This window comes from Urocitellus parryii, chromosome 14 (genome assembly GCF_045843805.1).
Source record: "Urocitellus parryii isolate mUroPar1 chromosome 14, mUroPar1.hap1, whole genome shotgun sequence".
NCBI lineage: Eukaryota > Metazoa > Chordata > Mammalia > Rodentia > Sciuridae > Urocitellus > Urocitellus parryii.
Genome location: NC_135544.1, coordinates 57,940,502 through 58,228,859, shown reverse-complemented (window position 1 = coordinate 58,228,859; position 288,358 = coordinate 57,940,502). Strand labels below are relative to the sequence as shown.

General features: G+C 45.4%; 3 protein-coding genes and 1 non-coding gene across 5 annotated transcripts in view; 2 read left to right on the top strand and 2 right to left on the bottom strand.

The window, feature by feature from the left end:
• Positions 1–45,489, bottom strand: part of Scara5 (scavenger receptor class A member 5) — a 106,449-nt gene extending 60,960 nt beyond the window's left edge. For both annotated transcript variants that reach the window (XM_026398896.2, XM_026398897.2), the window contains exons 1-3: positions 45,110–45,489; positions 41,126–41,243; positions 19,324–19,452 (exon numbers count right to left, since the gene is read on the bottom strand). In XM_026398896.2, coding sequence (XP_026254681.2) covers positions 19,324–19,452; positions 41,126–41,237 — 241 coding nt within the window. In that variant the 5' untranslated portion in view covers positions 41,238–41,243; positions 45,110–45,489. The remainder of the gene's footprint in view (positions 1–19,323; positions 19,453–41,125; positions 41,244–45,109) is intronic.
• Positions 45,490–62,122: 16,633 nt separating this feature from the next.
• Nuggc (nuclear GTPase, germinal center associated) lies at positions 62,123–107,909 on the bottom strand. Its single transcript, XM_026398891.2, has 19 exons — positions 107,573–107,909; positions 99,009–99,150; positions 96,197–96,301; positions 95,543–95,651; positions 94,010–94,232; positions 93,404–93,634; positions 91,972–92,181; positions 87,791–87,966; positions 86,214–86,232; positions 85,945–86,034; positions 78,816–78,921; positions 78,063–78,196; positions 74,130–74,294; positions 70,613–70,770; positions 69,070–69,208; positions 68,215–68,323; positions 67,461–67,597; positions 65,106–65,196; positions 62,123–62,334 (listed from the first exon to the last, which is right to left on the bottom strand). The coding sequence occupies exons 2-19, from the start codon at positions 99,103–99,105 to the stop codon at positions 62,174–62,176; spliced, it is 2,460 nt and encodes an 819-aa protein (XP_026254676.2). The 5' UTR covers positions 99,106–99,150; positions 107,573–107,909; the 3' UTR covers positions 62,123–62,173.
• A 1,858-nt stretch (positions 107,910–109,767) lies between these two features.
• On the top strand, positions 109,768–190,004 carry Elp3 (elongator acetyltransferase complex subunit 3). The gene is made up of 15 exons (XM_026398867.2): positions 109,768–109,878; positions 112,867–112,966; positions 115,773–115,911; positions 122,993–123,063; positions 123,775–123,838; positions 124,860–124,928; positions 127,213–127,367; positions 138,821–138,982; positions 141,092–141,218; positions 149,603–149,796; positions 163,049–163,139; positions 165,340–165,405; positions 166,866–167,093; positions 168,117–168,198; positions 188,836–190,004. Exons 1-15 carry the CDS (start codon positions 109,860–109,862, stop codon positions 188,910–188,912), a joined length of 1,644 nt encoding a protein of 547 aa, XP_026254652.1. The 5' UTR covers positions 109,768–109,859; the 3' UTR covers positions 188,913–190,004.
• A 69,663-nt stretch (positions 190,005–259,667) lies between these two features.
• On the top strand, positions 259,668–259,740 carry Trnav-cac (transfer RNA valine (anticodon CAC)). The gene has a single exon. It is a non-coding gene; the product is annotated as a tRNA-Val (tRNA).
• The last annotated feature ends 28,618 nt before the right edge of the window (positions 259,741–288,358 follow it).

Here is a 288,358-nt window from a genome sequence, read left to right as displayed (position 1 = left end):
TATTAAAGCCCTCAAAATGACAGCCAAGAGGCCTGTTGGGTAACAACGCAGGAAATGTGTATGCTTTAATAGGAAGCAAATGCTCACACACGCTCAAACCCAAGGACTCAATGAAAACTGGCGTTATTGAAAGTAACCGCCCTAAGAGCAATGGAATTATGGGGAAAAATGTAAACCACCAGTGTCCTGATGATACTCTTCTGTTGGGCGATATAAAGAATCTGAAATGATCATCCAGTGCCTGATGGAGGCAGGAAGCATGTCATGGGCTTGATGGTGTCTCCCTAAAGCTCGTATGTTGAAATCCCCAGCCCTGACACCTCAAAAGGCAAAGATTTGGAGAAAAGATCTTTAAAGAAGTGACTAAGGTAGAATTAGGCTGGGACAGTATGCCCCAGTCCAATCTGACTCATGTCCTTATAAAAAGAGGAAGAAACACGGGAGCCCGGGCCTATGTGTAGGGAGTGACAACCAGGGAGAAGGTGGCCATCTGTAGGCCAAGAAGAGAGGCCTGCCTACACCTTGATCTTGGACTACCAGCCTCCATAACGGTGAGATATAAATGTCTGTTGCTTAAACCACCCTGTCTGTGGTATTTTGTTGTGGCAGCTCTCACACACTAATACAGACCATCAGAGACAAGCCAGCCAGGTGTGGCTAACTGCCATACATATGTAAGGGTCCAATCAGAAGAATGGGTATGGTGGCTACATGGTCATTATTGATACCCCCATGTGTGCTGAAGGCCAGAGAGACTCTGATTAAGACCCCTTTCCCCATCTTCAGCCAGTAAGTAGAATGTCCAACTTTCTGACTCAGGAATGGGTGGAATCTGCATTTCTATTAACAACCCCCTTCCTGTCCCATTTGGTGGCCTAGCTGGGCTGAGATCCTGTAGGATGATTGACATTCATTATCCTCATAGCTCTTGGTTTTCTTCTCTATCTTCTTTCAACCTCTTGAGAAACTAATGTGACTCCATTTTTGAGAAACCAGCCTCTACCTCAGAACAAAGCCTGTCCAAGGAAGGGGGCGTGACCCTTATCCTCGGAAAAACCCACAGAGCACTCCTGAGCACATACCCACCCTGCTGAGTTGTTTGTCTATAAATAACAGGAGAGGGGCTGGGGATGTGCTTGCCTGGCATGCATGCGGCCCAGTTCGATCCTCAGCACCACATACAAAGATGTTGTGCCTGCCAAAAACTAAAAAATAAATATTAAAAATTCTCTCTCTCTCTCTTTAAAAATAAATAAATGAATAAATAACAGGAGAGGTCTGAGGCGCCAGATGCCCCTGACTCAGTCAGGCTAGGTGAGGACCCATAGCAACCCCCCTAGCAATCTCCAATCAGCATTAGACAGGGAAAATACCTGGAATGCCAGATGAACCCCCCAGTAGTTTATGGTGGTTGATAACATGTTGGGAAACCACGTAGATTAGCACGTACACCCCCTCGTGGCCTAAACCAATCAGTTCAAAGGAATCCCCCTCTGGTACTAACCAATCACCCCTACCCAACTTGTTCCCGCCATTGAATGTGCTAATCAATGTTAAGAGTTGTTGATTTTCCCTTGGTATGGAATGATTTGAGGTGTGATGTTGTGACGCATAGAGTATCCCCCCAAAACTTATAAAATCTCACTGAACAAAGGACCAGGACTCACTCCCTGGGACCGCGTCGGGAACGGTTGTGAGTCCAGGCTCCAGCTTACAATAAAGACTCTCGTGTGATTGCATCGGATTCGGCTCCTGGAGCTCTATTGGGGTCCCACGAATCTGGCGTAACATTCTGTCTCTCCCAGCAGACAGAGGTCCTAGTGGCCAGAAAGTCCTATTTGACTTTCAAGGGCAAACTAGTTTAAAAATCCACAGGACTAGCAATTCCACTTTTAGGCATATACTGAGAATTAATAGCAGAAACTTGAACAGATCGTTGTTCAACCAGCAGTAGCCGTTACTCACAGCAACCAGAAGGTAGAAGCAACCCAAGTGTCCATGGACAGATGAGTCGATATGCAGAGTGTGGTCTATATAGGGAAGGACATTCTGGCACATGCTACAACACACAGAGACCTCAAAGTTGTAATTCCAACGAAATCAGCCAGTTACAAAAGCACAAATACTGTGTGATCCCACTCATGATCAGGTACTTAAAACGGTCACATTTCTCAAAGAAAGTAGAATAGGGGTTGTCAGGGACTGGAGAAGGGGGAATGGGAAATTTGTGCTGAATGGGTGAGAGCTTCACCTTAGGGAAGATGAGCGGGTTGGGAGCTGGGGGTGGCCATGTTGGCAGCCCCATGTGAATGTGCTTAGGGCTACTGAACTGCACACTAACAATGGTTAAAGTGGTAAATTTTATGTTGTGCATTTTAACACAATAAAACCATTCCAATGGGTAATTTAAGAGGCAGCAGTGTGGGTGGGGTGGGGGTGGGAAGATGGACTCAGCCTGGGCTGGGTCTCCGGCTTCACCCCAGAGGGGATGGTGGCGACTTAGGGGAGGTTCTGTCTGGATCCAAACAGGCCAGCACTGCAGGCAAGCAATTACTCAGACTCAGCCCAGTCCCACCCAAGCCTAGAGGATGGCTGCTCCAACTGGGAGGGACAGAGCAGCCCCAGCTCAGCTTTCACAATTGAAGTCTCAGGACCTGGCCTGGAGCCCGGGGGCTGGAGTCTTCTTTCTCCTCCCCCCTCGTCTTCTCGACCATTAAATAAAAAGGTGGAGGGGAGAGAGCGGCCTGCTCTGTGGGCAGGTCTGGGCTGCGGGCTAGCCTCTGCCCACTAGCCCACAGGGATGGGATGAAGGGTGGGCAGGTCTGGGCTGCGGGCTAGCCTCTGCCCACTAGCCCACAGGGATGGGATGAAGGGCACAGCCTGGGCCCCACGCGTTTGGGGTTTGTGTGGCTGGGGACTTGAGAGCCTCGGACTGGCCATTCCCACGGGGCCTGGTGGGTACACTCCCGGTCCCTCTCCTAGGAAGAAAAACAAACAGCTGAGAGCAGGCCGCTGCAGCTGTGGGATGCGTTCCAAGACCGAAAGGGGGAAAAGAACGATTCCAGCCCCCAAAGCCTAGTTAAATTGAAAGCAATGGGCTACAGGAGGGAATGGGAACTCTTCCATAAGCCCGTTTTATCAAGGAAATTTAAAAATCCGTCCTGGAGAGTTCATGCATTTCACTTCGTGATTTGCAATGCGATGCCCCAGCCTGTGCCTAACGCAGACCTTATAACCCCCCCACCCCCAGCCAGGCTGTGTGAGCCGAGCCCTAAAGGGTCGAACCGAATTGGCTTGGGACTGACCTTCCTTGGAGAAAATTGCCCTCTGGTTCCTCACTTCTGGGTGCCTCAGTTTCCCTGATGCTTCTTGCCAAGGAGCCCGTGAGGCGGTGGACAGCCCAGTGGGTGATTGTGTGCCTGGCTCAGGCTCCAGGTTAGCTGACCTGCATTCCCTCTGGGGGGCCAGGTGGAAATCATGTGGGGCAAAGGTTTGTGGGACAAGCTCTTGACTAGGAAAACAGTGAACCCCAGCCCTGACCCTAACTACCATTGAAATTTAATAAGCACCTACATATTTTGTACTCTGAGAACTAGAAACCTCACTGGACCTTAGTGTTTTCATCTGTAAATGGGGATAATGGCCTCATAGTCCCAGGTCTCATGGTATTGGGAGGACAGAGTGAGTTATTTTATGTGAAATATAATTATTATAACACAGTGGCGGAGTTGGTGCTGGTTGGCAGCTGCCAAATGTGGAAGGTCGGGGTGTTTGTGGTGCTATAAATTGGGCAGCTTGGACATCAGGCCAACGTTGCCAAATAGCTTCTCCAAGGAAGGCAAGAGAAGTAGGGATTAGCAGTAGCACATTCTTCACCTCCACCCGACCTCCTCCCCCATAACCAGATGTCAGGGATTTTCCAGTGGAAACCGTTATGACCGTGGCGACTGGAGCCAGGTGGAAACCCTGACAGTGTCTGGGGGTTGAGACCCCCATACAGTCTGTCTGCACGTGGAAATAATGTGCACTGGAGTCTGGCTCTGAAGAGGGCCTGGGGGCTGCAGGCCTGGGGGCTGCGGGCACTGCAAGAGACCAGCCCGCCCGCTCTCTAGAGAGAGAGCACCAGGAGAGAGCAGGCTGGTCTCTGGCAGTGCCCGCAGGTCCTGAGCAGAGAGGCTGGGAGGTGGTGAACGTGTTCCAGACGTCCTCGTTCCTCCCTTGGGCACTGAGCTGAGAGCCCTGAAACAGCCAGAGCAGCGTCACTCAGCGGCCACCTTGGAGCTGAGTGTTGTGGCCAGCGGAGGTCCAAAATTACCAACGAGAGGAAAGGGCTTAGCACATCCTCTCTGCCAACTGGAGAGCAGCCCCAGGGGCTGAGGCAGTGACACCAACATATTCAGCGTCATTAAACCTCCCGTGCCTGGGCTTGGAGCAGAGCCAGGCCTCAGAGGTGCCAGGAACACGGACACCTACCCAGAAACTGGTCCAGGCCCTGCCTCTTGAGGAGTACCTCCCTGCCCCTGTGCAGACCTGCCACACTGTGGGCCCTAAACTCACGCCCAGGGACATCCCCGCCTGCATGTCCAACTGCTACCCCCAGGTTCTACTGAAAAGGCTCCCCCTTCACCACCCTCCAGCCAGCCATGTGGTTCACCCTCAGCAGACCAGAGGCCCTGGAAGAAAGCCGACCTTCAGGGAAGGAAATTGCATAGTCCCAGGTCCCTGGAGCGTGCTCTAGGAGAAGGGGACATGGGCTCCAGGCAGGCATGTTCTAGCCTCACCTTGTGGGTTGGACTTTGGCCAGATAAAAAACAGAATGGTCCCTCTAATGTGTGGGGGACCAGGGTGGGGACTCTAGTCCAAGGGCCTGGTCTCAGAGTGATGCTGACCTTGTCCATCCTCAGCAATGCCCAGGAACCCAATGGCCATGTTACACTTGGAATATGTGTTCACAGACATTGTCTATGCCCTCTCAGTCAATCCACATAAACTATTATAAAATGCCTATTGAGTGCTCAGCTCTATGAGCAAAAAAACAGGTGATTGTGCAGTAAGCAGTTTTTTATGAACACCGCACCAAGAGTTGCCATTAAATATATTGGGACTCACTCCTTTCTGAGAGGGATGGCAGGTGCTTAAATACAGAGTCTCCTTCAGGGATTGCCACAGCACTCCTAGGAGGCATTAGGATCCCCTTTATGGATAGAGAAACGGAAGCTCTCAGAGCTTCAGTCATTTGCCCAGAGTCACAGTAAAATAGGAACAGAATGGGATCAGAACCCATGTCTGCGGGACTCCCAAAGCTAGTTCATGTGGCTGGTACGAGGTCTTTGTGGGGGTCCCCGCTTAGCGGGGTCAGACCTAGAACACCTGGCCTCCATACCATGCGGGACAGGGGCCACTGAACGTCCACAAAGGGGAACACCGTGGGAAAGGGAGACATGGTTATGTCCAAGGACCTAGAATTTTGCAGAGCCAGTGGGACTTTGAAGGTCTGACAAAAATTTGTCTACATGGAGTCCCTGATAGAATCTCTAAGGAGCCCCCAAATGGAAATGGATTTCCTTGCTGACCAACGGTCAGTGACCATTGATGTGTCTAATGATCAGGTCCCCGAGGCTCTCAGGACCAAGGCCTCCTGCCCAACATCACACAGTGGTGTCTGTGCTGGGGCCCAGGGGCAGAGACTGGTCCACCAGCCTGGAGACCTGCCCTCCTGGTGCAGCCATGGATTTGCCCCAACCACATGGTAAGGCAGAAGGTGGAGCCCACTCTAGAACAGGAGGGTGCCCCGCCAGACCACCTGGAGGGCTGGAAAGTCGGCAGAGCTGGGGAAGTGTCCCCTGCAGCCATGGGAGGGAGCCAAGTCCTTCTCTCTCACAGCAGGGAGGCTCCCCAGACTCAGCTGGAAGAAAGGGGTCTAGGATGCTTCTTCTCCCTTCAGCTCTTCACGAGGAATGACTTCAAGTGGACTTCAACGCCCTGGTGTGCCAGGTCAAACGGTGACACACCTCCAAGTTCATGTCCACCCAGAACCCTGAGTGTCATGACCATACTTGAAAATAGGGTCTTTGTGAATGTGATCAAGATGAGATCATCCTACATTAAGGTGGGCCCTAAATCCAACGTGACCAGTGTCTGTACAGGAAGAGGGTAAGTGGACAGAGACACAGACACGGAAGAGGACCACACGAATATGGAAGCAGAGATTATGATGAGGCTGCTACAAGCCAAGCCATGTTGGGGACAGTCAGTCCCACCAGGAGCTGGAAAACACAAAGGATTCTTCCCTGGAAACTCCAGAGGGAAGGTGGCTTTGCCAGCACCTCGATCTTGAACTTTTGGCCTCAGAGCCATGAGAAAATGAACTTTTGTTAAAGCACCCAGTTCACAACACTTGATTATAGCAGCCCTTGGAGACTGACATGCCTGGGAGTCATTTCTGATCAACTCCCATTTGGAGCACAAGGGTTTGGGTAGAGATGTACGTTTCTGTGGGTCAGGTCCCTGCAAAAGTCATGGACAGGGCCCTCTCTGCTTCTGCTGCCACCGTCTAAGGCCAAGGATGCATCTTTTCCCACATCCCTGAGAAATACTGCTACCTACCCTACTTCCCACAGGGAACAAGACCTTTCTTATGGGCCATGTGCACATATTCAGACAAAATAATTAAAAAATTCTGCTGTTCCATATAAAGTGCAGCAAAACACTGAGGCATGGAATGGATTTTTTCCCCTTGTCCCTTTGCCCTTTTTCAGACATGACACACACTGACTCCTTTGGGGACCAGACACAGTCCCAACTAGAATAACAGGTGGGGACCCTGTAATAAGCCATAAAGAGAAAGAAAGGGGACAGGAACCTTCAACACAGTGTAAGTAGAGCACAGGGGCTTAAATATGTCATCTCCTTCGGGTGGCAGCAGGTCACATTTGCAGGATGAAGTCCGATGTACTTGGACGCCTGACCGGGAAGCAGAACCCAGCACTGATCTTCTTCACCTTGTTCTCTCTCTACAATGGAATCCGGGACAACTAATGGCTCAAGGCTGACAACTGGGGCCAAAGGCTAAGAGGAAGAGGTAGGAGGGGGGAGGAAAGGTACTCAGGGGCCAGATCAGCTGGGGGACTCCCTTGGGGTCAAGAAAGGCTGCCCTGGGTGGGGTCGGAGAGTCCAGAGCTCAGGGGTGGGGGCAAGCCCTCTGCTCCTCCTTGCCATGAGAGCCTGGGCGCAACGCGGCCTCCTCCTGGACCTGGCCAATGGAGAACTCATTCACTGCCCCCCGGCTCTGTCCTGTCCCTCAGGTGCTGAGTTGGAAAACTTAGAGCCCAACAATAGAAACGAGGTTGATTCCAGGCTCTGGATGGTTGTGCCGTCAGCTGCGGTGAGGCATGAGGGAGGCGGGGATGGGGACAGCGAGTCTAGGTTGGGGCCTGGGGAGGGATGGGGACGGCGAGTCTAGGTTGGGGCCTGGGGAGGGAAGTCCCTGGAGTCCTCAAGGGCAGCTCTTTAGAAGGTGTTGCCTGCACAGAAAGAAGATGCAGGAAGTGTCCGACTGTGGCAGGGATTCATGTTAGGAGACTCGGGGATGGAATCGCTGAAGGGTGCCTCTCGGGTGGGAGGAGGCGCCTTAGAAAAGCAGGTGAGAGGGAAACTGGGGCCTGGGAATCGTGCTCCCAGGGAAGATAGAGATAATTTTAAAAATTAGCAAAGCAATAGACTTTAGCACCTGGGGAGGCTCCAGGAAGCCTGTGTCTGGGGACCCTCAAGGAAGAGGTGCGCTGCTGGGGTCCCGGAGCTTCTCGCCCCTGGCCTGGGCCCCATGTACAGAGGGACGACAGCCCTCAGGACCAAGGCTCCGGTTTACACTGCTCCTCTTCCTTGCCTCTGCCCTCCCCTGCACTCTCAGGCTGCGGCTCTTTCCAGGAGCCTCTGCTCGCCAAAGACCTTTAGCCAGGTGGGGGCAGCACCTGGACAGAGGCTAGAAGAGACCTGCTGCCCACTTGGGGGCTGCCAGGCTGCCCTCCCCCAGGACAGCAGAAACTCCTCTGGGTTGGAGAATGAGTCCTGTGGCTATTAATAGCACCAACATTAGAGGAACTTGAAAGAGAAAAATATATCCCGCAAGCCTCCCACCCAGCTGGCCACGGTGGTTTTCACTTCTCCAAGTTCTCATCCCCTCTTTGGCCTTTTGTATGCATATCTGCATGATGGCCTCATGGTGTATGCACCCAAGAGGTCTCTTTTGCCCTTAACACGAGCTCTCCTGTGGTGCTCCTACTTATCATTTGAAATGGCTGTGTAATATTCTTTTTGTGTTAATTTAGTTTTTAAAATCCCCAAAGGCTGGATATTTAGGGTTTTTCCAGTTTTCAGTGATTATGAATAATGTTCCAAAGAGCTCTGTACATATGCCATTGGCCTTCTTTGTCATTGTTTCCTAGAGACAAATAGACTGGGATTTCACAGCCAAAGGGAGTAAACTGCTTCCAAGACCCTGAAAGCACACTGACTCCTGCAGGGAATCGCCCTTTGGTCCTCGCTCCCCGGCCATGGTGGGTGGTCAGGAGCAGGTGCTGATGGGTTTATAAGAATGCCTTTCCTCGAGCCCTCCAGGAAAGATGCAGCTTTAAAAAACTCTGGCAGACACTGTACTGGAAAGGTTGGGCAGCGGTTTGGCCAGATCTCACGGTTTTTGACAGCAGCAGGAGTCCAGGGAGGCCTAAGAGCCTTCAGACCATGCTGGCCTGCCCCCTGAGAGGGCAACTGGGGCGAAGGAAGAGTCCCTCCTGTCTCAAGGGCTTCTCAGAGATGGAAGGTGTGGGACGGATCTGGACATCGTCCTTACAAAACCAAACATGCCGTCTCCCTGGAGGCCACCGCTACGGGCCACTAGACTCTTCTGGAACCAGAGACAGACTAGGAAGAGTTACTGTCCACCACTACTACCAAAACCACCACCAACAACACTAACACCACCACCCACTAATGCCACCACTACCAACAACAACCATGTCATCACCACTACTAACACAACCACTAACTCCATCACCACCAACAACACAAATACCACCACCACCACCAACACTAACACCACCACCCACTAATGCCACCACTACCAACAACAACCATGTCATCACCACTACCAACACAACCACTAACTCCATCACCACCAACCACACAAATACCACCACCACCAACACTAACACCACCACCCACTAATGCCACCACTACCAACAACAACCATGTCATCACCACTACTAACACAACCACTAACTCCATCACCACCAACAACACAAATACCACCACCAACAACACTAACACCACCACCCACTAATGCCACCACTACCAACAACAACCATGTCATCACCACTACCAACACAACCACTAACTCCATCACCACCAACAACACAAATACCACCACCACCACCAACACTAAAACCACCACCCACTAATGCCACCACTACCAACAACAACCATGTCATCACCACTACCAACACAACCACTAACTCCATCACCACCAACAACACAAATACCACCACCACCACCAACACTAAAACCACCACCCACTAATGCCACCACTACCAACAACAACCATGTCATCACCACTACTAACACAACCACTAACTCCATCACCACCAACAACACAAATACCACCACCACCAACACTAACACCACCACCCACTAATGCCACCACTACCAACAACAACCATGTCATCACCACTACTAACACAACCACTAACTCCATCACCACCAACAACACAAATACCACCACCACCAACACTAACACCACCACCCACTAATGCCACCACTACCAACAACAACCATGTCATCACCACTACCAACACAACCACTAACTCCATCACCACCAACCACACAAATACCACCACCACCACCAACACTAACACCACCACCCACTAATGCCACCACTACCAACAACAACCATGTCATCACCACTACCAACACAATCACTAACTCCATCACCACCAACCACACAAATACCACCACCAACAACAACACGAATAACACCACCACCCACTAATGCCACCACTACCAACAACAACCATGTCATCACCACTACCAACACAACCACTAACTCCATCACCACCAACAACACAAATACCACCACCACCACCAACACTAAAACCACCACCCACTAATGCCACCACTACCAACAACAACCATGTCATCACCACTACTAACACAACCACTAACTCCATCACCACCAACAACACAAATACCACCACCACCAACAACAGGAGTAACACCACCACAGTTAGCACCAACATCAACACCAGCATCACCAACAACATCAACAACAATGTCAACACCAACACCACAAGCAACAACACCATCATCAGCAACACTACCAACACTCACAATACCAGCACCAACACCATCACTGGCACATCCCCCACCACCACTACCAGTGCCAACAGCATGACCAATTCCACAGCATAAACACCACCAACAACAATAACATCATCACCACCACCACGATACCACCATTTTCAACAGCAACACCACCAATAACAACAACGCCATCACTGCCATCACCATCATCACCAACACCACCAATGCTATCAACACCAATAACAAAAACAGCCCTTCAGGCCTGAGACTATGGGTTAAATGAGAAATCTTCTGCCTCCCTTTCCTCTTTCCTGGGTCCTCCCACCAAATACCAAGATGCATTTATACTAGAATTACCTGAAATTCAAATGTAACTGGGCTTCCTACATTTTTATTGGCTAATTCTGGCGACCTACATGGGAGATAACTAAGGGAGCCCAGGCAAGAGATGAGGAAGGCCGTCAGGGCTTGCTGGTGCAGTGGGTGTGGAAAGGAGGTGAGGAAAATCTAGAAGCATGGCTTGGTTTTGGATTCATACCACTGGGTAGATCAGAGTGTCACTTACAGAGATGGAGGAGAAACAGGTCTGGAAGGAAAAATCAACAGCTCTGCTGAGTTTGAGACGCTTCCTAAATAACCAAGTGGGGATGTCGCAGGAGGTAGTGAAACATGTTAGTCTGGGATCCAGAGAGAAGACAGATGGGACTCGATGATGGTCACTGGGAAGAGACCAGCTGGAGACTGTAGAGGAGGGCGCAGCACAAGGTGAGCTCCTAGTCACTTGAGATGTCAAGTGAGGTGGGTGGGGGCAACCAAGGACACCCAGTGAGTTAGATGGGAGCTTCCCAGAGGCCTCAGTACCTCTAACTTGAGGTTTACAGGGAAGCATTTATTGACCCTTTGTTGAAAGTGGGCGGTGTGCAAAGACACGTTTTGAGTCATCTCGCTGAGTCTCAGTACCGTTAAGGGATTATTCTTAGTCCCATTTTAACAGTCTTTAAAGATAAGGCTCAGAGAGGCTGAAGTAATTTTCCCAGATCACAGCTCACAGACAATTGAGCTGAGATTTGAACCCAGGCTTTCCTGGTTCCAAATGTCCATCCCTTGCTGTGTCTTGTTTACTCCATGCCTATCTGCTCTACCAGTTGGCCTGACCTTTATGGCCAGGGCCTCTCCTATTCCTCTTCGGACCTCCTAGTGTCTCACATGGTGCCAAGCACATCATTGGCGCTCTGTCAGTAATGTTTTGAATTGGGTGGGAGAGGGCTCAGTGCCCTTGGGTGGGGTCAGCCAGGCATGATGCCTGCAGGATTGTCATAGAAATTCCAAGACTTTCTTACTCCTTCTCTCTGAAATGGTGGAAAACAAGGGCATGCTAGTTGATCTGCTTCCATCTCCGTCCAAATGCAGAGCCACGGTGGTTGGCAAAGTCTCCTCACAGCCTGGGCATGCCCAGCAGAAGGTGGTAGAAGGAAAGTGGGTTGAGAAGGTACAGAAGCTGCACCATGAAGGAGGAGGGCAAAGCTGGGAAAAGAGAAGGCGCTCCCCAGCCCCCCACCCTCTCCCTTGGCTTAGGGAGGAGGGTTCCTCGTCCTTGCCAGGTCCGTGTGCTGTCCAGGGCTCTCCAGCATGTTCCTATCAGGGCTCCGGGACAGAAATCAGAGCACTTGACGAGTCTCCCTGGACAGTCCAATGGAGCAAGGTGAAGTGAGGGCTGGGTTGTCCCTGGCTATATTCACCCGACAGGCACCAGCGCACGCCAACCATATTCCAGGCAATTACATGGTGATCAGTGGCATCCTGCCTGCCCCTGCGAGTGGGTAGGTAATCCTGTCCACTTTGTAGGTGAGGACATTGAGGATCAGACAGCTAGAATAACCTGCCCAAGGTCACACAGTCAGTGGCAAAGCCGAGGTTTGTACCCTGGTAGTCTGACTCCAGCACCTGTGCACTTCAGCACTGGGCAGCAGATCCGGCCTCACACCAGGAGATTCGGGTGAGAGAAGATCCACATTCATGTAACCACAAGACCCAACCCACAGTTGTGGGAGCAAAACTCACCAGCTCCTCAGGGGTCTGTTTCCTCCCTTAGAAAATGAACTATCTTCTTCATTTCTTAGATTATTATAAGGATTAGATGACAGAATGTACGTAAAAATCTTTGAAAACTGTGAAGCTCAAAATGCAGGGATCAGCTGAGCCTAGCACAGGGTTGGCTAATTTTTTCTGTAAAGGGGCAGGTGGTAGCTATCTCAGGCTCTGCAGGCCTCGTTGACTATCATCACTGAGCTCCACAGTGGCACGAAAGCAGCCGTAGAGACTATGTAAATGAAGGAGTGTGGCTGTGTTCCAATAAAACTTTATTTACAAACGTGGAGGTCCGAGTTGGCCCTGGGTCTGGCAGAAGGACTCCAGCAGGATGTGGCTGAGACCTGTCCTCTGCCTTTTCCTCTCTAATGACTGTAAGTACCAATGTGGATAAGACCAGAGGGTACAATGACCTCATTCACAGGCAGCATGTCGGCTGCCTCTGTCCTCTGCTTTTCTCACTGTGGGGGACTTCAGGGCCATCCAACCTGGTGCAGGAATCTCCTGGCCCTTCTTCCCCCACGCCCTAAGGTGAGAGTGGGGTACCTTCTGCTAGGAGCTCTGACAGTGTAGGGAGCCCATAGAGTCGGGAGGACCCAGGCGAGGCAGCGAGTCTCAGTTCAAGGAAGAGGTTGCAAGGATCCAGACGTGACCCCGCCTCACCTCCCAGGACTTGGCCCTCGCAGGGTAAAGGACACGCATGCACTTGTGAGCCCCGGGTCACGTCCTCCTGGGAACTGGGCACGTGGCAGCAGGCTAGGGATGGGGACTGGGTTGAGGCTCTGGCTCAGACATGACTGATGGCTGATGGCACCAGGCTGAAAGGGAAAACTAAATGACAGATGTCAGCCTCCAGAGTCAAGTGGATCCAATCGCCTGCAACACTTGGCAGGAGCCAGCGTGATGACATTCCACTGGGAGGACTGACAACATCTGCATTTAAGCTGAAGCAACAATAAAACCAACAAAGCCGATTGACTGCACTGGCCAGGAATGGGCAGCCCTCAGTGTCCTCAGAAAGAGACCTGGGGCTGGGGAGGAAGAGGATGGATGTGACCTTTATGGGTTGCGTGGGATTCCTGCCGTGGGTGCGGTAGGAAGTGCAGTACTGGGCATCACCTCTGGAGGGCCTCAGGCTAATTTAGGCTGCAGCAACATGGGTAGACCAGATCCCACTCAGCCACAGCCGTCTGCCCTCTGCCCTCTGCTCTCTGAATATTAGTACATTCGTTTGTAAAATAAGCAGGTTGACCAGGATCTAGACACACCACGAGTGATGTCCAATTGTGTTTCCTACTCAAACCTGTCACAGGGTGGGGACAAGATGGCCATGGCTTAGCCCACAACACAGGCATTGAGCTGGACAGTGAGGGGTATGAGGATGAAAGCTCTAGCAGACTGGAAGGGGTGCGGCCACCAAAACCGGCTGTTTCAATACAATGTGGAAGTGAAACGCAAGGCCTCCACACACAGAGGTCTCCAGACCGGGTCTCAGGGGTGACTACTGTCGGGGGAGGGCCGGCTCTGGGGATTTCAACTCCATGACCAGCACCGTGAGGATGGGGGAAGGCCTTGCTGAGTTGTTCCTGGAACAGGAACTGGAAGCCGTGGGAGGGAGTGAAGGGGGATAAGGAAGACGAGTCCGTCACCCGTCACAGTGGCACAGTCCTCTGGCCAAACAAGAGCTACCTGAAAACAACATCCCTCTGAACATGTTAATAATAATAACATACGTGTTGAGCTCCTGTTGTGTGCCAAGGACTTAGAGTCTTCACGGATTAATCCACTTAGTCTTCACATCAGTGCTCTGGGGTGCACCCCCATGTTACAGATGAGGAAACCAGAGGTCTTAGAGGCTACCTCATTTGCCCCAAAATGATAGAGCCCCTGAGACATGGCCCGGGTTTGAACCCAGATATTTGACCTCAAAGCCCACATTCTGAAGGGAATAAAGCCAATCTCGTAAAATTTTTGAAAGACACAGAGAAAAGTAAAACAATCATTTAGCCTGTTGTTTTGTATATTACGACTTGTGACCCATTCATGGATTGTGAAATAGATGGATGGGTTGTGACCATTTAAAAAAACATGGAGTAGAAAATCATCAGTGGTCATCATAACTCAGTTATTTGAGTTACGATTCCATGTGTGTGTTGTTCAGGGTGTAAAATGTGTCTAGATCCTGGTCAACCTGCTTATTTTACAAACAAATGTACTAATATTCAGATGGAAAAGTGATGTTGCAAGAGTACAGAGTATTAGTAGATGAGCCAGGATTGAATTTCAATTTACGTTATCAGGCTTAACTGGCTGCAGAGGAAACCAAGGAAAAGAAAGAGCATCAATACCAATAATAGGCTCAACTCGGGTAATGACAGCACTCACAGGCTCCTGCTTCCTCCAGGCTACTGTGGGCAGCCTCTGCTCTGGTTGCTTTAGACATACCAACTCCTTTAACCCTCAGGGCAACTCAGTGAGGCGGGCAGGAGCACCAGTTCCTTCCATTTTCAGATGGGGGGACTCAGGTCCAGAAAGGTCAGGTAACCTGGCCAATGTCACCTTGCTGGTAACGGAGAAGCCAGGGTTTAATGCCACCACAACACTCAGAACATGGAGACAGGGAGGATCAGGTAGTACTTTCCACTGGGACACATCTGGGTTTTGGAGCCAGTCTGGCACACATTATGGTAAGTGTGTTTACTTAATTAATTGCACGCCTACTTAAGTCCTAGCATGGTGATTCACTGTTCATGTCCTCGAGTTGCCTGGTTAAATTGAAATAATCCCAGGTACTTTTCCAAGCTTCCTTATCTCCATCACTCATTTATTCATCCATTCACATATTTAAAGACACCATGCACTTGAAGAATCAAATAGAACAGGGAGGATTTTTTTTTTTCTAAAGACAAAACTTCACAACACCCTTCCTTGTTCCAAAAGGGATCAAGGCGGTTCATAAGGTTATGTCGCATACACCAAGGTAGAAGCAGAGGGAGACAAGGGGGGACGAGTAGGGAAACACTGCTGGCACAGCAATGAGCCTCTCGAAAAAATGTTTTCCCTACAGTCCGTGCGCTGGCTACAGGTGGACCACCCATCCGACTCCTGGATCTCATTTTAATTATCTTTGAATGTTAGGATGGGATGGCAGCTGGCTCCGTCTGTGTTAATTGCCCCCTTGGAAGTAATTTTAATGACTTCAGAGTCACAGCCTCCTCCAAGTGAAAACAAACTAATTGCTTAAAGAAAGCATTTCTCCTTCTGCAACTGAGACAGAAAATAATTCCTCCTGGGTCCTCTGAAGTCAACATCCTGGGATGTCCTGAACAACATCCCCAGCAGCATCCTGAGGATGAGAAGGACGAACCCTCAGGGGGCTGTTTCTGATCGGAGTGTCCCGATAGGCTGGGGGCACCATGCTCTTATTCCTAAGATGCATGATGGAGTCAGATCTACCGTATGAATAACGTGGGCTCAGAGCGCTCTGTGGAGTCCAGGGACCCACCTGCTTGAAACAAGGTGATCCAAAAAAAAAAAAAAAAAGGGTCACTTAATTCAAATATCTGGACAAGTCTCCCCCAGGCTGAGGCCTTCCCCAACCTGCCAACCTCAGGAATCAGGCTCTCCTTGGCATAATTTAGCACATAGCACAAGTGACGTCACATTACCCGTGTGTGTGTGTGTGTGTGTGTGTGTGTGTGTGTGTGTGTTTATTATTTTAACCCACCCAGTACATCTATCGTATCTCATGACTTTTTATTCCTAGGATTTTCCCTCACCCTTTACCCACCAAGTGCCCAGGAAGAAAGCATTGACAAAAGAAGATGGCAATGGTGGGTGCTTGCTGTTCAGAAGGTTGGCTCAGGTGGGAGAGGACCCTGTCTCAGTAGGAGCTCTCCCTGGCTCAGGTCTCTTTGTTGCTATGATGCTGTAACATCCCCCAAATCAGCTCCCCAGGTGTTGGCACCTTCCCTTTCTGCCTCTCAAATTTATCAATGGAGTTGCCACTGGGAAGAGGAGGAAGAGGTGATTCCAGATGACCACAGTTAGTCACCATAGTGTTGTCCCACAATGTCTGTGGGTGAGACAGAGTCTTCCCTCCCTTTACTCTCTCACTCAGAATATCTTGCCTGAAATGCTCATTGGGAACTTAGTATTTGCCTTTTATTTTGAATATTTGAGCAAGGGTATGATTTGTGAGAAGTCTATGGGGGGTTTATAAGAGTAGTATTTTGGCATAATGAGATTATGGTTTTGTAATATTGAATACAAGTATTGGCACTCCAGTGAGATACGGCCAGCCGGGTGTTCCAACATGGCACTTGTTACAGGGGACAATTCATTCATTCTTTGTGTCGACAAGGAGGTTTTGAAGATTAAGAGTGGTTCAAACAGATGTCCTGGGCAAGGATTTCTCCAAGAAGCAGAAGTCCCATAGCAAGACCCCAACAGAAGACCAAGCAAGCTCTGATTCACACTGACCCCTGTGACCCTCTCCGCCATATTAGCATTTGCTGAAAAGGGCCTATCACTGAAGGCCTTCAGTCGGGTCATCTGAAGAAGCCCCCCTAGATCAGGCAGAGCCTCCTGAAGGAACACAGACTTGCCCACCGCGTTCCCCTCCCTGTGACAGAGGGAGCCAGGGACCTTACTCTTCACTGGCACCTTCCCCAGGCCTCTCCCAGAGGATTTTTCAGACAGGCACCTGGGGAGGTGACAGTGGCCCACACCCAGAGCCAAGACATAAAGCATGACACTCTGCTTCTTCAGTCCAACCCCCTCAACATTCTCACTCCCACACGGGCCACATGGAGCCCTAGATCTTCAGGTTTAAAGGTGGCCATGATGGTCAGAAGATCCTCCCAGGTCTCCACCTGGAACAACTAAGGAAGCGTGGCGACATTTTCGTGGGACCGGGAAGTCCTGTTCCACCCTCGTTTCTGAAGATTCCAAGATGTCATCATGAATCCCATCCGACTTCCAAGCCAGGGGAAAGCCTTTCTGCGTCAAGCTGGACAGAACAACTGCTTAGCAGAGTCTCCTCTGTTGTGAATGGAAATCTGCCTGCTCACCATAACCACCCATTGGTCCTAGTTCTACCCTTGGGTCATACAGAACAGTGTCCACCCTTTTCCACATGGCAGCCCTTCAGGCAACAGAAGGGAACGTTCCTCTCCGGCAAGTCTTTTTCTCCCCAGGAGGTGATTCCCTATGGGCCCTCCAGGCGTCCAAGACCCATCCCTGGCCCCACCATCAGTGTGCCTTTCCTCTAGACTCCCTTCTGTCACCTAAAAGTCCCTGTTCTGCAGGGCAGTTCTAACACCACAGTCTGGCTTTCCTGCTGGGTTGAAACACTCTCCAAACATTCCAGAAATTTGTTATGGTCCTGGCAGCCAAACCCACAAAACCCAGATCCCAAGCTCTCACTGAGCAGCCCAAGAACATGTTCAAATCATCCTCTGGCTGGCTTGGCCTAGGAGAGATCTTGCTGGACTCCGTCCTTTGGTCCCTGGGATGAATCATGAGTTTCTCTTGTTGTTGCTGTTGGCTGCCCCCCAGGTCACTGGCTGGTGGGACAGACATCACCCCTGATGCCCTGAGCATGGAGGCCTGAAGGCACAGGTAGCACTGGGCATCCCGTTACCAAGCCCAAGTGAGTAGTCCCACTTGCTGGGTAGTGCACCAAGACCAGAGAGATCCTGGGCTTCTACCTCAGTTTTCCAACAAAGGGTGACCTGTAAGGGCTGGACCTCCAGACTCCTGGCCTGGAGTTGACTCAAGGACCCCACCCTCGGCACTGCAAGTCAGCTCTTCCTGGCCAGGAGCCTCACTGGGACCAACCCCACCCTCCTCCACGCAATAGCCTCCTTCCCAGAGTGCATGCCTCCCGGGCTTCACCATGGTGCTATTTATGCCCCATCAGAGGGCTTGTTGCTCCACCTTGAGAGAGGACTCTATCTGCCCTGCCTCAGCCTCCGGACTTGAAACTCCTTGAGAGAAGCCTCTGGGTCTTATTTAGCTGTGTCCCCAATCCTAGCACAGAGCCTGGCACAGCCATGAGAAACATGTTGGATTGAGATAAAGTGGCTCTGTGTCTCTACTTCATCAAGCTTCTCCAGTGAGAAAGATGGGAACTCAGTAGCCCTTCTCTGGAAGGGAACCAGAGGAGACCACCACAGCTTTACTGCTTTCCTGTCTCCATCATGGTGGGACATCCTGTAGGGGATGAGCCTGGCTGCTCAAAGCACAAGGTCAACAGACCCCGCTCGGTGCCACCACCACGACCCTGTGGACCCTTCCTAAGTCTATGAGCTCTACTTCTCCCTGGCTAGAGAAGGGCTCCACACCCCAGCCCATCAGCTGCCCATCCTGCAAATAGAAATTGAGGAGGAGAGCCTGGCTGATTCGGGACAAACTCATCTCACCCCCAGGAGCTGCAAAGAACAGTGGGTTGACCTTGATCTCAATTAGCCTCAGCACCCAAGGGGCTTGGGACTATTTCCACGACACTCCAGGACGAGGAGCTGAGAAGATGCTCAGCCTGCTCAGTGCAGACCACACTCCAGGGTCTAGGAGACCCGGGGTAAAGTAAGGTCTCATGACAGTGCAGCAAGTGTCAGAAGCCACACTGAGCCAGCAGACCTCCCCGGCTAGACGCAGAGATTCCTCAAGCTCATGTGACACCCGCCAGTTGCTCTCACATGAAGCCAGCAAAGTTATGGAAGGCTCCTGCCTGGGTGGAGAGACCAGCTGGCTTCTCCCTCTGTGGTTTCCAGGGTGACACGGACAGCGTGTGGGCTCATGACACCAGGAAGGAGGGACAGAGGCTCCACGAATCCCTTTCTCCTCCTAAAGTCCAGAACTGAAAAGAGCTGCTCTCACCTGCTAAGATGAAGATGCCCACGAGAATCAGGAAGACCAGCAGGTACAGCCCCAGGACAGCATGCTTCAGGGCTGACAGAGAGCCCAGCTGGGTACAACAGCCTCCTGCCCGCCGTTTGTGGCATGGACCTGGACAATAAGGATAAGAGGAGGAAGGGGAAAAGACACGTGAAAACCCCATACGTTTTTTTCTCTGTGGATCTCATTTCTCACCCATGCACAGTGTTTACGTAGCATCCCTCCTGCTCTTTCTGCCCATCTGTAACGCCATCATTAGTGGGGAGCTTTTTGGAACCATCACAAGACGTTCAGCTTCGAGTTCTCCTCCCACCCTCTGTGGTCACGGACAAACAGGCAGGCATGGCCACAGCCCATGTGCTCACAGAATACACCTCCCTTGAGTCATTGTAAGCAGCAGAAAAACATGGAAAGAGGCTTGGATGTGGACCCTCTATCAAGCGTCACTGTCTCTTGTGGTCCAGGGAATACGGAGAGAATTTAAAACAGGACTCAACTCCAAACTCAACTCCATAGTGACCAGGAAGGGATGGGAATGAGGAAAACGGGCCAGTGGGGTTGTGAACAAGCATGCCCCGCTCTGTAAAAGGTTGTCGCCCAGAACTGAGGGCTTGCATGTTGCCAGATCCAGAATTTCCAAGATGAGCTAGAAACAAATAAGAGACATCCCCATATTTTTAAAATATTGGCAACTAATTAAAAGCCAATAACACTGGGAAGTTAAATAAACACATTGGCAAGCCAGACCTGACCATCACCAACTGGATTTAATTTACTGGATGGAAAGCTGAGGAACCTCACCCTGTTCCCCAAATGGAACAGTGAAATATCGTTGCTGTAGTAGACCTTATAGACCATGTGTCCAACCCCGACCTTTGACTTACAGATGAAGAATGTCAACTGTAGAGGAGGGAGGCTGAGACAGGAGGATCACAAGTTCAAAGCCAGCCTCAGCAACTTAGTGAGGCCCTGAGCAACTTAGTGAGACCCTGTCTCTAGATAAAATATAAAAAAAGGGCTGGGAATGAGGCTCAGGGGTAAAGGACCCGTGAGTTCAATCCTCAGTGTCTCCAGCCCCGCAAAATGTCAACTGTTAACTATTGGCAACCCCACTTCAGGATCCAGGAGATCTTTGAGTTGAATTTGTCCCTTGAGGTGAGCTTCTCAGATGGCCCATGCAGAGGCCAGGAAACTGACTCACCTCTACCTGCTACGTCAACTGAAACTGGAAGGAAAGGATGCTCTCCCATCCTGAGTCCCGCCGTGCTCGTGAGGCTCACTGCAGGACGTTTTTCAACGCACACATGCCCCCTATTACCTATTCCCACGGGCCCCTGTGGAGGGACTGTCCCTGCGCTGAGAGTGCTGCTAACCAAAGCGCATTGCATGTGAGGAAGGTGTGGAAACGGACGTGTGCTGACAGATCATTGAGAGTTAGAATATGTCTTAAGCCAGGTGGTGGCTATGCCTGGAACCCCAGCTACCTGGGAGGCTGAAGCAGTTAACTATTACATCAGGGCTGGGCTGGCAACAGAGCAAGACCTCATCTCTGAAAAAAAGAAGTTCGATCCCAGCATCAGATGAGGAGATAGCATTTTTAGCAAGGCGCAGCGGCACATGGCGGATCGAAAGTTCAAGGCCAGTGTGGGCAACGTATCAAGACCCCATTTGGAAGGAAGGAAGGAAAGAGAAAAGAAAAGAAGGAAGGGAGACAAGAGAAGAGTCTTGAAAGATGGTGTGGCGTTTGCAATCCCTTGGTGGGGTTCTATTTTTAAGGAGGTTCTTCGAGGCATGTTTTACGTCTCAGGTATCCTTTGGCCTCAGGAGGTTTTGTTACCATGAGGGACAGGGGGGTGACTATTGATGGCTGCTGTCATAGGGATCTTAAATGACCCCAGAGGCCCATGCACTTAAGGCTTGGTCCCCAAGGTAGTGCTATTAGGAAGAGGTGGATCCTTTAAGAGGTGGCCCTACTGAGAGGTCTTTAGATGAAAGCCTTGGAGGAGATGTGGGACCCCCTCCGCAGCCTCCTCACCACCTTTGGCTCCCTGGTCGCGAGGGGAGTTGTTTTGCTCTGCCTCCTGCTCCTTGCCATGACGTGCTGCCTCGCCACAGCCCAAAACCAACGGGGTCGATTGATTGGGCTGGAACTTTCAAAATTGTGAGCCAAAATAAACCTTTTCTCTTTTTGAGTAGATTATCTTAGGTATTCGTCATAGTGATGGAAAACTGGCTAACACAATGCCTCAGGATCCAAACAGCCCTGGACCTCCAAAGGTGCTGTGGCCCGAGGAACATTTTCACTTGCTTACTACATTTTGTTACAAATATTTCTGTGAAAACCACTGAGCACAACAATTACATCACACATCCACAGAGCACTGGGTGCAGCACGGAGCAAGCAGTCAATAGATACAAATTCAAATAGCATGTTCATCATCCTTAAATGCTGACTGATTTTAAAGAGTCCCCTTGATTGTCCACTAAGACTTGAACAAAGCTAACATTCTAACGCATTCCACATCTCCTTTCCTAGGGCTTTCTATCCCTCTCCATTCACTGGGGCCCGTGGCTGGTTTTCTCCTAAGTACACAGGCATCTGATAGCATTTCCTGGTTTTTGCTTGTGTGTTTTGTTTTGGGTGAAAGCCGCTACCCACCTTCTCAGAGAAAACTCTTTCTCCCTCAAGAGCCAGAAAGGTGGCACAGAGTTGTACAGTGTTATACGAATATTGGCTCTTGTTATCCCAATGGTAGTTCAGCTCTCCTGCTTGGGACACTCCTGTGACTGAGCCTCACTGTGGAATGAGGGGAAGAAAGCCACACAGCCATCGACACTGTTCACTTTGTCATTTGCATGAGTGCTGCTAGCTCACTGAAGGAATGGGTCACGTTGCAATGATCTTGCTCTATTTTTTTTTCCCCCGTGAAAAGAGAATAGTGCTTTTGCCCTCTACCTGTGATCTCTAACAGTGAGTAGCCTCTTGGGACAGGTCCCTTCATCAACCAACGCAGAGAACACAGACCTTCCTCGGAGAAAACTTAGTCCTTTCAGTAAGACTTGATTATTTTGTATATTAAACAAAGTCTATTTTAAATAGAATATAATAAGGCTTTCGGAGAGTGACTTTCCACAAATAGATAAACTGAACAAGCATGTTCTGCAAGATGCTTAGAGAATATGATTGAAGGGGAAAAAGATAGAAATTAAGAGCAAGATGAGTCCTATTCTTCCCTAAACACTAAGGAGTTGTATTTTTTTTTTCTTCAGCAAAATGTTAGCTGGGTAAACCATTCAGATTATTTAAGCTTAGTGGAGGATTAAAAATACAAAACTGATACAATTAGCAAAGCCAGGGCAAAAATCATGCTTACTTTTTTTGTTTTTAAAAAAGTGAAATGAATGAGCTATAAGTCATGAGAAGACCTGGGGGGAACCTTAAATGCATATTACTAAGTAAAAGAAGTTAATCTGAAAAAGATGTGCACCCTGTAATTCCAACCACACAGCTTTCATGTGGAGGTAATGGAAGATTGGCAGGTGCTGGGGCTGGGGGAGGGATGAGGAGGCAGAGCATGGGGATCTGCAGGGCAGTGGACCTGCTCTGTGTGATACTGTCACAGTGGGTGCACATGCTCTCAGTATGTTTTCCTAGATTCCATGTGTCTATTTAGCATCCGGGAATCACAGGGCCAAACTACTAGCTTGAAGAGCTGGTCCAAGGCCACGTCCCCATTCACCTGCATGTCTGACTCTGAGGCACCATGCACATATTTTCCTACCCTAAATCACCCAGGCTCAACCAGGTTCAGGGTCAAGCCAGCCCAGAATAGCACGATAGCCCTGAGCTGGCCTGCACCATTCACACTAGCCCACCCTGATGTATTGGCTGAGCCCTGCCAACATTCTAGGACACCCCAACACAGACTCTGGCCTTCGCCTTACGCCTCCCCCTGCCCAAACCTGGCTTTTCCTCTGTGCCCACACATGATGCACAGTGTGTGTCCTCCTCTCTCAAGAAATCTGAGGAGTAGATTCTTCATTCAATGGCATCAGCCTTTCCATATTGACATATAAATTGCATCTGTGTACAATTTTAAAATATGTTATTATACATCTGTTGAAACTCACAGAGTGTCCACCACCAACAGTGAACCCTAATGTTAACTAAGAACATTGGGTGACAATAAGTCGGTGGAGGTTTTTCAATCATAACAAATGTACCACTCTGGTGGGGAAATTGGCACTGAGGGAGACCGTGCATGAGGTAGGGGGTGTATGGGAACTCTCTGCACTTTTCATTTATTAATAAAATACAGTTTGAGAAAAAAATAAATAAATAAGGTTTATTCCACAATTGCTAAACTATGAAACCGACCTAGGACCTAGGTGCCCTTCAACAGATGAATAGATAAAAAAAAAATTGTGGTATATAATACTCAATAAAAGAAGAACAAAATTATGGCGTTTGCAGGTAAATGGGTGGAACTGGAGAATATTGTTCTAAGCCAAATAAACCAATCTCAAAGAATCAAAGGCCGACTATTTTCTTGGATATGCAGATACTAATTCACAATAAGGGGCAGGGGAAGAATAGAGGTACTTTGGACTAGACAGAGGGGTTTGAAGGGAGGGGAGGGGCCATGGGGGTAGGAATGATAGTAGAATAAATCAGACATTATTACCCTATGTGCACATATGATTATATGACCTGTAACTCCACATCATGTACAACCAGTTGAATGAGAAGTTATACTCCATTTATGTATGATGTGTCAAAATGCATTCTACTGTCATACATAACTAATTAGAACAAATAAAAATTTAAAAATAAAAAAATTTTAAAACTCTATTAAAAATAAAAGTAGAAGCCTTGACTTAGCTTTGTAGAGGTAAAAATAACACGTTCATTCAGTGTCCACTATCACTTGCCCTACAGTGACAGCCAGACCTCAAGATGGCTCCCCACAACCCTGCCCTTGTGTAACCTCCAGGGTTGGTTTGTGTGACCAAGAGAATAGAATTTGATGTGTGCCTTCCAAGATGAGACAGAAGAGACTGCCGCTTCCTTCTTGCTCACTCCTCTCTCTCTGGACATGCATTTGGGGGAAGGCCAGCTGCCATGTCACCAACACCCCAGGGAGAGGCCCGTGTCATGGAAACTGAGGCCTTCAGCCAACAGCCACGCGGGTGAGCCTGGATGCTCCAGCCCAGCCGGCCCTCAAGTGACTGTGCCCCAGCTCAACCTCATGAGGGACCCTGAGCTGGAACTACCCAGCCAAGCTGCTCTGGGATTCCTCTCAGATCATATTCTACCTAAGCATATTTTTGAGCAAAAACTTTATCTGAAAAAAAAAAAATCAACACGATTTTGGCTTTCCTTGCATACCCATGAATTCTGCAGAAAATGTGTGAGGAGTAAGTTTCTGTTTTATGCTGTTAGTTTGGGAGTAATTTGTTATGTGGCAGCAGATCAAAAGGCACTTAAGACAGACACCGGGGAATACAAACCCAGGAGGCTGCTTGAGGGAGCCGAGTCCTTCACCCCTCCTTCCCGGTTCCCAGGCCAGAGCCTGGTACCTGCAGGCACTCAGCGAGTGTTTGTTGAAGAGAGGTTCAGCCGTGGTTGCTGTCCTCTGGAAGCTCCCATGGGAGGGGAGGAAGGCCTGTGACCAGGGAAGAAGCAGCAGAGATGGGCAGAGCAAGTGCCTCCTACGTACAGAGGTGGGGATCGCATCTGTGGGGGGAGCCCAGGGTCCATGCAGAGGAAACCACAAGCCAGAGGCTTGAGGGTCAGGCTTTGGGGAAGCTGAAGTCCTTCCTCTCTGTCTTCTGCCTTATCATCCCATGTGCAGTTATTAATTTTAGAACTATGGCTTTAAGAGGAAAACTTTGTTCCTCCATGTGAGAACAGTTCTGGGGGCAGATTCTGACGGAGCTGCTAGTGATTAAACCTTGTTGTTCACAGGCGCTGGCACACTCCAGACCAGAGCGGTGGAGAAGACAGGGAAAATGCTTCCAAGTTCTAGAGGAGCTCGGGCGAAGTTTTCCCATCTTGCTGTGGCCTCCAGAAGTGACGGTGGCCTGCCGGAGATCAGGGGGCCAAGGGAAGGGCTCTCCAGAGGGGTGGGGACAGGCTGGGGAGAGCGTTTGCCTAACAAAGCCCTGGGTTCCATCCATAGTATCAAAGAGAGAGAGAGAGAGAGAGAGAGAGAGAGAGATCGATCTGGAGAGGGTCAGTGGCTCTGCGTGAGCAAACAGAACCTAAAAAATAAATGCTAAGCAACTTGAAGAGCGAGCCCAGAATGCCAGAATGCGAGGCTGGGAGAGGTTGATGATACCAGCGTGGAGCATGTGGCTTCCTGATGCCTGCTGCAGGCAGGCAGCAGTGGCCTCCATCTCTAGGTATCTCATCTGCATAGACTGTCCCACCTGCTCACAGCTGTGATTTTTTGACATCACCCCACTATTGTTGGTTTTTTTTAAGCTAAATTTATTTTACAAAGACAACATCACATGTGAAACACTTGTATCTTACTATTCTATATTGATAAAAACCTCATTATTAACATGGCACATTCACACCGGTATACGGCTCAAAGTTGTCTCCATAACCACTGGGTCGTGCATATTGTCCCATTCTGGGGAAGGGTGACATCCGTAAAAAGTCAGTCAGTCATGGTTCAATGACAAGTTGCAAGAAGAGAGCTGATGCACACCACAGAGGTCTCATTTATAAAGATGCAAAACCAAACGTTTTAGATCTTCAAGATTAAGAATGTTCTGGAAGGTAGTACATCATGGATTGCTAACTATTGCCCAAAATACCATGTCAGAACCTTGCTTGCTTCTCTAGCACCGTCCTCCTCAGGTGTGATTGTCCATGTGCATCTCCATCTCCCCACTCCTCTGCAAGGTCTTCTGAGGCATTTGCATGCCTCTCCATCATCAGCACTGCCCAATGAAGAGCAGAGCCTAATATGGTTCTTTGCAAGAACAAATGTGCACAACATGTATTTTTGCTACAAAGATCGTCTCTTAGCATTTGTCTTATGCAAACAATTTGACAAATTCTAGTTGGATATAAAAATATAATTTTGAGCAAAACTTTTTTTTGAAAAGATAAACAAAAGCTCAGCTTCCCTTGCATATTCAGGACTTCCAGTTGCCACTTAGGACCCAGGTAGGTAAACTGTGTGAACAGTTCCTTGGAGCTGAATGGACACCTCACTATGGCTGAGTATTGGAATCATGTGGAGCTTCTGAGACATTCTGCGGCCCGAGCCCTGGTCCCGGATCCCATTCTGACTTGGTGATGACATCTGAGATCAGGGCATGGAGGCCCTTGGTTCAAGAGTAAAGCATTTATCATATCAAAAGAGATGTGAAGACACATTCTTGGAAAGTGAATGAAAAGTCTTACTATTATAAGAGCTCAATTTATTGGAAAAAAAATTGACTTCTTTTTTAATGGGACACATTCAAAATGAGGTTGTATCAAACTATTTTATTATCCCCAGAGGTTGGAACTGTGAATGGTTCCTCAAAATAATGGGAACCAGAATACGCCCAAAGAGCTTTTGCTAAAATATTGTAGGCTGAGCATGTCGAGGGGTTTGGTAATAGGGATTAAAGAAAACAAAAGAAATTTTCTATAAAAACCCCTCAGTCCCAGGGAGCTGAGCTGAGTTGAGTAAGGACAGGTCCCCCAGTGTCAAGGCCACCCTGCAGTGGGAGCCTTGGCACCCGGGGATCCCGGCCCTCCTGAGTTAGGCAAGTGGGCATCCCTAGTAACCCCTAGAGGCAGACAGGGGCTTGGTGCTCCGTGGAGGCAGAGTTAAGTCCTGCCCTGGCACCTAGTGACTGGGGGCCCATGAGAAAGCACTCTGAGCTGCCCCCCTCGTCAACATAACCGTTCCTCAAAAACTCAACTTTCAATTTATTATTTTTTAATATTTATTTTTTGGTTCTAGTTGTCAATAGTTTTATTTTATTTACTTATTTTTATGTGGTGCTGAGGATCGAACCCAGGGCCTTGCACGTGCTAGGCAAGCGCTCTACCGCTGAGCCACAACCCCAGCCCCAACTTTCAATTTCTTGAAAAATAATATTCAACTTCTTCATCATAATCATAGAGCATTTGGGGAGTTATCTGTTGAAATTTGTTTTCCTCCCATTTACAAGAATACTCACAGATTGGACCTGATAAAAGTGGGTGTTTCTTTATCTCCACAGAAACTAGGTCTAAACAGCATTAAAAAAAAAAAATAAATAAAAATAAAAGCCAAAACAGACTGCCATGATTCACTAATCACCTAATTAAGTTTTAACAACACACGCTCTGTCATTTCTTTGTGTTCTCTTTGGTCCAGCAGTTCATAAAAGGCAGGTGGAGACGGGGTTTTATTGTTGGGAGGGACCCCAGAAGGATCTCCGTTCAACCCGCCCAAGTCTGACTTCAGGGGCCGCCTGCCCATCCCCCGCGCTGACTCACACATTGTTTTCCTGGTCCAGTCCGCCTGGTAGGAGGCAGCCCCGGTTGACCCCTCTCTTTGAACTGCCACCATCTCTGGCTTTCCTAGGGACCTCCTTTTGCCTCCCTCAGAAGAGGGACACTGCCAAGGAAAGCCACCACCAGAATTAAGAGTAGACCCAGGTAACAAGCCTCACCTGAGCCTGGGAGGGCCCTGAACAATGGGTGTGATGTGGGTGTGTCCTGGCAGAAAAGCCCCCCACACCACTAAAAAGCCAGGGATAATGCTGGGAATGCTGGGCGGGGTTTGTATGCTAATGAGGTGGCTGGTGGCTGAAGGTCCCGGTGAGGCAGGTCACTGGAAAGATGAAGGCATGATCCCAGGGCTGGCCCTGGGAGCCCCACCTCCACCACTGGGGAGGGGAAGGGGCTGAGGTCCAGCTGGTCACCAGTGGCCGGTGCTTCACTCAGCCACGGCTGCACAAAGAAGCTTCCCAAACCCCAGAAGGATGGGGTTCAGAGGACTTCCAGAGAGCTGAACACGGGAGGTTCTGGAGATGGTGAGCCCCAAGGGGGCCCAGAAGCTCCCTCCTTCCTCCAAGCCCTGTGCATCTCTTCCCTCTGGCCCTTCATCCGTAGACTTTGTTAACATCCTCCAGGATGAAGGGGCCAATGCCAGTCAGGTGCTTTCCTGAGCTCTGGGAGCTACTCCAGCAGATGAACTGAACCCCAGGAGGCGGGTTGTGGGAACCCTGGTTTAGAGCCCATTGGTCAGCACAGGCTGCAACATGGGACTTACAGTTGACATCTACAGTGGAGGGATGGAGCCCTCCACCTGTGGGATCTGATGTCACCACCAGGTAGACAGTGTCAGAATTGAAGTGCACCTCAGGATACCAGCTGGTGTCCACTGGAGACCCAGCTGCAGAGTTGGTAATTGGTGGGAGGCGATCCCACACATTTTGGCAACCCAAGATGACATATTCTGTGGATTGTCAAGTGAGAGAATGGAAAAAACACTGGGCTTGATTTTTTTTCCTGTCTCCAGAACATCCAGTTGGGATGTAATGAGCACCAATTATCTCTGACCTGTCGAACCCCAGACCTCAGGGAAGAAAGCTTAGAGCAGGTACCGGGGAAGATATGGTTTTCTACATGGTCAAGTGAGTCTCTCACATCCATTTCTAGGAAAGAGAGAGTGGGTAGAGGAAGGGATAGTCAAAACTAATTCCATGTAGATTTCATGATGACTGAAGACAGTTTCTCCTTGTACTTTCAGAGATGTCTTATAATTTTGTCACTTCCCCATGAAATCTATTTTTTCCAACGCCTATTTTCCAAGTAAAAATTCTTGAAAACAACCAAGGGATTGTGCTTATTTTTCACAGAAAGCGAGCACAAGGAGGATGGGCCACTGGCTGGTATGCGGTCCCCTTTGCAGCTGAGGCTAAGAGATAGAGAGAAAAACCAGGGGCGGGGAGGGGAGGGCAGGCAAGGTGAGCTGGCTGGTCACTGAGACTTGGGCAGAAGGGAGAGAGCCAAGAGCACCCCCAGGAAGAACAAGCGGGTGGTGGGACTGGTGGAAGATGCCACTGTTCTTCCTCAAGATGGACAGTGCATGGATGGAAGAAATGTTATCTGATGCAGAGAGACTCAAAGAGCTGCTGGCTCAGGGTTCTGCCCAAATTCAGACAGTAGGTCCCTCCCCCTGCAGAGAGGCCCTGGACCCTGGTCTAAAAGTTCCCCAACTCCTCTACTGGCCCCTTGTCAAAGGCAGTAATTCACTGGAAGATGTGTGTGAGGTGGAAGTCGGGCTCTGCGCTTCGCGTTTAAGGCACTACTCTTTCTGGGGTGCTAACTGCTAATGCACCGCCCTCCCACCTCCTGCTCTGCTGGTTTGTTGAACAGATCGCCCCTTTGGGCAGGAACGGAACCTGTCTCTCTCCCACTCCCACCTCAATGATGTTGGAAGGCTCTTGTGAGTGTCCAGCTTTCAAGACGGGAAAGTTGAGATCTCAGCCCAGGCCACCAGTATGCGACTCAGTAAGCCATGTCTCTGAAGCCAGCAGCTCTGCCACCTCTGCACAAAAAGCAGGGCAGGCTGTGCCACCGAGGGAAGCAGCAGGTGTGGGCAGACCAGGTGGGCCTCGTCACTGCCGGAGTCCTGGAACCAGCAACTGTCCCATATAGATTCTGCTGGGAGATTACAGCCAATGGTGGCCCAGGTGAACACAGCCACACCCATTAATCAATTAACAAATAATAGAGACTTTCAAGGGTCCAGTCCAGCAGGGCAAAGTCTGTGTTTGATTGATCCCTGTCATCCCATAGGTCCTGGTATACAGCAAGTGCTCAGTCAACATCTCTTGACTTAGTCAATGAGACTAATACCCTAGACATAAATTTAATGGGCACCACAAGCCATTGGGTTTATCTGTGTGTACTCTGTTTTGGCTTCTGTAGTAATCATATTTCCTAGTTTCTGTATTTGATGCTTTGACATCTGGGCCCTTGCTGACCCTGAGAGTTGTTAGAGATAATAAAGGGCTCACTCATGAGCAGACATCAGATGCAAACCAACCAGTCCAGAGCCCAAGCTCAATCTTCATGATTGGGGTCTTACCCTCCAGGCCACTATCCACCTGCCACCATCACCCCACGGCCAGGTGCCATACAACGAGGGTCTCTATGTCCCAAAGCCCACTGGAATTATTCACACCAGTCAATGCTGAGCTGATTAACTGCCTCCTCTGGTCACACAGAAACCACAACAAAGCCTCCCAGCCTCCCCTGCTGGATCCCTCTGCCTCCTGACCGGCCCTGGTGCTGCCCATGTGACCTCATGGAGTGGTGTGAACTGTGAGTAACAAACCCCTTGTCAGTGGCAGGCATCTCCTGCTCTGCTGGGCTCACCATGTTGGATAACAAAAAGCTCTGCATTTTACAACAGATTTGGAGCCTGCCACCGGGTGACACACAGGGTGATAGCTGTCAGTTCCCCACCACTGGCTCTGGGCCAAACATTAGATACTTTAATTCTAAACACAATGACAGTCGCAGAGATGGTGTTATTGCTCTGCTTCTGCAGAGGAGAAAACTGAGCTCAGAGGTTAGATGACTTGCAAGCGGCAGAGCTGGGAGGGTTTAGCCCTGAAGAAAGGGGGAAACGTGAGACCCAGAAAAGGGTCGATGGTGTGGCAGAGGGAGTCAGGGCAAGGAACCTGGAAGGAGAGTTGGTTCATTCTTGTGTGTGTGTGTGTGTGTGTGTGTGTGTGTGTGTGTGAGTGTGTGTAGTGCTGGGGATTGAACCCAGGACCTTGAGCATTCAAGGTAAGCATTCTACCAACCGAGCTGCAACCCCACCCCTGTTCATTCTTGCAGCACTCATTACTTGAGCTTTCTTGAGCGAAGGGTGGCAGTTAGGACAGCTGAGCCCAGGCTCTACCTCCACTGCCCAGATCAGCCATGAGACAGGAGCTCTCGGTCCTTCAGGCCGCCAGTCTCAAGCCCATGGACTCCCCAATTCTGGAGGGAATGCTACTTTGGGCACCCCCAGGGGAGCACTCCATGGCTGCTGGCTTGATCTGTACTGGTTACCCCCAGACAGGGGTCAAGAGATTAGAAATGCCCTCCTCTCCATCACTTATTTACCCCTGTATCCAGGGGCTGTTCTGATTCTGAGTTTCCTGTGGGACTAGAGATGTTCTCTTCCCCAAAACAGGACTTACATCAGCTACAAATAAGACTTGGGAGCTTTGAAAACCTATCTAGAAACAGCAGCATGAACAACCATTTTTCTATTCCTGACCACAAAGCGCACCTCCTTTACTAGAGACAGTCGACGAAGGGCAAGGAAAGAGCCCAAGGAAAGGAAGGCCAGCCTCGGAGACTCCATGGGCATCCAGAGGTCAGCACACTCTTCTCACAACCACTGGCTGACCAGACAAGGACTCTCCAGCCTTCCGCCCATCAGAGGCCTCTGGGATCCTTAATACAATCCTACAAACTGAAGACACTCTCCTTGAGCACCTGGAAATGCTTCAGATCCTTATGAGGTCACATTTACATTTTCACACACACCCTTAGATCTGGGCTGGGGGGTCCTGGCAACTTTGGCGGGACGATGGTATTCTTCCCTACATGTGGCAGGGTACACGGAGACAACAGGACTGGGGAACCTAGATGCAGGGAAAAAAACATGGGCCAGGGGATCAAGGTCAAGCTCACTTAAAGGACAAATCACATCATCCCTTTCAAACAGAGATGGTAGGCCATCAACAGGAGGGAGAGAGGGGTAAACCTGGGTGTCACCTGCACATCGGGAGGCCTGACAGTCATGAGGCAGGTGGTCCTCAGTTCCCCCACCCTCAGTAGGTCACTCCCCTCCCCAACTGAGTGCTGCCCCCTTCTGGACTCTGGTATGTCCTACCTTCGCGGTCCCTCCTCCAGCAGTGAGACTCCCTGTGCTGGCCGAGGCCACCTTGGGAGAATGCAGGGTCAGGAGGGAAGGCCAGGAACAAGCCCCTTCTCTCCTCACACTGTACAGGCAAGGCCTCTGCCCCCTGTGACCCCCAGGGTATCTTGACTGGAACTGAATCTCCTGAAGCACCATGGTCCTGAGGCACCCTGGGCCCCAGGCAGCTCTGGACCTGGGCTGTGGTGTCACCCAGGTACCATGTCTGCAGGATGGGGCTGGGCCAGCCCAGGCTGCCAGGCCCCCTTCACAGATACGTTTATATCTCAAAGACCTTCAGTGGAATCATCCCACAGGGTCATGAGACTCCAGAGGACCCCGGAGGGTCGGGTGGGGAGCGAGGGGAGAGCATCCCCCCACCTGAAGTCAGATCCAGGCTTTCCTCAGAGGCCACCCCGGGCCCTACCGTCGTGTTGGTGATCAGAACCACTCGCATCTCTCTTTCCCGGAGCAGCCCCTCGTGGATAATGCATCCCGTCTGCTCCCTGCTCTCGCCATTTATGCCCACGGCTCTGCTCCAGCCTTGTCTTGGCCCCAAAGGGCTCCACCTCCACCCTGAGTAGCAGGACTCTGCCCTCTGGCCACCGCAGAGACTCTCCAGCTCCCACAGCCTCTCCCCACCCTCTGGCTCTGAGCACCCTGAGCACAGCTCCTGCCTATGTTGTGCTCAGTCGAGGGGGGCCCCTGCACTATCATTTCTAATGGACCCCTGCCACCCTTCCCTCGGTCTTCTTCAGCCTCTCCGGGCCTCCACCAGCCTCCGCTAGCCTCCCCTAGCCTTCATGGGCCTCCTCACCTTCCTAAGAGTCAAAATGAGCTGGTCTCCTGGTGCCTCAGGACAAGGCCACCCTTACCCTGACCCACACACCAATGTGGCAGGGCAGGGGAGGGGTGGCTTGGGACCTTGGGTGGTCGTGGCCAGACTCCTCCCCTGCAGACCTCCCAGCCCCACCATCAGTTTCTGCCCTGAGATGGCCAGCAGGACCACCGCCCTCACTGAGTCTTCAGCCCCACTGTCTTAGAGGGGGCTGCTGAGACCACATGCTATAGAGGAGGTGACTTGGAAACCCCTGAGATTGACTTCTCACAGCTCTGGAGGCCGGAAGTTGGGAGATCAGGGTGAGGTTCCGGAGAGCCTCCTGCAGGCCACACTGCAGCCTCTCACTGGGTCCACACATGGCAGAAAGAGAGCCAGGGGGTCTCTGGGGGCTCTTTCAGCAAGGACCTAATCCCACTCCCAAGCGCCCCACCCTCATGACCTCGTCACCCCCCAGAGGCCCCACCTCCTCACCATCACTTTGCAGATGAAAAGTTCAATGAGTGAATTTCGAGGGGACACGGCCCTTGAATCCACTGCACACACAGAAACCCACCGCTCCCAGAAGCCCCTCACCCCCCATCGTCACCAACAGCTCTGCTCCTCCTCCTGTGGCCCCAGCTTCCTGGTCAGCTTCTCACATCTTCCCACGGTGGCCCTTGGACTTCCCAGCCAGGCACCCACGGAATCGCACATCCCCTCCGTCTCTGTTCCGGGCTCCTGTTACTCTTCCTCTGAAGGAAACCCTGCCCTCCTCTGTGCTCCCCTCGCCTCCCGCCACAAGCAGGTGAGGACTTTTCCTTCCTGAGCGCCACATATAACCGACCTGAGTGTGGTAGGAATTGCTCTTCACTCTGTCACTACTTCCAGAACTTTCTCTCTCCTTCCTTCCTTGTCACAAGACTGCACATTTCTCATTACTAAGAGTGGCCTGGTCCTCCCTCTCAGGGTCTCTGTCACCACCCTTGCTCAGTCTCCAGTGAAGCTCTTCTTGCTCCCAATCCACCTCCCCATGCCTTAGCCATTCACCATGAGCCCTGGAAACGGGCTGGCCCCATAGACGCAGGCTCAACATGCACAAGAAAATGCTATGATGCGGCATGAAAGCCCTTGCTAGATGCTATCCCTGGACTTCCATGCCCTTGGACTTCCCAACCTCCAGGACTTCTTCACCCAGTTTGGGGTATAATGTCGTCACAACAGAAAACGAACTGAGACACTGAGCGTAGCTGGACAGTAGGAGACCATGCACCACACCAACCGGGCTGACTTCAACTCCATGTCCAAGAGGGTCCTCGCAGCTGTCCCCGCTGTTCCCCGTCTCCTGGACACTGCTTCCCAGGGGAGCCTCCTCCTGCATCTCGGTGTCTACTTGACTGAGCGTACAGAAGCAACGAGGAGGGGCCCCTCCTCAGCTGAGCTCTGTGCCACTTCCCTCGAAGGCCTGGAAAGCTCTTCCCTGCCCCTTCCCACAGCACATCCTGCTGGTCCCTCCATCTTCCTCCACTATCTATCCCATGGAGGCCTGCCCTCCTCCCAGACACATGGTCCCCCCAGCTTACTCCAGGGTGCAGGACTTCCATTAGGGTATCTGTCACATCACAAGCCAGGTCCAGTCACATGCCTGTATCACTGGGGGATGCTAAGCCCCCTGAGGGCAGGAAGCAACCTTTCTTTTCTGCCTCCAGGCAGCACATGACACCCATGTGTGGGATGAACCAAGTCTCAGTTTCTTTTCTTCCTTTTAAACTCTCCTCTCAACCTTCCTTCATCTGGGTCCTTGTGGATTTGGTGATGTGTTCATTCAATCAAGAATCTAAGGTGCCTGCCATGTGGGAGTCACAATGCTAGAACCTGGGGACATTAAGATGAATCAAAGGCAGTCAGTACTTGCCATCAAGGAGTCAGAGGGGAACCAAGATGCACCTAGTAATAGCAAATCTGTGAATGTGGGTATTATGGGATGGGGGAGGCCACAGGCCCAGGAAAGAGGCAGTGAGAAGCCGGGAGGGGACTAGCCATGCTGCTCATTATCTGAAACGTGGGTCAACACAGACACCTGGGAACGAGGTAGGAACAAAGCTCACTGTTCTAGGGACCAGGAACAGAGACTAGGGTGGAACAGGGGCCCCATGGGCAGGCCCTGGAGTAAAAGGAAACAGGCTGAAGGGAGATCTTCCCTGGACAAAGGGCCACATGTATTCCACGTTGGAAGGACTTGCTGTGGAATTATCCATGTCGTCCTCACAATAAGCCAGAGTTGGTGCGTTGACAGCCTGATCTACAGAAGCGGGGAAGCCGAGGCTGGGAGCTTCATCAAGGCTTCACAGCTTGCCAGAGCCTAGCCCAGCCGTCCAGCTCCAAGGACTGGGCTTTTGGCTGCCATGCAATATCACCCGCAATGGAGACAGCCAGGCCCGTAGCACTCAGGTGCCTGAGGCCCGGGAGGCTGCCTGAGGTCTGCACCAAGGACACGGCACCGCACTGAAACCCTTCCCACTGGGTCACACGTCAGTAGCCTTGCACCTGAGCCAACTCTGTGTGGGTCTGTAGCGGGAGGGAGGAGAAGGAGCAGGACAGGTGAAGTGAGAGACATTGGGAGCTTGTCTGGGGCCACCTGGCGTCCCTGACTACATAGCCAGTGGGCGGCACCAGCAGGGACCCTGGAAACATTCTGTTGAAAAAATGAAGATGGAGAAATGAATGCATGAACGAGCAAGGGAATGGAGGGCGGGAAGCATGAGAGCGAGACGCGGGCAGAAATGGTGATGTGATAAAGAATAACCACGATCCCCAACCACCTCCCCTCTTCCCAGGCATCTAACGCCCACCTGTGGCCCACTTGGGTGTCCTCCAAGACTGCCCACTCCACAGCACACCAAGCTAACGGAGCAAGCTGAGCATCCTCTCCCCCCAGCCCCGCTGCCCCCACACCACCTGGGGGACAGTGTGGGTGAGGGGCTCGAGGTCCAGGCAAAGGCAGAGAGGAGAGGCTCCTGCCTGTGTCCATCTATGGGAAGGCAGCCCTTGGGAGACTTAGGATCCTCTCCTCTTCCCTGACCTCTGGGAGACCCCAGCCTCCACATGGGGACAATGAGACCCAACCTTCAGCCTTTCAGGGAGCAGACCTGGAGAAGGACCCTCACAGCAAATGACCTCCAGTCAGAGGAAAGACCCCCGCCATGGAGCCCAGAGCCTGTGGACCCAGAGTATTTCCTACAGAACCTCCTCGTTGTGGTTTGGATATGAGGTACCCCCCAAAGGCTGCCGTTCATGCTGGAATATTCAGAGACGGAATAACTAGATTATGAGAGCTCTAACCCAGTTAGTCCATCGTCGCGTGGATGGACTGTGGGGTGATAACCGTAGGCAGGAGGGGATGGCTGGAAGAGGTCACTGGGGGTGACTGTCCCTGAAAGGGTGCCTCCTCCTGTGGCTCCTGCTTTCCCGCTGGCTTGAGGGAGCAGCTTCCTTCCACTGGGCCCTTCTGCCATGATGTTCTGCCTCCTGTAACGCCCAGAGCAATCGTCAGCTGTCTATGGACCGAGTCTCTGAAACACGAACCCACAGTAAACTGGCCTCCTTGAAGTTGTTGTCCGGTAGTTTGATCACCACGACACAAAAGCTGATTAAAACACTAGTATTTATTGGAAAAAGGACAAAAGTATGTGCTTCATTTCCTGAGCCACCAGCCCTCATGGGAAGCCGGGCTCTTCTCTCCTCACCATCTGCTCCCATCGTGGAGGGACGGCCCATCAGGCAGCAGAGGCCAGGAGGCCGCCTGGCCACGGGCTCACCCGCAGCCCGCAGCCTCCTCTGCCAGGGATTGGCTCTCAGCTGGTGCTTAGCAAAGCCCATCCTGAGAGCACTGCAGCGCTCAACAGTTAACCCCCTTCCCTTCTCCTGCTCCAGGGCCCAATTCTCCAACCTGCAGAGGCCGGTGGCCTCTGAGGAGGCCCCAGGCAGACCCTCCTAGGAAATCCACTCCCACCCTTGGGCCTCCGCCCGCAGCCATCAGCCAGGCCAAATGAGGCAGGGAGACTTGATGGATGGGGAGGTGGATGCCGTGCTCCCCTAGGAGAACAGTTTAATTTTATGGGGAAGGAACACAGGAACGGGGAGCCCCTGGGCCCAGCCAGCAGCCAGGCTGCAGGCGTCCAGCCGCCGCCAGGAGCATGTGCAACTCATTACCTCCGCCAGTTTCCCATCTGCGGCCGAGATGACGCCACGGGAGTGGAGGAGGGGCAGAGGCCATGGCGAGCAGGACTGCAATATTTTTCTGACACTCACACCTCTCTCTGGCCCTTGGAAAGTGCCTCCGAGAAGCCAGGCCCAGCCAGGCACCACCCACTCCCAGGCCAGGCTTCCTCCCCAGTCCCCAGTTGTTAGAGCAGGGGGGAGGGGGACACGGAGGCATGAAGGGGAAGGTGAGGGGAGGGAGAGGAGGAGCAGGAAGAGAGGGAAGAGGAAGCAGGCCACACTGGCCCGTGTCCATCCGCTGGGTTTCCCGTCAGAGGGAGAGGTAGGAGCTCCAGCCAGAGAGGGCATGGGTGAGCGCCTTCAAGACACCCTCTGGGACTGGCCCTGCCAAGCAGGCCGGGCACCACAGGTGGCCCTCTGGCATTGCCTGGGAGCTACCAGGTAAGAGGGACTGTCCCTGCCCGTTAGGCCCTTGCATGAGCAGTGGGCTCCAAGGAGGAGGCCAGGTAGCCAGAGCTGGGCATGGAGGCCTCTGGAGGTCAACCCTTGACAGGCCACAGACCTCCCTTCCCTTCTAACCTGGTTAGTGAACAAAAGGGGTGGGATGAGGCAGGGAGGGGGGAGAGAGGAGGGGATGGGGTGGGGGCGGGAAGGGGGGGAGGAATGCAGAGGTCAGTGCAGTGAAGAAGTAGATGTGACAGCAGGAGCCACTCCCTGGGTGACAGCAGGAGCCACTCCTGGGGGGAGGGTCCCTTCCTGGGCACCGAGGGAGCCAGCCCAGCCTGCAGCAGGAGGCTGCTCCCCAGGACCTCCTCTCCCCTCTTTCCTGCCCCCACCCCTGGTTGCTGGGGGGAACTTTTTTCACTCTCTGGGGGTTTCTGCTCCAGATCCTAAAATAAGCACTTCTCAGCCCTTCAGCTCCCCAGGAAGTGCTGCCTCCTCCCTTGGGAGCCACCTGGTACCCCTTTAGGAGGAGGCAACCAGGTAAGGATCAGTGGGGTCTGGCTGGTCCTGCCTGGAATGTGTCCTCCAGAGAACTCCTGCCCAGGACTTCACAGGGACAGAGGGGAGCTAGCCAGCTGCAGGTCCCGGCCACACCCCTGAATTTAGCAGCTGAGCGTGGGCAGATAGTGCTTTAATTGCCCCCGGCTCCAAGTCTGCTCCCCGACAGGGTCTGCTCCCAGCAGTGAGCTACCTCTCAGGAGCATCAGCCCACCGCCTTGGAATTCCTTTCCTAGGAGGGAAGCTGGAAAGAAGATCCCAGTCAGGTTTCAGCCCTGCCATTAACCCCTTGGTGACCTTGGACAAGTCGTATAGTTAGTCTCGAAGATCTCCTGATGCAGAGACTGCAGAGACAGCCCATCCCCTTCCCTGGATTCAAGAGTCTCTCAAGGATGAACAGCCAACCCCCTACAGCAGGACCGCAGACAGACCCCATGGATTCATATTGAGAGTGACATGTTGGGGGTGGACCAAGGGACCAAGATAGAGCCTGGAAACCTCGCTGGTTAGAGAGGGAGCCACCAGGGAACAACCCCTACCTGAGGATGGGCTTACACCTGGCCATCGTGAAGGTCCGTGGGCACTGAGGTCTGAGTCACACCTAACAGCTGGCCCCCACTTTGAGGACCTTCTTTCCTGGTGCCAAGACCCCAGAGCCCGCTTCCAACAGGAGGAAGTAGAGCCCACTCCTCCTCCCTCTCAAAGACACCATTTTGATTCACTTAAGGCCCATGGGGGTGGCCCTGGCCCAGGCCTCCGGTTTCCCATCTCTTGCCACCTTCCTCTTTCTCCAGGCCTGGCCCCACCCCTTCCTCTCCCTCTCTGTTCTACTTTCCAGAGTTGATCCAGAAGCAATGAAATTCTTCAGAAACAGACCCAACCTGGCCTGAATTTCCTCAGGCTCTCCATCTTCCTCTCAGGGAGATGAAAGGGAGGAGGAATCAGCCAGGATCCCAGGAGTTTCAGAAGCTGGTTTCACCCCAACATGGCTCTATTTGGCTTCTCACACCACCACCCACCACCCACCACCCACCACTGTTTTCAGGCATGGAATTTTGGAACTGGCAGGGACCTGAATTATCCCCTGCAACCCTTTGTGGCAGATGAGGACACGGAGTTCCACAGATGTGATGGAGGCAGTCTGGGCCTCACAGCTTCCAGCCTCCACTGTCTGCACCTCACCAGAAGCCAGGCCTCTGGGGACCCTGTGTGCACAGGACCCTCTCAGCATGGCTCTAAAGCTGCCCTCTGACAAACCTGCCCACAGCTGGGGACCTGGCCAGCACAATAGCTAGCACAACAATTAGACCCTTCTGGTCCAAATGAACTTTCTTGATCTGGACCAGAAAAGCCAAGGGTGGGATGAGGTAAGGGAGAGAGGATAGGATGGTCCTGGTGACATCGCCCCACCCCGTGCCTCTCGCACTGCTGTGGCCCCCAGGCCCCCCAACCCGGTGCTGATCATTGCTTCCAATCACCCCACTGTGCTGTACCCTAGTTCCTTCCGGCTAAACCAGGCCTCTTTCCTAGGTGCCAGTGGGGACAGAGGAGGATCAACATCACCTTTGCTGATGTGCAGAGCAGGGCAAGGCCCCAGGGCCTCTCCTCTCTTCCCAGGCACAAGGACTCTAACAACAGAAGCTCTAGTTCAGCCCAGGGAATAAGCTGGTAGGCCTTTTTCCAACGTCTCATAAAATGTTTTTCAGTCTTCAAGTCCATATATTTCGACCCAGTTCACCTTTGGGGGAATTGTTCCCACGACAGCTTCTCTGATTTCTCTTCAGAGGCTCCCTGGTACCTAGCACATCACCCTACACATTGAAGGGCCTCAAAATATGTCTGAGAACTGCATTCCAGAGGAACAGCTACGTGCAAGAGTGGACAGTTCTTCACAAGGGTAGGCTGAGAAGTGGTTGGTCAGAAGCCCCAGTGTCCTTGTCCCCTCTTCCTGCTGGGACTGTCCCCACTCCCTGCCTCGCTGAGCCACCCCACTTCCCTCCCACATCAGCACCTTATGGGAGGAAAGAGGAAGGCATTTCTTTTGAGTAATTTCAGGATAAAGGCAGTTGTCAGAGTCGTGCAAACCAAAGCGCGATCGTGGGGGGTCTCAGGAAGACCCCACGCATGAAGGGCTGGCTCTCCCTGGTGTTCTGCAAGACGCACTCCATCCTCTTTGAAGTGGATGCTCCCCTCCTGCACATGCTTTAGTGAGGATGGATTGGCCCATGCAGTCAGCATTTGTTAAACAGCTTTAGTATCCAGCTCCATGCTGGTGCACCAGGACCAGGTGCTGGGAAAGAGCTCAGGGACCCCTTGGATAAGCTGCACCCACTGAACCTCCAGAATTTTAGCAAATACCCAACCTCAAGATGCAGTGCCTTCCAGCATGACCGGAGCCTTCTCCCTTCACAAATGTGTCAGGAAATGGAAAGGAGGCTCCTCCTCATCCTGAAAGGGTGAGGGCCGGCTGGCTCAGATATCCTGGTCTGACCCCAGCCTTACTCTGTGAGAGGCAGAAGGACTGGCCCAGGAGCGAGGAACCTCTCCATGATGGCATCAAGTGTGGCATCAAGCTGTTCTCAGCCTCAACTAGCCCATCGGTAAAGAGGGTACCCATCTTGCTAAGCACACAGGTCTGCTGAGATGAATGAATGAGAAAACACATGGAAAGATCTTTCCAGGCATGAAACTCAACATAGGCAGAATTAGACTGGGGGTCACCAGTGCCCTGGGCAATGCCAAGGTCAGGTGGGGGGCAGGGATCCTTCCCCAACCCAGGGAAGACGATGCACCCCAAGACGCAGCTAGGAGCACTCACCATCCTCACACAGGTTCAGCTTGGATAGGCTCCTGCCATCGAAGGGCTCCTCGAAGATGGAGCCGGTGTCCCTGTCGCTCACGGTGTGCAGATACATGGCCTTGTTCTCCATCACGTCCTGCAGCCACAGGGATGGCAGGTGGGGCGGGGTGGGGGGGCAGGGGAGAGAGACACAGTCAACTACAGGTGGGAACAGGAACAAAGGGACAGACCAAGGGGCCACCTAAGTGGCCCTGGACCAGAACCCAGGAACCATCTCCCTATCAACAGGAGCCAGCAGCCACCCCCCGGTCCTCGGGACTCCAACCCACTCCCTGAGTGGGAAGACCAAGGCACTGGGTCTTTCTGGTCGTGGAGCCTGACGCTTCCATCAACAGCTCTTGGTGGGGCTGGAGCCCTGGGCTGGGGGCACCTTGGCCACCCTGGGCGAGCCCGGAGGGAGCTGAACTGGCTACCCACAGGTGACCAGGGAATAGCTCTGAGACGTCTGGAAGCCTGGGTGTGTCAGAGAGACCTGGGCTGTATTGTGAGTTGGGAATGAGGGACACACAGGGGTGTCCAGGATACAAGGCCACCAGCTAACACAACCGAGGAAGAAAGAACTAGTCCAAATCCCTGGGGGACCACAGCAGGGCCTCCCTGGAGGCCCCAGAGGCATAGAGAGGGAGCAGCCTGAGACCAAGGCGGGCTCCTGCCTCGATGTCCCTGAGCCCGACCCTCTGGTCCTTGGGTCTATCCCCTAGTGTTCCAGGGATGTCCCCCACTGACTGGGGAAATCCTCTGTCACTTATGGTGAACAAACCGATTTGCACAACAGTGTGTGCATTTGGTAATGCACCTGGGCACAGAGGATGTGCTCAGAGGTGGCTGGTTGGCTCTGGTGAGGCTCTGTCGTGGCAGGACTTGGGGAGGGACTGTGGGGATCGGGTACTTCTTTTTGCTTGTAGATTTTCTGAGTTTTCTATGATGCATTTACATTCTTTGTGTAGCACAAAAAAATCCTTTTTAAAAGCCAATTTACAAATTATTTACATAGAATATTTCATATTCCTTTTCTCACATATGTGCTCAGTGATCTAACCAATTGTGCTTCATTCTTATCAGTTTTAGTCAGTCATAAGTTGATGTCAACCTTGTTTCTGATGCTTTTTGACTTCTGGATATTTAACACGCCCCCAGGAGCGTGGGGTCCCAGGTCTAGAAAGGAGCATACTCAACTGGAAGCCAGAGGAGCTGAGCAGCGTCTCTGGGTCAGGAGAGGCGGATGCCTGTCGGGGGTTAGAGGGAGCGAGGCTATTGATCACAGGACCAGGGGCCTCCTCTTCAGAGGCAGAGGCCAAAGGAGGCATTGTCCTTGCTCCGTCATGAGGGGTAATGAGGGGGAGGCGGGCCTCAAGCAAAACGCCAAAGCCCATTTCATGACTTGAACTTGGTCTCCAGAGACCTCTGGCTTTGAGATTGAGAAGAGGCCAGAACTGACCATTTACTGCTCAACTGCCCTTCAGCTGACCCAGGAAGATGGGGCTTCTGCTCTTATCTCTAAAGTAATGAGACTCCACAACCCTTGCACGTGGGCTCACACACACACACACACACACACACACACACACACTGTGTACACACTGTGTACACACAGGCACACACAAAATCATGTGTGCCCAGTCTGCAGCCTTCCCTCCAATCCGTGGGAGGGACAGAAGAGCAGGGAGGTCCACCGTCCACCAGGATCCCTCCTGCCCAACCAGCTCCCACCCAGCTTCTCTGTGCCTTCCCCCGGGGTATCTAGTCTGCTAGCCTCCTAATACACGCCCTCTGTCCAAGGCCTCCACCCAGTGAGGGCCTCTAGGTGGGGCCAGGGTGCTCTGTCACTGCTCAGCTGCAGGGGAGCCTCCCTTGTTTCACGAGCTCAGTGTGCGGCACCCCTCCCTCTGGCCCCGCTCCTGGGGAGCTGCAAGCAGGGGCCAGCATCTCCTCTGCCTCGCTAACCCTCACTCTGCCAAAGGCAACAGAGCCCGCAGCCAGAGTGGACAGGACATGGCCCCTGTTCATGGGGTGCAGAGCCCCAGCTTCATTCCACTGTCCTCCTCTCCTGGTCAGCTCCCGGCCAGCGGAGGCCCGTTATCTGGAATGTATCTGCCGGGCGGCCCCTCCTCTGCCTCCTCCCCGCCCCTCAGCTGGTCAGTGCAGCAGCCCAGGGGACCCTTCTGGGAGAGGGGCTAGGGCCAGATGTGAGTGAGATGCGTTTGGAAACCTCAGCTGTTCGTTACTTGGAAATGAAACAGACGCCCATTCTGCCGGCCCCGGTTTTATTGGGGGCTGCTTTTTCGTTCTTGGGGGGCGGGGGCATTTGGACCCTTAGATCTTGAGTCTTATCACCCTTGGGCTGTTTCTGCTCTCAGGCAGGCCGGGCTGACTGGTGAGGTGTGCAAACTGCTGGCTCACACACAAACACGCCCCAGAGGGTGCAGAGCGCAGACCCTCCAGGGTCTCCCTGTGAGCTCCTTCCGGGAGCTCTGAGCCTTTTTATCCCACCTTTCCCATTTTAAAGACAAGCCAACCAAGACCACAGAGGAAGAGGTGCTGGCTGGACAGGGGCTTCCCACACAGGGCACTGGCTCAGCCACCGGGTTGCTGTGTCCAGAATGCATGGGTGCCTGCCTTCAGGGTCCCAGACCGGGCAGTGCAGAGTCAGTGCGCCCCAGGAGGTGGGGGCTGGGTGGAGAGAGACTCAAAGCTAGAGAGGAACACCCATGCAGGATGCCAAAGCCACAGGGACTGTGGACAAAGCCTGCAGAGCCTGGACTCTGGCATTTCAAGTCAGAGTGAGGTCACCCGTGAATAGGGAGGGGAGGATTTACCCCCAGGCAGTTTTACCCAAGGCACTTAAAAGCACAGGTTAGAGGCCAAGGATTTGCTTCCAAACTGCATCTGAGAGCAGAGAAAGCCCTCGGCCACCTGCATCCCTCCATGTAGGCAAGAGGGGGGGCAGTGTATGGAGAGTTCAGAGGATCCTGTCCCGGCTAGTCTTCTTATCTATAATTGGAGAACTTGACCTCATCCAGCCCCAGATCCCAGAAGCATCACCTCTACCATGGGGGTCTGTCCTGCTGCCACCAGGGGAACTGTGAGACTGATAGGAGACGATGAACATGGAGGGCTCTGTGAACGAGGTCACCCAGGGCAGCTGGTGGCAGAGTCAGGTGAGAACAAACACCCTCCAGCCAGGGATGCAGCATAGATGGGACCCTGACTCTCAAAGCCCCTCTTTGGGCATCAGAAGGACAGAATGAACTCTTCCTGCTGAGGTCAGGAGCAGGGGGTGGCGGGAGCTTTGCCTGCTCTTCTGAAGATGGTTCCTGTGGCTTCCAGCCTCTGACCCTGCAGAGCTCACAGCTTTTCTTAGGACTGTCTCATTTTAAACTCATCAAAACCAAGTTTGTTAAAAAAAAAAAAAAAAAAAAGAACCCTAAATGTGGCCCTAGAGAAAAAAATTGCTACACAGGTTTTTAAACTCTTTCTTCCTTTAACTGTATTCAGTTAACCCAAAGCACAACCCACAGCTGGAGAGGTGCAGATGTTTTATAAATAGCCTGTTGTATCAAATGTCCCCTCACTGGGCACACGTGCACACATACACAAACAGAGCACAGGGAGAGGGGCTGTCCACCGATCCATCTGCTCCCTGAATAGGGTCTCCAGCTGTGACATGAGCCAGGCAGAGTTGCTACCAAGGCAACAGCTTCCCTCTGACACCCCCATGTGGGCTGATACTCTCCAGCCCAGGTAACTGGATAAGGGCCCAGCGGATGTCCACAGGCTCCTTGGCTGGGACCCTCCCACCTGGGGCAGGCACCTCGGGGCTTTGCCTCCCAAAGACTTCCAAACACAGAGCTCTGCTCCATCCGGCTCCTCGGGTCTCCTCCAGCTGCCTTTGGGACACCATGCCCTGGTAGGCACCAGGGCAAGGTTAGTGTCAAGACTCACCTGAGTCCCTCTGCTGAGGCTGGAGAGCCTGTCCCCTCAGTTCCTGACATTCACCATGGTGGTCAGAGAGCTGGCTGATGCCCCACCGAGACCCAGGCAGCCCCTCTGAGCTTGTCTCCACAGCCAGCCAAATCCAGACGGAGTCATAGAAAGAGGGTGCAAGGCCACAGGGTCACTTCTGTGACTTGTCTCAGGACAAGGGCCACAGGGTCACTTCTGCAGGACCAAGATTCAACCTGGTGGCCGAGGGAGAGGGAGTCTGCACCTGGGGCTCTCTGTCTTGGTGCGTCGCCTGCGTCAGCCTCAAGCAGCAATCCGGAGATGTTCTGAGGAGGCACCGGCAGCTCTGCTAGGTACTGACCAAGTGGGAACTGAGCTGCTCCAGCCGCGCCGTCTTTATAAAAAGTTTTTGCTGCAACTGCGGAGGCTCTGCTGGCGGGATCTGGAACACGCACCCCCTCTTGTGGCCACTCCCAGCATTACAGCCCCTCACAGGACTGCGCCAGCCGACCACAGCTGAGAAGCCAGCTTTGGCCTTGGGACCCAAGTGCCTGAAGAACCGGCTCAAAATACTTTTTGGACAGCTTCTAGAAGGATTGCAGCTAGATCTGGCTTATGAGCCACACAAGGAAACCAGTCTTGCAAATTTATTTATAGGACCGAGTTGGCATTGCTCAACTCATTCAATAAATTTGGCATAGAATTGTTTTATGTATTTTCCTGAATCACACCCATCCCCCAAGGACACAGATGGGCCACTCTGGGGTTGTTCAGAAGTGGGCCTCAGGGGCTCTGAAGTAACATCCCCAAATCAAGCTCAACACGATTCAGTGTTCACAGAGCATCAACTGCGCCAGGGCAGGAGAATCCAGGATCCCATGAGGCACCCTGGCTGTTGGAAAGGGGTTGAAATCTGGTATGGGAGATGGAACGGGGCACAAAAGCCATAAGCCTAAGTACAGACAGTTACATTTACAAAAGGAGATTCAGCCGATGCCGTGGGAACATAACATTCAGAGGAGGTGGCCAAAGTGGGAAAGATGTCAGAGAAATCCCCAAAACAGTGAGCCATGGTGGCATGGCCAGTCCCACGGATGGATGTCAGAGGATTGAACACAGAAAGTGACTTCCATAAATGATTTCCTGTTTGTCGGTTAAAAATTCAGCCTCCAGCTGGGGACAGTGGCCCACCCCTGTAATCCCAGCAACTCAGGAGGCTGAGGCAGGAGGATTGCAAGTTCAAGGTGAGCCTCAGCAACTCAGCAAGGCCCTAAGCAATTTAATGTCTCAAAAATTAAAAAGGGCTGAGGATGTGGCTCAGTGGTTGAGTGTCCCTGGGTTAAGTCCCCAGAACCCCCCTCCTCCCAAAAATTCAGCCTTCACGCTTCGGGGTCAGCTTTCGAACATGAGGAGGTTTTGCCAAGGCTCAGCTCCGCCTTGAGTGCAGCTGCCAACCCATGCTGAGTCAATAATAATAAGAAGGGAAGGAGAAGGAGGGGAGGGTGGAGAGCAGGAGGAGAAAACGCTTCATAGCCTGTATTATGTGCTGGGCAATTCCAAGTGCTTTTCCTGTGTTAACTCATTTAACCTATGCGGTTGTCCCTCAGCAACCACTGGGATTGGTTCCACGTCCAAAATTCTCGCTTCCAAAGTCCTTCGTAAAAGACGGCTTAGTGTTTGCCTAAAATGTACGTGTACTCTCCCTTATACTTTAAATCATATCTATATTACTATTATACCTAATGCCATATAACTGCTAGGTGACTAGTTGTTATACTGTATTGTTTAGGGAATATGACCAGAAAAAGAGTCTGTACAAGTTCAGTAGAGACACGGGGCTTTTTAAAAAATACTGTTGATCTGCAGGTGGTTTGAATCCACTGGTGTGATATGGAGGGCCATCAGCGTAGCAGTCCTGTGAGGTAGGTGCTACTGTTGTGACCATTTTACAGACAAATCAAGTAACTTGTCCCAGATCACACAGCCTGTAGTGGCAGAGCTAAAACCAAGCCCTGGGCAGTTGGACTCCAGAGCCTGTAACTGCGCCCTGAACCATCTCTCACCAAAGGAATGCTTCTGCCACCTGTCAATTCGCAACCTTCCCAGGAATGAATGGAGTCTTAGAAACAGCCAGGAGTGTGCTCAGAACGCGATCCCAGAGCTCTTCCCGGCAGAGAAGCAGGCCGTAGAAAGAGATGCACTGGCTTGGTGCTGTGGCTTCAGTTTGTCCCCCTTAATTCATGTGTCAGAAACTTGGTCCCCAGAGCAGCAATGGGGTCCACACTCACAAGAAGGTGGTGTGATATGAGCTAAGAGCAGCCGTAGAAGACGCCACCATCAAAGGGGCTAGTGACGGTGGTTCTCACTCTGCCATGTGAGCACGCAGGGACAGCAACACACCAATGCTGGCACCTTGATGGTGGACTTCCCAGCTCCAAACTGGGAGGAAGAAAACCTCTGTGTTATACAGTCTCGGGCATTTCTGGTTTGTAGCGTAAATGGACTAAGACAGTTAGAGAGACGCTGCTCAAAACTCACTTTACCTAAAACAGACTGTTTTCCCACATGGCCACACTGGTGTGCCCTTCACCTGTTGGGGAAGGAGGAGGATGAGGAGAGAACTGAGACCCCAACACAGCCCAAGCAATTGGCCGAACCTCTGTCACCATGGATAATTGATGGTCCGACTGGGAAAGGGTCTGGTTTCCTGCACAAGATCCAGAAATAGGCATAGAACCATTAAACTGCACTGCAGGAGGGGTGAAATCTGAACTTTAAATCCAGGGACTTGTTTCAGGTTTATTTCACTCCTCGGTGTGTCCATATTGATGCTTGTAACTAGTTCCTCCTTTATTTCTTTCTTTTGGCTGAGCATTAGTGTTCCTTTATCTGCAAACACCACACTTATTTATGCCCTCTCCTGTTGATAGGCATCTGGGCGTTTCCAGTCTCTGTCTAGAATGAAGTGGGGGAAAGAGAAAGGGGACGTTTGATGATAGTGCAGGACAGTGTGCCCCAGAGGACAGACATCCCAGGGGTGAGAGGCCTTTGGACAGCTCTTAGCTCATACCATGCTGTCTTTACACCTAAAATCAGAATGGTCAAAGAGTGGTTTGCTTCATTTTGATCACACACCACGGCATCTGTCCTTGACATTGTCCCTCAGAAGGTGTTAGGAAATGTGACAGCATTGATGGAGGGGTGACTAGACTTCTGAAGGAGCAGTATTCTTGAAAATGCAGGCAACAGAATCTGAGCACTTAACATGAAGAAACCATGCTTGGCATAACCAAGAGCTCTCCCAGCGCCCACATCTGTCCAGTGATCCACGTGGGACACGGAAGCGCAGGGACCACATCAGAGCATAGCGCATGTACCCAGGTGCTTCCTGCTCTCTTTAACTGTCCCACCCCTGAGTGTGCCCCTGTCACCTCCTGTGTCCAGCCCTGCAGTGGGCTCACAGCCCATGGTAAGCCACCACTTTATAGCAGGGTGCATGGAGAGTGGTCCTCAGAGGTGCTTATGGAGAGAAGCCCAGATTCCAAGCCAAGGAGCCCACTCCTGACTCCCAGCTCAGGGGATGGGGAAGTCACAGGACCTCCCTAAACCTGAGCTTCCTCCTCTGGACAGCCAGGTTCCGACTTCCCGGCCTCCCCACCTCAAGGGTGCTTCCCAGGGACACAGGAGCTCTGAGACACTAATGCTCTTCAGCCATTGCTATTATTTCTCAGAGTTGACAGCCCTGACAAATAGGATGTTAGTCGCTATGTAGGTCTCTCCAGGGTCCAGCTGCTGACAGCTGGCGCTGAGTCCAAGGAGGGGAGGCAAGAGCCTCCGCCTTGTGGAGTTCCCTGCTCCTCACCCATCATGGAATCTGCCCAACCATCTGCTCCGTCTCCCTGTGCTCGGCTCGTTTTAATTCATTTCCCAGAAGGTGTGGGGATGATGGATTATATGAGACAGCCCAGGATTTCTGACATTGGCTCAGGGTCATAGGCAGTAAAACAGATGAGCCTCCTCCCAGACTTGTGCATGGACCAGAGACCCAAGAGCAGGACCTGGCCAGAGCTCCTTATATTGTCAAACTCAGTGACCCAGGGTACCCTCAAAGGAGATCTGTCTTGGAGCTGAGATGCTCTAAATTTTGCTTGGGAATTAGATGATGAAATTATTTTAAAGTGAGCAATTTGTAGTTGGTAGCCAAACAAGTTCATTCAAGTGAATCCTAAGGAACTTCTCAAAACAGGGTGAAACTTTGGGCCAAAACTCTTCAGAAGACATTTTAGTGGGATAAATGTAAAACAGACACCAATGTTGAAACAGTGCATCTTCCCATATACAGGATGTAGGATGCCAGGCTGCTCAGAGGACATAAGAAAAAGCCTCACGTGTTATATGACTTTGAAGTTGACGTAAGTCAGCAAGAGCCGAGGAAATAGCAATTTTAAAACTTAGGCAGCATTCATAGAAACATGATGAACAGAAAAATGGAGGTTATGAATCCCCCCTGAATTTTGCATTGATGATATTGCACTTGATATGTAGAGTATTCAGCTCTAGGGGCAGCTGGTCAAAGGATTTAGTCATAAGTCAGAGGTTGACTAGGGTGGTGAAAGGTCTAGAAACGGGCAGGAAAGGGCTGTATTCAGGGTTTGTGGTCTGAGTTTGCAGGCACATGAAGGTGTGAGGTGTCTTCTGCACCATCATGGAAGAAGAGGCAGAATGCCCTCCATGGGTAGAAGCTCTGATCACCACTGAGCCTCCGGACGTGGGTGCCTGGCTGATGACTAGGGAATTCTCCCACTGCCATCCTTCTTACCAGAGCCTGGGACTCCACAGTGGAAGAAGCACCTCACAGGGGTCTCCCGCATTGGGTGACTGGCTGGACCCGCAACCTCTGATGTCTCTCCAAGTCTGAGTGGGTCCCTGCAAGATACATACGTATATATGTATATCTTCTGCAAGAAACTTGTTCCACAGTGATAAGAAGCAACTTAGAACTGATTCTGATGCCTAACTTGCTCTGGTTGGGGCAGAGAAAGAACATTCCATGAATGCTTTTAATAGTAAGAACTAAGAACAGGAAATATTATAGCCAATGACCATAATAAGTAAGAATAACGAAGATATTTCAGCTACGTATTATGCCAGGAAGAGAGAAAAGCAAAAAAGGAAGTTGAGAAAGTACAATCGAGATAAAAGAAAAACAAGGCAAATGAGTGGGAAAAGAGGAGGCATGGCGGGGAGAGGAGATGGAGGAAGAGGCAGGACTCAGGATATAAAGGGATGCAGGTTTTTTCTTTCCCTCCTTTCTTGAAGCATGACTAGTGAAAAATGTAGGTTTTCTTCTCTTGTAGTTTAGACTGTATAATTTTCAAAGATATGCATGCTTGTATTTTTTAATGATGCTTTTAAATAATAGTTGTGCAAGGCTTTTTATGAAAACAACAGCTCCCTGACCTCTTACATCATATCCTGCTTCTATGGTCACTCATTTCCAACCCTGCAACCATTACTTTTTGTATTTATTTCCACATTTCTAATAACATGGTTATACTACTTTTCCCCCCAATTTTATGCATCATTCATTCCCACTCTGAGGGAAACAGCTCTGTTTTACTGTACCTTCCACCCTACACGTCCCCATCCTCCTAGGACAGTTTATCATACTTTTGTCTAGATTGTTTTTCAGTTTATTTTATCATTACTTTATAAATGTTGTTCACAGCCAGATCAAGCAGAATGCTTTCCAGAGTGAAATGTTAAAGGTTTTATTTCCCTGTATTTGATTCAGTGTCCTCTCAATAGGCTTTCTCTTATTTTATCATTCTATGGAAGTGTCCTGAAACTTTCCAATTTGCTTGATACGGGACCAATGGCTCTCAACCCTAGCTCATGGCTATTATCCAAGAATGGCCTACCTGTCAATCTGAAGCTTCTCTTTGAGTCTCTCTTGGTTGGAGACTCAGCTTTCTTAATAGCCTGCTTTTCCCAGTCTCTATTTATTTCCTTGTTCAGGTAAAGCACATTTATGAGGGAATACAACTATGCTGGCCATCCTCCTCTGGATAGCCTATTCTTTTTCAAAAAACCTGTTGAAATAGAGTCCACTATTGAAGCCAGGTCTGCGCTATCTGGCATGGTGAGACAATTGTCTCCTGGTTCTGAATGGAAGTCTTCCCCGTTGCAGCCTGAGACCAGATGGCACTTCTCAACTGCTCGTCGACACTGTTGAATCCCACAGAGCCTAATGACCAGTCCACCTTTACACACAGGCTACTAGAAAGCCAGGTTTGGGCTCCCATCTTGCACCCGTGTGATTGACTTGCGGATTCTGAGTGAGAAATCCCATATTTATCCCCAGTTATATTTCATCGGAGCTTCAGCTCATGACTCTACCTGTTGAAATCTTCTGAATTTGGATTCTGCTTCCTAGTGTCAGCACTGTTCAGCTTGACATCAGCTCCAACCAAGCCCTTGACAAGGGGCTGAAGAGCTGGGTGACTCCACTGACTCTCTTCCTCCAAGGATTCTGTCTATCCACTGGACAAACTGAATATAATTCACCTGGGGTCTACTTGGCATTTGGTCTATGTTTACCCATGTGCATGTAGTTTATCCATCACGAGCACCAGAATGGCGTGTCTCGAAAATTATTTTAGAAGACATCAATAGGGTATTTGAGGTATGTTAAGGCCAACAGGTCAGGAGACAACAGCCAATGAAAAGATAATGTTTTTCTCACCGTTCCCAAGAAGAGTGGCCTGTCATGCCACAGGGGCCAACCAGGAAGCGCCAGATTTGGTCAGGAAGCAGAGGGAGAGGGGGCAACTAGGGCAAGAGCCAGAAAGGACAGGTGAGGCAGGGTAGGCTTTGGCTTGGCTGGTACAGATAATGTCAGCAGCACCTGGGCATGGGCTGTCCCTCGTTAACTAGGGTAAGTGGCCCTGGGGTGATTGTGGCAGATAGAAAATGGCCCAGGGTAAGAGCACTTCATAAAGAAAGTGGCTGGGACTGTGGTCCTGGGTCGGTTATTGGCATTTGAAAAGCCAGCTTGGCTTGAGAGAAGGTATTTACTACTTCTAGGAATTGGCCACCCAGGGAGGGGTCAGTCAGGCCCCGGATGTCAAAGCATCAGAACATATGAAATGGAAGACAAAGGTAACACAAAATGCAGTGCATTTATCCCTCGGGCTACTGTTGATGAAGCTGAGTCTGGGCAGTGCCAGGGGGTCCTGCCTTGGGATCCATGACCGTGCAGGTCTGAGCTCTCTCTTATTGAAGGAGAAGAGAAGTAACATGCGGCCACTACCTCCAAGAACCCCCTCCTATGATTCCTCTCTGCTCATGAGGATGGAGGCTCTTCAGGGAGGCAGCAGAGGTTCAGCATACAGGGAGTGGCCAGTATTAAAGTATGTGTGTCCCTGTGTCCCCTGAATGCTCCTTGGAACGTGTATGCCCATGTGCATGTACTTCAGGGTGGATTTATTCCCAGATCAATCGTGTCCTCAATTCCCCAATTCCTATTGACACTTACTGTGCACGGAAACCTCAAACCAAAGTTCAAGGGAGCCCATTGGATTAAGTGTCTGTCCCCTACTGGGATTAAATGTCTGTCCCCTAGGAGTCACTGAGATGGTGAAACTGGGCTGCTGGTAAGGGTCAGTGACAATCTGCCACAAGCCTGTTTCCCTTTCTCCAGGTGGGTGCATTGGTCACCTGTCCAGCACGTGCTGGCCCTCTGCCACTCCCATGCCAACATAGTCCTCATGGTCCACACACTGGACTGTGACCTCCAGGATTGTAACACTCATGAGGAACGGGCTCATGTATCTCACTGCCTTTTCTGGAAACTGCTCCAATCCCTTTAATGAGCAGAGGGTAGTCGCCAAGGACCCAGGCTAAAGGCAGACAACCAGAGCTCAGCAGGAGGCCGGGGTTGAGCCAGGGAAACTGCTCTTGAGCAATAACCATCAGCCCTGGTATCTCTATGTCCCCACAGGTCACCAGGAAGCTGGCACTCAGCAGGTGCCCTATCTTTGTGAGCAGAGTTGACTCTACAGTGGGTCACATTCCTTGGGCTGTCCATAGCAACAGAAGATACAGAAAGAAAAATCTTCCTGCCTCATCCCCCTCCACATGTCCCCTGTGACCAGCAGGCATATCCTGGGTCATAGTCATCCAGAGGGGTGTCACTGTCCCTTCTGACCTGTTCTCTGACCACAGGTGGTTAACTGAAGGATCCTCTTTGGAAACCACCCTCCCTGGAGCAAGGCCTATTAGCCTGTCTTCTTCTCTGGGTAGTCCTCTCTCCTGGAGTAGGACACACAGAGCCGGTTCCACTGCACAGCTGATCTTCAGGCTGGTGACAGTATCCCAGGAGGTCACGGGCATGTTACACGTCACGGAAAGTCGCAGCCCAAGCATCCAGGTGCCGACAGGCCACGCCCACACGGCCAGCCTCTGGATCCCAGCATCCTTCCCAGGCCCCGAGTGCTAACATTCCAGTATCCAGCTCAGCACGTTCAAGCACAGTCTCAGGTTACTAGAATAGCTTGGCCCAGGTTCACAGGCTGCACAGTGGCTCCAAGCGTCCCTGGCAGGCACCGGGCTTTTTTAATGCCTAATCTTCTCCGATGAAGAGGGGAGGGCTCTTCTCAGAGGCTCAGGGGACCTGTCACTAGTGAGAAGCTGGAGAAATACCAAATCCTTCAAGGATACAGCAGTTCTCTTTGGAATTGCCAGTTTACCATACAAGGGAATGAAATTCCGCAGTCTCTGGAGTGGAAGAAGCGAACCGAGATGGGAAGGCTCGCCTGGCACCCCAGGGATGGTAGTCATAGGAAGCGTGTGTACGTGCCCTGGTCTCTCCATCTTCTTAAGAGGTGCCACGATTCAACCAGGGAGCCCCAGCATGGGGACCTTCTCCAATCCCCATGGCCTCTCAAGGGCACCACCTCTAAATACCAGAGTCAGGTGAAGTTTCAAAAGGGACTGTGAATACACCTTGAGTATTCAGAGGACACAAGTCATATTTAGACTCCCGCAGCCCACGTTAGCCAGAGAGTCTGTTCCTGCACCCCTGGAGCTGCTGTGAGCTATTCATGGCCTCTCCTTAACCATAGCTTTTAAAAACCAGGTGTGATTCTAACACAATAGGCTTGCCTCTGGTTTCTTTCCAGATCAGAGAGGCCAAGATTACCTCTTTCTCCTTCCAGTGTCCCCAAACAGAGCAGGCCCAGACTCCCGGCCCTGGCTCTTTTAGTGGGGGAAAGTCAAGCACTCCTATCCCTGGGAAGATACCTGTTGTTGGAGGTACAACCCTCAGCCAGTCAAATAGGGTGTCTTGCTGGCCGTCCATGGGGGCTGGGCCTGAGCCCCCTCTCTCCTAAACCATGCCCTAGATACCCTCAGAATCAGTCAGCATCCCTAAGAGCCATTAACCACAGCAGTTCCTGAAACCAAGGGAATTGAAAATAAAGATTTGCTGTCTTGCTGTGAATTTGAGAACTTGGTCCCGGGAAGACCTGCTCATCCAGGGCCCGTGGGGAAGGAGCAGGAGTTGGGGGCAGCTGGGGAACCCCCTTCTTGTCATGTCTGTGGGACAAACGGCCTGTTTCCCCTGTCTCTGATCACTCTGCTCTCTGAGAAAGCTCACGGCTTCTCTCTCCATCCCCTGGTGGGACAGTTCCAGCACTGACTTTGGAGAATAGATCCTGAGCCAGGGAATGTGACTGCCAGGTGAAGGGAGCCTGAAGGAAGTGTCCATCTGGGCTGTCCTCCTTGTGGCCATCTTCCTGGCCTCCCTGCCCTCCCCATGCACTGCCCTCTTCCCCCAGGAAGGCTGCCCGGTGGTGGAGGTGCTCACCACCTCCCTGCTCCCACCTGACTTACCCAGCCACGCTTCCTCGGTCCCTGCACACACTGCTGGTGTGCTGTAGTCTAGGGTGCTATATTGCGGGGTCCCCAAAACATGCCACTCACGTGATTCCAGAACTCTTATTTACTCTTCCATAAGGCAGTGATTTTTGGAACACTTAATGTCCAAGTTCTACTCCCAGAGACTCTGACCCAATTGGTATGTGGGGCAGGATCCACTTGGGCTCCCCAGGACAATTCAATAGTGCAACTACAGATGAGAAACATGCCCTGAAGTCCACCCAGATTGTGCAAATGAGTGCCATTCTCAAAAGGACAAAAATCAGGTACTGGCGCACGCCTGTATTTCCAGCAGCCTCAGTAAAAACGAGGCACTAAGCAACTCAGTGAGACCCTGTCTCTAAATAAAACACAAAATAGAGCTGGGGATGTGGAATATACTGAAATGTTAAGGGGAAATGATAAGTGGTCGAGGGCCCCTGAGTTCAATCCCTGGTACAAAAAAAAAAAAAAAAAGGACAAAAATCAGATAGTTTCAGTAAGATGTAAAGAAATACATGTAAAGATCTATTGGCTAAATAGATCCTTAATTAGCATGGATTACTTCTAGGACACTGGTGGTCCCAGAGTTTCAAATGCTCTTTCAAGATTTTATAAACTTTCTTCTATCACAGACATTGATGTTTCTGAGCGAAAAAGGGGGCAGAGGAAGAGGGTGGGAAAGGGAGCGAGGGGAGGAGGAGAGAGGTCTGATTGCCCTGGCTTGGTCAACAGTCACCAACTCTCTCCTACCAGCTAAGCACGGGCTCTCGTCTTCTGGTTTGAGGCAGATGCTGCCATTCCTCCACAGTGGCTCCTGAAGGGAAAGATCATGCTCACATAACTCGTCCCCTTCCCAAAGCAAGGGCTCACGGGCTTCTTCCAGGAGAAAGCATAGCTGAGGGAGCTTTTACAGACACTAGGCAGGGAGTCTGTAAAACAGCGATTCCAAGTGGCCTTGGTGACAGACAATATCTAAAACAGAGTCCTCTCTGGGTTTCACGGGTCATTATCAATTTTCTCTTGATCCCTAATTAGATTAAGCTGTGCTGTTGGGAGCCAGGCGATGTACAGGGTTGAGATGGGATTTAGACAGAAGAGAATAAACAGACACAAACTTAGGCTATTCTGAGTAATTCGAGGGGATGGAAAGAAATGGAAGAGAAACAGAAGAACAAAGGTCAGCACTAACACTGCTCGTGCGGAAATGCTTTCAGAGAAGTGGAAAGTGAGAGCCCCTTTTTGAATCATCCCGTTGGCCTGGCGATGCTGGTGCATGTTGTAAGATAATAGCATCTCATGGGAGCGGAGGGTGGCCTCGGAGGACACTCCACAAACAGCACACACCCTGAGCACTGAGGAGTTTCTTATCATTCCAGCTTGGATGGTGCACCTTCTGAAACGATCATTTCCCTGCTTTCTTAAGCAGAGTGCATTGGTTACAAATCAGCTCTGCGTGTGAAGTAGAGCCACCTTCGTGATCATTGTAACGTGGTGAAACCGTAAAGATGACATCTCCCAAGGGAGGAGCCAGACAGAAGCTCCTTGAGGTTGGCACTGCCGGGTCTGATGGATGAGACAGTCCAACTCTGTTCAAGGGGTGGCTTGAGGGATGGCTGCTCAGAGCAGGTTGGACTTGGCCTCCTGACACTACTGTGCCAAAAAACCGTGTCTGAGAGTAAACTTTCCCTGTGTGAGACGGGCTAGCCTTTCTTCTAAATAATAATGACCCTTGCTTTGCAGAGATGTGCTTGCAAATTACCTGTGAGCTGGGGGAGGCCGACGCTCTGCATCAGAGTTGACGGATTTGGGCAGAGGAGGGTCTCCATTCGCTTCTGGTTGAAGCCTCAGCTCTGGAGTTTTCCAAGCTCCCAAAGGTAGAGCGTGGGCACGGGACCTGAGGAGCTGTTAGGAGGAGGGAGGTTGTGGGGAGAGACAGGGAGATGTCAGGGAGAAGGGGCCTCCGAAGGCCTCACTGGCCCCTCTGCAGTTCAGCCTCTCTGGTAGGGAAGGGCAGAGTGGAGGCAGGAGGGTATTTGTCTCCAGAAATGGAGCCAGGAGTCTATTGCCTTCTCTCCTCTCCTCTACCGCACTTTAAAATCTTCAGACATGCTACCCCTGGACACTGGCAGCCATGGGCAGGTGACAGTTCAGGCCTGAGAGACTGGGAGACTTGTTCCTGACGTCCCTCAGCCTCCTGCCCTGCACATTCTGCCCTGGTTGACTGCAGAGGGCCACCCTGCAGAGTGGACCTGCCCCCACACCACATTAGACTGCACCCCTTCTCACAGCTGGTCTTCTCCTCCTTGTCAAGGTAGCAGCGGTAAATTCTTTTTAATCACTTTTTGATTAAAAGGGGAACCAAGGCATTTACATGGTTGCTTCCACCAAAGATGTGCGTTCTAAACCCAACCGTGAAGAGACATCCGACAGATCTAAATTTTAGAAAACGCCTGTCTGTATTTCTCAAAAATGTCAATAAGAGATGTTTTATTAAAATTTGTGCGTGTCAAAAATGTTATGAAAGACAAATCAAGGCTGGGGATGTGTTCCAGATTCGAGGAATCATTGAGATGGGACAGATAAATGCAATTTATGATTCCAGGCTGGATATATGGACTGCAACTGGCTAGAAATGATGACATTTGAATATGGGTTTTAGATAAAGATGATGATGTTGCATTGATGTTGAATTTCCTGAATTTGATGGTTGGACTGGAGTTAGGTGAGGGAACATACTTTTTTCATGGAATATGCTGAAATGTTAGGGGGCAAAGGGTCATTGAATAGGCAACATCCTTGGAAATTGTTCAGAAAAAGTTGCACAAACACACCCAGCACATACTCTGGAGGAATGGCAGAGCAAAGCAAGTGTGAGACGCTAAACAGTCAAGTCAGTGGGCACGGGAGTTCTTTTTACTACGATTGCAACTTTTTCTGTAAGTCTGGATTTTTTTTTAAAGTAAAAAGGAAAGTGACAGAGAAAGACCATGGAAGGAACAATTAAATAGAGAAAAAAAATTCAAATAACATGAAAAATATTCAACATCACAAACCCAAGCAGTGAAAGATGGTGCTTTTAAAACTCTTCCCATTAACCTATTGCAGAAAAGGTGCAGTGATGTGGAACTCTCCTCCCTACTAGTAAGTGGTGTTTCTGAAAAGCAATTTAAGACTGAAATGCTCTTACACTTAGACCTTGTGCTGCAGTTTGGTTTTGGAATGTTTGTTGAAGGCTGGGTCTCCAGCGTGGTGCTGTTGGGAGATGGTAGACCTTTAAGAGGTGGGGTTTAGTGGGAGGCTTTTAGGTCATTGGGGGTGTGCCCTTGAAAGGGACTGAAGGATCCCCATCTCTTCTTCCCCCACCCTTCCCTGGCTAATGGGGTGAGCAGCTTGTTCTACCATGTACCCCGCCTTCCTGCCTTGATGTGTTTGCCACCCACACTGAGGCTAAAAGCAATGAGTCTGCCTGATCACACAGTGGAACCTCCAAAATTGTGAGCCAAAATAATCCTTCTCCCTTAAGATGATTCTCTCAGTTATTTGTTATTGATGGAAAGCTGACACACATTGTAACAGAATTCTTCAGATTTTACCCTGGAGTAAAACATCAGAGATGGGACAGAGTGTTACACATAAGAATGTTCTCTCCCATGTTGTTTACCATGGAGGAAAGCAGCATCAGCTAAATGTCCAAAAATAGGATAATGGTTAAATGGATATACATCTATATGTGAAAATACTGTGTAGTCACTTAGAGTCTTGTTTTTGTGGGTTTTTTTTTTAGCACAAAAAACTTTATAGCAAATTGAAAAGTATGAATCAGTCAGTCCTCAAGATAACCACAAGAACCAACACTACAATCAACAGTTAGGAGGATCTATACAGAACAGAATTCAGGGTTAGATGCTCTGAACTGAGCACCTACACCAACATTGAGTGGGAACAGCTTCACACCGAGGAGAAGCCCTCTGTGGAGTCTTATTTTTAAAGACATTGTTTTTCCTGGTGCACCCCTCCCACCTCACATTCTTCATAACACCTTCTCTCCTCGCCTGCCTCCTCTACTACTGAAGTGGACCCCAGCGTGCTTCCTGCCTCTCCTAGCCACTGCCCGCTTTCCCGAGGGGGGTCAGGGGCTGCCATGACTTAGCACCCCTGATGGAACCTTTCATCTAGACTGAGCAGCACCAAGATACTGACTTCCACACCAGCGGCCCTTGTTCCTGAGTCTCCTGGTGTGAATCCTCTTGACTCTGCCCGTGGAATTCGAGTTTTCCCTTCTCTTATCAGATCTGTGTGAACTTCTCCCTGGGATTTATGTCAGTTCCACTCTCCCGTGGAGGGGTCTTCCCGACGGGCAGCTCTTCATTGTGTTCTTCAGGCAGTTAACGTCAACCCCACTGCCAGCGCCAGCCCAAATTCTCTAAGCGTTGCCTGGAATAGCTCCTTGGCTCCAGATACCAACGAGGAAATTTTAATTGGACAAACTAAAATTTGGAGGAGAGAGATATAAATCCAATAAGAACAGTCCACAGCCCTCTCTTGTCATACATTTTAGTTCTACATGTTTTAGATATATTCGTATAACATGTAGTTATATAGTTATTTAGAAGTGTCTTTAGTTTCCAAGTATTTGAAGATTTTCCATATTTCTGTTATTGATTACTGATATAACTCCATGTGGTCAGAGAACATACTCTGTATGATTTCCATCTTTTTAAATTTATTGAGACTTATTTTATGGCTCAGGATACAGTCTATTTTGGTAAATGTTCTAAGTCCTCTAGAAATGAATGTGAATTCTGATGCCCAATAGAGTAGAATGTTCTGTAAAATTCAGTCAGCTAAAGTTAGTCGATATTCTGCCCCAAGCCTTCTCTATTCTTACTGAGTTTCTCTATTGTTCTATCAATTATCAAGAGGAGGTGCTGAAATTTCCAAGTATAATTGTGGATTTGGCTATTCTCTTTTAAGTTTTGTCAGCTTTTGCTTCGCATGCTTTGAAATTTTATTAGCTGTACAACTAGGATTATTATGACTCTTGGTGAATTAACCACTTTATCACTATGCAATAGCCCTCTTTATCCCTCATAAAAGTCCTTTCTCTGAAATTTGCTTTGTCTGATATTAATATATAAACTCTTCAGTTTTTGAAAACACAGATTTTCCATACTTTTATTTTTAACCTATTTGTGTTTTTCCATTTAAAGTGGATTCCTTATAGACAACTTATAGTTGGGGCTTACTTTAAAATATAATAATCTAACCTGATAATCCCTGCCTTCTGAATTAGTGTTTTAGACCAGTTACATTTAATGTGATTATTCATGTGATTGGATTTAAGTCTACTGTTTGGCTATTTTTTTTCTATTTGTACCTTCTGATGTTTATTCCTTTTCCCCCACTCTCTTTGCCTCTTTCTGGATTATTTGAACCTTTTTAACATTTCAGTATCTCCTAGTGGCTCACTAAATATGTCCCTCTTGTTCTTTAGTGGTTGCTCTAGGGCTTATACTACATATCCTTAACTTGTCACACTCTACCTTCAGGTAATATATTATGTAAGTGCATATCCCATCACATAACTGTACTTACAACATGACAGGGGGAATTATTTGGCTCTTTTGACACTTGCACTAACAGTGAAAAGAGCGTATTAACTTACTGACTGTACTAACTGTCGACCCTCCACTGATGCCATTTTATTATTCTGTGTGACAAAATGGGAAGCACACAAGAGCACTTCCACCACCTCAAACGAAAAGCCCCTGTGGACTGAGCTGCTAGCTTCATGAACATCATTTTCACCTGAAAGAAGGACTCACAGGCTGTGGTTAATGACACATGGGCGTGTGCTCAGTATTTTCTTGAAAATGAACAAAATCAACCTATCGCTTCAGGGAAACAACCAATAGTACTTGTTGCCAAGGATAGGATGAGATTTTAGGGGAAAACCTGCAAAGTTTTATAAAACTTGTATTCTCTACTATGAGCTTGAAAGCTTCCCAAAACCTCCAGAGTCTCCTAATAAGACTGGTGGGGATATTAATAAATTGTATTGTACAATGAAATATGCCAGCATTTCAAATACCTGTTTAACCCATGAACAAGTATTTTCAAAATGATCAATGTCTGATGCCATAAAAGCATGCTTTGGTTAAAAAAAATCCAAAAAAGTTCAAGATAAACTCATGGGTTTTAATGCAACAGAGTTTTTGTTTGTTTGTTTGTTTTTTAAGTTGACTGATGGGGTTTCAGACTGTGTATTAAAACTAACCTTTAGAAAAACAACCATTTTGCAAGATTATAGTATCAAAGAAGAATATTAAGTAATTTGATAAAAGGGCAACTAAAAACAGTTTTTTGCATTCCAACTATGTGAGACAGTTTTCATATCCATCAACCCAAGACACATACTACAACAGATGGGATGCGTGAACAGTCAGGAGGCTCCGGCCGGCACCAAGAAGCCAGAGATGAAGGATTTGAAAAGTGCCTAACGATGTCACTCTTCTCAGTCAATGTTTTGGAAAATATCTTTTTTTTTCCACAAAAATATGTTATTTATGTTAACCTGTAATGGATTTATTATTGTCCTTTTAAACTAATTCACATTTAAATTTGAATGTATAGATATTTAAATTTCTTTTAGTTTTAATTCCATGCAGTTACTATCAATATGTACAACCCAAATAAACAAAAGCTTTTCGGGGTCCTCTGAAGGGTAACAAAATGTTTGAGAAGCACATGCCCGGAACACAACACCCTGCAAGTAAGAAGTCCAGGTCTTGTGTCCCTCTCTCCCAGACCACGTTGTTTCTATGGGATAATGTTACCTGCTTACCCCAAAGTCTCGCCACTATTAAAATGAGAAATAGAATTGAGTCCCTAAAGTTTTATGTTGCAATTTTTTCATAATACTTAAGTTTTTCAATGTTTAGTGAAGCAAAATTCTCTTTTCCTTAGAGCTCTAGAACTCCATTGGGGCTTCAATATGGTGACTTTTTTTTTTTAGCTATAAAATAAAATTATTCGAGAAGCAACAATGTATTGGGTTTCTATTGGGAATAAAAAGCCCAAACAGTTGGGAAATGTTCTTTATTGGATTTCAAGGAGACAGAAGTCATTCTGGTTACCCTGGGCTTATTTTCCATGCTGAGCCCAGGAAGCAGTCAGGTTCTGGGAGGCTTTGCTGGGGGACATTCTCAGGAAGTCCTGCATGCCCCTCCGCAGCTGCGCGTTCTCTGCCACCTCCCGCAGGCTCCTGTGGAGCTTTTCCATCTCCCTGTGTTCATTGCTGACATCTAGGGAAGAGCAGAGGGCACACATGGCGGGTTAGTGCCTCCAGAGAACAGATCCCCCAAGAATCCCGTCCTTGTCCCAGAATGGCAGATCTGGAAGGGCACTGGGAAATCGGACAGTGCAGTCTCCTGGTATACACAACCCGGGTTAAACCGGGTACTCTCCCTCTGAAGGCCTGTGTCAGCGTGAGTCACCCTGAGAGGAATCAAGAGCCTTACCTGGCTAAGCCTGTCCAGGGCACCAAGTGCCAGCTGGAAGGAGACACAATAAACCCTCCCCTCCCCTGTCTCCAGGCACCCGCTGGGAGGCCTGTTGTGTGAGGCCTGTGCTCTCTCCCCCTCCATTCCCTCTGCTCCCCTAGAATCTCACGTCAACTAGCCTAGGCCACGGTGTCCAGAGATTGACTGTAAGTCTGTGGACCCTGAGTAAAGCAGTCACCTCTCCCAATGCGTGTGGGCCTTGACCAGTCAGCAGAAGGCCCAAGAGAACAGTCCCCCACAGCCCTGCGGGAGGCGCTCCCCAGCAGACCTCCTGGCCTCCACCTCCACCTCCGATCTGCCTGCCTGTTCTCCAGAGATGGCCTCTGGACTCCACTGCAGCTCTTTCCAGTCATCAGCCTGTCAGCCTCCCCATCACCGAGCCTCCAGGATTATGTGAGCCGACTCCTTAAAATAAGCCTCTTTCTACACCTACATGCGGCCTGTGGGTTTGGGTTTTCTGGAGGGCACTGACCCACACAGTCCCCTCTGAAGAGATGCTTCAGACTGACCTTGGAGTTGGCTCCGGCCGTGCTCCTGAATGCCTTCCTAGTCCCATTCAGTTCTCCACACCCCAGTTAAGGCCCAGAGAGCGCCTTGGGTTCTGACCAGGAGGGGAGTCAGAACCCAAGGCGCTCTCTGGGCCTTAACTGGAGGCCTCTCTCCTGCTGGCTGCTCTCCAGTCCTGCTACCCACCTTCAGGTCTACCCCAGGGCCCAGCTCATTGCAGACTCCCCAGTGTCCAGCCTGAACCACTGCTGTCTTCTGAGCCACCAGAACAGATGAACCTAGACCTGGCACCCCAGTGGATCCCTGCCCTTGGGCCTTTACTTAGGGGTCTCGTTCCTGGGGAGACCTTTCTTGACCCCTGTCCCCTGCCCTTAGCATTCCTCCCTTTCTCCTGCCTGATTCCCCTGCCATGTATTTCACTTGTTAGCTTGCGTATTGCCTGCCTCTGGCCCACTGGGCTAGAGGTCCATTGAAGGTCATGCCCTCAGCACCTTGGTGCGAACTGGCATCACTTGGTGAACGGATGCAGGCTGTCCTGTCTGCAGATCTCCATTCTCACCAGTCAGGCGAGTCCTGAGAGCTGTCTGGGTATCTTCCGAGCCCTGGCGCCTGCACAGTCTCCCTATACTATGCATGTTTGTTGTGGATGGTGAAGAGAATGGAGCAGAGTCCAACTAGGCAGGCACGATTTACATCAAACTGTCTGCAAGACCGGACAGTTGGAAGACCTTCTGCAAGTAGGAAACACACTTTGGTGACTGTGACCTTAAAACAGACCTGGGCAGAAGGTCCTAGGTGGGTCAGTGTGAGAGTGCTGTTCCTCCTTCCCTGGGGGCTACGAGGACCAGGCTCATCCACCCAGCAGGGATGGGGACAGTACTGCCCAGGAAGGTAGGCAAGCACAGGTCAGAGGTTCAGAAGCAGCAGTTGTAACTTCTCTGCCTACTTTCACCCCAGTTACTCAGCAATAGTATCAGGTCGATGTATTTTTTTTTTCCTAGCAAACAGCTGTGCACATGTCTTAAAATGTAAAAGGCACAAAATCTCCACCATTCCCTGTCTTCCTCACTTCTAAGAGGCCATCAATGTCATCAATTTCTTGTGTATCCCACAGAGATTTTTATGCCTATGCAAACATAATTGTATGTATTTCCTTTGCTTCTTTCACAAATTGTCACAAACCACACACATTTTTTTTTAAAAAAAATTTCTCTCTCTTTAAAATACATTTGGAGATCATTTCATGTTGCTGAACACCACATAAAGCTGCTTTATTCTTTATAACAGTTGCATGTTCCTCTACTGGTATTGTATCTAATTTAATTTAACCAGTGTCCTATTAATAGATATTTGAGTTGTTCCAATCTGTGGTATTATAAACAATGGCACCCTGAATAAAATTGTCCATATGCCTTATTGCCCATGCAGGAGGATATTGACAGGATGAATTCCTAGAAGGATTGCTGGACCAAAGCATAGCATTTTTAATTTTTTCTAGAAATATCACAGGTGCTTCTCTCTCCAGCTTACTATGGTCTCCAGTGTACACGCGGTAGCCAAGTGGCACACCTGGGAGGCCAAGGAGGTAGTTGTCCACCATGAGCATGTATGGCTGGCCCTGCTTTCCCCGGGTCCCAGGGGGTGGAAAGGAACCTTTCTCCACTACCACCAGACAATGGGGTTTTTCCTAAGGAGGCATCAACTTAAAAGAAAGGCTTTCCGGAGAGAGCAGGTCGACTTTGTGGATGGGAACTCGCCATTTGCCAGCTGTGAAACCTTGGGCACATTGTCTGATCCAAGTCTCTAGTTCTGCATCTGCAAAATGGAGCACTAACATCTATCCCTGAGGGCTAATGGGAGAATTCCACGGACAGCACCCACGAAGTCTCGATCGGGTGAGTGGCAAAGGGTCGGCCGATACCAGCAGCATCATCTCCATTCCTTGCTCTGGAGATTTCTTTAAACTCAGGAAGGAGCAACCACAGCCAGAGGTTTCACATATTTACCTGCAAGCTCCTTGTAGAGACCATCTCCCTGGGATGACACGAGAGTCAGCATGGTGGCAATGCTGCCCTTCACCTTCTCTGTGATCCCATTCTACAGGACAAGGACATTCAGTCTGTTAGACGGGTGTGCTCCAAGGGAAAGCAAATCCTAGAGAGGGAACCTCACCCATCCTCCACCTGGAGAAGGTCCAGACTGGGGTTGCCAAAGTCAGGCCAAGGGTGAAGGACTTTGGAGGGCCGGGGACGCACTTCCGTGGGCTCCCTCCAGTCTCTGCATGTCCCTCCCTGCCTATCAAGAGTCACAAGGAGGGTCCCTCTGGTGCTGAGCAACTGAATGAGGAGCTAATGAGGCAAGGGGGGTTGGGAGAAGAGCAGCCACAGGGATGGGAAGGAGGGAGCACACTGGTCACTACCCCACTGTCCTCTCCTGCATTTATTCACTGATAACTGCGCACTGGGCACCTGCTCTGTGCAGGGGCAGGTCTGATTCTTCTCTCCCACAGCCTGAGAAATGTCATTTCTTGCTACTCTCAATCCTTTTATCAACTAAAAGCATTCCCTTTTGTCTCTTGCCTCCTTTTGGAAAACACCAGAATCCTTTCTCTAATTTGGCGGATTCCAGGCTTGAGCCTGGATCTCCTGACTCATATTTTTCTTCAATGCCAGGCCAGGAGCTCAGCCTTGAGCTGGTGACGTAAGCCTTTCTGGCCTCAGCTTCATTGTCTTTAAGATGAGGGAAGCGGAGATCCACAGCTCCTAAAACCAAAGTAGCCTCCTCACTGCAGAGTGAAAACAAGTCAGCAACCACACACCTACACATCAGAGGCTGCCAGGCACCTTCAGCAGAATGTTACTCCATTCTCCAAGTCATAAGAACATTGGGAAGAGGTAATTTTTTAAAAAGACAATAAATCTTCAAACATAAAATATATATAAGAGGAAATTCCATCCATTACTTAGAATTAAAATATTTTAAACAATTAAAAGCTGATACTCTTGCTGGATGAGGTGGTGGCACACACCTGTAATCCCAGCAACTCAGGAGTCTGACGAAGGGGAATCACAAGTTCAAAGCCAGCCTCAGCAGCTTAGCGAGGTCTTGTCTCAAAATAAAAAATAAAAAGGGCTGGGGATGTGTCTCAGTGGTTCACCTGGGTCCAATTCTGGATACTTCCCCCCCAAAAAAGTTCAATGATATTCTTAATTTTAGAAAAAGGATCAAGGATGAGAACCTCATTTGGACTTACCTATTTATTTTTAACAACCTATGTTTCCATGATTTAAGATAACTGTGTACCTGGGTAATATACTGATCACTTTTTATGAGCACTGTTTTCTTAAGTACCTCTGGATCTGATTTCTCCGTACTTGATGGATGGAAATCGGCTCTGTGGAGTTCTGTCAATCTCCTGCATGTGTGTGTAGACTGTGAGGATATTCTAATACGCCTGAAGTCAAACTGCTGCTGGGAAATGAGACGCTCTTGTCCTCCTCCAAGGGAGGTTCCCTGCTTTTTACCGTGGAGACAGGCACCTCCAGAATTGAATGGGACAGACACTGGTGGGAATGCTTTACCTGCCTGGCTTCCTCAGGTGATCAGGAGAGAGGATCAGCCAAGCCTGGACTGAGACAGAAGAACTTGGAACCTCTGTGGACAGTGAGGGGCTTGGACTGAGACGAAGGCATTCTATCACTCAGCGGAAGGGGCAGAGTCAGGGGACCCAGAGCTGGGTGAGATGGTCCAAGTGTACTTGACAGAAGCATGTAGGCCCCCAAAGACTGTTAGGAAACATCTTGCAAGGTGGATGGGCTCAAACCTAAATCTGTGCTAGGTACTGTTATTGGCTGACCAGCGGCCGCATACTGACATTCACTTATTGGCATTTTATGTAGATGGGTCATTTCCCTTGTTTAAAAAATCTGTCTTGAGATTGTACTATTGTTGGAGATGCTGGTCCCAAAGTGCAGCTCTGCATCTCACTAGTGTGTGGCCTCTTGATTCACCTCTCTGAGCTTGCTTACATTTAGATTGAGAACAATAGTAGTGCTCACTCAGAGACTGGCAGAGTGTGGGTGTAATTAGCTAGTGTCTGTGAAGACTCAGCTCCCATCTAGCTATCAAGGCTGTTGTTCTATGGATGACCCAGGAGGGAGAGGGCTCAGGGGAGAACTGGAGGGGCTTTGCCAGCACTCAATGGCGGAGGCTTCCTCTCCCAGCACTGAAACCCCCAGCTGGGCCCACCAGGCAGAAGGCACCCAGCGGCACCTGGGCCCAATGCCTACTATTTCTTCCACCTTCTGCACCGGCTCCCTCAACTCCCCAGGGGCTAGGACTCCAACTGCGGATGTAGATACCTTCAGCTGCTGAAACTGGTGCTGCATTCTTTCCTGAGCCCTTTCAAACATGCCCTCGGCGACCTGCCGCTCCACTCCTCTTCTGAGGACATCCTTCATCCTCTCACATGCTTTTTTGCCAGTGATCTGAGCTGCCTCTGTAAAAGATGATAGCCATAGTCACACCACAGCAAGGACTTGCCAGAACTCTCTGGCATCAGAAAAATAAGTAAGCAAGAACACAAAGTGTGTGTGTGCGTGCACTTTTGTATATAGGTACAGGTACATACACATATAGATATGTACACACATGCGCAAACACACACAGACATATGTATATAAAATGCATTACATTAAAAAGTAACATCATTCACTATTTAGAAAACAAATCATTTGGAAAATGTAATAAATGAATTGAGCAGAAGCTTACTAACTGACCCCCCACAAAACAAACCAAGAAGGATCCTGAAAGTGGGCCCACAAACACTTAAAGGAAATTAAGAACAAGAGCCGGATACCAAGCAGCAGCGTGGAGAGGAGAGGGGGGGTTCCAGACCAGGGGAGGACAGAGGAACTGGGAACCACGGGGACAAAGGTCCCCGATCACCTCCCCCTGCACCCTGCAGTTATCTGATCTCCATGTGTAGCTGGAAAGTGTTACAGGACTTAGGATGCAGGAAGACTGCTCCAAGGACAGGGAGCCCCGGGACAGGATGCCAAAGGAGTGACAGGAAGACCCCAAAGGAAGAGGAAGCACTGTCCTCTGGAGCCCCACCTTCATAATAGGGCTTCAGGTCGTTCTGAACGGAGCTGGAGACAGACTCGTAGATCCTCCTCTTCCTTCTGAGGATGTAGCCTTCCAGGCCTCCCAGGATGGCGCTTATCTGAGAAGCCACGTTGACACAGGCCTTCGGTGACATTTCTCTGGCAGGGGCAGGTCAGGTGTGCCCAGGTGTGGCCACACTTTCCCCTGCTCTGTTCTGGTTGGCTGTGAGCTCCTCTACACAGAACTCTGGCTCAAGCCTCTGAACGCCCCGGATGCTCCCACAGCGCCCAGTCCCTACAAACTACTCAGAAGTAGGTGCTGAGTTCGACCCGGGCATGGACAGGGCTCTGGCAGGGGCCAGAGGTATCAGCTATCTCCCTACTCTCGCCATGTGATCTGGACTGGTCCTGGAAGAAAGTAAGTCACAGACAGACCAGAGTCCTGAGTTCTCAAAACTAACAAGCAACCTGCAAAAACGGGACCGAGTCTTTAAGCTTTGCTGCTTCGGAGCTACTTCATGGTACTGGCAAAAACGATAGAATTAGTGACAATATTACAAGGTGAGGCACATTCTTGTACCTCTAAGGACGCTTTGAAGGTTCTTCCTGGAAGCTGAGTCAACCCTACCACCTCAGCCTGCACCTCAGATGCCACACTGTGGGACAAAGCGTGCCGGTGTCTTACACCTCCCTGGAGGTCCCAGGAGCCCTTATGTTTCCTAGTCCATCGCACCTCCTAGGAGGCACATCCAGACCCTGGACACTCCAGGGGTCCAAGTGGGGAGAGACCGGCAGCCTTCAGCTCCTGCCTGGGAAGAAAGCCACTACCCACACTCACTGGCTCTTCACTCTATAAGGAACTCACCTCCTGGATCAGGAAACGTTTTTTGTAGCTATCACACTTCCAGCCACTTCTTATCCCAATTTCTGCCATTTTCTCCTGCAGAGAATGCTTGAAAGCATCGATGTGAGGCATCAGCGCCGAATCGGCAGGCTTCCCAGCCCTACAAGAAAGCAAGACAGGCGTGAAACTGGCTGACGTCCTTTTATTCACTTTAAAGAAAAGAGAAAGGAAATCTGACAATGACCAAATTGCTATGATGTGCCAGGCGCTGTCCTGGGCCAGGCCTTTGGCCTAAAAACCAAGAAGGCAGTGTTAGGGTGCCGTCTACTGATGAGAAAATCAGGGCTCAGAGAAGGTGGCTGATGTGTCTAAGGTCACACAGCGAGTAGGAGGCAGAGCCAGGCTTTGAACACTGCTTTAACCTCAAAACTCACTGTCCTCCTGTGACAAAGTGCTTTCACTTGAAAGAATCGGACTTGAACTACACTTTCAAAGACAGGTAAGATTTGGGGAAGAAAATGAAAGGGAAGTATTTCCCAGGGGACAATATTTCAGAATATTCCAGGTGTAAGAAGCAGCAGATTATAGAGCACTCAGAGAGCATGGGCTTTAAACCCTAGCTCTCTACTCATGAATGGGGGCCCACTGCAATTAGTTCTTCTGAATCTCCCTTTGTTCCTATGTTAAGAGGTAGAAGCCCCGTGGTGGTGTTATCGAGGACATTTGATGAGATAATGCATGCGAATGCTTGGCACCGTGCCTGGGGCCTCTCGGTGGCTCTCAGCTTCCCCCATGTTGGCTCCAGCAGAGGGCTGGCACCAGGCAGCAGGGCAGTGCTAGGTCAGAAGGGCAAGCTGAAGGCTCAATGGCTCAATGCCATCCTAAGGAATTTGGAGACTCCTACAGAGCTGTCACCCGGGGCAGGATGGGGAACGTGGACTGGCATGATCCAAGAAGTGTTTCGAGAAAGGTAGGGGCAGGGGCATGGACACAGAGGAGGTCAGCAAAGGTAGGAGAAGGGCCACTGCAGCATCGGGTGGTGAACCAGGTGCAATTAGGAGAAGAATGAGGGAGACTCTTCCCTGGGGGCTAGGAGAACCTTTGTCTGTTGGTAGGTCCACCCCGGCCGCAGCTCATGCCATGTCTGTGAGCACACGACCTGTCTGAGACTCCATGAGCCACTTTTTCTTTTTGCATTCAGGGAAGGTTCGAAGGCCATGTGTTTGCTTAATTCCACGCGCTCCAATCAAAATACCCTGTCCTGGGCTCAGATCCCTAAGAAAACCATCCCCGCTGCATGTAGGAGAGACTTGAAAAATAATGGGAAACATAATATTAGTCTGAAAGCAACATCTCACTCCACCCCAGGTCACCAGGGGAGATGGTTAAGTCAACCAAACCAAGATGGCTTTGGTGTTTTGCCAAAGACGGAGCAGAGCGGCCCTCAAGTCACAGTCCACTCTTTACTCTTCCAGATCCAGAGTCTCAATTCTTAAAACTGAGACTCTGGCTTGACATTCTTCAGATTTTTATTCATGCAGGAGCAAGATGAAAGACCATTTACCTAAAAATGCCTCCAAAAACAGGGTCAATCTGGTCATAGATGGGCTGAGTGACGGCTTGGTTCAGGTCGATTCTTGCCAGAGTCCTGGAGGCATAGATGCCATTCTTCAGGCAAACAGCTTTCAGGGTCTGGTGAAAACCTTGGTTCCCTTTACTCCTCTAGAAAATTAAACGATGGATTAGCAGAGTCAGTTGGCATGAACTAGAAAGTCACAGAATCAGAACTGCATTGCCCCTGGCTAACGGTCATTACCAAGAACCACAGGAAGGAGTAGAAACGCGGTCTTTAAACATGTCATCAAGCTAGACCAGGAGGACCCAGGTCACACCTCCAGCAACGTGCCCTGGCCTCACTGGGACCACAACCCTCCCGTACAGCTCTTTATCTGGCAAGCCTCGTGGCTGGGCTCCTAGACCATCTGCTTGTGAGTGTCAGGAACAGTGTCTCACCCATCTTTATGTCCTCCAAGCCTGCACTGACTTAGCTGGTACTTAATAAGTGTTTGTTAAATGAATGAAAAAAACGTGTTGTGACCTGAGAGTGGGTATGTGTCTTGGATTTCCTGAGGATAGTCCAAAGTTGGTATATTTTTTATTAAATAGTTAATTAAACGCTATTTGATTTGAATAACTTGGTGATATTTTCCCCAGGGAAACAAATTTACAAATGAGAGAAAAATTATAGTAGTTAGAGCTATGAGCTAATCAAGTTTAGCCAGATAGTGATAAATAATAAGGAGAAAAGAAATGTTTGCTAAGATTTTGGTGGAGGGCCTTATCTTTAATCGATGATATGTGTTTGGAGGGAATATGTTTTAAGTGAAAGGCTGTATAGCATGATACAATTGTATAATATTCTCTCTCTACTTAATAACTAAAACATGAGCACACTCCAGAATTATTTTAAATGCATTCCAAAATCATTTTATTAAACCATATACTATCATGCAGACAAAGAATAATTCATTTTATCTTTCTCTAATTTTTAGACATTCAGGCTATTTTACTATGCTAAGTAAAATATCGCATTAGTATATAGTTGACTGCTCAAATTTCTGGGCACAAAAGCACATTGTTATCAAAGAGAAGCCCCTTGGGCAGGCCTGGGGTCAGAGAAAGCAGTCACTAAAGCAGCAGTGAGACAAGAGATGGTCCCTGGGAGGCCTGGAGATGGCTGGTGCCCCTCTCTTTCTCAGAGTGCCTCTCCTTTGTGCCTCATCTTCTGGGCACACTCTTGATCATCCACTCTGAGATCTGGATTCTTCCATCACCTGATGGAACCACTTCTCTCCCTGTAACTTAGCTATCTATTGCTGCAGGACAAAAATTACCTCAAAGAGTGGCTTAAAATAATAGTAAATGTTTATTATGATTCTATGGGTCAGGAGTTGGGATGCCGTGACTGGCCACTCCTGGCTAGGGCTTCCCATGAGGGTCAGTCAGCTATGACTGGGGTTAAAGTCATCGGGGCTGGAGGATTTGCATCCAAGGAGCACAGCTGGCAAGTCAGGTAGAAGGCCTCAGCACATTGCTCCCTGGGCCCCTCCACACAGTGACTTGACTTTGGCACATGGAGGCTGGCCTCCCCCAAGCAAGTGATCCCAGAGGTCTCCAAAGAAGCTTCAGTGGCCATTGATAACCTAGCTCAGAAGTCACACACTGGCATCTCTGCAGCATTCTCCTGGTCACAGAGATCAGCCTGCATCAAGGCGTGGGAGGAAAATCCACAAGGGGGACAGCAGGAAGTGAGGACCTTTGGGTGCCATCTTGGAGGCTGTCTACTCCATGGTCAACACTGAATACCCTCAGTGTCCAATCCAGTGACCTTTCTTCATCATAATTTTCCTTGATCCCTGAGGAATATCTGATTTCCTTCTTAACAAGCTTTCCTACCTTGCTTTTCTTATTGGAAAATAAGAAATTTAAGTTACAGTTAGATTGATTCATCTGCAGGCTCCCAAATGTGTCCTCCCGTGAACGTCCACCCTTCCCCTCCATTGCTCTGTCTGTGGAAGTACCACTGATCTTTCGGCGATATTTCAGTCCAAGGTTGGAAAACCAATATACTCATGAGGATGTAGGCCACAGGAGTCGTTGTGAGGGTTTACTAGGATAGTGTGCAGTGTCTGGTCCGGAGTGAGCCTTTTCCTCGTGTTTGCTGAAGGAATGTCCACGCACACACACTACACCCCCAGCCAGGTGGGAGGCACCCCGCCCTCATTCTCCACCCTCCAAGCCCTGGAGTCCTCCCCGCTGGCCCAGGATCATCCGATTGAATTCACTCTCTCATTCTTGGTTTCACACTAAAAGCATCTCCTGCTTTCTGGCATCCCCCTTGCAGCACACATTCTTACTAATCTAGATATCAAAACAGACTTTTACATGAAACACACAGGAAATAACACGTGGAGAGCAAGTATCACCAAGAGTGCGAAAAGGCTTACTGAAATGGAAGAGCCCCTCACACACCTTTTCAGGTATTTCCCACTGCTGACGTTCCCACTTTCCATCTCATTAAGAACAGCTACAACATGCCATCTGTGCCCTGCTCCTGGCCCTAGAGCATCCTTGTGATTCTTGCCACATGGGCAGTGTCATTCATTACCCGTGGACTGAATTGCTCCTCTGGAAGTTCACGTATTGCAGTCCTAGTCTCTGATGTGACTATGTTTGGAGACAGGGCCTTTCAGATAGAGGCTAAAAATAAGCGAGGTCATAAGGGGGTAGGGCCCCCATTCAGTAGGACTGGTGTCCTCATAGGAAGAGAAACACCAGCAGGGTGCGCAGAGAGGAAAGACCAGGCAAGGACACGGTGAGAAAGTGGCCGTCTAGGAGCAAGGAGAGGCCCTGGGAGAAACAAACCCAGCCAACACCTGGATCTTGGACTTCCAGCCTCCCGCTCTAAGGAAGTCTGTTGTTGAGCTGCGCAGTCTGTGGTGTTTTGTTATGGCAGCCCAAGCAGACTACACAATGGGCCTCTTTCACCTCCTAGTCTCCGATAAACACTACCTTAGGCTTGTATTTTCCCTTAGGAACCCCAAACTGCTAATTACGAAAGAAAACCACAATTTGCACACAAGTAAGAGGTTACAAGATGCTTTCTTCTTGTGTAATGTAATTGATACTGACATCAATAGCTCAAGATAAGTAGGGCAAGCTCTTATCATCCAGTTCTACAGAAGAAAGGAGTGAGAGGCTTTTTATGAACGTAAGGTCTTACGTGGTTGGGCACCTTGCCCAGGTCTGGGCAGTAGATGTTTGGTGGAGGTGGCACTCAAAGCAAGATCCTTAGACCCTAAATTCCAACCCTGCCCCTGCTGAACCGCAAACTTGCCCTGGTGCCCACATGCCCAGGCGAGCAGCCCCGCTCTGTGCTGGTGTACCTGCAATTTTCAATCTCTCTGACTCTCTTCTATCTCCTTGTTTCTTTTAAAAGCAAGGGGGTGATGTGAAAAGAGCTTGGGGATCAGGTTGATCTCGCCAGGTAGCACAGGATTTCCGTGGAAAGGGTCACTCACCACCAGGCATGCCCCGAGGATGCGTCGGTAGGAAGTCCTGGCCACCCGGACCCCTTCTTGCAGAGGCCGCTCGATGTGGGCAAAGCACTGCTCCATGGCCCTCTCCAGCAGCTCTGTCCTCTCTTCCACAAATCTCCACAGGCTGCTCAAGTGCAAATGTTCATTCTAGGGGCGAGGTCACAAGGAGCATCAGGCCAGCCACCAACACAAGATTAAGTTTGAGATCATTGCCTGGAGGTGACTTCCCCTTGCTGTCCCCAGAAGGCACCCCTCAGTGCACAGACCTCCTTAGGCTCTGTGGGATTGGAGAGCAGAACAACTGATGCCCACTGAAGCTTATTTTGGGTGTAAAATTCACCAGGCTATTTGGGGAAGTCATTATTCAAATAGCAATCCAACTGTTACTAAAACAGATTTTTCCAATGACAAACATTGAATGGGCTTTCACAAAGCAGTTTTGAGAAGAGTGTTTCTCTAGTGTTAATGTGTATACAATCATTGGGAAATCATGAAATCCAAGGGTCTGGGATTCTGCATTCTCGCCAGCTCTCAGGTGAGCTGATCTTCTGGGCCCTTGATGACACTTTGAACAGCAAAGCTACAGGACCACGGAAATAAAGTCATGGTTCCTTCTTCACAGAAGAGTACAGTCTAGTCAGGGACAAAAATATGTAGCCACACATGCTTGACAATGGTTTGGTCAATGATGGAGGGCATACATGACAGTGGCCTAAGATTCTAGGACAGCCCAGGTGTGCAGGGTCTGTACCATCTAGGTGAGTACCCCTACCACATTCACACAATGATGACATTGGCTAAGCATACCTGTCTCAGAGAGTATCCCTATCAGAAAGTAATGCCCACAAGGGCGTGACCACAAAGGCCAGCCTTGACTTTGGTTCCAAACTGGGAACTCGTCCTGTTGAGAACCTTGGCGCACCCCACAGTGCCTGCAGCAGGTGGAAGGCCCACTCCCTGGCTTGGCACTTCTGCACAGTGGGCACTCAGCAAACCCCTCCAGCACCACTGTCTCTGTTTGCCTGACACATCTCCCCAGGTTCCCCCCAAGTCCCTGCCCCTGGCTTGCTACCATTCCCCACACACACTGGCCTTCTTAGCCCTCTGCCCTTGTACAAGAAATTCCCCTTTCTCATTCTTCAAAACAAGGCTCCAGTGTCACCTCCCTTGTGATGCTTCCACTGCCCACCCCCCATCAGGGTTGGGGCCCTTCTGAGCTGCCTTCATGTTTGGTACACTGCTGTGTGATGGCATGTCTCCCTCACCCCACCTGACTCCTTCCTGGACTAGGCACTTGCTGAAGGGACAGACTCTCATTGGTGTTTGTTTAATCCAGGGCATGGCATGGGGGGCACGATCCATGAACGTGTGCACAGTGAACCAGAGCTATGGAGAAGATGCTAGATAATGCAGGATTTACAATTCTATTCCAAACAGATGGAAATAGCTGTGGGGTGGATGTGCGACCTCACACAGACGACTGACTCCCCTGCCTGTCAACAGCATCATCTTCAAAGCAAGTGAACCAAGCTGGCTGATGGTGGAAAAGCCTCCAACTCCACAGCTCTGAGGGCGCAGGCTGTAGACCTCCTGGTGCACCTGGGGATTCTCCTAGACTTAACTAGTGAGGATTCGGTAAGCCATAACTTTTTTTTTTCCTGGATATCCTTTATATTCTTAAGAATTTGTGGGGAAAAAAAAGAATTTGTGGGGTTGCTGGTGATCAAAATGAAGTAAGAGGTCATGGAAAGAAAGCCTCGAATCTCACCATAAATCCCCACTGATTAAGCATAAGAAGGGAAAGAGAGGGAAGAGCTGGGTGTGAGAGAACAGTAACAAGGGGGAAGCCTGGCATTTGGTGTGAATAAATTCAGGGCTCATGAGACACTGAGGCCTCATAATCAACTTCCTATTGATTTTTAGAAGCAATGATGGCTCATTTAAAAGCACTAACTACCCAACTCTAAACTTTGGGTTTGGATCACAAACTTGAAGAAATCAATTATGTACATTTTTAGACTTGACTTTTCAGAAGTCAAAGGCACTGACAAAGCTCTCGCCTTCCAACTTTCCATCAAAGAATCAACACCAAGACCAACGTCAGAGGCCCAGGAACTTTGAGGAAAGCTGCCGGCCTCTCCGTGAGGAGGCCATCACAGAGGCCAAGCAGCCCCGCCCCCCTGTGTCTTCCATGGCCTGGCTCTGGCCATAGAGATGGGCATGAGCCCCTAGGCAGCTGCACCTGAGTTAGCAGAGAACACGTGGGCAGGGCACTTCCAGGTTTGACTGTAAAATGCCCTGTCCTGCATTTACAAATAAACCAACCACACACAGCACCATAGCTGATTTGTTTTCCATCAGCACTTCCAAGAGCAATCTTGTGCTGGGCAGAGAGGCAGCTGTCACCCTGAAGAACTTTCCAGAAAGACGGAAGGTAAAACCCTTCCTCAACTATTTCAGAGCATAAATGTCAAATTAGAAAATCTCAGATTTCGGGAGTTGTGCTTTTGTCTCACACAGCTAGGCCAAAACAAAGCACACCATGTTCGATGAAAGAGACAGCGAATGCTGCCCCGTGTGCCGCTGTTTATCCAGCTCTTTTCCAGTGCAGGCCTGTGGCCAGACTGCAAAGCTCTCCAGCTGGCATCGCTTATATCCCACGGAAGTGGGTCTCCAGGGCCCACCCCTCCTGGCAGCCGCAGCTCATCCCAGACTGGCTTTGCCTGCTCCAGGACCAGCCCCTTGACTCTCACAGGACCTTTCTTGGCCCTTCCCAGTTTGGGCACAGCAAGAAGTCAGACAACTTGATTATGCAGATCTGACAGGTGAGAGCAAGGTGGAATAAATAAGGATCAACCAAGTGGGAAAGGCCATGGCTGCTTACTCCCCTGGCTGAGGGAGGGGGCGGCTCCAGGCCTTGGATTTGGCAGAGACCCCGAGGCAGGCCAAGGGGAGGGAGAGCTTGATGGTGGAGGAGAGGAAAGGCTGCGGGTATGCCCTCAGTGGAGGCTGTTGGCCTGGGAGGCGGGAGGCCTGACATCCATGTGATTGCTTAGGGTCTCACTGGCTTTCCCTAGCTGGCCCTAAGTTGCAAGCAGGGGTAAGGATTAGAGGAGCTTTTGATCAAGTAGTGGCCTTTAGGCACTTACTGTGACAGGAGTTATCGTGTGGCTTCCTGGCTCACTGCTAGAGCTGGCAGTGTGACCTCCTGTAAGTCGGACTTAGTGTACAAGACCCGCTTCCTGGCCTGGTTATTATAGTGGCTGGCTGGGCAGCTTCTGCAGGGTGTGGGGTGCAGTCATTTTTATATATGGTCTGCTGTTGTCTGTATATTCAGTCTCTTATAAAGAAACAAAGTGATTGCTTTGATTGATTAAAGGAAGGGATTGTTTTTCATCTATAACTCTCCTAAGCCTCTCATTTAGTAGCTTATCCCTCTCATGTTAGGGTTTTTAAAAAGTCATCCATCAGAGAGATAAATTTGTTGCCATGAGAAATGTAACTTTTCTCTGGCCATTCAAAGGCCTTGCATTCTAGATGGGGAAGATAAATGCCTGAACTTTGCTGAAACCCATGGACAGATGTGTTGTGTTTGGGCTGTGTGTACAGACGTGGCTCTCCAAGATAGCCAAGAGTCATCTGCGTTCCATGGAAGTCTCCCTCTCCATCCCGCACAGACTCCGTCCTGCTCGAGTCTCGGGAGAGGTGGAAAGCTACCACAGACTGCTTTTACATTTTCCTCTCGGCCCATCTGTCCATTTTATCCAAATGTTACAGTTAGAACCGTTTCATTATCTTTTTGTCCCCTTAGATTCTCTGGGCTTTGTCTTTTCCTCATCATCGTTTTCTAATAGGCAAAGGGAATGTTCTGCCCAGGTGGAGGGAGAGAACCGACGGCCCAGGCGACTTCCATACCGGCAGGTTTTCGGTGGAGTTGAAGCTGTCTGTGAGGAGCAGTAGGCCAAAGGCTTCGGTAACATACTTGGTCACCATCCTCCTCTTCTCGTCCAAGAGCCTTTTCCTGATGTATTCTCTTAACTTGGGGATTTCTGGAATTCACAGACGGCACAGACAATTTTAAAAGGTCAAGTTTGCATGGAATAGAATTCACACACGTGGAAAGATCAGTTGGCCCTTGCAGCTGGCTGCCTCCTCAACCAGTTTTCTGAAAGACATTTTTTCTCGTCTGGGATCAACAACAGTGAAAGGTAACTCAGCAATGGTGAATATTAATTTGGTTTAGCTATTCAAAATAAAATTCATAGAAAAGTACAGACTGGCTATAAAAAGAACGGGCATTTTTCTTTGGGTTGGCATTCATTGCAGAGTTGAAGCAAGGGCGCTTAACTCTGTGGTTCTCCTAGGTTTTTCTACCTAAGCCAGGTGACCCTTAACATCAGAACACCCAAGCTTGCTGTAGCAAGCAACAAGAACCTCCGACGTGTGGGATTTTAGGCAGAACATGTCTTTGTCCTAACCCTCTGTTAGGGTGTGTGTGTGTGTGTGTGTGTGTGTGTGTGTGTGTGTGTGTGTGTGTGTATTAATAGATACAGAACTGGAAAGCTGGAGAAAATTTTTCCTGTGGCACAGAAATTTCTAGAGCAGGTTATTCAGAGTGCCAAACTTAGTCTTAAGAATTTTCGTGATGGGATAAGGAATATAAATTACCAGTTTCCTCCTCGGTGAGGAGGCTCTTCTGCCAGTACTCCTGGGCGCTGACTGTGTACACCAGATCCGAGGTTTCCAGAGCCTTGGAGTCCGCCGGCAGTTTTCTCTGAAGTGAGAGGCACACAGGAAATAGAGTAAGTCACCGTGGCATAGGAAATGCAGCACAGCCCTCACGAGAGCCTTTGGCAAGTTTTAGCTCACCCACCTTCAGTTCTGTCAGAGCCCTGGAAGGGACGGGCCCTATCCTAAATGTCCTGTGTTGCCAGCGTCCACTCCTCAGGTCAGAGGTTGTGAGGAAATCACTGCATTGGAGCTAACCCCTTGGGAGTTAAAAATGTCAACTCTCGTGGGCCGGGAAAGCACTTGCTAGCACGTGTGAGACACTGGGTTCGATCCTCAGCACCACATAAAAAATACATTAATTAAATAAAGGTATTGTGTCCACCACAACTAAACATTGTTTTAAAAATTAATTCTCAAAGGAGATGTACACAGAAAATGGTTCAAAAGTGTATGTGAGTGTTCAGAGGGGGAAAATACTAGGATCCTTTTTGGAAAAAGAAGCCTGGGGAACACAGGGCTGGGAATGTGGCTCAGTGGTGGAGCATGTGCTGAAACTGCAAGAAGCCCTGGGTTCCATTCCCAGCCATCACTCCATCCATCCATCCATCAATAAGTGAGTAAAAAGCCCACCACTGGCAAGGGCAGACTGGCACGTGGATTCCCAACTCTGCTTCAGCAATAGCACATTGGTAGCTTGGTATTGGCAATGGCAAGAGGCTTTATACCATAGAAATCGGCAAATGGAACAAATCAGAGTTTTTGCATGTTTTGCTAGCTGTTGTTTGAACACAGAGCTGATTTTTAAACATTTCCCAGTACAACACTAAAAAGTGAAAGTTTCTTATCCAGGTGGTTAGTGAATAATCATATAAAATAATCATTTTAATATAGAGTAATGTTTAAGTATACATGATGGTTTTAAATGTCAAGGAATTAAGAATTATGTGAGAAAAATTTATCATTAGCAAAATATCATCACCAGAAGTCACACTAGAATCACATGTAAATTTTATTCCATAATCTTCCATTCTTCTTACTTAAAAGAAAAAAGCAGAAGGTGTGCATGGATACTTAGGAGAGGTGGAGGATGGGACAGCTGTCAGTCTCTTTCTGATATAAAGGTATGACAGCGCTGAGTGGAGGTGCTCTGGTCCTCTGGGACTGGTGAGAAGCCAAACCTCTGGCAACTTTAAAACACACTGGTAACACGTTTCGCCAAAAACCCTCATGTTGTGGGTTGAATCCTGGCCTCCCAAAATTTATATGATAAGGTCCTACATTACCAGTACCTTGAAATTCACCTTTTAAGGAAACCGAGTCATTGCAGATGAAATTAATGGAGATGTGGTCCCACTGGAGTGGGGTGAGCTCCTAACCCAATAAAACTGGTGTCCTTACAAGAAGAGGAAATCTGGCTGCAGATGTACATCAGTCACACACCGGGAGTGCCATGTGACAGCTGAAGTTGTGCCACCCCAAGGCAAGGAACCACCAGAAGCTGGGAGACAGGCCTGGCACAGACTCACCCTTGGGCCTTAGGGAGCACAGCCCTGCCAATCCCTTGATTTTGGATTTCTGACTTCCAGAACTGTGAGAGAACAAACTTCTGTTGTCCCAAGTCACACATTTTATGGTACTTTGTTATTGCAGCCCTAGCAACTGACACACTACACACGGGTCACTATACTTGGTCACAGCTATACCTATCACCCTCCCTCAAATGAGCTGGGCATGTTGTTGGTGCGACTCTATTTATATGCTATTTAAAATGTCTTCAAGGAGATTATATTAGAATTCAGCATTGAAATGTATTTACAATGAAGGCCTGGGAACAGAAAAGTGAAGAGTATACTTGATACTAGTGAAAAATACACCGCTGGTTCGTGAACTGCACCTTGATTCCAAGTTTTCTTGCAGGCAACACTAGCACCTCCTAAGACCTAGGAAAGGGAGACACCTCATGTGAATGAAGCCAGGTTATGTTTTGGTACTGAGATAGGTGAAAAGTGACTACTGCCTGTCACACACCCAGCCAAAAAATTTTCAAGATCAAAATTAGCAGGAGGCAGGTCAATGGCCTGAGAAAAAATCCCAGAGACCACAGTAGAGTGTTCTTAAAAGAAATGCAGCATCCCTAGTGCTCCTGAGGGTATAAAGGATGAGGAGGAGGGTTTAGAGGGGAAAAAACTTAGAGTTAAGACTTGACCTAGATGAGTTGGACTCTTAATGAAAAAGTGGTGAAAAAAATACCTTAACCAATATATTTTACTGTTTTTTGTTTTGTGTTGGGTACTGGTGAGCTAGTACCCAGCTTTTTAAAATTTTTTACTTTGAGACAGAGTCTCACTATGTTACTTAGGGCCTCGATAAGTTTCCAAGGCTGGTCTTGACTTGCTATCCTCCTATCTCAGCCGCGGAGTCACTGGGATTACAAGTATGTGCCTGCACCTGGCTGTTTTCATTATATTTAGTGCACAAGAGTAAAAATGATCTTTAAAAATCATGTTAAAGAATTAATACTGGGGCTGGGGATGTGACTCAAGCGGTAGCGCGCTCGCCTGGCATGCGTGCGGCCCGGGTTTGATCCTCAGCACCACATACAAACAAAGATGTTGTGTCCGCCGAGAACTAGAAAATAAATATTGAAAATTCTCTCTCTCTCTCTCTCTCTCTCTCTCTCTCTCTCTCTCTCTCTCTCTCCTCTCTCACTCTCTCTTTAAAAAAAAGAATTAATACTGCTCTTTTGATAACATAAAATAAAAATCTAATAACAAAGCATTATATCATAAATCATTGCATTTTTTTTCTTTTCTAAAAATATAAAACAATGGTATGCCTTAAAACTGTTGATGTCTTAGAATTTTTTTTGGAACATGAATATTTGCTTCCCAGGAGGCTATGAGGAAGCTTGCAGCCTGAGAAGGTGTAAAAATAATTATAAAGGTGATAATGAAATGAGTCAAACCCGTTGCATAAGTTATTTTATGCTGAGTTTTAGAAATGCTTTGCAAATACAATGATCTGTGTATATTGCACCTGCTTTTAAAGGTATTTGAAGGACAAAAGCTTGTGATTACAGTTTACAGTGTTTTCAGAAATATAATTTGATATAAACATGGTATAATTTTATAAAGAATTCAAATCTATCCACCTCTATATGCTGATGGAGCATTAATCAAAGTAAGAATTTTAGCACAAAGAAATCGAGTAAGATCTGTAAGGTGAGCTTAAAGGCTCCTGATTATTTTGACAGTTTAATGCAAATGATTTCAATCAGGCAACCTGTCATTTATGCACAACATACGATGAGCTGAATGAACAGGGGAATGACCAGTTTTGTTCGCATTGCAGGAGTAACTGCAGGAGTGGCTTGTGATGCTGAGACCTGAAATGCCCTCTTACAGGCAAGGGGGCCCCTTTCTGCTCTCCCCAGCACAGTGTTTCCTCCACAGTGAGCTACTCTGGCAGGTAGTTGCACTTGCCTAATGGAGATCCCTGGTCGGCGACTGTTCTGAGTGTGCCCAGGAAGTCTCTGTGTGCACAGGGTCCTCTCAGAGCCAGCCACAGGCCAGGGAGGCACAGGGCACGTGCTGTGAGGCCATCAGGACTGGCCTCCACACACTCCTCATCGCACGCATTAGGAAAGGCCGTCTTCCGGACTTTGCTTGGATCTCTAAAACTTTCAAATGTCAAATCTAATGATAGTTCTCTCCTGGAGTCTAGGAAATTCCACAGGTCCACTGTGGGGGGATAAGGGAAAGTTTTCCTAGGTTTATCTGGTGAAAAGACAGTGTTAAATCCTATATTTTTCTTTTTTAAAAATGCTAATATTATTTTTTTTCCTAGTAAATTTAATTTTCTATTTCAAATGTTTACTAGAGAACAGACTTTCTTGATAAAATGAAGCAGATCATTTTGGATGCTTTGGACTGAACATTTGTATTTGCTAAAATCCATACATCAAATCCTAGCCCCAAGGGGATGGTTTCAGAGGAGGCCTTTGTGAAGTGATTAGGTTGTGGGGTGGAGCCCTCAGGAATGGGATTAGTGCCCTCATAAAAGAGGCCCCAGGGGGCCTCTGCATGCTTTCCACTGTGAGAGGACACAGCCAGACACCAAATGTGCCAGCCCCTTGATCTTGGACTTCCCAGTCTCCGAAGCCGTGAGAAATGCCGTCTGTGGTTGTGAATCATCTACTCCACGGTGTCTGTCAGAGCAGCCCAAATGGACTAAGGAATATGTGAGTCTCAAAAGGTTTGGAGAAAGGGTGTGAGAGCAGATCACCTTCCATCTAGCACCAGAGCGAGTACCGCTCTGAATAGCAGGAAGGGAAATGTGTGTAGAACATTGTGTGTGTGTGTGTGTGTGTGTGTGTGTGTGTGAGAGAGAGAGAGAGAGAGAGAGAGAGAGAGAGAGAGAGAGAGATTGATTTCCCTCTCCTTTTCTCTTGGCCGCCCAGCTTCTGGAACAAGGAGCTGGCACAGCCCACAGCAATCCAGCTTCAGATCCGAGCATGAGGAATGCTCATGACCTTGTCACTTGCAGCCAGTGAGGGATTTTTAGTCCCTGTCTAAGACTTGGAAACTTGAGCCCTTCCCTTCCTCACTCTCTTCTTCCCCCCTCCTCACCTCACTGGCCCTCTTCTGATGCCTTCAGAGTCCCCATTTGATCTACACGCTCTTTCCTTACTGTTTATAATTTTCATTTTTATAATTTAAAAAATATTGACCTATAGCTACATGAATGACTGCCTTGTAGTCAGCCCACTTCTTCCTCATATTTTCTTTCTCATATTTCCTATGATTAAGATTAAATTTGCTCCAAGTGAAGGCATGCAGTACAAGCAAAAGCTTCACAATTGTTCAAACAAACATCGTGGCTGGAGTCAGGCGCAGTGGTGCACACCTGTGATACCAGCAAAGGGAGGCTGAGGCAGAAGAATCTCAAGTTCAAGGCCAGCTTGGGCAACTTAACAGGACCTTCTCTCAAAGTAAAATAAAAAGGACTGGAGTTGTAGCTCAGTGGTAGAGCACTTGCCTAGTATGTACAAGGCCCTGGGTTCAATCACTAGTAATGAAAAAAAGAAAAAAAGGAACGGTGGTTGGAAAATTCAGGCTTTACCTGGCCACCCAAGACGTGGGTTGCGCACCTGAACTTGCATCCCTCAACAAGAAATGTAGCTTCCCCAGGAGCCAAGCACTGCTGCACAGACCTTCACTCCTGCACACTGAGTGGCCACGTTTATTAGCAAAGAACTGTTAGGAACTGTGCCTTGAAGTATTTTATATTTCCAGTTTCAGAAATAATATGATTAGATCCCCATAAAATGGGTATTTCTTTAATGCCAACAAGACCAGAAGATTAAGAACAGCTTTGCTGAGTTATCACCTCATGAAGGCTGGCATTTGATTGCTTGGCAGAAGGCTTTGGCTCAAATATGTGGCCTTATCATCCTGAACCAGAAACAAAAGCTCTGAGTTTCTTAAGTCCACGTAGTACAGGCAACATTTCCTGCCTCAATGGCATTGAAGTCACAATGCAGAAAGCTATTGAATACAGAGATATTGAAAGCGGTCAAATATTTTACTGTTATGGGCCAGGCTATATGGGCAATGACCAAACAGATTCCGTTTTACCCTGAAACTCCACATCATGTAAGAAATGCTTCTCCCAGGAAAAGCCCCACCTCTGTATCCATCAACAGTTGCTAAGCATAGCATGTTTGTCAACACAAAATGACTATTCTTATACAATGTAAAAGTGTTCTCTCTTTGGTTCCCGTTTTTCTTGGACAATGTACCCTGTCAGAGATTGATTGTCTAGATGTTAGTAACCATTTTTTAACTTGTACACAACTAGGGATGTTTTGGTCCACTCTCCTTTCTGCTTATGATTTTAGACCTCATGATGTTTATTTATGGTTTTGAATTCTAGCAACAGCCACTTATGCTTTATTATGATTTTGGACCTATTCTGGCAGGTTTACTGTGGTTTTTTGTACATTTCATCTTAAAATTGGTTTAAGTTTTATAGCTGTCTGAGACTGCTATAATAAGAAGTTTTGTGTTTACAGCATTTTAGTAACAACATAGCAAAAATAAAAGGTGTACTCAAACCCTGGAAGGGGGTCGAAGGGTATAGACTTGCAGCCTACCCCTTGGCCTGCCAGCTGGTGGATCTGGACCACCAACTGGTGAATAAAGTTTCCTTCTCCTGCTTTAAGATGGACTTGGTGATTTATTGCAATCTCACCTAACATTACCACTGAGCCTAGAACTGAAGATTTGGTTCTGGCAAATCCATATCATCTGACATAGTTTATGGTGGGTTTTTTTTTTTTTTTGTACGTTTCATCTTAAAATTGGTTTCAGTTTTATAGCTGAGACTGCATAATAAGAAGTTTTATGTTTACATAATTTTAGTGACAAAATAGCAAAAATAATTTAAGAAAACACAGAGTCCACAGAATGGTTTTTCAAGCTGGGGAAACAGTGCTGGCCTCAACTCCCAGGACTCCCTTTACTGAGCTGTTCAAAACTACCTGCATGAGGCCAAACACAGCGACCCATGTCCACATGTTCTTACCTGTTCCCTGAGCACGCCTTCCGCGCTGTCTTATCCTGACTAAAGACTATTGGTTCTTTAAAATTCTGCTCAAGAGGCGGGGACATTTTCCCAGGACCACCCCTACTTACTGTCCATGTGAGTGGATATCTTTCCCGAGTTCCCACAGTGCTCCATAATTCCTCCTTGAGTACCTCAAACTGGATGGGGATCCCTGACTTACTTGGGATATCTTTCTCAATAGACAATGTCCTCATGCAATTTTTCCAAGAGTCATAGAGACAGATATGATTAGATCCCCATTTTATAGATGAGAAAGCAGAAGCGTAAAGAGGTAATGTCACTTGCCTCAGGTCACAGAGACATTGAGGAGTAGGACTGAGTTGAAGTTCAAATTGTCCACTCCAAAGTTATGACCCTGCTACCATGCAGGACCAAATATACATCTGTTTCTCAAAATCTAGTGAAGCAGAAAAATACATAGGAAAATTGGTAAACTCACCTTCAGTTTTTCCTTGAGATTTCTACTCCTCTGTTGCTTTATCATTTCATTTCTTTCCAAAACAGCCTCTCGCTGACTTTGAACAGCTTGCTAGATAGTAAAAAGAAATAAAAGCATGCAAAGAAGCCAGCATTTCCAATCATGATGGAGGGACAGGTTGCACGATAATGGGGCCATCTTCATTTGGCCCAGTCACATCGGTATATATTAATGTTATGTCGTATCAGGCATAAAAAAGTATTATTTAAAAACAACTGGTTCGTACTTACATTTCCCAGCTTTCTTTCCCTGAAATAAAATCAGAAAAACGCACAATTACTGAACTTCCATCATGTGACCCAGCAGTCCTCTAACTTTCCCTGAAAGCAGTGTGGTCTGCCACCTCGGTGGCTTTGTATAAGTTCCTTGGTCCAAAGGCCCCTCTTTTTTTTTCTTTGTTTTGTTTTGTTTGATACCGGGGATTGAGCCCAGGGTTGCTTAACCACTGAGCCACATCCACAGCCCTTTTTTCTTTTTTTTCTATTTTATTTAGAGAGAGAGGGTCTCACTGAGTTGCTTAGTGCCTTGCTAAGGTGCTGAGGCTGGCTTGGAACTCCCAATTCTCCTGCCTCAGCCTCCTGAGCTGCTAGGATGACTGGTGTGTGCCACCATGCCTAGCAAAGCCTCTCTTCTGATCCACCTCCAGTGTCCATTTGGAAAACAGTGCCTTTATTTCTCAATGCGCTTTGCGAAATTTCCTGTGACCTCCCTCCCGGTCCCAGTCACAAGGCAGTCCTCTCAGGCTGGGGTCACACAGCTCTGCTTGTCCTTCTCATACAACCTTCAACCCTCTTTGAGACTGTAAGCTCAGAGATGGGGCAATTCGCAGCCCACCATGGCATTCAATAAACAGTTACTGAATCTGATTAAATTCTGTTTAGGTTTAGTGTTGGCACTGGGAAGGGGGAGCTTGAGACACTACTCGTTGATGTGGGGAGGGTGGGTGGGAAGGAACTGCAGAGAAGAAAAATGAGGCTGAAATTCCAAGGGAGACCAAGTGACTTCCTGGAGCGGCAGACTTGAGTTTCAGAGGGCCTGGGGGAGACGGTGGAGGGGGCAGGCGAAGAAGCTCTTGTGAGAGCAGCGAAGCACCCACAAGGTTGCATGGTGACCACATGTTAGTGTGCCCAGGGCATCGCAGTACACACCCACCCATCCTCTGTTGGTTCACCTTTCACCCAAAGTGTCTCAATATGGAAGATAAGGCCAGTCTCTGCAGTCATTGGGGGATCAGAGATCTGCATGCAAGCCCACCTCTGTTAATCCCCACCAGGCTCCATGTTGCTCACCTTCCATTCTTCGCGGTTAGACTGTAACTCTCAGAGAACACTTTCACTTTGGGCCAATGTTCTAAAACTTTAAGGGCCTTTTGCAGATGAGTTAAAAAAAATCTCAGGAGGAGAAAAATCTGAAACAGAACCTGATCCTTCAAAGCTGTACCAGGCCAGACAGTTTTACAGAATGGACTCCTAGTTGTGGGGCATCTACAAGTTCCATTTCTGTGGGGCAAGGGCTAATGCTGCACGACCCAGGGGTGCCGTTTGCATACTGGCTGGTGTGTGCCACCGTGCTGGAGCTGGGTAGGGGACAGCTGGCTTAACACTAAGCAGTTATCTGGAAGGTAGAGACCCAGGATTCTGATTCCCGGGACCTCCTAATGTCCCAGGAAGTCACCCAGGCTTCTCCTTCACTCCAACAGTCATTTCCTGAAGTGGAGGTGAAGTCAACTTCTGTCTTTATCACCGTCAGGACCCAGGGAGAGAAGTCCCCAGCTGGGACCCTCCTCCCCACAAGCCCAGCACTATACCTTAGATATTCCGGCAGGTGGAGCTTGTCTGTCTTGGTGACCACTAGGGCAACATCCCTGCAGAAGCCTCGCTGGCAGGCTTTGATGCTCTCATTCAGAAGGTCTTCATGGGCTCTCCCTCCGGAAACTCTTTCTATGTCGCTGATCACCCAGATCGCTGAGCACTTATCGATGGTCTGTGGAACATGCCCACAGCAGGGGTCAGAGCATGAATGTGGCTTGGTTCTGGAGGATGATTCCTTGGGGAATCACCTGTGTCCACTCCCCAGACAACCTGCCTCCTGTCCTGTCTCTCACACACACCTCCCTCCTCCCTCTGCACCAGCTAGCCAGAGCTGCATGCAGGTCCCTGCTCTTTAGCTCTCGGGGCCTCTGCACTTGCCACAACTTCTGCTTAGCCTCCATTCATCCTTCAGGGCCACTCGGGACCACGGCAGATGGGCTGGTTGCCTCTCCCCAGCATCCTAGACCACCTGGACTTGCCTGCCATAATTCCTCTCAGACAGTTACTGTGCAGGGCCAGCTCTGCCCCCAATAAGGAAAGGGGCTGTCTGTACCCTTCATCTTGGAATCCACATCACCCCAAGCACTGTGTTTGGCCATTACCAGAGCTTTGCAGATGTCTGTGGTATGGTTGAGTGACAGAATTCAAGAAATAAGTCCTCTCATCCCAAATCTGTCACTCACTTGCTTCATCTCAATTGTCCTCTAAGGAAAATGCAGTGCATCTATGCATCTACCCCAAACCTGTCTGTCATCTGCATCTTCAGTGTGAGGTTTGATGGTCACTGCATGTCTAGCATATGGCCACCATGTGGCAGCAGGAAACCAGGCACTTTAGGATTATAAATTGCAAAGGAAAGGAACACATGATACCACATCATAATAGCATAAATGCTACTCTATTAAATGTGCAACTCTCGTGTGACAAGCCAATGTGGGTTGCCTCTGATGCTTCTCTTGTTGTATTGCTTCTCTTATCTCCATATAAATGAAAAGTTGAGCCAACTCAGGGATCAAGACAAGACAGTACTTTGCACATAAAGCTATGATAAGTTTGTGAAATCAAATCATTATTTTGCTTTATGGCAGTGGTTTTAAACTAGGGGAGATTTTGTGCCCTACAGGATATCTGGCAATGTGGGCATTGCATATGCTGGGCAAGCACTCTACAAGTGAGCCAATCCCCAGCCCTGGAGACATTTTTAATTGTGACAATATGGGGTAATAGTGGGTAAAAGCTAAATGTCCTGCATGCCCATGACAGCACCCTGTGACAAAGAGTTATCTAGCTCAAAAAGACACAAGTTCAGATACATTAACCTACAGCAGGGAGTTTCAAATTCATCTTGCCCATGACCACACAGCTAGTGAGTGGCAGAATTTGAAGTGGAGAGCATGTTTCCTAACTTCCGGCTGGGGCACAACCTGCCACCCTCTCCTCGCAGGACGTCCCCTCTATCCACTTCCTTTAACACCAAGCAGTTCCAGCATCCTTCCCTTGGGTTGGTAGCCAGCTCCTAGTCAGTGGGTTGGAAAGAATCCCAACACATGAACTTTTTTTTAAAACAACTTCTCTGGTGGAATTCAGAGTGGGGGACTTGGAGACCCCACCTGCTCAATATACCCTACCCTGCGTCCACAGCCTCTTGGCTCTACAGGTTGTTGCTTTTGAAGCTTAGGTTTTATGAGTTAGACAAACCCTTGCACTAGGGAGATAAAGACTACTTAGGACCCTGTGACTATGGATTCCAGCCCTTACCTATTTGTGAATTGTCTTTCATTTAAACAAGAGGAAAAAAACCAATCACTGCCCCCCTCCCACTTCACAAATTATAGTCAATTTAGAGAGTTTTGGGCTCAGCGTCCATGGAGGGCAGCAACCATCCAATCGGGTGAGGAAGACGAAGGACACCAGCTGGGAGCTCCTTGGGAGCAGGCCCTCTTGACCCTCGCATTCCCTGTGGTTCTGATAAACCACGGGAGCTTACTAAATGTACGTTCACATGAAAACAAAAAAAAAGACTGTGATCTGAGACAGAATTTGGAGAATTTGAAGAGGAGAGCACATTAACTGGGGGGCTTACACCAAGCTCCCAACTGCCAGGATTGATAAAGTCAGAGCCATGGGAGACACACACACACACACACACACACACACACACACACACACACAAATCTTATCTATAGAACAAGACCAACTGGACTCAGGAGTGGGTGCGATGGTACCTGCCACCCCCACTTCCATCTCCCCATGATGAATGGGCCTCAGAGGGGTTAGGTGACATGCTGAAAGTACCCATTTGTAGATGGCAGACCAAGGATGTCTGAATGGGTGATGGTTTTTAGGGAAGGCAAAGCTGGTAGCCAGAGAGATGTGTCCCTGTGCTCTCCTCTCCCTGAACAGGGAACTCTTCAGAAACTCCTTACGAGAAGCCATCATGAAACCACAGGAATGCAGGGGAGCCCTGGCCAAGCAGAGCACCCTGGGAACCATCTCCCACTGCAGCCAACCTCCTCAGAGCGCCTCTCCAGCGGGATCTGTGGGCTGTGATGAGCGGCCAGCGTATCTGACCACACCCCATCCAGGGAAAGGGCCTCGTGGCCTCCAGTTCACTTGTCATCTGCGTGCTGTGTGCTTTACCTCTTCCAAGAGACTCCAAGGCCCTCGTGGGAAGGCTCTGCTTCTCCTTCAATCTCGTTACATTTTGCTTCATCGTGTTAGTTGTAAATACCATACATGTTTGTGCAAAATACACAAGCAATACAGGAGTAGGAGTAAAGAGTGACAGTAGACACAGAAACTGTCTGTAGCTGGAGGGGTGCATCCTCCCAGAAGGGCAGGCCCTACTGTCTGCTGTTCACTTTAAACATTACAGACACACATGTAGACAGCCCTGTATGTCTATGAGTTCCCCAACCAAGGACTCAAATACCTATGGAGGGAAAATATTCTAAAAAACTGTGGCAGGTATAGTGGTGCACAACAGAGGTGGAGGCAGAGGTAGGAGGATTTGAGGCCAGACAGTTTGAGGCCAGCCTAAACAACTTAAGGAGGCCTAGTCTCCCCCCCCCCCCCCGAAAAAAAGGGCTGGGGGTGTAGCTCACGGATAGATCACTCCTAGTTTTAATCCCTAGTACCAAAAAAAAAAAATATATATGCATCTTTACTGAATGTGTCATTTTCTTGTCATTATTCCCTAAAACAATACAACAACTATTTGTATTAACATTGTATAGTACTATAAGTCATCTGGAGATGATTTAAAGTATATGGACAGATGTGCGTAGATTATGTGAAAGTATTACACCATCTGATATGAGGAACTTGGAGCATCTGAGTGGTCTGGTGTCCACGGGGCATCCTGGAACCAACCGCCATGGACCCTGAGGGATGAGCGTATGCGATTCTTAGTGTAATAGGTCATTCTCTGAGTTCTCATTCACCGAGAGAACTGTAGAATAGAGTAAGAGTTAAGAGCAGAAGCCCCCCAGGGCTAAAATATCTGTTATGGGTGCAATTTACTTCACTTAGAACAGGGCCTGGCACAGAATAAATGCTCAGTAAATGTCCGCTGTCATTATTAGCCATGATCTTTGCCTCCTCTGGCTTAGTGTATGGCATGTGTGTGATAATGAATGAACAATGAGATCCCTCAGAACCCCTCAGCCTCTGGTCACTAGGTGTGAATTGCTAATTGCCCTCAAGGCTCTGTTGGTTCTCCCATCTGGAGGTGACTGAGCATTCCATTGCTGGGAACCGAGCTCCAACCCAAGCCTTTGGTGGAAGGAATGGACCTCCTTCCAGACCACCGCCTTCCACCAAAGCTGGCTGCACTAGGGATGGTCACCTAATCTGGAGAGAATTAATCCATTAGCTGGGCAGTAACCTATCAGATTTTTCCTTTAAGAAATTTGAGCAAAAAGACATAAAGACAGTGCTAAGCTGTTGGGCCTTGCACCTGCTGCACTCTCTCTCTACCCCACTCTGCTTGGATTACTCTCTTACTCTGAGGTCTCTCTATGGCTGACTGTCCACAGACCATATAAAGCAGAATTTAATCCCAGTGAACTCATAAAATTCTCTAAGTTGGAAGTAGAATTTTTTTTTTTTTTTTTTTGGCTTAGAAAGGATGGAGGAGGTGAGGGAAGAGGAAAGAAGCTCAATGAAAGAGAATCACCTTTTTCCACATCTCATCCCTCTTGCTGTTGAAGTCGCCTGTGCCTGGAATGTCCACCAGCACCACCCCTTCCGGAATCAGCGAGGATTTGGGGAGAGTCACTTCCACGTGTTTGACCAAGGGCCAGATTCGGGTTTCAGCTGATTCTCCGTCCCCGTCTCTCCTCTGAGTCCGGATGTAGGGGTCCAGCTTGATGGACAGTTCTCCTGCCTGAGAAGGAAGGTCACAGTCACACACCAGCGTGCTCCCAGCTCTTTTCTCCTGGGTCAACTGGACACAGGTCTGTTGAAGGCCTGGCCAATGGATGTCAGGAGGCCCGTTGTCTGCTCTGCAAGGGCTTTGAAAGGCTTCGTTCATTTGACTTCCAATGTGCCCATCAACTGCTTAAAATATTCTGACAGACTCATACATATTATACTTTCATTATAATACAAAAAAAATCTAAGGAAATTTAAATTTGTAAATATCTAAGTAGCATTAAATATTTAAGGATTTGTTAATCAGGGGATAATTGAACATTAGATGTTAGGATATACATAAGCAACTATTCTTATTTTGTGCAAAAATCACCAGGTTTCTAAATAGAATAACAATACTTTAAGGATGAATTTTAACAAGAAAAACTAGGTTTTTAAATGCACAACTTGAATAAACTAAGTGTTGCTCCCACAAATATTTTGTTTTAATATGGAAATTAAATTTTAAAAAGTTCACATAGCACCACCCTGAGTTTTCGTCTGTCTGCCTGGGGAGGCAGTGGAGGAGGATGGGTCTAAGCCAATCAGGACAAGCCTGCTTCTTGCCTCTTGTCGGTCTCCCTTCAGTTAGGAAAGACCACGTGGCTCCCTTCTACATAATGAAATCAGCACACAAATTTGTTGAGGGTGTTTCTGGGGAAGATTTTATTTCCTGATGAAAGGGGAGATATGGAAAATGCCAGATTTTCCAACTTCTTTCCATGAGGCTAGCTGTGAAGTCTAGCACTGACTTCGGTCGTGACCTTAGGACCACAAGGCAGTGAGTGTGATGAAGGTCAAGAACTCTGCAGAGAAGCTGACCTGACACTGCTGAGCCTCTCCATCAACCCAGGACCCTGCTGCCCCCAGACTGCTTACATGAGAAGATGAATAAACCCCTATAAGTTTAAGCTATCCTATATCTTTATTTTTATCATTTGCAGCTAAATAGTATCCTTAGTTAATCCTTAACTAACTAAAACGGTATTTTCTCTGCATAAAACCTCCTCCATTCCGATGCTAAAAATTTCTATTCAACAGCCAGAAAAGATAACTTGGGTCATGAATAACTCTGAGTCAGGCATCAATTTGTTTCTAATAAAAACACTGTACCTCAGGTAAGTCCTCTAAATGGACTCACTGTTATATTTAAGACCCGTGATAAAATGAAGAAAGCAAATCCTGAAGCTACCTACCTCTTCTGCCTTGAGGGTGATGACTCTGGAGGTGGGAATCTTCCCTTTGGGCTTTGCCCTCAGTAGCTCTTCATAGTTCTTTCTTTCTGCCCCAGTTCCATAAACCATCCTTAGCTTCCAGATGGCCTCCTCCACTGCGCCGTCCCCATCCCAGGGGTCCACCTCTTCCCCGCCTGGCTCCTCTGCACTGTGCAGGAGTTTAGTCAAGTTCTTCAGCTCCTCTTTCCACTCCTGCCAAGGCAGAGCAGGGACACACCCTTGGTGACACAGGAACAGGAGGAGCCATGCTACCCCATGCAGGGTCCGGGCTGCATCATCAGGACATCTCAGATCAGCTACCACACCCCCTGGCTGTGTGGATGAGGAAACAGGGCCCCAAGGGGAAATGGCTGGCCCCAAGTGCCACAGGGAGCAGAACCCATCTCACTCCACTGAGCTTTCTCATTCCACAATACTGTCTTTCCACTCAACAAAAACATGAGCTGTGTATGCAAAGGATGTGAGACAGTGAGAAGGGAGAAAGAAGGAACAGAGAGAAGGAAGAGGGAAGGAAGGCAGGGAGGGGGGAGGAAGGATGGGAGGGAAGAGGACAGGGGACACACTTGCCTGGTCAGAGAGAAGGTGGATTTTGGCCTCATACTGCTCACAGCAGCCCGAGCGCACTTGGACGATACAAGAAGTGCAAATGCTTTCTCCGGACACGGGCAGAAACATTGCCTGCTGAATGATGGCATTGATCAGGGAGCTCTTCCCAGCCCCAGTGCTTCCAAATAAGCCAATGTAGATCGGATCCAATGACGGCTTTTCAATCAAGGCAAGAAGCCTGTTTCTGTTATATTATAAAATGCACATTTTCATGATCATCCAGGTGTAGTGGGGAGACCATCAGAACAGAATGCAAGGAACTGAGTTCTAATCCTGGGCAAGTCACTGCATCCTCAAAACCTCTACTCTCTCCTTGGTCAAAGGGAAATGTTATTCGCCATTCGCTACACAGAGTTGGCCTGGGTGGGGGTGCGGGCATGAACTATGCAAAAATACTTGGTAAATATAATTCTATACAGATGTGAGGCACCTTGTTTGTGTTCAATAGAAATTACACATTCTTGTCCCTAATAAAACTTACGCAGAGGCAAAGCAGTATTATAGCAACCCAGAGTCTTACTGTGTAGTGGCACCCCCTTCTCCACAGAAAATCTTAACTAAGCTTCTCTAGTATAGTAGTTTGTAGAAGTGTGTTTGCAAATGCAAAATGTGATAAAAAAAAATAGAATAAAATTTAAAAAAGACAGATCCTTTAATAAGGCCTCTGGCCTTGAGCTGGAGCCTCACAGAGATGTTTACATTTCTAAGATAAGAGAAGTTACCAACTGGGCTCCATGGTAACAGCTGGCAGGGGAGGGAAGAAAGGGGAGAAGAAGCTCTCCCCTTCTCAGGGGTTGTTCTTGAAGGGTCAACTTGTCCAGTACAGTGAAAGAAAAAGCTGCTTTTATGTGATCTTCTGCAGACTGTGAACTTCTGAGCCCCTCCCCTTACATGCTGGGTATAAAACTCTGAAACTTCCTGAACTCAGGGTTCGGGGGGATTGACTGATGACAGCAAAAGCTTTGCCCTCTGAACCTGGCTATAGCCAAATAAACCTGATTCCTGTTCCTTTTTTGGTGTCTTGCCTCATCTGTTCTCTGCAACAACTGAGCAGGAGAGATTGTAGCTTAGGCACCTCTCAAGCGCCTCACGTCAGTTCCCCGAGTATAGTGTGGGGCACAGGCTCAGAGTCACATAGCCTGGGTGGGGTTCAGGCCCTTTCTCTTACCAACAGTTTGAGTTTACTCAGTTTACTCACTGCATCAACCTCTCTGAGCCTCAATTTCAGTAAAATGGGAAGATCAAAATAGCTCTCCTCTTTATAGGGTGTGAGCTTTAACATATGTAAGGTATTTGGCAAATCGCTGACAACAGGGATAACACAATGAATGGTAACTATCAGTGGTAATGATAATGGCCCCCAGCTTCAGAAACTCCCGGGTTTCTCTGCTTAGTTTCTACCTGAAAACTTCTTTCTGTTGAGGGGGAGAAAGCACCTGAGCCTCCTAAGGAAAGGCATCAGCGCCTGAGTCGAGGGTGTGGGTTTCGACTCACATGAGATACTTGACTCCGTTAGGAATGCTGTCATCTAAGAAGACACACTGGAGAAGTTTCTGGTAAGTGTTGCTCAAAACCCTTCTGGTCCGTGACTCCAATTTCTCATCTGGAATCAATAGAAATGAATTACCTGGGATGCGCCTGGCAGGGATCGAGTATTAGGTCTCCAAAGGAGGAGTCTGCTGAATATTGCAGAGAAAGGGAAAGAAATGAAATGAAAAGCCATTTAAACTAGAGAGCAAGAGAGCGACCGTGGGAGATTATCACTTGATGGAGATGGCAGCGCCAATTCCGACAACTCCAGAGGGCCAGCCTCTCTGCAACTCCTAATCAGAAGCCATCTCAGGCTTTGCCACGGGCTTTAGCACCTCCTAGACTCTTTTCTCCTGTGGTCATAAAATGACCAAAATGTAAGAACACCATCCAAACCCCCACTAAAGCACCAAATTAACCATTTTCACGGCCTTTGTTCTAATCAGAAAGAGATTATTTTTATACTATCACCCCCTCTTCCAGAGCAATGTGGAGACAAGCTTTCAGATGACACATCTTCATTTGAAGACCTTTCACACTTCTCCTCTGAGCATTTGAACACAGTTGGGAAGGACAGAGCCGGGTTAAACAAGGTACACCGCAGTTTTATAAACTCACATTCCTTGAGAGCGCACTGTTCTGCTGACTGAAGGGCTCGGAATCGCTGGCCTGGGCCCGCCCGGCGTCTTTTCTTCATTGGTTCTTTAAATACATCGTCTTCAGCTAGAGGGGAGCAGAGGTTCCGCAGTTATAGGTATGGGGCGCGGCATCTTTGCCTCACCTCACTCACGGCACAGGCTCTGAGGGCTAAGAGAGGACCTCTACCAGCAGCTCCGTCTGCCCATAAGCTCATTCGGAACAGGATACTGTGGCTCACCCCATTTGGTTCCTACTTCTGACCCAGGGTTTTATATTATTATTATTTTTATTTGATTCCAAAATGTAGCATCCAACATTATCTCCCCGCATGAAAAACATCAATTTGGAGGTTTTCAGAAACCAAAGTGGCTAGACATTCTCTACCAAATATCAAGTTTTAGGAAATCAACCCACTGTGGAGAGAAAATCCCAAGGCAAGGCTAAGTGTGGGTGAAGCCTTTTCAGACTAAGAAAGAAATTGATCAGAAGCAGAATGCAGGGGCGGGGGGCGGATCATGGGCCATGTACCCAGGATAAATAACCCCCTGAGCAGCAACTTCTTAATCTGTAAAATGAGAGAACTGATAAAAATGTGTTAGAGGAGCTTTGGATGGTGCTCTCCAACATGGGTGCTTTTGAGAGGGAACATTTTCCCCTTCTTCACCTGGAGACATTAGCAGCTGCCTCCTTCCACAGTCAAGAACAGACATCACAAGAGGCAAAGCTTTGTAGTTAAATCTTTGTCGTTCTGCAGACTAGCTCACTCAAGGTTTTCCCCTTGGTTACAGGTGCGAGGTTGGTAGGGCCCATAACCCCAAAGAAAGTTTAATCAAAAAGTTGTGTGTATGTGTGAGAGTGGCGGGGAGGGTTAAACAACACCTCGGTGGTGGTGTTCACCTGGTTAGAAAGGGGATAGAGTTGTTTGTAATTATCCTAACCCAGTGCTTCTGGGACTGGCTTGTGCCTTAGAAAAAAGCTATGGGAAGAACTGGAAGACTTGATGCCGAAGAGACACCACACTCTAAGCTTATATAAAGAGGGCTGAGGCTCCAAAACTGAATGTCACCTACAAAGGCCATTTTCCCTAAAGAATTCCACTGTTCTGCTGTGGAATGGCAGCCACATCAGAAGGCCCAGCCTCAGTCCTAGGTTCCAGATGTAGGTCTCCTGGACAGCTCAGGCAGCTTCCACTGTTCAACCTTGCAAATTCCAGCACCCATTCTGCTCACACCCCACAGAGTATTCTAGCACAGAGCCACATACCAAATACTGTCCCTCTGCCACCTCCTGCTCAGGAAGGGGCTGTTGAAAGAGCTTGTAGTTTAGACCTTGTACCTCAGACATCTCACTTCAAGACTAAGCTTAACTGGAAGAATTCGCCCTGGCTCAGGTTAAGGACTGCATTAGAACTAAATACCAAGTGGTTGCTGGCTTGGAGGCTGGAGAGGAAGAGGCAGAGAAGAAAAGAGCATGCTGTTCAGGCACCTGGGCCAGCTGCAGGCTGAACAGCACAGTGCCAGAAAGTCTCCTCCACCTGTGTGGGAAAGAATGTAAAATGATATCCAGTTTGTAACTTGGGGACTCTTTTGTGTAAGCAATGTTTCCTAGTCTCTTATCCACATGTGACAAGTGATAAGCCCATATATTCAGGGCTCTTATTTCAACTCTGTAGTGACTGGCAATTAATCTGATAACAGACTGGAAACTTATTTATCAACTAAAGCAAGGTTAAGAAGTAGATAAAATAGCATAGTTTAAAACTCTTTTTTTTTTTTTTTTTAATTTCCAAAGTGAAAAACTGCCTAGGAAGGAGAAAGTCTTGCATCTCGGACTCATAGTATTTGCATGGATAGTATTTCCATATTGAATTATAACTTGAAATGTATTGGCCCGAACTTAGATCACAGCTCTTATTATTCCCTTTAATTGCTCAGGCACGCATTTGTGTTTTCCAACATTCTATATAGAGTTATTCTAGGAAAGATAGTAGAAGGGGAGGGAGACAGGACCAGGAAAAAACAAAAACAAACAAAAAAACCTACTGCTGCTGTTGCTTCTGTCTACCACAAGGTGTCACATTTGAAAAGTGATCCCCAACAGTCCAACGCGAGATGCAGATTCATTGTTGCTCCAAACCATTGCCAGAGGCCTTCAGGATCTTCCAAGCAAAATGATCCCACTCCTCAATACTAAGCTCAACCAAGCGGATCCCCAAGTTCATTCTGTTTCAGGCTCAGCCATGCTTCAGGTGCTGGCCACTACCCTGCTGACCCAGAGGCTTTGCTTTCCTTTCCCGTAAGCTAATTCTTTCCACAGGAAGGAAAAAGCATTTCTCCTTACATCTCAAAACACAAAGGACTATAATCCCCATTTTCTGCACATGGAGGTTACTTCCCTGCCATCTTCTAGGAAAAGCTCTTCCTAGGGGCCCTTCATCAGTCCTCTGCATGAGAGAGGTGACAGGATTCACCCTCCAAAGTGACCTTATAGGCTACATCTCTGCTTCTAAGGAAAGCTACCAACATCATTCCAAGGGCCCTACCTTTTCTGCTGCAAGAGAGGCTATCTTCAGAGGGTCCTAAAAGAAGGTTCTGTAACCTTTTTTGTAAAAAAAAAAATGTAGAAAACCCCACAACTGAATTGCCAGTCAAACAGTTCACTTCATTATGAATAGGCTATTTTAGTTATTGTTGAAATAAGGGGCATTCATTCACTATTAAAACTTGACATGAGAAAGCGGCATCTGACTGAAGAGCAATTAGAGACGATTAGACGCAGTCTCATCCATTACCTTTAACCAGACAACAGCAGTCTGTTCCTGTGGCTTCATCCGGGGACACCACTGCAGGTGTATTACCTGGGTGTGGCCTGGGCTCTGTTTCTGCCATCTCTTATTACGTGAAATCCTGCTTTTGTCACTTGGAAGAACCGATCTAAAAGGACGTACAAAGTACAAGGGGAAAAGCAGCAGACATTAAAAATACAAAAAGTGGAAACTAAGAATATATAGATCTGTCTATGCTTTGTTTTCCTCACTGGATTCCAAGCTCCGAAAAAGCAGCGTCCATTCCATCTTTGAATACCTCATGACACCTCGTGCCAATGACTTTCGTCTTAAATATGACAAAGGTTGATATGGGATCGTTAGTTTTCCTTCATACTTGTATCTTTGGAACTTTAAGCTGTGATATTTAAGACAGCCCACTCTGAATCAAGAATGAACCTCTGGAGGCTGGAAATGTGCAGGTGAAGTTCCCTGGCCCTGTGCCCCGGGCTCCAGTCAGGTGTGCCCTGACCCCTGGGCCAGGGCTGTTCAGTCCCAGAGAGCCTCAGCAAGAATCTGGGAGGGAGCTGGCTGAACAGTGGACACTCCTATGGAGTTTCTCTGGAGGTTACTGAGTGGGGAGGAGAGAGTTGCAGTAACTAGATTCTATGAACCTTCTTTGTTAGTTGCAGAGCGGGCTGAACAAATGTTAGCTGCAGGGTGGGCGGAACTTTCGGCCCTCACCCTCACCCGTGTGGTTCCTTATCGCTTGTTTGCCTCAAGTCTGAACATTCAACCCCACTCAAGGCTGAACACTTGATCCCCATCCATCTGGTGCAAAGGAAACCCACATCTAGCCCCTGCCCGGTCTCACTGAGGGCAGAAGATGAGACCCTTAGCAACTACTGTATGATTCAATCACTACACGCCAACAAGGCAGCTTGCAGACCCAGAGATCTCATTCGATCTGGGCTATAAAAACTCTCCTCTCACCCCTCTCTCTCTCTTCTCTCGTCTCTCTCTCTCTCTCTCTCTCTTCTCTTCTCTTTCCCTGGTCTCTCTTTCTCTCTCTCTTTTTCTCTTCCTTCCCTGTTAATCAGACTCCTCCACAATAAAGATCTCTTGGTTGCTCCAAGTGACATGGTCACTTTCCTTTCATTCTTCACGGCCCCATCCCACCTCCACCAGGGGACAGCCCCACTTGGAGGCTACATGCAGCATAAAGGCATGGAGTGTCTGCAGGGGAGAGAGAAGGAGGCATCTCCAGAGGAAGCACCCAGCCCATTGGCAGACAGGGCACCAGCATAGAGGGAGAGCCATGGACCTCTAGAGGCTCAGAACAGAGGGCACAGCAGCAAGTGGGTGGGAATACACTACGCTGAAGCTTCTTGGTCCCCATCCAGAGAGGAGAACACAAGCAGGAAGCACCCAGAGTGCTTTCCATATCTGCTGTTTCTGTTGGGAGCACTCAGCCGTGTATTTTAAAACCAGAATCTCTAGCCCTTCTAAACTATGCAAAATTCCTCCCGACATGACAACTTACACTCGTCCCACAAGCTTTAGGGAGACTGTCTCATTTGCACATTAACCCCAAGTTTAAATCACAAGCCACCAGTTGAAACAGTCTCTTATTCTTAGTTTGGCTTGCTGATTAGAACTGGCTAAGTAGCACTTAGTGTGTGTTGATAGAATGTGGTCCAAACCCCTACTATGTGCAAAGTCCTGAGGGGGTGGAGCTCTTTACCTCTCTATTCTCTCCTGTAGCCCACCCTCAGGCCACCCCACACCCCTGATAGTTCTCCAGTGCAGAGCATTCCACCGAACTCCCAAACCTCTTAGCACCTGCCAGGTGCCCTTGCCCCTTCTTCTCAGTGAATTTCTATTCTTCAAGGTCCTGTTTTGGCATTTCCTCTGTGACATGGTGCCTGGATTCTCAACTTTCCCCTTCTAAGTCCCCACTGCCCCACAGACACCACTGTTATAATGTTGACCATGCTTTCTATATTTCTTCTCTTTATTGAGCCACCAGCTATTTGAATTCAGAGGACTGCACTTTTTTAAATACTGCATTTTTTTTAAATATTGCATTTCTTTCAAGAAGTGCAATGACTGTCAGTAAAAGCTGAATGGCTGAATGAATGAAAAACCAATGGATCAGATTCCACACCAAAGGAAGTTTAAAAGCCAAAAGTTTTTGACGCGATTAGAGTTCTGCCTTAAAGAGTATAAAGCAGCAGGTAAGCAAATGGAGCAGCATTAATGGTGAAGACCATTCAAGAACTGGGAAAGCTTGACCTGAGGAAGGGAAGACGTAGGCAGAGGCAGAAGACCGGAGGGGACTTCACAGTGGTTAATGCCGCAGTCTGGCTGGGCACAAGTCACGAGCCACTCAAGCAGGAACAAACTTTATTTCCAAACTCCGCGAACGCCACCCACGCTGCCCTTCCAGGAACACCACACACCAACCGGAACTCCCCACCCCCAACTCTCCCGAACTGCAAAGTAGCGGGCAACCGAGGCGCACAGTAAAGGTCTAATATACAATTGAATACACAGCCTGTTTCAATCCAGCATCATCCAGTCACAGCAATTATAGACAGCTTAACTTAATATCATCATCTTAATGGCTTGCCTCTCAACCAAACTTCTGGCAAAATGCCAGGGGCCATTCCTACTCGGCTGTGGCTCTCAGCAGGTTTCAAATGCATGACCCAGAGCGGCAGGTAAGAGAGGTGAAGCATCAATTTTAAGATTCCAAAAGGGTAGAACTAGACCCACTAGGTGGAAAGTAACAGGAAGCATTTTGGCCTAACATTCTTGAGTTCAGTATTCCCCCCCCCTTCTCTGTGGTTTTGTTTTCCAAGATCTCAGTTACCCACAGTTAATTATGGCCCCAAAAATATTAAATGGAAAATTCCAGAAATAAGCAATGCATAAGTTTTAAATTACATAACATTTGAGTTGCATAATGAAATCTCACATTGTCCAGCTCCATTATGCCCAGGACATGAATTGTCCCCTTGTCCAGCATACCCATACTGTATATGACACCTTCCCACTAGTCACTTAGCAGCCTTCTTGGTTATCAGATCAACTGTTGTGGTATCTCAATGCTTGTGTTTGAGTAATCTTTGTTTTACTTAGTAATGACCCCAAATTGTGAGAGTAGTGATATTGGCAACTTGGATATGACCAAAAAAAGCCACAAAGTGCTTCCTTTGGTGAAAAAGTAAAAATAAAATATGGTATTTTGAGAAACAGAGACCACATTCACATAACTTTGATGACAGTGCTATTTTTATTATGTTATTGTTGCAAATCTCTGAGTCTAATTTATAAATTAAACTTCATCATAAATATGTATTTGTAGGGGAAAAAACAGTAAATGTAGAATTCAGTGCTCTCTGTGGTTTTAGGTTTCCAGTGGCAGGCAGTCTTGGAATGAATTCCCCAAGGATAAGGCAGAATTACTATAATCGAAGTTGTCCAAAATGGAATGAGATCCCTTAGGAAGCAATGCATTTCCTGACACTAAAGGAGTCTGAACAGGAACCCTATGACCATCTGGTAGTGGGATCGGACTAGATGAATCTTAGGGCTTCGTTGACTCTCAAGATTCTGAGTTTTTGAAGTGTTCCCCAGAGAAGCTGGTAATGGAAGTACTCTGCAAGATCACTAAATTTCAAAAGAGACATGGCAATTTCTTGTTTGAAACACTCAGAAATGCTGAACTATATCAAAGCCTATATGAGTGAGGAGATAAAAATGATGGAAAAACTGTTAGCTGGGCAAGCATGCAGTCATGCCTGCCCATAACTTCAGCCACAGAACTAGGAATTGACAAAGAGATCTGTTGTTTCCTGAAGACATCAGCTCAAAGCCACTGTCACATAAAATATGGTGGACACTGATGATAAAATAAAATATATGGTCTTATTAGTGGACAAAACTTTGTAGATCTCCAGGAAAATTTCTCTCCTGGAACTTATATTTCAGGTAGAGACATTGGGGCCACATGAAGCCCAAATGAACTAATCAACCAAAGTGATAAGCATTACCACCAGACCACCACTGGGTTAAATAAATATTTCAAGAGTGAACACAGAATCTTGAGAATTGAATAAAATGTGATCTTGAGACTAAAACCCTTCAATCTGAAAGCAATGCAGATCAAAGTGCATAAAAAGCACGAGGAGTAGAGAGGAGAATCAGATGTGCTCACTGAATTCTGGGATGTGGGTAGTGGTTTGGCTCCTTTCAGGGATGCAAGAACTTTAATTCTCTCACTTCAGTTACTAAGTCAATAGAATACAAAGGGAAGCAAAGGTCATCAGCATAGCTTGTAGCCATCTGGAGTTGTATTAGGTTTAGCTGCATCTAGTGGAGACAACAAATCATAAGCACCAACCAAACCAAAGCAGCACCCACAGTACCAGTCCATATAACCCCTAACTGAAATCTGAGAAAGTGGAAATTATCTGAGATGTGGTTGTAGAGAATTGGGCTTCAAATTCCTTCTGCCAGGAAGAGGTCATCTGACAAACCATGACACTGGAAAATCGAAAGGTTATCATTTCCAAAAAGGGAAAGGAGGTAGAAAGAAATAAACACCAGACATTTAAAAAGGAAAATAACCAGTAAACAAATAGTGGTGGTAGTTTAGTACAGTTGCTCAGAATGGAGTCACTGGGTTGAAAACAATGTGGTGGGAAGAGTATTAGACTGGAAACCAGATGTGGTATGTTCTATTTCTGGTTTTGCCACCAATGAAAAGAATTGTAGTGTTTTTAGATTTAAATAGGTGCTAAAAGAATGAAAATTCTCATTTTAAAATATCATTTGTCATGGAAACCAATAATGTACCAATGATCAGGGTCTTCTAGGTAGCACAACAGAGAAGACTGTAATGGTAAGTTTGTTGAATCAAAGAGAAAATGACCTGCAGGTGCATCATCCCTTCTAAGCTAATGCTGGAGTCCACTTCCCTGCAGAGGGAGGTAGCGATGGTAGTGCATATCATGAAAATTTGGTTTGTGTTGAGAAGCAATAGAAAATAATTTAGACTTATTGCTCGGGCAGGCAAGGTTCTGCACCTGTGGTTTATTCTACGTGTATTTCAACTATTTGGTTAGCACTTAAGTTTTGCTTTTAGTACTTATTTACATTCATGTGCACTGAACCCCAAAATAGCGTTTTTTATGACCCTGCAGGATTAGCTAGATGTGGGGAGGTTGTTCAGAACTGGCTTCCTGTTAGGTAATTGTGACTTTGGGCAGTTACTCTTGCTTCTCTCATCTCACTTTCTTCCATTTGTTTGCTTACCATATTTTTCCAAACAGGAAAGTAACAGAGGTGATACAAATGCAAGTCATCCCTATGCTAGACCAGCTGTAAACACTGGGATTGAATAAAGGTTAGGGCCCCTTCTCTTAGGGATACGGACAATGAGGCCCAGGGAGGGGAAGGATTGGGGCCCAGGGCACGTATTAAGGTAATGGCAATGAGGGCTCAGATGTGGGGTTCCTGAAGGCAAGGGCAAAATTCTTTTCATTACACTACATAGTCTGTAGTAGGTACTACTTAAAACTTCTGAAGTTTGGGCACAGGGGACAGAGGGAATAGTGCCCATGAGTGAGGGTTCTCTCAAATGCATGACAAAGGCATCTCTTGGGGACAAAGTCTGTTGAGGAAGAGGAAACATGGAAACTTGAAAATAATTATATATGGGGACTCAAACTGCTGCCTGCAAATTCTAAGATGTCCCCAGAGTAAAACAAGGCAGAAAAGAGAGAGAGAGAGAGAGAGAGAGAGAGAAAATGTCAGGGCAGTATACTTCTACTGCATTTGTTCTATTTGATGCAGAACTGAATGTGTTTATTGCAAATTATAAGCATCCTGTTCTTTTGCCCTAGTTCTCCTTTGGTCAGAATCTCCTCTTACCCTACCTTGCTCCCATGATCCGCCCTTCCCAACATTAATCTCTTTTTCTTTTCATGTCTATTACTCTCCTCAAAGTGGCATTAATAGGAAAAATATTAAATGCTTAAATTAGCAAAGTGTCTTTGGGGGGCATTTTGGTTTTTAACACTGGCTTATTTCCTCCTTTTAACAAATATGTAAGTTCTCGGTACACAGTAAGTACTGGATAAGTGTTTGTTGAACAAAGGTCATCTTTTAACTATATCTTAGGTGGTAAGATCAATAATGGTGGTGATTATATTTATTTTATTCATTTGTTCATTCTTTCAACAAATATTAGTTGTGTGGTAGTGGTCCTGGTGGTATAGCAGAGCAGCAGGGGCAAGGTGAGCAGCCCACAAACTCAGTCTGAATGATACATTGGACACTGCCCAGGATTTTGAGTCAGGATATTTAGATTTCATATTTCAATATAACACTGAACAAACTGCCTGATTTTTCTGAGCCCCAGTTTCTCCACCTGTGGAATAGGAATGGTGAAAACAGCCCTATCAGGAATTTCTTGTGAAAATGAATGTAACAATGCTCTGTGGGCATTTAAACATACATACAAATGTTATTTCTAGAATATGCTGTAAAGGCAGCGAAACTAGAAATCAGACCTAGTATTCATGGGGGCAGGTCTATTTAGTGTGGTAGGGGCAAACGCCACTTTCACTGGTAAACTGACTCCCCTTCTTGTCTCCACTGCTCAGTCACTTGGAGGAGGGTATACCATGTTCCTCGGTGGGTCTTTGGTTAAGTTTCATCCCCCTCCAACAAGGAGGTAGGCTAAAGAATGAAATAGAGAACAGGAGATTGGTCACAAAATGATAGAACATTGATAAAATTAAGGACTTATTTTCTTTATTTTTAAGTTTCAGGTTTGGGTTTAAGTACGGTTGGTGTGGGCAACTGTTGGGTAAACACTAATCAGTGCCTAGGAAAGCTCGCAAAAGGACGCTAAAGAATGTGATAGGAAGGAAATGGAGAGAGGAAGCTGGTCACTTCCCTTGTCTCCAACCCAGAGGTGAGGACCATTGCAGAGTGACCTGGTTGTAAAGTTTAAAATCTGAAGGCCTCCACTGCACAGTGGGCGAGCAGTCTGTCCTAGGTGTTGCCCCTGCTTGTAGGCACAGAGTGCTCTCCTGGTATCCTGGCCAGCTGCCACCCAGAAGCACATAAAAAAATGTCCAAAACCTCTCAGTTGAGTCCTCCAAATTCTTTCTTTGGGATCAGTAAACAGTGTGCTCGGGTGTCTACAGCCCTGGAAGGATAAGCAACATTTCCTAACCACCTTCTTGGACATTACATTGTTCTTCCAAACTGGGGACGTCCCAACAGAGCAATTTAAACATGCTAGGTCAAAAGCAAGAGATGAAATGAAAGCCTTCACACCCCTGTTTGAAAAGGGGTGTGTTTTGGCATCAACACATCAGGTAACTTGTCGGCCATTAGCAGCGTAGCCATCAGAAGCAGTCAGAGAAGCAGGAGAGGCAGTGGGGTGGATGGACGGCAGGTTTTTCTCAGCCTTCTCTTTTATGGGAATTGGTGAATAAATAAGCAGTTATTTTCATAACGTGCTTTAGCAGTTTCTAAGGAAATAAATTTTAATCTTATGGCTCTCCCAGGCTTGTCAAAGCTAATGAGGTATAAGATAACATTTCCCTCCTCATCAGGAACTCATACACTCATACACTCAATGTCAACACTAGCTGTTTTCTTTTGGAAGAAATGATTAATGACTTACCTAAGATCGTACTGTTAAACAAAACTCTAACTCAAACCAGATTCTCCCCATTTCTAGTCCATTGGCCTTTACCTAGCCTTAAAACTCACACATGCAAACAGAAAGGTACATTTATCTTTCCCCCAAGAAATAATTGATTTACTTTAAGAAAATCAATGTAATAAGTAATAAGCCAATATTGATGCATTATTGTTAACCGAAGTCCATTTTATTCAAGTGTATGCTTTGCATAGAACTTCCTTCCAAAGATCACAGTAAAGAAATAGGGTAAAAGAGTAACTCAACAGTGGAGAAACTTGACCAGCACTATTCAGTCAGGTGATCAAGGTCAACACTAACAGTCATAGGTCACGGTGGTGGTAAGCACCCTTGATTTGATGTGATCAAAACAGCATGCTAACTCGTGATCTTCCTCCCCAGATCATAACTCCAGGGTAATCATGAGAAAATGATCAGATAAATGCCCACAGAGGAGAATCCTACACAGTGCCTGACCAGCTCTCCTCAAAATTGTCAAGGTCATAAGAAATAAGCAAAGTCTGAGAAAATGTTACAGCCAAGCAAAGCCTAAGAAGAAATGAAAACTAAATGCAATGTGGAATCTTGGGAGGGGGAATCCTAGAGTAGAAAAGTAGCATTACATACAAACAAAGAAACATGAATAAAATGGACTTTGGTTAACAATAATGCATCAATATTGGCTCATTACTTCTAACAAATGTACCACATTTCCCTGATATAATAAGGGAAATTAGGAGTAGATTATATGTAAACACTCTATTTTCTCAATTTTTCTGTAAATCTAAAACTAGTCTCTGAAAAGAATCTTTTTAAAAAAACATCAACAAGTTACAGTGTAAATTATATAAGAGAAACAACTTACCAGATGTTTCTGAATAGAAAAAAAAATTCTGCTTTGGTTCTAGAAGTCCACAAAAAAAGATTAGGGCAGCTCTCTGTCTTGGTACAGATATTTGGAACCGGCTATATAAGGGGTACGTGGACCTTGCAGCCCGTCACAAAGTCACATTACACAGCAGAAGTGAAACTAACTTGCCATCCGGAGGCTATTCACCACAGTCTCCTCCCTCACAGGACACAAGCTATTTTCTACTTTCATTTAAACTTAAATTATATGTGAAGGCTCATGCACCCTTCTCTGCCTTCTTCCTGTAAACAGGAAGATCTTAGTCCTTCTCCTGTTCAGTAGTATCTAAATCACTTTCAGGCTGACATTCTCCTGATTGCAGTATCCACTCTGCAACATTCTTTCTTGGAGGGTGAACGCTATTCAGGTGGATCTGACTCACTTAAGCAGAATGGAAAAATGTCCCAGTTGCAAGAGAGATAAAGAGCTGGTTTCTGGACACCAAAAACATGGCTGGGAGAGATGAAGAATATGCGACAATAAAAATAAACCAATTCTTGATAAAAAGTCCTGAAGTTCACCCAAAATAAAATCCATAAAAAATTTAACACTTGATTGTTTGATTAGAGAAATGAATGGCAAGCCACTTTAAATAACTCTTTCTGAAACTTCAGTTTTAAATCCATATTTTTAAGAACAGATATTTTTAAAGTACTGTCCAATAGAGAAGAGAGGAAAAGAAAACCTATTCCACTGTGCTGTGCCTGGGAACCAAACAATGACTCTGACTCCAGGGAAAAGACTTTAACCTTCAGTTTCAGGTTGTGTGTAACCTCCAAAAGCTGACTGGCTCCTCACCAGGTCACCTCTCAGGGACTCAGGGACTCTAGGTGTGTACTTAGTCCAAAGTGGGGATGTAGAAAGTGAATGGATCAAAATGAGGAAAGAATTGAAGGTGAGTCTTTTTTTTTTTTTTTTTTTTTGGTACTGAGGATTGAACCCAGAGGTGCTTAACCACTGAGCCATACCCTCAGCCATTTTTAAAATATTTTATTTAGAGACAGGGTCTCCCTGAGTTGCTAAGTGCCTCGCTAAATTGCTGAAGCTGGTTTTGAATTCTGTCCTCCTGTCTCAGCCTTCGGAGCTGCTGGGATTACTGAAGGTGAGTCTTAAAAGACTGCTTTGAACTTTTAGCAAGATGATGTACCCCCTCCATAAGAAAATCATAGAAGGGCCAATATAAAGTTCAAAACAAAGAAAATCCATATGAATGCCTTCGTTGGTGTGGGATCTTCTTACCACTCTGGGCTAAATCGCTTTCAGGCTGACATTCATATCACACGCGCTCAGCTCTCCCTCTGCCGGCGATTTCTTTGCATCAACAGTTATCTCTATTCCTAACCAGAAGTGCTCCCAAATGACTGAAGAACTAAACTAGTTTTGAGTGTTTTTAAAGATGCCTAAATTCTTTATGATAGACCTTGGAACCTGCTATTGGAGACCCAAAAACCTGGTCTCTTGGAAAATATTTTCATCGGTCTTAAGGTGACAAAAAGTACGGACACCATTGACAGGACAGGTCGTGTCATAGTGGGGTCATATCCCCGCCTCTATTAATGGAAGGGTTCTTAACCTGTGGTCCGCGGACAAAGGAGGTCTTGGATGAGATTTTGGAAAAACTATCCCCAGTCCTGCTTCCAAACTCTGCAAAATGTATGTTTTTCTGGAGAGACAGCCACAGCTTTCAGGATGGTTACCAATGGAAGGGTATATGCCATTCTTCTGGGACCACAGTGACCCACTGGCCTCACAGCCTGCAGGTCAGACAGTTATTACTGGATTCCTGCCTGGTGTCTTCCAGGCTCTGAACTGGCTTCCACCACATGGGCCTGCGGTCTCCCCACGCCTTCCCACATGAGCTCCCACACGCCATTCAGGGACCACCCGCCCTCACTTAGGCTTCCTGGGGCAGAAGCTCTGCCTCATCGCTGCACTGCCCGGGCAGGTCTTTCCAGCTCCCAAGCGGCCACTCAGTTCATGCCTGGGTCCACAGACCCTGCGGGGCCGCGGTCGAGCCCCGCCCCTTCAGAGCCCCGCCCCTAGCGCCCGCCCCTCTCGCTCCGCCCCTTCTTCCCGCCCCGCCCTGGGGACAGAGCGCTGCTGTGTGCGCGCAGACTTCTGGGAAGAGCTTTACGGTGTGGTAGCTGTCCTTTTACGACGGGCGGGGTTGCTTTGTGGCTGTTAACTTTCTCCGTGGTCTGAGCTACAGTGTCGTGGTGGCATCGGCTCCGACGGCGCAGAAATGAGGCAGAAGCGGAAAGGTGCCAACCGGGAGGGCGAGGGGGAAGGGGGGGTGGTCGCCCCGGCGGTCAGGTGCAAAACCCAGCTTTCCCCCGCGGGAAATCTGCTGCCCGACCCAGTCTCCTCGCCCCCGGGTCGGTGGTGGGTGGATTCCAGCCCCCGCCTTCTCATTTCCTCGGGATGCTGTTTAAACCAGCCTACGCTGACTCTCCGTCTGCCTCCCGGGCAGGCTCTTGGTGTCTTTTGCATAAGTCGCTGGGTGAGCTTTATAGCAAAGTGTGCTCTTCAAGGAGTTAACGTGGTTAGTGCATTTAACGCCTTCGCGGACTCTCACGTTAAGGTTTATTTTACGAGGCATTTGACGTGTCTGAGATTTTCTTTTTAAGCCTTAAATATGAAAAGCCATGGGTTATCCTTGAAGTCTGTGGAACAGTTGTGCATGCGTTGACTCCCATTTCTATTTCCTGAGCTAGCTCCGAGCATTTTTCTTTAGTTTCTCAACGGAAAGGAGTGAAATTTTAGACGTCCTCCCAGGTTCTGTTCTTATCGCCATGTGCTCACTGGTCTAATAATGCTAATGGTTACCAGAATAAGAACTACTTTTATTGAGTCTTTACTAGTCATTCCGAAGTCACTATCATCTCCATTTTACGCATAAAGAGATTCAGTTAAGTAACTTTCCCAACCCAAAATTATACATAGGAGATAGGGAGCTGGTTGGTCAGGCTGTGTCTGTGACTCCAAAAACATAAATGAAAAGTAAATGTGTGTCCTTAATCACTATGCCTCTTGGCATTAATTACTATTTATCTTTCCAAGCAGCAGCTCCCAGACTCCTGAGTGTTGTCTATTAATCTTGTCACATCAAACTCGACATGCCCCAAATTAAATTTGTCCTTATCTCTAACTTGCTCCTCTCAGTCAGCCAGGCCAGACAACTTAATTATTTTAGCTTGATCTGACATCAAACCCTGATACCTGTTACTTAGAAGTCACACTTGAAATAGTTTACCCTTTGTCATTTTGGTCACTGTCATCCTAATCTGCTTTCACCAATAACTAATATTTGAAAAATACTTTGGCTTTCATATATGTTATCACATATATGTGATCTTGTGAGATTTGTGCATACTATACCAATTTTACAGACAAGGACATAGATACTCAGAAGGCTTTAGATCCTCCCTTTATCACATAGTCAACAAAGGTTGGGATTGGAATCTGCCTTGTTAAAGGTTTTTGTTTTATTTGTTTTGAATTTCAGATCTTGTGGACTTTTAACTATTGCCTTTCAAGAGCCTTTTGCTTAGTGTCCAGTTTATATGTATGGTTTTCCCCTTTGAAATCATTCTTTGTATGACATTCTCATTTTTTTAAAACACTACTTTCACCTTTTTGTTTCCAAAGTTGAGAATATGAAACTCTCTGCTGTGTATTGCATTCTATTTAAATGCCTTTGTCTTGTGCCATTGTACTCTCAGCTATCTGACCTTTGCTGAACTCTGGGCCCTGTCCGGCAGCTTGTGCTGTAGTTAGGCAGTGCTCCTTCACACACAAATAGGTTACTCTTATGCATGACATTAGTCCTTCTAGATTGCTTTCTGGGTTCAGATCCTGCCCATGTTCAGAAAAAAGAGCCCGTGCCATTTCTTCTATGAAGCTTTTTCTAATTTACTGTTTTATTTAATTCAAGTGGTTTTCAGATCTTCATCTATTTTTTATCCTTTTACCCTCCAAATAAAGTTTTCTGCAGAACCTCAGTATATAAGGAGATGAAAACAGAGCTGCTGTGGTGTAATGGAGAGAGACCCTTCCCTTCCCTTCCCTTCACTTCTTCCTCTGCCACCACCACCAGCCCTTCCTGTTACATGGCCCGCCCCTTAAGCACCTTTGTAAAACTCTGAAGTGCTGAACTATGTGAGTTGGAAAGCATTTAGCCCCTGACTGTAGGCAGACTTTTTCTCTCAAGTTGTTTTTGTGTGTTAATTTTGTCTCCTTAAATAGAGGTGTGTAGCTCAGTGTGGTGGGGGAGGGGGGGAACCATGGAAATGATAGTGAAAAGACTGGATTTGTGCATTTACAAAGATGTTGTAACTTACCTTTGCTGATTTTATCTGTAAAAGGGGACAACAATACTTATGTTACAGTGTTTCAAGTGAAATCAAAGTAAATGAAAGGGCTTCAGGGCTTTCTCATCCATCCTTCTGTGATGACTTCATTATCACTGCATACCAGCTTTCTGTGCAGGCAGAAGCATGCTGGCCCACAGCCCCAAGCTGAAAAAGAGTGGCATCTTTTTCCTTGAGGAAAAGAACTCAGATTGGCCTTGAACCAGTAAACTGGGATTGAGGATGGGGTCATGTAAGAACATGATAGCTTCTGCTGTGTCTTTGGATGACAAGGGGAACCCAAGTTGGCAGGAGAGGGTAATGATGGTGGGCAGACTGGATCTTAGAAACATGTTAAGATCCTTAATGGTGTAAAACCTACAGCCCTGCTTTGCAATGCTGCTACTACAAATAGAAGATATTTTTGAGTTTCAGCTTCACCCTTTGTGATATCTTTATGGGCAATTGTTCTGTCTGCCACACTCTGTTCTAGGTATCAGTTGAATTAATGCATCTAAATGTTCTCTATGAACTGTAAAGTATGCAAAATTAGTAATTACTAATCTGGAGCTAAAAACAAGATATTTAGTTACTGTACAAGTAGGGGGTTGGGGCCTTTTTTCTAGCTTATTTTTTCCTGTATCTAACTGTAATATTCTTATAATGTTATATGCTTCTAATGGGACCTTTTCCCATGTGTAGGTAAAGCCAGGTTTGTTTCAAAATAAAGATACAAAAGATATGATCTCATTGTAAACAACAGATATTTAGTGTCTTCTAAACTTGAGCTACTCTCTCATAGTTGGATTGATTTTGAAGAAAAACTCCTACTAAATAAGATTTTAAAATCTTTACTAAATAATGTATTTTTTAAACTACTTTTGAATCTTATCTTTTCAGGAGATCTCAGCCCTGCTGAGCTTATGATGCTGACTATAGGAGATGTTATTAAACAACTGATCGAAGCCCATGAACAGGGGAAAGACGTTGATCTTAATAAGTAAGTGTAAAAAGTGGTAGTTTTGTTCATAAGTAGTAGTTCACATTTTGAAAGAATTATAATACTACTTGTTTTTTGTTTGTTTGGTACTGGCAATTGATCCCAGGAGTGCTTTACTACTGAGCTAAATCTCCAGCCCTTTTTTTTCTTTTCTTTTTTTAATATTCTGTTTTTTAGTTGTAGTTGGACATAATGCCTTTATTTTATTTTTATTTGGTACTGAGGATCGAACCCAGAGCCCTGCACATGCTAGGTGAGTGTTCTACTGCTAAGCCACAACCCCAGCCTCTCCAGTTCTTTTTTTTCCCCTCTTTTTTTGTTTTGTTTGGCTAAGGGTCTTGCTCAATTGTGCAGGGCTCATTAAGTTGCTGAGGCTGGCCTTGAACTTGCAGTCCTTCTGCCTCAGCCTCCCCAGTTGCTGAGATTACAGGAATGTGCCACTGAGCTCAGCTAATACTACTTGTTTCCTATTTCATATTTTAGTTGAGAGCTATAGCTTTCTACTTTGCTCTGTCACTTGTTTGTGGCAAAATTGTCTCGTAGTATAATAATACTCATAGTTTCTAATGTTCATTGGGCACTTTCTATATTTCAGGTACTGTTATTAGTGCATTGTATGTAATAGCTCAGTTAATCCTCTCAAAACCGGTTCCTATCAAAAATATTGGCCGAGTACTGGTATCATCCTTATTTGACAGATGGGTAAGCTGAGACAGAGAGAAGTTAAATAATTTGTCCAGAGGTAAATAACTAATAATTGGCAGAGCTGGGATTTGGAATTAGGTCATCTGTCTCCAGAGTCCATGCTCTTATCTTCTGGGCTACATCATTTTATATCCTACTTCTCTTTCCTACTGCCTCAGAGAAAGCAGCTGTTCTTTGGGGACAATACTTCCTTTGGGCCCTTGATGTAATCCAGCCCCCTCCTCTTTAGATCCTCATTGACACATGCATCCACTTCCTTTCCATAATCACATTCATGTTGGTCTTTGCCATACCCTCAAATGAGAATGGTCTTTCATCTCTGCATTTTTTAAAATTGTATATTCGCTGTATAGATCAGCCCTAAAGAAAGAGTTCTACCCCAACTCAGGTCACCTAATCACCACACGCATGACCTATTCTTATATCCTGTTCTCTTCATACTTAAGCTTCTATAATACTTGGCCCCTTCCCTGAAACATCATGTTCAGTAAACATTTGCTAAATAACTAAGTAAATAATTATCCCCTTTTGAGTATGAACTCATTATATTATACTCATTTTCCTTTCATAACTCTAGTAGTTTTACTTCTCTTTTAGTTGGTTATGCTCCTAATTATATAATTGTTAATTTCTCGTGAACATTCTATTTTTGTCAAGCAAACACCATGCTTTCTAGTAAGCTTCCCTTTAGTTCCATTTGCAGCACGAACACCGTTCTCCTCTCGATTCCCACAGTGTGTTATCATTTCACAGTTACTGTATACAAAACTACTATGCCCCAATAACTTCCTTTTAAAAATACTTTTGTAAGTATCAATTATATTGAAAGCTATCTATTTTTGTCCTTCACTTAATCGAGCAATTCTAAAGTTAAATTTGCCATTTTCCTTAAAACTGTCCTTTACTCAGATGTCCTTAGCCTATTATGTATGGACTTTCAGCCTGGCTTTAACCTGTTTTTCCAACTTTTTAAACTTCTGTACCTTTACAGGGAAAGTTTTCATCTTTCTACTGAGTTGGTCTACCCATAGTTCTCAAATTACATGCATCCTGTGTTTATATCTTCACACAGGTGGCCTATCTGCTCTCAGCTTCATCTCTATCTGCATTGCATATCTTCGGCCCACTCTTTTTTTGGGTTCATTTTCCATGACCATCTCTCCAGCACACATTAAATCCTGTCTGAATTCTAGAAGCATTTACTGGTGCTTGGTGTGGGGCAGGTAAATGTATTTTATCACAGTGTACTTGAAAGGACCATGCCTTGTGCCTTGCACCTTCTGATGTACCAGGCACTTAGGTAGTCTCTGTGCATACTTTGCATACTTGGTTAACATTAGTTGAAAATGATGTGAGCACCCCACAGATGTCTCTAAATGGATTAAAATTGGAAGATAGGATGACTGTCAGGGTTTCTTAGCAGTCACAATTAAAAGAAAACCTGGTAAAATTTTAGAGAAAAGCAAAGGAATCATTATTTATGATGAAGGTTACATCTGGGAGCTAGGGTTAGGGTTACAATCAGGGAACAGCCTGAAGAAGTGGTTACTTTATAATTACTTAATAAAGTATATTTATGTTTTATGCTCTATTTTATGAGTATATAATATTTTGTCTAAGAAAGTTGTTCTCAACCAGAAACATTTGGCAATGTCTAGAGGCATGCCAAGAGGGAGGCTAGTGAGTGGAGGTCAAAGAAGTTGCTGAACATCATACAGTGCACTAGACAGACTCCCACCCAAAGAGCATCTAGTCCCAAAGGTCCATGTGCTGAGGTTGAGAAAAGGTAGTTAGAGTACCCGCTAGAATAGAAGCTGGAGCAGTGTTTGGAAGTAGACCTGCATTGTGCCTCATCTTGGGCCTCTCCACCATAGTCTTCTGGTTTTCTTTCTGGTGTTTGAGGGTGAGAAGAAGTCGCTTACTCATGAATTTTGTTCTTTTGTTTCCCTGATATTCACAGATCTTAAAGCCTCTGTGGTCTCATGGTGAAGGGTAGGCAAGTAACAGGAGTTAATGATGTTACTTAAACGTTATCCTTTCGGTAGCTTGTGCTTGAAATATCATGATCTTGATAACGCTAGATGCTTTACTGAAATTTCAGGGTGAAAACCAAAACAGCTGCCAAATATGGCCTTTCAGCCCAGCCCCGCCTAGTGGACATCATCGCTGCAGTCCCTCCTCAGTATCGGAAGGTCTTGGTCCCCAAGTTAAAGGCAAAACCCATCAGGACTGCTAGTGGGGTGAGTGATTCAACTCATTAAATATTGATACAGGGAGTTGGATGGCGGTGGGTGATTCAGACTCAGAAAGTCTGTTATGTGCTAGAGTGGAGACATGCAGAACGCTAGGAGCAGAGAGAGGAAACCAGTTAGTTGTGTTTAAATGAATAGATGATGTTTTGATGTCTTTAAAAGTAAAGATTGAGACTTGGTGATAATCACTGTGATAAATGTTGGCCCGCTAAAACTGATAGCTTTCAATATAATTGATACTTATAAAAGTACTTTTAAAAGGAAGTTACTGGGGCATAGTAGTTTTGTATATAGTAACTGTGAAATGATAACATAATAGAGAGCACTGTGGGAATCAAGAGGAGAATGGTATCTGTGCTGCAAATGGAACTAAAGGGAGGCTTACTAAAAAGCATGGTGCTTGCTTGACCTGTAAGTGATCCTCAGGTAAGTGGGCAAGAGCAGGCTCCAATGGTAAGGAGAGCAAAGGTACCGGGAACCAACGTGCACCAGGTTGGGTAATGCAGAGGGCCTGGTATGTGCAGGGACACTGAGTACACCAGACTGATGGGAGCCAAGGGTTCTTTTGGAAAAGCAGCAGGACATGAATTTGGGTTCAGCTGTGAAAGATCTTAAATATCTGGCAAAGAAGCTAGATAATCAGAAATTTAAAAGGATTCTGAGAAGAGGAATGATAAACAGATTTCAGAAAAATAATCTGGATACAGCATGCAGGGTAGTTTGGAAACAGAACGACTTGTTTGGAGACTTTGGTCTGAGTTCTATGTGAAGTGTAGAAATTTTAGAGATTGTTTTAGCATTTACTTCTTTATTTTCTTTATAGACATGGCTTGAATTTTAGGTCTGAGCATTACATATGAGCTTACTACTATGGAAGACAAAGGTTTAGTAACTTTTCAATACAACCTGTCCAGCTGGCTTCCATGGTAACAGCCTGCCTAATTCTCTTTCTGTCTTATCATTTCTGTCCCTTTCTTGGAGGGCTACTCTTGTTTTTGCTTGTAGTCCTGGGTGCATTGTATTTAGGACTGTATATGCTTTCCTTGGTAATCTGATTCAATTGTTTATTTCTCCTTTTTTTGTACAGGGATTAAACCTAGGGTCTCAACATGCTAGGCAAGGGCTTTACCACTAAGTTATATCCTTAGACCTTTATATTTTTTATTATGAGACAGGATCTCACTGAGTTGCTCAGACTGACCTTGAATTTGGAATCCTCCTGCCTAAGCCTCCCCTGTTGTGAGATTACAGGCATGTGCCACCATGTCTGGCTCATTTGATGTTTTAAGTATAGCTGTGTGCTGACCCTCTGTTGCAAACTTTCCCCAACCTCAGATCATGCCTTACCTGATAAATATTTGTCCATTGCCTCAAGTACAGCTTAGCCAAAACTAACCTTGGACTTGCCCATTGGTCTTTGCTACCATCCACTCAGTTTCCAAAAAATGTGAAATGCATCATCTGTTCCTCCCACCACTGGTAGAAATGTTTTGGCCTTTATTATTTCTTTTTTAGATTACAGTCATTTCCCAACTGTTCTACTTTGTCTTATGTGCATCAAATCCATCTTTGACATCACTGGAGTAATTGATCAAAAAAATACCAGAAGCACACAGTTATCCTTATGTGCCACCATTCCCTCCCCACCCTGGTTTCCCTGTGTTGGTTTGATACATTTGTTACAATTGATGAATCAATTTTGCTAGGTTATTATTAATTAAAACCTATTGTTTGCATTAGTGTTTATTCTCTGTTGCATTGAATGGGTTTTACCAAGTGCATAATGTCATGTAGCCATACAGTGCTGTATGAACTAGTTTCACTGCCCTTAAACTCTTTTCATTCCTCCCTCCTGATGATCCAAATCTAATCTGACAATCACTGATCTATTTAGTTCTTCCATAGTTTTGCTTTTTCCAAAATGTCATATAATTGGAGTCATACAATACAGTGTAGAGCCTTTTCAGATTGGCTATTTTGACTTAGCAATGTGCTTTTAAGTTTCCTCCTTGTGAAAAGAAGAACTCAAATTAGCACCATTTGCCAATGATATGATTCTATACCTAGAAGACCCCAAAAAAATTCTACCAGAAAACTTCTAGAACTAATAAATGAATTCAGCAAAGTAGCGGCATATAAAAATCAACACCCATAAATCAAAGGCATTTCTGTATATCAGTGACAAACCCTCTGAAAGGGAAACGAGGAAAACTGCCCATTTACAATAACCTCAAAAAATAAAATACTTGGGAATCAACTTAACAAAAGAGGTGAAAGACCTCTACAACAAAAACTACAGAACACTAAAGAAAGAAATGAAAGAAGACCTTAGAAGATTTAAAGATCTGTCTTGTTCTTGAATAAGCAGAATTAATATTGTCAAAATGACCATATAACCAAAAGCACTATACAGATTCAGTGCAGTTCCAATCAAAATACCAATGACATTCTTCATAGGAATAGAAAAAGCAGTTATGAAATTCATCTGGAAAAATAAGAGACCCAGAATAGCTAAAGCAATCTTTAGCAAAAAGAGTGAAGCCTGTGGCATCACTATACCAGACTTAAACTACACTACAGAGCAATAGTAACAAAACTGCATGGTATTGGCACCAAAATAGATTGTAGACCGGTGGTACAGAATAGGGGACACAGAGACAAACCCACATAACTACAGTTATCTTGTATTAGACAAAGGTGCCAGAAATGTACATAAGAGAAAATATAGTCTCTTCAACAAATGGTGCTGGGAAAACTGGAAATCCACATGTAACAAAATGAAATTAAACCTCTATCTCTCACCATGCACAAAACTCAAATCAAAGTGGATCAAGGACCTAGGAATTAAACCAGAGACCTTGTGCCTAATGGAAGAAAAAATAGGCCCAAATCTCCATCATGTCAGATTTGGCTCCAACTTTCTTAATAAGACTCCTATAGCACAAGAATTAAAACCAGAAACCAATGAATGGGATGGATTCAAACTAAAAAGCTGCTTCTCAGCAAAAGAAACAATCGAACAATCTCTATTCAGTGAGGTGAATAGAGAGCCTACAGAATGGGAGCAAATCTTTACTCAGATAGAGCACTAATCTCTAAGATATATAAAGCACTCAAAAACCTTAACACCAAAAAAAAACAAATAACCCAATCAATGAATGGGCCAAGGAACTGAACAGACACTTCAAGAAGATTATATATAATCAGTCAACAAATATATGAAAAAATGTTCAACATCTCTAGCAATTTCAGAAATGCAAATCGAAACTAAGATTTCATCTCAATCCTGTTAGAATGGCAACAATTCTTAATTGTTTGTATTAAGAATACAAACAACAATAATTTTTGGTGAGGAAGTGGGGAAAAAGGCACACTCATACATTGCTGGCGGGACTGCAAATTGCTGCAGCCAATATGGAAAGCAGTATGGAGATTCCTTGGAAAACTGGGAATGGAGCTACCATTTGACACAGCTATCCCACTCCTCAGTCTATACCCAAGTACTTAAAAACAGCATACTGCAGGGACAACAGCCACATCAGTGTTTATAGCAGCACAGTTCACAATAACTAAACTGTGAAAGCAATCTAGATGCCCTTTAGTAGATGAATGGACAAAGAAAATGTGGTATATATACATAATGGAATATTACTCAGCATTAAAAGAGAATAAAATCATGGCATTTGTAGATAAATGGATGGAGTTGGAGAATATAATGCTAAGTAAAGTAAGCCAATCCCAAAAAATCAAATGCTAAATGTTTTCTCTGATATAGGGATGCTGATTCATAATGGAGTTGGGGGAGGGGAGTGTAGGAGGAATAGATGAACTCTAGATAGGGCAAAGGGGAGGGAGGGAGTGGGGGGGCTGGGGGTAGGAATGATGGCGGAATGTGATGGACATCATTACCCTAAGTACATGTATGAAGACATGATGGTGTGATTCTATTTTGTGTACAACCAGAGATAGGAAAAATTGGGCTCTATGTGTAAAAAAGGAATTGTAATGCATTCTGTTGTCTCATATAACAAATTAGAATTAAAAAAAAAAAAGTTTTCTCCTTGTCTTCATGGCTTGGTAGCGCATTGCTTTTTGTTGCTGAATGATGTTCCATCATGTGGATGTACCCTTTGTCCATTTACCTATTGAAGGGCATCTTGTTTGCTTTTAGTTCTTGGCAGTTATGAACATAGCTGCTGTAAACACTCAAGATTTTTGTATATATGTACATTTCAGTTCATTTGAGTAAATATCAGGGAGTGTGATTGTTGAGTTGTATGGTATAAGTATGTTTAGCTTTGTAAGAAACTGCCAAATTATTTTCCCAAAGAAGCTGTTTGATTCTGTATTCCCACCAGCAACAAATGAGCATTGTTGTTGTTCAGTAGCCTTTTTACCATTTAGTGTTATCATTATTTTGGATTTTAGTCGTAATGATAGTTATGTAGTGATATCTCTTAATTGTTTTAATTTAAAGTTCCCTAATGACATAGGATTTTGAGCATTTTCACATGGATTTATTTACCCTCTATAGATCTTCTTTGGGGAGGTGTCTGCTCAAATCTTTTGTACTATTTCTAATTGGGTGTTGTTTTCTTATTAAGTTTTAAGAATTCTCTGTGTGTGTGTATTGTGCGAATATTCCATTCTGACGCTTGATCTTTTATTATCTTAACAGTGTCTTTCTTAGAACACAGCTTTTAAGTTTTAATGAAATGCAGCTTCCCAGTTTATTTTCTTTAATGGATTACATTTTGGGTATTATTTTTATGAGACCCGAGGTCACCTAGATCTTTCTACCTTCTGAAAGTTTTATAGATTTGCATTTTATAATTCAGTGTATGATCCAGTTGGAGTTTGTATTCTTTGAGTGTTTGCTTCTTCTGTGTGGAACACTCTGATTGTTGTTATTCTTAATAGTATCAATATTAGTAATAATAATAACAATAGCTACTTTATGTACCAGCCACTGTGCCAGGTACTTTATGTATGTTTTCTAATTTGATCCTCATAGCAGTCTTGAGGGTTAGATAGTACTGTCTTCATTTTACAAAATGGGAAAATACATAGCAAGGGCAGATCTTTCTCGTCGACTCCAAAGTACGATAGGAAATGACGGGGGAGCTGTGGGAGCAGGTCTCATCTCTCCCTCACCCAGTCCAGTTGCTCTTATTTCTTTTGGGTATTGAATTTGAAGTAAAATGTTCCTTGAAGGAGAGTGTGATTACTTTAAAAATACTTGAGAAACACTGACTTGCTTTCCTGGCCCCCCTTTCCTTACCCTCTTGGCTCAGCTTACTTACTCAGCATGAATGTTCCATCCTCAGAAAGGCTGCCTGACACTGTTGACCTTGGGCATGGTCCTCATTTTCTACAAGCTTCTTACCCTGTTGTTTTGAAATGGCCTATCTGCGTCCTTCTCCCCTGCTGAGTAGTATGATTTCAGAAGGCCCAGGCAGTGCATTATCACTTCTGTAGTCTTTGGGTCCACAGAGCTCTGTATAATCTGGAACTGGCCCATAGGGAGCCCCTCAATAAAAGATTGTTGGATTACTGACTTCACCAATGAGGTATATGGTTATCTCATTTTAAATTAAAAAATTTGCTTGAAAATCCCAAGTTTTTATAGCATCATTTGCAGTCAAGAGAAATGTAAACAAAGGTATAGTATTAATTTATAACTGCAACAATTAACAGTAGTAGATACTGTATTTACCATTGTAATTATGTAACCACTTCCTATTGCCTTTGCAGTGAGCTAAAATGTTGCCAGTATCTATTTAAATAAAATCCCTATGACAGCAACAAAAAGAAAATCCCAAGGTTTTGGTTCCCAATTTTTAAGAGTTTCTTGCAGAATTACTTATTGGGGATTTCCTTACATCAGTATTTAGTGATTTAAATTATAATAAGTTTTATTGTGAGAAATAATCACAAACTTACAAAAAATTGAAAAGTACAATACACGGAACTTCCCCCCCCCCCAACCATTTGAGAGTAAATTACAAAACTGATACTTCAGTGTATATTTTCTGCAAACAAGAATGTTTTCTCATATCACCATAATGTAGCCATCAAAACCCTGCAGTCAGACCTCATTCAGGTTTCACCAGCTGTTTCAATAATGTCTGGCAGGACCCAGCTGGCATTTAGTTGTCGTGTCTCTTGAATCTGCACACTTCCTCTGTCTTTCCTTGACTTCTTTACCTTAACCCTTCTGAAAATTTTGGGCTATCTTCTATCATGTCCCTCAATTTGAATTAATCAAATATTTCTTCATAATTAGACTCAGGTATTCATTCATCTTTGGCAGAAATATCACAGAGGTATTAACTGCGAATCTACATACATTCATGCGCACTGTTGTACATAACTTATTTCCATCTATGTTTATTGGTGTCTTAATCGGTATATATTGAAAATGCTGAGTTCAGAAAAATTCCTTTAATTTCATCCTGCTGCAGGATTCACTCTGCTTCCCTCCCTTTCTGCCAGTAAGATACCTGGCTTGCATCAGCTTCAATGAATATCCTTACCTGGCCACCACCTCATGTCCTGCATCTCTGCCACCTGCTCCTTTCTCAGGCTGATACTTTCCTTACACAAACTGGCTCAGTCAGACCTTCAGAATATTTTGTACACAGTCTATGATAGTAAGACCCTATCTTCATAGTCTCTGCTGTGAATACTGAGATCTAGTGTGTCCATGAGGAATTTGGATCATAAAAGTTTAAGTTTTTTATAATTTTAGAACATTGCATAAAGTGATTATTTTCTTGTAGGTTATTTTAGTATAACAGTAAATCAGAGAGAGAATCAGAATCACCGTGCCATCTTTGAAATGTAGTATAAAACTCGTATACAATTCATACATTCATTTTAAAAGTTATTGATATTGAAATGAGAGATCACCCTTAGACCCCCTTAAGAGTACAGCATTACTAATACCACTGAGGCTCTTTGCGCACTACTTTGATGACATGCCTCTTGTTTCTTCTGAGGGATGACCACTCTCCAGCATTTTTTGTTAATTTTTCCTTAATAGTTTGTATTAATCTTCCTTTTATAGATTGCTGTTGTGGCTGTGATGTGTAAACCCCACAGATGTCCACACATCAGTTTTACAGGAAATATATGTGTGTAAGTAGAATTTTAAAAAGTTGCATGGGTATTTTTTAATTGAACTAGTAAATGCCCAAAACCCTTGATTAGTATATGCTGGTAATATTTGAAATTTTTATTTAATAGATTTATAGGTTCTCTGAAGCAGCAACTGTTAATAGGATATTTCAGTACTTTAAAAGTGGAATATATAAAGATTTTAATTTTTTACAATCTACAGAAACAAATACATAGGTTATGAAACTCAGAACAGTAGACCCTCTCATAACTGATTAAACAAACCATGGAAATATGAATTGCAGAAATTTAAAATGAATTCTGATCAGAAAATTATCAAAATAAAAATTTATCATATAAATACTTAGACATTTGTAAGAATGAACAGCGTGTATGTGTGACTCCAGGTGTGAAGATAGGAGGGAGATTTTTCTTGGGCATGATTGCCAAGAAAGCACCGGGTTGGTCCAACATGGAAAAATTTGTTATGTTCCCCTAAAAGTTAAATAAACCTCTAAAATAATAGTGACTATGGTATTTTGTAGATTAATGTAATAGTGCTCCTTTACCTAGTAATCTCACTTATCAGTAGAAAACTGCAAAGAGTGTTCCATTAGGATTGAAAAATGAAACTTGTTTCATGCCAGGATTTTATGGATACTGTAGGTACTTGAACTGGACTATTGAAATAGTTTTGTGTCTCACCTCCATGTCCTTTCATGGTATTGGCAGATACTGTCCTGGTGGACCTGATTCAGATTTTGAGTATTCAACGCAGTCTTACACTGGATATGAGGTAAAGTAATTTGAGGTTCTCCTGATCAAGTGTTACATTATTTTTCACCAATAGCATGGTCTTATAAGTACTCACTTTATTTAAATATTTTTCAAATTAATTTTTTTCCCCTAATTCTAAAAGCTGTTCATTGAGACAAAGTATTTTCCATGGTTCAGTTTTTTTGTTGTGGTGGTGGGGATTGAACTCTGGGCCACTTTGCCACCAAGCTATATCTCCAGGCCTTTTTTATTTTTTATTTTGAGACAAGGTATTGCTAAATTGCTGAGGCAGGCTTCAAACTGGAAATCCTCTTGCCTTAGCCTCCCTAATCACTGTTATTACGGTATGTGCCACTACACCCAGCCATGATTCAAATTTTTAAAAATACCAAGTCTGTCATTTAGTGCACAGTCCCCTCATTCCTCTCTCCTAACCATCCTTTACTGCTCTTCCCCACAACAATCGGTCAGAGGTACCTGTTTCCTCTACATCCTGCAAAAACATGTTATGGGCTTGCGAATATGAATGTTTTTACCCTACTTCTTTATATAAAGGAGCATATCAAAACATAGTTCTGAACCCTGCCCTTTTCATTTCAGAACATGTCTCAGAACCTTTTACATAGTTTGATGGCTCTAGAGTATTCCATTGTGAGCAGGTAGCATCAAGGTTATTTGTAGAGGCATTGAAAACCATGTAAATTTAAGAACTTTGTTCAAAGATTATTTTGCCACTTAAGTTTTGAGTATGTTACACATCTGTATGAGTGTATAGCCTTTGATAACCCTGGGGATTCCATAAGCCTTTCCACAAAAGGCAAGTGTTATCCAAGGAGACATCCTGCCTTTGAGGTCCCGGAGACTGGGTGGGGACAAGGCTAGCAAGATCCTTCTCAGGTTATTATTTGGAACCCTAACAAGACTAAGAAGGCAAAAATGAGATACAAACCGTAGAGAATTTTAATACAACCCTTCAGAACTACTTTTTGTTTTTTAATTTGATGTGGATATAATTGAATGTTTTTCGTTTTTCGTCTTAGCCAACTTCTATGCGAGCTATCCGTGCTAGATATGACCCTTATCTACAGACAAGACACCGGATAGAACAGGTAAATTTTTAAAAAGCATTCTTTTAAATTAGATTTTTGTCCTTAATAAGGTATTGTTGCTTGGGCTGGGGTTGTGGCTCAGTGGTGGAGTGCTTGCCTCACACATGTGAGGCACTGGTTTGATCCTCAGCACCACATAAAAATCAATAAATCAAGATGGTGCGTTCATCACTAAAAATAATATTTAAAAAAATAAGTTATTGTTGCTTTATTTGGGTTTGGCATGAAATAAAAATTATGTTTTCCCCCTTTGAAATTTTTAATATTTGTCTGAGGGAGGGAGATTGTTTAGTGTTGCACAGCCTGGTCAAAGATCTATTTTATTGAGAGACAGTATTATATTCTTTAAGGGTTGTATATTCTCTAAATTTCTTTCAGTTTGTAGAAAGTCATTTATGAAGTGTTTGAGAGCTTTTAGACAATTGATGAATGAGTTAATTTTAGCTTCGATAAGCCTGGTCAAGAAGTATTATGACTGGTTTGCTGGGTGAGGACAGAGAAATACTGCAAAGTGGTGTGAGAAACTTTTGGGGTATGAAATTGTTTTATGTAGTGGTCATGGCAGTGGTTGTACAACTCAAATATGCAACAGATTTCATTCATTGTGTGCTTGAGGTTAGTGGATTTTATTGTAAATAATTAACTCAGTGTTGCTGATTAAAAACAAGTATTGTATAAGTCTGCACTGTTCAAGAAATCTGAACATTAATGGATTTTTTTTGGTTGTTTATAAGTTTACTTTAAACTTGTCCAATTTTAAAAATATGAATACCACAGTTGTCATAGTTATATATGGTAGGGCAAACTTAAACTCTAAAATGGAAAGTACATACCTCAGTCAATAAGTTGCTTCCAGGTTTATTTAGCTCTATTAGCGAATACCCTGCAGTTCTCATTTCATGTCACTGTCCCGTAAGCATATGTGGGACAGTATTGTCAGCAGTAGGAAAGGGCCTCACCTGGGTGAGCCTAGTAGTTGGGAAAAGTGTGTTCTGAAGTGACTTTGGCTTCTTCTTCTTCTTTTTTTTTTTTTTTTAAGCCATGATACTTGTGTAAAATGTACAACTCTGTTTCAATAGAATGTGAATGTTTGTGTTCACCAAAAAAGAGCATGGGTTTTGTGTTATTATTGTTGTTTTTTGCATCTTATTCATTTATTTGGGTGCTACGGATCTAACCGAGGGAGGAGCATGGGTTTTAGAGATTTGGAAACTAACAGAACAATTCTTTTAGCTGTTGGTGCACTAGAATCAACTGAGTAACTTCTAAGACATGGGGCAGATCTTTACCTCTGGAGATTTTGCTGACATCTGGCTTAGGGTCCTCCTGGCAAGAAATTTTGCAAAAGCTGCCAGGGGATTTTGATGTATATCCCTTGTAAACAACCATAGATTCGGAAGTAGAGTATTCTTTTAGTGTCAAAGTCTAGATGTATACATATCCAATTGTTGTTGTTTTTTATAGATTGTTGTTTGCCATTTCAGAAACAAATATTTTTAAAGGTGCCTTTGTCTACAGTTACTATAGTCATTTTTTATTTGGTAAAAGTTTAGTTCATAATTTGGTTCTTTGACTCTGGTTTCCTCAAGCCTGAGAAAGAACAAGAAACTTAAATGCCTGTTTTTAAAAAAGAATCTTGACTTATTGTAATTGACAAAATGAAAGATTATGCTGTCCCTTAGTAAGAAGAAACATAGTATTTTTTTTTTCATCAATCAGACATTCACTTTCAATTTTTTCCTCCAGAAAACAGGCTTGAGAGGCCACCTGTGCCCATAATCTTCAATTTTAAACTGCTTTCTTGATTTTCCTTCTAATCTAGTGTTTTTGTTTCTTCTGTTACTTGATATCCTGATGAGGTTGTATAATCATACAAGCATAATTATTTAATAGTCATAAACGCATCTTCCTTAATCCCCAAGGAATACCAGAGTCTGGCATAAAATACATGATCAGTGAATATTTGTGTTGTATTTTATCACCTTTACTGCTTTCTAGATGTTATTTCTGGTGTTTTTAATTTCCATTTAACTCTGAAGTTATTGGAATTAAGCCTCTTATTTTAACTCTCAGCTTCACTCATTTGATCAGTAATTTTTTTCTTTCAGACTTGAGTCTGTTTTCTTATACACAGAATTAGTTAAGTGTGTTTAATTGCATCGCATTTTTGAACTATAATTGTGAAACAAACAACTGCCAAATAAAATTAGAAGTTTTGCAATAGCCCCTTAGAGTAGTTGCCTAAATCTTTCTAATGTTGATGATAAATTTATTTCTCTTTCAGTTAAAGCAACTTGGTCACAGTGTGGATAAAGTGGAGTTTATTGTGATGGGAGGAACATTTATGGCCCTTCCAGAAGAATACAGAGATTATTTTATTCGAAATTTACATGATGCCTTATCGGGACATACCTCCAACAATATTTACGAGGCTGTCAAGTAAGAAATCCTTATTTTTTTACCCTGTTCAAAGTAATTGTCATTTTGTCCTCCTAGCAGCAGCCTCTGAGAATGCTTTTTAGCCTTCATCCATGGTCTTATTTCCTGTACTCTCTCCTGTTTTGGTGAAAGGATTATTTTCATTGAAATGATCTTAAAAAAAAAATTGAATACGGCCCATTGATGTAGTAGTGTTCTCAAATAGAGTCACAGAATGTGGTCTCTAGAAGATCTTTTCAGACTTAGGCTGATCTAAAACTATGGGGTCTCAACTAAGACTTCCTTTGATTGAACTGGACTTTTCAGCCCACCTAATAAGAGGACTGGGTACTTACTATCAGAGACATTTAGCTGTTATAAAATCTAATGACTGTCATTTAAAAACTTAAGTTATCAGTGACTGTTAGTATTAGTAATTTCTGTTTATGAATGGGCTCCTGTTTCATGCTGCTATAACAATACCTGACACTAAGTACTTTATGATGAACAGTTTATTGTTTCATTGCTCTGGGGACTGGGATGACTAGTATAAAGGTGCCAGCATCTGGAAAAGACCTTCTTGCCGTGTCACCATCATGGTCATCACCATGGTCATCATGGGTCTATATCAGAGCTGAGGAGGGAGGGACATGAGGAATGGAATAAGGGAAGATATTTCCATTTGCTCTGTGCACAGGCATTGCGATAGGTGTTTGATTCACTTATTTAATACTAATAGTAAGCCTTGAGTTAAGTATTCAGATTATCTCTGTTCTTCAGATGAAGAAACTGAGGCACCTTGCCCAGAGTTGCACAAGTTCATTGGTGGGGGATTGGGGACTACACTGGAGGCAGCTGTGCTTCAGAGCCTGAACTTACTGCAGTGGTAGAATCTGCTAGGTGGAAAAATCTAAATGAGTGGCTTTGCGTGTGTGCGCATGTGTGTCATCAGGGCTTGAAACTATTGGAAGGAAATGCTCGGGTTTTCTGATGTATCCACCACCTCAGGATTTTTTCTGGCTTCTCTTTTATAAAAGGTTAGGGAGTATTATATAGCTAATTACATGGTTGTTCAAATAGTGCCCCTCCTAGACTTTTTTGTGATAGTAAATAGGACCAGATTTTAAGTGGAACTAAGGGTAGCCTTATTACCCATATGAAAGCAATTCTTGGCACTTAGTAGGCTTAGGTAAACTTGTGAGAGGCTTTTGAAGGAATGATCAAATGACCTTGGTAGGTTTGCCTCTTGGAAATGGGGATAGAGATATTGTTTTAGTCAGCTTTTTTGCTGCTGTAGCTAAAGGACCCAACCAGCACAATTACAGAGGAGGAATAGTTTATTTGAGGGCTCATGGTTTCAGAGGTCTTGGTCAGTAGAAGGCTGGCTCCATTCCTCAGGCCTCAGAGTGAGGCTGACATCATGGCAGGGTGGCAGAGGGAAGCAGCTCACGTCACAGTGATCAGGAAGCAGAGAGAGAAACTCCACTCTCCAGACACAAATATATGCCCAAAGCCATGCCCCAATTCTCACCTCTTCCAGCCACACCCTACCCCTTCAGTTACCACTCAGTTAATCCCTATCGGGGGGATTAAATCACTGATTGGGTTAAGATTCATACAACCTGATCATTCCTCCTCTGAACCTTCTTGCATTGTCTTACATTTGAGCTTTTGGGGGACACCTCACATCCAAACCATAATAGATATCTTTGTGTACTGTCCCTCTTTCCCCTATAGCTGTCCTCGAGTTTGTAAAAGAAAAAGAATAGAGGGACTTTTTCTTAAATTTACTATCTTGGGTAGCTCCAGGGCCTGTGTGAGGAACTCGCCGCTGGACAGTGCATGGTGAGCAGCCTTTCATTCGGCTGACCCTAGGGAATATGACAGGTGAGTTCTGTGACCTCAGTCATGTGATCTGTTCCCCAGGGGCTTGGAAGCAGGATGAGATGATGACTATTTTTACTGCTCATTCAAAACCTGATCATTCATGGATATGAGTCATGCTTAGTAAAATGCTGAAGTCTTCAAACTTTTAAGGAGTAATGATGTAATCCAGCTCATTCCTCTTAATACTGAAAGATCAAACTATAGCTTAGAAAAAAATGTGACTTGAGGGAACAATTACCTCAGAAGGTGACTGACGGAAATTCATTCAGCTCTGAAAATTCTCTGGGGGTGTGATCTGTCAAGACCATTTAATTTTTCTTCCTGAGCTTATATATACTCCTTTCTCAGTGTAGATTTCTTGAGTCGATGATCTTGCATATTGAGTAAAATTGAGCTATAAATATATTAAATGTTTGCCTGCCCCCTCCAAAAAGTCTGCCACACACAGCTTTCTACAGTCTGCAGTTTGGACCCTTGATCATCTGAAGCAGCCAACTAATTTGATCTCTGGGATGCAGCTAATTGACACTTTCGTCATTTGAAACCCTTTAACAATTTTGCTTTATTCTTGGGAAGTTTTATATGTGCAGAAATGTTCTAGTTTCAGGTGGTGTTGGAGTGTAAGTTATATGTCACTAGGGTAAAAATGGGGTTTTGTGTGATGGCTAGCTAACTCTGGATGGCAGTGTGTTTGTCCAAAAAGCCCTTGGAGAACAAAGCCTCTTTCAGTGGCAAGTGAGGCAAAGCCAGCATTGTTATTTCTGTTCTTGAGTTTACCTCAAGAGGGCAACACACACTTTACTTTCAGATAAAAATTTGTATATGATTTGAGCCCTCATTGTGACAGAGCTCATGAATGGCTCTTAGGAAATAATAAAAATACAATCCAGGAGCCATAAAACCCTTCATAATGTCATACTGAGTCTGCCAGCCCACACTCCATATTTTGCTCTGGTCACCATACACTGAGACAATGTGGAAAAGCCAATTTTGGACTCTTTGTTGCTTTGTTTTAATAGGGTTTTTGCTGTAATAGGGTTGTTATTCATTCTTAGAGAAACAATTGTGTTGTTTGTAGAAGTAGTAGTCTGATTAGCACTAGAGAACAGGAGAAAGAAAATTATTTTCAAATCTTAGCATCATTGGGAAATAAGGAACAGCCCAGAAAAAAACTGTCTTTGAAATGCTATGTTTTGTTCAGATTCTTTGGATTTAACCTTGCTGTTGCTGTCTTGCATAGAGGGTGTTCAGGAAAGCTGGTTGGTTTACTAGGATAGCCCCCTTCCTCAAGGATGTAGGTAATAAATTTCAGGTTCATCTTATTGCTAATTGACGTTAGTTGTTTTTGCTTACTAGCCACACTGGTGTAACACTGATTTTCACAAGCCTAGAAGGGTGTTTTTAAAGATTCGTTTTAAACTAGGTTAAAATTACATATTGTGGGCAGATGAGTAAACAGTTTTTTTGTGTGTTCGTTTGTTTTTAATTTTGTTGTTTTATTTGGTACTGGGGATTGAACCCAGGGGTACTTAACCAGTGGGCCACATACCCAGCTCTTCTCTTAATTTTTTATATTGAGACAGGGTCTCACTATGCTGCTGAGGCTGGCTTTGAACTCACGATCCTCCTGCCTCAGCCTCCCAAGTCACCGGGATTACAGGTGTGATCACTGCCCCTAGCAAATCAACAGTTTTTAAGGTTAAGAGTTTTCATTCAAAACAGGGCCCAGCTTCATTATTAGCTCAGGTGTTCCTATTTTCCTGTGTCTAATCCGAGTAAGGTCTACTTCTTAATGTAAGAGGAGTCAGGGCAGGGAAAGCCCCAACAAGGTGAGTCTGGTTATCATTTGTGCAAGTTAGTACCAAGCAGTGCACAATATCCCTGTGGATGGAGAAATTGGAAAGCTTAGTGGCCGGAGGTCTGTTCAAGGACACAGCAGACAGGGAGGATTCACTGCATCAACACAGTGCTGACCACTCATGGCTGTCAGCTACTCTGAGACTTCCCTGTAGTCTCTGGAGAGCATTCTTCACCGGTGTCCACCATCTCCTAAAAATCATGGCTCTGGAAAAGGACCATCAGTGGGCTCTGAATCACCCATTCACCAGAATGCATATGTTGCCAAATAACTCAGAACAGCCTTTTAGAAGAGTTTTATTCCTTTTTAATCAGCTCTGCCCAGAAGCAGTTTTACATTCCATCTTTAATGCTCCTTGGCTGTTTTCACAAGATGCAATTTAAAAGGGTAGTTACCCATTAAGAAGTGGGTGAGTCACACATTCTCCGTTGGAATTTTTAATTGATTTCCGTTCCTTAACTCTTCCCCCCCCCCCCCATCGATGACTTTAAATCCTCCAACTGTGTCCTTATATGTCTTAGAAAAGACATATAGAGTGCTAGGGAATACTGGGTTCCAGGCCCCAAATCAGATTCACAGACTTGCACAGCTATGAAGGAAGCACAAACAACCCATGCAGGCTTGAAAGAGCTAGGCCTGGCCCTGCACCAGCCCTCTTCAGGCAGGCCTCAGAACCTCCTGTACTCCTTCCTCCTCACTGATGTGTTGATTACTTCCTTCCATCGCTACCTCGGTTTTCATAGACGGCAACAAGGGTCCTTAACATTGTCTGGCCAGCCAGGATACAGACTTGGTCAGGTTTTGGTATCAGTGTTGTGCAGCCTCAACAAAGCAAATAAGAAATTGTTTCCCCTTCTGTCTTCTAGAGGAGCTCATGTGAGACCAATGTTATTTCTTCCACAAGTGTTTGCTGGAATTCCCCAGTGAAACTGGGCTGGAATTCTCCTTATGGGAGATTTAGGTGATTCACTAATTCCTTTAACAGATAGATACAGGGCTACTCAGATTTTGTTTCATCCCTGCCTGTCCTTTTTAGTAAGTTTTTCAAGGAATTTGTTTATTTCATCCAAGTTGTCAGACTTGGGGATTATGTTTATAGTATTCTCTCAGAATGTTCTTACTCTCCATAGGAACTTAGTGATCACCCCTCTTTCAGCCCTGGTGTTGATTCAATTACCTTCTCTTTTTTTCTTGATTGTTGTTCTTTGGATGTTGTTTATTTCTTCTCCATTTATTTCTGTTTTTATTTTTATTCACTATCTTTGGGTTTTCAGTGCTCTTCCTTTTCTAGTGACAAGTTGGGTATAGAAGCCTGGCCATTGTTTTCGACCTTTTTTCTTTTCTTATAAATATTTACAATGCTGTTTTTCCCTCTAAGCACTGCTTTACCTGAATACCCGCATTTTGATGCTTTGTGTTTTAATTATTATTCATTTCTAAATATAATTTATACTCTATTTCTTATTTGATCCATGAATTGAAGCCTACTCAGTATTTCCATTCTTAAAATTTATCAAGATTTATCTTGTAGCACAGTACATATTGTCTCTCTAGGTGAATATGGCTTGTGTATTTGAAAAGAATGTGCATTCAACTGTTTAGGTGTTAAGTTCTGTAAGGATCAGTTTAGTCAAGGAGGTTTATGGTGTTATTCAGACAATATGTTGCCTTCCCATCACTATAACAAACACCTGGGCTAATCCACTCACAAAGAGAAAAGGTTGATTTAGGCTTGCTCAAGAGTTTTGGAGGTTTTAGGCCTTGGTCAGTTGGCCCCATTGCTTTTGGGACTGTGGCAAAGAAGCACATCCTGGCACACAGTGTGGCTAAGCAAAGCTGCTGCCTCCTGGTCAGGACATAAAAGACAGGAAGAAGGGGCCAGGGTTATGGCTCAGTGGTAGAGCACTTGCCTAGCATGCATGAGGCACTGGGTTCAATCCCTGGCACCACATAAAATATAATAAAATAAAATAAAGGTATTCCATCTATAACTAAAAAAAAAAAAAGAGGAAGAAGGGTCCTCGATCCCACAGTGTTCTTGGAGAGCAGCCCTCCGTGACCTGAAGGCCTTCCACTGGACCGTGCTTCAAACAGGGCCAAGCTGGGGAGCAGGCCTCTCATTTGGGCCTTTGGGGAATGTTGGGTGGTAGCAGATAGTCCTGGTCTTTGGGATTTTTGTCTTATTTTTTTACTCTTGTCTAGTTTTATCAATTGCTAAGAAAGAGGGATTTCAAAATCTCCAACCCTGATTCAAGAATTGTTTATTTCTTCTTTTAGTTATTTTAGTTTTTTACTTCATGTATTTTGAAGGCTTGTTATTAGGTAAATACACATTACTGTTATGAGTTTCTAATTTATGGATAAAAATTAACATTTTATAATTTCAAAATGTCCTTTTATAACCCTAGACTTGAAGTTTTCTTTATTTTATATTAATTCAGCCATTGTAGTCTTGTGTGCTTTCTGTTGCCCTGTGTTATGTTGTTCCGTTCATTTACTTTCCACACACATGTGCCTTTATACTGACAGTGGGTTTCTTAGAGACTGTAGTCTGTAGTACTTGGGTCTTATGGGGGATTTTGTCCAAAATGTTGATGTTGTCTTTTTGTTGGAATGGTTAGTCTGTTAACAGTTGATGTAATTATTGATAAATCAGTTTATATTGATGGTTGAATTTACATCTACTAGTTTAATTTTACTCTTACTTTGGTTTTCAGTAGGAAGAATAATGTTTTAATGAATACCATTATTGTCTAATTCCATATAATGTATTTTTTCCTATATCCTTTAATAGGGTCTGTCTTCTTAAGAGAGAGGATCTCTTATGTCTTAAGAATAGAAGACTTAGTGAATGTTAATTGAATGCAATGGAAAGAGCTTTGTATTAAGAATTGGGAGGGCCAGGGTTGTGGCTTAGTGGTAGAGCGCTTGCCTAGCATGTGTGAGGCACTGAGTTCCATCGTCAGCACCACGTAAAAATAAACAAAATAAAGGTGTTCTGTCCATATACAAGTATAAAAAAAAATTAAAAAAAAAAAGAATTAGGAAACTTAAGTTTTTAGATTTTTTTTTTTTTTTTTCCCTTGAGATGGAGTCTCACTATGTTGCCCAGCCTGGTCTCTAAAACTCCTGGGCTCAAGCCATCCTCCTGCCTCAGACTCCTAAGTAGCGGGGATTATAGGTGCCCATCACTACATCTGGCCATGCTTATTTCTGTTATTACTTATCATTATTACCTGGTATAAATCACTTATTTATACCATAAAAATGAGGTGGAACTAAATTGTCTCTGATATTATTCTGTCTCTGACATCTGTGATTCAGACATTTCTGTTGAAATGAGAATTTTTATCTAAAAGATGTGTTTACAAGTTGTTTTTCATTTAGCAGTTACTTTCTAACAATGACAAGTTTTCTGTAATGCTTTTATGTGTATAATCTTCAAATTTCAATGTGGTTATAATAAAGAATGTAACATCTGATGGTTTTTTCTTTTCTAATCAGCATGTTGATTGGGATTATAAAGTGGTGTGTATGTGTGTGTGTGTGTGTCCTGTAGAAAGAGAATAAAAAATGTCACGGGATGTTTTTGTATAATAAGCCTTGTTGACTAGCGTGGGTAAGGCATAATGAGTTTAGACTCTAAGCTACAGTGTCTTCAGGTTGGTTTTTCATAGGTAATACTCATTTAAAAACCAAGATTCTGTTCCTCTTTTTCCTCACCTGTGTTGGGCAAGACCAATTGATCAATATCTCAAAAAAATAGGGGTAGGGAGTTATTCTTAAATTCCTTGAACATATCAAATACCCAGTTCTTAAATCACAAATATCACTAACGCAGCATTGGGTGGAACACCACAGTTTATTGAGGAATTTTCCAGATATAATCATAGCAAAAAAAGGAATTTGCTACAACTGAGGGATTATAACAAAAACAGGTGTTCTTTTGCAATCCAGACAACTTTGGCTCTGCACAGAAGTTATAAATTCTACTGAATGTGCATTCAACTGTAGATGCTGAAAAGTTTGTAGATTATGACTAACGAAGGTAAATATTTCTTTTGTGTGCCATTTATTTACTTCACAGTTTGCTCTGAGCAGTTAAGTTTGAGGGCTTGGGTTGTCTGTGTAGGTAACATCATGTTGGGACCCTGGGCCTAGAGCTCCTTAAGCTTTCAGGTAGTCCTAGACTAAGGCACATCTAGTAGCAGAAATGACCAAGTTTTGAAAGAGCTGCAGCAGATTGGTAGTAATGAGAGGTTCTCTTTGATGCCACAGCCTTCTTGTAAAGAATCTAAAGGAGGTTTCCAGAAGATAAAGGGATTTTAAAAGCAGTGTGCTGTCTCCCAACAGTGCCCTGCTTGAGGCCTTTAGTGCAGGAGACGAATAGATGCTACTTTTACAGGCCGCTTGCCTCTTTCCAGAAATAGAAGCACTCTTCCCAAGAAATCATCTATATCTATTTATATTTCCACCACTCTGGCTTTTTGTTTTGTAGTGGTTTTTAGAGTTTTCTCTGTGTCTTATCCCTGCAGCTAGGTTTTTCAAGCATTTCTGGGATTAAAAACTAGTGTATTTTTAGTTTGCAGTATCACTGACCTAGGGAGGGTCCCTTTCTAAGGGTGGATAAAAGGAAAGATAACCGGTAAGATTGAGAGAGGCTGCTGTGGGAGTGAGGAGAGACCTCCTCTGTCCCCAGTTTCACCTAATTTGGGTATTCATTCTCTAGACTTCGAGCCCATTAGGAGCTTCCTGTCTAGGTGGAGAGAAAGACGTGTCCACAAATAAATAACAAGGCAAGCTATTGTAGTACGACAGGGTGCTTTGGGAGTGGAAGCACAGAGTTCTTACCCTGGGCTCTAGGAAGACAGCATGATAGGAGAGGTGTATTTAATCTGTGTTTTGAAGACTGGATAACATGGTCTTATTTGCTTTTAAATTCCAGGTTATTGTCCTATTTCTTTCCACCCCTACTTCCTACCTTCTAATTATACAAAAATTCTGTTACCATTAGTTATTGACTTAAGTTATGCTTGCCAGAGAACATAAGCATCGTTATAGTCGCCATCACTCCTGTGGCATACAAAAAAAAATAGCATAGGATTCAGCGTAACCCCACATCAATAGGAGGTGTATTAAAATGACCAGGTGGTACCACAGAAAGACAGTGAAATTGGAATCAGAACACCCCAGTACAAGTCCTTTGGGGCTGTAGATACTGAAAAGTTTGTAGATTATGACTAACGAAGGTAAAGTCCTGGCTTCATCTCTTAGAAGTTAATACATTTCCTGTATGCCCAAGAACCTAAGAAGTCTATGGCCTAGGGAAAATAGAGGAATTGACAGAATTAATGAATTATTAGACTATATAAAGCATTAAAATATTCTTAAAAAGATACTGTGAGCTTATGGGAGGTGTGGCCTCAGCTCTGTTCTTTGGAAGAATATGTCCTTCATTACTTTTGTTGTTCAGATTTGATAAGAATTTCTACTTAGTTGCTTTATAGGTGAAAATACAATTCTGAAAAGAAACCTAAAATTTTGACTTTTAACAACTTTAATTATTTGTTTCTGCCTCCATTTCTGCTTCCTGCAGGAGATAATGTCTTCCCCAGAGTAAAGATCTTTTTGAAATGGTGTTAAATATTTGAGAGTGAGGTTTGCTTCTGCCTGTGCTGTGTTCTGGCTTGTGAAGAGACCTTATCATCCCTGCAGCAGCTTTCCCCACGTGTCCTCTCCTGGGCCTTTGGTGACCTGTGCAACAGGAAGATTAGCTGGGAAGTTTCCCCTTTCTTCTAGACAAATTCCCGCTGGTGTAATTGCCTACCCTCTAGTTTGTCCCAGTGGTACAAACTAGTATTGTGCCACCTGGCTCGCTAACTTAAGGGCATCACTTAAGAAAATAAGAAATACTGCAGGCTTTTAAAAAAATATCAGTTAATAGGGGAGGTTATGATATAATTTCAGAATGCCTATTTTATGACATTTCTCATTTACTTTTAAAAGTATACTCATTTAGAGTTTTTTGCCCTCTATTTTCATCAAGCATCATGTAGTTTGCTTTCTCCATGATATGTACATATTTATTTTGATTTTTTCAAAAAAAGTTTCCCTTAAGCCCAGTAATTGCTGCTGGAGGAAGGTGCGTTTCATTTATCCTGTGGCACTGTGTCCTCCTCCTTACTGATGTCGTGGTACCTGCCTGTTTGAGAGGCATGGAACTTTCTCATTGTCTTGTTTCAGAGAAGTCAACGCCTGAGTGTCCTGTCTTAGACAAGATTTGATAATAAGACGTGAGCCCATGTTTGACTAGTAATTCATCTTTTAATAACTCTGCTCATTGTTTACCTTTTGACATGTTGCCTCTGAATAAAACCTCATGGAACATAGAAATAAAAAGCCAAAGAGTTTGAATGTCTAAAATGAAAGACTTTAGAGTTAGTCTTCCAATTCACTGATTCTTAACTGTCTTAATAATTATTATTCATATTCAAATAAGTTCGTTTTTACTAACAATTAAGATGAAGAAATGAGCCTGAATAGTTATAAAATTGGGGAAATTTTGTGATTTTTACTTTTTCCACAAAGAGCTACAAACTTCTTTAGAAAGACGGAAAATAAAGGCAAAAATAAATAAATGAATGAATAGGTAAAATAAAGAAAAGAAAGTCTCACTCACCCTCTTCAAAGAATTGAGAAAGTTGTAACAGTGGGCACTGAGAAGAAGGAGGTCAGAGATGTTGGGGAGGAGAGGTCTGCATCCCCAGCTGCATTATCTGAGCAATGTGTTAAGGGACACGTGGCAAGGATTTTTAAAGGAGGTGGCCCAGCTTCAGATCCTGGTGTGGATTTTATTAGCTCTAGACCCTTGGTTGGATAAACTGTTTATTCCCTTTGAACTTCAGTGTCTGTCTGTAGAATGGAGATGATAGGGCACGCCACAGAGAGTTAGTGGGAGACTCCATACTGATGAGTATTTGGCCGATGGTGGCCTCTGTCCAAATGAGCTCCTGTCCCTCACCTCACCTACCCACTGAGCTAGTGGTCTGACTTCTGTGTGCCAGCACAAAAGTTGTTAACTCAAAAAACTTAAATCTAAAGTGGTATACTAATCTGTTACCTAATTTAAATGAGTACTAAAATTTTTTCCCAATTTTATAAGTTATTGCTAAGATTAAACAGACTTGGTAAAAAGACTTCTGTGTATATAGAAGACATTTAATCTAAATTATTGCTATGATCATTGCACGTAACTCCCTTTTCCCTTTTGTTTCCTTAAGACGACTCTAAAATACAGAATGGGAAATAAATAACGCAGATGGTTTTAACTTATGTGAAAAATGGTTGCTAGGAATTGAAAAATAGGTTTTCATAGTTGAAACCACTGTTTTCCAGGAGATGATTGTTGCAGCATGCTGCACGAGGAGAGTAATGATAATGAAAATAACATTACTACGATGCGCTAGTCACTTATGTCAGTCCTGTGAGGTGCAGGTTCCGTTATTATCTGCACTTTGCAGATAAAGATCCAAAGCACAGAGAGGTTAATAGCATTCCATTTGTGTAGTTAGGAATAGCAGGGCCAGGATTTGAACCTAGGCAGTCTGGCTCAAGTCCATGTTCTTAACCATTGTCTCACACTGATAGAACTGAGAGAAGGCAGTCCTCTGAGTGGGAGTAAATGACCCAAAGCTGCAGCAGGTTTGTTGTTTTTACATTTGCTCTACAGGTATTCTGAGAGAAGCCTCACAAAGTGTATTGGAATTACTATTGAGACTAGACCAGATTATTGCATGAAGCGGCACCTAAGTGACATGTTGACCTATGGCTGCACAAGGCTGGAGATTGGGGTGCAGAGTGTCTATGAAGATGTGGCCAGGGATACCAACAGGTAAGGTGGCGAAATGATCTTTCACAAGCCTTCCTGTCCCGATGGTTCTCTCTGCATGCATACCAGTCTTCTCTTCTCTCTGGCTGGCTCAGAAAGAAGTTTGGGTTCCTCCTTTCCAAGTCTTTCCTTCTGTTCATGCTCTTTAGTCCATCCTCTCTTCCCTTTGTTTTTATTCTTTCTCTGTGGATCCTCTTCCAGTAGCCTGTACACATGCTGGTACCACTCCCTGCCCTTTCCTGTGGAGGAGCAGGACATGGGATGCAAAGTCAATAGTCGCAGTAGGTCTGCAGCAGGAGAGAAGGCCAGCAAAATTGGCAGAAAGAAAGGGGTTTAGATAAGAAGGCAGTTGGATGATGTTTAAAAAATTAGTTTTTGTGAAAATGATTTCATTTGTTAGGGAAGTAGAAAAAAGTTTGAGACAATGGGTATATGAATTAGAAAGTGTAAAAAAAGGAAAGACTTAGGAGTTGGTAGAGTCCAATGAAGTCTCTTCCCCTAGAAATACACATTGAACTGAAGAGAAAAACTGTTGAAGAGCTGCCCTCTTTCCAGGCTGTGCTGGAGAAGTCTCTGTGGAGAGGCAAAGAGAGTTTCTCCAAGGTCAGGGACACTTTCTGAAGAAAATTATATCTAAACTAGAACTTAAAAGGGAGGAGAGGAGTTCCGTGTAGAAGAGGAAGGTTATTTTAGGCAGAAAGAAAATACCATCAGACTCCTGAGGATGGAACTGCATGGCAAGCAGAGGACTAATTAGGAGGGGCCCTAAGAGATGGCCTCTGGAGCCAGGCCCTAATCAGCAGACAAGCTGTGAGCTAAGATAGGAATGGGTCTGCATTTCAGAAAGCTCACTTTAGTTCCAGTATGGGAGGTAGATTAGCGAAAAGCAAGCTGAAGGGAGACAGACTGGTTAGGAGGCTGTTGGAGTAATTTAAGCAGGAAATACTGATGTCCTGGAAAAAAGTGAGGGGCAGTGTTTGGTGACTGATTGGAAATGAGAGTAGGAGGGAATAGGAAGTCAGAGAGGCACAGAAAGAAGATGTGTTTCATTTTGGATATGCTAAGTCGTAGGTTTTTGTGGAACAACCAGTTGAAGGTTTTTGCTTTAGAACAGAGCTGGCCAGCAGAACATACTGCATGGATCAAAATGTTCTATATCTGCACTCTTCAGTAGGATAATGCAACCCGGGAACTTTCCTTTCAATATTTCCTTTCAATCCATTTAAATAATTTGAAAAACAACATGTACCTAGTGGCTGCCGTATTGCACAGTGTAACTTTGAAGTGTTGGGTTTTGGTGTAGAAGTCTTAAGAGAAATCTAACTTTGTCATAGAACTTTGGAAGTCATTAACAAAAGGAGATGAGAAATTGAAGCCATGGAAATAGATGGGAATATCCAGAGGGTGTGAAATGGAGTTCAGGCTTCTTGGGTCTTTGTGTGGTGAGTGGGAATGTCCTGGGGTAGAAGGGGTTGACAGGCTTCAATCTTTAGTTGCATCCTAATGGTTACTGAGGCACACTTCCTTTGTGGATATGGTACTCAGATGCTAAGAGGATTCACCCACGTGGCCCCAAATGATTCCACCTTGTCCTAGACCATTCTCTCTTCTATTTTTTCTTTAAGGACTCTCCAAACAGATCAGTTAAATCTATTTTGTATTGTAGGTTTCACTTTTCCTCTCTCTACCAATAATTTCACAAGTCTACCAATAATTTCACAAGTCTTAAAGGAAGGGATGTTTAGCAAGCTGCAGCTTCTGCATGGTTTTGAGCTCATTGTTCTTGTTTTAATATAGATATTTACATTAGTAAGCTTGTTTTGATGGATACTAAGTCAGATAGTTTTATTATATGTTAATTCTTGTTAGTCCAGTATTTACTTCTAGAACTTTGAATAGGTGCATAAAGAAATTTTTGAGAAATATCTCAGAAGTAAAATGATTTATTTCTAGATCCCTTCGGAGATAGGGATATAAAGAAAATGGCTTTATAATAAGATTCTGTGCCCTCAGCCATGTGATTCTTGAGCTTACATATAGTTTTCCTGTGCTCCCCTGTAAACTTTGATGTCCGTTTATTTGTGTAACAGGTAGTGAATTTTCTTCCCTCAGGGGCCACACTGTGAAGGCAGTATGTGAGTCGTTCCACTTGGCCAAAGATTCCGGATTCAAAGTTGTGGCTCATATGATGCCTGATCTGCCAAACGTGGGACTAGAAAGAGACATTGAGCAGTTTACAGTAAGTGTACCCTTCGCCCAGGCCAATGTGGGATACCTCTGCGTGCTCCTCATACCCTCTTTTGTAATGATGCAGCACCTCCTCACTGTAGAACGGTAGAAACACAAAAGAGAAGTCCCCTAGAGCCCAGACGCACTCTGTTTTGTATGTTCTTCCCAGGATCTTTTAATGCTTAGGCTTTCTTAGGGCTGAGGTTGTTTATGCACATATGACACCAGCACCCTTATGCTTAGTTGTGTAGAGATGGTAATTCTTTCATAGCTTTTTCACTTAACATTGTAAGAATAATTTATCCAGTTGCATCCTGATTTCTGTTAAAATGTTTACATGTTAAATGTCTGTTAACGTAATCTGTCATGCTTTGCTTCACTACTTCCAAAGCTCTCAAAATTTAGGACATTACCAGTTTTCGATACTATGAATAACCCTGTAGATAAACAACTTTATAACTTTTTATAGCATTTAGGTTTATTTCTCTTGTATCAGGGATTGAACTCAGAGGCACTTGACCACTGAGCCATATTCCCAGCCCTGTTTTGTATTTTATTTAGAGACAGGGTCTCACTGAGTTGTTTAGTGCCTCACTTTGGCTGAGGCTGGCTTTGAACTCATGATCCTCCTGCCTCAGTCTACCGAGCTGCTGGGATTGCAAGCGTGCACCACTGCACCCGGCTAGGTTTATTTCTTTATGATAAATTCATTGGAGTACAATTATCTAATGAAGGTATGAACATTTTAAGAATCTCACTGTATTACTCAGTTGCTTTTCAGAGGTTTCTAACAGTTTTGCATCATTTTCAGTAGGACTTCCTTTTTCCCCAAATAATCCTCTTGTGTTTACTTTCTATATGTATATATATAAACATGAAAGACATGTAATTAGTAAATACAACCCAAAAATATAATTTAAGAATGTAAGTTTAAGTGGCACTTTTATCCATTAAATTAATTGTATTTTTGGATTGTATTTACTAATTACATGTCTTTCATGTTTTGGAATTGTTTTCTCCTCTGACCAATTATTCTATTAGGATATGAATGCTTTTTTTCCCCCCATGGGTTTTGGGGATTTAACCCAGGGCCTTGTGCACGTTAGGAAAGTGCTCCACCACTGAACTATGTCCTCAACCCAGGATATGAATATTTTTATTTTAATTTCATGATTTTTTTTTTCAGTAAAGATATTATGGGCTCGTTTTTTTATATTTGTTGCATGTATTTTCTCCAACCTGTTGTGGTCTTATCTTTTCCTTCATTTGTCAAACTGATCTTTTTTTTTTCTAGCTTCTGAGCTTAGACTGCCTTTCTGTTTTCTTCTAACCTTTCAGTTCTTTGAATTTTAATATGTAACTGTAACTTTGAGGTTTGTTGGTTTGTTTGTTTACTCTGATAGTTTCATGTTCCATGTTAATTTTGTTTGGGGAAATGAGATTGGTTGGGCCTTTTGTTTTTCTTTGAATTTTCAAACAAGGAAAGTATGTTTTAGGGATATCCTTTTAGAGAAAAGACAATATTTATCAAGTTATGTCATCTACAAAAATATTTTTATTTTGCTCTGTTCAGAAAGTGGAGTTCATTTTATGTTACATGTAAAGTTATTGATTCTCCCTTTCCTTTTAAAGTTAATTTTTATTATTTGTCAAGTTATTAGACTACAGTTGAATCCTGTTTTCAAGATTGCATTAATTCACAGATATCCCTGTTAATAATCCCCCATCTTGATTGTGATAGAAAACTGTTCAGATTCTGCTAAAACTAAATGTATCTTGCATGGCCCAGCAAATCTCCCACAGGTACACCCAACAGAGGTGTGTGTAATATCATCAAATTACCTGAATGTTCATTAGCAGTACAGTCCATAAATATTGATGTAATCATGTGAGGAAATAAGAATGAACTAATTACAACTTCATGCAACAACATGGCCAATTCTATTCAACATAACATTAAGCACTGGAAGTCAAATTCAGAAGACTACCTAGCACACAAAGCCATTCGTGTGAACAGAAACTTTGGGTGAAGTTTGGTAACTGTTTCCTGTTTGGTAACTGGAAATAGGTATAAGGTGGAATTGTGAGATTCTGATAATGTTCTTTATCTTGAATTGAGTGACTAGATGTTAGTTATAAGCTTTGTAAAAATTGTCAAGATGTGCACTTATGATTTGTATATTTTTCTGTAAAAACCTAATAGAAAGTCTACATGAAAAGTGGGTTTTTTGCTTAGAAAATCTTGTTTGGCCTATTTGAAATTCACAACTTATTCTGACCTAATAGGCACTGATTTTTGCATTTTTTAAAAAAAATTTTTTTAGTTGTACAAGGACACAATACCTTTGTTTTATTTATTTATTTATTTATTTATTTTATATAGTGCTGAGGATTGAATCCAGGGCCTCACATATGCTAGGCGAGCACTCTGCCACTGAGCCACAACCCCAGCCCCTGATTTTTGCATTTAAAAAAAATGTTTTTCCCCCTGCTTTGTCACATTTGCCCAGAATTCCTTATTAACAACCACAGATGTATTTCCTTCAATGTGTTTTGTTCCATGAAAAGGGTTGCTAAGTCAAGTGTCTGCTTGTGTAATTGCACAAGTCTGCAACATTTTATCTCTGCAGAGGATGAATCACCTTGCCTGGTATGGGTCCATCAAACCGCTGCCCAGCCCACTAAGATGTAGTTAAGCTGCATGTGTTAGTTAAGTGGCTTATTGTGTAGGTCAGTTCTGTATCACTAAGAGTGTAATCATGTTCATTTGCATCAGTTTCTTGTAAATTCACATTTTTAAAAAATTGACACCTAAAAATTGCATTTATTTCTAAGATAACATGTCATGTTTCAGTATAAGTATGCATTGTATTATGTCCAAGTTAGGGTAAATATTATGTGTCTCCTCAAATATTTATCATTTCTTTGTGGTAAAAATATTCAAAATCTTTTCTTCTAGCTTTTGTGGACTATATAGTATACTGTCATTATCTTTGGTCTCCCTACTGTGTAGTAGAACCCCAGAAATTATTTTTTTCACATTCTTAGATAATGGTAAGTACAGTGATTATAGCTATATGTTATAATAACAGCTGCTTATATTTTCCAATAACTCAGATTTTTTTCCCTTATTTTTATTGGTACATTATGGTTGTACATAGGATGGGATTTGTTGTTACATATCCACACATGCACACAATATAATAATATGGTATGGCCAGTATCACTCCTCAGCACTTCCCCCCTCCCTTTCCACCCCTCACCTTCTGGTCCCTTTCCTTTACTGATCTCCCTTTGATTTTCATGAAATTCACTCCCACCTTTCTTTTCCTTTTCCTCTCTAGCTTCCCCATGTAAACAAAATCATACAACCCTGACCTCCTGAGTTTTGACTTATTTCGCTTAACATTGTGGTCTCTAGTTCCATCCATTTTCCAACAAATGGCATAGTTTCATTCTTCTTTATGGCTGAATAAAACTCCATTGTGTATATATGCCACATTTTCTTTATGCATTCGTCCATTGATGGACACCAAGGCTAGTTTCATAGTTTAGCTACTGTGAATTGTGCTGCCATAAACATGGGTATGCATGTGTCACTATAGTAAGATGACTTGATCAGATTTATTTTTCTTATAAAGCTGAAAGTCTCTCTTTTTTTGATGGCGAATATTTAACATCAAGGAATTTATCTGATATTCATTATCTTCATCCTTCCCATTTATCCTCAGTCAGGGCCTATTTGTTACTCAAAGTAACTTTTAGCTGTTTTGGTATTTTATTCTTTTAAAAATTAGAGTACTCCTGCATGACCAAGCTAAGGATTACTGAAAATGTTCAAACAGTGTTTCCTTCTTTTGAGGAATAATTTATCTCCAGCAATCTTTTAATAATTAGAAATCTTTTAGTCTTAGTTAAAATTTTTCCTGCTCTTGTGATACTCAGCAGTTCTTTCGTCTTCATTGAGCTGTTTTCCCCAAAAAGCCAAAGCAGTGAAGTCAGAGTTTAGCCGAGGTGGCTGTAGTGTTTGTTTGTTGTTTTTTAATGTAAAAGCTTATCACTGAAAGTGGTATCATGGAGTAGAGTTACTACAGATTTTACAGCAGAAAAAACCACCTGGAGTAGCCTCAGCAGAGGAGGAAGCTGGGCCTTAGGAGGTTAAGGAACTACAGGGTCAGCACTCTTGCCCTGCCTGCCTGAGTTTGCCTCTCAGGTAAGGCAGTCTGATTTACTGTGAATGACTGCATGTGGCCTGAATGATCCATAGGAAATCCTCAGCAATAAGGTCATAGATCTACTTCAAAACTCCCTCTTTTTTTTCAGTTATTTTTTATTTGTATCAAAATAAACTTTGAAAGTCTAAATGTAGTGAAAAGTAGGACCCTTTCTCCTTAACTGAGTATAGCCTGTTTCTTACAAATGCCCCAGCTCCTGTTGCCTCACCTCCCTAGGCTGAGGCTAATTACAGTCTCACCTCTTAGGAAGATTAACTGAGTACACAGGAAATGCCTGGCACATCATACCAGCAGCTGCTTTCATTCCCCTCCTATCCTGAGCTGTTCAACAGGAGGTCCTGTGCATTGCCCCTCTGAGTATCTTTCTAGTCACCCACCCTCCTTTTCACCCCCATTGTGAAAGCTTGGGTTCAGGCTTTCTTTAGGTCCCCTGCTCTTCCTAACTAGTCACCCTGCTGCCAGCCATGTTCTCTTCCTGTGTGTCATTCACATGGCCACCAGACTCATCACTGTTAAATTCATGTTTATCTTTATTATATATTATGTAATAAAAGCTTTGATAAATAATATTTGAAAATCCAATAATACTAAAAAGAGTATATCAAAGAGTAGGAGTCCTCTGCTGTTCTCAAGTTTCATAGGTGGGTTTTGTTTTTCTTTTTCTCGTACTTACCTCTACATTTCTTAATCCTGTACTTAGATTGCTGTTTCTTGATTTATCAATTTTAGGTAGATCACTTGTTTTGCTGTTATGATAGTTGAAAATTTAATACGTTTATCCTTTCTTCCTGTTCTTCCAACATTTTTATATCACTTTTTAAAGTTATATTACTAGTCAGTGTTTACATTTTAATTTCTACATACATTATTGTTCACATACAAGTAATGTACTATACCTACTTATTATGTAATTGTACATACTTAGCCAAAAATGACAGGAAAATTTCATGAGTGACCTAATTTATTTCTAGGATTACCAGTTGCCTTACTTGTTCTTTTTTTTAACATTTTTTTTATTTTTAGTTGTAGGTGGACACCTTTATTTTATTTTTATATGGTGCTGAGGATCGAACCCAATGCCTCACACATGCTAGGCAAGCATTCTACCTCTGAGCCCCAGCCCCATCCCATTACTTGTTCTTTTTAACTTCTGCAGTATTCTGTGTACCTGTAACTTTCAAATTTATCCATGCAATGTTAAAGCCCCCTCTCAGTGGATTATCTTGTCACACAGATATTCTTAGTTCCTTTTTAGTGTTAGTAAGGTCTTAGCTCCTAGAGACTTACCTCTCACGGGTCCTATCTTCCAGCTCCAAAATGGACTAGAAAGCTCTTTCTCATACACAAGTATATTCTTCGGGCTTTTTTGCTTTCTTGCCTCAGATCCTTTGTTTTTGAGACCTCAGATTATCTTCTTTATTTTCTCCTTCATTTTTCTGCAGCACATTTTCCAGCAGAAATTTTTCCTTTAAAAAAAAAATCACCATGGTAAGTAAATCTTTTGCATGTTAAAAATGTCAGTCTACTTTGCACAGAATTCAAGGAAGAGAATTGTTTTCCCTCAGATTTTTCTAGGGAATTACACTAGTGTTTTTTGGTTATTAACATAACTCTTATGGAACCCAATATTTTGATTCCTAGTCCTATATTTCTTAGTCATTTTTTTAAGATCGATGTGATTTTTTAATGCCTTTATTTTATTTATTTTTATATGGTGCTGAGGATCGAACCCAGCACCTCGCACATGCTAGGCGAGTGCTCTACTGCTGAGCCCCAGACCCAACCCCTATATTCCTTAGTCTTTAATCTTAAAATGTATATACCCTAGATTCTTATGTTTTCTCTTTTGCATCTATTTTTTTTCCTTATTCTGCTTTTCTACTATTTTCTCAACTTCACCTTTCAACCTTTGTACTAAATGCTTTTTTTTTTGTAGTTTTAATTTCTTATATCTTGGTGGTTTGATTTTTTTAATAGCATCCTGTTCTTATTTATAGAGGTAATGGATTTTTTTTATCTCACTGAAGGAATTATAGTTGTTTTTTTTTTCTTTATGTAATACGTCTATTTCCATTTTTTTTCTTATTCTTTTGATGTTCTGTCATGTCCTGGGCTTTCCCCAACTTTCTGGTGATCCTTACTCAAATGTTCATGCTCTAAGAATGAAAGGCTGAAAAACAGATTGCAAGCTGTGAGTGGCTGGCCACTGGTATGCATCACTGAAAAATGTTCATGTAATAAACTCTTCTTTAGAAGATTCCTAATGTCAGTATCTTGAACCCTTATGTAGGACCATTTGGTAAATCCAGAGATGAACTCTCCAGTTCTTACTTTACTGGTGGGTGGCAAGGGTAAGTCACAGGAAATTGGCTGCTGGCATCCACAGAGCAGGGAAGAGGCTTCACCAGTAAATATGTTGGCTTTCCTCCCATTATCAGCCTTGGCACTCACCCAGGCCTTTCTTTGGGCCTGGAATGTTGGAGTACAGAGGCCCTCTAACTCTCCAGGGAATGAACCTTCTCTTCTGCTTGTACAGGAGTAAGGGATAAATCCCTCTCTGCAGACTCTGATCCGGTGCCCCTTTTCTATTTCCATGTCTTCCTTTCATCCTGCTCAGTTCCTGGTACTTCTGATCTTTAAGCCTTTCTGGGACTCTCATGTGACTGAGTAGCCTTTCACTAGTATCTCCTTAGTAGTTTTCTTCACTTGCAAAGCCGTTTAGAGTTTTCCATTCATATTCCATTTTCAACAAATATGCTGCCATCATTTTTCCCCACTCTTGTCTCCTTTGCTCTCTTTATTCTTGTAACTTTATACATCTTTAAGATCTTTGGTGTTATTTTATTGTGGTTTTGGAGGGAGAGAAACACATTTTATATGTTTAACATTTTCTTTGTTTAACCAAAATCCCAGAATCAATTGAATCTGTCTTTATTTTTACAAAAGGAGTGTTATGTTTACATGTCTCCAGGAACCTGAAGTAGTTTTCTGAAGCCTGATGTTCAAAGGTGGATTCTGTCTAAGTGGAGATTGCTTTCTTATATGCTGTTTTTAGGTGGCTAGAATATATATTAAACACCTAATGAATCTTTAAAATATATGTTATAGAGAAAATTACAGAAGAATATCTATAAGACCATGTGGTGCATAAAGAATAGAGCATTTTAGAGTGCCAAATCAATGAGAAAGATCAAAAACTCTACTTGCATTTCTTTGAAGAGCAAATTAAACAATGGAATGTTTTGCAAGAATAATGTTACAAAAGATTTTTTAAAAACATGCAAAATCAAGATTAGAGCAAAATCATGTCAAGGAGAATGGCTCATGTTTCTTGCTGCATCCCAAGTAAAGAAATAAGGCAGCCAGTGGGGACGTTGCAGTACAAAACATGACCATGTCAAAAGCAGATGAATTAGACGTATTACTCAGCGTCCAGAAAACAAATGGACAGTGTGCAGCCCAAATTAAGGATGATGCTAATTGGCATGAAAAACAGGATGAAATAGTTAATCTAGAGATCAGCCAGCTTTTCTATAAAGGGCTGTGTAACAAACATGGTAGGTTTTTATAAGCCAGATGGGCTTTGTCACAATTTTGTTTCTTCCCTTTTTTCCTTTTTTGTTGTAACCTTTGTTTTTGTGAAAACTTTTTAAAAGTTTATATAATTAAATATATTGCATTATTAAAGAAGGCTATAGTCTGGAAGTAAAAGACATGATTTAAATTGTCAGGATGATGCTGTTACAAAAGACGTAATACAGAGTTCATTATTATTTTTTTTTTTTAAGTGGGGCAGCTAGTGTTTGAAGGTCAGAAGGGCCTTTGATGAATAGCCATCAGGCTGAGACATGAAGTTAGCTGGATGAAAAAAACAGTGAGCTTTGCAGTCAGAGGGAATTGCCTTTGCAAAGGTAAAGGGCCTGAGATCAGATGGCAGCCATAGATGTGGATGGATGAGTAGACCCCTGGTCCAGCACACATGTGTTCTGCTCCAGGGAGGCTGAGGGAACAATGAGTTCCTGTCCTGTCCATGTACAGAAATGAAGGGCAGCCTCGGGGCCTGCTGGAGTGTGTGAGAAGCTGGTCCAGGATTGAGACTTCACCGTGGGTGATTCTTGTATAAGAAATGGAAGAATCAGTTTGTGTTCTGTATTCACAGGAGTTTTTTGAGAACCCTGCTTTTCGTCCTGATGGTTTGAAGCTCTACCCTACCCTGGTCATTCGTGGAACTGGGCTGTACGAGCTTTGGAAATCGGGAAGATACAAGAGTTATTCTCCTAGTGACCTGATTGAACTGGTGGCTCGAATCCTAGCCCTTGTGCCTCCATGGACTCGAGTGTACCGAGTGCAGAGGTAGGGTGTTGTCTTTTATTCCCAAGATAATTGGTGACTATCTTAATAATTTCTAACAGAAATAGTCTGATTTCATATTGAGGGTGATTTTTTTTAATTAAAATATCTGGAATGCTCTGTGTAAGTAGAGAGGGAGGGAAGCCAAAGCACAACATGCCCAGCCACACTGTTGGTACCTATTTATTCATCCCTCCATTTGTTCATGAGCCCAGAGATGATGTCATGAAGGCTAGTAGGCATGGTATTTGCGTCTAAGGAGCTTATGGTCGGCGTGCAGGTTTCCTCTGGCAGGACTGCTTTAGTGTGGATGATGTAACGGGAATGCGAGAAGGAGCGTAGCCATGTCTGGAGCCTCAAGAAAAGGAAGCTGCGTCGTTCTATATAGATAGTTCATGTGTACATGGAGAACAGATGGCAATTCTGGATGGCAGGAAGAAAGTTAGATGATTTGTTTCTTCCGAGGAGAGAAAAGTAAACCATTTATAGTTGTATACCTTTAATAATTGTTTAAAACTAGGATTATAACATTGAAAAATGTTTTGATACTGTAAAGTTACCTGTGTATCTCCTATCCTAACAAAGTTATTCCTGAACTTTTTTAGTCTATATGATACATTCCCCCCACCCTGCCCAAAACTGCCCATGTTCCCCTATAATACGTTTAAGGCCAAAGGTGACAGGTAAATGGGAGCACAGCCAGCTCCTGAGCACCAAATCATGTCATGGGTAACGTGGAACTGTGAATGCTAAGAACAGGCTACTTAAGGAAAGAAAAGTATCAGCTACTTAAGGAAAATTATTAAGAGTACAAATAAAATAATGGATTCTCTTAATGGGTCAAAGGATATTTACACTGTACTTTTGGTACGGCGTATTGATTTCTCAAAATTTGTAAATCAGTAGTCTAATTCTAGGTTCTAAATTGCCTGTATGATCTCTTATTTTTAGAAATATAACAGGAAAATATTCAGGAGATAGTACATAGAAAAGTTGGCTATTAACATCACCTATATTGTCTTTTCCTTTCTTTTTAGCCTTTCTGGAAAAATTAAGTAAGAAAGACATTAGATGGGCCCAAGCAACATAGGCGTCCACATGTTGGGGGGATTTTGAAGGGAGTGTGGTGCCTCAAGCAGAGCAAGCTAATGGAGTGTGTATGGTGCACGGGGCTTTCACTCCTCAGAGAGCCAGTCTGGAACAATGTCATAGTGGAGCAGGGTATGGAGGATGTCTCTGGTGGGGAGAGCAGTACAAAGAAGAGGGGATAGAAACAAAAGATTGGTTACTTAGGGGAGTTGATCAAATGAGTAGATATATTAAGGATGATAGGTGCTCAATTTTTTGAGGCGGGTAGGGGCGGATACCAGGGATTGAACTCAATATTGTATTTTATTTAGAGACAGGGTCTCACTGAATTGCTTAGCACCTCACTAAATTGCTGAAGCTGGCTTTGAACTCACAATCCTCCTGCCTCAGCCTCACAAGCTGCTGGGATTACAGGAGTGCACTACCATACTCGGCCTAGATAACTGTTCAATTTTTTATCTGAGAAAGCAGTTACACATGTGAAAAAGAAGAAAATTCAAGTGAATGTTGTGATTTTGGAAAGAAGGTACAGGTATGAACTCATGATTCTCAACGTATAAGTAGATACAAATGTAACAAATAACAATAAATACAGTGTGTGTCCAAGGTGGGTTTACAGCAGTGAGCATGCCAGTTTCCAGATCTTGGTTTCTAAATAGCCTGCTCAGCTAAAAAGAGCTAGAGCTCCTTGGAGAAATGGCTGATTGTAGCACTTGGGCAAAGAAAGTACAAGATGAACCTAGAACCCTTTATGCCAGGAAGTAAAGAAGTGTTCAAAGAGTGATGAGGAAGCCAGCTTGAGGGCTCCCGTTGGCCAAATTTGAACAGCAAAATAAGCATTGATATTAACAGATTACAACCAACTAAATAAAATAAGAATTCACGAGTCCATGGTGATGTACCTAATGAGATCAATGATTTGTAAGTGTGAGTCAAGAACATATCAACAGTCAATCTTAAGTATAAGCAGATTCCATATTTGCATATTTGCCTACTTCATGATAAAATCTGTGACTCAAAATCAATACTTTCGGTTCTTTGGCCACAAATTATTCTCAAACATGAAGAGCAGTGAAAAAATTGAGTCACCCCCAAACATGTTCTCAGCCAAGGTCAAACAAGGCGATGCTCTGTCTTCCTTTTCTAGTTCTCACACTGTGATCTGGTGTTCCTTTTATAGTTTTACTTAGTGCTACATTTTTAAAAATTTCGTCCAGTTTATTAGGGATTTGCTCTTTAAAACAGCCCCCAAACAGTGTTAAAGTCCTGTCTGTTGCTCCTGAATGCAGAAAGACGGTGCTCTGCCTTATGGAGAGGAACACTTGGTCCAGAGCTGCTAGCCATGAGTTCAGTAAATATAAAGCCACAATATATGATATTCAGTCACAGTATACATTTAAATAAAGTGCCTTGAAAGACATAAATCAAGATTATGTATTAATGAATGACAGACATAATATGGCCAGAGGCTCACAGGAATCCAATGCTCTATTTTCCATAGCATCAGGGACTCAGGTTTTCTTCTTTGGTGTTGGTGGTAACTTTGAAGAACATAATTACCTACCAATTACTTACTGCCTACTAACCTGATGAGAATTGACTGTACACACAATATATTAAAAACAAAGTGGAAAGAATAACTTGACAGCTGATCACAGTGAACATTATCAGAAATTGTGTAAAGCACAGTCATGTGCCACCTGCTAGGACAGGTTGAGAACACAGTGTCACCTCTATGTTCTTCAGTCAGAAGTCCATCCCTGCATTTAATCAGGAGGCAACACTGACAACCCAAATGGAGGAACATTCTAAAAAATAACTGGCCTGTCATTTTGAAAGTATTACAATCAGGGCATTGGGTTCCATTTCGGAGACTAAAGAAACTTGACAGTTACAATACAGTCTTCTGAAGTGGGTGCTTTTGCTGTGCTTTTTGAAATCCTGAAGAAACTCAAATGGAGTCAAAGATTAGACAGTAGGGAAGAATCAATGTTAATGTCCTGATTTAGATGGTTGTTTTGTCGCTTTGTAATAGAATATCCTTGTAGGAAATGCTTAAAGTATTCTGAGTGTTGGTACATGTCATTCACCACTTACTTTCAAATAGTTCAGGAAAATAGTTACTTGCATTTTTTCTGTGACTTTGAAATTTTCTTTTTCAAAAAAATTGTTTCCGCAGAAGGAAACAAAGATGCAATAAATAGTATTAGTAGAGACAGAAGAAAAAGGTCATTGATGTTTAACTGACGTGTACTACCAGAGAAGAGTGAGGACACATTGTGACAGCAGCTGTCACAGAATAGACATCCAGAGAACCAGTCTTTCCCAGTGTGGCTGGCGTGGATCACAGGAGAGAATGTGCTCTTTTCCTCTAAAGTTTTCAGCTTGAAATTTCTCACTGCTACAACCAGCAAGTCAAGAGTAACAAGAGACATTAAAAGCTTATTTTTACAGACACTGTGAAATATTACTAGAGTCATTATCCTGGCCTACCCACAATTGAGAAAACAAGGATTCAGAGGAACAAAGGCAGCAGATCTCAGCTAAAACATCTGAGGGAGGTGCTGCCAGATATACCCACACGTGAGGTTGTTCCACAGATACAGGGCTGAGCTAAGACCTGAAGGAGAGCGGTGCAGCAAGAGGTAGTGTGAAGTCTTTTTAAAAGTGTGAAGTTAGTAATGTCCTGCGCGGGTCTGGTTTGAAGAGAGTGATGACTAACAGCAAGTGTGCTGGCCAATCCTGCAGTCCACTTTGGGCTGACCAGCGACTTAACTTTAAAGGTGATCCTTTGCTAGAATGTTTAGTACAAAGACAAAAAAATCTTTATAGTGCTGTCCAATTTATTTTTTATATTTTTGATGCTCTTAATATAACTTATATTTATTGTTACACAAGTTTACATTAGAATTCATTGGGTTGTTTTTTTTTTTAATGTAGTTTACAGTAGACTGTTATTCAATAGAGCATTTTCTTTTTGGTAAGCATGAGAAGAATTCCTTCAAATATATTATTTGATGTTTTGCATTGGATATTGCTGAACTGTTAAAGGTGCTATCTAGGAATTCATATTTATTATATAATTTACTATTTACTTTGTATATATAGTTGGCCTTTCATATGGGGAAAAAACTATCTGTAATGAACACGGGTAGAATTTTTTTCTTGACATTTCCCCCTAAATGATACTGAATAACAGATATTTACATAGACATTATATTAGGCATCAGAACCATCTGGAGATGATTCAAAGTCTACATGAGGTTATACATCTGTATATCACAGCATTTGATACGAGGGACTTGAGCATCTGCAAATTGGACTATCTATGGGGAATCCTGAAACCAGTCCCTCACAGATAATGAGGAATGACTACACTACATTAAAAAATGATTCATGTTTAACTTATACTCTGACTTGCTTTTTGCTCAGTAATCACTGAAATTTTAGACTAGGTTTGTGCAGTGCCAAGGTAGCCTGAAGATCTCATTTACTAGTGAATGCCTAGAGCCAAGTGTTTCTGCTGTGTACCACTGTCAGGTGACCTCCATACATTTCTTATTTAATCATGTCCTCTTATACTTTATTTCCAACAGTTTATAATATACTACTAATATCCAGAATTTATATTTTCTTCCTCCCTTCTGGTCATATGGAGAGATATATATATATATTTATTCTATAAAACTACTTCAATATATGTGTTAACAACAAGGTCATGTTATTTTTCCAAAAATTTTCTTGTATGTTTGGGATGCATCTTACATGGCAGTACATTTTATATGCTGGCAAATATGCTATTTGTGTTTTTGCATTCTAGTTCTTATTAAAGACATGTTAAGTGATATAAACCAGGTACAGAAAGGCAGATACTGCATGATATCCCTCATTTTTGAGATCTAAAGCAGAAAGGCAGATACTGCATGATATCCCTCATTTTTGAGATCTAAAGCAGCTAACATTACAGAAACACAGAGTAGAACAGTGGCTTCCAGAATCTGGGGAGTTCGAGGGCAAGGAGTAGAAATAAATTGGTACAAAATTAGGAGGAATAAGTTCCGGTGTTTTATTGCACAGTGGGAAATAATAGTTTTTAAAAAACTATCTTAAGATTATAGGAAGAGAGGTTTTTGAATGTTTTCATCACAAAGAAATAATAAATGTTTGAGGGGGTGGATATGCTAAATACCCTGATTTGATCTTTTCATGATGTATACATGTATCAAAACATCACATTGTACCCCATGTATATGTACAGTTATTATCAATTAAAATATTCTGAAATGCAAAAAAAAAGATTTAGAATAATTTTCATGGTTATAATTTTAAAGAGAGCATAATAGTCTGTCGATTACATTTTTCTCATCCACTAAATATTCCCATTGTTAGACATTTAGGTTTCTTCTGGGTTTTGTTACCTAACCCAGGTTCAGAGACTGATCCCACAGCAAAACCAATGTCCATTTGAGAGACAAGTGTTAGGGAGAAAGAAAGGTTTTATTCCTATATTCAGTGGCCAGAGAATGGAGAAGAGGGAGCTTTGCTCACAAATCATCTTCTCAATTCCATGGGATTGAGGGGCTATAATGGAGGATAGGAATAAGGAAGGAGAGGGACAGGCCAGTAAAGGGAAGGGGTACTCATGTCTTTACTGGGAGCAAGTGAAGATCCTCCAGGAACTCGGCTCTTGTTGTTCCTTGCGTGGTCTGGTGTTTCTGCTCATGATAGTATAGGTGTCTTTGGTCTCAAGGGGACCAGGGAAGACTAGGCAAATCTAGGTCTAGTTAACCATATATTATAGTTTTGGACATGACACATCTTAAATAATCAATGTGTCTATGTGCAGTCCTGAGTAGACAAAAGTTAAGGCAACAAAGGAAACAGACTCAACATGGAGGCCAAGATCCATGCCTTTCCTTCCTGTTTAGTCACCTGTGGAACATCTGGAGGCCCAAGTGAAGAGTCAGTGTTTTCCTCAAAAGCGGTTTTCAGGATCCCAAAGAGTAACCTAGGTAACTGTTAGTCATCTTAATCCACAAATCAGAAGTGAGAGAGAGAGCAGAGCTAGTGGGAGACTAATAATGCACCCTCCAGCTATGTGGCCTCCAAAAATAGAGATTTTTTTAAAGTCCATTAAGAAGCTAGAGGGTTTAGTTAGGTTTTGTTTTGTTTTGTTTTGTTTTCCTCAATAGCTGTTTTTTTACTTTTGCAAAAGTTATTATCCTAGCTTCCACTAAAATTTATGTGCATGCAACTTTTTACTGCTGTACTTACAATACTATCATCTATGAGAATTCCTACTGGGGAAGGATCTAAGCATCTTTTCTCTTTTTAAATAATTTTCTGCGGCTGGGGATGTGGCTCAAGCGGTAACACGCTCAGCTGGCATGCGTGGGGCACTGGGTTCGATCCTCAGCACCACCTAAAACTGAAAAATAAGTATTAAAAAAATCCTCCCTCCTTCCCCCCCCTCCCTCCCTCCCTTCTCTCTCTCTTAAAAAATAATAATAATTTTCTAATACAAGCAAAGTATAAATAAATATGAATTTTTGCTATGTGTATTGACAAAATTGGTAAGATTTTCCAAAGAGTTTATACCAATTTAAATAGTCAATGGTTTTATCCCATCCCCTACAAAATCGAATCCCTATATTTTTAATTTTATTTAATTAATGGTGTTAATGTATTTTCCTAGTATGAGCAAGGATTAACTTTTTTTTACCTTGTAAAAGTTGTATTGCTTCTTCTATTGATTCTATTGAATTTGCCAGTCATAGAGTTTGGATCATAAAAATGGTGGTTTTTATGGAGATAGCTCATAAAAGTTCATAATGCTGCCCCTCATTTTGAATTCTCTCCTCTCACCTGGAAACTGGGAAATCAAAAGGCCAAATCCACATTTATATAGTACTATTTGCACTTAAGAACAATTGGATGTCTATGTTCTAGTGAAACTGTGTCATATCTATTTCATTTCAAATTTTTTTAAAATTTGCACTTGGACATAGTGAGAATTTGTTATGTCTGAATGCCTAGAAAGAAACTTGTACCAACATCTGGAGGGTGAATTTTGAAATACTAGTAGCAAGGAAAGTGTTAATGGACACTGAAAGCTAACATGCAGAGGAGTGGTGGAGGTTGAGATCAGCAGAGTCAGGGGGCTGGGGGTCTTCTGACTGGGAAGGGGAATTGTTTTTCAGGCAGTGTCTAAAGGAACCAAGGACAGGAAGATGATCAAGTGAGAATGCAATGTTACTTCTCTCATTTGTTTACTGTATTTTCTAATAGATTACTTGATGCTTTTAATTGGTTATTTTCCACACCATGCCTGCCGCTCCTTCCTCTCACTTTTTAATTTCATGACAAGTGAGTCAATGACATCTTTCTGGGTATTTTTATGAAGCAGCATCCTTATAGGAGATTCTGTATTCTCACTCCCAAGGGTGCATTCAGTGATTAAGTGTAAAAATTCGTCCAGGCACATGATGGAGCCACATGAAACTGCTGCTGCCCACAGGCTATTCGACAGCTGTCTGCCTTGATATGATATTTAAATCACTGTGAGGCATTAGAATAGGAATACCAATTTGCAACCAAAACATGCCAGAAAAGTGAGAAACTTCAGACAAAAACAGCTCTAGACATCACTTTGAAGGGTTTGTGATAAGCAAATTGCAAATATAAGCACCTCCAAGCTGGAGATGTTACCCATAGGATTAGAAAAAAGAATATTCTCATATGTAATCTCTCAAAGCTGAGAAAGCAAAACTAGATTGAATTAAATCGAGAAACCCAAAACTAATTTTAACTCCTACTTAGATGGGTATAGTAATTTCAAATGGTGAGTAATCTCGAGTTGGGTTTGAATTCCTGGATGATTGTAACAGTGTCTGAGTATATGGTCTGGATTGCTTCACGTGGTATTTTGCATGTAGAAGATGTTCTGCCTATGTAGAATTGTTTTCCCTTGGTTTCAATGAAAAAAGACTTTTTCACTAAAATGGCAATTGCCACATTTCTGTTCTTAATAAGGAAAACTTCCATCTGGTATACTCTAGGCATGTCACTGCCAAAGACCATTAAAGACATTTTTCATTTTTGTAGTGACAAACATAAATTTAAGGACATTTATGAACTGTCAGCATCATTGTAAATCCCTGTGTCACCACATCCTCTATGATCATCAGGGCCAGCCTCAAGAACATGTGCCCTGTGCAGTTTTGTGGGTCTTGCACTTGGCTTAATGCTGTACCATCACCATCTTGGAATTATTAATAATTTTTTTAATCAGGGGCCATGTATTCTCATTTTGCACTGTCCCACAAGTTATGTAGCAGTCTGCTGGGTACCAACACTGTCTTATAAAGAGAGTTTACTTCTCTTGAAATTTTTTGTGCCATTTATTAATGTGATACTGGGAATCAAACCCAGGGTCTCATACATGCTAAGCAAGTGCTCTACCAATGAGCTACATCCCAGCCCTAATGTCTTTTTAAAAAACACTAGTGTGTTGTTAAAATATATTTGACTTTGTATACAACCAGAGATATGAAAAAGTGTGCTCTGTGTAATGAGAATTGTAATGCATTCTACTGTCATATATAAATAAAAAAGGAAAAAATATATAAATATATATATATATATATATTTGTCAAGTCCATTTTCTCTTGCCTTCCCATTGCCTGTGGAAGCAGTGCCACAGAGGTGGCTGACACTGTGTTCCTGGCTTCTGACACAGCTGAGAGGTAAAGCAGGAGTGCAGAAATGAAGCTGGAGGTCTTGGAAGATTGGTTACATTGAACAGATAAGTTACTTGATTTATCAGAGCAGTAAATGTGCTGAAGATAATGAGAGACTTCTTTCTCACTATCTGAAGGGATTTCTGAACATTAAAAGTGGAAGACTGGGGCTGGGAATGTGGCTCAAACGGTAGCGAGCTCGTCTGGCATGCGTGCGGCCCGGGTTCGATCCTCAGCACCACATACCAACAAAGATGTTGTGTCCACCGAGAACTAAAAAAAATAAATAAATAAATATTAAAAATTCTCTCTCTCTCTCCTCTCTCACTCTCTCTTTGAAAAAAAAAAAAAAAGTAGAAGACTGAAAAGATCCCTGAGGTGCTAATTTAGCATTGGAATTATCAGTATGATCCTGCAGATTTTCAAATTTATGTATATGTAGTAGTTACATATATATTTATGTGTGTGCATATAAATGTGGATACACATACACAAATGTCTTAGTTTGTATAGCGACAGGATCTAGAGGCAGTGGCAGAACACTGGCTCATTATAAGGCCATCCTTGGTTGCATCACCTCATGGTGTAGAGAGCAATGGCAGGAGTATGTGTGGGAACATCTGGAACCAGATGGGGTCAGTTTGCTCATTCTGGTATTCCTCCTGGGAGAACTACCACCCAAGGGCACACCCCAATGACCTTAACTTCCACAAGGCCCCACCTCTTTAAGGTTCTGCCACCTCCCAGCTCCACTCCCCAGACCTAGCCTCCAATCACAATAGAACCTTGTGGCACATTCAAGCCATATCCAAACCACAGCGCATGGAGAATTCCCTTATACTTTCAATGTCTACAGGATCTGTTAGTGATGCCCCCTCTTTCATTCTGATAGTCGTTTCTGCCCTCCTCTTTTCCCATCAGTTACTCTAGCTAGATGTTGATTATTTGATTGATCTTCTCAAAGAGCCAGCTTTCGGTTTTGTTTGTTTTCTCTATTGATTTCCTGTTGGAATTTCATTGATTTCTGCTCTAATTTTAGTTATTTCTGTTCCTCAGCTTACTTTGAATTTAATGTGCTCTTTATCTCATTTCCTAAGGTGGAAACAGAATTTTTTCCCCTTCTTTCAATGCTTAAATTTTTCCTCTAAACACTGATTTTATTGCCCTTATTCTTTGCTCCTATTTTTGTTTTCCATTCCTTTTCTGCCTTTTATGGTTTTAATTGATCTTTTTATGCAATTTCATCATTTCTTCTTTCTTACTATATCAGTTGTACTTCTTTTTTTTTTTTTTTTTTTTTACTTTATTTAGTAGTTGCGTTAGAATATGTCTTGTGGAACAGATCAATTAGCAATGAATTCCCTCAGTTTTTGTTTGAGAAAGTCATTACTTCTCTTTTACCCCCTTTTTCCCCACCTGTGGTGTTGGCGATTTAACCCAGGGCCTTGTGCATGTGAGGCAAGCACTCTACCAACTGAGCTATATCCCCAGCCCCACTTTTATCCTTTTGAAGGATGATGTCATGCAACACAGGATTCTAAGTTGATAGTTTTTAAATATTTTGCTCCACTCTGTACTTGATTGCATGGTTTCTAAAGAGAAGTTAGATATAATTCTTGTTCTTGGTAGGTAGTGTTTTTCCCCTCTGGCTTCTTTCAGGACATTTTCATTATCTTCAATTTTCTATAGGTTGAAAATGGCAAGCCTACATGTAGGTTTGGAAGAATTTGTCCTGTTTAGTGTTCTCTGAGCTTCCTGGATCTGTAGTTCAATGTCTGACATTAATTTGGAGAAATTATTTTATTATTGTTCAAATATTTCCCTTGTTCTTTTCTCTATTCTCACAGTGCACGTAAGTACATCTTTTGTAGTTGTTTCACAGTCTTTGGATTTTCTTTCTTTCTTTCTTTCTTTCTTTCTTTCTTTCTTTCTTTCTTTCTTTCTTTTCAGTTTTTGAAGTTTCTGTTGATATATTCTTTGGCTCAAAGATTTTTTTTTTTCCCTCAACCCTATCCACTTCTCATAATCCCATGAAATGTATTCTTAATTTGTTACAGTATTTTGGATCTCTTAACATTTTATTTTTAGTTCTTTATTTGGATTTCCATCTTTCTACTTACATTCCCCTGTTCTTAACATGCCATCTTCATGTGCCTTCAAGAAAAAAATGTGTGTTAAGTTGGCTTCTTTTAGCATGAGTTATAGTGCTATGATAACAAGTTCATGTTATTGAGTCAGCTGTGTGCCAGATAGGTGCCTTTAACAGAGGCACCTGTAAAACAAAGTTAAGTCCTGGTCAGTTGAAGACAGCATTGAGGGGCACACAGGAACCCAGCCCTTGCATTCCCCAGGAGCAGTGCTTCAGGGTCATCTGGGTCAGTGTTCATAGCAGGTTTAACACCTCACTACCATGAATAGCAAGACACAAATGTGTAGTTGCCATTGATGTTATCAGGTTAATTTCACACCACTATAACAAACATTTGAAAATTTACTCCAGGCTGCAGATGTTTCTTGTGTTCTGTGTTTGTTTACATGATGTATAGTTCTATGTTTAATATATTCGTATGTTTGTGAATTCTTTATAAACTATTTAAGGGTAAAAAAGGACATGTAGAGGACTTTACCTTTGGCATATATAAAAATATGAAGCAGCAAAATATTTAAAGCAATATATATTTACTTATATATATAGGCATATATATATATATATATATATATTCCTTGCTAAAACATACTTTTTACCTTAATAGCTTTCATTCAGTTTCATCTGATTACTAACTTTAAAATATATTTGATTTTAAGGAATTATAGTTCCAAAAATAGAAAGTTATTTCACTAAAACCTATATGTCAACCACGTATACTATTATATCACTCTACTATAAAACTCGATCACTCGTGTGTGTGTGTGTGTGTGTGTGTGTGTGTGTGTGTGTGTGTGAGTGATGTCACTCTCACTTTGAACCCCCGTTCCTCTTTGTCTTTATAGTGTTTTATGAAAACTCTGCTGGCTTCCAGAGCCTAATAAACTTAATTGTGTATAGCTCATTGTGCAAATTGATTGGCTTTTGATACTTGCGAGTAAGGAATATCTTATTAGAATCAAGTAGATAAATTAGCTAATTGTATTTAACATACGAAGACAGGTGAAAATTGAGACTATTCGAGTTGATTCAAAAGCAACATGAGAATAGAAGATAATTGACATATTCTTTCATCTTTCTTCAGATCAACCAAATATTAGACAAAACAAATTTGAGGTTTGTCTTTGAATAGAAAGCTGATGTGCTAAGCATATTCTTCAATTTGGGGTTTTTTGTTTATTTTTATTTTTTTTAAATCTTAGATACTGTATCTTTATATACTGATTTTTTGTTTGTTTGTTTATTTTTTTGTTTTCTCCAGGAGGGTATTGGGACGACTAAAATGAAACTCATGATTTCAGTTTTTGATTGACATCTCCTTGATACCTGGCATTTTATACCAATGCCAGGAATTAAATTTTATCTCTTCTCATCTTTAGGCAATATGATATTCTTCTAGTGCGTCACTTCTAATTTCGATTTTTGTGAAATGAGGTGAAAAAATATTCTTTGAGACCAGTCATTACTGGGCTTTTGAGCTTCCTGGTTACTTTTGTCATTCAGTTATTATGTGGGAAAGTGTAAGCTATAAAGCAGTGCATTAATAGAAGTTGCTATTTCTCCTCATTAAACAAATTGAAGTTTATTTTTGTTTAATTATTTCTTGTTTTATTTAGTACAAATGTCTCTTCAGCCAAAAATCTGTACTAATGGTTATTAGGCTTTTGGGCTTGGTTTTGTACTTTGTGATATTATAAAATGATTTCTATCAGATGTCTCTCACAGAAAACCAAGAAGTTGATGAAAACTGGTTTTATGGATGGAAAACTGAGGTACAGGGCAGCTCTGATTCTACTTCTTGATTTTGATATTCAGCCTGTTTTCTTGTCTGTTTCTAATTTCATTTGAAATTAGAAGAACAGCATATTGCCTAAAGATGAGAAGAGATAAAATTTAATTCCTAGCATTGGTATAAAGTGCCAGGCATCAAGGAGATGTCAATCAAAAACTGAAATTGTGAGTTCCGTTTTAGTCGCCCCAACACCCTCCTGGAGGGAAAAAAAAAATCAGTATATAAAAGATACAGTGTCTAAGATTTTAGAAAAGCAAAAAAGAAAAAACCAAGGGGCTGGGGTTGTGGGTCAGTGGTAGAGTGCTTATAATATAATACCATATATAAATAAATAAAGGTCCATTAAAAACTAATAAAATATTTAAAAACAAATTGAAGAATAAGCAAATAGGGTTTTTGCTTCTTTTCTTTTTCTTTTTTTAATATCCCTGTCTTACTGTGATGGAAAAGGATTTATATTTTGCTACAGCTGGTGTTTTTCTCCTGCAGAGATATTCCCATGCCCTTGGTCAGCTCAGGAGTGGAGCATGGCAACCTGAGGGAGCTGGCGTTTGCGAGAATGAAGGACCTTGGAATACAGGTGAGAGTGATTTGACTGTCAGTCCATCACTGTTGAGGAAAAAGGAACCTCACAGGCAAACGCTCTGTGACAGTCCTCTTGCAGACTGCTTCTACCAGGCAGGTTAGAACACCTGCATGCACTGAAGGTGTTCTGTGTAACCTGGGAGCGGAAGCACACAGCGGTAAAGGCTGCACTCTGTCCCTCATCCCCTCTGCCTTCCTCTGTAGGCTTTTCAGTTGAATGGTTGTTTTTCCTACCTTCTTTGATTGCCAACTATGTGTTCAACTCCTGCTTTCAAAAACATTTTTCTTCTAAAGTATTAGGTGTTCAGGCTGTAGAAGAATAAGATGTGGTTCCCCAAAAGAAATTTGAAGAAACAAGGATTATGTGTAGGAAATAATTACCAAACAGTGCTGTTGCCCCACATAACCTGCTCCTTCACCCCATCCATGTATATTTAAGTCACTTATTATTTTACAAATGTTTACTAATCACCTCCTCTCTGCTGGTGCTGGAAGAACAGAGGAATTTGTAACTTAACAGTCTCTCTCCTTGTAGTTGGTTCTTAAGTCAGAGGAAGGTTTGAAATTCAAACTGAAGAGAGGAAAGGAGTGGGTCTACCCAAGGCACTGGTGCTGGTTCTGTCTTCAGAGATTTGGATTCAGTGGGTGGGGATGTGGCGCAAGCATCCACTGCACTATGTACCTGGCTCTCATGCACAGTTCAAGCCTAGACCATGCTTTGAGAAACTCTGTTCCAAGAATTTCACATTGTGGACTTGCCTAAGATAGTTTGTATTTTCTCTCAAATAATTATTAAGAAAATTTTTCCGGGGCTGGGGATGTGGCTCAAACGGTAGCGCGCTCGCCTGGCATGCATGCGGCCCGGGTTCGATCCTCAGCACCACATACAAACAAAGATGTTGTGTCCTCCGAAAACTAAAAAATAAATATTAAAATTCTTTAAAAAAAAAAAAAAAGAAAAGAAAATTTTTCCGAAGATTTTTTGCCCAAAGAAAGTCTGTAAACAACATTGGCTTATTCTACCAAAAAAAAATAAATAAATAAATAACAATTTTAAGTTCTAGAAAAAGAAGTAAATGCATTTAGATTGATTAAACAAGATTGTGTGCCTACTCTGTTCTTCAGCCATCTTGTTCTACATCTCTGTCTTCTAAGAGTACCGCTGCTGAGGGCACTGCAGGGCCTGGTGACTGACAATGTCCTTGTCCGTTCCTCTTCTTTAACCCTTCCTGCCTCACTAGCTCATTAAGTAGACTGAGATTGAGTCTGAAGACTAATATTCAATCAGAGTCAAAGACGCCTAGTACCCATAGGCAACGACTTTCCCAGAAAGTAAGCACAGACTATCTCTGCCTTTAAAAAAAGCATGCAAGAAAGCAATAGCAGTGTTCATCGAGAGCATGTAACTATAACACATCCACATACAAGCTGCTGTACAGGAGTACACATTGAGTAGATCAGTAATTATAGGGAATGATAACCTGTTTGCTGTACAGTCTGCATCAACAGAATATTATCTTGGGCTGCTTCCTGGTGCTGCAGCCCGGCTGCAGCAAAATAACCAGGAGGTGACAAACAACATGTGTAGATTGATACAGCAGGAGTGGGAGCCGTTTATTGTAGGACAGGAGGGGTATATATACATTACACACAGCTTATCTTAATTAACATAAACTAGATACAGCAGTCAACCAATAAGGATTCTCCACACTTAATGGCTCGCTGGCGTTACTTCACAAACCACTCCCCTTGGCAAAATGCCAGACGCCATCTTGACTTGTTTACAAACCCTAACATCCTGGGGTTTCCTTCCTAACTGGAAGGAGCTTTGTTTTTTGAAAACTAAATAATGAACTCTATTTCTTCATGGAATTTCACACATGTCACAGTCCTTCAGAAATATATTAATACAATAGGTTGTAGTTGGTTCTTAAGTCAGAGGAACATAATAGTTATATCCCTTGAACAAAATTAAAGTCTAAATTTAGTTTAAAAGTAAAACAATACAAATTCATAAATTTGTCATTCTGGTTTTCTCCATTCTCAAATTTGTTAAAGATGGGCCTTTTTTTCACCCCAGGGTTTGGTTTAAATAAGAGAAGTTTAAATAAACAATGAATTAGTTGCGGATTTAATTTCTCTAATTTCTCCTCCAATCTGCCTGATTTTTTTTATTTTTGTTTTTGTTTTTGCAGTGTCGAGATGTGAGAACCAGAGAGGTTGGAATCCAAGAAATTCATCACAAAGTACGGCCCTATCAGGTCAGTTTATGTCTTTGCCAAGCCTGGACCCCCACCGTCTTACAGAGAGTACCAAGTCCTAAAAGTCAATGAATAACTCAGAGCAGAGAATAACTGAAGATTAGATACAGATGTCAAGCTAGGAAAGCCAAATATGAAGGTAACTGAATTATAGAAGAGCCAGGTTAGGAAAAACAAGACTGCTTCTTATTCTAGATCACTACTGTCTATCAGAATTTACTTGCAGTACAGGGAATGTTCTGTGATCTGAGTTGTCCAATATGGTAGCCACTAGTCAAATGTGACTTTTGAGCACTTGAAATGCAGTTAGTACAAATAAGGAACTGAAGGTTTAGTTTTATTAAATTAATTCAAATGTAGATAGATAGCCACACATCTGTAGTGGCTACCTTCTGGTAGAGCTTATCAACTCTTGCCCATTGGGGAATAAGCAAATGAATAGATGCTGTACCTATATCCAAACGTGAAGATTTCTGGGTATATGCATATCATTACATATTGCTCCTACCAGAGCCATTTGTACAATGAGTTGAAGAGTTATAACTCTTTATAGATTCCCACCACAACACTTGCCGTAAAAGCTTCTGCCCAGTGATTGAACTTTCTTTAATATAATTGTTCCATAACTAAGTACGATTTAAGAGCTCTGTGAGATGTCATACTTTCTTAAACCTCATCACAATACAAGGGATTACCCCCATCCTCCACAACAGGTTCTAGTGGAGGAAGTAAGATCTAGAAAATTAAACCACTGCCAGGAGTGTTGGTGCACACCTGTAATCCCAGCAGCTGGGAGGCTGACAGGAGGATTGTGAGTACAAAGCCAGCCCTAGCAACTTAGCAAGACTCTGTCTCAAAAAGGGCTCATGATGGGACTGGGGTTGTGGCTCAGTGGTGGAGCGCTTGCCTGGCATGCGTGAGGCACTGGGTTTGATTCTCAGCACCACATAAATAAATAAAATAAAGTTCCATTGACAAGTAAAAAAATATTTTTAAAAAAGGGGGAGGGGGCTTGTGATGTAACTCGTTGGTTAAGTGCCACTGGGTTAAATCCCCAGTACCAAAAAGAAAAAGAAAAGGAAACCACTGAACATCTGAGAATTTGGAACTAAACAAGTGCTCCTAAGACATGATTTGTAATTTTATCTTAGAGACTGTTCATGGAAGATCAAAGATTTAAATACAAAGAAGCATTAACTGAGCTGGATTTCTGGAAGAATCTCAGGTTAATTAACTTCAAATATTTGATAAATGGTTTTCCATTTATAACAGTTCATGATCAAGGCATGAACTCTTATTTATTGGTACTGTTTGAGAGGAGACCAGTAAAAAGAACATAATTAGCGATGATTCATTCTTTTTTCCTAACTGAATATTAGCCTAAATAAATACATTCGATTATAAAAATGAACTTGGTTTTTAATTTTGAAAAATATTTTTGTGCACTTTCTGATCAATAGGTTGAATTGGTAAGGAGAGATTATGTTGCAAATGGAGGCTGGGAAACATTCTTGTCATATGAAGATCCTGATCAAGACATTCTGATTGGCCTCCTGCGGTTACGAAAGTGCTCAGAGGAAACTTTCCGTTTTGAGTTGGGTGGAGGTGTGTCCATAGTCCGGGAACTGCATGTGTATGGAAGTGTAGTCCCTGTGAGCAGCCGGGATCCTACTAAATTTCAGCATCAGGTATCCTGTATACTGGTTTTGTTTGGCTTATAATTCAGAAATTGCCCAAGGGCTGGGGTTGTGGCTCAGTGGTAGAACACTTGCCTGGCATGTGTGAGGCACTGGGTTCAATCTTCAGCACCATATATAAATAAATGAATAAAATAAAGGTTCATCAACAACTCAAACAATATATATTTTTAAAAAAAGAAAAGAAAAAAAAGAAATTGCCCAAGGTAGGAAAAGAGAAAAGGAATGGTGTTGGAGACAGAGGAAAGGGGAAAGGGGAGTATTAAGAACAAAAGAATCAGCATTTCAGTTGTTCCACCATGTTTTCCCTCCACACTGCTCCCTCTGGGAAGTGATGGGGCAAAAGGAAGGACAAACAGATTCAGCTAATTGAATATATCAGATTGAACCATGTGAAATTTCTGCTTGTGGAAGTCAGAATACTGGCAATTTTATGAGTCAACTGTGCACTCAAGTGAGAGGATGACGTGAAAGCACATAAGGAACCGTGAAGCCCTTCAAAAATGGCAAGCTGTAGTTTAATCAGTGGAACCCTGTTCTGACCCCAGACAACCTAAAATTAGTAACTCTTTAAAATTCAGAAAAATGTGTTAAAAGTGCCAATAGTGGATTTAGGGTAAGCCCCACAATTGGCGAAGTAAAGGACCTTGCCTGATTTCTAAACCACTTTAGAAAGTGGAGGGATGACAAATCAGACTTAGAGCCCCAGTCTTCCGTCATCTAGAGACTGCCTAGAACTTACCTAAAAAGATGTGGCTCTTGTGAGGCATTGTCCCCTTGCTGTGACTAGATTATATCCTCCTCAGAATACCATTTGGTAGCTCTAGTTGGAAAGTTAAACCTTTTCCACCTGTCAGCTGTCAAGTATTGGTATAATTGAATGGTTTCTTCTTTCTTACTCACATAAGTAGATTTTTTTAGCAACTAAAAAATTGTAATCTTCTTGTTTTGTGGACTTCTTTTGATAGACTTCCTCCCTTCTTAATCCCCCAACCTCTTTATTGCTCCTTCTAGGGATTTGGCATGCTGCTGATGGAGGAGGCAGAAAGAATAGCTCGAGAAGAACACGGATCTGGGAAAATAGCTGTTATTTCAGGTAACTTGGGGAAGGAGAAATTCGTGATTCATCCACATTTTAAATTTGGTAGCACTATGAAGTCTACCTCAGTGCTCTCTTGCCCCATTTATGATTACTATGTTTAAAATTGGGACTGACAATGAAGGACTTGTGCCTAAACACTCAGAAAAATCATGGAAGCAGTTTGGTGAACTGGAACTATCAGAAATGCTCCCTCACTGAGAGTGCAGAGCCAGTTATCAGCATCCTCTCTTCTTCGCCATCTATCACACTGGTCGTTGTGGTCAGCCTCTCTCTTGTGCTTTGTGCCCAGTTACTTTGTCTGGGGAAATGGAATTTGATGATATGGATTCAAGAAAAATTTAAATCAGTGTGGAGATTATCAGTGTTGTTCAGAAAATTAAAATGGAGTCTCAGTTGTCAGTATAAGATGGGTAAAAGCAGTGTTCTTGCTCCTTCAGTACTGTCCTCAGTGATTCATTCCTGGACAAGGACTCTGCTGTCTGGCAGGGCACAGGAGGACAAACTTTTCCTCAACTGTCTTCGGTTCCCTGGCTGGATCTGAAGTTCAACCAGCAAAGACAAATTAATAGGGGAAGAACATACAGATTTATATAGTGTAAATTTTGCAGAACACAGGAGCCTTCATAAGGAAATGAAGATCCAAAGAAATTATTGAGCCTGAGTTTTTGTACTAGCTACTTGATGTAGTGTTTTGATACTAGGTACTTGATTTAAATTGGAAAGTCATGGGGAAATGAGTGGTCAAGGGAGAATGAGCTAAAGGTAAGAAACAGGGGCAGGGGCACTTAGCAGAGGTAAGGATGCTCCTATTCCCCAGTTCAGGGAGGGCCTTACCTCTGCTTCAGGGGAGAAGGGTAGGGGAAGGTCAGAGAGGCCTTCCTGTACCTGCTATTTTCTTATCTTTTTTCAGCTTAAAATTTTCAGTGTGCCAAATCACCTGTCTGGGGGTAGTGCATTCTGAACCTCATCAGGAACTTCCCTATTCCTTAACTAGGACATCAAGTACTGGGGAAAGGGGCATGAAAAGGAAATTCTGATGTGAATGTACACTCTTTCATTTCTACTCTTCAGTATTGTATCCCTACAGAAAGTGGCTGATTCATAGTAGGAGCCAAAATAGTGAAAGCCAGGATCAATATAGGTTATTTTTCCTTAGTGGTATTTTGTTTTCCCATCAGACTACCACATTCCAAAAGCTAACCACACTTTTGGAGAAAACAGTCTTTCTGAAAATGAAATTTGAAATGAGGTTTAAAAAAAAAATCAATGTTTTTGCCAATCATTAAATCAATACCCTTTCCCAGGTCTTAATGATTATAATTATGAAAATGTAATCATACAGGCTCACTTGGTCATTTAGTCTGGCTGTGACTTTTGGTATTATCCAGGTTAATAGAGCATTTCTTGCCATTTCTAGCTATATATATGTTTCTCTGTTACCTTAATTACACAAAGAAGATGTCTAATTGAGGCTCACCTGATACTGATACCTGTAGTAAAAAGTGCTTACCTCTCAGCCATTTTACCTGTGGATAATACCAGGATAGGGCCACACTGACTGAACCCATTCTGCATGTGCATCTCTGTAAGGTTGATAACACCTGAAATTTCCATGAGTCTTTTTGCCAGAGCACCATCAGTGTTTTCATTAAAGAACTCTGGGAGTTGACTGTGCTTAGCAATCACCTGGAAAGCTTATTGAAATGCAGATCCAGAATCCTTAGATCTGTGAGGACCTACGTTTCTGAGCACTCCTGAGTGATACCTCTGATCGTTGTCTTCAGAATACATTTGAGTAGCAAGATTTTAGTGTTCGCTTCCACATGTCCTTCCCCAGTCATCACGGTGGGGGTGACTCTGTGACCCTGGCAGCACTGCACTACTGATAGGGAGTGACTGATATGCAATTGCGTGATTTTCTGGTGTCTGTGGGAACCTAATAAGTTTTAAAGCTGAAGAGTGTCCATGTTCCATCACTGCTGGACATTATTTTATCTGTCTTCATGATTTCTGTCTCTCTTTGAAATGTTTCAGGCCCCTGACTTGCCTGAGGTCACATCCAGTGGCTCATAAGAGCCTCAGATCGGTTTCTGCTTTTCCAAGCAGGGTGTCTTTCCGAGTGGAATTCAGCATCTGTCCTCTTTCCAGCTTTTTATCCAAATCTAAATGATAGCTCAGTTTTAAATCACCCTCATGGAGACTGTGTAAAATAACAAGAGGCCTCCGAGGTAACAGGAAAGAGCCTCCCCGTGTCAGCTAGCACAGCAGCTCTGCTGCGTGCAGCTCAGGGGAGTTTCTTTTGGCTGGTGGGATTCTAGGTGAAGAGCCCTGGAATGCCCACTTGGAACTCTAGTTCTTTCCAAAAAAGGACAAAGCGGGTGTCACTCTGGCCTGGGAGCCCCACCATTGATCCCTGTAGAGAACCACATCGGCCTTGACTCTTCTGTTTGACTCAAGCTCTGGTTATCCTTCTAGTGAAAACACCTAGAACCTCTGCTTTGTGGATGTTGGGTTTAATTTCTCCAGTTTAGCAATATATTACTGTTCTGTTCAGGTTTCTCCTCAGACACCTGAGATGTCTATTGAGAACCTGAAGGAGTGTTTATTATGTACAGTGTTCTTTTTCTTTACATGTTTCTTTATTTTGATTTTGGTTCTTCTGATTTAAGAATAATTATGAGAAGTGAGTGTGTGTGTTTTAATTTGTGTAAAAAGTCAAGCAATTAGTCTCTGTATGTCAGTCCTTATAATGAAAACCTCTTTATGATAGTACTGGTGTTTATGGGCTACATTATATTCACAGTGCCCCATTAGATTATAGCTACCATACAAAAAGAGACAGTGGTGGGGGTTGGGAGGAGCAGGGGGCCAGGATTCCATTCCTGCTTTGCCAGTGGCCCTCCTTGTGACCTAGGATAATTTTACTAGATCTCCATGGGCCTTTATTTTCTTATTAAAAGCAAATGAATTAGGATATCTTGTACAGTTCTACCTATCTAGAATTCTGTCCCTTAGAATCTTCACTTCTTTACTCCTCAACATGACCACTTAAGTTTTCCTGATTATGGTTTAAGTAGATTATTTTTCTGAGACATGTTAGAGAACCCTGAATTTCATCAGTAATGAATCTCAGTCCCATTGTAGGTCGGGCATTTGATGATGACAATGATGATGCTGAGGTCTCCCATAGGTAGTTAATCCTGTCTGCAATTCATGGACATATATTAATGTTGGTCACAGCTGGTGACACTTTGTGACCTATTTGGCCTACATTTTTCTCTGACCTTGGCCTTAATTTGCAAATCATCCTTGTTCTGGTCTGCCAGCTTTCCTGTAAGTCATACACAGTGGTGACCTAGATGTTCTCTCTTGGCATAACTGATAACTTGAGTAAAGAAGAGACAGAATCATTTATCATTTTGGTTACCCTGTCTGTAAAAGTATTGCACTATGTACAATTTTTAAAAATTGTGTTCAGATTCATTTTAATTTCCCTTCATCTTGCCAGAAGATTTTCTTAGTTTAGATTTATGACCTTTGGTTTCTAACTCTAAACAATATTAACTGCACAGTAGATCTCATTTGAATCTCTAGTCAGAATGACTATATTCTTGCTTTCCCTGTTAAGAAACAAAATTGCTTTTTATCTGTATTACCTCAGGATATTTTATTTATACTGTATAATAAATGTAACTCAGTATATTTTATTTATTTATAGGTATACGCTGAATGTTTTATAGCTGATCATCTTTTAAAAAAAAAAACTAATAGTACTACCTTTAATCTGTATGAGAAAATTGAAAACTTCTGCATTTATCAAAGTCAAATGAAGTACTTCTTTAGAGGAGTTTTTTAGGTATGTTCATTCTACATATAATTGTCTTAATAAACTGTGTTTTAAAGTTGACCATAATTTTTAAATGTGAACATTGTTAAATAAAACAAAAATGACATCAACATTGCTGCAGGTGTTAAGGGGCAAGCAGAGGCACGAAGGTGTGAGGTGCCCTGCTGCCTCTCAGGAGCGCCCAGGGGCTCTGGCTGGCTGGGTCTTCACCTTCAGAGGGAGACCAGTTTCTCCCTCCTTAGACTCCAGATGACTTCTCCACATGGGATTAATTTGCTTCAGACTAAGAAGATAATCTCTTCCTATTTGTAGAAATGGGTAAATCAGTGTCATAAGAACAACCAATTTGTAGAATAATGTATAAGCAGGAAATAACCATAAATTACTGCTGAGTGTCTAAGCAATTCTTCCCAATTCGGTCCAATGCTTTAATATCTCCTGCCCATTTACCCATGTGTCTTCATTCAACACACATCTATTTAAGATTAACAATTCGTATTTACTTAAAAACCATGTTGTTTATCTGCTTGGATGATCTCATTCTTTCCTTCAGGCCTGTCAAGATGAGGCAGTTTTTTTCTTCCCTCATGTATAGTGTGAGGTGCAAGAATTATACTGTAGAAGCTAACCACAACATTTAAAATGCCATCACTAATAATCACCATGGAAACTGGAGATCTCTTATGTCATACTCCCCATACCATTTCTAAAAGAGCAAATGTAACTGTCAATAGCCACTATTCAAAAAGCCGTTTAACGCCCCCTACAGAATGAGTTTTTTGTTCTGGCAATTTTGGCTAGGTATCAGAGTCATGTCACTGTTTCATTTGCCAAGCTAATTGCTATGCAGTAAGATGAACAGCTATTCCCCAAGCTCCCCATGCCTTCGTCATAAGCAGGATTCTATTTGTGTTCTTTCAAGTAGAAAATTAATATGGCCATTGGCCAAGAATTGTACAAGGTTGATAGATCACACAGTAATGGTGAGAAAGGAGGGAAACGTCTGAATGGTTAGTGACAGAAATCACTGAAGTCAGAAGCTGATAGCCATTTTGTTTAAATCTATTAAAAAGCCCAAGAACAAGGGAGGGGGGAAGAATTTAAATATAGGGTGATTAAACAAGTCACTATGGAGATGAGATCATTCTTAATCATGATACACAGTCATATGACCCTAAAGCTGTGCCTACAATTCCCAGTAGTCAAAAAATCAATGTGCTTATGCCTTATATAATCTAGTATGGCTTCCTACTGGATTAATGGTCTTGTTCCCCATAGCCACTGATTAATAAAATTATTGTGAACAGAACATAGCAGTTGTTTTGTTGCCTTACACTACAAGTGTCTTAGACTTACTTGCTGGACCCCAGAGACTTCTCCTGTATTCCAGGCCACTACACTTCTCCCTCAGTTTCAGGTGAAGGTTGTTTTATTCTTTGCATTATAGTCTAGTTGAAAGGAAGGGTACATTTGTAGCTAGGTCTGTCTGATAATGGACTCATAATCCTTACCAAAGTGCCTAGAAAAGCTTTTCTTCATTATGGCGTAGCTCTTTGCTAATGGACACAGGAAACCTGCCAAATGCAAACCAGTGTGTGCCACAGGCGTCTTGTGTTAATGTGGGACTTATCAGAAAGGACAGGGAAAGATTGTTTCCTCTTTTGTTCTCTCTCCTTCAGCTCTTTAAATAATTTGTCTTTTTATAAATTATCCCCTAGATGGCCCCTAATTAAATGTACATTTTCTGGATTATGTTCATTCCTTCCTTTCATTTTGGTGTTCTCAAAATGATCATACATATTTCTTTCTCAACACATGTTCCAATAAGACTTTTTAAAATCATTATTAGTATCTTTCTTTTTAAAAACAATAGATACAACATAAAGATGATACTACAAGATCTGTATTAATTTCAGCATCTTTATTAATCAGACTGGCATTGATAGTGGAAAATGCGACTTTGCTAGATAACCAGTTAGCCAGATATTTGCTAATTGATGTCTGTGTTGTGGCTCCACATGGAGACATTGTTGCATGTCTCCTCTCAGGAATCCTTATTCCCTGGTTGACACTTATTCATTTATAGGTGAATCAGGTACCAGTTTGTAGTACTTTGCATGTCAAATGCATTAAACCATTCCTCACTTGGCATCACATGACGCTATTCATTAGCACACGTTTTGAGTATTCCTGAATAGGCCACCAGTGAGTTTTTGCTACTTGATCTTGTAGGCATCTGAATTTTTCATGACACTTCCTTGGCGAAAGCTAGTGATATCAATTTGTAGTGGCCTGTCAGAACCTGAAGAACAGCCTTTGGCAAGTGCTGTTGCTGATTCCTAATCCATGCAGTCTAGCCTTCTTCTGTTTCAGAAATATGTACCTGAAAGTCTCAAAGGCTAGCCTTGCTCTCCTAGACTTTCTCTCCCCTATTCTTGTTCCTCTTTGCTTATGAATATTGGAATGATGGTTTTGAGCTTTAGCCTAGGAGAAACAGGGCACATCACGTGGTCTCTGATAACATTCCTGCAAAGTCTGGGAGCTTAAAGATAAATGATTGCCACTTTTATGAAGTTGGACACTTCACAGACTTCTCTGAGTAAGGAAGCCCCTCTTCAAAGGTGGCCTTTCCTGCATACCTGTCCATCAGGAAGTTTGTTTTAATGGCTTGCTGCCATGCTCCTCACTACTGCATAACTCTCCTAGGAATAGTACTGTCCTATTCTCTAAACACTTGACATTGTCTTAACCCATTTAGTTTCATAAAGGCATTTCATATTAGATCCTGTAGAAGCAGGAATTTGACAGATTCTTCCCCTTTAGGTGAGCAGGTAATATTAAATCATGCTTAAAATATTGGTGCTACTTCCATAGCAGCCTTCAAGATGGTGACTTTATAGAGCCTTTAAGTTTAGAGATTTCAATATCAACAGACCATACAAGGGAATTTTTTAACTCGGGCATTCTGGCTTAAACTGTTGGATTTAGGATTTTAGATTGTGGCCAATGGATAATTTCCTTATGCATCCCACCTGAGCTTCTCTGAGCAGCTGGTTATCTAGATTGTCCATCCCTTAGAAATAATTCAGTATGGGGCTGGGGATGTGGCCCAAGCGGTAGCGCTCTCGCCTGGCATGCATGCAGCCCGAGTTCGATCCTCAGCACCACATACAAACAAAGATGTTGTACCCGCCGAAAACTGAAAAATAAATATTAAAAAAAAGAAAAAGAAATATTCAGTATGACAGCCCAAGAAGCCCCACATCTGTACCCTGTGTAGTCCATTGCTTTTTATTGTGTATTATACCAATTACTGGTTATTTTAGTTACGTATTGGAGTATAATGTACCACCCCAAAATTTAGAGCCTTCAAATAGCAACCTATTTGTGTGTGTGTGCTTGCACACTTAATAACTCTTACAGAGAAATTCAGCAAGGCGTGAAAGAGATGGTTCCTCTGTGTCCCATGATGTTGAGGGTCTCAGCTGGGATGGCTTAGGAAAAACACCTTGATTCTTTTTGACTTGTCTTCTCTACTCTAATACCAAAGAAAAAGTATCCTTCCTCTTTGGAAGAATTGATATTAATTCTTTTGTAATTGTTTAATAGAATTTACCAGTAAAGCCATTTGATCATGGCCCCTTTTTTGGTTGGAAAAGTTTTGATTGCTGATTTAGTCTCTACTTGTTATAATCTATTTAGACTTTCTGTTTCTTCTAGAGTCAGTTTTTATATTTGGTTTCTGGGAATTTGTTCAGAACACTAGGTAATCCAATGTGTTAAGTTTACAGAGTTCGTAATAGTCTCTTAGGATTCTTTTTATTTCTGTAAAGTCAAATAGTACAGCCCTCTCTTTGATTTCTATTTTAGCAATAAATTTCTTTTTTGGTTTTGGGAGGCCAACCTAAGATAAGGGCTTGCCAGTTTCATTAAGAAGGAACTTTTTATTTTTTTTTACTTCCTCTGTTGTTTTTCTACTCTGTGTTTATAACTAACCTGTTTGTTAATGCCTTCCTTCTGCTAGCTTTGGTTTAGTTTATTATTTTTCTAGTTCCTTAAGGTATAGGGTAGGTTACTGAGTTGAGACTTTTTTCTTTCAACATAAGCATTTATAGCTATAAATTTTTCCCTGAGCACTGCTTTTGCTTCATTTCTTAATTTTGGAATGTGTTTTTCTCTTCATTTGTTCAAAATGTTTTCCTCATGATGTCTTCTTTGGCTATTTAAGAGTGTATTTAATTTTCACATGTGTATGAGTTTTTCACCTTTCCATCTGTTGATTTCTAGTTTCATTCCATTGTGATTGGAAAAGGTACTTTGTCTGGTTTCAGTCTTTTTAAATTTGTTGAAACTCTTTTTATGGACTGACATATGATCCGTCCTGGAGAACGAACGCCCTCTGTGCACTTGTGAAAGATGTGTGTTCTGCTGTTGATGGTGTCATGCTCTGCATAGTAGGCAAGCACACTGCTCCAGTACATCTCTGTCCCTCTCCCTTTGTTATTGTCACTGATTATATACCTACGTGTCCATTAACATAGATTTATAATCTCTTTGAGTTTATCCTGCTTGGGATTTGCTAAGCTTCTTGAACATATAGATTTACGTCTTTTATGTTTTCAATCATTTCTTTACTGTTTTTTCCTACATCTTATGCCTCATCTTCCCCGATACTCCAGTGGTGCATATGTTGGTATCCTTGATGGTGACCCACTGGTCCCTGGGGTTCTGCTCACATTTTTCTAAATCCTTTTTGCTTTCTGCTTCTCAGAGTAGATCAGTTCAATTGCATTTTCCTTAGGTGTAATGATTCTGCCTTCTGGCTACTCATAACTGCCGTCAAAAGCCCTCTAGTGAATTTTTTCTTTTTAGTTATTTTAACTCTCTACTCTAGAATTTCTGTTTGGTTTCTTGTTATAATCCCTTTATTGACATTCTCTCTTTGTTCATACAGTGTTTCCCTATTATCATTTAGTTCTTTGTCCATGGTTTCCTTTAGCTCCTGGAGCATTAATATAGTTGACTTAATGTGTTTGGTAATTTCAAAGTCCGAGGAATAGTCAAATTCTTTTCTCTTGTGAATGAGTCAAGTTCTTTGTATGCTTTATAATTTATTGTTGAGAACTGGACATTTTAGTATATAATATGCTAATTCTGGAAATCAGATTTTTTTGCATTCATCCATTTGTCTAGTGCCTTTTCCAAACTATTTTTGCAGTGCCTATATTCTTTGTATGCGTGGTCACTGAAATGTCTTTTCTTATCTCTGTGATCAGCCTTAAATATCTGTATCCAACAATAAGGGTATATGTCTATTCAGATCTTCCAGTAGACCTTACCAGGGAAGCCAGTGCAGCCAGAGGGGTCCAAAACAAAAACTTTTTCACTGGTCCCTCCAAACTGAACAAAATGCACAGCCTGGGGGGTTTCTGCCCACCCTTGTCCCAGGCAGCTGCCCAAGGAGCACAGGCTGCAATCCCTGCGGCTGTGATGGGGCCAAGGAGTGGGATGGTAGGTGGTTGTGCACTCTGCTCTCTGACCCCACTTCAGCAGCCTCTCTCTTCTCCAACCACACCTCTAGTAGTTATACGTGTTTCAGCGGGCTCCAGCATTCCAGAATAGTTGTTTCTCTGCTGACTGGTTGTTTCAGTGGAGGAACTCACCTCAGAAAACTCCTACTTTGCTATTTTTTCCTCTTTTTTAGGGTGTGGTTCCTGAGGGTTGAACCAGGGGCCCTTTGCCACTGAGCTATTTGCCCAGCCCTTTTTGTTTTTTAAGAAAGGATCTCATTGAATTCCCAACACTGGTCTCAAACTTGATCCTCCTACCTCAGTCTCCCAAGTCATTGGGATTATAGGAGACTGCCACTGCTACTTGCCCCATTTTTCCTCTTAAAGTCTGTATTTAAAGGGATGATCAGTAGAAAGATCTCTCTTCCTACCAGGCTGTAAGATAGCACAGATTTTAACTTCTCGGAGACACCCTAGGTATTTGGGCCATGAGCACAGTAGTGAGAATGATCTGTGCCACAGCACACATCCTGCACTGGTGACAACAGGGCCACTCCTCTTGTGAGACAGAAGACAGTGGACCTCCACCTTAGACTCCCTGATAAGAGGAGCGCTGTCAGATGACCCACCGCATCACCCGCCTGCAAGTCACTGCCATGGCTTCTGTTAGATCCCCTATAGCTCCTTTATAAGTTATCTGCCTTTTCATTGTTGTTGTTCATTTTTACTCTGCTGTTGTCTTGATATAGCCCTTTCAAAATGCACAGGGGAATCTTTAGGCCGCTGGGTAGCAGACTTCTTTGAGATGTGCTGTACATATCCAAGGTGGTAGAGAATGATCTGTTGGTGACTTGCATAACCAGTAGCTTTGAAGAGCCAAGATTGCCTATGGGTAACCTTTATCATCCTTGTAAGTTTGTGTTTTTTTTTTTTAAACAGAACAGGAAAAAAGATTTAGGGTCTCTGAGTTAATTGGTTCATTTTTAAATATTCAGAACAAAACCTTTCCCCAACTTTTATATCAGTGTGCGTTGTTGAACAATAAAATATTGCCGTCCTTCCAGGAGATCAATGAGATGTAATAAACTCTCGATTCAATAGCAAATAAATGAAACTAATGAATATATTTCCTTGTATTAATGCTGCTAGGCATATATCACTCAATAAATAGTTGATTAATTGAACCAAAAGTAATTAAAATAGTTTCTATAATTTGTTTTTATTCCACTAAATTTTTTTATAAAACAATCATGAATCATCTTTTAAATCTTTTGTGTCTAATAAAAAATCAGATTTACGTTTCAAAGGATAGATTTAGCACATTTTTTCTCTCTCTTTTCAAGTTAGGCAGTGGGAGTATAATGTGGGCTAAATTTGAATTTGGCCCACTAACACCTGACTAGTGATAAGGGGCGGTCTGGTGTCCTAGCAAAGAAATTGTCAAGAACAGGAGCATACCTCCGGCTGTCTCACTCCCTTTCCTGTGTCAGCACAAGAATGTCTGAATTGTGAGGCCCAAGTTTTTCTTTTCTTGAGGAATTCCAGGAGGTAAAACTTCTCAGTTTCCAGTAAATACTTGATCAAACTTTCTTTGTTATTTCTTCCTGTGTTAAATTACATTTACAATTCTGTGTTCCTTCTTTGTCCATTTGGAATCACAACCCAAATCTCTTTTGTTTGTTTTTCTGTAGGTATGAAAGATTGATTTATTTCCCATTTAAACAAGGACTCACATATCTGAAATTACTTAATTTTGCCCTTTTTTTTTTCATTTTTTTCCTATAAACTACATAAGACAGGAAAGTCTGTAAACATTAAACAGTGAATTGTTTGGCCACGCCTGTGTTTAGGCCACCAGGCCACTGTAATGAAGACCTATGCCCAGTAATTGATAAGCAGTAGATAGTTACTTCTTAACAGTGCCACAGGCTGGGAATTCCGAGATCAAGGCACCGGCAGGCTGGGCATCTGGTGAGGGCCTTTCCTCAGTGATGGCTCCTTCTGTGAGTCCTCACAAAGGGCAGTAGGGGTGCTAATCCCACTCACAGGACTGCGCAGTTGACCAGTCACTTCCCGAAGGCCCTACCTCTGTGCCAATGGAGCAGAGCTCATTAGCTCTGAGTGCGCAAGTCAGACTGCCGCTCTGTAACCCCACGCAGATCAGGAGCAGCCGGCATCCCAGCAGCACCCTGTGGCCCTTCCAATCATGATTTTCCCCCCCTTTGCCTTCCTTTCCTCCGGTCTCCTCTAACTTCTTTGGTATTTTCTTTTGCCTTTATTTTCACTACTTAATCATGTATCCCTTAGATATATAGTTAAAGTTTTTAATTTTAGATAAGTAGAATCATTTTAGTGCAGTTTTTATTTCTGCTACTTTTTCTCAGCGCCGTTGTAAGACCAAGTCCCTCTGTATGCTTAGTTCTTCATTTTCACTGATAATGGAGGATCCCGTTATGCACGTGTCCCACAATTTGTCCTACTCTTATTGGATATTTGGGTAGTTCCTAGTTTAAGCTTATGAATATTCTTGGGTATATATTTGGGACATATAGACATACATTTCTGTGGAATATGTGTCCAAAAATAGGATTGCTGGGGTTTAGGGAGCACATTGTTCAGCTGGAAGGTTCTGCCAAGCAGTTTCTCTCTCACCGGGGCTGTATGGCTTCAGCTAGAGCAGTCTGGTGAGTATTAGGGGCATTCCTTTGCAGTTCTGATTTGCCCCTGAGGACTGCCTCCTCGTGTTTTCATGGGCCATTAGGTGGCCTCTCAAGTTCCCCCTTGTGTGAGTGTGGCTGTGACCGTTTTCCCAAAGTCCACAAGTACTAATTTAGTAATATTCTGCTGGTAGCAGATTATTCCCGTTTTGATTGAATAAAAATGTCATTATTTTGCTTCATTCTTAAAAGAAGTTTTCTGTAGGGAATTCTGGAATTACAGTTGTTTTTATTTCACACCTTGAATCTACGTCCTGTTTTCTGGCTTTTAATAATGCAGGTCACAGTGACGAAGCCCTGTCTTTGAGGACACTCCTCAGAATGTTCCGATGACTTTCATTTCAGACTGTCCTTGTTCATGCTGGTTAAGTCCCCTGTGGCCTAGGTGTGGACCTCCCTTCTTGAGCCTTTAGGCTTCTTTAATCAGTGGGTTGATTTTTTTTTTTCCTTCTTCTTCTTCTTAAGCAGTTTTGGGTAGTTTTCAGCCTCTAGTTCATAACACACAGGCTCCTCTCCTCCACTCTTCCGGGGCTGCAGCTGTGCCGTCCTCTATGTCCCGTCCCCTCCGTCCCGTCCCCTCCCCTCCGTGGTGCTCTCCATGCTGTGCCGTGACTGCCCAGACTCACCTTCCGTTTGCTGGTTCAGCTGTGTCTGATCTGCCAGTGCCTCTCTCCTACTTACCTTTAAACTCCCTGGTTTGGGCTGTCTTTTCCAACTCTGCCACGTCTTGTTTGGTGGTCTCATTGTTTTTAACATACTTAAATTCAGCCTCCTACGAACATAGCGAGCACTGCCCTTTTGCAGTCTGTGTCCAACGGTTTCTATCTGATGTCCACACTCTGTGGTTTCTTGCCATGTCTTATCTCAAAGTACCTCATCTTGTGTTACAATTTTCTGAGCGTTTTACATGAGAATTTGCTGCAGGGATACTTTGGGACCTAGATGTGTTAGTCCCCCCTAGGGAGGGACTCTTCTTTCTTTATTACACCCCTAAGCATGCTGTTTGGCCAGGACCAAGGCTTTTGGTCTCTGTAGGTCATCGGGATGACCCCACAGCAGTCCCACCCCAGCTTCAAATGGAGCTCTTCAGAGTACACCTGGAAGGTCTTGGTCTGTCCCCGCTCAGAATTCAGACCTCCGTTCTTTTACCTCTTGAGCCTCTAAAGCAACTCTGCCCCTCAGTGCCTCTCTGCCTCCCAGGGCATGGTGTTGCAGTTGGTTCTCTGCTCTGGTGACCACATTACTCCTGGCCAGGCCGCTTGTCCCCATCCAGCCTGCATGGGTCTCCCACCCTTCCTGGATTGGCAAAGCTGCTGAGGCAGAAGAGCCTCCACTCCCTGCTGGAAGCTCACATTCTCTCCCTCTCAGCCTGATAATTAATAAATGTTGAATCTTTGATGATTTTTAGTGGACACATTGTAAATTCTGCCCACATACTGTCATTGTCAGCAGCTGGAGGGCTGGTTAACCCGCCAACCATTAAGTCTCCCCAGTCAAGCCCACGTCATCTTTTCTATAAGCTTAAAGCCTCCGGCATTTCTGCCCTTTCTCTAGTATCTAGTTTCTATCATTTCACCTTCTTTGTTACAAAGACATTCCCCTAAACCTAAATTGTAGTTCTTACGATTTTTAAAATGGTTACCTCAGCTTATCCAGGCGTTCCTGGAAAGGACGCCCCTTCCCAGCAGTTGTCGTTTGTCAGCCGCATCTGTTGGCAAGGTTTCTTATTGCCTGTGTGTGTTATCTGACCCTTCTTAGGATTTATTCTTCAGTTTCTTACTGATCTCTGTTATTGAAATCAAAGTAAGGTCACTGTCTGTTTCTCTAGTGATTTGTCAAAGGACATTGAAAAACCAGACACAAACACAGAACGTTAAGGTGATCAAGGCAAGCTGAAGTGCTTCCCGTACTGCACCAGGAGAGTGCTTTACCCGTGGCAGACTCCACTTGGAGAGCAGCATGGGGGAGGTCCGATGGGCAGGCCAGCAAGGCTGGCCCTGAACTGCAGTTCCTCCGCTTCCTGGCAGTGCGCACTGAAGTTCTCACTCCTGCTGGACGGTGATCCCAGCCTCTCCAGGTTTTAAATAAGGTGGTATGTATAGAGTGCCTACTCTACTCTGCTGTGCCTGGTGCGCACTTAAGTGCTCAGAAGGGTTCTTTCCCTCCTAGCTTTATACCGTATAGTCACTCAGCTATTACGTTCTTTTTTCATTTTTTTTTTTAGTTGCAGTTCAACACAATACTTTTATTTCGCTTATTTATTTTTATGTGGTGCTGAGGATCAAACCCAGGGTCTCGCACATGTGAGGCGAGCGCTCTACCACTGAGCCACAATCCCAGCCCCCTACCTTTTTTTTAAATGGAGTTAGAATCACAAGCTTAGCAGCATTTAGGTTCATTTCCTACTCTTGATTTATTTTCTCTTTTAAAGGAAAAGTGTTCACCTTCAATGTTCTGAGACTTCAGTGTTGAATTTATCCCCTTAGTAGTAAAAGCTGTGATAACGTAGAGGAGCAGTCGACTTCCACCCGTTCGTTGGTTGTTTGCTCGCTCCCTTCCTTGACATTTTCTTTCTAAAACAGAATCAGAGCAGAACTTGAGCAAACACTGGATTCACTCCATTGTGCCTTTGGTTCACCTTTGTAAGCTTCATGAACCCTCCGCCCCTCACCCCCCACCCACACTCTTAAAAAGCTCTGAGCAACCTGGAATCCACAGCCTGCTTCCTCAGCGGGGCCTGAGGCTGTTGGCAGAGGCATCTTTCCCGGTTTCCTTTGTTCTTCCTTTCTTACAGTCGGGAAAGCCTGTGTCCTGAGCTGAGTGCTTGCTGGTAGGGAGAGGGGATCGGAAAGCAGAGGTGTTCTTTCCCCTTGAGGGGCTTCATTTCAGAAAAGAGATTCTGTCCCCCTTGGGCTCCTTCAGGCTGGAGCTCCTGAGAGGCCAGCAGGTCTTGGCAGCCAGTCTCACAGATCAGCAGTGGGAAGGGACCCTCCCCAAGCTAAGCAGTGCTTCATCCCATCTAGCGCCAGCCGTGTCCTCTGCCTTTAATTAACTCCTTCCCTGGGTCTGCATTCAGTCCAGGTTGGGGGACACCGCTGGAGCTGTTTTATTAGCTTAATTTGCAGTATATACAGGAAAGTCTGTTCACACGAAAGCATTTATTTTCTTCTCCCGAAAGAGGTGTGAGTCCTGGGCAGAGGCAGATGTCAGAGAGGTGACCTGAGAGGCTGGTCACTACAGCCAAATCTCAGAGTATCACTCTGGACACTTCCAGGGTGTTCTTTCTCCACTTGTTTTGTCATCGTCATAGCTGGTAAAGCGGTGAAGATAAAAACGTATCTCCTGCCTAAGAACAGGAAGAAGCCCCCAGCGCAGGGTGGACCGCCTGTCCTCCAGGACCCCCAGGTCTCCTTGTTCTCCCACAGCAAGTGTGTGGACTGCGCCCTCGTCCCACCCTTAATGTCTGATGACAACTGAAGGCTCTGCAGCAGGGCTCCCCGAGGCCCACCACACGGTTGGTTCCTGCTCATTCGCAGCCCACGGATGTGGTAGCATCCCACGCAGGCCATGGACGGGTGGAGCGCGGCCACCACCCTCTGCCTGTTCCTCTTCTCAGGGGAGGCAGCAGCAGCCAGGCTGAGGGCTGGGAGACAGAGACAGCCCGCGCACGTCAGTCCAGGAGGTTGGCTGACGTCAGCTCTGAAGGGTAATTGCTTTTCTTTGGCTGACTAACAAAAGGAAAGTTACCGTGACGGAGGACTTTCTAGGAGCCTCCAAAGCACAGAGGGGAGATGGGAGCAGAGCGAGGCATCGCCCACCAGGTGATGGCATGTTCCCTTCTAAGCTGGTGTCACACCAGCCGCACAAAGAAACAGACGTGGGGATTATTTTTGGTTCATTGTTTAGGTGAGAAGAGGTCAGGGCCCAGACTGGCTAGAGGTCAAACTTCCTCCCCAGAACACATCAGCTTCTCAGAGCCCCAAGGTGGCTTTTCATCTCAGGCCGCTGCGTTTACTGAAAACAAAGACGAGCTCGGCAGATGCAGGCACTTTTCTTTGAGAAAGGCCCATGGCCAGGCCTGGGTGCCTCTCCCTGGGTTGGTAACATTTCCTAGGCAAAAGCAGAGGTCCAGGGAGCCATGAGGCTCAGCTGGATGTTACAGAGAAGTGTGTGGATGTGCCCCAGTAAAGCAGTTCTTGGAACCACATGCCGCAGTCAGGGCCCTCTTGGTGGTTGGGCTTGTCCGGGGCTGTCGGTCATGGGTTGGAGGTAAGAACTGCTCCCCTCGTCTCGGCAGCTGTCTGTGGTGGGCAGCACAGGGGTGGCCTGGTTCTGAAAGGAGGGCTCTCTGCCCAACTGCACCTGGTCATTCTGAAAATATCTTGATTTGACAAAAGACGGATAAAAGAGCCAAATTAAGTAGATCTCCAGGGACTGAGCTGATCAGGACCAAAGGAAGCTTCAGCTATGTTCTGTGACACCACTTAGGATGCAGTGGCCAGGGCTGAGGCTGGGTGCAGGCAGGGGCCCCAGTATACTCTTGTCCTCTACTCTTGTATGTTTTGAGACTCCAGAATAAGTCTTTTTAAAAAATCCACAGAAAATAGCATCTGTTCTGTGAAATTAGAATAAAAATATTAAAAGCCAGAGATATTTCTGAAAGATTTGGGTACAGTTTTGTTTTGTTTTTTTCTTTTGCTTCACTGGGGATTGAACCAGGTCCTCACACATCCTCAGCAAGTGCTCTGCCCCTGAGCCGCATCCCCAGCCCTGGGGTGGTTTTTATTAGATAGAGATAATAGTGCTAAATCAGAAAACTGCTTTTAAGTCTCTTGGCTAACAAGGTAGGAGTTTGTCAGGTTGGGGAGCCCCACCTTTTGTGCCTTAGATGTGGAGTCCTTCCCACGACGACCCAGCACCTTAGGTAGAGACGTTTTCTAATATGTCCTCCAGGAGCACGTTTCTCTGTAACTAGCATGTAATGGGTCTGCAGACAGTTCCCACATCTTGGTTGTGTGCCAGACGCTGCAGTAAGTCTGATGATAGAAGCTATTGACTGAAGAGCTGATCTTCTGTGAGGAGAGGTGCACAGGCAGGTGGAGCAGGGCGAGGTGACTGGGCAACAGAACCGAGCTTACAGTGGCTGGGGGTTGTCCAGGGCTGTCTGGTAGTGTCCACGGTGGGGATCGGAGTAGCTCTGTTGATCCTTTTTGTACTTAGTCAAGCATAGAACTTGCAATTCTCATTATTTAGAAGAAACTAAAGTCAGCTTGGAACCACCCAACTTCAGTTTCTGGCTGGTAGGATTCCAGACATGGGAGTACCACAACGCATGACTCGGGCACTGTGCACAGCACCACGACTATTCTGGTGACAGTATCTTGAGTGCCACCCCTCGATCGGCTCCTTCTTGCCTCTTTTTGCCAGTTCTCTGAATAGAGTGAGCTCTCTGAACACATTGACTGAAATGCCTATTAAGAGGGCGTGCCCCCTCCAGAGGAATTCTTGACTGAAGTGTAACACACATGGAATGAGTGTGAAATTTGAAGTCAACCGCTTGATCCATACCATGTGTGCATGTCACCACTACTCAGGTCAATATCACGTTGTCAACACCTTGAAAGGCTCTCCTGAACCAGCCTGTGCCAACTTTTAAATGTGACCACTCTCTGGAGAGACTTCTGTAACTATAAAATCAGTTTTGTCTGGCTCTGAACTTTGTGCAAAGTGGCTTGTTGTTTTTTGTTTGTTTGTTTTATACCAGGGATTGAATTTAGGGGCACTCAACCACTGAACCCACCCCAGCCCTATTTTGCATTTTATTTAGACACAGGGTCTCACTGAGTTGCTTAACACCTCACTTTTGCTGAGGCTAGCTTTGAACTTGTGATCCTCCTGCCTCCCCAGCTGCTGGGATTACAGGTGTGCGCCACCGCGCCCAGCAAGCAGAGTGTTTGGTGTCTGGTTTCTTTCACCCACAGTTAGTTCTATATTCATTGCATAGAGCAGTAGCTCCTCTTCCGTCACTCCTTCAGGTTCCCTGAGTGAATCTACCAGGTGACCCTTCTACTTCCCGTGGAGGAGGGTCACTTCTTGTCGGCGCATGTCTTCTGTTAGGACACAGCATTTCTCTTTTCGCTGGAGAGTGTGATTGCTGGGGGGAGGGTGTGCCTGGGGCCTAGAACTTGGGGAGATACTGCAAAGGAGGACGCACGGTGCGCCCGTCCCGGGGCTCTGGGTCTTCCCGATTATTCACTGAGCCTGGGCTGTCCCATGCCCACTGCGGTCCGTGTTCTCTCCCTTGGTCTGCACCCGGCCACGTGCGAGCAGCACTGATGGTGACACAGAAGGGGGAAGTGTGCAGGTGGAGCGGAGTGATCTTGGCTGAAAGGCCGTTCCCTGCTGTCCCTGGTGCCGTTCTGTTGCCTCCATCATGTCGGCTTCAGGCCCACTTTCTTTACCTTTCTTCAAATTTTCCTGAAATTTAAATTTTGAAGTGGGTGTAAAGCAAAATGTGGTGGGAAATCCTACTCCTGAATACGGACTGTTTGGATTCAAGATTCCAATAGACTCGAGAAAGCTGACCGGGGACTGGTTTCCTGCGAAACCCTCTGCCTTCCATTTGATCTGTTGGGTAAATGTTTACTGGGCACAACACTGATCGCTGGGAGCACAGTGACGTGCAGATCCCTGCAGCCCGGCACGGGAGGGCACCTGTGCTCCAGAGCCACAGACTGGCCATAGCGGCACAGTGGGCTGGGGGCGGGGGTGGGCAGCAGTGTCAGGAACGTGGTCCACAGGGAGCTGAGGAGAGCGTGAGCAGAGACTGGAAGCTGGAGAAAGCCTGGCTCGCGCAGAGGGGTTGGAGACTGAACTCCAGCTCGACTGGAGCACAGTGGAGAAGGCGCAGGGGCGGGAGGTGGTGCCCAGAGCACTCTGGGATAACAGCAAGCAGCCAGTGCTCACTGGCTCTGGACTAGGGCTGGTTCCTCTCAGTTTCCTCCTCAGAGCACCAGAGACACAGGTACCAGCTCACCAGGGAAGAGGTGGAGGCCCAGGGAGGGGAGTAACCACGTCTACAAAGTGGCAGGTCTGGGTCTCGGACCGGGGTCCGTGTCAGCAAGCGCCTTCTCGTAGGCCCCTGTGCCCGGCGTGGAAGCCAGCTCTGCCCTGCAAGTTCAGCTTCTCGGGTGCAGTCCCGTTTTTGTTTCAGAAGCACTGTTTAAGGTAGTATTTTTCAAACATGGATCATATACAGATCCCTTTTAAAGGAAAACAAATTCCTGGGACTGGTGGTATTGGCTTAAATCAGTTAATGTTCCTTAAATACCCAGGCATAGTAGGAAACATGTAACTGGCCTCTGTCCCCCTCCTGACGCAACTTCTAAAGCCCTTGGAATTTCCGTTGTTCTCATGGGGCAGCTCTTAGTGGGCTCCTTGATGGGTGGTCACCAGAAAGATCAAACTGGGCTTAGAAGCTTGGAACCTTCAGCAAGGGGGAGGGGAGAGAGGCTGGAAATTGAGTTAATAATCGATCCTGCCTACAAGACAAAGCCTCCATAAAATCCCCAAGACTGGGACCAGAGGGTTTTCTACCTTGGCAAACACATCCATGTGCCGGGAAGGTGGCACCTGCTGACTTCACAGACAGAAGCTCCAGGACCCTTTCAGACCTCGCCCCATGCACCTCATCCACCTGTTCTTCTGTCCTTTGTCACATCCTTTAACCAGTAAACATCAAGTAAATGCTTCCCAAATTCTCTGAGCTATTATAGCAAAGCCTCTCATCAGATGGGGTTGTGGAAACCCCAATTTGTAGCCAGGCTGAACAGAACTCACCTGCTAGACCCACTATTCACAAGGGAGGTCTGTGCCTGGGGGCAGTCTTGTGGAGCTGAGCTCTTAACCACGGGCTCTGTGCTCAGCATAGTCAGCACTGGAGTTGAGTCAACTCGTAGGATGCCCAGCTGGTGTCCACGGAGAATCAGGAGTCACTTGGTGTGGGAACCCACTTCCTCCCCACAAGCCACATTTCCGTGCACCAGCGCATCCCAGCAACCCACTCTCTTGTGACCACCTCTCTCCTCTTTGCAGTTCTGACACCAACCTAGGTGAGCAGGAGCACCATTGCCACCTATGTGGCAGGCCCCCTATGTGGTCTCCTACATGGAGACCCCATTTTCCTACCTCTCCTCACTTCCCGGAAACTGTGGCATCCTCAGGCTTCTCACACACCACATCTTCCTCCTTATTTACCAGAACACCTAAAGCAGTGCCCTGCCCCCAGAGTTGCCAGCGCGCACGTGCAGCCACAGACCCCAGCATGTGTTAGCAGTCAGGGAGGAGGCTGGCTGCTCTGTGGGCAGCAGTTTCTCTATTTGCATACAGCTTGAATTCAGTGTAATAAAAATGTTCCAAGCTTGTTAAAACTGAGATCTGCCTGGAGTAGTTTGGTCTGTGAATGGAGTGGGAGGGGAGGCTGAGGACACAGTTGCTGACTTTCGAGTGTTACTAAAGTTGTGCTGATTTCACGCTGTTTACTTCGGTTTTTCTGCAGGGGTTGGCACCAGGAATTACTATAGAAAGATTGGCTACAGATTACAAGGCCCATATATGGTAAAGATGCTCAAATAATGGCTGCACCAGTCCACCTTGATGCCGTCTGCTCCCTGGCAGAAGACGGAGAAGCAGGAGTTCTTGAAAATTCAGCAGAGAGGCTGAACAAAGCCCATGGACCTACACTGTCCCCTGGCAAGGAGCTTCACCCTCATCCTGTGGCTGCAGAGACTGGAAACTGCTTTCAGAGCCGGGGCCAGATGTCTGCTGACCGAGCCCCACAGCAGTCATCTCCTGTGTGTCCCCAAGAAGTCACTTCAGTTTTTGAGGCTTAAATCATTTATCCAATTTCTGCATTCTGCATGAGGCCTGCAAGTGACCTGTTTGGCTCAGACACAGTGACAAAAGTATATCAACTCATTTGAACAGCATGACCTGTGAAATAAGACTCGTGACTGTCATTTGAAGAGCAGCCTCCGGAGTAGTTATTTATATACTCCAGGGACAGAAGTCAGGTTGGACATAGGAAAACGGTCAGACTTAAACCTCTGGCCTTTAGCTACATATGCATTTGCCCACAAGTTAAGAAAATGACCTTTTGTTTTCATGGAAATCATTCTGGTCACTGTGCCGAGTTTCGAAATGAGACTGTGGCTTGTGATGATGTTCACACTCTCGGACGACCCTGAGCCTGTCGTCACAGAGCCTCTTTTTCACAGTGTGATTGTCTGTTCTTCCCACACCCATGACGGCTGCAGACCCCAGGTGTGGTTCCAGAAAGCGTTGGCCTGTCCAGTTGTCTGTCCTGATGGACAGTCCATCCTGCGTGGTCAGAGGCTGTGTGGCTCTAATGAGGACCTGCCTGCAATCTCAGAACCCTCAGTTCTCTAAGAAGGATGTTGGCTTGTGTTAAGTGGAGAAAGCAAAAAAAAAAAAAAAGCCTGAAAATAGGTCCTTAGCAAAAAATGGGGGAAAGATTGGATTTTTTCAAAGGTTTGTCTTATAAAGCTGCCTCTAAACTTCCAGGTAATCTGTGAAGGAGGCCCGACTCAGCAGGTCTGCTCCTAATTGAGAGCTTGGCTCCCCAAGACCCCGTGGCTCCTGTGCCACTTGCAAAGGTTTGTTTAATGGAATTGATTCCTCTAAAAGGTCTGAAAATAAAGTCTTTAACATACAAAGAAATCCTGTGGGGTCTTTTTCCTCTCCCTTTAAATGCAGTGACATTTGTCATGAATTTACAGGTTTCAGTTTCCAGCCTGTGACACTGTTCGTTTCCTCCTGGGTGCTGTTTGCCATTTCATTAAGCTGCTTGGAGACGAGTGGCAGTGGCTTTCCTGCGGGTCTTCTGAGGCTCTGCGGCTTTCCGTGAGTATAGTTGAGGGAATTTAGCTACTTCTCAGTGATGGGTTTTTTTCCCCTATAAAAATAAAACTATTAAACTAATAAAGCGTAACCCACGCTGACTGTCGCACACACATCTCAGGAGCCTGGAACATGCTGGGCCAGCAGGCAGGGCCAAGGCCTGCCCCTTGCAGCGGGCCCCAAAGAACACAAGACTCTCTGGGCCTCCACTTCTCATCCCCTGTTTTCCCAAATGGACCTAAATGTACAGTGAACCAGAAAGCCCTTTTTGAAACTGGCAAAGGCAAGCCCAGCCCATGTCGTGCTCATTTTGAAAGATGACAACTTGGAACAAGATCTTAAAACCAAATTGCTGAAGAGCCCACTCCTTTGTGGTGGCGCTGGGCCCTGGTGACCCTGATTTTCCCCTCTGGGCTCAGAGGACACTTCCCAGGTGGCCTCCGCCCTCCTTGGCAGGAGTCTTCGTGGCTGTGCAGAGCAGCAGCAGAGAAGCTCCAGCTTCCCGGGACTGCCAGGGCATTTCCTGGGGGGCACTTTGTGCCGCTGCTGCCTAGCCAGTCTAGCCCTCCTGAGCCCTGTGCTGTTCAGCCTCAGGCAGCCCGTGACAGTCATCCAGTGGGCCTGATCCTTGGGCAAGGCAGCAAAGCTGCGGCTTGTTTCTGCTGTGCAGTGATGACATCCCAGCAGCCACCCACAGCAAGTCGGGAAGTTGTGCTTTCAGTGCAAGTTTGAGCTAAGTCACCGAAGACTTGTTTTAAAAAAATCAAGCCAGTCAGATAGGTTTAGATAGAAAATGAAACGCCTGGCATGCGTGCGGCCTGGGTTCGATCCTCAGCACCACATACAAACAAAGATGTTGTGTCCGCCGAAAACTAAAAAATAAATAAAAAAAGAAAATGAAATATTAGATTCTATTTTACTTCCAAACAAAAGACCTGATAAATTGTTTCTCAGATTTAGGAACAAATGGACTCATTTTCCATCTCTATTGATCTGAAAGGGTACTAAAAAATGTAACTTAAAAACTGAAGCCTTTCTATGTAAACATCCTTCTAATTCCAAATTTTCATAGCCATAGGTGTTTGGGGATATATTTATTTATTTATTTATTTTTTTAATTGTCAACAGACCGTTATTTTGTTTATTAATTTATTTATATGTGGTGCTGAGAATCGAACCCAGTGCCTCACACATGGTAGGCAAGCGCTCTGCCACTGAGCCACAACCTCAGCCCCTTGGGGATATATTTAAAGATTATCGTCTAGTAGAAATTAAATTGTGTTCGTAAGGAACTCACAAACCACACACCTGTTTGAGGCCAGCCTCAAGAACTTAGTGAAACCGAAACCCTTCTCAAAAAAAAAAAAAAAGAATAGAACTACGGACATAGCTTGTGATAGAACACCCCTGGGTTTTTTCCCACTTTGGGGAGCAGAGGGTGGGAGGCCAGGGAGTTTTATAAAAAAGATCCCTGAGTTCACGGACAGAGCTGGAGACCTGGGCTCACTAACTGAGATGCTTTGGGTGAGTCCCTCCCCTTTTTGAGCTTCAGTCCCCCAATTTCCTAATTAAAAATAGCCATTGCCCTGGGCAGGTGAGAGGGTAAACGTGGTCTTGTCTGAAGGCAGCACATAAACCCCAGAGTTACATGAAAGCTGTTGCCGTCGAATGAGCAGTTTCTCCATGGATGTGTGGCCTGGGGCAGATCAACTGCAAGTTTCCTCATCTGTGGGATGAAAATGGTAACAGTGCCTCCCGCCCTCGGTACTTGAGAGGATAAACTGGGCTCGTTTCCTGCTTTTCAAGCAGGGCCCGTGTGACATTAATTGCTACCATCTAACAAGCGTGATATTGGGCACAGTGTCTTCAGTGAGGGAGTTTTAAATCTGCTCCAAACAGAATCTCCATTTTTTTTTTTTTTTGCTGGAACCTAAATTTCTTGGAAGCCAGTGTCAAAAAGACAGTGTGTCTGTCTCCTCCATCCGCTGGTTGATCTTTCTCTTCGTTCACATAGTGTGTGTGGTTGCAGACTGTCAGAGCCTTGCCTTAGGGGACAAGATACTAGCTGGGATTACAGTGGCAAAAACATCTTTAAATGCCACTGTAACTCTGGGAGCTTGTCCAATGTCGGTGTGCCCTGCTTCCCTGCCGTGTGAGCCGAGGGAGCAGGGCTGCCTTCCACGGCCAGGGGCAGGCCTGTCTCTGGAGTTGTGTGCACCAGCAGCGTCAATCCAACAAGCAGATTGACGAACCTTTTAAGGAAATTGATTTTAACACACAAATCATCACACCCAGACTCGAATCAAGCGACAGGTCAGCTGCTTTTCCATGTCCTCCTCTCGTCCCTGTGACCCTTACAGGCAGCTGTATCTCCTGCTCCTGGCCCGCCTTGGCCCTAGAATGCCCTGCTGTCTGCCTGGAAATGTTCTTACCATCATTCAGAGGAACAAGCATGGGTTGAAGCCCCACCGTGTCCCGGACTCTGCCGCGGGTCCTGAAGGTGACTTCCAATCTCAAGGAATCCTTAGGGCCATCCTCAAAGTGAAGGATAGTGTCTTCCACTTATCGGATGAGGGCACAGGCTGGTGTCCTGATGTCCAAGCCTGAGGTGGCAGACGGCCACCGTGTTGCCAGTGGTGGTCAGCACCGTTCCTGCAGTGGTAGGCTCTGTGCTGCAGCATGAGCAGGTCCCCGAGTGGCCCTGTACACCAGCCCTGGTCTGAGCCACTGAGATGCTGGCAAGACCAAGGATCCAAACACGGGTCGGTGACTCGGCCGTTCCCGGCCCACTCTGCACCACTTTTCCTTTCTCAGGGGCAAAAAGCTTCCAGTCAGCTCTGCTGAAGAGGGTGCTAGCAGGAATTGGGCAGCAAGTCTGCTCTTCCTGTTTTCAGGTCGTCCACCCGTGAGGAACGACGGCCGCCATCAGTTGAAGTGGAGAGCAAATGGCCTCCTAGAGAGAAGGCAAAGGATAGAAGAGTCTGCTCTTCAAAAAAATCAAAATAGCTTGATCGGCTTCTAAAAATTCCTATGTTCATTATAACAATGCATACGAGACGGTCACCTGGAAACCCACGTCAGAGACACTGTGGTCAACACAGAGAGGTCCTTCCGGCCGCCCCTCGCTGCAGGTGGACACTGCTGGGCCTTTCACACAGCCAGCGGTCAAGAGAGTGTCTTGGGGTGTCAAACGGGTCTATTTCATCCTCAGAGGTGGCCACTTGCCGTCCACTGTCTGCAGGCTCGCCATGTCTCAGATGTGTCCCCCAAAGTCCATGCCATGGAAAGACAATCCCCGATGCAATAGCGTTGGGGACTCAGAGGAGACTGGGCTCTGCCCCCAGGTGGGCCGCGGGCTGGGATGTTCGGCCCCTGTCCTTCTCTCCCGCGCTCATGCTTCTCGCCTGGTGCTTTCCACCCTGGGAGGACCGCAGCCAGAAGGCCTTTTGGGCGCCGGCCCCTGGACCTTGGACTTCCATCCCCCAGAGCTGGGAGAAACCAACCTCTTCCTTATGAATCTCCCCGTCTCAGGGCACAGCAGTAGCACACAGCAGATAGGACAGGGCCACCATCTGTTTAGGCAGGTCTTCAGTGTCACAGACCCTTCCGTTTCCTGTCACGTGTCAGCATGGAGGCGGCACAGGTGTGTGGAGTCCATCCTAAGACGTGCTCCCTGAAGGTGTTATCTACAAGCATTCACGCACCCAGGCCGGTGTCCCCGTGTCCTCCCTTGAGATGTTCCCCCCAGACTTTCCAGCTTCCCTCCTGACACCGCTGCGGAGGTGAGGGCGGGCGGGCTCCCTGGCGCTTGGCCTTTTTCATTCAGATGGTAGCCGCAGAACAACCCATCACACAAATGTCAGCCCGCCTGCTGGCTGGAGCGTGAGCATCTCTTACTGAGGTCAGAGGTGGCCGTTCCTTGTCCTCCCTCCCCTGCTGTGGAGGCTGGCTCCTGTGCAGCCACAGCCCCGCAGAGGAGCCATCCTGTGGTCTCAGGGTCCTTCCTGTTTGTGAGGTTAGAACTTGTGAGCTCCAGGAAGACTTGACATCCCCTGGCTGTGCCATCAGGGCAGGCAGGGGAGGGCTCCCAGCACTGGGACTGCTGTCCCCAGGAAGTGGCCTGGTGTCTAGCCACCAGGGTTCTGGGGGTTCCAGGCTTGCTTCTGCCTCGGCCCAACCTGCAGACAGATCTGGGTCACTGAGTGTCTGGGAGGCTGGGGCAGCAGCCACAGGGTCACCTATGTCTACCTGGAGGAAGAAAAGACAGGAGACGGGGAGGAACAAAGGGGAGTCGGGTGTGTCCAGTGGCCATTCCTGGAACACCCTCACGACAGTCCTCAGAGGTAGGAACCGGGGTCTCCCTTTGCAAAGAAGAATCATAGTTCAGAGGAGCCACAGAGCGCGTGGGTGCAGAGCCGGGTGCCAAGGCAGCCGGCTGACGTTGGCAGATGTGCAGTCAAGGACTCCTGCCCGCCAGCAGTGGGGGCTCTGGAGCTTCTAAGACCAGGGCGAGGGGCTGGCGAAAGGACTGCCCCGCAGACCCCGTGTGCCCCTCCCGCTGCCTGAGCCCTTCTTGCACCACAACTACCAATACACTTTGAAAAACGCTCCATGAAGAAATGAACCCAGAGCTGCACCCAAACAGAGAGCGTGGGAGTGGGCACCGTGTGGCAAGGAGCCGTGGCAGTGACCAGCCTGCCCAAACAGGCTGAAACAGAGTGGTGCTGGAAGTCACCCTGGCAGAAAATCACAGAACTTTCTGAGTTAAAGGAGGATTGAGTACTCACCTGGGGTTACGCTCCTTCCCAGAGCAACGAGACCGGACTGTGCATGAGTGTGGAAAAAGCACACATCGAACCCTCGAAGACAGGGGGGAGAGAATGGCAGAGCAGAGGAGCGAGGGGCAGCCACTTAGCACGGAGAGTGGGCAGCAGAGGAGGTCCCAGCCAGTGCAGCCCAAGAGCTGACAGTCTGCCCACCCGAGGAGGACCAGGCAGCAGAGAGAGGGCGGGGAGCCCCACGGGAGGAATTAGCTTCCCAGTCCCTGCGGCAGAGAACACCACAGGCAGGGGTGGGGGGTGACTGCTGCAGGCTGGGCTTGTTCTCCGGCAAAGCCCAAACAGGATTTGAGTGAGTCAAAGCCAGGGGAGTGGGTAACGGAACCCAGGATTAAGTGGTCCTATCTACACCGGATGTTCAAACTGGATTTCAACCCTCTTCCTAACTCAGATTCAGAGTGCTGGCAGCTAGACCCCATCTCTACAGGCAGGAAGTTTGTTTTCTTGTTTACCTGTCTGATTACGTTTTGAACATGGTGTCTCGCTACCTGACCAAGGCTGGTCTCAAACACCTGGGCTCAGGCCATCTTCCCACTGTGTCCTGGTCAGGCAGGAAACCAAAAGGCTCTTCTGGAGAACCTGACCAGCCCTAGAAGAAGGACCTAAAGATACTGCATATAGATCTCCTCAAAAAGAAGCCAGAAGGGCCAGGCCACAGCAGAACTCACAGTCAGGAAGCCTGCCTCTATGGCCTGAATGTCTGTGTCCTCCAGAATTCATGTTGAAGCCCCAACTTCAGTGTGACTGGGGAACAGAGCTCTGTGGAGGTGACCGAGGTTACGTGAGGAAATCAGAGACCTGACCCGACAGGAGCAGTGTTCTTAGAAGAAGAGACATCGGGGAACTCACGCTCACTCATGCGTGTACCTCTCCCCCCCCCTCCTCTTCTCTCCCCCCTTTTTTTACAATGAGGACACAGCAAGAAAACAGCCATCCAAAGCCAGGAAGAGAGCCCTCTCTGAAAACTGAACCTGCGGCACCTTGCTCTTGGACTTCCAATCTCCATCACCATAAGGAAATTCATTTCTGCTGTTAATGCTCCACCAGTATGTAATACTGGTCATGGCACAGATCAGAATAAGATACCTACTGTATACGCTAATCTTTAATATGAGGAAGAAATAGCTTGGAATTATTAAAGAAAAGAAAAACAAAAAGATAATGGCATTAAGATCAAACATATGTTTTAGCTGTCTTTTACTGTAACAAAATACCTGAGATAAAAAACTTAAAAAGAGGAGGGGCTGGGATTGTGGCTCGGCGGTAGAGCACCCCCCTAGCACGCGTGAGGCCCTGGATTCAATCCTCAGCACCACATAAAAATAAAATAAAGATATCATGTCCAACTCCAACTAAAATATAAATATTTTTTTTAAAAAACTTAAAAAGAGGAAAGGTTAGTTTGGGCTCCTGGTTTCAGTCCGTAATTGACCCTGTCACTCTGGTCCTGTGGTGAAGCAGCACATCATGACAAGAACCAGTGGTGAAGCCATTCATCTCACAACTAGACACAAGAGAGAGAGAGAGAGGAAGAGACCAGCTCCCACAGTCTCTTTGGTGGCACATCCTCGGTGACCTCAGTGACCAGATAGGCCCCATCTCTTAAAAGTTTCCACCATCTTCCAATAGCACTAAGCTCAGGACCATACTTTAACACGTGGGCCTTCAAGGGACATTCCAGATTCCAACTATAGCAATACGCTTGTGATTTTACTAAACATAGGTGGAACACACCCTTACTAAGCCAAATAATAAATCTAATGATTGTTAAATATGAGACATTTAAGATGAAAGATTGAGCATAACACATCTATCTGTTCTATTAAATATCAACTAAAGGCAAAACTAGACTTATCACACTAATATTAGACAACACTGGGCTGGGGTTGTGGCTCAGTGGTAGAGCACTTGCCTCGCACTTGTGAGGTACTGGGTTCAATCCTCAGCACCACATAACAGTAGATAAGTGAAGATATTGTGTCCATCTCCAACTAAAAAAAAAAAAATTAAAAAATTAGACAAAACTGAATTTAATCAAAGATATCAAACACATAAGAGAAACTATCCTGTTACAGTCCGTCAGTACGTATCAAACTGTAAAGACCCTTAAAGAATAATTTTTTTTATTGGTTATTCAAAACATTATAAAGATTGCAGAATCACATTGGTTACACATCCACATTTTTACATACTGCCATAATAGTAACTGTTGTATTCTGCTACCTTTCCTATCCTCTACTATCCCCCCTCCCCTCCCCTCCCATCTTCTCTCTCTACCCCATCTACTGTAATTTTAAACATATAAAAATTCTCAGGCAAATAAAGAAAAAACCCACAGTGTCAAAGTGTTCATTTAACTATTAACTAATGAGGGAACCAAAAGGGTATTAGCGCCAGTCAAGAGAGCCTTCGAGAAGCCAGGTGTGTATATGCAGTTAATTATAGACCAGGGGTTCACAGCAAAACTGGTTAATATCCAGCAGGGCCATCAACTTTGATCTGCCCTCGGGGACAGAAGTGACTGACACCTACCTGAAAACAGCCTCCAAGTCAACCTCCCCCCGCGGACGTGAGACCCTACGAAGCCGAGCCAAGCCCCGCGCTGCACAGAAAGACCTCCTGGAACCCTTCTGCCCGATGCCAAGTCCTAGATCATTTTTCTCGGAAAAGCACAAAAAGAAGCGAATGTGAAGGGAAACAGACAAAACCCGACACGACGGGAGGCCGTCCACCCTCTGGGAAGATGAGACGGCTCAGAAAGGACAAGTGGAAATATAGGACAGGTTCCAATCCCAGGGTCCACTAGGGCCGAGGGTTAACGAAGTGAGTGAGGTAGGTTCAGAAGGGCATCAGCAGGAAAGGAGAGTGTGCTATAAATATAAATAGGTGGCACGCCTCTGACAGGTGACCACAGCGCCTTCCGTTGCCTCAGGATTTGGGCTGGAGTCCTCCCCACTGGGGACGACAGTGACAGGGAGCCAGTGACTGCCCCCCCACACACCTACAGAGAAAAGGCTGAAATGGGAAGTCCCTCCTCCAGCCAATGGTGGGGTCTCCAGGAGGACCACTAGGATGCCCAGTGCCCTGGGAAGCAGCCCCCACGGCTCCCCCACCACAGGCCTGTCAGTGAAGGAGCAGGGCGCAGGCCGAGCAGAAGGCTGGGGAGAACTGGAGTCCGGGTGCCTGGGCCTCTCTGCAGGAGGACCCGCAACCAGAGCCCACCAGAGTGGGGACCAAGGGGACCGCAGGGCCCGGAGGAGCCCGGAGGACCAGCACCGGGACACACGTGTTCCCATGAAGCTGAGGACAGAGAACACAGCCTGCCTGGGGCAAGGGGCATCTGCAGGGGCCATGGCCTCCACAGAAGGTCCCTGAGACGCAGGTGGTGGGGGTGCAGGACCTCAGCAGAGTGAGGAGCCATGAGAGCCTGGCCCCGGGATCAGGACGCAGAAGTGCACCTCCCAGGAGAGGGGCCGGGGGTCTCTCGGCAGCACCAGCCCCTCCTTCACCCTCGTCCACCTGAGCCCACAGCACCAGGGTGGGGAGAGGGGCGGGGAGAAGGGGTGAGGGGCACCCCATGGACTTGTAAATGTCCAAAACCAATTCTGCTCCCACACCTCCAGCAGGGAGTCAGATCTGCCCAAGATGTCACAGCAAGCAGAGGGGACAGTATGGGGTCACACAAAGGTGGGCAGTAAACAAATACCTGAACAAACGCCGCTGTTCCCTGCCGGGCGGCTAAGCTGGTGGCCCCCATCACAGAAGGCTCAGGAAGCCCCCACCCCCTTCCCAGAGGCCCTGGAGCTCAGACCCCCAGCCTCTCACCCAGAGCAAGAGTGCAGAAAGCCAGGCTGACATCCAGAGAAGATTCTAGAACAGGATGTTTTAGAGATGGAGATAGACTTCAGGACCCTCCCTGTACAGACTTCAGGGACCCCCTGAGAACATGGGAAACCCGGAAGCTTCTGTGTCCCTCTAAGAGACTCAGGAAGAGGGGAGAGGATGGAGGGCAGCGTTCCCCGGGTCCATCTGGACAGGTGCCTGAGTGCCGCCGGGGACCAGAGGTGAGCCACACAGGGCAAGAGGTCTTCACAGGAAGACATGGAAAGTGCCCCGCGGACGCACAACTCTTAAGGCCCCGAGGAGTCGGTGGCTGAGCAGAGCAGGGCCTTCTGCCCCATTAACCCTGTGCTGGGCCCCGAGACCTCAGAAGGCTCCTCCCACCTCTGTCCCCAACATCCCGTCCCTTCTTCTGTCACTGAGAGAGGGCAACCACACCTTGGAAGTGTGGCCGTCTATGGGATGGGATGTCCTCATTGTGCAACTGAGGTTGTGGTGGGGGCTCGAAGAGAAGGAAGGACAAGTCACTCCTAAGAGAAGCCAGGAAAGTCAGGGGAGGCCAGACGCGGCCACCCGCGACCCTCGCCACCACAGGGCTCGTTCACATCACGGTGTGCCCTGTGTGTCCCACTGCTCAGCTGTCCACTTAGCAGGGCACACGTGGGCAAGACAGACTTCTACTTTAAATGGCAAAAATATGGGATGACACATTTCAGCTTCATTTGTGTTTTAATAATTGTGATTCTTCGTTACTGAGGTTTGGTCCCATGAGTTGAATTTGACATTTCTCTGGGACTCAAGGGTTCTCAGCCTTGAATCCCTCACCTGGGATCATTTAGTAGATGAGGCCATTTTCAGTCTTAGGGAAGTTTAGAATGAGATAAGATTCACCATATCAACACTTTGGGGTTAAAATTAGATATTATCTGTGGTTTTAGTGTTTAAGGTGTTTTCAGAGAATTTGGTGGACGAGTTTATTGGTGTAGGGTGGGAAGTTTTGATATGATCCTCGCCCTATCATAAGGGTCACAGCCAATACAATAAAAGACAAGTTAGCAAGAGGAAAAGCATAAAATTTTATTTGATCAAAGTTTTATCCAATATAGGAGACTTCAGAAATGAGCACCCAAGACTCAGAGAGAACTCTGTTTTTTTGCTTAGGTTTCATGCAGCCTGGACCGTCGCCATTGGACAGAAGGGCCTGATCCAAGGGGAACGGCCTGGGTGAGCCTAGCAAGGCCCACCTGCTCAGTCTTCTTGGCCTGTGTGTGTGTAGGGGCAGGTCCTTTCTGGATTGGGTTTTCAAGAGAAAGGGGAAGTAACCTTTCCAGGTCTTGGGGCTGGCTCTTGGGGAGAGGGCTTCTAGTTTTATGCCCCACCCTGGGCAAGGGGATCTCTGGTTTCTGTGACTTGCTTTTGGGGAGCAAGAGGGATGGAGACAGGGGGCAGGAGAAGGCCAGAGGGAGCTTGCTTCTGAGCCTACTCTGAGCCCTTTCAATCTCCTTTACTTCAAAGTGCTTGGCCTGCCAGGGTGCCATACTTGAGGGCCACCACACTTTAGGTATCCTAAGTCCCAACATTGACAGATGGGCTACAATTCCAATTTTTAAAACGCAGTTGATTTTCAGTTGAAAGATCTAAGAGATTTGAGCTGAATTTATAAACAATGCTGCCGTGTTTTAGAAAATTTGAGACTGTTGGATTGTCAGTGTTGGATTTTATAAGACCTTTTAAAAGTTTGGAACAGTTTTGTTTATTAAAGTGTGAGAGTGCGGGCCTGTGGTCCCAGCTACTGGGGAGGCTGAAGCTGGAGGATCACTTGAGGCTGGGAGCTCAAGACCAGCCTGAGCAACACAGCAAGACCCCATCGCAAGAATAAAATAAAATAAAATAAAAATAATTGCCCCATCAGGCATTTGAAGAGCATAAGAGAAAATCAAGCATATTGAATTTTCATGAATTATTAATGTGGTTTAAAACCCTTCAAGGGAATGTTGTTGAGTAGAAAACAGGACCGATTTTGAATTCAGGCTTTAAATTTATGTCAACCCCAAAGAGACACAGGGGACCACAGCACACTTCGTAAACTCTGCCAACACTGTGCTCTCGCACGCAGGTTCTGCACTCAGCCAGCAAGTGGGCCACCTGCAGAGAGTCCACACCGTGACTGACCAGTGGCGGCTCATCGACGCCCTACTGGAGCAACTTCAGTGAGGAGGTGGGCAGAGCGCCATTGGTATGCCTTGGTTGTGGTTGAGTGTCCCCCAAAGCTTCGTGTGCAGTGTGGCCCCAGGGTGATGAGATGTGAGGTGCCAGGCCTTCGAGACATGGGGCCTCGTGGAGGAAGTTGGGTCCCCAGGGGCTCTGCCTCAGCGGGTGTGAATGCAGTTCTCTTAGGACCCTGGGCAGCTGCCACAGAGCAGGCTGTTTTAGAGGGGGCTGGCCTCTGAATCCCTCTTGCCTCCTGTCCCATTGATCTCTTCTTCATGTTCCCACCATTGTGATGCGGTCTCCACGAGGTCCTCGCAGACCTCACACAGATGGAGCCACCCTGTCTTGGACAATGCCTCTTTTTGTAAAGCAGGTGTTTTGTCATAGCAGCAGGAAATGCACTAAGACAATCATGAGGGACGCGGAGTTGGCAGGAAAGAGAAGCCTGAGCTGAGCTGTCCCGAGGCTCGTGCCGAGCAGTGAGAGCAGCCAGAGCGCGGGGGAGGGCGGTGGCTCAGAACAAGTTCAGAAAGAAATGGGCCAGAGGGACCCTGAGAGGCTGTCTGAGAACTCAGTGTGGAGGTCCAAAACCCAGCAGCACATGGACACGTGGGGACACGGAGCCAGGGGCGGGGTCCCACAGCAGGAAGCAGAACCCTGGAGCCTGACTAGCTTGGGGCCACTGCAGGTATGTTGTCACACCTGGCCACCCAGCACACAGGTGAGGGGGCCCAGGTCTCCCTGGGAGCAGCTCCAGGCTGGGACTCACCTTGTGCCCCTTGGTGTTCCCAGGCCCCGACGCCCAGCAGGCGCTCTGAGAAAGTGTGCTGTGACCTGAAGGGAATGTCACGTCTCCTGCTGCAGAATTCCAGAAGAGAAGCCGGGAGTTCCAGAAAGAAACAGGGAGCCATGCGCCCCGGCTGTGAACCAGGCTTGTTCTTCTGTGTTGTTTCTCTCTATGCATTTGTCCTACCCCACAGGAAAACCACAGCAAAACTGCTTCATATTTTATAAAGTATTTCACTTTAAATGTTACTCACTGCAAGTTGTCTGTGCTTTAAAATTCAGCATCAATCTGCTGCTTGATGCTCCAGGGTCTGTTACGTGGATGCTCTCCTGAGCCTCTGCCCAGCATGTGCCAGCCGCTTCCCCCTCCGTCTGCTCCCTGAGGTGACAGTGGACAGTCAGTGTCCTGCAGCCTCTCCTCCCCCGCCCCCAGGGCACCTCTCAGATGCCCAGAAGCATCCTGAGTCCCACAGTGACAACCGCGTCCCCTCCCAGGAGCGCCAGTCATCCATCTCCAATTGTACACTTGACATTTCACTGTGGTGTCCCATTGTCACCTCAAAGTTGCTAAAATTAGACTCCATTCCCTCCATGCCCCAAACCCCTGCCCGTGACGTCCACAGCTCTTAATGGCTTCAGCTTCTCCCACCACCCACCACCCACCACCCAGACTCCAGTCTGTGGTCACTGGGGTCTTCCCTGTCCTCCCCGTGGAGGGGCCAGTTCTCTAGGATTCCTCTGAGTTTCCACTGCGTGGACCACTTTCTGGGTTTATATTACTTTACTCTGCTCCTCGTAACTGATCCATCTGCCTCCATTTTCTCTATCCTTAAATTAAATTTACATTGACCTTCTTGTAACAGTAATGACAGCAACAATAGCCAGCATTTATTAAACACTTACTGCATGCCAGGCTCTGCTCTAAGACCCTTATGTATGCATATATTTGGTGCTCACAGCAACCTTCATTTTATTTTTCTCATTTTACAGATGAGAAAACTTAAGGCACAGAGAGGTTAAGTAGCTTGCCCAAAAATACACAGCTAAGGATGTGAAGGAGGACATCAGGGTTCCCATGTCCTATGGAAGGTGGATGAAACTCCTTCCTCCGTTGAGTGCCCGACCTCACTCTCTGCCCAGCTGCACTGACCTCCGGAGACTGGTGCCTTTCCCTGGCCCCATGTGCCACACGCTTCCCCTGCTGTGCTCCCACGTCCGCCCCGCCCTCTTTGCCTCCCGTTCTCCAACTCAGCCAGCCCATCCAGCCTACCGGAGGCCTCTCGGCTCACAGAGTCTCTGCTGGCTCTGGGCTGTGCTAGTGCTGTGGATCCATTGAGTAATTTGTTTTTTTCCTGCTCTGTGGGTCAATTTCCCGAGAAGCAGACCTGGGTTTGGGCATCCTAGGCACCACCCACTGGCTGTCTGGAAATCGCCAACTTTGCTGCCTCCTTGGCAGCACATAGTTCAGCCTGGTTCTACCCTTCGCCCTGATCCGTGGGCTGCAGGTCCAACCTCCAGCCCCCTCGGTTGCCAGCTCTCGTGGTTTAACCGCAGTGATCCCAGCTTCCATCTGGCATCGCCTCTTGGCATCAAGTCCTGTCGGAACAGACGGAAAGCAAGCTCGAGACCACGAAGGGAGGTTGTCAAGATGGCCTGGACTCAGATTCGGCCGAGTTCACGGGGCACGCTCACTTTGGAACGATGTTTCTCATTACCATTTACTGCATACGGTTTTGACTTCTGCTTCTACTATGTTTTCCTACAAATACCCCGGGACCGATTCTTCAGCTAAATACATATGAGAGACAAATGGATGCCCACCATCAATGCCACCATGCTCCCAAGGGGTACCTTCTCTCTGAGGCGCATGTGGCCAAGGAGGGTGTGACATTCTGGCTCAACTGATGGGATGGAGTCATTATGGCCATGAAGGCATTTTGAGGAAGCACGACGCAGGCATATCAACCCAAATGCATTATCGGTTGCACTGTTGGTTTTGGTTTTTATCTTAACGGCCAAGAAATACTCATAAGAGGCATCCTCCACCCACACACCATCTTGTCCCTTCACCTGTCTCTGAGCTGGCTGAGGCTCGGGGACAGAGTAGGAAGGTCTGTGGCTCACAGGAGGCGAAGTCTTTATTTCCTTAACTACATTGACTAAGCTGTGCATACACATAGTACAAAATTCCAAAGGCACAAAGGACATATCATGAAATGTTTCCTTGGTATCATGTCCCCACCCACCCCTCCCCTCCCAAGGAAAACCACTCATCTTTTCAGAAATACTGAGTACTTGTGTGTGTATAGACACACACACACACACACACACACACACACACACATTGATAATTTTAAAGATGAAAATTCAACTGTGTTTTCTGACACTGTGATGATCAAGACACAGATATTAAGAATTCTCCTCAGTCTAATGCCACGCACGCACCTCCTGGCCCCTTGGGAAAGAAACTGTGTCTTTTATATTTCCATGTTCCCTCTCCCCACCCGGTGCCCAGGGCTAGTCCGGGTCTGGGCCCAGAGCACACACTCGATAATCTGGTGTGAAGGGGAGCTTCCTCAGAACCCCAATCCTGAGCAACGGAGAGGACAGAGTGAGGGGTGGACTGGGAGGAGAAGGTCAAGGAGAGGGAAAAGATGGAGGAATAGCCCCGGAACCAGCACTGTACAAAGCCACTGGGTGCTTGCCTTCAGTCAGCTCCCCTGTCCAACAGAGCCTCGGTGAGCCAAGGACAGCCCCACCTTGGGAAAGAACCTGGGCTTCCTGCTGGGGGTCCCTCTCATCCAAGGTGGGCAGGGGGCTGCAGCCTGGTCCACCTTCCCAGAGGTTCATCCACTCTGCAGTTAGGCTCAGCTCGACCCATCAGGCCCTGTTCTGTAAACAGCTTTCCCCGTCCCTTAGAGAAAATTGCTTCTGCCATGACTCACAGGGAAGGAGCCGTAAAACTGAATCACCATCACCATCACCCTCTCCGCCTGCTCAGGGCCTTCTGCTTTGTGTTACCCCTTCCAGAGACAATTTAGGATCTGTTTCTGTGATCTCGGCCCCATACCACCGCTGCCTGCTGGCTACACCGAAATCAGCAGTCACCTTTTCCCCAGCTCATTGTTTACCTGAAACTGGCTGTCACTGATAAATGCCACACTAACCAAGGTGAGAAAGAAAGGAAATCAGATCAACGAGAGAGCAGATCTGCGCTGTGCTGGGGCCCACGCTGTTTCTACATGATAAGCAAGAAGTTCATGCCCCCGACAGAGACGCTGGGAGGAAAGCGTTCTCTAACTGTGTTTGAAAACTGGTTAAGAATTATTTTGAATGACTTAACTTTGAAAAGGCCTACACAAAGGGGAAATGAAGCACTTCTTGAAGACATGAAGTTTTTTTCCTAAGAAATGGTCAGTGATCCACATGCAAAACAAACAAGACTAGACTCGGGTCTGATGCCCTTCACAAAAGTTAAAATGGATCACTGACCTAATGTAAAGCACAAAACTATAAGACATCCAGAATATAAAACAGGTGAAACCCTAGATGACTTTGAGTGTGGAAGTGACTTTTCAGACAAAACACGAAGAGCACAAGCCACAAAAGAAATAATTGATAAGCTGGACTTTGCTAAATTGAAAACTTCTACTTTGCAAAAGATAATGTCAAGAGAACAGAAAGACGGAGCCTCAAGCCAGAAAGAAAGTATTTTGCAAAAGGACTCATATCCAAAGCACACGCTTACAACTCTATAATAAGAAAATAAACAACCTCCTTTTAAAAATGGGCAAAAGTCCTGAACAGACATCTCACCAGAAAAGATAAATGGCAAATAAGCGCACAGGAAGATGCTGAACAGCCTATGTCCTTAGGGAGTTGCCCATCGAACCGACCATGGAATACCACTCCACAACCAAAACCTGAGACACGGACAACACCTAACGCGGATGAGGATGAGAAACATCAGCAGCTCTCATCCTCCATCCTTCGCGGGCGGGAATCCAAAGTGGCGTAGCCATCAGGGAAGACAGCGGCAGTGTATTAGAAAGTGAAACAGGAGCCTGAAAAGGACGCATAGTATGATTCCAGCTACACGACACTCCAGAGAGGGCAGATCTATGGAGACAGAAAGGACCAGTGGTTGTCAGGGGTGAGGGTGGGAGGGGTGGAGAGGGAGAGCAAGAGGGCTTCTGGGTACTGCCACGGTGCATGCCTGTCATTGTAGGGGTCCAGACCCACAGAATGTACAATATCCAGCGTGAGCCCTGGGTGAGCCGTGGATTCTGTCTGATATGATGCCTCAACAGAGGTTCCTAGATTGTAGCGATCACACCACCCTCGTGGGAGATGTGAATAACGGGGAGGCTATGGGGGTGGGGAGCATAGGGGGATTCTTTGTACTTGACACTGATTTTGCTGTGAACCTAAAGTTAAACCTAGGGGGAAAGATTCTAGGAATAAGTTGATTCTCAAGGTCATGTAAAAAGGTACTCAAGGTATAAGGGAGTGGGACAGGGTTGGACCTCACTTGTCCAGCCAGGGCTAACAAAGACCACCACGTGCTTTCCCAGGCCTAGTGGAGGAGTGCAAGTGCCAGGTTTATAAGAACCAGTGCTCTGAGAGGACCTGGCATTCCCAACAAAACCCCTCAGGCTGGGGGACGGGGCAGCGATTCTCCCCACAGATTAGGGTCTGTCTTGACTCCGTCTTTGGGCCTGTTGCCAGGTGCAGGTGTTCTGCCCTGGCCTTCTAAGTCAACAAGTGACATATCATTGTTTTTGAAAATTGGGCTTTTGGGTTGTGTGTGGTGCTGGGAATTGAACCCAGGACCCTGTGCATGCAGGGAAAGTGTGCTACCAACTGAGCTCTATCCCAGCCCTGTTTTGAAAATGGGGCTTTTGGGTTGAATTGCCCACATTGCGAAAGACGTTAGAGAAACAGAAAATGAAACCCAGAAGGAATCCAGCGCAGGGCAGAAGAGGCCTCCATACCTGTCCGCACTCGAAGGACCAGCGGCTCCTGCCCCAGCTGCAGGCTAGAGAGCAGCGCATCTCATCAAGGGCAGACGCCGATTGCTCCCTCCAAGGGCAAGTGAGGAGAACAAGGGCCGCCATCAAGGAACAAAAAGCCTCTGGCCAGCACGGATCTATGTGTGTGAGTAACTAAACATGCAGGTTCAAGTGTGTTTGCACACACCAGTGTGCCTTTCAGGTTATGCACACACAATACATATAGACACACTCGCAGACACCTATGTATACAGAAAAAGATCAGAAAAATTTCTCCAGATATGTACCTTCAGCCAAAATGCAAAAGGAATATTTTCCATTTTCTTCATCATTATCATCCTATTCATATTAATGGGCAAAGTGATTGCAATTCTGAGCCAGCTGGTGGTTCTTGGATGACAGGCTACGCACTAATACGTAGCTTTGTGTTGTTCTGTTTTCTTGAAGTAGTCCATTGTTACTTTCTCTTGCAAAATTACCAGAATTCCATGTGGATAATTATCCTGAATTTGTTCCATCCCCTTGCATTGGAAATATAAGCTATAAATATATTTAACTAATTTTTTTTTGTAAAAACAGTCTTAATGGGATATAATTCTCAAAAATACAATTCGCCCATTTGAAGTGCAGAATCCAGTGGGTTCAGTGTTCACAGAATCACACAACCCTGGCCACAGTCCGTTGGGGAATGTTTTCATTTCCACAGTCGGAATCCCCATGTCCTTTAGCACTCGCCTTATTTCCCCATCCCTTCCAGCCCTAAGTAAGCATCACTGTCTACCTTCTGTAGCGTTGATTGGTCCCAACTTTTCCTGCCAATGGAATGCAGGACATGTGGACTTTGGTCACTTTCCCTTAGCTCGTGTTTCTGAGGATCGTCTACACTGTACCATGTGTCAGTACAACACTTCTTTTTCAGGTTGAATAATACTCCATTGTACATGTGAATCATATGGACATTTGGTCTGCTTCACCTTTTGGCTGTCGTAAAGAACACTGAAATGAACATCGCCGTACAAGCATCCGTTTGAAAGTATGTTTTCGGTTCCTTTGGGTATGCACCGAGAGGGGGACTTGCTGGGTTCTGTGGTCATTCGATACTTGGCTTTTTGAAGAACCACCAAACCACAGGGACTTGTTTCCCCCAGAAGTGGGTTCCAATTTCTCCACATCCTCTCCAACACATGTTAATTTCTGTTCTTGTGATGGTGATTATTATAGCCTCATCAGTGGGTGAAAAATGGCATCTGATCTTGGTTCCGGCCCCTATTTCTCTAAAGTAAGACGCTGGGCATCTTTTCATAGGCTCATTGGCTTCTGTGGAAAGGTGTCTCTTCAAGCCTGTTGCCGTGTTCTCATGGGCTGTTGGTCTCTGCTGTTGGGTCCACTCTTTCCTTAATGGTTGCTGTGTTTAGTCCAGTGGTCCAAAGCTGCTGGCCCAGACATGCAGGTGAAGCTCCCTGAATCAGATGCACCAGGCTAACCTGCTGTTCCTAACTGCCAGCTCTGTTACCCTTGTCATCTGGGAAAACAGAGGAAAGACTAATAGTCACCCTGTGCCCCGTGGTGAGCCACATCTAGTCAGACCATAATCACGCTTGAATAGAGTTTGATGCAAGGAAAATTATCATTCATTTTGTGAAATGGAAGGTCTAAACCTCCCCTTTCAATGAAGTAAAATTATTTTAAAATTTCAAAACTTATACCTACCACAGAGGAGGTGGCCAGTAATCTTTGGTATCATTTGCAACCTAATCTTAATATAAAATGTAGACTTCAAAAAGTATGAGTTCCGTTTATACGGGGAAAATGTCAGATTGATTCACCGCCAGTGGCTAAGACAGCGGGGGAGATGTTCCCTGATGAATAGAAGTGAACCGCGGGTCTGCACCCACCCACATGCCCCATTACCCAGCGCCGTGTGTCCCTTGGAGAGAGCTCAGACGCGCTGGGCTGTTGGTGAAGAATGCATATCCCAGGTTCATCTGCCGCTGGGCTCGGGAGATTGACACATTCTCTAGGTGTCTCAGTTTGACAAAATGGGTCAGGGTGGCCCTGATAAGGGATCGTGCAAATTCAACGCACAGAAAGAAGGACCGTTTTCAAAGCACTTGATAAAGCCAACACAGGTATGTTAAGAGTGCTTCCCTCGAGTAGCCCTTGAGACTTTTGAGAGCATTGTCAGGTTAGAGCATCTCGATGATCTGATTTCTCATTATCAGCTACTTAACATGAGGGAAGCCTAGACCTACCCATGAACATCAAACTTGAAATAACTCTTTCCAGAATTTCTATCCTGAATCTAGTTGAGGGAAGTCTATTGTGCCCCTGCCTATATTCCAGGGGAGCCAAGGACCCCAGGGACCATGGAACATATGAAACTTTCCCCCCAACGTGACCTGCAGGAAGTGTGCCAGGCTCAGGCCGTTCCACAGTGAAGGCGAGAAGCGACCTAGGGGTTGAGTACCAGGAGGTGCTCACCCAGCACCCTAGTGTGTGGCGTACTGCACAGCTGTCAGAACTGACACGACGGTGTTTAAAATGAGGTGTTAGGGAACACAACAGGCAGAGATGTGATCATAACTTTATGCTAAAAGAACTGAAAATCCAAAAACCTGCCAGTAAATCCACCACCAAAGCACTCACCTTGGCCTCTTTGGGCAACATAACTACACGTAGTTGGTTTTCTTCCTCCTATTCAACAAGCCCAGCTTTACAGACCACATATTACTTTTATAACACAAAACCTTTTTCCTAATAAGAGACATTTTATTGCTGTGATTAATTACTGCCTCTTCTCAGTACAGTGTCTCTAAACATTGGTGAAGTAGCAGCCATCTATCTCGCCTGCCAGATAGTTCCCCTGATCGAAAAGTCAAGCAAAAAAAAATTGAGGACTTGCAGTTTTCTCTTGCATCCATCACCGGCTGGCTTCAGAGGGGCAGATGCGATGGGCGGGTGTGGACAGGACTCTCTGGACTTTCCCTGAACTGTAGGATATCACCCGGGCGGTGATAAAGATTCCCAGAGAAAAACCCAGCAGCTGAAGGGAGTGGGATCTGGTCATCTGAAGAGAGCCCTGGAAGTGAGCTCCTGGGCCTGCCCGGCTGCACGTTGGCTGTGCTGTGTGGGCAAAGGCACTCCCTCCCTGTCAGCCTCCGTTCATCTGTAAAATGATGAAATTCAACTGGGTCCTTAAGGTCTTCCCACTGTTAGCAATCCATGAACCCCACTCAAAGGGGTTAGCCGTCCATAGAAATTATTGTTTTGAGAAAAAAAAAACTATTTAGAGTGTGGGAATGTAAGAGGTAGGCCAGGAGAACATGTCCTCAAAGGTCAATAGACAAAGTCACAAAGAGAAGTTCCTTACAGCACTGTTCATAACAGCAAAAACACAAAAATGATATAATGTCCCAACAGGAAGGGAAGGATTAAATTAATTATTGTATAACCCCCGAAGCATAATGCTTGTGGTAATTACGCCAATTTGGGCCTACTGACAGAGCTATTCATAACATAAAAGTAAAATCTACAAAAATGTAGAAAATATACCTTTTTGAAATAGGTATACCTACATCTGCCTTTTGAAAAGTGAACAGTGATCATTTTGTGGTAGTGAAACTGCTACCATAATTTTTTTGGTTTATTTGTCATTTCTAATTTTCTATAATAGACTCTCCATATTTGTGTAATTAAAATAAGTTCACAGGGCATGTCAGTCCAAGTTATCCAGAGAAACGGATCCGATAAGAGACATACGCACATGAACACTGTACACACAACACACAGAGCGGGAGGAGACGTATATGTGTGCACACATGTGTATAGTACCAAGAAGACATACAAAAGAACAGAATGGGTTATACACACACAAGTGTGCATGTGTGTACATGTGTGATGCTGTTCATTGTAAGGAACTGGCTCACATGCTTGTGTAGCTGGCAAGGCTAAAATCTGTATTAAAAAAAAAAAAAATGGTCCGCAGCCTGGTAACTCAGGGAGGGGAGGGACCTTCAGTCTTGAAGCAGAATTTCTTCTCTGGGGAACTTGAGTTTCTCTCTTATAGCCTTCAGCTGATTGGACGAGGCCCACCATCACCAAGGCTAATCTCCTTTACTAAGTCAGTGTAAGAACTCAGAGCCAGGGATGAAGCTCAGTGGTAGGACGTTTGCCCAGCATGCAGAGGCCCTGGATTCCCCTGACACGTACAACACGCCATTACACAGGGGAGTCTCGTGTCCAGCAACAAAGCAGAACACCACCATGGGAACATTTTCATTCACTGGGACCTCCACAGGCCAGGGCTGGGCAGCCTGGACCCCACGGGAGCCTGGAGGGCACCTCCCCAGCCCTGCCCATGGAGGTCACCTGTGCTGAAGACAGCCCCAGGAAAGCAGGGCCCAGCGGGAGGCAGCAGCCACCCAGGCCATGGAGGAGTGTGGGGAAGTTCAGGCCAATTCTCTGGTGGCGTGGGAGCCCCCACCATGACCCGTGGTAGAAATCGAGTCTGGATCTCAATGGCTCTTGCAGGGTTCCTTCCCTCTTCCCCTCACGCCGTGGGCAATCAAGTGGCACCAACTGATGTCACACGTCTGGTGAGTTTGGAGTCATTAACGGTGCTGAATTAACCAGCTGCAAGATCTCACCGCATGAAGGCGCAGCCCGCCGCGGGGTTCCGGGCTGTAGCCTGTTCAGAGGCGCGAGTGAGGCAGGAGCAGGAGGGTCAAGAAGCGACCTGATAAGACCACCGTGACAACCTACAAGCCCCCCGTAAAACCCTGCTGCCGCATGGGGAAAACCACAAAGGAAACCAGCTGCGCCTCGACCTTGGGCAGCTGGGGAAAGAGCTGGTCTTTTCCCGTCCTCAGTCCTGGTGGATGAGGTGCCAGGGCACCGCCCTATTCTCAGATCTCCCTGCCTCTGCCAGGCTGCCAGGCGCCTCCCTGCTGATTCTACAGTGAGCCCGCTTCCCTTTGATAATAAGGAAAAAACAGATTTTAAATGTCTATCAGGAGACTCCTGGCTTCCAGATGATGATTTGAGGCACATGCTCTACCTCCCCACCAATGGCAAACTCTTTTGAAATGAGCCAATAAATAGTGGGTCAAAGGGGAAACATCACCAGCCAGACCAGACAATGGAGAAGGACACCCCAAGTGCACCCCGAGAGCTCTGAGGATTTCTTGGAAGACCTGAGGCAGATGGGAACAGGAAACAGATTAGGAGGATTTCAACTGGGACCCTCTTCTGCAGGGTGATTTGGCAGCATATTAATTATAAATGTGCACGCCCAGATTGGCGGGCACCCTGCGCCTGGGGATTTAACTAAGGAAACATGGCCATAAGTACAAAGACGTATGCTGATGATAGCTTTATTTTCACTTGTTTGTTTTTTCAAGGTGTATTAAATTTCACCTCTGTGCTTCAACTGTTTATAGCTATATACTCATTCTGAAAGTTAAAAAAAAAAAAAAAAGCATTTCATTACTGTACTAGGCCAGTCCTGTCCTATCCTGGAATACACAGTGCATTAAAATCACCTTTATTTTTCCATGTTCAGTTGTACTACACCAAGCCACAGGGAGGGGGACATGGTTACTATGAAGAACAAATAGATTCTCTACTGTTACACCCCATTGACTCCTTAAAATTAGACCACACTGGATGTCACCTATAGCCTGGTAAGTTTTTTCCCTTCTAATTTCCTTTCCCTCTTTATTTAACTATCCTTCCTCTTTATTTAACTTTATATTCCCCAACTCTTTAGTCAAACTCTCCATTCTGTAATCCCCCCCCCTTTTTGTGGTGCTGGGGATTGTGATCCCCTCTTTTGTTCTGAAGAAGGATCCAATCTTCTTCTCCCTGTGACTGGCATCTTCAAAGTCAACCCCACTCTCTCCCCTGAGAGCTCTCTCCTGCTCTGCCCTCTCGGGTTGGAATCCACTATTTCCAGGTTTGCCCCTCTCCTGTTTACCCTCTTCTATTGCTGGAAAATATCCTCAGTAGCTTTCTAAGAATGGTAAATAGATAATATTAGAAATTAAAAAGGAAACACAACTGTCAATGCTGCGGAAAATTTAAAAAAAAAGATATGAAGATTGTATTGTGAACACATTTATTAAGTTTGAAAACTTGGTTAAAATGAATTGACTCCTTAGAAAAAGTGGAGCCTACCAACATTGATAGGAAATGGAGAACCTGAACTCTCCCACAGCCAGCTAACCCACTGAATCAAGAGTCAAAAATCTTTCCACAAGGAAGCAGTCAGGCAGCTTTAACGGAAAATCTACTGATCATTAAAGCAATAGATAAATCTCAGTCATACCCAAACACCTCCAAGAAAGAGGAAAAGGAGAAATAGCACCTTTTGTGTCCTTTTATAAAGGATATATTGCCTTTCATGCTCGTTAGCAGAACTAGTCTAACTTCAGGTTATCAAGCAGCAGACAAGAAGAGGAGAGTTACAGGCCAGTCCTACTCTCACAAACACTGCGGTCAGAACATCGGCTGCACAACCAAAGCCATATTTTACTTTTCTTCCTTGCAGAGTGGATTCTATTTCCCAGCCTCTCTTATGGATGTGGCCAGGAAACAGCATTCTAACCAATAAGATGAACAGAAGTGAGGTGTGTGATTTCAGGCCAAAGTGCTTAATGAGCACTCATGCTTCATATGCTTTCTGGTCTACCTGCTGAATGCAGGGGACTGCAAGGCCCCAAGGGACCATAGATCAACAAGACAAAAGGCACCTGATCTCTACCAACTAGAGTGCTACAGAGCAAGAAATAAGCTGTGGTTGATTGTGCAAAACCGTGGAAATTGGGGGTCTATTTGTTACATCAGCTAGCATTATCTTTTATCAGAGATTGCTATTCCGAAATGGGGTGCTGCCACAAAACACCAAGAGTATGCGGCCATAGCTTGGAGAAAACAGATTTCATAGGCTAAGCCAGAATTTGGAATCATCTGGTGACACTGTCACCTGCAGTAACTGGAAGGTAGCTCATGTGCTCATTTGAGCCCATAGTTGTAAGAAAAATGATTGGACTAACCAGAGTGTTACATGTGTCAGTTTTTACTTGCTGCACTTGACAAGTATTACAAAGAATTGAGCACAGACAAAAATGTCTTGTCTGAGAACAGTTAAGGAAATACCTAAAGCACAAAAATTAAAGGTAAAAATTAAATTAAAGGTAAATGGTTCATCTAGGTTTCTTAATTACTCAGAGGGACTCAGCACTACAGCAATGATCAGATCAGGAGTGCCGTCTACAAGGCAGCTCTCAGTACGTTGAAATAGAAACCCCCTGGTGGTTCAGGGAGGAAGCAATAGGCGGGCTGGAGCGAGGGTGTTTCTAGAAGGCTGCTGTCTAATGCACGCGGTGACCGAGCACCAGGACTGGCGGCCCTGACGTGAACACAAAGAGTAAAACAGACACAGACACGAGATCTCAAAGACCTGCTATGAAAAATGTAAACTATCTCAATAATAATTTTCTATTGGCTACTATCTTTTCATTGAAATTATAATATTTTTGGAATTGAATTACCACTTGGGGAAAAGGGGGGCCTAAATTTAAGAGCCCACAGTTGTAAAATAAGTTTAAGATCCCAAATGTGCAGCAGCAAGAAATCCATAATCACTCTTTTCTGATTCTGGATTCTCAGGATTTCATGAGAATGTAAAATTCCAAGATCATGTCTTAGAATATCTACGATAAACCAACTTGGATTCAAACTTCCTGCATATAAAACATGAAGAAATTAAGAGCGTGATAGAGAAAAAGAAGTACTCCAAACACATTTTGCTTTTACTAGTCAAATTCAAAACTGTAGACTAAAGAATATTTTGAGAAGATAAATTCGGCATAGCTTTGAATTTATAGAAGCCAACGTTTTCAACAAAAGATGTATAAATAATCTTTGCTGTAGAATGCTATTTTCAGCTAAGATGAAGGACTTTTAGATATGCCCAAGCTCTGAAACCTTGGTACCCAATCTAGAATACGTGGTAGTTAAATTACTAAGCTATTATTCTGCTATGCACAAAAAGATCCATTGTATTTATTTATGTGCCATGAAAAGTGAGCCCCTGTTTGGTATTATAAACGGGCAGTGTAGCGATAACCGAAACAAGGTAGCTGCTGAGTGTTGCGATATTATTATTCCTGGGCTAAAGTATCATGCTTGTAAAATTTGAGTTCTAAACTTTCAATACAATTTGAGTTCTAAACTTTCAATACAAAACGTGTCACGTTCGCGTGTAGCTTCAGTCCCAGGCTCTGGTGCAGACATTTAGTCCCGAAGTCCTGGCAAGGGTGCCTTCTGCCACAACAAGTGATCTTGGTCATGTCTGGCTGGTGCAGACATTTAGTCCCGAAGTCCTGGCAAGGGTGCCTTCTGCCACAACAAGTGATCTTGGTCATGTCTGGCTGGGCCTGGTGAACACCGTGACCCGTTCAGGTGTAGACCATTAGGACCCATCAGTCCTTTGCATTCTTAAACCTACTATTGCCCAGAGATGGAGACATTCAGAATATTTGAGACAATTTTTAAATGGCTTTGAAAATTCACCGCAGGCATTTGATGATCTTCCAGCAAATTTTGGTGACAGACTTTAGACCAAGGCCTCAGGGTTTTCTGAGTAACCCAGAACCAGAGAGAGAGTGCCTCTGAACTCGACACACCCTCACCACTGAAAAATGTCATCCCAGATGGTCATCGGGTTGATTAGGAAAATCATTATGATTTTGTTAATGAATATTTTCATTTTGGAATAATTTTTGATTTACAAAACAACTGCAAAGATACTTCGGAGAGTTCTCACATGAGCTCCACCCACCTCCTCTTAATGACAGCATCGTACATAATCACAGTACATTTGTCAAAACCAAGAAATGAACACTAGCAGGGCACTTTTAATTAAACTTCACACTCTGCCGATTTCACTAGTTTCTCCAGTAAGTTTCCGTTTCAGCCCGAGGATTCAGTCGAGAGTCTGCTCCGAGTTGGTTCACCCTGTCTCAGTCTTTCCTTGTTTTTATGACCTTGTGAGTTTTAAAGCAGAGTGAGTCACCAGGTTTATTATAGAACAAACATCCCTGGGGTTGGCTGTTCTGCTGCCTTCTCACTATAGGCTGGGGTCACAGGGTTTTGACAAGAGCACCACAAATCTACAGTGCCCTTCTCGTCGCATCAAAGACTCCCGATTCCAACATGACGAACCACAGGCAATGTCCACCCTGGTCGCTGGGTTAAGCTGGTGCCTGCCAAGCCCCCCAACTTCCCTTTTCCACACTATTTCACTAAATCTGGCCCACAATCAAGGAGAAAAGGTGGGGAGAGAGTCCACATATACAATTTGTGGAATTCTCTTTAAGGAAGGATTGCACTTATGTCAGTATGGGCTCAGATCATTTTATTCTTTGGGATATAATCCTTTATTATCATTATTTGGCTCAAAATTTTCTAGCTTTGGTCACTGGGAGCTCTTTCAGTTTGCTCTTTGTCCCTTTGACATGCTCCCATTCCTTTGTATGTGTCTGTCTCTCCCTCTTTTCCTTCCTTCCTTTCCTTGTTTATTTAGAGAGTAGCATCCCCTTACTTCCCTGCCTTGAGTATTATACTAGTCAGTTTTCCATTTTCATAACAAAATACCTGAAGTTGGATGTGTATAAAGAAAAGAGGTTTATTTAGCTCATGGATGTGGAGGTTCACAAGCACAGTACCAACATCTTCTCAGCCCTAGTGAGGACCCCTGGCTGCATCCCATGGAGCACGATGTCGTGGTGGGAGCACATGTGTGAGGGCGATCACAGGGCAAGACAGGAAGGCAGAGAGCAGGGAGAGGTCGGGCTTGCTCTTTTATAAAAACTCTTCTAAAGCTTCCACCCTTCCCAACATCACCAGTCTGAGGTCTACGCTGCAGATGCATGAATGTCTGGGTTCATGCTCAAACCGTATCCAAACTGTAGCGCTCCTGTTTTCTCTGGCCCAGCTCTATTAGTTATAGTTTTGCTATTAAGGTTTTAAATACATGGAGAATGGTACAAAAAGCAACCCAAGTTCATGATACTGATTCTGATAAACTAATGGGATCCAGTTGATATGATGTTTTAAAAATGACATCACTGAATAAAGTTCCCTTTCAAAGAAAGGGATCACATTGACTTGTTCCAGAATTAGGAACCGGAATATGACCCTCTTTCACCCTGGGCACCATATCATCTTGATGCTATTCTCGTGTTCACATGATTTCCCAGGGCACACATCCAAGCTAGGAGAGACCGAGCTCACAAAGACCATCTTCAGAGACCTCCCTGCGTGCACCCTGGAAGGAGACAGTGTGATGGGTGTGCCATCTGCTTAGGTGAACGTGAAGGTGCTATAGCTCAGCGTCCTTCTCAGCCCCGTGTCTGTCACCACGGGTGTGTAGTGTAGACTCTTGGCTAAACAAATACCCGAATAACCTATCCCATCTATAAGCAAAACAGCATCCTTGGGCTGGGGATAGGGCCCAGTTGGCAGAGTGCTTGCCTCTTGTGCACAGGGCCCTGGATTCAATACCCAGCACCAAAAACCAAACAAACAAAATCTCTCGGTCCTTTTCAGAGAGATTCAGAATCTGACACAGGAGTGGTCATGAAGTTTCCAAACATATCTGCATGCACCCTTTATTTGGGTCAGAACCCCGTTATTATGGGGTGAATTAGAATCCCCAAATTGAAACCCCAAGCCCACGACCTCAGAAAGTAATCGTATCTGGAAACAGGGCCACTGAGGAGGTAATTAAGGTAAAATGAGGTCACTGGAGTTGGCGCTAATCCATCAGGCGGGCGTCCTCATGAGGAGAGAGGACACAGACACACACAGAGGGAAGAGCATGGGAAGACAGAGGGAGAAGACGCCATCCACAGCCAAAGAGAGAGCTTCAGGAGGAACCACACCCTGATTTGGACATCTGGCCTCCAAAATAGTTCAATGAGGAGTCTGTTGTGCCCCACCCCGTCTGTGGAGCCGGGACAGCAGCCCGAGCCCTCCAGGGCACTAGTCATTGGGTCTCTGCGGGAATCCTGCACCCATCAGAACCCAATGAACCTCCTGACGGTGAGGAACACTCCGGCAGAACCAACCACAGGAACCGAGTAATGAACCCGTGTTGGGGTCCAGCTGCAGCCCGGCGGGGAGCAGGATTGCAGCGCAGCAAATTCTGTTTGACCTTCAGAGGCAGATCAACTTCTTTCCCTTTAAAATGTTTATTTAGGAATATCACTTGATTCTTTCTTTCGCCCCCTCAGGTATTTTTATAGAAAAAAACTTGATATTAGTATTCTATAGTTTAATCAAAGGGTTGAAAGATTATGTTGCTCAAGGGTTGAGCTCTAGATGTACACTCTATTTCACCACCAAGTGTAACTTAAAGGTGCAATCAGTCGAATCTCTTTCTGGGATGGAATGTAGCCAAAACCTGTTTGTAAGTGCCCAAGACTTAGCTCAGACCACTCAGATGTATTCCACACACAGCTCCATGCTGCTGCCACCACCCATGGCCTTACACCAACCCCCACCATGATAGAAAATCACTTGGAGTCATTAAATTAGAAACTGCTTGTTCCAGGACTTCCTGAAATTGTCACTAGGGAGAGAAGACAAAGTAATTAAGGACACTTACCAAGATAAACAGATATCTTATGCAGATGTCTTTCTCAAGGCAGGAACAGGCTGTGTAGGCATAGATTTTGAGAACTTAACCATTTAAAAGAGGCGTGTAACACTTTGGTGGTATTAACAGTTGATTCAGCAGCTAGATGAATATGCTCTGACCTTTACACCCCCAACTTCAGTACCTTAAGTGCTCTGTGGGTGTCATCAAAGTGGAAGACAGGAAGTCCACATGAATCCAGAACTCCAGCCCCGGTACTGCTGGTAGCTCTTGCTAAAGCACACCTAGGGACCACCAGCTTAGCTGAGCACAGGGAAATGGTACTTAAGCACTGGATTTGAAAATGAGTGCTTGTGTTTAACAGGACTCATGGTATCTCTGAAGGATATGCGAGCCAAAGCAATGAGCCACGGCCCCCCTAGGAACCAACCACCTTACACGGGAAGACTGCCTGTGTCTACAACCACCCGCCCTGCTCATCAGCACCAGGAGATCCTGCCAAAAAACCTAAGGATCAAACGCCCAACTCTATATGGATTCTAATTATGGTGGTCCTCTCCCAATTGACTACATGTCCCTCAGCCAAAGCTCTGAAGCGGAAATGGGTCCCATCGAGGGCCTACTCCTTTGACAGCTATGTTAGCCACTTAGTGACTCTGGCGATTCATGGGGTTTTTCCCAAATAGTAGTTCTGCCACTACAAAATTATGTGGAATTTCTGGCCCCATTGGAATATTTGCTAATCTTCCTGTTGGGGTTCCATATTTGATTTCCTTTAAGAGGTGCTGCATGGATCATCATCAATACCTGGGGACTGATGGCATCCATGTGGGCATTCCTGCCAACTCTGGGGGCTTGTTCCTCTGAATTATGATAAATCTGTTGTTGCCGCCACCCCAGGACGGATTATTCTTCACTCTGTCTTTTATTCCTGTGGATATCTGTTCATCGATCCCAAACCAATTTCTTATCTGGAAATTATCAGTACTTTGGTACAGATCACTAATGGCCCTAAATTTATTACCTTATGGGAATTAAATCTCTAGCTGATATATTGACAACATCCTTATCTGGTCTAGGTTTGCACTTGATCTCTGGACATTCTGCAGCTCAGCATTCTATGTTCTTAAAGGGATCAGATACTTGGGCATATTTTGGTCCTCCAGATTCACTCACCTTAAACGCAGGCTGTCTTAATGGACATGGTGACTTCCCCAACGTTCCAGGGAAGAGCCTTCCACCGGTAAGTAAAATTGCAACTGAATATTGTGACGGTCTCCCCTGCTGACAATTCTTGGATAAAAGCAGTGTATGATGTTGGGTGGGTGATACAGTAAGACCCTCTGGGAGAACGACTGGGCATCAATGAGGGGAGACAGTACGGGAGCAAATGTCCATGGTACTAAGGAGCAAATCTGGCTCTCAGCAGCCAGCCTGCGTTTGCACTCAGCCCCACCTGCAGGAAACCTGGGCATTGTGCTTCACACTGAGGACATCTTCACCCACATTTGTCCTTTCGTAAGCATCTCAGAGAAAGATTTTATAAAGCTATTCCTAGTGCATTATTTTCACCATAAAGTTTTACTTTTCTTAAACCAACTAATAAACTGAGCAATTGATCATAATAAATAGTGTTCATCACATTTTTAAATTTTATGGTCTTCACATTATAAAATACAGTAACCTGGGGACTGGGGTGAGCTTACTTTAAAATTTCACCCAAAAGAAAATAAAAATAAAAAGACTGAGTTACCATAGTATAAAGAGGCTGTGATGGAAATATATTTCATTGCAAGCTAAATTACTCATTTTTTATTATTACACATGAGACCTAAATTAGACATTGCTGCATCCAGGGCAGTCTGACTCCTAAACACAGTGCTTATTGAATTTTTAAAAATGTATTCTTAAACACAAAATTCTGTTATACACTATTGTAACTATGTAAGAAGTATATACATGTTTAAAGGAGATGCCAAGGACTTTTATATGGCCATGTTGGAGGCATATATAATAAGTGTGTGTTTTCCACCTTTCGTGAGAGCAAAGAATTAAATTTCCAATAACACATCAGTTCCATTCTCATCTCCCATAAGTTCTTCCAGTGATGGTGGTAATTGGTTTGGCCTCAGCTTTGAATGTTGAATGTTAACACTTGGCCATCTGGAGATCAGCCATGGTGAACATCAGCTCACCTGGTGAAGTCCACTCAGCCAGGGCATGGTCCCCCTGCACGGCATTCAAAGCAGCTGGGACTGTTTTCTCAAGTCTGACCAGCACTTCAGAGCAGTTACCCACAGCAGAGACCTGAAGGGACCCGAATGCCCAGAGTTCCTGTTTTCAATTTCCCAGGGAACCTACAGGACTTATGGGGGGCCCAGGCGCCAGGCTGAACCTCTGTCCCCTGTGCTTTGAGGTGCTTTGGCAAAGAACCTGAGGCACTGCAGACATTGATGCTCTCGGTGAGACACCAGGCGCAGGCAGATGGAACCTGTGGGTGACAGAGAGCCCTCAGATCTCAGACCCCCAGGGGAGACAGCCCTGGGGAGCACTGGGCTCTCCTTACCCTGCTTTTAAACTTCTACATTTGGACAATCGTATTTCTCAGAGGACTCATGTGCATTTTAGACACACCCCCTCCAAACACACACACACACACACACACACACACACACACACACACACAAGAATAAACAAGTCTGGGCCTAAACTCCACCTCAGTGAAGAGGATGAACTTGATCAAGATGAAGGAAACCAAACCAGTCACCCGGTGGCCAGCGGAGACAGTGGCACAGAGCAGTTCTCGTTTGAGATTTTCATGTTCCTGACAACCTGTAGCCTTCACTGTTCAGGCCCAGAAATTCCAGGCTGATGTTGGAAAGGGTCATGGAGACGCTGGAGAAGAAAAAACTTCTCCACCTTTAGGTTTTGAAAACCCCAGTCCAATTCTGCTTTACCGGGCTTAGCCTCCATGCTGAAACCACCAAAACCCAGACAAAAACCCATGGCCAGTGGGTTCCAAGCCACAGGCCATCAGGCTGTGATCCCTGAGAGAGAGGGAACCAGCAAAGAAGCCCTGCAGCTGCCCCAGGCGAGGCTGGAGTGTTCCCAGGACAAAGCCCTGGCCAGAAGCAGGTGGACCTGCTGGCTCCTCAGGTTGGGCCTGCCGGCTCTGTCACCACTGCAGGGCCATCCAGTCTGCCGAGCCAGTGAAATCAGAATCAGCCCAAGAAGGGTGAGGAGGGCAAATACTTAACAGACTTTAAATCTAAAAAGACTGAGAGAAATCATGGGAGGATTTGAGGTGTTTTCAAAGTGACTTGATTTTTTTCCTTTTAAATAAATGAATCTTGAGATAGAAATCACAGGTAAATGGTCAAGTGTTTTCCCTTTTGCATTTCTGGCCGTAGCAATCATACCCATTATGAGCTATTTGGAATCAATGAGATTTCACTATTAGAGAAATTACCAGAATGATGGCACTTATCTGGCCACCTTTGTCTTCCCAGGAACCATCCAGTATGCCAGTTTACACAAACCTTCGGTATTTCCAAACATCAGGTGCAGAGCTAAAGAGAAAATACCCAAGTCATCCAACAGAGTGATTCTTATCCCTCTGGGGTAGGACAAAGAGTGCCCTCACTCCCTGCCAAAAAAAAGCATATTCTTATCAAATATCTGGAACCTGGACTGTGGCCTTATTTGCAAAAAGGCTTTTGCAGATGTGATTAAGTTAAGGATATTGAGAGGAGACTTATCCACAAGGGCCCTAAATCCAATAGCCAGTGTCCTTGCCAGAGACAGGCAGAGGGGGGATTGAGACATTCAGAAGAGAGAAGGTGGGCACCTACCAGGAGAAGGCTATGGAAGAGGGGCAGAGGCTGGGTGGTACCAGCACAGACAGCAGAAGCCAGAAAGGCAGGAACTGGATCCTCCCCTAAAGCCTCACAAGGGCTGGATTTCAGATGACTGGCCTCCAGACCTACCAAAGAATACATTTCTGTTATTGAAGTCACCAAGTTGGCAGTGATTAGCTTCACCAACCCTGGACGCTAATGCATCCTCCCACCTGCCACAGCAGAATGCATCCCTGAGTCCAGAGCGCCCAGCTTCACACACCTCAACTGGCCAAGGAGAGAGTGGGGACTGCAGAACTTCTGTGTGTCAGTGCCGGGGGGGATGATGGCTGCGTGATCGCTGTCCGCAGCTGTGGGCACAGGAGCATTGATCCGTGTGGGTGTGAATTACAGCTCCTCTCCCGAGAGGGCCGGGAGGGGGCGGTGCATAGATTTTTACATCTCAAACCTATTTCAGCCAGAGCTAGGCTCAAGGTCAAACAGCATAAAAGCTCACAAACAGCCAGTCTTAGACCCAAAGAATTGATCTTACTGGCACTCTGTTAAAAAAAAAAAAATGTATCTGTGTAAAGTAAACCATTTATTATTCCAAGGCATGAAAAGACCTGCTCTTTGTTCCTGCTTTGCTCTTTACTTGGGTAAAGAGCTCTGAATGAGGAAGAGAACACTTGGAAGGAAAGTCAAGGAGAGACCCTGTCCTCTCCCCTAGCGTCCGAGCAGACTCATCCTGCAGTCCACCATTCTGACAGGAACATTGTGCATTGAGCCTATTGTTCTCTCTCCCTTCTGGGAACATACAGGAAGATTCAGCCTTATCTGTCCAGGCTCAGAAACCTCTCAGGAGCCCAAATCTCAGCATCTTCTCCCTGGGGAGTGTGGGGCAGGTAGAGGCAGAAGTAAAGGAATGAATAAAGAATAGTTTAAAAAAAAGCCTCCAAGAAATCTCCTAAGTACTGGGAAATTATTTAGGGCAAAGGCTTAAAAGTGAGCCGGCAGGAGGGACTATATGACATTATTCAACCCTGTGGACAGTCCTGAGGGTCAAGTGTTTACTGATGGGGCAAATGAGGTTCCAAGAGGTTAAGGGACTTGAGGTTACAGTGAGATATGAAGCCCTGGTTAGAACCCAGACCCGTAGTCCTCCTGAGGGCCTTCCCTGGAGCTCTGCCGTGTTTTCCCAAAGTCTAACAGCCACATAGATAAAAAGGAATCTGGGGGCACCACCTGGGCAGCAAATGCTGTAAATCCTGAGACGGGTAGTGCAGTGGATTGGGTGTCACGTAAGTGCCCCCCACCCCAAGGACCCACTATAATCGAAGGCTTGGTTCACAGGATGGCACTGCTGGGAAGTGACAGAACACTAGCACAACTCCCCCCCTGTGAAACAGATCTTCTGAAGAGCTCTATGATGCCTAAGGGAAAATGAACTCATAATTTAAAACTTCCCCACAAATAAATATCCAGGCCCAGATGTTTCACTGAAATAAACATTTAAAGAAAACTTAACACCAGTTTTTCACAACTTCTTCCAGTAAATGCAAAAGAAGGAGCCAGGCATGGTGGAGCCTGCCTGGAATCCCAGCAACTTGGGAGGCTGAGTCAAGAGGATCTCAAGTTCTGAACCAGCCTCAGTAATTTAGCAAGACTGTCTCAAAAAAAAGGATGGGGCTGGGGGTGGGGCTGGAGTTGTAGCTCAGTGACAGAGCATCCCTGGGTTCAACCTGTAAAAAATAAATAAGGTAAGCATTCTACCTCTGAGCCACATTTCCAGAACTTTAATGCTTACCTGGCATGAGTGAGGCCCTGGGTTCAATCCTCAGCACCACATATAAATAAATAAAATTAAAGATCCATTTACAACTAAAAGCTATTTTTTTAATTTGCATAAACATTTGTAGCAGCATTACTGGTAATAGCACTAAACCTCAACCAACTCAGATGTCTTTCAGCAGGTGCATGGTTAAACTCATTGGGCTACATCCATATGATAGACTCCTGCTCAGCAGCAGAAAGAACAAACCATGGATAACCATTCATAACTCAGGGAATTAGGCTGAGTGAAAAAAAGCTAACCTCAAAGCTGACTTGTTGTAAGATTCCCACTTATATAACATTCTCGAAATGACAAAATTATGAAAGAGATAAAGGGGAGAGGGATAGATCCTTATAGGAATGGAAATGCTCTGCACCTTGATGGCATCAATGTCCATGTCCTGGCTGATGTTGTACTGAAGTTTTATGAGATGAGACCATTGGGGGAAACTGAGAAAAGGGAAGATGGAATCTTTCTGTATTGTTTACAACTGCATGTCAATCTACTGTTATATCAAAATGAGAAAAAAAATGCAATGGGAACACAGAATGTAAGATAAAATACACAACCATGTGAAAATATAAGGAAAGACCAGAAAGAATATGCAAAAACAAAAATATCTGTGTTGGGGATAATAGAGAATTTATTTTCCTAAAATTAAAAACTATTATTATTTCATATATCTTCAATAATTTTTCTAAGGAATTTAGGACATCATTGTGCTGAATGCTGAATGACTTACCATCATATGCCAATATGAGGGTTTATTTTTTATTGCAGGAGTAGCAAAAGTACACCCAATTGAATCTGTCTATCAATTAGCCATGCCAAATCGCTAAGCCTCAGTTTCTTCGGACGACACATCACATCTCTCCTTTCTGCCTCAGGGTTGTTACAGGAGGGTCAAAATGGTAAGGTGCCTCCAATCTGCACATTCATTGTCAATCCACGAAGCATGTGATTACAAAGTAGTCTCCCTCTTAGATATTCAAAGTACAGAATTTGATTAACCAAAATTGAATGAAGAAAGGAATTAATTAAATGTATCTAGAGCTATGGACTGAGTTGTATCTCCCTCAAATTTATGTGTTGAAATTCCAATCCCAACCCCCTACCCTGCAAGTACCTCAGCATGTGACTAAAATTGGAGATAGGGTCTTTACAGAGATAATTAAGGTAAAATGAAGTCATGAGAGTGGGTCCTAATTCAACAGGACTGGGGTCTTTATAAGAAGAGCAAACTGGGACAATGCCAGGCACCGAGGGAGACCAATGTAAAGGCAAAGGCAGACATTCTCTCAACAGGGGCAGGTCACAACCAGTTCTTATTCCTTCTTCGCCTTGGCCTTCAGGGTAGAGTCCCATCTTCTGGGTGGTAAATGGACCAGTTTTCATATAAGCAGAACATGAGCAGGGCGCATGGAATATGTCCCCATTCCCAAAGCTCTGTGTTTTTCCTCTTGAGGGTTTCAGCATCCCACCTGGGTCTCCGTGGGCCCTGTTCTAGGAGCCCTGAGCCAATACAACCATGATCTCCAAAGCCTAAACTTCTATACTGAGTCTCTCCCTCACTTCAAAGCCCCTTCCTCCAAAAAAAAAAAAAAAAAAATTCTTCCTTTTATATATATATATGGAAGAAATTTAAATAGAATGGCTAACTTTAAGAGCAAGAGTTTTCCTGATTCTCTTCCCCTTGTGGAGAGGCAATGGACCACAAGAATCTGAATTAATCCTGAGTCTGAGTGTTGCCTTGGTTCAGCACATGGTCAAGATTTCCAAGTTGGCTCTAAACCAAACTGTAAGTTTCTGTTTCTTCACATGCAGAACGAGGATCCCGCGGTCAACCTGGTGAGATGGTGAAGACCAGCCTGCAAAGGACTTGGCACCGTGGAGGGCCACAAGGGAATCCTGCCCCGGCCCCATCCCTCCTTTCCTTCTCCTCCACCATCCTGACCTGGGATTCGGGACATTCCTAGGCAGGAAGACCACAGGAGTGAACGGGCTGCCTACCAGGAACTTGTCCTTAATTCTCTAGAAGCCCCACTGGAGGGAAACCATATCCTAGATCAGGGATATCCATACACACCTTGCTCAGAGGAGTCTCTCCTAGAGGTGCCTGGGAAGCAGCTCTGCCTCTCCCAACCTTCCCAATCCAGACAGCATGGAGGACCCAGACCAGGAGTCCAGGTTCTGGCTGGATAGGCCCTTTAAGGGAAGGTCACCAGCAAGAAGACTGGACTGTCCTCATCCCAACAGCCAAACTGTGTCCCCGCTACCAGATCCAGCCAGGCTCACTCCTCCCAGATACAGCCTTCCTGAAGCCTTTGCACCATCTGGAAACTTCTTGTCTCCTCTCCTCAGAATTTTAAAAGAAATCATGTCCATGTCTGTCCATCTGACTTGCACCTCTCTCCAAGGCCAGCCTCTGTGCTCCTGCCCCACCTCCCTGCCTCCTGGCACCTCTCCAGGATCAGCCTCTCCCTCCTACCCCACCTCCCTGCCGCCTCCAGGGCTGCTGCCCTTCCATGTTCACTCTAGCCTCGCCCATGCCGCCCACCCCACTCTCTCCACCCTCCTCCTCCCTGGCCCCGGGCAGGTTTAGCCAGGTTGAAGGCCAAGTTTTTTGCCCCTGAAGTCCACGGCAGCTGACTTCTTTCCAACTTTGTTCCTCAGAATGTGACAGTAACTGGAGATAGGGTCTTTACAGAGATGATTAAGGTAAAATGGAGTCATGAGAGTGGGTCCTAATTCAACAGGACTGGGGTGTTTATAAGAAGAGCAACCTGGGACAGTGCCAGGCACCGAGGGAGACCGCTGTATCTCGGCTCCCAGATCCAGCCATGCTCTCAGATGCAAAATGGGGATCCCATACCCCCAACGCCCCCTCCCAGACCCAGGAAGCTCTGCCCGGCAGGAAGCTCTTCAGGAGGCCTGGCCTGGAAAGCTGCTTTCATAAATTAGTCAACAAAGATCGGGGGCTTTTTCCTGGAAGCTGAATGAGAGGGTTGTTTGAAGACTCTTTTTCATTTTAAAATGTTCAGGGGTGTTAGCTGGAGGCTCCTTCTGAAAACAAGAGAAACATAAATTTCTTACAAGGAGGTCATTCCAATTTCATAGATTTGGCCTGCTCCTCAGGATAAATACTTAATAAGAAATATCTGGACTTCTCTCTGTAAACACCAGAAGTAATGGGGCCTCTGGCCATGCCAGCACCCTCAAAGACAGTAGCAGGAAGGAGGGGGTTCCAAAGTCATCGTAAAGGGTCCTTAGGTACCTGCCCCTGGCCAAAATGAGCTCTGGAGAACATTTCTATGAAGCAAATGTAACTTGTAGAAATAATGCTATAATTGAAAATTAATGGGGGCTGGGGATGTGGCTCAAGCGGTAGCGCGCTCGCCTGGCATGCGTGCGGCCCGGGTTCGATCCTCAGCATCACATACAAACAAAGATGTATGTCAGCCGAAAACTGGAAAATAAATATTAAAAAGATTCTCTCTCTCTCTCTCTCTCTCTCTCTCTAAAAAAAAAAAAAAATTAATGAATACATACATTATAAAAACATACCATCTTTAAAATAGCTCTCAAATTATTTATAAAAAAATTTACAGAAGAACTGTCATAAATCTATTATAGTATAGTATAGTATAGTATTATACTAATTATAAGGTTCCATTGTACACTCATAAACGCAGGAACATACAATGTTTCTGTACAGGGAACTTTATCTACAAAATATTAAGTCATGATTGTAAATATTCAGTGAATACTAGTTCTCCTTGCCTTGCTGGGTTTTGGGCACATTTTGCAAAGATGGCATGGTCCAGGTTTTCTAAAGAATTAATTGGGAGAGTTTGAGCAGCTGTAGCAAGTGAAGTATTCAGGATCACGTGGTACATCTTCCAGAGGAGGTAGGGCCTCCAGGGAGCGAGTGAGCAGGTGAGGTGAGGGGGAAAGCATGGAAGCCGGAGACTGTTGTAGGGACAGATGAGGCAGGGCACCAAAGACAGGAAACAGTTTTATTTGGCTGCAGCCAGGTTCAGAGAGCACAGCTTTTGCTGTAATCCATCAATCCCCTGAACCCCAAGTTCAGGTGGTTTCAGAGTTTTATACCCAGCATGTAAGGGGAGGGGCTCAGAAGTTCACAGTCTGCAAAAGTTCACATAAAAGCAGCTTTTTCTTTCACTGTTCTGGGCAAGTTAACTCTTCAAGGACAACCCCTGAGAAGGGGAGAGCTTCTTCTCCCCTTTCTTCCTCCCCCTGCCAGTTGTTAAAATGGAGCCCATTTGTAACTTATCTTAAAAATGTAGACATCTCTGTGAAGCCCAGCTCAAGGCCAGAGGCCGCGTTTGCACATTTCTACAAAGTACTATACTAGATATGTTCGTGAAAAACTAGTAAGGGGGTGTCTAGCACCTGGAGTGCTGGTATCTTCTCGGACAGTGACCAAATAAAACAGGGTGACACGAAAATAGGAAGAAATTTATCTACATTGAACTCTTTTGCAGAGACTCTTTTGCTGACAGTCCTAATATCAGCCATGGTGAAGATTTCTGGAGAGGCCCAGTTAAGACTTTTCAGTGGAGAAAGGGGGTGCCACTTCAAGACCTGCTAATAATTATTTTGAAACTATAGTGGAGTTCTGGGGAGCAGGCAGGGGCAAGGGGGGGGAGCAATAGGACAGCAGCAACATATTCTGGGGAGACAGCACCCCACACTGCCTTTATGATGTTTCCTTGTACATGTCCACTTGGCGAGGCTCTGGTGCCCAGTTATTTGGTCAAACACCAGTCTAAATGTTTATTTAGAGTTTATTAGAGTTTGTGATTGTAGTAAATCAGTAGATCTTAAGGAAAACAGATAACTCCCTAATGTGGCTGGGCCTTTTCCAGCCAGTCAGAGCCTCTAAGAGCAAAGACTGAGATTTCCCCAGAAGAAATTCCGCTCAGACTGCAATGTGGAAACCTCACCTGAGTGCTAGCCCACTGCCCCACAGAATTCAGACACAAGACTGCAATGTCAGCTCTTCCCGGAATTTGCTGCTGACCAGCCTGCCCTGCAGATTCAACTTGCCAGCACCGCCACCCCCCTCCCCGCCCCCGCACACACACGTACACCAGGAGCCAGTTCTTTAAAATAAATGAGGATGGATAGATGATAGATAATAAATGACACACAGATAGACAAAAGATAGATGATGGATAGTTAATAGGTAGGTAGGTGATAGATGATATATAGACAGATGGATGGAGAGGTAAGAAGGTAAACAGGTAGATGATGTATAAATGGATGGATAGATAATGAAAGGTGATAAATAGATGCAAGGTGGATAATGATGAGAGAGAGAGAGGAGGGGAAAAAGAGCTGTCTGTCCTCCTGGCTTTATTCCTCGTAGAAATCCCAAGGTGCCTCAAGAAATCAAGTGCCTGGCCAGGCTGTCTGCCTGCTTTTCTCCCTAACACAGAGCTGAGAGGAGGAGCTTGGGGTTAGAGTCCACAAAATTGGCACAGACAAAGGGAAGGGCTATCGTTTAAATGGCTACAGCCCATTTCAGGCTAAATACTGTATTCTGAAAATGAACCCTAGAACTTTCTATCTGCCAGTCACGCCCTGGGGAGCCCTGACCTGACCACTGCACTCCTCTGGCACCCGTGGGCCCAAGATGAAAACAAGCCACGCACAGAGGGCCCTGGACAGCGGAGAAGCTGCAAGAAATGAGGAGGACTGTGGCCGCCCCCGAGGTCACTCTTCCAAAGACAAAAGAGCCTTCACAATTTGTTCAATGGTCCTGGACACCACACTTTCTATAAGTGGGACCAGCCTCAGAATCTTCCCCTGGAGACCACCAGCATCTTCTCCCAGGGCCGCAGAGGAAAACCAAGGGCTTGCTTGGATCAGTTTTGCCGGGAAACCCGGCAGTTCACCTGGACATCCTGTAGGCCAGGCTCTCTTCGGGAGATTTTCACAGTCCCTCTGGTCAGCTTCAGGCCTGACCCTGTGGAGGTCAAGGAGGGCTCCACAGAGGGACCCAGCTGCCCCTTTTTCTGGCCTTGGCAAAGGATAAGAGAAAACCTGTGCCATCCTTTGTGAAATGAGGACAGTCTGGCTCCGGGCTCCTGGGCCACGGGAAGGCCCAGGTAGGCACACACATCAGGGCCAAGAGGTGGCTGGGAACCAAGGCTACGGCTCGCTGTGACTCCGCCTGCTTTCAGGATGACTCCAGGTTACCTCACACAGGGAAGACCGTCCCCTTCAGCTGTGACAACAGGGGCTTCCGAAACTGAGAAGAGACAATTCTCCTACCTTTAAAGGATATGAAGATTAGACCCCCTGGGGGACAAACGCTGGGACACGATGACCAGCAGGGAGGCCCCTGCAGAAGGAGAAGGTGAATTCTGGGGAGTGAAGCACCTCAACAAGAGGAGGACATGCGTGTCATTGTGTCACCCTCGGAACGAGGAACCCCGTGGGCCCTAAAAGGGGAGAGAAGGGGGCACTCAGCAGCCTGTGAGAAAATAACCACCACCACTTTACATCTATTACCCCTGGAGTCTCACCTCGATCCTCCGGAGCATCCTTAGAGCATCTTTTACACATAAGGAAACCAAGGCTCCCAGATGTTGGAACTTGGCCAAGATCCCACACATTGCAGAGGAGCTGGGAGCTGAGCACAGGCCTGTGGGATTCTCCACCGGCCCCTCCCCACCACACCCGGCCTCACTCACGCCATCAGAGGGGACACCTCCACACTGGTGTGGCACAGGACCTGGGGTTGCCACCTTTGTCTCATGAATCTAAAGAATAAAATCCACGGGCACAAGGGTGAAGATACAAGATTTATTAGAGTAATAGAAAGCAGAACTCCCAAAGACTGAGGGGTCCCAAGAGAGGGATACCAAGGAGTGGCTATTGTCTGGGGGTTTATATAGAACTATAGGTTTAAGGAATTCAGGCCTCTGCCCAATCCTGGGTAAGGCGTTCGGTGTCTACAAGGCGTTCTTGCAGACTTCAGTCCCATCCAGATATCAATCAGGCATTTTCCTTCTTTAGAGAGGCATGTACCCAGTCACGTAGATCCTGCTTTAAAAATAGCCTTTTTTCAAGTTTCTTAGCAAATATCTGCAGGTGCTCTTTGTGCTCTGCTGCCCAGGAAGTCGGCCAGGGGCCCCTCTGCCTCTCCTCCCGGGCTTAACTCTTCCTCCTGACATCCCTGGGATTGGGGTAGGTGCTGGGGTCCAATGATACAGGAGACAGACCAGTCCCCGAGGCAATAAAGAGAGTGACAGACAGGACAGCCATTTTATTTTGTGAAAGGTTACTTTCAGGGAATGATCAAGTGAGGATAAAACACCCCTCCCGCACGGAGCCAGTGCCTAGGGAGGAAAACAGACTTTAAACCAACACAGACGCGCCCTGTCTTAGGAGGGAGAGGCGCAGCAGTCCTGGGAGCTCATGGCGGCAGGTGAGGGACACATGAAGGCCCCTGGTGGAGGAGGAAAGAGGCCCGGAGGGGGGGCTGTGTGCGGGCGGGATGCATTCCAACGGATGGGAAGGACAGGGACGATGTCCCTGAGGAAAGGGGGCGCAGGAAGTTCCCTGTGAGGTGTGGACCTCCCGGGGTCCATGTGCCCAGAGACTAACACAAAGTACTTCTAAGGTAAAACAGAGCGCGGCTGTGCTGGGGCGCAGGGTGAAAACTTGTGTCTCCTTTGAACTTAGCGCCACCCCCTCCCCCAGAGCCTCCAGTTTTAGAGCTGCTCCTCGTCCACCACAAATCCTACAGCCACATCCAAATCAAGCCCTCGGACAAATGTGCAGCTCCGGCGCCTGCTTTCACTGTGCTTGTTTCAAAGAAATAAATCTCAAGCCTCTTCCCACAGGCGGCCTGCCAGGACAGCTCCAAGGGCCTCCAACATGTCGGTGGGCTAAAGCGCTTCATGCCAGGGAGAGCCGAGCTGCTCCTCTGGCCTCTCCTCTCCCCTTCCCTCTCCTGCCCTCCCCTGCCCTCCCCTCCTCCTGTTTTGCAGCCCTCTCTGGACAGACGGGAATGAGCACATGGAATGGGCCCATGTGAGTACCTGAGAGAAGAAGAGAAGAGAGAGAAGGAAAAGGGATGTGTTCCTTATCAGAAGCCGCAGGAAATGTCCATGATCCAATTTAATAGTGATTTTAAATTTGAGTCTACGGAAGGCAAAGCCTGTGGGATGTCAGACGGAGCAAATGAGTGGGAAGTGCAATCCCGAATAGCAAGGCTATCCTCCATCCTGCCTGCAACAGCCGCCAGTGAGCCTGGTCAACCTGCAAACCAAACAGCTCACACCTCTCCAGACCCCCCAGTGTGCTCTCCCCATGGCTCAAGGCCTCATCCTCTTGACACTCTGGCCTCTCGGCCCCCACAGCGCACCAGGTTCCTTCCTGCCTCTGAGCCTGCGGTCAGGCTGTCCCCTCTGACAGTGGTGTGCCTCCCCACCCAGGAGCCTTATCCTCCCAACCTAGGAGTCTTCTCCTTAGAGCGGCCTCACCTGGCCACGTCCTGAGTTAGCTCTACTTGTGCACTTGCGTGTCTCCCCAGCCACTAGAAACAATCTACCTCTGTCCTGTCTCTCCGACTACAGTGTCAGCTGGCAGAGAGCAGGGGCCTGTCCTGTCTGGTAGGTTGACGGATTCCTGCAGGGAAGTGCTACTCCAGGTCTAGCACACACTACTGCATGTCCTGGGAGGGAGGTGCTGCTGACCTGGAGTTGTGGCCTGTCTTTCCAAAGGTGTTTGGTGTTGCAGAAGCTTGAAGATGGAAGCTCTCCCTCCAAAGCAAAGCCAGGTTTGCACACTGGCCAGTGTGAGGAAGGTGAGCTCTCCTGGGGTGAGGGCAGGCAGACCTACTGCCCATGCTCAACTAACCTCAAAAGGCAGACTTCACAGCAGCTAAAAAAGCGGTGACCGGGACACATCCACACGCAGTGGACTCGCTTTCCAAAAGCCAGGAATAAGAAACACAGAATTCATCACAACAGCTGCCTCGTGGGGGAGGGGACCCAATGAATCGAAAGTTTTCAGGGTCCAATGTTAGAAATGATACAGGAAGTTACACTTTATCTGACTCTGCAGGTGAAATCATCCAAATTAAGCAAAATCCAACACCAAATTCTTCAGGAATCATCTCAGAGGTGAAAAAGAGATGTTTCCAGATTTTAGGAGGCATGTCATACTGAAGGCTCCCCGGAATCCACTGGAGCGTCTTTCCTGAGCAAATGTTTTTCATTAACAGAAACTGTCTCCACACACAGGTGCACACAGCTCTCTCCTCCCGCCCCCTCAGGCTCCCTGCTTTTCCTCCTGCTGCTCTGGCTGCCATCTGGCTGCAGTGACCACCCTGCTTTGCAAAGCCTCTAGGAAGCATGGCCCCTTCCTTCTCCAGCTCCCCCCCTTTGGTGGAGAGCAGGTCCTTGGAACCCCCAGGAGCCGCTGCTCCACTTCATTGTAACTGGAGCCGCAGGGCCGCCCTGGCCAAGACAACGCCACACAGCTTCACACCTTTGCTTTCTTCCCTGCAGATTGTCAGTCCAAGGCCACAGCGTCCTTCAGTCCCGGCTCGGCATGTCCCCCTCCACACAGGAGCTGGAGTTGGCTCCTACCTGTGCCGACCTCTCACAGGTCTGTCCCCCTCACTCGTTCCCAGGTCGAGGGCCCTGTCTTATTAATCATTGTAACCGCCACAGGCTCCAACTCAGTACCACGCACGGAGCAGGCATGCGATAGATATTTGTCATATTGAATGTAATTTAAACTAGGTCATTAATTCAGGTCTGTTCCAGGGGAAAAGAATCACGTTTCCTGAAATAAGCTAGGGATATTTGCATATTAAGCCAATCCTAACTGGAAGTAATATCAGAGAATAAAGAATTCTATATTTAAAACCAAAAAAAAAATTTTCGTTTAGAAATAAGAATAGGAGTGGTTTTTTCTTTTATCTTTCAACGTTTTCCTGATTTTCATAAGTAAATGTGTGCTTATTTATAGTAAAAATTAAATTTTAAACAAGTAAACTAGGAAACGAAAATCACATCTTCAGTTATGACATGTCCACTGGATTATCAAGGCAGATAGGCCTGTTTCTTTAGCCCAAAAGAATCATTCACCAATTTCCTGATGCTATCAGCTAAGTATTTCACCAAAAAGAGAAACTGACATTTGGTTCAGCTCTCTGACAGTCAGAAGTCAACCATCTAAAAGCCAAGCTGGGGCTGGGGATGTAGCTCAGTGGTAGAACACTTGTCTAGTATGCCCAAGGCCCTGGATTTAAAACCTCACTCACAACCCAAAGATCAATAAAATAAAATCCCACATGCCCAGCCAGTCAGCTTCCTGACTCCAAGCTGATCCTTACAATTTAATCTTGGTCAGAAATTTATGGGTGAAATTCTCCTAACTCGTCTCATCCAGCTGGACTGTCTAAAGGGCTTTAATTTCATTATTCAAAATCTTTTCAAAGTTAAACTTCCAGAAACACCTCTATTTTGATCACAGGAGACTTCATCTTGATCTTTTTTTTTTTTTTTAAAGAGAGAGTGAGAGAGGAGAGAGAGAGAGAGAGAGAATTTTTAATATTTATTTTTTAGTTCTCGGCGGACACAACATCTTTGTTGGTATGTGGTGCTGAGGATCGAACCCGGGCCGCACGCATGCCAGGCGAGCGCGCTACCCCTTGAGCCACATCCCCAGCCCTTGATCTTTTCTTAAGGGAGTCTATAAAGTTGTGTGTAGTTTGAAATAAGATCTTGGGGTGTGGCTCAGTAGAAAAGTGCTGGCCCAGCATGAGCGAGGCCCTGGGTTCAATCCCCAGCACTGCAAAAATAATAAATAAAATAACCAAGAAGATCTGGACTCCTCAAAGGAACACAGGATTCCTTTACCTGGTCCAGCGAGCCCTTTCTGCCTTGTGTTTCTCGGTGTGGTCGATGGAGAAGCCACACCAGAGTCAGCTGGCTACTGGTGAAAGTTCAGACTCTTGAGCTGCCGATCCAGAATGGAACACGAGCCCCAAGTGATGTGCAGGTCCACAAAGTCTGAGCGCTGTGTCTCCTCAATCCCCAGGCAACTCACCGTGCCTCCAACGTAGCTCGTCACTCTGCATCGTCTTCCCAGGACGCCCCTCTTGCCTCAACATTAACATCTGCTTGTTTTTCCTGGTCTGTCTCAGATGGCACCTGCCCCATGAAGCCTTCTCTAGCCTCCCAGACAGAACAAATTAAATCCTTGACTGGTCCCCACACTTATCACTTGGTACTTGTCAGGGTTTGGATGTTTGCGGCTCCTGAATTCATGTTGAGATTTAATTGCCATTGTTACAGTATTAAGAGGTAGCGCCTAATGGGAAGCGTTCGGGGTCATGAGGTCCACGCTCATGAACGGTTTCGTGCCATTATCACAGGAGTGGGTTAGCTACAGTGAGGTAGGCGAGCTCTTCAAGGGGGAGATCAGCCTCTTTCCCTCTCTGGCATGTTCTCTCTCTTCATGCGGTGCCCTCTACCTCGCATGACATATTGAGAAGGCCCTCACCAGATGCAGTCCTTAGCACAAGGTGCTGGCAAGACTAAGGACTCTTAAACCCGAAATACCATATGTAAATCCTGCTCCAGGCTTCCTGGCTGCACGACCCAAGTAGGACTCCATGAGTCTCCATTTCCTCTTCTGAAAAACAGGGACAATACCACCTTCCTCCCAGGTGGGGTTGCCAGAGGATGCAGGCTGCCCAATTACATTTGAATTTCAGATAAATAATTTTTTTTTAGTATAAGCACATCCAATACCATACTCAGAGCATAAAAGCTTTATTGTTTATATAAAATTCAAATGTAACTGAGCATGCTGTATTTTATCTACTAAACCTGGCACTCACACCCAGGAGGACTGCAAGGACTCCAGAAAATGATCACCAGGGCCTGAAGCGGCATGCACACAGTAGGCACTCAGTGGTGGCGCTTGTGTAACAGCAGGAAGCCGTTAACACAACTTGGGCAAGAGCAGAACAGAACCATCCATCTCCCGGGTTCTAAATTTAGCTCTGGACAAAAACAGTTATTTGAAATTTCTTAACATGCCTGGGAGCGGAAAGTGGGACTCATTGAAAATAGATCACGAAACTTTCAATTATGACTTTATCTTCTCCAGGTTCTGCCCCAGCAACTTTGTAATCGAGCGTTTTTCAAGTGTCCGGAGACTCTGAGCATAATGAATGAGGATAATCATTCTTTCCCAGAATGCCTGGGCTTCGATGATCTAGTGTGTCAGACGTAGGGTCTGACTCGAATGACAATTGACTAACTCATTGTTTCCGCTCAATTAACTTACAGCCCTCGGTAGCTGAGCCAGGAGTCTGAGCTCAGATCTCCTGACAAGCCCCCGCCCATCAGCGGCCCCAAATCTCAGCTCAAGCCTTCCTTTGAAGGATGGGATACATCTTCCTTTCGCAGATGACCCTTGGGGAAAAAATGGAAATCTTAATAAATTGACGGAGGGATTGTATTAAGACTCCACAAAGGTGTGCTCAGCTCTCACGTCACTGAAGAATAAAAGGTGAAGATTCCACCAGGCCGGTTGCCGTCCTCACCCCCAGATTTTTGCCCTCCCCTCTCTTGTGGACACATGGTTGGACAGCTAGAGACAGAATCTTCCAGCTTCTCCCCGATGGGCCCCTGGGAATGAGCCCAAGTCTGAGAGAGAGAGTTAAAAGTGGTGATCGCAACTCTCAGTCACTTGTGAGAATGGCACCTGCCAGTCTGGGCTTCTGGGTGAGGTCATAAGGTAGAAGCCACCTACTACTCCAAATGAAACCCAAGAGAAGAATGCTCAACTCCTGGTCCTGAAGCCACTAAGGCTCATGGGGCACTTTGTTACATCAGCCCCGCCTTGGCTCCACGTTGTCAGTTAGTGCACATGACTCAGTTCCCTCAGATCAGTCAGGCTTAGGATGAAATCCAAACACCTGCTTGCCCTTTAAAGCCTGTAGCACCGCAAGGGCCTAAGTCATGTCCCTCCAAAATCCACATGTTGGTGCCCTAAACCTCAGTACCTCCTCCTCAGTACCTCAGAGGGCTTGAAAGAGGTGATGACCTTAAAACAAGGCTGTTTAGGGTGGGCCCCCATCCAAAATGGTGGTGTCATCATAAAAAGAGGTGCTCAGAGACAGGCAGAAAGGATCAGAACACAGTATAGACCCAGGAGAAGGTGCTCATCCACAAGCCAAGGAGAGGGGTCCAGGAAAAACCAAACCTGCCAACCTGGACCTTGGATGTCTACCCTCCTGTGTGAGTCAGATTTTTAGGGCTGCGACCAAACCTGACATAAAGAGCTCAGAGGAGCAGAGATTCACTCTGGCTCACAGTGGCAGAGGATGCAGTTCGTGGTCTGCTGGCTCCGTTGCTTTGGACTTGAGGTGAAGCAGAGCATCATGGCAAGACCTGTGGCACAGGAAGGCTGCTCAGCCCATGGCAGCCGGGAAGCAGAGAAAAAGAGACAGAAAGGGGACAGGGACAAGACATAGTCCCCAAGGACACATCCCCAGTGACCTGCTTCTTCCAACCGGGTCCCCCTCCCACAGTCCATTCAGATGTCAGTGAATGCATCCACTGATAAGGTCAGACCCAATCACTTCCCAAAAGCCTCCCCTCCAAACACATGACGCTTTGGAGAACATTCCAGATTCAAACCAAAACACCTCCAGAACCGTGAGCCTCCAGGTCTGAGGGCTGTGCTCTGGCAGCCTTTGTCAACTCAGGCGAGAACTGCGGGATCCGGCCCCTCCTGCTGCCCTGCTGTCCTCATTCACCTCCTGTCTGCTCCTCCGCAGGACTCTCACCTGGCCACCAGCCCTCCAGTAATTTCTCTCCCTACATCCCTCCTGCCCATCTGCCGCAGTCTGGCTGGGCACAAATCACGAGCCACTAAAGCAGGAACAAATTTTATTTTTTCTACTGCAAGAAAAAACCTCACACACACTCCTGGGGAATCCTCCCGAAAAGCCACGAGGCTCCTCCAGCAACCCCCAGCCGGAAATATCTCTCCGGGAAAACCCTCCTCCTGCACTTCGACAACCAATGGGAACTCCCGGGGAATCCCGGTGAGAACTAAAAATAGCGCGAGAACTCAAAATTAGCGCTAGAACTCAAAAGTAGCGGCAGAGGCGGATATTAACGCCTTGCCTGTCAATCAATACTGTTGGCAAAATGCCAGGGGCCATACAGACTCGGCTGTGGCTCTCAGCATCTCCCCCCTTCTGTTTAAATAAACAACAAGTAATGTGGCTTAGGGACCGTGCCTGTTAGGTAGTCCAATTCAACATATGGTCCTTACCCGTCATCGGATGAACTGACCTCTAGGCGTCAGCCTCCTGTCTTAGGTTGGTACCACTGCAATCGGATCATACCCGTCACTGACTACCGGTCCAGCATACAGCCATACTTGTGGATAGGCCTTTGCACCAGTGGGGGGGGTGAGGTTCTTTGCCTCACCTCTGTTGGCCCCCAAACTTGTCCTTGGTGCCAATGGGGGGGGTGAGGTTCTTTGCCTCACCTCTGTTGGCCCCCAAATTTTAGACCATCACTAGTAGAAGGGAGGAGGATGAAAAATGCCATGACACCAAGCCAATTGAGGGCTCCTTTGAAAACTTGTACCACCAGTGACACCATCAGCAAAGATGCCAGCATTACCACAATTCGCTGCACCAACAGATAGTTCACAATGCATACAAGTGATACATAGTCCAGGCAAGTTCTGCAAGCAGTTCAAAGTAGAGGAATCTGTCAATATGTCCATTTCTTCCCAAAGTAAATCTACTCCTTGATTGAGCATTACTTGTTGAGTTATTATTCACTGATGCATCAGTTTATACAGTTTGTTGATAGCTACCGAAGAAGCTGTAGTTTGGTTTTATCTTTGTCTTCACCGGCACTGGGATGAAGATAGGAATTCTGGCAATGATGCTAGGAAAAAAATTATGTAACATTCCAACAGGCATTAAGAAAACAATTTTTTGAACAATTTACATTATCCTGAACAGAATTATTAAATATAATGAGAAGGAAAGGTGAAAGCAAACAAACAGATCTGTTAACCTCCTTATTTGTTCACATATTAAAACAATTTTCAACAGCTGTTTACCCAATCTAAATTAAACCATTAAAATCACGTGAATAAAAAAAATTCGGATCCATTTATTCATGAGCGCTCCTCATATAAGATATATGGACATACACACATACAGACATACAACACAAAACAGAAGTGTGCGCACATAACATACAACATATAAGACAATAATAAAGGCCTTGTTGCTTTACCTAGGTGAAATCTCCATTGCAATGTTTAAAAACTCCACAGTCAAAAAATAAAACACAGTCAAAAAACAAAACTGATCAGAAAAACATTAACCTAGGTTTGTATGAGCTCAAAAAATAAAATAGAACTTTATGATGTGGGAAAAATGCAATAATAAAATAGATATTGAAAAAAGGCACCGTGGTTAATCACTGTCGCAGATGTAAGAATAGCCAAGCTGGAGCTCTGGATATCAGCTGTTATGGATTTCAGTCAAATCATCTTCTTTTTCTGTAGAAATTGTTTTGGTTAACCTCTCTGGAATCCAAATCGGCTGCTGTTCTCCCTGTGGGAACACACAAACGGAACCCCTACTCCAGACAATAACTGGGTCGGGACCTTTCCATTGTCCTGTTAGAATATCTTTCCAAAGTACCTTAGGCTTATGTACATTTTTCGGATACATATGTCTTTCCGCAGCACTAAGTCCTGATGAATCCAAATTTAGAAAGTTTAGAGTAAAAAGGGTTATTTTAAGTTTATCTTTGGGGGATATATACCCCTTTCCAATTCCCTCTTTTTGCTTTAATAAGTACGTTTTAATAGTTTGATGAGCTCTTTCAACTATGCCTTGTCCCTGTGGATTGTATGGGATTCCTGTTATATGAGTAATACCAAAAGATGAGCAAAATTGTTTAAAAGAGTTAGAAGTGTAACCAGGACCATTATCAGTTTTTAACTGTTTAGGAACACCCACAGTGGCAAAATTTTGTAAGCAATGAGCTATAACATCTTTAGTTTTTTCTCCGGCATGAAGGGAGCCCATCAAAAATCCGGAAGAAGTATCAACTGTAACATGTAAATATTTTAATTTTCCAAATTCTGGCAAGTGTGTGACGTCCATCTGCCAAATATGGTTAGGTATCAGTCCTCTAGGATTGACTCCAAGATTAACTTGTGGTAAAAAGGTCACACAATTTTGACATTGTTTTATTATATGCCTGGCTTGTTCCTTAGTTATTTTAAAACGCTTTTGTAAAGTATTAGCATTAACATGAAACCTTTTATGAAAATTTGTAGCTTCTTCTACAGTAGAAAAAATATGTATATCATGTGTAGTTTTATCTGCTAAATCATTGCCCAAACTAAGGGCTCCAGGCAATCCTGTATGTGCCCTGATATGTCCTATAAAGAATGGATCTTTTCTATCCCAGATTAGACTTTGTATAGTGGAAAACAAAGAGAAAACAGTAGAGGAAGGGGAAATCCTACCAGCATCTTCAAGGGATATTATAGCATTAACTATATACTGACTATCAGAAAATAAATTAAATACAGAATCTTTAAACATCACAAAAGCTTGTAAAACTGCATTGAGCTCTACCTTTTGAGCTGATTGTTTGGGAACTAAAAATGTAAAAGTTTGATCAGGGGTAACTACTGCTGCTGTACCATTATTAGACCCATCAGTGAATATATTTGGAGCATTCACGATAGGTGTTTTTCTTGTCATTTTAGGAAAAACTACAGGATGCTTAGACCAAAAAGACAACAAAGGATTAGATGGTAAATGATTATCAAATGAAACATTTGATTTACACATGATTATTGCCCATGTATTTAACTCATTAGCTAACTCATCAATTTGCTCCATAATATATGGAGTAATAATTTTATTGGGAGAAATTCCAAACACTCCCTTTGCTGCTTTTATTCCTTTCAGTATTAATTGTCCTACAGCCTCAGGATACCTAGTAAGAATAGTGTTAGGAGAGTAAGATAAATGTATCCACAATAATGGACCTTCTTGCCAAAATACTCCTGTAAGAATATTTTTTGTTGGTATTACAATGAATAATAAAGGCAAACTTATATCAATTCTGTCCAAATGCATATTTTCCATATATGTTTCAATAATTTTTAATGCCTTTCTTGCTTCAGGAGTTAATATGCGGGGTGAATTTGGATCTGATGGACCTTTTAGGATATCAAATAAAGGTCCCAACTCTCCTGTTGGTATGCCTAGATAAGGCCTTATCCAATTTATATCTCCCAACAACTTTTGAAAGTCATTAAGCGATTTGAGTTGATCTACTCGTATTTGAATTTTAGGTGGACGGACCATGGTTGAGGATAATAGAACTCCTAAATAATTAATTGGAAAATTTAATTGTACTTTATCTATTGCTATCTCTAGATTATAATTTTTTAACAAATTTGTAAGTGTGGCATAACATTCCAACAATGTGTTTTTATCTTTGTGTGCTAACAATACATCATCCATATAGTGAAATATTTGTAGTTCAGGATTTTGATTTCTAAGTGGCTGGATTGCTTTATTAACATAAATTTGACACATAGTTGGGCTGTTAGCCATCCCTTGAGGGAGCACTTTCCATTCATATCTCTGATCAGGACCTTCATGATTCAGTGCAGGGATAGTAAATGCAAAATGTGGACTATCCTCAGGATGAATTGGAATTGAAAAGAAACAATCTTTAATATCTATAGCTAAAACATACCAGGTTTTTGGTAAAGCAGACAATTGAGGAATCCCTGATTGAGCAGGTCCCATAATAACCATCTCATTATTAATGGCTCTTAAATCTTGTAATAATCTCCATTTACCAGATTTCTTTTTAATGACAAAAATGGGAGTATTATAGGGAGATACAGAAGGTTGTATATGTCCCTCCGCTAATTGTTGTTTGACCAGGTCATGGGCTGCTTGTATCTTTTCTTTAGTCAGGGGCCACTGAGAAACCCATACTGGTCTATCTGATTTCCAAGTGATTTTTATTGCCTCAGTGACCCCTTCTGAAAACCCAGTCCATGTCTATTTATTCTTTGATCTATTTGTATTGGTGCTGCTATACCTTGTTCTTGTTTTTCTAATCTTTTTCCTTTCCTAAAACCTTGTCTAGCCATAATAGTGGGTGCATTTTGATTGATATTATTTGTTAATGTCAAACCTAATTGATCTAAGACATCTCGTCCCCATAAATTTACGGGAAGATGATCCAATACATATGGCTGTATAGTTCCTTCACATCCTTCAGGATCCTTCCAATCTAAGACCATTGCACTTCTATGGGGATTAGTTGCCACTCCTAGGCCTCGAAGCGTTTGAGTGGCTTGTTGTAATGGCCAATGTTTTGGCCATTCTTGACGAGATATGATGCTAAGGTCTGCACCTGTATCCAGTAGCCCATTAAATTCATGTCCTTGAATATTTAGTTTTAGCATTGGGCGAGAATCTAAATTCAAAGACAGCATAGCCCAATCTACACCTGTGGAGCCTAAACCCCTGGAACCTCTTTCCATAGTAGTACTGGAAAATTTATCATGTAGGCTGGATATTATTAATAACTGTGCTATTCTATCTCCTGGTGAAATTACTGATATACCCTTTGGAGAACTAGCTATAATTTTTATTTCACCTTCATAATCGGGATCAATTACCCCGGGACTTATCATAAGTCCTTTTAGCGTAGAAGAACTACGTCCTAACAATAAGCCTACTGTTCCTTGGGGAAGAGGTCCTTTTACTCCTGTGGGAATGATTTGAACTCCCATCTCTGGAGTTAGTACTGCTCTGGCGGAGGCGCAGATGTCCAACCCTGCGCTCCCTCTGGTTCGTCTGATGAGAGATCGGATGGATAATGTGTCCTGGGTACTACCCTGATGGGGTTGCTGGGTTCCTCCATGGTTTTTCTGGGTTCCTCCAGTGCCCCGTACATTTGTGGTCGTGGGCCCCGGAGCATTGGGCCCCCCTGTCCGTTTTTTGGCAATGGAGCCTGATGCCTTTCTCCACGATATCGTGGGTAACCACCTGGTCCTTGTCCATTTTTTGATAATGGAGTACCCTCTATGGTGGTTTGAGAACGGCATTCATTAGCCCAGTGTCTCCCTCTACGGCATCGTGGGCAAATATCTGGTGTTCTATTCCTTTGATACCTAACTTTGTTATACCTTCCTCCTATGGGGCAACTCCTTTTAAAATGTCCTGTTTGTTCACAATTGTAGCATGTTTTTGGCCTGGCATCTAAAGCCTGTTGTACTGCTGCCAAGACTTGTCCTTGTTCATTAATGTCTCTACATAATTTAATATATGTGTTTAAATCTTCATGTTTCCATGGTCTAATGACCTCTCTGCAGCAACGATTTGCTTGGTCATAAGCCAGTTGTTTTATAAATGGCATTGCTTGTTCTGTGTCACCAAAAATTTTGGAGGCTGTTTGAATAAGCCTATCTACAAAGTCAGCGTAAGGTTCATTAGGTCTCTGTATTACCTTAGATAGCTGACCTTGTAAATCTCCATGTCCTTGTAAAGTCTTCCATGCCCTAACTGCGTCTGCAGCAATCTGTGCATATACAGCAGGATCATATTGAATTTGTTGCCGCTGACCCTCATAAGGTCCTTTTCCTAGCAACATCTCTAGACTTCTTTGAGGGTAACCGGCTGCTGCATTTCGTCTAGCTGTCTCCCTGCAAAATTCCTCATTGGCAACCTTCCATAACAAATATTGTCCTCCATTTAGCACAGATCTACACATGCTAGCCCAATCTGCTGGAGTCATGTCCAAGTTAGTAATGGATTCGACCATGCTTACAGTGAAGGGTGCATGAGGACCATAGGTTGTTACAGCCTCCTTTAATTGCTTCACTGTTTTGAACTCTAACTCACGGTGAATTCGCTGCCCTCCTGCCTGCTCAAGTACAGGGCATGCTAATCTTTGAGGTCCTGTCTCAGGATCCCATCTATCAACTACGGGGGTTGAGGGGGTTGAGGGCCACTCAGCTATCTCCATAGGTGGAGCTGTTGGCTGAATTACGCCCTCTGGTGATAGATCGGTGTTAGTAGCAGCCTCCTGTTGTTGCTTCCCCCCTGATAGCTGTTTCTCCTCTAAGCTTTCTTCCTTTAAATTTTCTTCCTCTGTCTGACTAGCTTGAGAGACCTTCTCTTTTGCTTGATCTAAATTGTCTTTCTCCATGGTTTGAACCTCTAACAATTTAACACTCTTTCAGTTTGTTTTTTACTAATTTCTAATCTGTTACAAAGATAACGCAACCCAAAAAGATAACACAAAACAAGACCGAAACAGAATGAAACAAAAATGGAACAAAAAATCGTTGTATCAATTTTCCTATTTTCTGGACATGTGCATTTGTGGTCTATTTCTATCTCTTCCTCAGGGGCAAACAACTTCAAACCTTGAGCCAACCATTTTTCCCAGTCTGCCTGAGAAAATTCTAGGGATAGGCAGCTTGAAACAAAACCAAAACAAATCAAAGCAAGAACATATTGTTTTTTAAAATGGTCACCCATTCTCTTGCCTTCCCTTAGGGGTAAGCAATTTCACTTACCCCGAAGCTTCAGACGTTCCCCGTCCGGGCCGCCAAATGCCGCAGTCTGGCTGGGCACAAATCACGAGCCACTAAAGCAGGAACAAATTTTATTTTTTCTACTGCAAGAAAAAACCTCACACACGCTCCTGGGGAATCCTCCCGAAAAGCCACGAGGCTCCTCCAGCAACCCCCAGCCGGAAATATCTCTCCGGGAAAACCCTCCTCCTGCACTTCGACAACCAATGGGAACTCCCGGGGAATCCCGGTGAGAACTAAAAATAGCGCGAGAACTCAAAATTAGCGCTAGAACTCAAAAGTAGCGGCAGAGGCGGATATTAACGCCTTGCCTGTCAATCAATACTGTTGGCAAAATGCCAGGGGCCATACAGACTCGGCTGTGGCTCTCAGCACCCATCTTTGCATTTCCTTCTTGGCATGGGTCAAATTCCATATAGACATTTTTCTTCTGGGTCACATTCATGGGCTCTCCCCTCTGCCCACTGTGCAGGCCTCTCGAGAGCAGCAAAGTTGTCTTTTTCCCATTTTATCCCCAGCACATAATGTCCTGCCTATTGCTCAGGTTTTAAGATAATGAATTAGGGATGGCTTAGATTCAGATACACGTCAACATGTCTACGGAGTTAGAATAGTGCCACAGAAGACAACTTTCAGAGAAGTCGGGAGATTTGGGGGCCAGACACAAATGTCTGCCCTAGAAAGAGGTTTGCAGTGGTTCATTCTGTGTGATCTGCACCACAGGGTGCCCAGATATTTGGTTAAACATGATCCTGTATCTCTGAGGGTTGCTGTGGCTTAAAGGTATGTGTCCCTCCAAAATTCGCCTGCTGGAACTTAAGCCCCAAGACGATGGTGTTAAGAGGCGGGGACTTTAGAGAAGTGAGAAGTCCTGGGGGCCCTCCCTCAGGAGTGGATTAACGCTCTGATAGAAGAAGTTGAAGGGCGCACTCTAGCCCCCTTTTTGCCTTCCTGTCCCCTACCATGGGAGGTCATAGCCACAAGGCACCATCCTGGAAACAGACTGCATCTCTGGCCAGACGCTGAATCTGCTGGTACCTTCATCTTGAGCCTCTCAGCCTCTAAAACTGAGAATATGAATTTTTGTTTTTTATTAATCATCCAGGCTCAGGTAGTCTGTTATAGCAGCATGGATGGAGACCAGGGGTTTTGGGAATGAGATGACCATTAGAATTGGTAAACGGACAGTCCTCCCAGGTGTGGGTGGCATCATGCCGCCCGCTGAGGGCCTGACTAGAACACCAGGTAGGGTAAGAGAATTCACACTCCTCTCCCATCTCCTCTCTCTTTCTCTCTCTCTCTCCATTCTGCATGACCCCTGGAGCTAGGACTTCAGCCTTCTCCTGACCTCAGTTTGGGATTGACTCCATCAGATCTCCTGGTTCTCAGGCCTCAGACCCAGACTAGAGCTAAACTATTGGCTCTCCTGTCTCCATCTTGCTACCAGCACATTGGGGACTTCTCAGATTTCATAACCAGGTGCACTATTTCCAATCAGGAATAGGATCAATCAATCACCTATTGGGGTTTTTATCCCTTTGGAGATACTTAATCCCTACAAGTTTAATCAAGATAAACCTGGAACAGATAGAAGCCTGAGGAGTGGAGAGGAGAGGCGGTCACTTTTCCGCAGCCTGGGCATCTTGATGGCAGTCTGCCTCCTCTCAGGAGGTCTATGGGGGAGCTAAAGGTGTGGCCACATTCCCTGTGGCTCCTTGAGGGCCACAACATCATTCTGGGACCCTTCATTAGTCTCACTTCACAGACAATCCCAGCCATTTGAACATCTGAGGCCTGAGAGACCCTTGCGGGACTGGCTCAGGAGCACCCAGGTCTCCAGAGCTCTGAGCAGCCGAGAGCAGAAGTCCAGCCTGGAGATGAGGCTCCATGAGTCGCCACCCAGCATGGACGGGACCTCTGTCTGTGCCTGTGAGAGCCCCTCCGTGCTCTTTGGGAGTCCCGGGAAGACCTGAACAGAAGGGGGCTTTCACAGCAAAAGGTGAGTGGTGGGAAATAATGAGGTATCAACATTAAGCTCATGAGATCCCCTGGGGATGTGATACAGGGGAGCTTCTGTACCCGCAGGTGAGCGAGGTGAAACTGAACAGGCGCTTCAGACATTCCAGCAAAGGCGACGGCAATGATCATGAGCTGGACTCCTGGGGAGAGGATGAAGCAGGAGAAGAAGCCTCTGGGCATCTCTGACAGGGTCCTGATGGGGAATGCACGTGGACCTTCAGGTGGTTAGGGTGTTGGTCAGTGCTGGGCCACCCCCTGGCTGCACAGAGCCTCTGGCAGACATTTTCGACAGTCGACACCTTAAGGTGATCCAGGCAACCACTGGTTTATATCAGTACCCTCGATGCTCCAGATATTTTTTAATGATTTAAATTCTCTGCACCTTTAAATCATATGTAGATAGTATCAAATCTCTGTAGTTCAAGAAATTGACATTTCATTTAGTCCTCACACCAAACCTGTTTGGTTTGTTGGTTTCAATTCAGAGATGAAGCAACAGGGGCTCAAAAGCATGTTGACCCAAAGCCACAGCTAGTTAGAACAGACTGGAGATTAAACTGAGGACTGTCTCACTCCAGAGGTATCTCCATTCCTCCATGTGGCTGCCCCAGAGGGATCAAGCCACCCCATCTTCTCATTCTATGTTGAGGACACCAAGATCCCAAGAAGCAGGTGATTCGGTCACATCACCTGGCCAGTGAATGCTCAAGCTGATTCCAAAATTCAGACCTCCAGTTCAATGCTGTCCCCCAGAGGCTGCCCTGCCCAGGGCCAGTACTCTCTGGTCAGAGGACAGCAGAGTACACCTGTAGCTGAACAACTTGGTTTTTATCTCAGCTTGCAGTCGGGGAGAGGGTGCTCTGTGGGCAGCGTAAGGTGCCATGTAGGATGCACCTAGAGCTAGGTGGTTTGGGGGAAGGCGTAAGTCAGCATGGCTTGGCTCCAGATGGATGGTGTCAGGAGGCAGGGGTAATCCCTGGGGTTCTTAATAAAGCTCACCTGGTAGGAAAGTTGACCAGACCAAGGCCAGTTCTGTGCAGGGTACCGAAACAGCAAGCCTACCAACTGAAGAAGGCTGTGTTTATCTCCTGAGATCTGTAACATCACCACAAACTTAACTGGAAAACAACATAAATGCATTCTCACCTCTCAGTTTGTGTGGGTCAGAAGTCTAGATGTGGCCTGGAAGATTCTCACAGGGTCTCTCCAGGTGAGGGCTGCAGTCCTCTCTGGGACTCTGGGTCCCCTTCCAAGCACGCTGACTACTCACAAAATTCATTTCCTTGCATCCACCCATCCCTGTCTGCTCCAAGCAGCTCCCTAAAATGGTGGTGAACAATCTCCACGGACAGTTCCCAATGTGGACTTCGCATTCCTCCAGAGAAGCTGAGGGTGTCCCTCTGATTGCCTCTTCTGCTTTATAAGGTTTAGTGTGATGAGGTAACTCACCTGGGTCATCTGCCTACCCCATGGTCAACTGAACAGGACCTTAAGAACATCTGTGAAATCTCTGTGCATGTATGTAGAGGAATTGGCTGAATAACTGAGGGTAGGTGTGTCCATGCTGTGCCTGCCACATCAGGGTGCCTGGTATCCTGTAGCTTGGGGGATGTTCCTGTGTTGCCTCGTTCAGACACAATGGTGGAGAAGTCCTGTTTCAATCCCTATCCTTCACAGCCACAGAGGGGCCCTGTCTGAGGCTGATGCTCTATGAAATTTGCATGATCAACAGGAGAGTGCCAGGCCTCCTTGATGGTGCCAGGCCCGTTCCCAGATGCCAGAGTGGCTCTTCTCTCTCTCACAGCTAGTGACATCCAACAGGAAAAATGGAGAGACGTGCAGAGCACCTCCCAGGGAGAAAACCCATGTAGCCAACAGACACATGGGAAGATTCACCACGTCCCTAGCAACGAGGGGAGTGCAAGGGACCACAGCCATGGCGGCACTCACATGCATGTGACTGGCAGAAGACTGAAGGTTGGCAGATGTGAGAAATGGGAAGCCCACGTGCACAGAGGGGTACGCATGACCGGGACTCCAGAGGACACCCTGGTGACATCCAGTGCAGCTGACAGTGAGCAACCTCTGGTCGGCCAGTTTAAAATCCATAAATGCCCCAGAGAAATTCTTGTATATGTGCGCCAAAAGGCATGTACAAGGACACTGATGGCATGTGACAGAAACAAAACAAGTCCTTCCCCATGGAAATCAGCAATGCCCATCCAGAGGAGAATGGCTAAGAAAATAGTATCATAGTCAGACGTGGGAACGCCATATGGCATTTAAGAACGAAAACACCAGCGCTGCATCTATCAACTTTGAATAAATCCCCAAAATAATGTTGAGCAAAAAAAATGAAAAGGCAGTGGGACATTTATGACAAAATGTCATTTATGTAAACTTTTAAGACAGGCAAAGCGATGCTTTGTAATGTTTATGGATACATAACATATGTGGCAAAAGAATTAAAAATCGTGGATGGAAATGACAAGAGCTGAACTCCCGAGCGAGCGCGATGCCCTCTGGGGAGACGGGCAGGGAGAGGGGAAGACTGAGAAGGCGCACGGGAGGCTGCAGCCTGCCTGGGATGTGTCGTCTCTTTCTCGTAAGGCAAATGGGGCTTAATATTGAGATTTGAGGAAGCTGGCTAATGGCTGTGTGGGTTTCTGTATCTGTTTGAAACAATAAAGTTGGTTGATTTGAGTGGGAAGAGGCAAATTCAGTTTTCTAAGTAGGAACTAAAGAAAGAGCAGTAAGGGAACCAGGAGAACCAGGAAGCCACCCAGGCAGGGCGGCAGGGGCGGGCAGCCAAGGGACCCAGGCCTCCTCCAAGAGCACCCAGCCCAGCCTGGCTGAATAAATCCCCAAGCAGCACCCTGCGTGCTCCTCTGTTGCTGAGCTGTCATGTGCAGTGGGCATTTCTGCTTTCCATGTTTATAGCATCATTTTATACTCACATAGTTTTCATACATAAAATTAATGCACGAAGGTGGCAGATATTTCCGGCAATTTCTCCATTATCATGTCCTTTTAATATTGTCCAAATGCTTACAAATTAAGAAAATAATATATTCAGACCAAAAAAAATAATGATTTCTCTTAGAAAAGAAATGATCCTCCCAGAAGGAAACTTCCTTGAAGGGAAGAATCGCATCTCCTCCAAGTTGTTTCCAGTCCCAAGTCTGACGCTTCCCTGCTCACAGCCGGCCATCAGCACTCGCTGGGTGAATGACAGGTCACTCAGGAGAAAAGCTGAATGGGTAAGGGAGGCAAGGGTGGGGCCGGAGGAAGGGACAGGAATCGGTGTCCTGACGAGGCTCTGCTGCCGTGGAACTCAAATGTGCTCTAAGATGGGGCAAGAGAACCGTGGTATATTTACAAAACAAGTGAATGAAAGCCATGTGGGCCACATGAGCCTTTAAAGCCCCCTGTCCTATTTCTTGTCCATTCCTGGAGTCTGTCCAGCAACATTCCCAGGAAACGTTCATCCATTGACGACGTTAGCCTCTCCCAGGTGTGGCCATTCTATCTTTGGGTGGCTCTGTTGGAAATTTCTTTTTGACAAGGTGAAAATCTCTCTCTCTCTCTCTCTCTCTCTCTCTCTCTCTCTCTCTCTCTCTCCCCCCCCACCCCCTTTCTCCCTCTCCAGATTATACTTCTTGGGGCCATAAATCAAAGAAGAACTCATTGGAGCCTTCACTCTGATCTAAGATGGAATTTGGCATGTCACTGTCAAACCCTGTGCTTTCCGGATTAAGCAAATAGCCATGATCCTAGCACAAAGAGCAAATAGCCATGATCCTGAGAACAGGCCCCGCCATGGTCTGGGGATGCAGCAGGACAGGGGAGGGGAAAAGGGTGGCCCCATCTAGTGAGCCTCTGCCTTGACCCAGGCCACTACCCCCACCCAGCTCCAGGCTGGCTCTGTCAGGTTCCGGAGGCCACAGGAGAGAAGGTAAAGGGGAGCAATGTGGTGTTGGGCCTTTCTGGTGTCAGCTGCTCTTCCTTGAGTTTCCAGGCCTACGCTGAGGGCTTTCTCCGTCTTGGCTACAGCCCTCAGGGGTGGGACTATCACCTTCTGAAGGAAGTGGCGGGGTGCACAGAGAGTCTGCAGGGTTTTCCTGTAGATCCAGGACTCATGCTTGAGGTCTGGCCTCAGCCTGTGCTCTGACCCACTGGGCTGCATGGTCTCCATGACTACAGCACCCCAGAAGGGCAGCTCCAGAGCTGGGGACCCATGGCCTGGCAGCAGGAGCTCCAGAGGTGGGGACCCATGGCCTGGCAGCAGGAGGCCTGTTGGCAAGAAGCTGCAAACTGAATCAGATCCATAGGACAAGGGATGAGGGCAAGGCCACGTCCAAAGGTCAGGGAGAATCTTCTGTACTCCCTCTTGGACGTGCCTGTGCTTCTGTCTGTGTGATGCGCACATTGTGTGTGTGTGTGTGTGTGTGTGTGTGTGTGTATGCACACCTGTGTGAATGCTGGCTCAATGTTCTCAAAATGATGGTGAGTGTGCCTTAGACACAGCCCCTACGTTCATACCTAGCAGAGAACCCCATCCAGTTGTAGGCCAGCAGCTGGAGCTTCGGTGTTCCAAGTCCACATTGCTTGCTCTCTCTGTGCACCAGGCTCGGGGACCCAGAGAGGAGGCAGAGCTCTTCCTTGCTACCTTGAGCCCCCACTCCCACCCCCACCCCAGCTCTGCTCACTAAAGCTGCCTCAAGACACCTCTATTTCACTCTTCAATGCTTTGACTCATGCCCTGATCAGCGTGGGGGTACCAATTGGTTCCACTAGCTTAAATAAATCCAATCCTCATTTCACAATCCCAGTGTGGCAAGTCCAGGATGGAAAAATGACCACACAGACCTTGAGAAAAAAAAATAAACCATTTTTTTTCTGTTGTTTATTTTTCTTTTTGATACCATCGGCAGGGACATGCTATGGTGAAAAGTGATGACTGCCTGAAATGAGGATTTTTCTCTCGACTGAGCTGCTCTCTGAATTCCCAAAATGTAATCATATCTGACCAGCAAGGCCAGGTTGCTCACCCAGTAACTCCATCTCTGGATTTACTTCCCCCAAAGCAACTCTCTCAACCATGGCCCAGCATAAACAGTAATGGCCCCTCTCTCTCTCTCTCTCTCTCTCTCTCTCTCTCTCTCTCTCGCACGCACGTCTTGCAGAGGTTGGAAGAACTAAGATGCATGCAGAAGAAAGTAAATGACCACCATCTTGGCTCTCTCCTAGCACTCTACTCCAGATGGGATTTATTCCTTCCAAAAAATAGGGAAGAAATATTAATTTAAGTGTGTGCAACCATCCCATTCCCTCCCCTCCCCCTCCCCTCCCCCTCCCTCTCCCTCTCTCTCCAGATTATAATTCTGGAGGGAAGACTGAAGATGGGAGTCCCCAGGTACAATTCCATCCTCCCTGCATCCCCAGTAAGCTGTGCCCAGTGGGAAAGTCTGGATAGAGAGCCCCCAGCCAAGTGAACCTTGCACACTTATTTCTGCACTCAAGTGACGCCGTTGGACCACTGCACAGCAGATGACCACAGATGCTGTTTCCTTCCCACCCTCTTCCCCTTGTACCCAGGGAGCCTGTGCACGGCACCCTCTGGAAGGACCCCACAAAAGCTCTTGGGGATGGAGATGCCTTAAAGCTGGGGAAGAGGGAACTCGGGAAAAGATTTAGGGTTGTTTTTCTTGAGGTTTGCCAGGCATTTCCGCACATTTTTTAAAACAATTTTTGTTTTCTCTGCCTAAACTCTGTCATGTATGAATACAGAGGTCCCCTGCTGGTAGCTCAGCTTCCTTTCCTAGCTCAACCACACTTGCTCTAAAGGATCCCTTGTTTGGAGAACACCTGTCATAGTGATTCATTCACACCCCTCAAGGAAAGGATTTTCTCAGAAACACCTGAAGCCAGGTAGGGCCAAGCATGACTTTCACCTTTCAATGAAAGGAAGTCCACAGTGGTGCCTAAAGAGACATGCAAGGTCCTCAGAATCCAGCCTCAGATGGACCGTAGCAGATTCAGGCTCCTCCCTTCCGGTTCCCTTCACTTTCCACTATGACACGCATGCTGCATCCAGGGGAGAGCAAAGCTTCTGTCCCACACACTGTCCTTCCTTTTCCTCCAGATCTGCTTGAACTGAAACACTGCAATGCTTGAATCCTAGCTGGATTCCTCCATCTCTCCTCCCTCCCCAGGGATAACCACAGTCCTGAATTCAGAATTTGTCTTGCCCATTTGGATTTACTAATTTTAGCACTAGAACATGTACAAAAATATCATGGTTGTTTTGCAGATTTCCAAATATTTCATATTATTCTTCAACTTGCTTTTTTTTTTTTTTTTCTGGGTCTTTCCACACTGGCGTTGAGCTTGGCATTGAGCATGGTCCATACATCAGCTCCACTTCTCTCATTTGAACTGCGTCATATGCCACAGTCTCACCTCTTTTCAACAGCCAAAGCCTTGCCAGGAGTCCGCTTCCCTTCTCTCCATTCTTCCTCAGGATGGGGATGGGAATTAGCAGCCAGCTGGGTTCCACGGTCCCTCCTGTGCTCTGGAGAGCCTGTCTCCTACTACTTACGGCCTTCACTGATTTCCATCAGGGTTTATCCCGAGCGATTGGATTAATGAGACTGTTGATATAGTAATTTCACTGCCATCTTCATAATTAGTTCTCAGCAGAAGTTGTTTTAGTCATGATCCTTCTCAGTAGGAAGAAAGGGAGTTGAAAGTGGGAACAGAGCTTTCAAAACCATGTGAAGCAGGAAATTTGAAATGGGATCTGACGGATTCCTAACTGGAAAGACGACTCAGGCTAGGTAAAGAGAGGTGAGTGAAAGCTGTAGTCAGGGCATGTTGGGGAATATATGTAGGGATGTCAGTTTCTCAAAATAGAATGATAGGACAATTAAACGATCATTACCTGAACATTCATTTTTTTTTGAGAAACGCTGGGAATTATATGGCATAACAAAGGGAGAAGATGGCAGATGTTCAACTCTTGGGACAGATGGCGGAAGGGCTGCTCGTTGACTGTTTATCTCCACGGCAGCGCTTGCCTTTCCGGGATGGTTGGGTTCAGAAGCCCATCCCTCCTGTGGCCGCAGCCAGCACCATGATGCCAAGAGCCACGTCGATGACCCCTGGAGGTGAGCGCGTATCTGCTGCTCCATTTGTTCAATGGGTTTTTTTTCATGAATTAGGAGAAGTAGTGACCGTGAAGTCATACTGGCACGTAAAATTCACCCAGAGGCTGTCCATGAAAAGAAGAATTACACCAAGCTATCAAAACAGCTACAGAGCCGCTCACATGGCCACTGCACACTGGAAGGGGCAGAAGCCCGTCTGCAAACACCGTGCTGAGGCCAAGTCCATTCAGTCAGCCAACCCCAGCGGAGAGCTTTCGAAGCCCAGCGCTGGGGCTGGGAAAGGGGAAGAAAGGACATGTTTGCTGAACCTCTGTGCTCTCATCATATTCAAGTCGCACATCACCTTTACCACCAGGAGAAGTGGGTGCAAGCTCCATTTCTCAGAAAGGCACCTGGTGTGTCCACTCTGCTGAGCTGATCAGTAGCTGACCCAGGATTCCACTCATTCCACTCATTCCTCTGTCCCCAAATGTGCACGCGTGACTTCTCTTAGCAAACACGGCATCTCTCCAAGGAGGGACTGGTCCTTAACTTTGAGGAGCTTATAGTCTAATAAAGGAGGTGATTTGGGCTTAATAAAAAATAATAACTAGGGCTGGGATTGTGGCTCAGCGGTAGAGTGCTAGCCTAGCATGGGCAGGACCATGGTTCGATCCTCAGCACCACATAAAAAAGAAGAAAATAAAGGCATTGTGTTGTGTCTATAAAAAATAATAATAATAATAACTAATTAGGTAATAATCCTGAGCAGAGATGGAGATTTCAGTACTCCTTATAACCTGGGAAAGCTTGGCCCATTTCATTTTATCTCCTACTAGTTTTCTCCAGTATTCTAATAAAACATCACTTCCATGTTTTCATACCTGCTTTTCCCCCTCTGATGCCTTCTTCATTAACTCTGCCTGGCCACCGGGCAAGCTTATCATACACATTTTTATTTTCTGGATCACACAGAATCTGAACCACCTTCCAATGTCTGGGGTGCTTCCAGCCTTAGGTATTGTAGTGAGAGGCAGAGTCCACTCCCACTAAGGGACTGGATGTACGAGTGAATCACCTTCCCGGCTCCCGGGCAGGTGCAGCACCACCAAGCAGCTGAGCTCTGCAGCCAGCACACCTGTCCTCAGCTTAAAAATGGGAGCCAGAGAGGCAGAGAGGCAGGGTCTATAGGTCATTCTGCCTGCAAGTTTCTCAAGACTGAGACCCTACGGAAAGGGAAGGCCAATGCTAGGGACAGCAGCCCATGTCCTGGGCCCTCTGTGGCCCAGCAGGCAATGGTGTCCTCTGCAGGCCAGCTCTGTTCTGGAATTCTACGCCTTGGTCCTGGGTCCTTGGAGTCAGGCCTGCATGCCTCTACCACTCCAGTCGGCTAGCCAATACCATTACACGATGCCTGGCTAGCAAGCAAGGTGGAAAGCAGAGAGGGCACACAGACGGTAAAGCTTAAAGGCAAAACTTTGACAAATTGGATAATTCCCACTTCCATCTCCCCAGAGAGGCAACACTGCTCTGAATTAAAAAGTATCATTTCCATGTATTTTTAACGTTTTACTACGTAGGTATATAACCCTAAGCACTGGATGGTAATCATTTTATATATTCTTAAACTCACATCATCGGTGGTGTACAATATGTGTCTTTCTGACATTGTAATTATGGGATGATCCATTTCTATTGAAGACTACTGAAGGAATGTGCTGCAATATGTACCTTCCCCTGTGGGCAGAGGTGAGCTATTTCAAAGATAATAGTAACACTGCTGTAGAACCTCTTGCAAATGTCTCCTGGCTTCTAGGAGGGACATTCCTAGTTGTAGAGCTTTGGGTCCTACCCCATGAGCCTTTCAAAGTTGATTAGATACTGTCATACATTTTGTTCTCAAAAATGGCTATATTCATCTTATTTTAGCAAGTTCCCTCTGCTTAACCAGCCAAAAGTCCATTTCTATGACTTGGAACAAAGAGTGCAGACTGACGTTGGGGACAATTTCCCTAGGGTCTCCACCACTCTGCACATCTTACAGCAGAGGTTCTTTGTCCTAGACTTTCTTTTCAAAGATGTTTATAGAGTTGACAACCTTGGAAAAGAGAGACAGGGTCTTCCCTGGAAGCAGCAGTCAGGCAGCTTTGCTCTCCTCCAACTGAATAAGAGCGACATCTTCCAAGGCAAAAGTCATACAGGTGGACACCCACTAGAAAAGACTTGGGGTCCTTAAGTTGAGGTCCTCCCTTGAAATGCACTTACTGTACCTGCAGATATCATCTGGGCTTCTTGTTACCCCTGGGGCTCAGAGAACTGGCACACATGTTCATGTTCTGGCTATGGTCACTGCAATAAGCAATTAGGTCCTTTGTCTCTGACCTGCATCCATGAAACCCTGGTGAGCTAACTTCTTAGCAAGAGGAACAAAATTCCTGACCCTTCATTGTTCTCAACAATTGACATAGAAAGTAAGTGGTTTAGGTGACTGACCTCAGGAAAAACTGGGAGAGGGCCCTAGGATGGGTTACCTGATCTGCTCAGAGTCCAGGACAGTGAAGAGTTGCACTAGTACGTAAGAATAAGACCGGAACCTGAATGTATTTATAAGGAATGCTTTCACTCCTAAGTAATGAAACGGTCCTGTGAAGAGTGGGCTGGAACAATAAAGACTTTCATTATATCATAGAAAAAGAACACTGGAAATAAGAATTGCAGGATTTGGCCCAGTGAGAGAGACCAAAGGCCTTGGTTCCTTTCGTGTTCTGCCCACCGTCCTCCACCACCACTTCATTGTCACTGGATAGCATTGATGATCCAGGGGTAGGAGAGAAAGGACAGCATTGGCTCTTTATAGAAGAAAAACAAGGCACTTCCCTGAAGGCCTCTGGACTGGGGTAAATCCACTGTGATTCAGAACTGGTCGCTGGACAAATTCTAACCACTCCATAAGATCAGGGCTGCACATCAAGAGAGCGTGGGCTAACGACGGTGAGGTGAATGTTCATCGGGAATCCAGCAGCGCCCGCCTCTGTCCGCCCAGGAGAGCCGGCCAGATCCTGATATCTGCTCTAGTCACACATCCAGCTCAGGTCAAATGTGCCTTCTCGGCATCTGGCGAGTTTTTAAAAATGCATTATCGAATTCATCGGAATAAAATCAGTGAATCAAGGTCTTTCGGGAATGAGAACACCCAAGGAAGCCTCGGGCCCCTAACAGCATACACCATGTTCCACTAAAGACGAGGCCATCCTGGCTCTGCTCTGGGAATGACCCTCTCTGCCCTCTGGCCTCGGGATGCCTCATCGTGCATGGCTCCCAGAGGAGATCCCTGGCCTGTTGTCCTCCATGGGCCCTCTGAGGTGAGCACACAGGAGGGTGACAGGCTGAGAACTGCGTGACCTTCACAGCCTATTTTTTAATTGGTACAAATGTCTTGAGCTGTTATGAATAAAGCGCTTATGGACATTCTTGGCTAAGTCCTTGTGTGGATACCAGATACTTTTCATCTTTCAGATCAGAAAAGATGAAAAACTTTGATCATGTAGTTGTTAGCAAGGTCGCCCCGGCAGCCGCTCTCATGAATCGCTGATGGAAGCAGAAATTGGAGTTGCTTCCATGGAGAGCAATTTGGCTAAATATATTACTCCTATATATACACACATATATAGGAGTAATTCTGAGATATATATAGATATCTATCTATATACATTTGGCTAAATACATACACATTACTCATGCAAAATCTTTAACTAATTCCACTTCTAGGAAATAGGGATGTGTCATACAAATGGATTCACATTAAAAAAATGATGTTTCCACAAGTTTATTCATTCATTTTTGCAGTATTTCTAAAGCACAAGAATGGAAACCTCCTAAATGACAACCCACAAGGAGAGTTAAAGAAAGTGTGGTACGTGCATACAGTGGTAATTGAGGAAGCTGTGAAGAAGAATAAGAATGCTCCAAAAAACAGCGTCAAGTTAAAAGATAGAAAACAGGTGCATAGCCACATGTACAGCATGCTAAGTGTTGTAGTAAGTGTTGTCTGTGCCAAAAAGAAAGGGAAGCTGGGCATGGTGGTGTATGCCTGAATCCCAGCAGCTCAGGAGGCTGAGGAAGGAGGATTGAGAGTTCAAAGCCAGCCTCAGCAACTTAGGGAGGCCCTAAGCAAGCACCTCAGTGAAACCTTGTCTCTAAAAATAAAATATAAAAATGGGCCAGGATGTGGCTCAGTGGCTAGGCGAGCACCTCTGGATTCAGTACCCTGAAAAAAAGAAAGAAAAGGAAATCACATGCCTCTGGAAGGACACACAGAAGAAACGGATAAGGAAGGCTGTGGGGGAGGAAGGCAACCAGGCAGCTGTGGGCATGAAGAGGAGCCAGACTTTCCACTGAGTCCCCATTCTTTTGTATTTAAACCAACTGAAAATATTAGCTATTTAACATTTTAAATTAAAAACTTGGTAGGTCAATGTTTATAACAGCATTAGGCACAAAGCAAAAAGACTCCACCCAAATGTTCACCTACAGATGAGTGAATAACAAAATGTGGGCTGGGGATGTGACTCCGTGGTACAGCGCTTGCCTGGCATGCATGAGGCACTGCGTTCAGTGTCCATCACCATAAAAAGTCAATTTAAGAATGTGGTAGGTACATATAATGAAATAGAACTGAGCCAGTTCTACAACACAAGCTACAACACACACGGACCTTGGCGACATGGTGCCAAGTGAAAGTAGCAGCCACAGGAGGACAGATACCAGATAATTCCACTCATGTGAGGTACCTAGAGTCCAAGTCACACAGACAGAACCTAGAGCAGTGGTTACCAGGTGCTGGGCATTGGGGCGAGTGGGGAGTTGGTGCTCGGTGGACGTGGAGTTTCCCTTGAGGACAGGGAGAAAGTTCTGGGGAAGGATGGTGTTGATGTTTGCACAACAGCAGGAATGGAGTTAAGGCCCATGAACTGCATGCCTAACAGTGATTAAAATATCAATTTTATGCATATTTTACAACAGTAACAGACTTTTTTTATCTTGGCAGTCCATCCTAAAATCCTTTGAATTGTACTTTTTAAATGTATGAATCATATCTCAATAAAGCCAGTAAAGAAAAACTGGGAGGTGCTGGAGTTGTGGCTCAGTGGTAGAGTGCTTGCCTAGCACTTGTGAGGCCCTGGGTTCAATCCTCAGCACCACATAAAAATATATAAATAAAATAAAGGTATTGTGTCCATCTACAGCTAAAAAATTTTTTAAAAGGAAAAACTGGGGAAGATTTAAATGCATTTGCTTCTGATCAATTCTACATGCAAGTAACACTAATCAAAGATGGTGTCCACACAACCTAGAATATTCCATGTTGTGCCCTCACATGGTGAAGGTAGCTCTTCCCATAAGGATACAAATCCTGTTGGATCAGAGCCCCACACTTATCCTCTATGAACTCATTTCATTTTCCTTCCTAAAGGCTTTATCTCCAATACATTCCCATGGAGGGTTAGAACTTGAACATATGAACTTTGAGAGGACACAATTCAGTCCATAGCTTACTGTTAAGAGAATGAAAAGATAAGCCAAAGGGGGCTGGTGATATAGCTCAGTTGGTAGAGTGCTTGCCTCACATACACAAGGCCCTGGGTTCAATCCCCAGCACCACCACCAAAAAAAGATAACCCAAAACCGGGAGAAAGTGTTTTCAATCTCAAGACTGATAAAGGATGTACAACATACCAATCTCTCAATACTCAAAAACCTGGAAACAAACACCTCAATAAATACCAGAGCAAAATATGTGAAAAGATAGTTCACCGAAGAATATATATGGACAGAAAATAAAACTGTGAAAAGATACTCAATATCATTTATCATTTGGAAATGCAAATTAAAACAATAATTATATACCACTACCCATCTATTAGAACGGCTAACATCCACAAAGCTGACAATATTAAATGTTGGCAAGGATTCAGAGCAACTGGAACTCTTTTATTTTTTTCCTGATGGTGGGAATGCAACCTTGTGCAGACACTTGGGAAGATGGTCTGGCAGTTTCTTAAGAAGTTAAACATAGACTTGCCTTATAATCTAGCAATCAAACTCATAGGTGTTTGTGTTTCCAAGTAATTTGAAAATTGACCGTTACAGTTTCTGAATTTCAACTGTGTGATGATAATCACACAAAACTTCTACATGAATGTTTATGGCAGCTTTATCAAACCCAAGTACCATACACACACACACACACACACACACACACACACAAGAAGCCGATCCAAAAGACCACATATTGCATATCTCTATTCATATTTATTTTGAGAAAAAGTAAAACTATAGGGGCAAAAAGCGTATCAACAGTTTCCAGGGATTAGAAAAAGGAAGTGGTTTATTACAAAAGAAATACACAGAGGAATTCTTAGGGCAATGGAACTACTTTGAATGGTACTGGGATAATGGGTGCATGACTCTGTGCATTTGTCAAAACTCATAGAGCTTTATACCAAAAAAAGTAAAGAGCCAGTTCTAATAATTCTAATGTATTTTAAAGAAGAAGAAACAGGAGGAGGAGGAGGAGGAGGGTAGTAGTAGTTGTTTTGAGGATCTAAGGGTAGAACACAGACTATGACCAAAGAATCTAACACATTCCATATGTATATAGATACACTCACTGAAAATGGTGGGAAGGGGAGAAGTTCATGAGTAACTTTGGAAAATGTTTCGACAAAATTCAAAGACTCAAAACAAAAGGAACCATATATGAACAGATATTAACTGTACTTTAGTTAATAAAGTTGTGTCTTACAGGCATGATGTAACAAGTCTGAAACTGGTTTACATATATAAGGGATCAGATTAAAAAGCCAGTGAATCCTAGTGAAGTGACGCTTGCCTGTAATCCCAGCTTTAGTAAGCTGAGGCAGGAGGATCACAAGTTCAAGGCCAGCCTAGGCAAATTAGTAAGATCCTGTCTCAAAAAAATTGTTTTCAAGTTTTTAAAAAGCTGGAGATGTAGCTCAGTGCTCCAGTGCCTCTGGGTTTAATCTCCATGAGCCCCAAATAAACTGAAGGGGGAAAAAGTAAATGAAAGGTGAATGATGAAAGCCAGGTTTCTCAATATTAAAAAGGGGCAGTTACAGATAGGCAAGAAGACTAGAATGAATCCTGAGACACTGAATTGGAATTAGAAACATCCTCATTATGAGCTCTTATTTAGCTTAGTACCAATACAGATGGATAGAGATAGGTGCAGGTGTAGGTACACGGGTCAGTATTCAGACATAGAGTTCCTTTTTCTGTCAGCTAAGAGGAGCAATGACCATAAGCTCCCCCAGAGTCCAAGACTCCCTGGAAAAATAAATGGCTGGTTCTAGGGTTGAGGCAAATTCAAGATGGGTCTAGAATATGTCTCAGCGCCAGAAAACACATGCTCAAAAAGGAAACTGATAAAAAAAAAAAAAGTAAGAGACTGAGGTCAAGCTGTTTAAGACAGCTTTTTCATCTCTGTGACCAGAAGATCTGACAAGAACAGTTTTAGCGGAGGAGAAGTCTATCTGGTGCTCTTGGGTGCAGGGTCTCCATTCACAGATACCAGACCCATGACTCTGGACCCAAGATGAGGCAGAACATCACAGCAGAAGGGCAAGTGGAGGAAAGCAGCTCAGGACATGCCCATCAGAAAGCAGAAGGAGATCTCACCCCAAAGGTACACCCCCAGGGACCCTCCTCCTCCAGCCACACCCACCTGCCTACAGGTACCATCCAGTTAATCCATTCAAGTGGATAAATGCCCTGGTTAGTTAAGCGTGTCATAAATCGATCATTTCATCTCTGAACTTTCTGTTTGGGTTTGGTTTGGGTAGTGGGGATTGAGCCCAGGGGAGCTTTACTGTTGAGTTACATCCCCAGTTCTTTTTACTTTTTTTATTTTGAGACAGGGTCTCCCTAAGTTGTTAAGGCTGGCCTTGAACTTTCGATCCTCCTGCCTCAGCCTCCCAAGTAACTGGGATTACAGGTGTGTGCCAGTGCACCTGGCTCACCTCTAAACTTTCTTCCGTTGTCTCACACATGAGCTTCTGGGGGACACCTCATATCCAAACCACAACACATGTCCAAGCACCCCAGGAGCCAAGCTGAGAGAGCTCCACATGCCTAAAGCTAGAACAACTGGAGCAACAAAATAAATAACACAGGACGGAAGCATTATCCAAGTAAAGTATTTAGTAAGCAAATGAATGGGGAAGGAGAAACAAATCTTTCTTACAAAAAGAATTTCAAATCATTTATGCAGGTGATCCACCCTTCCTTAGCCAGGAGGTGAAGTTACCATTTTATCACCAAGTATGCACAGGATTTATGACTCGCTTCCAAAGAACAAAGTGTGGAAAAGGGGGAAATGTAACTTTGGAGGAAGAAGCCTGGCAAACACTGCTTTGACCAGGTCATGCCCACAGGACACTTAATGGGCATTTGGAGCACAAATTTTAGGTCATTGTTTAAAGTTTCATCATAATTTTAATATTTAATGATGACCTATAAAATCAATACTGTTTATTCATATCAATGGAAGAGAAGATAATTTGAACTCTTCCATTCCTTGGGTTGATAACCGCTGTGTTACTGCACCTATATCTGGTCGGTTTCTTCTATTCCTACCTAAGTATAAAACTTGAAGCCCCACTGGTAAGTCACTGAGCTCCCAGCAGCTAGGGTTGGCTCTGTTGATAGTGCTAGGTTTGTGGTTGGAACAGGGCACAAGAAGCATCAGGCATGACTCCTGAAGCCTCTTCCAGCCATTCATCAGATACGAAGTCAACAAGCGTATCATACTCCAAAGCCGGAGGAAGGACTCTCCGCTCAGGAGTCAGTGCTGAATGGACTCATAATCTACTCTTTGGAAAGTAGCATTTCATGCTCCACTGCAGCCCTTGGAGCTAATTTGAAAATATGCCCAATAATACATCATTGATTTCTTTCTCCCTGAGAAGAAAGTCATCAAGTGCTAGAGAAAAGACCAACTTGCTCTAACTGAGCTCTTTGTGCCCTGAAGAATTTTGGCAACTTGTCCTCAGTATTAAAACTCACGATCATTCGGCTCCGAGGCAGTAGGTTCAGGCTGCAGAGACAATAAACATAGTGCTGAACACATAAGTTGTGCATTAACGCTTGCTGTCTCAAAAACTGAGTGTAGACATTGCCAGTGTCATGCAGAAATGTTTTCATTTCATTCCTGATTCAAAAATTCTTGAGAGCTTCTTGCTCTCTGGCTCGGGTACTTCAGTGCAGAGGCTCTTGTGCTGATTAGGTGCTCGTTTCTTGACTTGGCCTATTTAAAAAATATGCCATCGGCGGATATGATTTGGATATATTCACAATTTTCACTATGTCCACCAAGTTGGAACCCAAATCAGGCTGCATAACATTGGCTATTAATTGTCCTTGACAATACTTCAGCTTGTGGATTAATATTAGCAGAGCAAACTCTGTCAATCAACACTCACCCCATACACACAGGTAGGTATGCTCAGAGAAGCTCCCAGAACATTCTTGCTGTCTACCCCACAGTTCATGAACTAATGCGCAACTAAATAGAAAAGTACTTTTGCCTCATGTGCTTTTTAAGTGACAAACAAGACCAAAGTCTCTAAATTCCACTCCCTCGTATATGGATCCCATGGATCCCATGAGCTAATTCATCCTGTACCCATAAGTGGTTTCATCAAACCATACACAGTGACAGCTGCCCTTCATATTGCCTGTGATATCCACCAGCATCATTTTTAACAGCATTATATTTAAAATGAATCTTTCCGTCACATTTTTTTGCTTTCTCTCCAAGTGTGTTTTTCATCTCCAAGTTTCCCACCACCAGTGTAACCAGTACCTTTTTTTTTTTGCTATGACTGCAACTCCAAATGACACTTCTAGAGTTCTAGTTGCTCCTCTAGCTTTACTGTCAAAATTAATCAGTTGGAAGATTACTCAGTAGGTTCCTGGGCTCCAGGAAGAAGCAAACAAGAACTCCAAGAGCACCACAGCACTACTTGACAAGGCTGCACAGCAGGCAGTGTATCGGGCACCAGGGAAGAATGAGCTGTTCCCAATAAGATCCAATTTCTAATTTGTCCTCATGCTTACCTGCACTCTTCTTTGGACAGTCGGTGCAGTTTTACTGGTTCTGGCACACAGAAGCTCATTCCACATTTCTGTGTTGCAGAGTTCACATCATTGTTTTCATAGTTACTTTTGTGCTTCACTGAACCTCTTTTAAGCCACCGACCCCTCTTTGTAAACCGGGAAAGCACTGTGACACGTTTCAAGCTAGAGAGATGCCTGTGCTTTCATGTTCCCTGTAGACTTTGACACTGAGTGTTCTCCTGGTCTCCATTTCACTGGCTTCCCAGATGTTACAATGCAAAAGTGATTATGATGGATGAAAATAAACATCCACGTACATAAACATCAACCTGCAAATGACATGTAAATACATCGACCTGGAAGACTGAATTCTGTTCACTGAAATGTGACAGAAGATGACATTGTGACAATGCTGCTTGTACGCAACCACCTTTAAGCAGACAGAACAATGTAGGGGGAACTCTGTTAAAAATCAATAATCAGGGGCTGGGGATGTGGCTCAAGCGGTAGCGCGCTCGCCTGGCATGCGTGCGGCCCGGGTTCGATCCTCAGCACCACGTACCAACAAAGATGTTGTGTCTGCCGAGAACTAAAAAATAAATATTAAAAAAAAAATTCTCTCTCTCTCACTCTCTCTCCTCTCTCACTCTCTCTTTAAAAAAAAAAACAATAATCAGCCTTACAAATACAGAAAATGGATACGAATACTATGGCCCCATTGGTTTTTTTTTTTTCTTTTGAAAATACCTGTGAATCACTTGATAGCTGGGTGGAGACCACAGTAATTGGAAATCGGCTCACTCTTGATCTTCCAGGTTACTAAATCAGTAATGCTTGTTCTATTTTTTCCCAAGTAGTTCTTTTCATTTTTTTAATTTAAAAACAACTTTTTAAATTTCCAGAACCACTTTTCCCCCTCTTTGACCTTGGAATCCAGAGTCTAGTAACTATGTAAGATTTGTATCATTTGTATAAACTGGCTTTGCCCTAAATCTAAATCATAGCTCCCTATTCTGGGTCTAGTTAGGTTTTCCTCCAAGCTACTGAGCCCATTAAATGACTTAGGGGTGGCCTCTGGCTCCCCACATCACTCAGTTCAGGCAGGAGGCTGGACTTGTGTAGGCCCCGGGCTGGGTGCCCCTGCAGCAGGGACTGTTGAGCTCCTAGGAAGTCATCCAGGTTCCCAGAGACTCCGGGAGGTCTAGTCCCCACCCCTCCCCACACCCAGAGGGAAAGAGAGCAGGTCAACCCCACAGGGAGGCCTCCCCTGAGGGAGCCAGGATCGGTGGAGTCAGGAGCCCATCCCTGGGGTTCAGTAGGCTCTTATTTAAGCTTGTCCAGAAAACCTGGCTTCCTCCCAGATCCTTGGACACAAAAACTAGTGTCCCAAAGCAACCCTCTTCCAGAGCAAACCTGCAGGGACCATACTACCATACTGGTACTAGTCATGACCCTGGCAAAGAGAAGGAGACAGGGGATCCCCACAGTGCATCTAGGCTGGCATCAAAGTGGTCCCCAGAGAGATTTCTGGGGGAAAAAAAAAACTGGCATGCCCTGATGAGAACCCTTTTGTAATTCTCCACCAGCCAAAGAAAAACTGCCAGCTCTCGGCAGGTCCCCTGGATTCACTGTGGCCCTCAGAGACACACGATTTATGTCTGCATAGACATTGCCTTTGCACACCTGGATGCTGTTACATGCTGCCTTGGTATCTTGCTTCCAATGTTCTTCTAACTCAGGACTTATATCAGGTAGCACTTCCTCCCTAAACTCTCCCTAAACCCCATTTGAGCTAAATGTCCCTCATCACTGTCCCCACAGCCCACTTCACATAACATCTACCCCAGATGGTACTGTCTTCTTCTAAACTGTTAGCACCTCAAGGCTGAGGGCCATGACTTATTTATTTATCTACCCCCCACCCCATGCCCAGCATAGTACCAGCCACTTGGCATGTCCACAACAAATCCATTTATTGAGTTAAATTAAACCCATGTCACAACTTACAACTTGAATGAAATTCCTACTCTTTTTACAGTCCCCCTCCTTGAACAAATTTTCTATGAGCACTTAATAAATTAAACCCAAGTGTCTAATGCACCATATACATGATCAAGAGCTTTCCATTATTTGACAATGCAACATTAGATTTCAAGAGTTATTTGAGGTGAGACTATTATCTGGCCTTGGGATTCTGCATATGAATACTTTTGCCCGAACAATACTATACAGTTTGTCTAATATTTGAAACCCTTGTTCATCTAGGCCAGAAAAACGATTTGTACTGAGTTCTTAAGGTTGATCCTCAAGGTTGCAAAGTTCTTTAACAAACCATGTGATGAGGGTCAACGTGCACTATTACAGGAGACTCTGCTTTGCCAGAAGGACTCCTCCAACCAGACCACAGCCTCCGTTTGTCTAGGAGTGATCCATAGTTTCCGGTCCATTACGATGCATTCCTTTCCAACCCCTGTATGGCTGGCCTGATTGACAACTGTCGCATCGACACCATATAATTGCCACTACCCACTTGGCAGCCATTCTCATGGTGTGCTGGTTCTCAGACGAAAACAGCTTGGGAAAAAGAGAAAAACATCTTTTGAAGTGAACCCCTATTTCTTACGTTTGCAGGAAAGGAGAGAAAATGGCAGGGGTGGGAAGCCTGCAGAGAGCGGATTTTTAAACTTGACAAGGAGGATGGATTTTCCGTTCACATGATACAAAAGCTTCCAAGATCACACAGTTTCCTAAAAGATGAGGATTTGCCTTCAAGAGATACCTCTTTGTCATATAGATGCCACCACTTCAGGCCATTGTCAGAGAGTATGACTTTGAGCCACCTGCTCCGTGCTCTTAGAAAGCCTCAATAAGAGAAGTGACGTTCAAGAACGAGGCCTAAAGTCCCCCCTTCTAGCTTCCTTCCTACCTGTTGTGCAGGTTGAACCACCTGGAGCTACACACATGGGGCCCCCATTCCCAGGCTCCCCGAGGCAGGCACTGGGTTGTTTAGCATCAACTTGTATTGCGCATCATTACAAAAGATGGTATATAAAAGGTGATTCTGCTTTTGTTATAAATCTTATTGTTAAGGAAATGGTTCTGATAACAAATTTCAATGAGAAGGAAAGCATGAGAAACTCACTGTCTCTGTGACCAAAAGATCGGACAAGAACAATTAGAGGAGGAAAAGTTCATTTTGGGTTTCAGGGGTTCAGTCCATGGTGAGTCAACTCCATGGCTGTGGGACCAGTGAGTTAGAACACCGTGGCAGAAGTGCGGGTAGAGGAAGCAGCTCAGGACATGCAACCAGGAAGAGAGAGCCCTCTACTCGCCAAGGGACAAAATATAAACCTCAAAGTCACACCCCCAGTAACTGACCTCCTCCAATCCCACCTTATCTGTCTACAGTTACCACCTAGTTAATCCATATCAGTGGATTAATCCACTGGCTAGGTTAAGGCTCACATAGCCCAAACGTTTCACCTCTGAAAATTCTTGCATTGTCTCACATGAGCTTTTGGGGCACACCACGTATCCAAACCATAATACTCAACAAACAAAAGTCTCAAGAGTCCAGAAAATTAAATTCAACCATTGTCCTGGATTAAATCTTGGAACAGGCAGGAGTAGTAGTGGGAAAACTGGTGAAATCCAAATGAAGTTCGGAGTTTAGTTTGTTAGTATGCGCCCATGTCAAATTCTTAGTTTGAGCAAATATAAAATGTTAACACGAGGGGAAATTGGATGAGAAATATAGGGGAACTCTAATACCTTTGCAACTTTTCTATAAATCTAAATTATTCCAACATAAAAATTTGATTTTCAAAAAAATTTGCATGAGAAACTTAAGAAAAAACACATCTCTCAAGAGAGTCCTATATGCATCCTTCTCTTTAGCAAGAGATACCCGTCACTTACGGTCCTTCTCATGTCCCTTTTGCTCAGAGCCAAATTCTACGCTGGATGATGTCAATTCCACTAACCCTTAGGGTTGCCACGAGAACTTCCTTGGTTTTCTTCCTCTGTGTTTCCCCCTCCTAGCCCCAATCAAGCCCCAACACATTTTTGCTGTTGTTGTCAGAAGCCAACTCTAATCCTGTGAGGAAGAGGCTCAAAGACAGGAGTGCAAGACGGTGACGGTGACGTGATGGCCCAGGAAGTCACGGGTCCTGAGGTTCGGCTGAAGGAGTCGGGCTCCTTTCCTCCTTTCAACAAAGATGACTCAGGGGAGAAACGATGGTTATCTTCAAAAGACTGAAGGATGGGCCTTAAAGGAACAGCCAAGATTTGCTCTGCACTGTACCAAAAGGCCAAATCCCAACCCAGGGTGCAAATCACGACAGAAAGACTTCATCTGGCATAAGGAAGAAGAAACAAAGCTGGGGACGAGACAGTCAGTCGTTAGTACCCCTCCCTTCCCCAGAGATGCCTAAGCAGCACCTAGGTCATGCGAAGCGCTCCCAGGTACACACATGGGGCCGAGCCTGCCAGGCAAAGCTTTGAGTAGCAAGGCTCTCATCCAGAGCACCTGATAGGAAGTCTTTGTTGAAGAGATTAGACTAAAAGATCTCTACACTTTTTTTGCAGTTGCAAATTCTGAGATTCTATGGAAGTAGTCTATATGACAGTTCTGACTGGTAATTGTCATTGCAGTGCTTACTCTGAGCCATAGGTACCCTCCAGAGCCATGACCTCTCTCAATCCTCCCACCCACTCTTCTGGTCGGCCCAACAGGAGCGTCTGAGCTGGCCAGGCCTTTCCGCACTGCTGTGATCTACAGTGGCAGTTCTTGTCAGCTGGCTACAGCATGACATTGCAAAGGGTGAGCCTGAGACACTTCTGTTGATTTGGAAAGAGGTGTGGGTGATGGAGTCAGGTGACCAATTTAGTCAATAGCTGTGGTCCTATAGCAAGCCACCAAGTGACGTGCTGAGAAGATGCCAAGTCTGTCTGATCAGGAAGGAAACCTGCTCACCCCTGGCTCCAGCAGAACCTCTTCCTCTCTCTGTATTTGGGTTATGGATGGGTCAGATGTACCCTGTGGCACTGCTAGCTGTGTGGCCTAGGGACAGTGACTCAGTTCACCCCTTGCACTCTCCAGGGGCTAGATGAGTGTCTAAGGACCCTGGTTCTAATCACTGATGATAAGTGGAGGGGAACTCGTATTTCAACAACATCCAAAATTCAGATAATGAACTAAGGATCATCTAAACATTTCATCCTGAGCTTTAAACTTTACAAAGTCCTCACTCACCAACAGTTTTGTTTTCTATCCTTAACACCCCAGAAAAGTAGTTATTCACCCCCAGTTTTAGCATCTGCAAAATGGGGCTACGGGACTAACCCAGTGCTCCACCCTGGTGACACGGGGGGACCCCTGCAGAGCCAGCAACAGCCCTTGTGCAGTCCCAGCTTGGGCTGCAGAAGGACTGGGGACCATGAGTGTTCTTGCTACCATTAGGGGACGTGTGAAGGCAGAGTGGCATTGGCCCAAGGAGAACCACACCCAGGACATCTGAGGAAGAAACAGTGGTCACCAAGAGGAATCGTATGTAGAAAGAAGAAATAGCAGATGCTCAAGATTCGAGGGACAGCGGCAAGGGGCATGGCAACTTGTGTCTGAATGTCCAGGCACCATGTGGCCCAGGTAGATCCATCAGACACCACCCCACCTTTCTAATACCAGCAGTTGATGGGGAAGACAGGAAACAACAACCACAAACAAAGCAAAAAGTGTTAAATGCAATAATAATGCTAAGAAGAGATGGCGTGTGCTCTTGGAAATCTTAGTAGATTTTCTGAAAATAGTGGCATTTGGTCCAGTTCTTCACGGAGCGAGAGTTCATCAATGAGGACACAGGGGAAGGGGGAAAAGGAGGAGACTTTGCTCAGGAGGACAAGTTATAAATAAAGACACAGAAGCAGCAGAATTAAAAGTGACTTTCTGTAGGACTGGGGGAGGGGGTACAGGAGATCCCAATGGAAAAGTGGGCTGACTGGCTTGGTGCTTGCTAAGTGATTTCCACCTCACTTAGAGGGACTGAGGGGCATTTCATCCAGAGAAGATCATGGCTGCATTTAGTAAGGTGGTTCCAAAAGCAACTAAGAGCTAGAAACAGCAGAGGAGACCGAGGCAGGAACCCAAGAGGAAGCTCTTATGATAGTCTGAGTTACATTATTTGGGATCAGTTAGGGGCCGGGCAGGGAAACTGGAAATGGTGCCTGTGCAGCTGTTTGGGGCATTACCAGGTTATATCCCAGTCAAAGGTCCAGGTTTCCGGAAGGTGTTGATGACACTAGTGAGAAAAGTCATATTTGTACAGGGCTTTAGAGTTTCCACACCACTCTCCTTCCCTCCTCTCGGGCCTAGGCTCCAAGACTCCCTCTGAGTGCCCCTGACCACCCAGTCTTCCCCTCTAGGAGCCATTCCCTAGAGGCTCCAAATGCATTTCCCCACAGTTTCACAAACCTGTCATGGGCTCCTGTGCACTCCAGCTCTTCCACTGTCCTCCACCTGTGGGGCCATGGCTCCTGGATGTCACCCCCAGAAACAGGAAGACATCACCTACAAGATCCCTGGTTCCCCTTATCTCCACTGTCCTCTGAGAAGCCAGGTGGAATGTCCTAAGACGCCCACCTGTCACTAAGGCTCCTACCTCAACCTACCCCTAGTGTAGCAACCTGCCAGAAAGAGTAAACCTCCGAGATTTCAACAAGTAGAAGAGAATAGGATGATTGGCAACGCAGAGAAAGATAACCACTGTAGATAACTAGATGAAATGCTCAAGATTACTCAGAGGCAGAGCCATCATTAAATGACCTTGGCAACAGGAGATAAGAGGAATGGAAAGCGACAGATAATCCCTTAGTTTCAAAAAAATAAATAAATAAAGCTGAGTCCATCCTATGTGCTATTATTCTAAGTTGATGCTTTTAAAATCAAAGGAGACCAGTGAAGAGTTTTCAGGAAGGAAGTAAAATCCAAAGAAAAGACACAATAAAGGCTGTGTATGTACAAGACAGAGATCAACCACATCTCTGTACATACTGTCTCCCATTAATGGAAAGGCTACATATTTAACAACAGTGACAAGGGGCATCTGATCACTCCTTAGGGATTCACTGTTCTTTAGCCACTTAAGAGTCACGATTAATTTTTTTTTTTTTTTTTTTTTGCGGTTCCATTGAAAACACTGTTCCCCAGGGATATTCTAGTTGACTTTGAGTAGCAAATATCCCAACCAAGAGCAGAAATGCTCCAGTCAACCTACTCTCACAGATAGAGAAGTCTGCCCAGCCCAGGTCACTTTGTGACTGGGACCAGGATCCAGGCTGGCTCCAAGCCTAACTCAGTTTTCTCACCTATGCAGATAAGAACAGGGAGTCCTGGGAGGCAGGAAAGAGAGGCCCACGGTCACACCTAGGAATTAGTGGCAGAATCCACACTGGGATTGGGTCTCTTGAATTGCATATCACACCTCATTTTCTTCCTATATTTTTTTCTTTTCTTTTTTTTAAAAAAATGCTTATTTTTAGGTGTGGTTGGACACAGTGCCTTTGTTTTATTTACTTATTTTTATGTGGTGCTGAGGATTGAACCCAGGGCCTCACACTTGCTAGGTGAGCGCTCTACTGCTGAGCCACAGCCCAGTCCCTGTTTCTATTCTATAAAAGCCTGGGTGCACAGGAGGTGTGTCACCCAGAGCACCACCCTGCTCTCAGCACCTGAAAGATGGGGAGGGAGGACGGACAGCCTGTGCCAGGGTGGCTCTGAGGCAAGGCGGCCTGTGCCCTGGGTGCCCACAGCTGAGGCTCTTGAGAGGGAAGGCAGCATTCTTAGTCATTGCCTGGGGTGACAGGCGCCCATCAGGACTGTTCCAGGTACATCTGACATGGGGTCACTCTGCCTACACACAGTCAAACTGGCCTAAAACCAAAGTGTCTTGAGCTTTTTCACCAAATGTATGGGGACCAAGCTGGAAAAGAGGAAAGATCACGGTCCCAGGACAGCCTGGGTGTGAATAAGCTCCAGGCCAGACACCAGCTCAGGAAGTGTGGACAAGGTTCTTAGCCCCTTATTGCTTTTTCTGAAAAATGGAAGTGAGGAAACATGGCCAGTCTTTCATGCCTAGTTGTTGGGAATGCCAATAAAGCATGGCTATGAGGGCGATCTGAAACCTAGAAAGCCCTATTCAGAGAAAGTCATGTATCGTGAGCACCTGAAGCCTAACAATACATATTTGCTGAATGAATGAATGAATGACTTATCAAAGGAATGACATGGGAAGATGTTAGCTGTAATTATTACCAATATGTGGCTATCATGACCAGTATTCTTTTTTTAAAAAAAAAATCAATATGTAGAGTCTAATTCTCTGTCTCTGAATATGGGCTGGATTAGGGACCTGGTTCTAATGAAAATGTAGCACAAGTGACACAGAATGTAGCACAAGTGACACAGCCCCTGACTTCCAAGGCAGGGTTAGAAAAGGTGCCGTAGCCTGCTGCTCTCTCTGGGATGCTTGTCTTGCGCTTCCTAGCCGCCATGCTGGAAGGAAGCCCATGTGTCAATGGACAAGTCAAGTGTGGGTGTCCTGGTCCCCAGCACCAAGCATGGTCCTACAAACAACATCCGCACGCGGCCTTCAAGATGCCATCCGGTTGCAGCCTCCTGAGGGACCCCAGGGAGGGGCTCCTCCCCAGCTCAGTCAACAATGAGTGACTGCCTTGTGAGGAGGGGAAAAGTGGGTGTGGACATGTTCTGAAAGCAAGAGGCTCCTCCTGGAGCAAGTGCCTCCCAAGAGCACAGGAAGGGGGCAGGAGGCCCAGCAGCTGGAGCTGAAGGCCCTGACTGCAGCCCAGCGGCAGCCGCCCACAGCACTGGGTTTTCTTTAATAGCCAATTATAACTGTCATCCCCACCTTTACCTTAATCTTTGAAATTAGTTTTTCAGGCACTACCACCTCTTGAGATAATGGTCCATAAACTTCTTCACTAAGAAAAAACCAGCTGCACGCTCACCAGGCACACTGCACCGTGGGTTAAAGGCCGACGGCAGGTGCTGCCAGCTTCCCCGTCCAGCGGGGTCTATTTCCCATCACCCCTACGGCAAACCAGGGTGGCACCTCCAACCACCAAGGCCCTCGCAATCAGTGCAAACCCCAGAGAATCGGGGGTAACCAAACAACTGGTTGCTAACAGGGGGCTGGTTTTAATCGGCTTTGAAGGCAGCGTGGGGTTTAATTTGTGTTAATGAATTAGCGCCTACTGAAGTACTTTAAAATAAATGCGTAATGCTCTGAATTGAAAGTATGATTATTATTACTCTTTAAAAGCTAAATTTTTCCCTTGCGAATGAAACTCCACGATCACGGGCTGGGGATGTGGCTCAAGCGGTAGCGCGCTCGCCTGGCATGCATGCGGCCCGGGTTCGATCCTCAGCACCACATACCAACAAAGATGTTGTGTCCGCCGAGAACTAAAAAAAAATAAATATTAAAAAATTCTCTCTCTCTCTCTTTCTCTCTCTCTTTAAAAAAAAAAGAAAGAAAGAAAGAAAGAAAGAAACTCCATGATCACAGTAGGAAGCATCCAGGAAAATGTCTGTACACATCAGGGCGTCATGCCCCGACCCCATCCCGCCAGAAGTAAAAGCAGAGGCCACTTTGCTCAGATGGACAGGCGGCCACCGGACCCCGATCCTTGTCCCTGCTCCCCAATAACACACCGACTTTGAGGAATCCAACCAGTTCACTGGCTCCCTTGTGGCGGCACCCGCGGTACCCATTTGCCCGTCTTCTCCAGACCAGCCTGTCTGTCTGCCCACTGTGGCAAGTCCCCTGTTGTTACTTAGTTTCGAGTTCTAACTCTTCATAAGGATTGATTCCTATGACTTTTCTTCTTAGAGTTCTTTCAAAGAACAAAGAAATAATTTACATCTTTTATATTAAAACTTATTGTATTTTGCCCTTACCTTAAAGTCCATTGGGACCCATTTTATCTAAGGACAATGTATGTAAGACACACTGCAGGACCCTGGTGATCTTCCCTTTCCTGTATCATGAGATAGCTCACTATTTCATTATCTTAGGAATTGCTTTTACTCACCATTACTCATCAATTGTTTCCAACCATACTAAAAAAGACGAAATATATATGTCTTATATATATGTACTGAAATGTATGATATATATAATTCGTATACCTATGTACTGAAATATATGATATACATAATTGTGTACTGGGAATTGAACCCAGAAGTACTCTACCCCTGAGATACATCTCCAGCCCTTTTCATTGTATTTTGAGTCAGGGTCTCAAACTTTCCATCCTCCTGCCTCAGTCTCCTGAGTTGCTAGAATTACAGGTGTGCCCCGCCACACTCAGAGGCAAAAATAATTTTTAAATGGAAGAGTGACGGAATGACCCAGAAGGATATGGCAGTGGTAATGCCGAGCATCATGTGTTGTTTTCTTATTGCCAAAGAATGGCCTCATGTTTCAGGGAGGTATGAAAGAAGGCACAGATACCACTTCTATAGTCCGCTTTCAGTCTTCATGGAACACAATCGACAATTCATTTTCCTCTCTTAAAGGCAAAGAAAAGCAAATGAACAAAGAAAGACATCTCAAACTATTAGACCAACCAGAAGATGAAATGAGAGCAGCTCTCAGGATTCTAATGACGGCAAAATGTATCCAATACGTGAAATCTCAGACTGAGTCCTCAGATGGCACTAGCTGGAGTGAATTTTCTCAAACCTAGGATCAGTGTCTAACAATGCATCTTGAAGGACAAAAAGGGAATACAGGGTTTTCATCCTGTTAGTCAGCAGGGAGGACTTTATTATGCCATAATTTGTGACAGGAACCTGGAGCACCCCACTTTGTTAAAAGGCCATGTGACAGCATTATTTCATTTTGGATGATGTTCATGCATCAGAATTCCCTTGATGCAAAGAATTTTGCTACATTCAGATTCTTATTAAAATTTCTAATAAAGTTGTTTTTCACTATCCCCTTTCCTCACTTCTATAAAATATTCATAGAATAACTTGAAACATAAGAGTAAATAAATAACCCATTGGACCCTGATGGTTAACGGTGTTGACCATTTGCCCTGGTGTCCTGGGGCTCAGATGAGGTACAGATAGATAGTCATGTCTACCTTCTAGAACCTTCTCTTACTGTTCTAGTCCACCTGGAACTTGCCCTCACTCTGAATTACTCTTCCAAGAACCTCCACAACAATGACTTAATGTAGGCTATGTATTTGCTAGGTCTCTTACCTAAACCAAATCACAAAGATCTCTAGGGCAAAGATATCTGTCCAACAAACCTTTGAAAGCTGTGGCTGGGACTGTAACCAGCCATAGAGACACAATGGCAGGCCAATAGGCATCGCCCTTCCCCTGGTGGTGTTTACCCAGAACCTGGGTCATGGCCATGCCAGAACCAGATCACAGGAGGACCCTATGAAAAGACTCAGAGCTGGTATGGACAGACCTGGGATTGATGAGTTCTTCCATCCGCAGGACCCAAGGAAAACGTCAGCTCTCTGAAGAGTGTTCTTCCTCTGAGAAATGGAGATCTGTTTTCTTTTGGGGGCAGGGGGGAGTGTGTGCATTAGTTTGCTTGGGTGCCATAACAACACCGCAGCCCGGGTTCTACAACAGTGGACTTTCACTTCCCTCACGGTTCTAGAGGGTGAACGTCCAACATTGAGAACACCAAGTTTGGTTTCTCGGAGCTCTGTCTTTTTAGTTTGCAGATAGTCACCTTCATAACCTCTCATGGCCTCTCTGTATGTGTCCTTTCCTCTTCTTATTAGGACTCCAGTCGTATTGTGGTAGGGTGCACTGTGTGCCTTCTTCTTACCTTAATCACCTCTTTAGGGTCCTGTCCCCAAATACAGTTCTCCTGGGGGGTAGGGCTTCAAGGTGTGAATTCAGTCATGAGAGAGGGCGATGAGGATTAGAGCATATTCCTTAGATAATGTCCCTAGCACACCACAGACACTCGATCTGAAAGCACCTACTTACCATTAACGTCTCTTGACACCCAGGCCAATACCTTTCTTGCAGAATTCTTTGAACAAGCTGAGAGAACAGAATCCATTCCCTGATGTTTTCTTCTTTGGGAGAACTCTACCTATTTCTTTGAGTCTTTCCTCATGTTTTCCCTCACTGGCAAATGAGAGCATGAAGGCTCTCATTTGGACCAGGGGAATCATGTCTTTCATTCATTTGCTGCAGCGATGAGCTCTGTGCTTGCCCACGGTCAGCGCTTCCCCAGGGATATGAACTGGACAAGTAGTCAGGACTCAAGACGTAGCTGGTGATTGACTTTATCTGGGTACCGGGTTGTTTTCACATACAGACTTGTAAGACATGGGAGAGCGTGCACCACATTTGGGGTCTGACGGATGGGATTTAACTGAGGCCTCTGCTACTTACCAGTGTGTGACCCTGAGCATGTCACTTTACCTGCAACTCCTTTCTTCATGTATAAATTGAGAGTAATAGCAACCATTTTACACACTTGCTTTGAAACCTAAATAATATCTGTGCAATCACCTACCCTGGCACATACTAGGAGATCAGCAAATTCTCCAAATTTATGAGACCTTATCTGAGTATGCATCTCTAGGGAGGTCAGGGGTCAAAATGAACAACACTGTTGTGCTCCCACCAGCATGTTCGTACAGGTAGACCTGGGCCCAGATGGATAAAAGTGGAAAGGTGAGATGTCACAGTGAATAACAGGGGACAGTGCTGGGCTAGGCGCGTGGTCCCTCTCATGATGTCCTGGGCCATTAGACCTTCCAGATCTTTCTGGCACCCAAGGGACTCCCCCTCCTATAAGTGTGTGTGAGTGTGGGGGGGCGGATATTTGTTCTGTGGGACACTTACCTTCCTCCATGGCCATTGGGGGTACAGAGTAAGGGGGATCAAGTTCAAATTGGGTCACTCAAATTCTCTTTTACAGTTGATTCTCTATCTAGGGCAAGGAATGTTCAAGATAATTCTGGAAAATACTGTGCCAGAAAACACAGTGTTTGAAGACGAGTAGGGTCAGATCGGGAGCCACTGGCCACATCTGGGGCAATTTGAACATCAAAAAAGTGATGATTACTGTGTTTATGACTCACCAAGGGTTTGGGTCTTGTTTTCCTCCAGTGTTCAGTGGAACCCCGGGGCCTCCGGCACGCTGGGCAAGCACCACACCACAGAGCTACTCTCTTAAGATCTGCAAACCTACAGTGCTCCTACAGAGAGGAAGAGGCAAAGGGAAGGCAAGTGAGGGGGTGCTCTCCTTTACTAAGGCCAGTAAGAAACTAGGAAGGAGTGTAGAAAATCACCACTTTCAACTCACAACATAATTGTTGATTCAGGTAAGGAGGCCAAAAACATACTGGGTCAAAAGGTGTGGGGGAAAGAGAATATTCGCCATCGTCTCAGGGGAAAGATCCAACAGTGGTGATATCTCCTTACACCACCAGCAGTTCCTCGTGATGTGATGACTCAAGAAGCACCCAGAGCACTTGCCGAATTGCTTGACCAGGCAAATCCGGGAGGACGCACATTCTACGAGACAACTGGCCAGTAAGTGTCCAAAGTTAGTGTCAAGAAACACAGGACAGGGAGACCATTCCAAATTTTACGTGATTAAATGAATGACCCAAAACATACCACATATCAGCTTTGACTGAATTCTTGATTTAAAAAAAAATAACATTTATAAAGGAAACATTAAAAACACTGGATATTAAATGCTGGATTATGACTAATTTCCTTAAATATGATGAACATATAGTGGTTGGGGAGAAAACTGCTTATCTTAGGTGACGCATGCTGAAAACTTCAATGGAGAGGTGTGGTGATGTGTCCCACTGGGGGTGAAGAGCACGTGCACAGGTCTGGACCTGAACCCCTGGTGTGTCTGACACAAGGCTTATTGTCCTATCAACTTCTTAGGAGTGCAGACACTTGCTCCTCATCTTTGGGAATTTGCAATTGGCTTCAGAAACGCAAAACGCTCAGCGTTGGCCATTCAAACGGAGGAGAAGTGAACCCAGAAACCGTGAGCAGCCACCTTCTCCCCCCCCCCATGCTTAGGAAAGTGGGGGACACGCCTGGCTACAGAGGCAAAAGCAGCAGACACCCGTTCTTGAGGCTGACCCTTCTCCCAGGACTTTCAGCGATTGGCCCTTGACTCTGCAGGTACGGGAAATGCTCCCAGCATTCCAAAGGCTTCCCCCTCAGGGGTCTGCTTACTGACCAGGACCCTGAAGACCCCATCCCTAGGGATAAGGAGGAGCAGCCTCTAACCCGTGTCTCTGAAGGCATGAAAAGATGTCTAGGTGAGCTTGTCTGTCGCGACTAAGCTTGTCGTGTTAAGGAGGTAACCCAGGAAAAGTCAGAAAACCCTGCAGGGTTCTTAGGGCACTTCCAGAGGGCTCCCCGAAACACACCAGCACCACCCCAGAGTTGGTAGAAGGAAGGGCCTTAAGAACACGCATTTTATGACTCAGGTGGCCCCAGACATGCAAAGAGAATCACCAAAGCTGGGGCAGAACCCCAGAACCCAGTGTCGCACCTGGTGAAAGAGGCCTTCAAGGTACCTCGCAGCAGAGACCGGGCAGAGGGGGCCAACAAGGACAGGAGATTGGAGAAAAGGGGCAGCTCCCAGCGACACTGAAGCAACTGCCTCCTCAGGGAGACCCACAAGGCCCCCGGAAATGGACCATGATGCCTCCATCAGCACCAGTGTACCCACTGCTGAAAAGGGGGCCCGGGAGGAGGGCCCTGAGGCTTCTGAACCCGGGAAACATCACCATCACGTCAGCGAGCCTCAGGTAACCTTGACATGGCAGGTCACAGTCTGTTTCAAGTTCTCTGAGGTTTTCTTTGACAGAGAAACAATTTCAAGTAGTGCCTGTGCTTGCCTGATACCTTAGTTCTCATGGGTAGTCTAGAAAGAACCGTTTAAAATGGATACATGAGGCAAGAGCAATGGGATAAATGTTTATGAACGAAGATGGTAAAGATGAAACATCTGAGTCACTGGTAAGTGTGTATGTGGACGGACTGAAGTCACTATCATAAATTGTTGGCATGGAGAGAAACAACCGAAGCATGCTCTCCTCTGGCTATTTACCAAACAGTGAGATTACCAAGAATTAACATTCTAATTAACATATGTAAATTCTATGTGAAAAAAACACAAAAAGGATCAGAAGCTGTGTTCCAATAAGAAAATCATAAAGGATTTTCACACTTGAAAAGGATTAGTTTGTGTAAATTCAAAACCTAGCAAGGATTGATGTAAAATACAAATTTAAGAGAGAAACAGCAGGCAAGATACAGCGATAAGAAAGTGAGGAGGGGGAGGATATGTTTGGGGTGAGAAAGGTTAAAAGAAAGAAGATGTTTTTGGATGGGAAGGATTATGCCCAGTAAAAGAAGATTTTTATCTTAAGTAAATGTCTGGATTGTTCCAAGAGGGAAAAAAAGATAGGACAAAAGCTAAAAGTGAAAGTCAGTCTGCGGCGGAGAGTGGTAGCAACTTGCCAGAGGTTGGGAAGGGCCCTGGAATAAAAGGAAACTTGTGTGCAGTTAAGAGATTTTCTAGAATTAAAATTTAACACACTGGTGTAAAGCCAGTGCCTAGCTATTTATGTTTAAAACAATAGGTTTTCTTAAAATATTCATCTGCTCTGAGTAAAGTGTACAAAGAACAGACTTAAGGAACAAAGATTTCTATCTTACCAAGATAATTTCCTGTGTTTTCGACTGTCTTTGTTAGGTTTTTCATTACAAAAGGAAATCGAGTCTTCAAAGGGTAAGGATCTGTTTAAGCACCTGCATTAAAGTCTTTTAAATGGTGATTATAACTCTGGTTAAGTAAACAACTATTATTTCACAATGATATGTGATGTGCTCTATAAATATTCTAGATTTTATGAACTTGATAAAATCTGAGGGTCCTGTCATATTGCTGTCAGTCATACTTGTTTTCTTGAAATGCGGTATACAATGGAAACCACTGCATTTCTTTGTCAATTGTTAAGCTCTCTCCAAAATTCTCAACATGACAGTTCTAAGCCCTTGACACTCATGGTTTTATTTAACTTCTGCCTCTCATATTTCTGCAGAAGTACAACTCCCAACAAAATCGCGTGGTTCAAGTGTTTTGAGATGCCTACAAGACAGATACGATTGAACTTTACCAGGGGCTCTAGACTGGTGGACCCAGCCTTCCAGGTGTTCAACTCAGAGGCCAAAGCCAGGGAGGACCAAGGGCTAAGAGGACAGCCAAAATTTTGACCTTTGCCCTCCAAGGTGAGCCAGAACCCGGGAGACAATGGGATCCCTCTAAAAGGGCCCTGCAACCCCAATGAATTACCTGACTTCCTGACCAGGGAGATTGGAGGGCCCTAGAGACTGGAAACCAACCAGTGCACATTCTGCAGAGGAGGGTCATTTGGAAGGAGAATGTCCCCAGTGATTTCAAGGGAAGCCACGAGATCAGCAAGACCCTGACCCATCGCAGAAGATGGCACAACTGATAGAGGGAAAAGACTGAAGGAGCCAAAAGGCCCCCACAAGTCCCTAAAAGCAACTCTTGAGAAGCCTCAACTGTCAGTAATAGTAGGAAGGGAAAAGGCTGATTTTTGGCTGAGTGGGGGGCCATCCACTCAGTGTTAAACACTGCAGGGAAATATCATCAAAGTAAAATGTGCTATTATGGGAGTGGAAGACAAGTTACACAGGGAGAATTAAAAGAGAAGGACGGTGGCCCTGTCATTTGGTATTTGTGGACACTTTCACAGGGCAAGTTGCAGACGACATGGCACTAGATAGGGTAGTGATTCTAATTGCAAAAGCCATCAGAGAACAGGAGGTGATAAGAGATCCAAAGTGCAGAACTGGTTATTTGGGTAAAATATACTGGAAGCATCGTTTATCAGGAGTCCAAGACCTTAGTCTGATAAAATAATCACAGAATCATAGTTTTTATGTAGAAAGAAACTCAAAAATCATCTAATCCAGACTTTTTAATTTAGGAATGAGAGATCCAGATTCAGAGAGGTCACTTGCCTAAAGTCAGCACCTAGTTGCCAAAATAAAGTAAACTTTATTTAAAAAAAAAAACTACTTGGTGCCTATGTAAATATAGCAAATGACCAATAGGAAGGAAGCAAAAGGGATGAGGCAAACATTTCAGGTTAATAGATGAGTAATAAAATTGAACAGATTTGTTAAAACACAGTGAATTAATGGCGATTCACAGCAGAGAAATACCGTGAGAACCAGATAAAAACTAGTGGGTAAATTTGATATAAGAAAACTAAGTGTATAGCTGGGCAGGCTGGAGCACACCTGTAATCCCCATGGCTCGGGAGGCTGAGGCAGGAGGATAGCGAGTTCAAAGCCAGCTTCAGCAACTTAGAGAGACACTAAGCAACTCAGTGAGACCTGTCTCTAAATAAAATACAAAATAGGGCTGAGGATGTGGCTCAGAGGTCAAGTGCCCCTGAGTTCAATCCCTAATACCAAAAAGAAAAAGAAAACTAGGTGTATGATCCAGGCATGGTGGCACTCACCTTGTAATCCCAGTGGCTTGGGAGGCTGAGGCAGGAGGATCCAAGTTCAAACCAGCCTTAGCAACTTTGAGAGGCCCTAAGCAACTTAGTGAGGCCCTGTCTGGAAATAAAACATTTTTTAAAAATGGGCTGGGGATGTGTCTCAGTGGTTAAGCACCCCTGGGTTCAATCTCTGGTACAAAAAAAAAAAAAAAAAGAAAAAAGAAAGAAAAGTAGGTGTATGTTTGAGAAACTCCATTTCTACTTTGGCTAGCCATAGTTCTCAGCCTCAACTATACATTGCATTAATATCACCTGAGAATAAAAGATGTTCCCAAAACAATGAACCTCACTCCCTGAGGCCAGCTAAACCAGAACCTTTGGGAGTGGCCTCGGCTTTTGTTTCAGAAACACCCAGATGAGTCTAAAGGCCACCAGGCAAGAGCCTCTGAGTTAGAGTATAGCATGTGCAGAGAAATGGCCGGGGGTCAGAATAATAGAGATCAACTAAGAAGGCCAATGTAGCTGGGTGCGGTGGCGCCGCGCACCCGTGATCCCAGCAGTTTGGGAGGCTGAGGCAGGAGGATTACAAGTTCAAAGCCAGCCTCAGCAAAGCAAGGCGCTAAACAACTCAGTGAGACTTTGTCTCTAAATAAAATACAAAATAGGGCTGGGGATGTGGCTCAGGGGACGAGTGCTCCTGAGTTCAATCCCAGAACCCAAAGAAAAGAAAGCCAATTTAAAAGAAACCAGAAGCATCAATGTCTTGACCCAGCTTGCGGTTAGTAGAAATGGGACGAAGCGAGAGGGATTGTATCTGGAAAGTCTGTAGGACTGTGTGGCTATTGACATGTGGGTTTGAGGTGGAGGGAAAAATGAAAAATACTACAAAGGTTTGTGGCTCAGGCAAATGGTAGAAGGGCATTTTCTTACTAGTTTCCATATTGTTCTGTTAAGAGAAATGGGTGGAATTATTTTGCAGCATGTGGGGTAGAAAAAGCCATGGGTTCTATTGAGAAAAACACTGACGTACAGGTAGAATTGCCAGCAGACTATGGTGAAGAAGGTCTAGAGTTCACAAGAGGCTAGTGAGATTAACTAACTGTCATCCTCAGGAGGCGATAGGAGGTCCGAGGTACAGATCCCTAAGGAACGGAAGGGAATTAAAAGCAAGCTAGGGGAGAACCTTGAGGAGCTACCTTGACTTAGGGGCAGAGGGAGGATTTGACGCCCATGGACAAGAAGGCGGCCAAACATAGCCACTGAGAAATGGGTGAGTCTTCGAACCTGAAGGAGGAGACAGACCCTCAGTATAGAAAATACCAAGAACAGCAGGGACTCCCAAGTACATTTGTGTTTAGGAGAAATTATAATAAATCCTGATTAGGAAATGAGTGGGTCCTGGAGACAAGCATGTAACGGTTTTAGGCAATTCATTCCAGAAATTTTGAGATGATAAGAAAGTAACTAGAGGGAACAGCTGAAAAGATTGTAGAACAACAGAAACTTGAGCCCTGTTGGAGGAAGAGGGCAAGGGCAGTTGAGAGGCAGAGGGCAGAGGGCAGAGGTGGGGCAGGGTGGAAGCTGAAGGCCGGGGGAGGAGACTGGTAAATGGAGCCTCGTCTTCCTGCCCCAGGGAGCCTTTGGGTGGCCACAGGATCTAGAGGCCCACTACTAAGGGGGGACCTCTACCTCTTCTCTGTGGCAACTCTTCAAGTTGGGGAAACTCTCTACTTAAAAGGTTCAATTCCTCCACTCCTCATCAGTCTTGTGTACCCCCAAGATACCTGTTCCGTTGTGGCCGCCAATAAAATTTGCTACCCTGGGAGGAGAACCCCAATTTCACCATCTCCACTCCCCCATACACAAGCATTAGCCACCCCCAGCACAAAGAACTCTCAGTTCCAGGGACAAGGCCCTGTCAGTATGCCAGGGCCCAGAGAAATAGATGTGACTATTTTTATGTCAGCCACAAGACACTTCCCCCCATGGCAAGATCTAAGAGGGCCATTGGGGACCTCTAGTAAGAGTAGGATGAGCAGGATTGGTTGCTGGTTTGCTGGCCCTGTGCTGTGGCTTCATGTGCCATGAGGCCATTCTAGGGAATCTCAGCTCTCTGCCCCAGAAGACTGGAGAAGCCACTAGTGGTCTCTTTGAGTCCTTAGACTCTCTTGTCAGCATGGCCCTTCTAGCAGGCCAGGAGGAGTCTGCGTGGCTAAACAATACCTCCTGCCACACGTTGGTTTAACACCACCAGAGACAGAGAGGTTGACATCAAGGCTCGACATGACCAAGGAACTGGCTACACACTTTTGGACAAGGCAACCCAGTGGCCACTTCCGTTTGGGATATGGTCAGACCCACTCTACCCTCAGTAACTTGGTTCCTATCTTTCTTGGGTCCTTTAGTAATTATTATACGATTGTTAATCTTTGGGCCTTATATTTTTAACCTTTTAGTAAAGTTTGCTTCTTCCGGTTTATAGTGATTCCTTGTCAAAATGACGGTGATGCCAGTTTTCAAATCAAAATCTTTGGGGGAAGAATCAGGCCCACATAGATCATTAGAGCAGTTAGTGAGAGATTTTTATGCCTCTAGGGAATGATGATCAATGTCCCTGATCAGCAGGAAGCAATACAGAAAAATAAAGTTCTTCATCCAGCACCATTTTATGATAAAAGAGGGTAAATCTCTCAATGGGGGAATGAGATGAGACAAAATAGGAAGGACCCTCATTCTCTGATCAAGGTTCTCCTCCATGATATAAGTTTGTCTTCAAAAGATGTTTCCACCAATGACCAGGCTCCAGAGCTCTGACTCCGAGCTTTTAGGCAACTCCTACATGTGCAGAATGCCCAAGCTTTTAGTCAACTCCTACATGTGCAGAATGCCCAACTTTGACCAATATACACCTTCCTGGGATTGCTAGCATCCCCAGACCCTGACTCGAGGTGCAATACTGAGCGCCTCCACCATGTTCTGCAAGCTGAGTGCAGACAGACCCAACATGCATTAGCAGACCACTGTGCCAAGTGCAAAACCCAGAGCCAAGAGCAAAGAACTGATGAGATGTGTGCAGAGATCCTGGGATGGTGTGCGACAGCTGACAGAGCACCTGCATGGCCCCGCCCTTTTTGTCTGTGTAAGCTTTACTCTTGAGACCTTATAGAGAAGTCCAGGGACTACCTCCCTTACACACAAGCATAAGCCCCAGTAAAGCCTCACTGGGTGGTATTGTATGTTTGCCCCTTCATGACTTCTTTCTTGAATTGGGCAAAAGAACCCACGGCCAACCTGGTGTCACTGAGAGCTGCTAGTTAACAGTAGAGTCTGGAGTCTTTTGACAACTGTGCTCTCTTCACTGTGACATTGTAGACTTAACATGGCCATTTACCATGTCTGCCGTGTTAAGTGTGCAGCTCAGTGGCATTAAGTCCGTCCTCAAAACGGTGTGACCGTCACCACCATCCATCTCCACAATGTCTCCATCTTCCTAAGCTGAAGCTCTGCACCCAAGAAGCACTGACTCCCCAGTCCTGCTACCCAGTCCCTGGTCCACCTTCTGTCACAGGGACTTGGCCACTCTGGGTGCCCTGCATAAGTCCTTTCATGACCAGCTTATTTCTCTCCAGGTTGCTTGGTATTGGGGCTCATGTCAGCACTTTCTCTTGAGGACTGAACCCTACTTATTGCAGGGATAGAACACTTTCTGTTTGTCCATTTATCTTGGGTCAATCATGTGGGTTGTTTCTACCTTCTGGCTCTTGTGAATAAAGCTTCTATGACTGTAGTGGCAGGGTATTTTAAAGATATATGTGTTTAAAAACAAAAGTTTGGAGTCAATACAAGCAAATATGAATAGCAGTTATCTCTGAGAGTTAACTCCAGATGATCTCTTACTTACATCTGTATGTCTTTTGTGCTGTTTTTTTTTTTAATTCTTGTGTAGTTGTAGAGGGACAGAATGCCTTTATTTGTTTATTTTTATGTGATGCTAAGGATCGAACCCAGTGCCTTACACATGCTAGGTTGTGCTGACTAAATTAAAAAAAAAACACACACACAAACAAACAACAACCAAAACAAACGGACATTGTTTGTATGCTCAGGGAAAAAAAAAAAAAAAAAAAAACTTCTCATTTGGGAGAGCATACCATTTCCTGTTCCATAAAGGATCTTTCCAGCTCAGGAAGTTATTAGAACATCTATGTGGTATAACACTTGTTCATTCCGCAAATATTCCAGGATGAGAGACTATTTTATTGCTTGCAAAGACTTCATCTTGAAAGCTCTCTCATCTAACCTTAACATTTTTCCAAATTTCACTATATAAATATTACCAGCATGAAATACATATTTTAAAATAAGGAAAAAAAATCATTGCATTGATGCTTTTTTCCCTTGTCCCCCACCAGTTCACACCTGTGATGATCTTATGCAATTGTAATCATCCGAACTTCCTTTTTACTACCCTCTCCTGAATCTGTCATTCATTCACTTATTTTAAACCATAAGGAATCTTTTCACATTTGCTTTGTCTTCAACCAAAGTGCATTTCTTGAGCTTCCAGGGTCCCGGCGTGTCACAAACAGGATCCAGTCTCAGTCTTGGCTGGGTGTGCAACCCCGGCACAGTGCCTGGCACCGGGAGGCCTCCATGCATGTGTGTGGAAGCATGGACAAGGGCAGTCTGTGGAAGTGTAGACACGCACAGGGCTATGGAATGCAAAAAAAGAGCATTTCTACCCCAACTCTGAGCCCTAACTCAGAGCCCTCTAGTGCCTTTGTCTCCAAGCAGCAGGGAACTCAAGCAGAAAATTCGCCATTAATGGTTCAATAAAACATTCAGGTCCTGGATGTAGCCCTGGCGGAGGCCGTGCGGCAGCCTGGAATACAGATGTGTTTTCTCAGGAGGGAGCTCAGTTCTCATTCAGTCTTCTCTGTCGTTAGGGTAGGAGCCTCACCTCCTGGGGCTGGGGCTGGGTAGCTACAGCCTTGGTGGGCAAAGTGACAGGAAGAGGCAGGACAGAGTTTTGACAAGTGCCAGCCACCCTGGAAAAGCTCCTCTCCAGAGCTCAGCACTAGGTTGTGCACCAGAGGTTAATCACCTACCTTTCCCTCCGAGAAACAATTCCATTATCTAAACGGACCATGTGGTCTCAGATGGTTTTTAGGGCTGTTCTTTTGTGTTTCAGTGAGATGCATTTGGCAAATAATTGCAACGGCACCAGCTCACATGGGTGCTCAGCAAATGCTCTTTGACTCTAATGACGGTAGACATAACTGTGTGCATGCACACTGTCTGAATGTCCAAGTCGGTGTGTCCAGACAGCCCGCAGAGGCTGCAGTGGGGAGAGGCCGTGGAGGAGGGAGGTCACAACAAGTGTTAGGCAGTCTTTTAATTGATGCAGAAAAGCAGAACTTAGCGATTCATTGTTTTATTTTGCAAAGAACCAAAATTACTTTCTGTCCCAAAAAGGAAAAGAAAAAAAATCTATTTTGTGTTTTCCTCTTCCAGAACCACAAAATAGCTTTGGGAAGATAGTCATCTCACATGAACAACAACAGTTTCGTGAAATGGCATTCTACCCGCGTTAAGCCCACAGTTTGATGTGAGGCAGGGGAGACGGAGTTGGAAGGGGCCCTTTTCCACTTCAGCACAGGTTCCTGCTGCAGCCCGCTGTCACGACTCCCCGAAGTGGTGGCGACAAAGAGTTTGGAGACGAGATTTCCTGATCTAGAAACAGGAAATGTCAGGAGATTAAGATTTTCATGTGACACTATTTGCTGAAAAAATAGAAAGCATTCATTGTGGTGGCTTGACTGTTTGTACATCTGTTTGCAGCTGGATTCTGAGACTGCAGTCAGCCAGACAGAACCAGCCACAATCAGATGAACACCCACAGGCACGCGCCTGCCATCTCCAGTCAATAAGTACTCCTAAAATGCAGCCACGCATCACTGCCCTGCGCAAAAACACACGCGTCTTCCCACAGCCTGAGGAAAACCACTGAGGCCACCCTTCCAGCCCCCTGCCCTCTTACCCAACCTGCACCCCTCACTCCTTCCACAGTGCCTCTGCCACACCCGCTCACCTGGCCTGTTCACCGTCTCGTCCCTTCCCCCGTCTCTGCCTACTCAGATCTCGCTTGTTCTCCGAGACCCTTCTGACATCGTCCCTGTCCCCCAAGCCTTTCTGCCATCCCAGCCACAGGAGATGCATCGCCTCTCAATGCCGAGTGTCTTTCATCCCCACTGAACCTGCCTTCTACTGTTTCCTTCTGGCTGCTCACCTTCCAAGCCTCACCCAGAGCTCTTTGACTGTGGGATTTTTTTTCGTTATATTTTATTGAATCCCCTGCCTATCAATATAATGGGCCTTTCACACGTCAGCAAATATCCCCGTGCCCAATCGACGCATGTGAGACTGATTGACTCCAATGTACTTGGTACTGGGCTCTTTTGCAAGGGAGTTAGAGAGAATCTGAGTTGCTTTCCTCCGGGGCTTTCCAATCTTCCTGAACAGGATAGATGTGAGACCAGCAGAAGACAGCAGGAGG

Coding starts and splice junctions, on each gene's coding strand:
- Nuggc (XM_026398891.2), bottom strand. CDS start 99,105: ATGGCAGAAACAGAGCCCAGGCCACACCCAGGTAATACACCTGCAGTG. Junction 78,922..85,944: donor ATCTCAAGGAAAAACTGAAG/GTGAGTTTACCA, acceptor CTCTCACTTCAG/AGAAAACTGCCGGCGGACTC. Junction 62,335..65,105: donor TCTCTACAAGGAGCTTGCAG/GTAAATATGTGA, acceptor GCTCTTCCCTAG/ATGTCAGCAATGAACACAGG.
- Elp3 (XM_026398867.2), top strand. Junction 127,368..138,820: donor AATATTTACGAGGCTGTCAA/GTAAGAAATCCT, acceptor TTTGCTCTACAG/GTATTCTGAGAGAAGCCTCA. Junction 141,219..149,602: donor GAGACATTGAGCAGTTTACA/GTAAGTGTACCC, acceptor CTGTATTCACAG/GAGTTTTTTGAGAACCCTGC.